This window comes from Phascolarctos cinereus, unplaced genomic scaffold (assembly GCF_003287225.1).
Source record: "Phascolarctos cinereus isolate Bilbo 61053 unplaced genomic scaffold, phaCin_HiC Scaffold_5;HRSCAF=322, whole genome shotgun sequence".
NCBI classification, from domain to species: domain Eukaryota; kingdom Metazoa; phylum Chordata; class Mammalia; order Diprotodontia; family Phascolarctidae; genus Phascolarctos; species Phascolarctos cinereus.
This window is the reverse complement of record NW_027555958.1, coordinates 329,230,611-329,518,968: the sequence shown is the minus strand read 5'-3', so window position 1 is coordinate 329,518,968 and position 288,358 is coordinate 329,230,611. Positions and strand designations below refer to the sequence as shown.

General features: G+C 40.1%; 3 protein-coding genes, 2 long non-coding RNA genes and 1 pseudogene across 23 annotated transcripts; 3 read left to right on the top strand and 3 right to left on the bottom strand.

Annotated features, from left to right (window-relative positions):
* The first annotated feature begins 3,826 nt into the window (after nucleotides 1-3,826).
* LOC110203108 (T-lymphocyte surface antigen Ly-9-like) lies at nucleotides 3,827-75,763 on the top strand. The gene is given in 12 exon segments (XM_078156213.1): nucleotides 3,827-3,932; nucleotides 12,823-13,167; nucleotides 14,298-14,567; nucleotides 24,499-24,612; nucleotides 61,552-61,896; nucleotides 63,011-63,195; nucleotides 63,197-63,281; nucleotides 64,452-64,517; nucleotides 67,831-67,935; nucleotides 71,269-71,363; nucleotides 71,728-71,802; nucleotides 73,342-75,763. Coding segments are annotated over 12 exon segments (1,797 nt in total). The 5' UTR covers nucleotides 3,827-3,886; the 3' UTR covers nucleotides 73,408-75,763.
* LOC144457779 (uncharacterized) lies at nucleotides 6,164-24,502 on the bottom strand. The gene is made up of 3 exons (XR_013487283.1): nucleotides 24,407-24,502; nucleotides 9,277-9,436; nucleotides 6,164-6,819 (listed from the first exon to the last, which is right to left on the bottom strand). It is a non-coding gene; the product is annotated as an uncharacterized LOC144457779 (long non-coding RNA).
* LOC110203109 (uncharacterized) lies at nucleotides 28,196-31,504 on the bottom strand. The gene is made up of 2 exons (XR_002322866.2): nucleotides 31,392-31,504; nucleotides 28,196-30,463 (listed from the first exon to the last, which is right to left on the bottom strand). It is a non-coding gene; the product is annotated as an uncharacterized LOC110203109 (long non-coding RNA).
* Nucleotides 75,764-115,196: 39,433 nt separating the features above from the next.
* On the top strand, nucleotides 115,197-191,109 carry LOC110203110 (SLAM family member 9-like). Of its 18 annotated transcripts, none has more exons than XM_078156195.1 (10): nucleotides 115,209-115,402; nucleotides 134,378-134,743; nucleotides 137,022-137,297; nucleotides 138,138-138,245; nucleotides 138,751-138,789; nucleotides 141,225-141,277; nucleotides 145,644-145,721; nucleotides 151,472-151,616; nucleotides 155,764-156,890; nucleotides 158,463-159,521. In XM_078156195.1, exons 1-8 carry the CDS (start codon nucleotides 115,354-115,356, stop codon nucleotides 151,613-151,615), a joined length of 1,113 nt encoding a protein of 370 aa, XP_078012321.1. In that variant the 5' UTR covers nucleotides 115,209-115,353; the 3' UTR covers nucleotide 151,616; nucleotides 155,764-156,890; nucleotides 158,463-159,521. The 18 variants fall into 18 exon arrangements, with proteins under 18 accessions (XP_078012327.1, XP_078012331.1, XP_078012324.1 ...); XM_078156196.1 differs by having other exon boundaries at nucleotides 155,761-156,890; XM_020979567.2 differs by having other exon boundaries at nucleotides 115,223-115,402; nucleotides 134,402-134,743.
* LOC110203100 (THUMP domain-containing protein 1 pseudogene) lies at nucleotides 169,517-173,184 on the top strand (annotated as a pseudogene).
* Nucleotides 191,110-202,232: 11,123 nt separating the features above from the next.
* On the bottom strand, nucleotides 202,233-245,020 carry VANGL2 (VANGL planar cell polarity protein 2). 2 transcript variants are annotated; one of them, XM_020979599.2, is made up of 8 exons: nucleotides 244,664-245,020; nucleotides 222,228-222,488; nucleotides 221,900-222,020; nucleotides 215,579-216,186; nucleotides 214,035-214,171; nucleotides 213,389-213,524; nucleotides 211,269-211,500; nucleotides 202,233-206,369 (listed from the first exon to the last, which is right to left on the bottom strand). In XM_020979599.2, the coding sequence occupies exons 2-8, from the start codon at nucleotides 222,296-222,298 to the stop codon at nucleotides 206,109-206,111; spliced, it is 1,566 nt and encodes a 521-aa protein (XP_020835258.1). In that variant the 5' UTR covers nucleotides 222,299-222,488; nucleotides 244,664-245,020; the 3' UTR covers nucleotides 202,233-206,108. The 2 variants fall into 2 exon arrangements, with proteins under 2 accessions (XP_020835258.1, XP_020835260.1); XM_020979601.2 differs by lacking the exon at nucleotides 244,664-245,020 and adding an exon at nucleotides 227,723-228,056.
* Between the last annotated feature and the right edge of the window lie 43,338 nt (nucleotides 245,021-288,358).

Here is a 288,358-nt window from a genome sequence, read left to right as displayed (position 1 = left end):
CCTTTCTCAACAGCAGATTCGCCATTCCTTACTTTTTGCCAAGTTAGAGCAACTACATGCCAGTCATCTCTTTACTCTCTCAGGTCACAGATAAGATGCATCCAATCAGCACCTCTTGTTGAGCTTTTTTGATGCTGAGCATAACTGCATACACTCTGTTTCATTTGTCCTTTCAGTTTCCATCATGTCTATTTGTGGCTGACTTGTCTAAACAAACTGTTTATAAGCTTTGAGAAACTTCCAAAAGGCACTGGAAACATTGTAAGACAGGGTAAGAAGGTGATAGCCTCTGGTCATATTCCTGACATAACAGAAAAGTCTTGGTTCCCTTTATATCATCATATATATTCCCAACTTTAAAATAAATCTTACTCAGATAAAATGATATGTAAAACTACTTTTTAAGCCTTAAAGTTCTGTATAAAGTCTTATAATTTATTATTAGCATTATTATCATTTTTATCACCTATGAATGACCACCTAAGAACAACCAGAAGCCCCACCAACTACCTTTCCTTTCTTGCAACTACCACTTGGATTTTTTCTTTTTTTTCCTATGCAGCTTGCTGCTTACCTTTCTCAGTTCCTCACTTTTTTTCACCTTGCATCTAAGCAAATACAAATCTTTTGCTTTGTCTGAGATCGTGATTGTTGCTCCTGTCTTTTTTACTTTGGCTGAAGCACAATATATTCTGCTCTAGCCATTTACCTTTACTCTTCATGTGTGTGTCTACTTCAGTTGTTTCTTGTAAACATATTGTAGGATTCTGAGTTGGTTCATCCCATTCACATTCATAGTTATAATTACTAACTCTGTATTTCCCTCCATCCTATTTTTTCTCTATTTATACTTTCCTCTCTCTCTCTCTCTCCTTTCACCCTGTCCCTCCTCACCAGTGTTCTGCTTCTTACCATCCCTTCCCTCAATCTTTCCTCCCTTCTATCAGTCCCCCACCTTTTCTTTTCCCCTTCCCTCCTAATTCCCTATAATGTAAGATAAGTATCTATACCCAACTGAATGTGTATGTTATTCCCTCTTTGAGTCAAATCTGATGAGAATAGATTCAAACAATGCTCACCCTCTCCATTCTTTCCTTCTACTGTAATATGTCTTTTGTGCCTCTTCATGTGATATAATTTACCCCCGTTCTGCCTTCCCCTCCCTTATTCTCCCAGAACATTCCTTTATTTCACCCCTTAATTTTTTTATATCATCACATCAAAGTCAACTTATGCTACACCATCTATCTTTGTAAATACTCTTTCTAACTACCCTAACAGAGATACAATTCTTAAGAGTTACAAATATCATTTTCCCTTGTAGAGATGTGAACAGTTTAACCTTGTTTAATAACATGGGGGTTTTTTTTCTTTCCTGTTTACCTTTTAATGTTTCTCTTGAATCTTATATTTGAAAATTGAATTTTATGTTCAGCTCTGGTCTTTTCATCAGAAAATCTTTGAAGTCCGCCATTTCATTGAATATCCATCCCCCTCAAATTTCAACTTTGAAATTTGAAAATTCAATTTTGCTGGGTAGTTGATTCTTGGTAATAATCCAAGCTCCTTTGCCTTCTAGAATATCATAGCCTAAGCCCTGAAGTCCTTTAATAGATAGGCTGCTAAGCCCTCTGTGATCCTGACAGTGGTTCTTTGATATTTGAATTGTTTCTTTCTGACTGCTTACAGTATTTTCTCCTTGACCTGAGAGTTCTGCAATTTAGCTATAGTATTCCTTAAAGTTTTCATTTTAGGATCTCTTTAGGAGGTGATCGGTGGATCCTTTCAATTACTATTTTACCCCCGGGTTCTAGGATATCAGGGCAGTTTTCCTTGATAATTTCTTGAAAAATATTGTACGGGCTCTTTTTTCTATCATGGCTTTAGGGTAGTCCATTAATTCTTGAATTACCTGTCCTGGATCTATTTTCCAAGTCAGTTGTTTTTCCAGTGAGATATTTTACATTTTCTTCTATTTTTTCATTCTTTTGATTTTGTTTGAGTCATTAACTTCCACTTGTTCAATTCTAATTTTTAAGAAATTATTTTCTTCAGTTAGCTTTTATACCTCTTTTTCCACTTGGCCAATTCTATTTTTTAAGGAGTTGTTTTCTTCAGTGGATTTTTTTACCTCCCTTTTCATTTGGCCAATTCTACTTTTTAGAGAGTTGTTTTCTTTTTCCAAGCTATTGACTTTTTCATAATTCTCTTGCATCGCTCTCATTTCTTTTCCCAATTTTTCTTCCACCTCTTTTATTTGATTTTTTAAATCCTTTTTGAGTTTTTCCAAGAGGGCTTTTGGGGCTTGATGCCTATTCATACTCCTCTTTGAGGCTGTATATGCAGGCATTTTGACATTGTTGTCTTCTTCTGAGTTTGTGTTTTGATCTTCCCTGTTGCCATAGTAGCTTTCTATGGTGAGAGCTCTTTTTGTTTTTTGCTCATTTTCCAGTCTGTTTTGTGACTTTTAAAGCTGAGCTCTGCTTTTGTGGCACAGGGAGCACTGTCCTAAGCTTCTTGCTCTGGAGACCGGGGGCCTGGTCACTGGCATTCTGGGCCAGGGCCTCTGGGCTTGACAGTTTGCCTTCTGTACTGGGGCTGAAGGCCTCACAGCTGGCCTGTTGTGCCATGGGCCTGCTGAGCCTGGACTGTGGGGCCCTGTTTGACTTTCATTTGAAAAACTTCTTGCCTCATAGGCCTCTTGTATCCTTTTGCATCGTGGCCGCCAATATTCTCACCATCCTGGTGGCTCTTGTCTCTAGACACTTTCATTCATCAATATCCTTCCTACACTACATTAAGATAAAACTTCTACATTGGGGATGTTTAGTCTAGAAAGCTCAAAGATCGCTGTAAATGGCAATTGACCAAACCTGAAAAGGGTTGTGTTCAGGACTGTTCTGTTTTATAATAAGCCAAAGGCAGGGAAAAAACCCTGGTTTAAAACCACAGATCGTGTGAAGGGAAGCAGATAGGTCATTCTCTTAGGCCCAAAGGGAGTTCCCAGAGATCTCACCAAGGATTTATATTAGTTGGGAAGCCTTGGCTGCAAAGAAATCTTTATCCCTCAAGCTCTTACAACCCAGTCTTCATCTATCTTTCCCATTCAACTACCCCAGGTCCTCAGTAGAGATCTTTCCTTTGGTCATGGAAGTCACTACCAGTGGCCACACAATTGTGCCTTGGACCTAGAGAAGTGCTCGCTCCAACTAAACAAGAAGTGGGAGAAGTGGGCATGGAGTTGGACCCAAAGGAGCTGTGTTCCTGGCCCCCTGAATTGGAACTTTGAATGTATTTTTCCATAGAAACATTGTTATAACTGGGGATTAGATTTTAAAGTGGTATTAGTACAATGAGAACAATTAGTTCAATTTTATTAGGAATTGAACAGACTTCTGTGTCATCAGCTTGGGAACCTTTCTTTTTGTCAATCAAAAAACATTTTATCAACCTATTGTGTGTAGAGCTCTGTAGTAACCTCTGGGGAAAACACAAAGTTTAACTAAGACATGGTTCCTGAACTCATGGTGCTTACAACCTAGTAAAAGGATAAGACACAGATGTATATAACTTTGATACATATTTCGTTTTGGGATCTCTTTCAGGAGGTGATTGGTGGATCCTTTCAATAAGACTTGATGAAATTAGCATAATATCACCTGCAAACAATATTTGGAGAACTTCCAAGGCTTCTCACTCTAGATCTTATATTACCATTAGCACTGTGACTATTACAAAAGTTCTTCAGCACATGTAGCTATTGCTTAGGTTTCATTTCTATAGTGTGTCATGTTACTTTTTTTAAAAAAGGGAAGAAAAATAAGGGTTCTGCCTCTCATTGGCTCTTTCATTGCCTCCTGTCAGAGGACTGGGACCTGAAAAGAACATGACCAAATACCACCTCTGGTTCTTGCTCTTCTGCCTGCTCACAGGTAAGCTTTAGCTGTTATCAATCCCCTCTCTGGCTTCTACATGTGATAAGCTGCCATACAGGGGCAGACGTTGAGCCCCATACAATCTCTAGTGGTTTAGAGCTGGGCTGGCAGCTTCCTTTTAGAATGTGCTTTTTAACTGAAATACTTACCACTATGGTTTTCCTTCCTCCTGAAATATTAAGGGACTGAGCTGGCCACCAATGTGAGGCATGAGGAAAAAATGCACAGTCTTGTGCCTTTTCCTACTTTGAAAGGGTCTTTTTTTTAATTATTCACTTGCATTCAAAACTATCTTCATCTCTCGGCAGCTGGTGGTGCAGCTGGAAAAGCTGGGCTTGGCAGAAAGACCTGAGTTCAACCTCAGACACTGGCTAGCTGTCTGACCCTGGCCATGTCATTTATCTGCTTCAGTTCCCTTAGCTTTTAAATGGAGATAATAATAGCACCTACATATGGTTGTTGTAAGGATCAAATAAGATAATGTTTATAAAAAGCCCTTAACACAGTTCCTGGCACTATATAAATGCATATTCCCTTCTCTCTTTCGGCCTCAAGTTACTCATTCGTAAAATGAGTCAATGAGGTTCTAGTATCCCTTTCAGCTTTAACATTCTGTGGTTTTAGAATTCTAGGAGATATCCCTTGGCTAGGGCTCTGATCCTTAACAACAATCCTGAAAAGTATGCAGAACATGTGTTATTATCCCCATTTCATAGATTGATTAACTAACAAGCATTTGTTAAGATACTTTTGTGGAAAGCACTATGCAAACACTGACACATTTATGTCCTACAACCTCTCAGTGTTTTCAAGAAAATAGCCAGAATTATCAGCCACATAGATGTGTTAAGGACTGTATTTCTTTTGTTCCAGCGGTGAATGGGGCCATCACAGATCTTGGAGGAAGTTATGTTTACAAACCTGGAATCTCTTTCTCCTCCTCTCACTTTTGCTACCATCCCCTTGTTGTTTACTTCTCTTTCTTTGGATCTCTGCTCAGCACCCAATATACTGGGTTTTCATTCTGGCAAAATGTAGACTGAGTTGGTCCTTTAAGGATGTGAGGAGGCCATTTGTCTTTTTTGCCAATTGAAGTCCAACAGGCCAAGCCTGGGAGGGAATTAAGTCAGGGATTATACCTAGGCTCCTACTGCCTATGGAGAATACTCAGTCTGTCAATTAGTTAATAAGCATTTATTAATGCTTACTGAGTTCCTGACCTAGTGAGTGGTTTGTTTTGGTGATTATAGAGACAGAAGGGAGTACATTTTTATATCCTTTTAACTTTAGAAGTTATATTATTTTAATTTATTAAGGTCTTTGCATTTTTCACTCCTGAAACTGAATCATTATACAGCCCTAGCTTTGGCATGGCCCAGAGTAACAGTGGTCTGTTTGCCTGACCACTGTTGAGCCCAATTGTTCAAGATCTCCTGATGCACAAAAGCTGTGTATATATTGCAGTAAAGGGATAATCGGGTTCTAACTCAATTAAATTCCTTTCAATAAATATAAATTAAGTAGCTACTGTGTATAAGGTTCTGTGCTAAGTGCTGAAGATATAGTCAGTCAACAAACATTTATTATGTGTAGGCACTTAATAGTAGGTTGTGCACCAGGAGCTGAACAAAAGACAAAAATAAAATCATTCCTAATCTCAAAGAATTTGCATTCTATTGGAACTTGAAAAGGAGTGTTCCAACCACTCTTAGCGGAGTTGTGAACTGGTACAGCCTTTCTGGAGAACGATTTGGAACTATGCTCAAGGGGCGATAAAACTGTGCATATCCCTTGACCCAGCAATACCACTACTAGGTCTGTATCCCAAAGAAATCAAAGAAAAAAGAAAAGGACCTATATGTACAAAAATATTTGTAGCAGCTCCCTTTGTGGTGGTAATGACTGAACAAGTTGTGTTATATGTGATTATGATGGAATATTATTGTCCTGTAAGAAATGACAAGATGGTTTCAGAAAAACCTGGAAAGACGTCTAGGAATTGATACAGAGTGAAGTGAGTAGAACCAGGAAATCATTGCACATAGTTACAGCAATATTGTAACAATGATGAACTGTGAAAAGACTTGGCTACTCTAATCAATGCAATGATCCAAGACAATTCTAAAGGACTAACAATGAAATATACTATCCGCCTCCAGAGAGAGAACTCATGAACTCTGAATGCAAATTGAAGTATATTTTTTCACTTTATTTTTTTTCTTGCCTTATTTATTTTGCAACACAGCTAATATGGAAATATTCTGCATGATTGCATAATTGATATCATATTGTTTGCCTTCTCAATGGGTGTGGAAGGGAAAAGAGAAAAAAGGAGAGAATTCAGAACTCACAAAAAAAAATGTTAATGAATGTTATAAATAAATAAATAAATAATACATTTTAAATAAAAGAAAAGGAGTGTTCCTGAAAAGCAGGTAGATAATAGGCTGAAGTACCTCAGGCCCTTAAGATTTCAGTCTAGGATAGCAGGCACAGAACAGGAGAGGAGCATGTATGACTACATGCATTTCAAGAGCTGGTTTTCCCACTCAGATCAATGTAGTGAGCGGACAGTGTCCAAATCCCTTGTTGCTGTTCCCTGTACCCTTCTGCACAGTCCTGGGAAATATAATGCAACCTGGATTGGGGAGCTGAGCAAAGGAAGGGAAATCTTGAAACACTTGGCTCTTGATTAAGCTGCAGTACTCCTGGCAAAGAAGGCTACAGTGAGATAATAGCAATATCTTCAGAAAAGAAGCAGAGGGAAAAATGAAAGGTTCACTTAATTTAGAGTCAGAGGATTTCAATCCAGGCTGTGCTATTGACTAGAAGCTCCATGACCTTGGACAGTTCATATCCCATGTTTTGATCACACTTTTCTCATCTGTAAAAAAGAGAAGAGAGAGAGAGAGAGAGAGAGAGAGGAGAGAGAGAGAGAGAGAGCTGTAAAAGGTGATTTTTTTAGGTCCCTTACTGTTCTCATCCTCTAGATCCTATGTTAGCTAGACACTAGCTATAATGACTTGCAGTCTCACAGAGCCATAATTTCACTCTCAATGTTCTGGGTACTGAAGGATGCTTAAGGGAGCCAGAATGTGGCCCTGTGTGAACAACAAATAGCCTTGACTCATGGTATTTCTTAGTACTGAAATTCTGTACTAAGTGGCTCCCCAAAATAATCACAGCTCACATGCATCAGGTTCCTTATAGTTTATAAACAACCAGGGGAAAAGTAGGCAATGCAAGAATTATTATCCCTATTTTGCAAATGAGGAAACTGAGGTGAAATTACTTGACCAAAGCCACTCAGCCAGTAAGTGGAAGAACAGGAATCCAAGCTTTCTGACTACAATACCATGCTCTTTCTTTTACACTAAATTGACATTTGGAATACATGAAAATATTATTGTTATTTAATCTTCATTTTCAAAGAGGACCGATGACAACATGGGTTGGTGTCTTCACTTGTCTGTGAATTGGATTGAAGTGAGGCAGAGTTTGCTCAAAGTCATCAGCCTCCCTCTCTCTTGGAGTCATAGAAGTCTAGTGGCAAAAAAAAACCAAACCTCAGGATGATTGGATAAGGCACAGGTTGGTAGATGACCTTGGCATCTTCAATATCTGACCAAGCTCTAAGCACTCCACTACATTGACTTCAGTCACCTTCATGATCATTGTGATAAATTGTTCTCATCCACCCATTACACCAGGGGAAGTCTTCACATGCTTGGGGTAAACATGACCCTAACTCACTGACTTTTGAGGTCTCTCAGTTACCCTCAATCTGGTTTAGCTCAGACTGGCTATATAGGGAGTTCAGGGAAGACTAGCATGTCTGGTGTGAGGGCTTGCTGAGTCCTTTTCAGGGCTGCTCATCTACCTTTGGTGTCCACCTTTCACCCAGTTCTCATCTGTGGCTCCAAGAAGCTACATGTTGCATGCACAGTGGCCACATCTTGGTTTTATATACATATATATATATATGTATGTATGTATATATGTATGTATGTGTATATATATGTATATGTATACCTGTATATGTATATGTATGCATATGTATATATGTATGTGTATACATATATATGTATATGTAACTCGGAGAGGGAGAAAATTTTCAGGCTGTGTACTTCTTGTATGTCAGGTCATATTTCATATACAAGACCTCAGAGAGGGGCAGCTAGGAGGCACAGTGGATAGAGCACTGGCTCTGAAGTCAGGAATACCTGAGTTCAAATCCAGCCTCAGACCAAACACTTGACACTTACTAGCTGTGTGACCCTAGGCAAGTCACTTAACCCCAATTGCCAAAAAAACAAAAGACCTCAGAGGTCAGCTAATCTAGTTCTTATTTTACAAACAAGGAAACTTCAGAGTTTCTTGACTTTAACCTCTGAGAAAGATATTAATATATAAACTACAGTTGTCTTCTGTTGATCTATTAGCTCATTAGTTGAGAAAATCAAGTATCCTATGAAATATTTCTTGTTGCCTCTGAACATACTATGAAGCCTATTCTGCAAGCTCCTTCATTCACCTCTCTAATGAGAAAGAACCAATGAGTTAGCCTTGCATTTAGTCAACACTTCTCTTTGTCAAACACTTTAGACTTAAATTATTTAAGAAACTACTTACAGGAAAAGGGAAAAAACTCAAAAAACATGAATGAGCCCCAACCTGTAACAGGATGGAAAGAAACTACACATATACCCCATCCGTATTATGAGTTCTGAGGCCTGACCACACTCACTTTAGATCAGTTACCTCCAGCTACCCATTTTACTCACTATTACTATATATTTAATTTTATTCTTCTAAGCTTTGCAGTGATTTAGGGGGCTATTTAGACAATTAATTTCTCATTCATGAACTTACTTCTTTCTTACTGTGTAAGTAATTAGAAAGAGATCCCACATCAATTCATTAAATTTTAATTATTTAATGAAACACATAGCTTATTTACTCTTATTTAGCTCTGTCTATAAATAATTATTAAAATCACTATATAGATAATTTAATACACTGAATTAGTAACAAAGATAAAGACATAATAATTCACAATATTTTGGTTACGACCAACATCACAGCCCAAGTCACCTCAAAGCTTCAGTAGCTGACTCCACTTGTTTGAAAATTCAGTCTCAAATCATTCAACTCACTTCAGAAAACAATGAAAGTCTATTAAAAATACTATTCCTATTTCTCCCCAGAATTAAACCTCTCTCTTTGTCTTCATTTCAGTAATTGTAGGAAACATTTTTTGAGATTCTCTAAAGTTCTTCATAAGATTGTCTTTATAACAATACATTTCAAATAATTCCAGCAAGGAAAAATTTTTCCTCACCACCTTCTTGTGTCTTCTCCACAGATTTTCACAAACTCTTATGGATCACAGACAAAGTATTCCCCTCTCCCTCACTTCATAGAGAGAGGCATTGCACATTCATCCATGTTCTCAGCGGACTCATTCTGTCTTCATAGACTCCACAGACTCTTCACAGATCCTTAAGAATCACAGATAAAACATATCATTTTTCTGACTCCAAAGGAAAAGGCATTGAACATTAGCCTATTTTCTCAAATTACTTTTCATAAATTCCCATGGCTAACAGATAAAATATGCCCATTGCCCTGATTCCATAGCCAATTTCTGAAATGAACTTCAATTTTCCAGTCTTAATACTTTTCACCATTCTATATGAATCTTACCATCCACCTGTTGCTCTTAAAGCTATAATAACAGTATTTGGAGTCTGTGAGAGATGCTTTTGAAAGAGGTTTTCACTGAGCACATCACTTGGGATGCAATTCAGTTGCTCTTGTGGGATATCTACTTGTCACTGACCAACATTTAAACATTAAGAGTGGCAATTTGTTCAATAATATTTACCTGACTGGATGAGGAAATATAACTAGCTGGATCCTAGAACTGTTTTCTAGGATTTGGTCCTAGTTGAATGACTGACCCCAAGAAGTAGTGATTAAATGAATTGATGTCAACATGAAGGAAAGTTTCTAGTGCAGTGTCCCAATTGTCTACCTCAGGCCCTGTGCTAACCAATATTTTTTCAGTGACTTGCCTGAACCCATAAGTAGCACACTTATCAAACTTGTGGATTGTACAAATATGACAGGGACAATGGACGGCAGAATCCATATTCAAAACGTCAGAGTAGACTAGGATGATGGGCCAACTGAAAGAAGGTGAAATTTAGTAGGAATAAATGCAGTACCTTATATTTGGGTTCACAAAATCAACTGTGCGAATTACACTTCAGTGTAAATGAAATTTCAGGAAAGTATGGTTTAAAATAGCAGAGAGGGGAAAGAACATGACAAAGTGTGAGAATGTAAGACCTCTGGGTTTAGGTTGAAAGAAAAGACTCCTCCAAAGGAGAAAAGACATAGAAAAGAGGAGAGTGGAGGTGCAAAGAGAAAAATATTGCCCCTATAATCAACTCCAGTGGCATAATCATCCTTCCTCTTTCTACAAATGAGTCTTGACTGGAAATAATCAGTTTCTAAAAGCATTTCTTTTATAAAACTTTGTTCCCCCTTCCCCAAAAATACTTCATACAAGGACTTTGGCAAAATTCTATTTGAACACAGATGACAAAATTGAAGTAGAGAGATCTCCTCCTATGTCTCAGAATCCAGATGGCTCACAATCTGTGAAACAGGGATATAGCTGAAATTCACTTTATACAATAGAGGGGCATGTAAATCTAATTGTATAATTGTATTTTGGGTTCTGTGATTTCATTAGTGTAGGCAAAGAAGAAATGCCCTTTCCAAATGCAGATCTACTGTTCTACACAGTATAGTCTTAGAGAGTTGCTTGGGGGCACTGAGAAGTTAAGTGACAGGTTCAGTGACACAGACAGTACATGTCAGAGTTGAACCCAACTTACCCTAATTCCGAGGCCATCTCTGCATCCACTGCACAACTTTGTTTATCTTGGGAGAACAAAACTAGAGGGTCCATTATTTAAAGAATATTATTATGAATTCTTCTGTAAGGTGAATAATAAACCCTAATGTGTTAATGAGGTATCATGAATAGAGGGTTGGACTTGGAATCAGATAGACCCCAGTTCAACTCCTTCCTCCAAGGGGCAGTTAGGCGGCACAGTGGATAGAGCACTGGTCCTGGAGGCAGGAGAACCTGAGTTCAAATCCAGCCTTACACACTTATTAGTTGTGTAACCCTGGGCAAATCACTTTACCCAGATTGCCTCTTCCCACTAAAACAAAAAAAATCCTGCTGTGACTTTCATTAACTGTGTGTCCACAGGCAAGTTGCCTTAACACTCTAGGTTTCAGGAAACTCTCTAAGAATCTCACCTATTATAAGCTAAAGATGGCTTATGTATGAGTTAGTGGAGGGATTTCTCAAACCAAAGAATACAGATTCTTGATATATTAAAACAGATTTCCATGTAGAACATACTCATTACCCATCAAAATAATGTAAATCTCCTACTCTGAAGTAATGCTTGGGGGAAGAGGACAGAAGAAGTTTCCATAAAAATTTGTCCTCAAGGAATTGAATAAGGTAGGCCTAAAGAGAATCTTGGAATCCTTGAAGGAGCCGTACAGCAATTATAATACAAACCATACTCAATAGGAAACTTGTAACTTCTCTAGCAACTTGTCATTCAACATTCACTTGAAGATCTCCAACGATGGGGAACTCATTTGAGGGGATGAATGCTCAGGTCATTGACAGATATTCCTGTTGTGCAAGTACAAAAGTAAGAGCAGAAAATTTGATCTGCTTGAATCAGCACTTTATCCTTGCAGAATACACTTTCTATGTTATGCATAAGTGAACTTATTTTTTATTATTAAATGTCCTTCCAGTCTCATTCCATTTGAATCCTGAACCTGAATCACCTAATTTAGGTCTCACCTATATAAGGCATTCTATTACATTTCTGGAATGGAATCTCAAATCATAAAACTATGAAGCTTAGGGAATGTCGGGGGCCTAAGGGTTGAACTTGGCTCTTATTTCCATCTGCCGCCAGTTCCACCAGGAACTTCTAGAGAGAACCCAGCCCCACTGATGGTGATAGGGACTCTGAGACAGTCAGTCATTCTATCCTTGGAGATCCTAGCTGGAATGACTATTGAGAAAACTGCCTAGACTTCCATATACCTGTTGCTGTTGTGCGTGTCAAATATAAAAGTTGGAAATGGAATCAGGAAGACCTGGATTCAAGACTCACCTCTGATCCTTGCTACCTGTAGGACACTGGACAAGCTACTTAACCTCTGAGATTTCTCTATTCTCTCATAGATGGCCTGTATCTGAATTGGTGGAAGGAATTCCCACATCAACAAATGTGCAGATCCTTGATTACACAATATATTTATGTGGTGCACTGATATAATGGAAATTTTCATGGAGAAAATCAACAGTATCCTCTTGCACCCAGAAATTTCTAGAGGAAGGGGGACTAGAGGAGGCTAAGAAGAATGATAAGATGTCAGAGTTCATATAAGAAAATCTACATCCAAACAAATTCCCAGTACACGTTCCCTACAGAATAGTTATCACATCTCTATTTTAAGGACTGGAATTATTGAGGACTTATTAACTTTCCATGCTCCCCATTTACTCTTTTTGAGGCAATTAGGGTTTAGTGACTTGCCCAGGATCACACATCTAGTAAGTATCAAGTGTCTGGTCTGAGGTTGGGTTAGAAATCAGGTCCTCCTGACTTCAGAGCCAGTGTTCTATCCTCTGTGGCACCTAGCTGCACCCTCCCTCACCTACTTTTATAATGGCATCTATAGGACTTATCTCAAATCATGGGTTTAAGGAAATGCTATGGGATAGGGATCAAGTTTAATAGCTATTACAGTTTCTCTTTTGCTTCTACAGAGCCAAGAGCTTCCAGAGAGAATTATGCCCCAGTAATGGTGACAGGGATTCTGGAAGAGTCAGCTATTCTACCTGCAGAAATACCAAGTGGACATAAACTTGAGAACATTAACTGGGCCTCTCGTACACCTGTTGCTCTTGTGCAACCAGAAGGACAATCTTTCAAGGTCATTACAACCCATCAAAATTATAGGGGACGACTGAATGTCCCACCCAACACGTATAACTTGAAGATTAGCCCCCTGAAGATGGAGGATGCTGGATTCTACAGAGCTGACATAAATCTTCAGAATTCTGCAACTTCTACCATCACCATCACCAAGAACTATACCCTGCATGTCTACAGTAAGACTATAGTAGTGGACTCTTAGAATATTTGGGCTGAGAGACCAAAGAGGTCCTCTAGTCCAAACCTTCTTTTTTCATCCAAGGAAACTGAGGCCCAGAGAAGTGAGGTGATTTGCCTAAGGTCACATGCATAGTACCAAAACTAGAAAAGAAATGGGATTTCCTGATTTGGTTCTGTCTTGTCCCACTGGGTTGTTTTCCAAGTTATTCTTCAAAGGAATGCTAAAGTTTTCAATCAAGTATTCCCTGGACCATTCAGTAGCTATTAGTAAAAGACCTCAGCACTATACTAGAAAGTCTGAGGGGAAAAGTAGGCTAGAAAGGACATGGGTCTTGTCTTCCAACGTGGTCCATATTTTGCCTTTGCATCTCTCACTATGGGCTCTTTCCCATTTGCCTACAAAAAAATGTTCAGATCTCTCTAATCTTAAAAAAAAAACCTTTTCTTAACCCTTATCGTTTATCCAGCTACCATCCCTTCAGTCTCCTACCATCCACTGCTAAACTCCTGAAAATGCCATCTATATCCAATGGCTCTTCTTCCATACTACTTACCTTCTCAACCCTTTATGAAATAGTCCAAGCTCCAATGACTCTATGGAAACTGTCTTCTCTAAAGTTTTCAAGGATCTTATAAATACCAAATTCCATGGGGGTTTTTTCAGTCTTCTTCCTCCATGAAATCTCTGCAACATATCCTGCTGTTGATCATTTCTATGATCCTAAAATTTCCTCTTACTAGGTACCTTCTCTTCCCTTCATTTAAAAAAAAAAACTTTTTTAGTTTTCTTAGTTTTCCTCTTACTTCTCTAAATGCTCCTTTTCTGTCCCCTTCAGTAACTCTTCTTGTTATTCTTCACCTTTTAATATGAGTATTCTTCACAGTTCTAATCTTGGTCCTCTTCTGCTCTTATACTTTTCCCACTTGGCAATCTCATTCATTACCACTTTGATGAAAATGACTCCAAAGTCTTCATCTGCTTGCCTTGCATATAAGCTGCTTCAGCAAGAATGATTCTCAAAATCGACTTATAGAGAGCTCAAAATTGGACAAATTAGTGAAGTTTATAAAGAAGATGGTTTCATTATAGACTCATTGTTATGCCTTGTATTGTTCCATCCTATAGGACGACTGGCACCACCAAAAATTACTTGGAATACTGTAGCCTCTGAGAACAATATCTGTAATATCACTCTGATGTGCTTCATGGAGGAGGGAAGAGAAGCTGTGAAGTACCAGTGGACTCCTCTGGGAGAACAAGCTGTTGAATCCAATGGGAAATCTAGGCTTTTCATCTTCCAAAGACCTGAGGATGCTCCCATAAATTACACCTGCACAGCCATGAACCCTGTCAGCAACAATTCTCAATCCAAACTTGTTCAATATCTTTGTGCAGGTAATCATCTGTCCCATCTTCCCAAAAGCCTCAGGAAATACCCTGAACAGCTGTAGGAAATGGGCCCCAGAAGGTCTGGTCTTTACATGGGCAGTTTCAAGATAGAACCCAATGAGGATAGAAATCAAATCCAGGCAAGGTCACAAGCACTTTTTAGTTCAATTTTATTCAACAAATTTGTTAAGGGATACTAATGACTGTGCTGTGTTACATGCTGAAAAAAAGAAGGCCCAGTCCCTGATCTTCATGAAACATACATTCTAGTAGGGGTTATACTAATACATATAACTATGATAATATTATATTACAAGTACATTAAAGAGGTATAAAGAAAAGTGCTCCCTAAAATCTGAATGGGAAGGTTATTTTTTTATAGTTGGGTTGGGGAAGACTTCATGGAGGAGACAGAATTTGAACTAGACTTTAAAGAATGCAAATTAGAGATGAATTTATTACAGAACTGATTTTATTACAGTGCTTTAAGGCTTGCAATATATTTGCGTATGTTGTCACATTTGATCTCCACAATACTAGCAGTTGAAGACTTGGGAAATTAAGGCTAATAGACTTGCTCAAATCACGTAATGAGTAATTAATGAAAAAGAGCATATTTTAAGTGTTTACAATACACAAGGCACTGCGCTAAGCACATACATAGAAAAAGAAAAGTTGTTCCTGGCTTCAAGAAGTTTACTTTCTTTGTGGGAGATAAAACACATGTAAATAAGAAAATATAGAATATAAAAAGGTAAGTATAAGGTAATGGTAGGGAGGAAGCTCTAACAACTGTGAGGATCAGGGATTATGAAAGGACTCTCATAGGCAATAGAACCCAATATGAGCCTTCAAGGAAACTAGGAAATCCAAGATGGGGAGATAAAGAGGGAAAGCATCCTAGGTATAGAGGACAGCTTGTACAAAGGCACAGAGTTGGGAATCTCAAGTTTAAGCAATAGCGATTAAGTTGATTTGGGGATGAAATGTAGAGTATATGAGAGGCAGTGATATAAGGTAAGTCTGGAAAGGTAAACTGGAGTCAAATCATGAAGGACTTTAAATGCCAGATTATGGATTTTGCATTTAATTCTACTTGACTAAGAGCCACTGGAGGGGGTGAGAGTGGTGTGACATGGTCACACTTTGTTAACTGTGTTTAGGACTGATTGGAGAGGAGAGAAATTGGAAGGAGGGAGACGATTTTAAAAGCTCTTACAAAAGTCCAGGTAAGAGGTGATAAGATCCTGAAAGGGGATGGTGTGCAGGTAATCTCTGTGTGGGTAAATCATCTGTACTTGCCTTGCTAAAACCTCAGCAGCTATAACAAGGAGGCTTAAGGGGGTCTGGTCTTCAAAGTAATAGAGTCCATCTAAAGTACAATAGGAAGAGAACCCATATCCAACAGAGCTTACAGATATCTTTCAGTTCAATTTAATTCAATGAAATCTTCATTAAGACCTATGCTCAGATGAGCATGGTGCTATATACAAAGAGCTAAGACAAACATCCTGCCCTTAAGAACCTTACAATGTACTAAAGGGATAAGAAACCAGCACAACTATAATTAATAATATTATATGTAAAAGTGCAAAACAAAGCACCATATAAAGTTCAAGGGAGGTTGTTATATACATGTGAATAGTGGAAGGAATTTCACAGAGGAATTGACATTTGAAGTGGATTTTGAGGGATGGCTAAAATTTCAACTGTTGGATACAATAACTGACATTTGTATAGTGCTTTAAAATTTGCAAAGTGTTTTACAGACATTCTTTCATTTGAATCTCACACCAACCCTATGAGGTAGGTAATGTGGGTATTATTATAATCTCCTTCTCACAGAGGAGGAAAGAAAGACTCAGAGATTTCCCCAGAATCACATAGCTAGTAAACAATTGATCAGTCATCAAATATTTGTGAAGCATCTACTATGTGCAAGACTCTGAGATAGGCAAGGAGGACAGAAAAGCAAAATGAAATAATCTCTGCCTTTGGGGAGTTTACATCCTACCATTAACATCCCAAAGGACATTAAAGATGAGTAAATAGAAGTAAATACAACATAGTTTTGAGTAGAAGTACAGACTACTGGGGAGATCTAGAAAGGACTCTTGTAGGAGATGGCACCTAAGTTGATCCTTGAGAAGAGCTAAGGAGTCCAAGAGGCAAAGGGGAGACCTGAATGCATTCTATGGTCAAGGACAACCTTTGCAAAGGCATTGAGGCAGAAGTTAGGGCTTCACTACCAGAGTACAAGTACAACTACAATTTGACTAGAGCATAGTATGTGAAGGGAAGTAATGTAAAATAAACCTGGATAGGCAGGATGAAGCCAAAAGGTGACAGGTTTAAATGACATTCTAAGAATATTGTATGTTATTCCAGAAACATTAGGCAAGGTTTCAGTGGGAGAATTACATAGTCAATTTGGTAGCTCTGTGTGAACTGGTCAGAGGACAGAATGGAAGCAGGGAGATCAATCAGGAGCTTATAGCAGTGGTCCAGGTGAAAAGTCATGAGGGCTAGTACTGGTATAGTGCCTATTTGAGTGGAGAGAAGAGCAAGAATTAGAAAGATGTTGTGGAGATATAATATCCAAGACTTAGATACTAATCTTATATGGGTGAAGAGGGAGAGGGGAAAATTCAGAATAACTCCAAGGTTTTCAATATGAGTGACTAGAACATTCCTAATGCTCTCAATAGACATAGGGAACTTTGTGAGAGGATTAGGTTTAGGGGAAGGAAAATAAATTTTTGAACTTGTTGACTTTAAGTTTTAAGTTACCCAAGTGAAGATGTGAAATAGGCAACTGGGGACATAGGAGAGAGATGGCAGCTGGATAAATGGTTTGGAGAGCCATTTGTATAAAGATGATAATTGAACCAGTAGAAGTTCTTGAGATCACCAAGCAGAGAGTATATACAGAGAAGAGAAGATAGCTCAGGACAGGATACTCATGTCTAATAAGTAGGCAGTAGTTATATAGTGATTATTTGAGGAAGTTTTCTTTTTTAAAATTTTTATTTGGTATTTTATTTTTTCCTCAGTTACATTTAAAAACAATTTTAACATTCATTTTTAAAACTTCAAGTTTCAAATTCTCTCCCTTCCTCCCTCTCCAGCCCCTTCCCCCACATTGAGAAGGCAAGCAATTCAATATGGGTTATAGATGTATAGTCACAAAAAACACTTCCATAATCATCATGTTGTGAAAGACTAATTATATTTCCTTCCATCCTAACCTGCCCCCCATTTATTCTAATCTCTCATTTCACCCTGTCCCTCCTCAAAAGTGTTTGCTTCTGATTACTCCCTCCCCCAATCTGCCCTCCCTTCTATCATCCCCCACTTTATCTTCTCCCCTTCCCCCCTACTCTCTTGTAGGGTAAGACAGATTTCCATACCTAATTGAGTGTCTATGTTGTTCCCTCTTTAAGCCAGTTCTGATGAGAGTAAGGCTCATTCATTCCCTCTTGCTTCCCTCCTCTTCCCCTCCATTGTAAAAGCTTTTTCTTGCCTCTTTTATGTGAGATAACTTACCCCATTCTACCTCTCCCTTTCTCTTTCTCCAAGTACATTCCTCTCTCACCCCTTAATTTTATTTTTAGATATCACCCTTTCATATTCAATTCATACCTGTGCCCTCTGTCCATACATACTCCTTCTAACTACCCTAAAAATAAGAAAAGTCTTATGAGTTGCAAATACCCTCTTTCTAGGTAGGAATGCAGACAGTTTAACTTTAATAAGTCCCTTATGATTTTTCTTTTCTGTTTACCTTTACAGGCTTCTCTTGAGTCTTGTATTTGAAAGTCAAATTTTCTATTTAGCTCTGGTCTTTTCTCAAGAATGCATGAAATTCGTCTATCTCATTGAATATCCATTTTTTCTCTTCATGGATTATACTCAGTTTTGTTGGGTAGGTGATTGTTGGTTTTAATCCTAGCTCCTTTGACCTCCAGAATACTATATTCCAAGCCCTCAGATCCTTTAATACAGAAGCTTCTAAATCTTGTGTTTTCCTGATTGTGGTTCCACAATACTTGAATTGTTTCTCTCTGGCTGCTTGCAATATTTTCTCCTTGACCTGGGAACTCTGGAATTTTGCTATAATATTCCTGGGAGTTTTCATTATGGGTAGCTGGTAAGGAAGTGATTGGTGGATTCTTTCAATTTCTGTTTTTCCCTCTGGTTCTAGAATATCTGGGCAGTTTTCCTTGATAATTTCTTGAAAGATGATGTCTAGGCTCTTTTTTAGATTATGGATTTCAGGTAGTTCAATAATTTTTAAATCATCTCTCCTGGATCCATCTTGTGGGTCAGTTTTTTTTTTCCCAAAGATGTATTTAACATTGTCTTCCAATTTTTCATTCTTTTGGTTTTGTTTTTTGAATTTCTTGATTTATCATTAGCTTCCATTTCCTCCATTCTAATTTTTAAGGAATTCTTTTCTTTAGTAAGCTTTTTTACTTCCTTTTCCATTTGGCCAATTTTGCTTTTTAAGGCATTCTTCTCCTCATTGGCTTCTTGGACCTTTTTTTTGCCATTTGGCCTCTATTTTTTAAGGTGCTATTTTCTACAGTATTTTTTGTGTCTCTTTTACCAAGCTGTTGACTCATTTTTCATGATTTTCTTGCATCACTCTCATTTTTCTTCCCATTTTTTCCTCTACTTCTACTTGATTTTCAAAATCCTTTTTGAGCTCTTCCATGACCTCAGACCAATTCATATTTTTCTTGGAGGCTTTGGATGTAGGAACTTTGACTTTGTTGTCTTCTTCTGAGTCTATGTTTTGATCTTCCTTGTCACCAAAGTAAGTTTCTATAGTCAGAAGATTTTTCTGTTGTTTGCTCATTTTCCCAGCCAATTACTTGACTTTTTAACTCTTTCTTAAGGTAAGGTTCTGCTTCCAGTGTGCAGGGTGAACTCTTCCAAGCTTCAGAGGTTGTATGCAGCTGTTTTCAGAGATACTTCAAGGGATCTGTAAGTTTTCAGTTATTCCAAGGTGGTATGATCTAAGGAGGGGTGTTTGCTCCTCTCCTGACCTGTGCTCTGGTCTGTGAGTGACCACAGTCTTTTCTGCCCTGGAACTGTGAGGAGGGTCTCCTCTCCACTGCTGCCACAAGCTCTGCTATGCTAGCTCTCCACCTTGCCCGAGGACTGTGACCCAGATCCAAGAATGGGCAAAGCAACAGAATCCTGCTTCAGTGCTAGCAAAGAGACACCTGTAATCTCCTTCTGACCAGTTGTTCAATCTCCTCACTATCTGGGCTGAGAACTCCAGAAGCACTGCCACTGCTGATTCAGTCACTCCCAAGGGCTGTTCTTTGTTTGCTAGGACCAGGGCTGTGCTGGGACCAGGGCTGTTCTGGGGCCAGGGCTGGACTGTGCTCACTTCTCACCCAGGTATGACAGTCCTTTCCTACTGACCTTCTAAGTTGTCTTCAGCATTTGTGATCTGAGAAGTCTGGAAACTGCCACTGCTGCCAGTGATTTAGTCCCCTGAGACCTGTTCCAGGTTTGCTGGGGCCCAGTCTGTGCTGGTATGGCCTGCGCTGGACTATGCTCCTCTCTCAGCTTGGTGCAACAGACCTTTCCTGTCAATCTTCCAGGTTGTCTTAGGCTGAAAATTTGTTTCACTCTGTCTTTTTGTGGGTTCTACTTCTCTGGAATTTATTTAGAGTCATTTTTTAAAGATATTTGGAAAGGTTTGGGGGAAAGCTCAGGCAAGTCCTTGCCTTTACTCTGCCATCTTGGCTCCACCCCTGTTATACAGTGATTTAAAGTTTACAAAGCATTTCACATGTTAACTTATTTGATACTCAGAACTCTGTGAAGAAGATGCTATTATTATAGTATCCATTTTAGAGATGAGAAAATTGAAACAGAGGGGTGTAATGACTTGCCTAAAGTCACATAGCTAGCATATTTCTGAGGCAGGACTCAAACTGAGGTCTTTCTGACTCCAAATCCCATGCTTTATCCACTGTGCTACCTAGTTGCTGGGTGAGGGGGAAAGGTGGTGGTGGCAAAAAGGAGCAATGGGGTTAAGCATGGATGGTGACCATGTAAAGGCTACTGAGAAGAACCAATAAAATTTAGGAAAAGATCCAGAAAGAAGTGTCCCCAAAACCAATATCTAAGTCACAGGAGTAGGGAACCTGTGACCTTGAGGTCACATGTGGCCCTGTAGGTCTTCAGATGGGGCCCTTCAACTAAATCCAAACTCCACAGAACAAATCCCCTTAATAAAAGGATTTGCTCTGTAAAACTCAGACTCAGTCAAAAGGCCTCACATAAAGAGCTGGAAGGCCACATGTGGCCTTGAGGGTACAGGCTCCTCTCCTCTGTGACCCAGAACCTCAGGCCTGCAACCTAAGAGTCATCAGGGACTCCTCATTCTCTTTCACCTCTTCATGTCTAATTGTTTCCAAGGCCTATTGATTTCTTGAATATCTTGACTACATCCTCTTCTTTCCTCTGACACTGCTACCACTCATCACTTCTTCCTGGATTTTTGCAATAGCCTGCTGGGGGTCTGTCTGCTTCAAGTCTTTCCCCACTCCAATCCATCTTCCATTTGCCACTAAAGTGATTTTCTTAAAATGTAGGTCTGACCATGTCATGCCCCTCCCCCACTCCTAATTAAGAAATTCCAGTGGCTTCCCATTGCCTCCAGGATAAAATATAAAATGCTCTGCCTGTCATTCAAAGGCCTTCACATCCTAGCCTCCTCCTACCTTTCCAGTCTTCTTATTCCTTTCCCCCCACGTATTTAAGAAAATGCATTACCATTTACTTTACCAACATTCTCCAAGGACCATGGGGCCTTTCTACTTGCCTACAGGTGAAATTTCACATACATTTTGTCCTCCTCCTAGAACATGAAGTTAATGACAGGAAGAATTGCCTTGCTTTTCTATTTGTATTCACAAAGTTTAGCATGGTGCTTTACACATAGTAAACACTCAAAAAACACTATTTTTCCTTCTTTCCTACATTCTCCCCATAACTTTCAATCTCTTCCCCCCTCTGATCCACGCTCTTCATGGCTGACAAAATGATATTCCTAAAAAATGGGCCTGTCACTTCCCTGCTTAATAAGGTCCAGTGATTCCTTATTGCCTCTAGGCTCCAAATACAAACTCTTCTGTTTGGCATTTAAAACCCCTCACAATATGATTCCAGCCTATCTTTCTAACTTTATTATGTATTAACCTCTTTCATGAACACTATATTTAAGCCAAACTGTTCCTCTTGCTTTTCTTCTGGCAAGACACTCTGTCTCTGATCTATACCTTTGTATAATCGGTCCTTTGCCTGGAATGCCCTCCCCCCCTTGTCTGTACCTCTTAGAATCCCTTTTCTCTTTCTATGCTTAACAGAAATGTGATCTCATACATGAAGTCTTTCCTAATTCCTCCAGCTAATAGTAGTCCATAAATTATTCTCTATTTGTCTTCTAGATATTCTAAAATGTGCATATACTGTTTCTTCAGATAGGGTATAAGCTCCTTGAAAACAGAGGCTATTTCATTTTTATCTACATTACCCTACCACAAGGTGCAGTGCCTGGCACAGAGTAGGTGCTTAATAAATGCTTGTTGATTGATTGATTGATCAATTGGGTCAAGAATATGAAAGGAGAGGAGTGAAGTCAAAGAAGAGGTAGTGTACTGGAAAGGGGCAGAGCAATTGGGGGCCACAAGGAGGATGAAGAATAGGTTGAAGAATGAGGCAGAAGAAGAGATGGAAAGATAAGACTCTATGGTCTAAGAGAGGAATAACAAAGTCCTTGAATCATGGAAGTCAAATATTTATGGGCAGTAGGGAGATAAGTGGTATAATCATTCCTGTATGACTGAGGGAGAGGCAGTGTGCTCTGCTGGGAGTCAATTGTTAAATTTTCAATATGAGCCTCAGAAATCAGCATTAGCAAAAAATGAGGGCATACTCTATTGTTTTGTTGATTGTCTGGAGGTATCAGACATGCAGAGTGAAGGTAGGAACCAGATTAGATAATGAAATAGTGGTAATTTTTGGTTTTCTAAGTTAATATGCTGCCTGCCTGGATCCTTATGCATTTTCTGAATGAGTTTGACACCACTGATCTAGATAAAGGAACAAGTTAATTATATACATTAAATTTAAAAGTACATTGTAGGTGCATTTTTTTCAGGGAGCCAGTTGTTAATTGTCTACCAGAACGCCCTTGAGTAAAGATCTAGATTAAGAAAGTGAAGATTAAAAAATTGAAAGACCAGGATGCTTGAGTGGAAATAAAAACGGATTTTGAAGCTCCCAAGTATAGGGACACTGATTAGGGTGGAGACAGTGCTAAACTCCTTGATAAAAAAGGGGGAATTAAATGGTAGCCAGTAGATAGAGCCAGAATCTGGCCAAGAAATATATCACCTGGGCAGTTAGATCGTACAGTGGATAGAGAGCTGGTCTCAGAGTCAAGAAGACTCATCTTCCTGAGTTCAGATCTGGTCTCAAACACTTACTAGTTCTGTGACCCCAGGAAAGTCACTTAACCCTGTTTCTCTCAGTTCCTCATTTGTAAAATGAGCTGGAGAAGGAAATGGCAAACTGTTCCACTATCTTTGCCAAGAAAACCCAAATGGGTTCATGAAGAATTAGACACAACTGAACAACAAAAATGACCTATGTACAAGCTATGTTCTGAGATTTCCCAAGTACATTCTAAGTTGAAGCATAATTACAGAAAGACAGCAAGTGATTTTTAGAGGAGCCCCAGAAGTGAAACCAGTTCATCTGAGCTAAGAACATATGGTACTACAACATTGATTATATTATGCATTTGTTTTGTAGACAAATTTTTCACTTACTCTTCTGTATACATATTTATTAAGCATGATGTTAGCTCCTTGAGGGCAGGGGCTGTTCTGTTTTGGTTTTGGTTTTGGTTTTTTTTTTGCTTTGTATACATAGTAACTAACTCAATGCCAGGAGGTAGTATAACCATGGTTCAAATTAATGGAAGAACAGAAGGTACACTCTTACATGACAGGATGGCCAATAGCATAGTCTTCTAGAGGGACACCAAGAATATTGGAATGTGTGAGGAAGAGACTATGAAAGATAGTTTGTTAACAATAGACTGAAGCTTTCAGAGAGTAGAGTGGAAGGAAAGAACAGAAGGAGCTGGGACTTGGGAAGGACAAAATCAAGGTGGATGGAGATGAAGGAGCAGGTAATGGTAGCAAAGGAAGGGCATTTTAACCTGTTGGGCCTTTGGCTATATACCCTCAGGTATTTTGAAGGAGGAGAGAGTTCTATTGTCATAGGAAAGTACAGTGTCAAACCTTTCCAAATAAGTAGCAATACAGGCTTAGGTGTTCATTTGTTTTGGTCAAGGTAGCAGGGAGGGAAGGTCCCAATGACTCCGTGGGAAGCAGCCTGATATTGCCTAGGTAAGGATGGAGACAGAATTTGGACCCATATGTACCATGCTGGCTTTCAAGAAATGGGGAGAGGAAATTCTAGGAATGGATATCAAAGAGAAATGGGAAAGACAGTACAGAGTTAGGAGGAGATGAAAGGAAAACAAAGTTCAACAGTGTGAACAAAATCACAAAAGTGAATGAGTTTTATTCATCAGGCAATGGGGAGCCAAAGAAGATTTTTGAGCAAAGGAGTTATACAATTAAATCTTTGCATAAAGATTCTGAGTCTATCATCCAGACTTCCAGGAGAATAAAACCACAATCTCTCTTAAAGGCCATACTCCCAATATGTTTGGAAATGATTTTTCTTGGACGCAGAGGGGAGGTCTGGCTCTGGGAGGAAGCCAGGATTCGGCTGAGTATGCTCACCTTCTGAGTCTGTCCAGTGAGGAATCTGATCAAAACAAAATCATACTTGACCAGGAAGTCTCCTCACCACTCTTTGCCACTCCCCCTTTCAGGTGCTTTAGTCACTTTTGATCCTCGCTGGTATACTCTTCTGTCTGTCTTGGAAATGGTGATCGTCATCATTCTGACTGGCATGGGATTTTACCTGTGGCACAAGAAAAAACAAGGTAGGATTTTCTTGGAGGCAACACAAAGAAACACACCTTCTTCTCCAGGTTTGAATTCTGATTTCCTTGAGGTCTTAATATAGAGGAGAGAGAGGGAGAGGAGTCTTAAGGACATCTCCTCACCCATTTCCCCATCCCTTTCATTCCCTAACATTTATATATTATGATATGCATTATGATATGCAAAATTACATTTTATAATTTCCAGAGACCTTTTACATGCGTTATCATAAAGCTGAAAGGACCTTACTAATCACCAAGTCAAAGAATCTGAATCTCTGAGTTGGAAGGGACTGCAGAAGAGGGAGCCAACCTATACCTGAATTTAAAATGCCAGTTATAACTTACCTACCCTGTGGTCATCCAGCCTCTGCTTGAAGACTTCCAGAGAGATAGAGCCCATGATTTCTAGAGGCAGATCATTTCACTTTTGAATTCTTATTATTAGCAAGTTTTTCTTTTTCTTACAAGGAGATTAAATCTGCTTCTGTGCAATTTCTACCCATTCATTGCTATCAGTTCTGCCCTCTAGAGCCAGAGTAGATCTAATCCCTCTTATGCATGAAAGCCCTTAAAATAATTTAGGACAGCTGCCATATTCCTCCAAAGATTTCTATTTTCTGGGCTAAACAATCTCCATTCTTTCAATCAGTATTCATATGACATGATCTTGAAACCCTTCATCATCCTGATTTCCCTCTATGCCCACCCCAACCCCAGACATTCTTTAGCCAATTAATCTACTTCCTAAAAATGAGATGCCCAGACTGAACACAGAAATACAGATTTGGCCTGATTAAGGCAGGGTATAAATATATCATTTATATAACATTCTATATAACATAGATGTATATGTACACATATACATCTAAATGTAATACAGATACTATATATGTTGATACAATATATACATGTATATATGAGTGTTAACATGTATATATACATTGGACAGGGTACACATACATACAAATACACATATATTGACATAGCTGTACTGTATGTCAGACTATGCCAAGATTTCTTCTACTGTATCACAAATTCTATGAAGTGAAATAGTCACTTCTCCCCAAAGTTCCCATAATTTCTGTTTCAGTAATAAATTCCTCCTTGTTAATGAGAACCAGGTGCAAAATAGAAGTTCCTCATTATTTGTCCCCTTCCCCTTTTGAAGGATGAAATGATCATTAAGGTAAGCCAAAAGATTATTAACTGCTATGCTTTGGGAAGAAAAAAAGAGATCTAGGAGGCATCTAATAATTCATGTTCTTGCTTCCATACCAAATCTGAGGTGTTCCTAAAATTATCCATCTCCTCTTTCTATCCAGGTCATCTGTAGGATACTTCAATTGCTATACTGATTTTGCTTCTACCTACAGTAATCTTTACCAAATGTTCTATTTCCCATTCTAGTTTCTAAATTTCTTCACATGATTAAATCTTTGCTAAAAGCACTGCTACTCTGTCCTTCCTATCACCACATTATCTAGTCTGTTCTTTTTTAAAAAAATAAGTTGCACCATTTTCTGGTCTTGGTCCCATTCCACCAATATGAGCATTAGCAATGTAATAGATATATACAGAGAGGATTGGAACCAAGACCTCCTTCCCCAGCCTTCACAGACCTCAGGATGGAATTCATTGGAAATCATGTGCGGGAAGCACATGGGCCAACAACCACGTGGAATGGAAACATCTTGGGATGCTAGGCAAAATAAGTGAGGCACCAAGCAGCACTGCAAAGAGCTAAACTGAGAAATACAGGCTCAGTCTCGAGAAAGCTGTCCACAGATGGGCCAGGGCTCCCCTGAAAATCATGGATCAGTGAGCTGTTACCAAATTCTTGATCCCCACATAGATCCATAAAAAGCTGAATAGAGACCACAGCAGATAAACCCCAGAGGGATGGAGATGAGAAATAAAGCAGAACTTTAAAATTCCTGTGAATTTCATATGCTATCAGACTAGTTTATTGTGTTGGTAATTTTTGTGGACCTTCGATTTTGTCTTAAGGAATGTATCTTTGGAGTGGGAGAGGAAAGAAAAGACATATTGGGAAGTGGAGGAAATATGAAAACAAAATACAGTAATTTTATAAAAACTAGTACTATCCTAATATGGAATGAGCTACCTCAGGACGTAGTGAATCTTCCTCAACAGAGGTCTACAAGAAAAGGCTGGACAAACACTTTTCAAGTCAGTTGTGGTGGGGATTTTAATTCAGGGTTGGATGAGTCAGCCTCTGAGATTCCTTCTAAGACTGAGATTCCATGATTTTGTGAGACACACAATACTAATGCACAAAGCAGAGATTTCGTTAATTGGTGTTGTTAATTTTAAGAACGCTAAGTCAAACCTTGAGGGGAGAGAAAGAGAAGTGTTCCTTACTATCTAAATCAATCTTTTCTGAGTTGAATCTCCTTTTAGTCTGTTGCTTTCTGGGGAGCTGAAGGACTTTTGAGAGAAAGGAGGCAGATTTCCAGTGCCCAAGAGAAGCTGAAGATAGGAACCAAACAATTCAAAGATATCAGACAGAAAATTCTCCAAGATTGAATTTAGTCTATAGTGTCAGAGACTAGGACCTATTACACAAGTTATACCCATTAGGTTAAACTTGCAGTATATGCTAATAGTATATGTAGTCTCACATCCATTAAAACAGCTGCCCAGCCTCTCTCGGCACCTGTCAGATGTGGAAAAAAGTGACAAAAAACCATTTTCTAAAAGAAGACAGGCCTCAGGGCAGAGGAGTTCCTGAAAACCTGAGCATCCTCTTCAGGAAGAATAAGGAGCCTCAGGGACAGCACTAGTCCCAACACAAGCAGGGCAAAATCTCTTCTGTGGATCTTCAAATCTCAACTTGAGAGGGATGGGGCTAGACTGTCAAGCTGAATTAGGCATCAACAGTGACAGTGTGGGGAAAGAAGTATGGGATAGTGAAAAGAGCACTGGACAAAGAAAACAAACATTTATTAAGCATTTACTATATGCCAAGCACTGTGATAAGCCTTTTACCAATCTCATTTAATCTTCACAACTCTGGAATGTAGATTCAATTATTGTTTCCATTTACAGTAGAGGAAACTGAAGCAGACACTGGTTAAGGGACTTGTCCAGGGTCACGCTGGTATCTAAGGTAGATATCTGTGGACAGATTTGAACTCAAGTATTCTGATGCCAAGTTCAACAGCCACTGTACCACCTACCTGCTTCTGGACAAAAACTAGGAGTCTAGAGACCTGCCACTAATTAGCTGTATGACTTTGGCAAATTATTCCCCCTTTTGGAGCCATAACTTTCTGATCAGTAATGTAGAAGGGCACTGTACTAAATTATTTCTGAAGTTGTTACCAGGCTCTTACATTCCCTGATTATATGAACTTGATGTATTCCAGAAGTTGTCTCACCATGAGGAGCAAGGAGCGGTCCTTCTTTTCAGGGGACTTGGATCAGGAAGATGTGAGATTCTGAGCATGGATCAGCTCCATGATATCCTAGAATGAGAACTGGGCTAAAAATTAATGAACTTACATTCTAATTCTGGTCTTGTGAAAAGAACGTTGGATACAAAATTACTACTATGGGATTAGCATCTATGATCTCTATTGTCCCACCCCAGATGCTATTGAAAAAAAGAAGAAAATAGAAACCCGAAAGTGAGTTTTAAAAATGAATAAAAGCCTCAAGACCTTAAAATGGAGATGGAAGCACTATGTGTTCACAGACTTCAAATTACCCTTTGGTACATCTGTTTCATTCATTGTTACTGCCCTGGTGAATGCAGAAGTGGAGTGATGGTGGGGAGACTATCTGATTTTAGCAAAGTAAATCCTTTTTGTTGTAAATAAGGTTCATTTTAGTTAATTTTCTGGTCTGCAAATATCTCATTGTGTTCCAATCTCAAACCTGAATTATTGGATTGTGCCACAAGGCCTGGGCCAGAATATTTCACATTGACCAACAGGTTTGCATCTCAATAATCTTCTTGTTCTCAAAGTTGAATTGGGGGAAAGTTAACAGTGAAAAGCAGGATCCTTGGGTCATGAGATGATCATATACAGAACTATGGTATTCTTTGGCCTTTTATATTTTAGCTTCACATAAGGAGCCATCTCAAGAGACCAGAAAGGCCCCATCACTATTCCTGTAGGGATAGATAAATAAGCATTTAAAGGATTTGACAAGGGTAAAACAACAGTGAATATGTAGCATTTATATAACACTATAAGGTTTTTTTAAATCACTTTACAAAATCTAGTATTCTTTACTTGGTTCTTACAGACAATTTTAGAAAAGCTGAATCATAAGGAAACAAAATAAATTGTCTTTTCCATGTGCAACAAAGATCAATATGAAAACACTTAGGCATTTAAGTACTGTACCTTGAAGGTAGAGGGACAGATAATGGACTTAGTAACAATTCAAGTGAAAAGTGTAATGCTGTTGGGGTTGAGGATCAATAGATTCCATGTGGAAAACATGGCCTCTGACACAGAGGTCTGTCTGGAGAATGTATTATCTCTCACTGATATTAGGGCTGTAGAGAAATGAAGTGACAGCCAGAATGAGGATGAAAAATAGGAAACAACACTAGCAGTAAGAAAGCCTTGGTCTTATCCTATTACTAACCCTCAGAATGAGATTTCTTTCAAAAAAGGGCCAGAACCTAGATGGTCATCACCAACGAACTTCTGAAGTAGCAATAGTTTAAATAGAAAACTAATGAGTTGTTAGAACAATAGTTAATGGTGATCTACGCTAATGGGGGCAACTCAGAACTTCTATCTGCAGCCTTCCACCAACTTGGGGAACTCACAGAAGATTCACCTTCATGAAGGTAAATGAGTTTGAGGTTCTGGCTGGGGATTGTTTGTCTCTTTTTTGGTTGCTAGGATGGGGAATCCTGACGACCTGGCCACATAAAATGAATTCATAACATTACATCTTATTTAAAACCAGAAAAAGGCTTAGACACCATTAAGTCTGTCTCTACTCATTTTGCAGGTGAGGAAATTGAGCAACAGAGAGGATAATTGACTTACCCAGAGTAGACAGCTAATAAATATAAGAGGTAGAACTTTAATCCAGGTCTTGACTCCAAGTTGAGTGCCTTAATCATGCAACTACATCACATCTAATTGCTCCTAGAGTCTGTTCCCCAATAGGGGCCAGTGAAGGAATGGAAGAAATATATTAAGTAGGATAGTTTGGTGAATTTGATTTATGCTACCTTAGTGTCCTTTGACTCCCTATGACCAACCTTTTTCAGGATCTCACTTTTTGTTCAGAACCCCACTTATGTGGTGACAGGCTTTCATTTTGGTCCTCACCTGCCACTGCCACATAGGGCTGGGAAGACATTTGATAATCTGAGCAGGAGATTGAGACAACCTCAATGTGTGTCTAGGAAAATATTAAGTATTGTGAACAGGTTATGACTTTACTTGAAGCTGAGACTTCCAGTCCCAACTCCAGTGCTTTGGACTCCCTAAAAACAAGACTAAGTAAGAAGTCTGTTTTTAAGGATATCACAAAAGATTATTCAAACCATAAATTGAAAATATAAAGAAACTACAAATGTAACACCTCCAGAATGACAGAGCCCTAAATGTTAAAGAATTTCTATATTAAAAAATATATATTGCCAACATAGAGGAAGAAAGAGACCAAGACCAACAAGAATCTCACAAGTTTTAGTAGCAACTACCATAAACAAAAGGAAATATTGGAATATGAAATAACAAAAGGCAAAACAAAAAAATAACTTACCCAATAAAACTGAGTATACTCCTACAGGGCTGGTGGTGGATAGGCTTTTTATAGAAGAGATGAGTTTAAAGAATTCCTTGGATATCTGAGAAATAACCAAAGCTGGGTAAAATCTTTGAAATGCTAGCACAAGAAACAAAAGACACCTAGAAAGACAAGTATATTTGAGCTTCTTCAAGGGAGAAATGATTACCAAGTACTTATAAGAAGGGGAAAAGTTCTCTCCTTACAATCCCACTTTCTTCAAGCATCAAAGAGGAGAAAAGAGATAAACTCAGAACTTAGGTATGGTTTTGTGTTGTAGTTTTAAGAGAGCAAATAAAGGAGAAGAAAGGGGAATATATTGTAGAACAAATGAGAAAAAAGGGAGAAACTATTTCTAATAATGGAGGCACATCAGGAAAATGTATACAGATATGGGAGTAGGAGAAACATCACATGAATCTGACTCCCATCTGAACCTTACAAAGGAAGGTTGACATGTAAGTACATTAAAAGAGGAGGGAGGGAGAGAGAGAAGGAGAGAGACAGAGAAAGTGAGGGGAGGAGGGTTTAGAGTATAAATACAGTAAAGTAAAAAGGGAAATATGCAGGGACAGGCAAAGGAAGGAACAGGGAGACCTTTCTATGACCTTCTGTATGATAATCATTTTCATTTTTTTTAGAGATTGTTGTGTTCCATGCCTTAGAGCAGCTTGACACCAGTAGGATATTAGTATTAGAAAGATGAGCCTTTGTTCCTGGAGAAAATTGGGGATATTAAAAGAACTTTGTAATTTTTTGAAGACACTCCAGCCTTCTTTCCTCCTCTTGTTTAATTCTAAGCCCATCTCATTGTCCATTTGTACTGATTGTCCTAAATATACATATACATATATGTAGGTATGTATGTATATTGATGGATAAGCACTATTATCCACCCAAATATACACAATAATTTGGACAACATTCATTCCTTAGCCATTTGCTTTCCCTTGAGTGGATGGTTAACCCAAACTCTTTTGAGTGCTTACAGATCGCTTCCAAGAGGCTCTTCAGTGATCCAAGTATTGAAGCAACAAGCACAATTTCATCAGCAAACAAGAGTGTCTGGGAGACCTCATTATTCATGGTAATAGTAATCCTAACAACAACAATAACAATAATTAACATTTATATAGTGCTTTAAGTTTTGCAAACACATTGTATATGTTATTTCATTTCATCCCCACAACAAATCTGTAAGGTGAACATTAATATTATCCCCATTTTACTCAATAAGAAACTGAGGCTGAGAGGGCCTAAGTTGACTTACCCAGGGTTACACAGCTAGTAAGTATCTATGGTAGAACTCAAGCTCTGACTCCAAGTCCAATTTTCTATCCTTATACTTCATAATAGGCATATTTCCCATTAGTCATGATGTAAAGAAGAATTAGAACTGATGAGAGGAGCCATGAAAATGAAGCAGTAAAATAAAACAACAAAAGAAAAGGAGAGCAAATAGTATGCTTCCATATGCATTCAGACTCCATAGTTCTTTCTCTGGATATGATTGCATTTTCCATCAGGAGTCTTTTGGAGTTGTCTTAGATCCTGGCATTACTGAGAAGAGCCAAGTCTGTCAAAGTCAGTCATCACACATTGTGGCTATTACTGTGTATAATGTTCTCCTGATTCTGCTCATTTCACTCAGCATCAGTTCATAAAGGTCTTTTCAGGTTTTTGCCTGCTCAACAATAACAACAACAAAAAAAAATTGTTAAGAGCACTCAGACTTACTTTGCTTAATTGGCTCTTTCCAAGTTTTCTTTAAAGTGATTTTATCTTCTATTGCTGCTCTCTGATTTATTGGGTGATGCTACTCATAATCTTCCATTATATTTCTTGTTAAGATTTTACAAAGAAATTTATAATTTGAACTATTATTGCATTAGGCTTCAATTTCTATCAAGTTGACATAGGTCAAGTATTTGGCATCTAGCATAGTGCTTAGCACGTAGTAGATGCTTAATAAATGTTTATTGATTGTTTAATTGTTGACCAGGGAGCTTTTTAGGGTATTTTGGCCTTCTTGTTATGACAATTTAGATTGGTTAAGCCTCCTTCGTGTTACTTCATATAACTTTTTACTGATTTCATGAGGTATATTTCGTATATTTTATATACCTATTTACATTTCTCATTAATTAAATTGTATGATATTGGACATCATTAATAATGGTGAACTTGAGGGATTTAGAAAAATGCAAAGTTACGAAAACAAAGGATATAGAGTCAGAAGAATAGCATATACAATTATTATTACTAAATAAAAAGAATACTTCTATGTAACCTTTGACACATCACTTCACTCCTGTGAGCCTCTGTTCCTCATCTACAAAATGATGATGTCAGACTATATAGTCTCTAAAGTCCTTTCCAGCTCTAAACCAATGGCATTCCATTCAGGAGAAATTAGACATTGTCTATGGCTCCAAGGAACAGAACTAATATCGATAAGTGGATGTTATAAGTAGTCAGCATTCAGATCAATTTTTAAAAAAAGGACACTTTTGCCACTCTGTGCAAAAAAATGAACAAGTTGCCTTAATAGGTAGCGTGTTCCTCATTTCTAATGGTATTCATGAAGAGATACGATGACCACTTATCTGAGATATTATGGAAAGGAAATAAGCAGCAATCTAGGGACTAGAATATGGACTGGATCTGGAGTTAGCGAATGTTGATTCAAATCCCTGGGCAGTTACTAGCTCTGTGACCTTGAAAAATTCACTTCACCAATCTTGGCCTATTCCTTCATCCATTTCGCCCCTTTCCCCTTTAAATCCTATGTTCATAGCAGCTCTTTTACTGTCTCTATAGTTCTAGAGCAATGCCTCTATTGGTGAAACTTACCACAGTGTAACGTCATGGCACTTTTAAAAAAAGAAGGAAGGGAAACAGAGAAACTGCAACTCATTTATCACTGACACTGTTGCCTCCCAAGGATTAAGAGCTGAAAGAACATGGCCCAACCCCACCTCTGGTTCTTGGTCCTCTTTCTGTTCATGGGTAAGTTCTGGCTGTTGCCAATCCTTCTCTATTGTCCACCTGTCAGCCATCTGCTTGGGCAGGAACAATGCTGAGACCTTCTGGGTGGTTTAGGACTGAGATGGTAGTTTCCTTTCAGTTTGTGCTTTTAAATGATAATGCTAACCCTATGGTTTCTGTCTGTGCCAAAATTCTAAGGAACTGAACTGGCCAAAAATTTGGCCACAAGAAGAGAATGCAAACATCAAACCAGGCCAGCCTGATGCCTTCTCCTACTTTGAAGAGGATAGTCTGAAATTCATTTGTATTTAGAATTCACTTGGCCTCAGTGGGTCTCAGATTCCTCACCTATTAATGGAAAGGGATGGATTTAGGATTCCTTCCAGCTGTAATCTTCTATGAATCTCTAATTCTAGGAAACAGTCCTTATACATTCTCATTTGATCCTTACAATAGCCCTATGAAGGAGGCAAAACACATTTTTTACACATTTTTAAAAAATAACAGGGGCTCCCAGGGATTAAATAACTTCCTTATAAATCACAAAGCTAGTAAATAACAGGACCAGAACCCAAACAAAAGCATCAGAGGCTCTCCATATATTTCACAGAGTAGGTATATAGTAAACGTCTGTTGTTTTGAATTGAACTGAAAATTTAGTTGTCCAGTCTGGTTTCACTATACTATGCTTCCTCTCTATCCTAAACTACACTAAAAAGCTGTCATACATTCTTAAACCAGTGAGATGAGACTATATGATACACTAGAAAGAATGCTGGATTTGGAGTCAGAGAACGTAGACTCAAATCTTGTTCTGCCACTTATGATGCGTCCTTGGGAAAGTCCTTTCACTTATCTGGGCTTCAGTTTCTTCATCTTCAAAATGAAGAATGTACTCTAAGACTTCTAAGTTCCCTTCTAACTTTAAATCCTTAGCCTATGAGAAATGAGTTTAGGATGATCCAGTTTATTGTTAGATACACAATTGTCAATCTATTCTAAAATGGATAATGGAGAACTGAGTGTAATTTTTGAAATGTAGTCAATAATAACAAAAACCCCACAATTTATTTGTCCAATTATTTAAGCTTTACATGCATAACACAAGTAGAGGCTTAGAGAAATGAAGAGACATTCCCTAGGTCATAACACTAGTAAGCAGCAAAGCCACCATAAATCCAGGACAATGGCTTTCTCTCTATATAATTATTGTGATCAACATTCTCATCATCATTCTCATCACTAAGCATTATTGAGCACATGGCACTGTTTTGGGTATTGTACAAAGAAAATGGTAAAGGGTAAGTCCCTGGCCCCAGTTGCTTAAAACCAACTAGAAAGAAGAGAGACTGCCAGGACTGTGTTGGACAGCAGAGAGATGTCATTGTGACTGTGAAAGACTCATAATATAGATGGTTCATATTTGAGGTGACTGATGGTGTTTTCAAATTTTGATCTTCAGAATCTATTAGAAACTCTAGCAATGTACTGGAACAAACTAGGTCAGAAACAATAGGATTTCCTTAAAATGTAGAACCAGCGCACCTAGAGTTCATTAATCCATCTGGGGATTCAAATCATACCCCCATTTATAATAAATCTCTTCTCTCTAGGGAAAACTCAACCAGTCAAAAACATGGAACATAAACCCCATGACCCCATGGGATGGTCCAGGCTGAAAATGTATAAAGGTGCAGCAAAGAATTAGGTTGAGCTGTGGATAGCTCTTTGCCAGCTCCTAGTTCCCCTCTGATTCCTTAAACTTGGGTGTGCCCACTTGGCTTTGCCTCAGGTACTTTTCTCTCCGTATTCTCTCTCTTAAATGATCTCGTCCACCCCATGAGTTCTACTATCACCTCCATGCACATGACTTTCAATTCTTTATCTATAGCCACCAACATCTCCCCAAAGCTCTAGTCACATATTTCTAAGTGCCTGTTGTATACTTAAGCTGATTATGCTAAACTCAGCTGAACTTGTTCACTTCCCTTCTTTCCACCCAAAGGGGGATAAAAACTTACCTTTTTCTTAACTTCTCTATTTTAGTTATTTTCACAACTATATTCTCAGTTGCTTAATCTCATAACCACAGAATCATCTTTAACTCTTCCCTTTCCCCCAACCCCCTCAACTAACCAATCCTGAAGTCCTGTCAATTCTGTCTCTATGCTGGAAAAAAAAATTTAGGGTTACAATAGAAAATGTGCTAGTCATAGAGCCAGAATTGAAGAATAACCAATGAACAGTCTTTTTGCTTTTTTTTTTTGCTCCCCATTGATCTCTGTGAAAATGTTAAGAGATCTATAGGAAAGCCCTCACCTAGCACATTGTGCCAATCATCTATATGGGATTTAGGAAAGGGAACTGACCAAAGTGACCCAGGATGAGAAGGCAAGAAAGGGTTGCAATATACACCATTGGGGGATGAGATCACAGATGGATCAGAGTATGGAAGTAATATTTTTCCTTTCTTTCCCCTCCTCTTCATTTACATTCCCACTACCTTAGTTCAATCTCTCATCTCTTCTCACCTAGATTATTGGGATAGTTTTCTAATTGCCTTCATGTATCACCCTTTATCCTCTCTAACCCATCCTTTTAACCTCCTCACAAAAAGTGTATAGCAAGAATGATTGTCTTCTCTATAGGCTCTTCATCCTCTTCTCATGGTTCCATTATTGGTTTCCTCCAATATTCCATCATGCTTTCTCTTCTAGTTCATCATATTCTCTCCCTGCTGATCTCATACTCTTCAATGGCTTCAATTATCACCTTCATGAGGATGATTTCCAAGGGTCTATTTTCACTCCAACCTCTCTTCAGAACCCTGTTTATTTTAATTCAACAAGCATTTATTATGATTCTGCATCTCCAAATATCAGCCAGGTATCTCCACGTGGATGACCTACTTGTAATTCATATGCTACTAACATGTCATCTTTCACTGCCCCCCAAACCTATCCCTTTTAACTTCTCTATTTCTGACAATGACCCACCCTTTTCCACTAACTTTGTTGCTGTCCTGTCTCTCTCTGTCTCTCTCTCTGTCTCTGTCTCTGTCTCTGTCTCTCTCTCTCCTCTCCTCTCCCCTCCCTCTCTTTACCTCCCTTTCACTCCACTCTTTCCCTCTTCTCTTTCTCCCTCTCTCCCTCAATTGACGTGATCTTTCTTTTATTTACCATCCCTAGCCTTTTCATTTAATGTCATGGACAGAAACTAGGGAAATATCTCATAGTGCTGTCACCTTCAGAGGTAGTCCCAGGCTGCATAGACCAACAGATATGACCAAGGATTCTATTGAATAATACCTTATATTTGTGTGATGCTTTATGGTTTTCATAAAAATTATTTCATCAATTTTTCACAAATCTGTCAAGGGGGCAGAACGAGGATTATTATAAACTGAGACATTTCCATGTTCACACAGCTAGTAAGTGACAGAGCCATGACTAAGACTCAGAACTTTTCATTACGTTAGCACTCTTGCTCATAAAAAAAAAACACTCATTGTCATATATGTGCTATTTGCTATAAGACATTTGACAGAGTAGGCTCTTTGTCACCCAGTGGTGTCAGGAAAGACCTTTCTCATGATAAAGGCTCTGGGAAGTGGAAAATAGGGGGCTAAGTACAGTGGAAATTTGAGAGAGTGGCTTAGGTGAGTGGGAAACAGGCTTCTGTGAAAGGAAAGGTCAGGGATGAGGTGTTTGCTGCATGACATTTGACATGGTAAGACAGCAGTCATAGACTAGAAAGAACTTTGGGTATTTATTTTAGCTAACTTAGACTACATAATTCTAGAAATTGAAACTAAAACTCATATGGTTTCATAAATTCCATATTTTCAAACCTCCAAAGAACAAGTAATGTCATTTTCAAATAAATTATTCCTGGCTATAGAGAAATATATATTAATATAGTGCTTTGGGTACCTAAAATGTCACGTATCCCATAGAACATCAAGATTCTTGAGATCAAGGACTGTGCTCCATTTTGTCTATGTATGCCAAAAGCAGAACTGTTTCTTGAGTCAGAAAGACCTGAGTTCAAGTGTCACCTCTGACACACGCCAGCTGTGTGACCATGGGCAAGTCACTTAACATCTCAGTGCCCCAGGGAATTGTTCAGACTCTAAGTTCCAAATGAGTTGCTGATCTGCATCAGTGGAAGAAATTTCTATGCTAGGAGTTTCCCTTCTGATGAAATTAGAAATGTGTACTCCCCCTCCCCCCAAAAAAATCCCCAGCACTGAGTACATTATTTTGCATGTAGTCAACATGGAATAAACAAATAACAACTGTTGAATTGTTATTGAATACATAGTAGCTCATTCACCCAACCAAACTCATTACATTCACTGAAGATTTGTTATCTAACCTTAGCTGGATCATCACTGTGGCTTCACTCTTTCTTAGTTATTAGTCTTAGTCCTTAATTCCTCATTTCATCTTTTCTTAAAATGTGATCTGGGAACCCCTGGGGATGCCCAAAACTCTTTTAGTAGGTCTGTAAAGTCAAACTTTATTCATAATAATACATGATAATTTTTGATATGGTAAATATCAATGAACATAACCAACACAAATAAGAGCTTTTGCTGTTCAATAATTTTTAAGAGTATAAAGGTGTCTTGAAACTAAAAAGTATGAGAATCTCTCCTATACTGCCACTGCCCGTTGAGTCTGTTCCAGACTTCATCTCCTCAAACCTTTTACACCTCCACCTTTCTTCACTCTTTCAGTCGAGGAGAAGTTTCAGTTTACTGAGAAGTACTCATTCACTTTGAGTTCCCTCTTCTCCCCTTCTCTTCAATTATAAACCATTTGATATCTTCCCCTTTTCCTCCCTTTCTCCATTTCCTGATTTAAAAAATGAAAACATTGCCCTTCTCCTCGCCAAGACCACCTCCTCTACAAGTGCCCATGATCTCACCCACTCCCATCTTCTCCAGCAGATTGCTCTCATAGCAATTCCCCCTGTTAATTTTTAATCTCTCACTGTACTGGTTCTTTCCTTGGCACCTACAAACAAATGTATTTTTGAGGATTAAAATACCTTTTCTAGAGCCAACTATCATTTCAATCTGTTATTCTGCATCTCTCTTTACTTTTTTGGTCAAACTCCTGGAAAGGGCTGTCTACATTTGCTGCCTCCACTACTTCTCAGAGTGCTTAACAAAACTTTAGAAAATGATAACTGGAGGAGAATTCTTTGTATAATAATTGGAAAAAAATTGGCTAGCAATACTAAAGAGAAGAAAAAAGACCTTAGATGTGCACCTTACTTGTATCTGTATTCTCTGTACTTAACACAGTGCCTGGCACATAGTAAGAGCTTAATAAATGCTTGTTGACTGACTGACATGTCGCATGATATAACACATCAAATTCCATCTGAATTAGAGACAAACATAAAAAATAAAAAGATGGAAGAAAGCAACAGAATTATCTCAAGTATGGAAGGAGATAAAAATTTTATCTAGTGAACAAGCAGGAGAAATTGTAGGAGACAAGTAGCTTTACTTGATTACATAAAAAATTTAAATTTCACTGTTAAGGTGCTTGGGACTTTTCTTAAACAATCTGATAATTGAGTATTAAGTCATTACTTAAACAACCAAGCAACGGCGTGCAAATAATCCAATAATATTATAAGGCTTTGACCACTGGATAAAGACAAATGGCTGAGAATTAGTAGTGACCTTTATGTCTTTTAAAAAGGAAGCTAGTCATGTCTGGAGTCAGTCAGCTCTGAGGATAAAATTAGCCTTGGAGGAAGCTTTCAGCTCTTACAGAGTCATTCTTGGTTTTTGTTTGTTTGTTTGTTTTTAGTTTTACTTTTCAACATCCATTTCCATAAGATTAAGAGTCCCAAATTTTCTCCCCCATCTTTTCCTTCCCCCCACCCCAAGATGGCATGTAATATGTAAAGAAGAATTAAACCAATGGGAGAAACCATGAGAAAGAAGAAACGAGAGAGAGAGAGAGAGAGAGAGAGACAGAGAGACAGAGAGACAGAGAGACAGAGAGAGAAAAGAATATGCTTCAATCTGCATTCAGACTACATAGCACTTTCTCTGGATGTGGACAGCATTTTCCATCATGAGTCTTTTGGAGTTCTTAGATCCTTGCATTGCTAAGAAGAGATAAGTCTATCAAAGTTAGTCAACGTACAATGTAGCTGTTACTGTGTGCAAAGTTCACCTGGTTCTGGTCACTTCACTCAGCATCAGTTCATATAAGTCTTTTCAGGTTTTTTCTGAAGTCAGCCTGCTCATCATTTCTTATAGCACAATAGCATTCCATTACATTCATATACCACAACTTATTCAGCCATTCCCCAACTGATGGGCATCCCCTCAATTTCCAATTCTTTGCCACCACAAAAAGAGTTGCTATAAATATTTTTGTACATGTGGGTCCTTTTCCCATTTGTATGATCTCTTTGGAATACAGAGCTAGAAGTGCTATTGCTGGATCAAAAGGTATGCGCATTTTATAGCCCTTTGGGCATAGTTTCAAATTGCTCTTTAGAAGGTTGGATTAGCTCACAACTCCATCAACAACGCATTAGTGTTCCAATTTTCCCACATCTCCAGCATTTATCATTTTCCTGTTTTATCATGTCAGCCAGTCTGATAGGTATGATGTGGTACCTCAGAGTTGTTTTGATTTGCATTTCTCTAATCAATAGTGATTTAGAGCATTTTTTCATATGACTATAGATAGCTTTAATTTCTTCATCTGAAAACTGCCTGTTTATATCCTGTGACCATTTATCAATTGAGGAATGACTTGTATTCTTATAAATTTGACTTAGTTCTCTATATATTTTAGAAATGAGGCCCTTATCAGAGATACTGGTTGTAAAAATTGTTGCCCAGCTTTCTGCTTCCTTTCTAATCTTGGCTGCATTAGCTTTGTATGTGCAAAACCTTTTTAATTTAATATAATTGAAATGATCGATTTTGCATTTCATAATGTTCTCTGTCTCTTATTTGGTCATAACTTCTTCTGTTCTCCACAAATCTGACAGGTGAACTATTCCTTGCTCTCCCAGTTTGCTTATAATATCAGCCTTTATATCTAAATTTTGACTTTATTTTGGTATATGGTATAAGATGTCGGTCTGTGCCTAGTTTCTGCCATACTATTTTCCAGTTTTCCCAGTAGTTTTTGTCAGATAGTGAGCTTTTATCCCAGAAGCTGGAGTCTTTGGGTTTATCAAACAGTAGATCACTATAGTCATTGACTACTGTGTCTTGTGTACCCAACCGATTCCACTGACCCACCACTCTGTTTCTAAGCCCATACCAAGTGGTTTTGATGATTGTTGCTTTATAATACAATTTAAGCTCAGGCATGGCTAGGCCACCTTCTTTTGCATTTCTTTTCATTAATTCCCTTGATATACTGGAAATTTTGTTCTTCCAGATGAATTTTGTTATTATTTTTTCTAGTCCTACAAAATAATTTTTGGTAGTTTGATTCATATGGCACTGAATAACAAAGTCATTCTTTATCATTTTCCTTAATCTTTTCTAACAGAGAGCAGCAAGGGGAACAAGGGAAGAAAGCCGGCTCTTTCTTCCACCTCCCATCAGCAGTTGTACCTTGTAGCAAAAGTGCATGGCTATTTAGAACACGTTCTTGCACAAAACCTAAGGGTAGGGGGACTCAAATCTATTGCTTCCTGAACCCCAATTTTCTGGGGAAAAGAGGAAGATTCTGAATTAACTGGACAATACAATTCCAGAATTTAGGTTTATGGCAAAGAAGGGAGATTTCTAGAGGGCAGCACCAGTTTTGAGGGTGGCCTCTTAGGTAACTTTGAGTCCAGGTTTCTGGGTTCAACAGTTCTAAACAATGAATCTTCTAGAAAGACAAGATTTCTTAATGTATCTTGCTTGTTGGATAAGGAAGACAGTCCATAGGATTAAGCAGTGTCCTATTTTGACACACACAGTCACTAAGGATTTCACTAGATTAAAAAGCTAGAGGCAACAGAGACAACAACCAAGCAATACCCAACAGCTGGTAAAGTCTTATCTAGAGAAGACTAAAGCGAAGTAAGCTGGAATAATGCAAAGACTTCACATCCCTGCAGCCCTGCTGCATCAGAGGAATGAAATGCCTTTCTTCATATCTAACTTCACTATGCTTTTACCTTTCTGTTCATAACCTCTATGCATATCCACTTTCTCCAGCAATGTTAAGTATATTTGCAGGAGAATGTGGCCCAGGTCTATGATAGGTTTCATTGCTAATTTTCTTGACATGCTATTTCAGTAAATTCCTTTGCATTGAGTTAATTGTGCCCCTGGCTGACTTGAAAAAGGCAAACATATTGATTCTGGTTAATGGGTTCTAGTTTTAGAAGTGTGGACCTACAGAGCATGTTGAACCTGGGGTAGCTACCTTCCATGGAATTCAATCTACACGTGTAGGAAGAAAGAGAGCCAAAAATTAACTTATATCAGTCAGGCAAAAAAATATAGATAAATACATAAATATACATATGTGTGTGTATATATACATATGTACACACATATACATACACATACATGCATTATATGTATACATTTAAGGTAAGAAACATAGCATAGGGAAATCACTGATGATAAATACAACAGATAAAAACTGTATACATTAAACATAAAGGAACTGATAATAATATTCAATGACAAAATCAAGCCCTTAATACATAAAAGAATATGAATGGAAAATTTGCAGGAAGGAAACATAAATTATCACTTGAAAAGATATGTTCGACCCCACTAGAAATCAGAGAAATGTAAATTAAAGCAAACTTAAGATTATACCTGTAAAAATAGCAGATAGTTAAAAATAATAAAACTCAGTATTGGTGTGGCTAGAATAAACAACAACATCCATATTCTGCTGGTGGGCCACAATCTCTTTGCACACCATTCTGATAGAGCACTCCAAAAGTTAGCAAAATAATCAGCCCATTATTGGGACTAGAACTCAAAAGGTTGACAAAAAGAAAAGAAAATGCACTAGGCTTAAAGATGTTTATAGGAGTATTGTCATAACAAAAAACCAAAGCAAAGCAAAAACCCCAAAAACCTAAAAGCCACAAAAACATGCAACAATTATGGAATGGTTGGATAAATTTGTTGTTCAGTTGTGTCTGACTCTTTGTGACCCTGTTTGGGGTTTTCTTGGCAAAGATACTGGAATGTTTTGCCATTTCCTTCTCCAGCTCATTTTACGGAGGAGGAAACTGAGGCAAACAAGGTTAAGTGACTTGCTCAGGGTCACACAGCTAGTAAGTGTCTGAGGACAGATTTAAACTCAGGAACATAAGTCTTCTGGACTCCAGGTCCAGCACTCCATCCACTGCACTACCTAGTTGTTCTCTGAATAAAATATGGTGTATCAAAGTAATAGGATACTATAATATAAATAAGATTAATAAGGATGAAGAATGTAAAGAAATTCAGGGAGATTCAAACTAACGTGAAGCCAAAAAAAAAATAGAGACAGAGAACATATTGACTATGACCATACAAAAGGAGATATATATATATATAGATAGATAGATAGATAGATAGATATAGATATAGATATAGATATAGATATAGATATAGATATAGATATAGATATAGATATAGATATAGATATAGATATAGATATAGATATAGATATAGATATAGATATAGATATAGATATAGATATAGATATAGATATAGATATAGATATAGATGTGGATGTGGATATGGATATGGATATGGATATAGATATAGATATAGATATAGATATAGATATAGATATAGATATAGATATAGATATAGATATAGATATAGATATAGATATAGATATAGATATAGATATAGATATGGATATGGATATGGATATAGATATAGATATAGATATGGATATGGATATAGATATAGATATAGATATAGATATAGATATAGATATAGATATAGATATAGATATAGATAATGTATGTATGTATCTCAGATATATATGTATATACACACACACACACACAAAAGGATATATATATCTCAGAAAGAATGGGCAAAAGGAAATGAAAGGAAACACAGAGGTATTACTTGATGAATTAATAACATTTAGGTTAAACTGACATATTTAATAGTAAATACTTATAAAATATATTTTATTGGTTTTGCTAATAGTTAAACTTATTTATTCATGAATCATTTAATTTTTTTTTTAAATTAACCAGCCAGCTTCAATTCCTTTCATTCTGGTCATCTAACATTCAATTAACCACTTTTTTTCTGGGCTTAGTGCTAATCACTCTTTGGTGTTTTTTCTTCCCTGGACATCAGAGTACTGCCAAAAACTTAGGGAGAATATTCAGAGTAAGTAGCCTCATTCTCCTCAAAACCCTTAGGATAAGAAAATTCTAAATCATGAACAGCAAAGACTTTCCCACATTAGCTCCTGAGAATGAAGTCTTGTGCTCTGTCTTAAAACTCCTAGCTCTGACCCGGACTAGAAATATCAGATGGCTTAGTTCTCCATCCACAGACCCAAGGTTATATGAACCACCCTTCCATCTTCCCCGTCCACTCCATTCCTTACCCACCACTCTTCTCCCTCCACTGTCTCCTCCATTATATCTCTGTTATTAATTTATTACAATTCTCCTTTCAATTTCTCCCTCCTCCATTCTCCCTTCTTTTCCCTCTCCTTCATCCTTTCTTCCTCTATCCTTCATTCACTCTCCCCTTCTTTCACCTTCCCACCGCTCTTCCTGAAACTCTAGCCACCCTTCCTTTTCATCATCTTCCCTATTTCCACCATTCTTCCTCCCAAATTTTTGGATTAAATGGAAAATAAACTCATTTTAGGGGAAAAAATGCTAGGCACCCACACAATAAGGATTACATCGAGCTCATGATTGGCCACCCTAATGCAGGGAAGCACGTGTATAACTAATAAACTGAATAACTGAGTGTCCTATTTTCTGGTTTAATGAAGCTTATTTGATTTCCTTCTACAGCAGGAGGCTTACCTTTCTAATTCTCTTTAGTTCAGAGTAGAAATTCCTTAATACTAGCCTAGGAACACCTGGAGTGAAGTCTCATTTCCACTATTTATTATCCATATGACTTTAGGCAGCCTACAACTTCTCTGAACCGTAGATCCTTCCTCTGTAATAAAAGTCATTTCACAAGGCTGTTGTAAGAATTGAATGAGACATTGAACACATGGTCGAGGAACTGAGAAATAAAAGGCCGAGAATAAGAAGCAGAGAAACAAGGGGTCTTCCAAGAACTTAGCTGAATCTTGAATCTTGTGCTCTCAGTATGAAGGCTGCAGTGGGGAATGAGAAACTCCACTTATTAGCCGTGTGACCTGTGGCAAACCACTTAACCTCTTTCAAGTTTCCATTTTCTCATCTGTATGGTGATAATAATAGTACCTACTTCACACAATTGTGCAGATGAAGACATGAAAAGTGCTTTGTAAACCTTAAAGCTCTACATGAATGCTAGCCATTATTTTCATTTTACCGATGGCCATTAGTAACAGCCAAGGAATATTTGTTCTTGTGATACCTTCATTTTTCTTGTCAACCTACTTAAACATACAACGAGCTAATTTCACTGAACCATAAGGAAGCCCTTCCTGATCTTATTGAAAGGACTGGTAACTATGAAGTCAAAAACAGGAAGACCATAGAGTATCAGGGTTCCAAATTAAGCCATCCAAATCACTGAAGGCCGCCTTCCTCGCCTCTACTACAAGGTCTACCATGAGGTTTTAAATCAATTCTACTGATAATAATCAAAAGTTCTAGGACAGACCTGACTAGACATTCTAATGATTAAGTTGCGGAAGTGGAATGAAATGAGATGCTTTGAGACCCCATAAAATTTAACAAAAGAACTTTTAATCAACAATACTATAGTAAGGATATTCAGCAAAAATGGTTGTTTTTCTATTGGGCTTACGGCCTTTCAATTCTGCATTTGTTATAATGGCGCATCCAGTCAGAAAAGTGTATTCATTCAAAATGGAGTGTGAAATCCATCAATCCTGAAGAGCTCAAACTACTTGTGTCCTAGGCTTTTATGCCATAAGCAGCTTCAAAGCTATATCAACAGGCAGCTAGGTAGCACAGTGGATAAAGCACTGGCCCTGAAGTGAGAAGGACCTGAGTGTGAATCCAGACTTAGACCAAACAAACACTTGACACTTACTAGCTATGTGACCCTGAGCAAGTAAGTTAACCCTAATTGCCTAAAAAAAAAAAAAAGCTATATCAACCATTTGCACCTTAGTCCTCTGTACCATGTCAATCTCAGAAAACATTTTGTTGCTTTTTAAAAGGAAAAAATGAGCTTAGGTGTTTTAAATTCTTTTAAAAGTCAACTTAAATTCTTCCAGGGGTCACACATGGAAGGCACAACCAGAGGGAATATGTATGGCCAGTGAACATGAATAAAGGTTGTACAACAGGTGGACATGTGCTCAAGGCAAACAAATGAAGGCAGCATAATGGATAGTGTACTGCAATCAGAAAGAAATGAGTATTTCTTGCCTCAAACACTTGTTGACTGTTCAAAATTTTCAGCCTTGGTTTTCACATATGTAATATGGGAATAATTTCACCAACTTCACAAGACTGATATGAGAATCAAATGAAATAATATATGTAAAGTCTTTTGAAAACTAAAGCACTATGTAAATGTTGACTATCAATAAACCTATTATTATGGAAATATATGTGGTTGGAACAATTCCATCTCCAACACTACATAGTTGCTGATATGTTTCTGTGATGTAACTGCACTGTTCTCTGCTTCTCCCTCATCTGAGAATCACATCCCTACAACTGGCCTTGTTGTTTCTCCTGAAACATCTTTGTTCTCTGTCAGGTTATCTCTGCTAGACATCTCTGACAGTCTTGCAGTCATCCAGCTCCCCTCTGCTAGCCTTCAGCTGTTTAGCTTCTTTAAGACCCATCTATTGCCCTCTACTACCACCTATTGGTGAATAATAGTTAGAATGCCTCTCCCTAGTAGGGAGAGCTATACCTCTTTCAGTGTATAACCACGAGCTATATACTACCCCATCTAGCCAGGCAGCTAATAACAGCAGGAAAAACAACAACAAAACCCAACTAAATCTATTCTTTTGTCAACCTCCCTCCCAATGCTAGCTTGAGGTCCTTGGTCTCAGACACATATATGACTTGGGGTTAGATTATCATTTTAACTCTTGTAAAATCCCTGATTTCAAATCAATATCCCCAGACTCTCTGGAGACTCCATACAAAATACTTGCAGGAGCCATGTGATAACTAGGGAGATAACGTTCCTTTCCTAACCAAGATCTTTTGGGATTGGTATGGAAATGAAGCTTAGGTAAAAAAGAAAGAAAGAAAGAAAGAAAGAAAGAAAGAAAGAAAGAAAGAAAGAAAGAAAGAAAGAAAGAAAGAAAGAAAGAAAGAAAGAAAGAAAGAAAGAAAGAAAGAAAGAAAGAAAGTAAGTAAGAAAGAAAGAAAGAAAGAAAGAAAGAAAGAAAGAAAGAAAGAAAGAAAGAAAGAAAGAAAAGGCTGATTGAAAGAACCAAAGTCATTAGTCCCTATGCCAGCTTCCCATTCCTTCCTTTATTACTTATGACAAAAGCCAGTGACTTTTATGCTGCATTTCAGCCAATACAAATCTCAGTGGTTAACAGATATTTCTTGAATTGAATTTATATCTGTAAAATGAGAAGATTGATAATATGATCTCTAAGATCTCCTCTCGTTCAAAGTCCTATAATACTATTATTCCCATGGTTACTTTGATCAAAATGGGTTCTCATTCCCTGAGTTATTAGAGTCAGTACAATACAGAACAATGTAAAAACCACTGGATTTGGAGTAAGAGGAACAAGGTTTAAATCCTGCTTCTTTCACTTGTGGTAAATGTGAGACCTTATATAATTCACTTAATCTCTCAGGGACCAAGTTTCTTCCCTTATAAAGTGAGGGTTTGAAGGCCCCTTCCAACTCTAGATCTATGATTTAGACCAGTGGTTCCCATTTAGTGGTTAGTGAGCCCCTTGGAAGCTCATGAAACTAGTTCAACTAATCCAGGGGTTTGTGCTAAAAATTATTTAATATTGCATTAAGCAGTAAATAATTGCTTGATTTTGTCATAAGTGTATATTTTCCTTTGGGACCACAAGCACGTGCACATTCAAAGCCTAATAGGTTTGCTTCTGCAGCAATTCCAATAGTAAGCATGTGAGATCTTGTCAGATTACCTCTTTGAATTCTTACAGAATGCCTCACATAAAATATCTATAATTATTTTATAAATAATATTTTATAATTTTCTATCTCTAGAGTTTTTGTAACTGTAGGTAGAATACAATTTTAGATTTTAATATAATTATACAATATGCATTTTAATTTGGATCTTCTGGAGGTAAAAGTCAATCACTGTAGTTACTGTAAGCACTTAATGAATAAATCTAAAATAATATTTAAGCAGTATATTAAATTGCTCCAGGATAACAACACACTGAATACAGCATATTTTTGTTATTGTTGTTGAAAGGGGTTCACAGAACAAAAACAAAAAACTATGAACTAAACTATAACAGGAATGGAGCTTCTGATTTGTGAGGGAAAGCCACTGCAGGACTGAAAATGTTACAGATAATCTACAAAGTTAATAATCCACTCATAATAATAATGATGATGATGATGATGATAACTAGCATTTCTATAGCATTTTCTATGTGCCAGATACTACACTAATTGCTTTACAAATATTATATCATTTGATTGTTGCAACTAGCCTTGAAGTTTTAACGTGTTGTAATGGGAAGGTCAATCGCCGTAGAATTATGCCCTGCTCTACCCACCTTGGGTCTTGAGTGGAAAAAAAAGTTCTGACTAGGGGACTTGGGGGACAACCATTTCCCTACCTATCATGAGCTGAATGACTGGGACACTAGCAGTAGGCAGATAAGGAGAGGATATAGTAAAGGGAGCATGTGTGAACCCCTATCCTATTCCACAATGGGAAATTGTGGGTAAGGGAAAGAGGAAAGGGAAGTTTAAGGGAACTGAGATCAAAATATCACATGCCAATTCTATTTGTTTAGTGGGAAAGCCTTGGTCATCTAGCTATGGAGAAAGGAGGAAACCATGAATCCTCAGAAACTCTGTGTGGCCAGTGGAATCAGGCTTGACTTCACAAAACTGCTTTTTGGATGAAAGCCAAGTTGCTAGAATTCTTCTCTAATCCCCATTTCTGGAATTCTTGGTCATTGAAGAGCCTCTTGGGGTTTTCAGGGACAGTTAGAATAAAGTCTCCTGCATTTTCCTTGATGGTTTAGTTAAATGAAGAACAAGAATGACTGGCTTTTACCAACACATAAAAAGCAAATGGTATCCAAGCCACAATTTTATGCTGCTTTGGCCTCCCTGGCCCTCTCATTCTTTCTGTAAGGGTGAATGGAAGGATGTAATAAATGAATGGATAGATGAATAAGGGGAGGGAGGAAGGGGGAAAGAGAGAGAGAGAGAGAGAGAGAGAGAGAGAGAGAGAGAGAGAGAGAGAGAGAGAGCATTCATTAAGTGCTTACTATGTTCCAGGTACTGTGTTATACATATGCAAGAAAACAAGATGGTCCTTACTCTCAAGCTTACATTCTAATAGGGAAAGATAAAATATAAAGTGGAGCTGGAAGTAGGGAAAGACACTGTCTTGTTCCATGGGCAAAGCAGCTCAAGGGGAGATGGAGCAGTCCTGAAAAGACAGTCAACCAGAAGTGAAGTACACAGCATAGCTAAGACTCCTCAGGCCATAGCAATCCCAGGAAAAGATTCACCAATCAGTAAGCAGTCCCCAGCAGAGTCCTAAACTGGTCCCCCTGCATCTCATTTTGCAAGCTCAGATTCATTCTGCGGGGCTGCTGGACTAATTTCCAAAAGTTACTGCTTTGACTCCTCTGCTCAAAAATATTCAATGTCTTTTTATCACCTATGTCATGACATCCAAATTCCTTAGCCTAGTCCTTAAGTCTCACCTTCCCCCACTATCTGTACCTCCCTTCCTAGCCTTGTCTGTCAACTCTGCTTGCTACAATAATAATAATTCAATATATCACTTTAAATTAAGCATCTTCCCTACATCCTATGAGGCAGATATTCTTAGTATTCTTATCTTAGTTTTAAAAATGAAGAAACTAAGGCTCAGGGAGGTTGAATGACTTACCCAAGATCATGCAGATAATAATCATCAGAGTCAGAATTCAAACTCAGGTGTATTCACTCGAAGGCCAGGATTCTAAGCTGTGCCAATGTGGTCTCCTCCACTCAAGCCACATTAATCTTCTCACTGCCGTGCTACCACACCTCCTGCTTTCCTATCTCTTTTGTTCCAATCATTCTCTACTAAAAATCCCTTCCCATATCCTCATGGCTTTTAAAAAATTTTTTCAATAACAAATATTTTTAAGCTAATTTGTCCTACCCACTATCCCTCCTTTCCCCAAATTTAGAAAATTAATTTTTTTAAATCCCCACAATACAAATCTATATAGTCCAGCAAAAGAAATTCCTATGTTAGCCATGTCCAAAAAAGTATGTCTCCTTCTGCATTTTAAATTCATCACCTCTCTTTCAGAATATGAGTGGCATGTTTCATTTTAATTCTTTGGATTCATGATTTATCTTTGCATCAATTAGGTTTCTAAAGCCTTCAAAAATTGTTTTTCTTTAGAATGTTGTTACTGTATAAAATTTTCTAGTTCTACTTATTTTACTTTTCTTCAGTTCATTTGTCCCAGTTTCTTCAGAAACTCTCCATTTCATCATTTGTTATGGTATAATAATTTAGCACAATTTGTTTAGTCATTCCTCAATAGGAGAATTATTTTATCAGAAATTTGCTACAAAGCTTTTTTCCCCATTTACCTGCTTCCCTTCTATTTTTTACTATATTAGATTTGTTTGTGCAAAATCTCTTTAATTTTATATAATCATTATCTATAATTTTGTTGTCCATTACCCAAAATTGTCCATTTTATCTTGTGTGATCCTCTCTATAACTTGTTTAGTCATGAATTCTTTCCCTATCAATAAATGCAAAAGGTAATTTCTTACTTGTCCTTTAATTTGTTTACAATGTGGCTTTTGTATCTAGGTCATGTATCCATTTGGAGTTTATCTTGGTATATAATGTAAGGTATTTGTTTACACCTAATTTCTGCCAGACATCTGTCCAGTTTTCCCAGTTTTTTTTTTCCTTAATCAGAGAGGGAGTTCTCCCCCTCTCTGGGATATTGAGGATATGCCACTGTGTTTGTTTGTTTCTGTATGATGTGTACTTAATCTCTTCCAATGATTAGCCTCATCCTCTCAGCTTTTCCAAATCCTGCCCATACTGCAAGGTCCAACTCAAGTTTAACTTCATTCATGAAGTATTCCTTGAATACCCCACTCTACAGAGATTGTTCCCTTCCTATTCAGAAGTGATGCGGCACTTAGTGTCACACCTCTCTGGCTGTATTGAGTGGATCTCTGGATCATCTCCGGCTAGATTAGAGGTTCTTAATATTTCTCATGTCATAGATCTCTTTGGCAGTCTCAGAATGGACTCCTCAGAATGATATTCTTAAGTGCATTAAATAAATTACATAGGATTACAAAGGAAGCCAATTATATCGAAATATAGTTATCAAAACTTTTTTTTAAGTCAAGTTCATGGACCTTAGGCTAAGAACCCCTGAGTTAGATTCTCAAGTCCTCAAGGACAAGGACCATGCCACTGTGGTCTGCCTGGAACTTAGTACCTTAAGAGTACCTCAATCAATCAGTATTTACTTATCGGTTGCCACATTGATCTGGATTCCTTGTTTATTGATATAGTTCCTTCTCCAAACAGTATGAAAAGCCCAAAATGGTACTTGAAACCAATTCACCCACCTCGTGGGAGGGGTTTGACAGGGAATGTATTGAATGAATGAAGAGCCAACCTTTCAGAGGGTTCTTGAGATCATGTTTTAGTGGGGTGGGGGAGGGGGGGTGGGAGGGTTCTAATCCCCAAAACCATCCTAAAGAGGAGGCCAAGAATGGCCCTGGTAATATGTGTCAAATGGCCCCAACACCTAGAGTCTTGAGTCTACTCTACTACTAGAGTCTTGAGGATAACAAAACATCCCCCCCTGCCCAAAATGAGCCCTAAGCTCTCCAGCTTTCCTTGACCTTTCCTCAGGCTTTGCCCAATGCCTAGAATATCTTCTCTCCCTCTCTTCATTGGGTGAATCCTAGCCCATCCTTTGACATCGAACTCAAATATTACAAGGCTTTTGTTGATCCCACTAGTCAGTAATAATTTAATCCCTAGAACTTCCCTCCCCAAGTTCTTTGTTTTGTCTCTCTCTAGTGTTTTTATCATGTGATGCCATGTATTATAGTTGCCTGAATTGTTTTCTAACCATTCCCCTCCCCCAAAAGATGGTGAGCCCTGTGAAGGCAGGAACTATTGAGGTGCTAGAACCCAGCTTTTCTGAGTCCAAGACTGGTACTTATTCCACTTCACTTTGTTATTTTCACCCGGGAATCTCCTAAAAGCACCTGAATGCAGTGACCCTGATAATCCCATCTCTGTTTGTATCTAAACTTTGGGTCTGTCAAAGTACCTAGTATGGTGTTCTACCAACACTGTAGAAAATTAATGAATGTTTATGACCATATTGTTTCAATAACCTACAGAGGCAGTCACAGCCATAGCTTGGAGCCACATTGGTAGACACAGTAGAAAGTGTTTTTCTCTCCCTACCGATTCAGTACTGACACTGCCCTCCTCTCCTCACCTCCTCACCTCCACCCACACCCCTCCCACTCAAGAGAAACCTGCATCACTTCCTGGCTAAATTGTTCTCATTTTTTGCTGAGGCCCCCAAGATGTAGGCGGTAATGGAGACTTCAGAGTACAGAAATCCACTATCTCAGCTGCTACTGCTGCTACTGCCCTATCACAAAAGCAGGTCACAACTTTATCAGATGAGTCACTCTCTCTCTCTCTCTCTCTCTCTCTCTCTCTCTCTCTCTCTCTCTCTCTCTCACACACACACACACACACACACACACACACACACCACACACACCCTCCCAGCATTTCCAAGGAGGGGGCCAGAATGACTAGCAACACAGAGGTCCACCAGCCAACCTATAAATCTCACATCTTCTCCATCTCCTGATCCCAAAGCTACACAAAGTATAGGGGTAAAGCTGTTAGGATAGGGACTTGGGAGAATGATCAAGGGCTAAAAATTCTATTCAATTTTTAAAACAGGTGCTGGGGATACAAAGGCAAAAAAAAAAAGGAAATGAGTTTGGCTAAGTAGGCTTCACAATGGCCTAATTCAAAGGGATTCATGCTGTTTAGGAGACAACATGAGTAGTTGAAGGAGTGCTTTGTTCTTTCCTGAGTTCTATTCTTGGGAAGGAGGGGTCACAGAGCTCACATTGATAATCTCATCATTATAATAGCTAACATATAGGTTTGCAAAGTTCTTTACATATATTATCTCATTAAATTTGATCTTCACAGACGCCTTGTGAAGTTGTTATTCAAGTTATTTCAGTCATGTCTGACTCTGTGACCTCATTTAGGGTTTTCTTGACATAGATACTGGAATTATTTGCCATTTGCTTCTCTAGCTTGTTTTACAGGTGAGGAAACTGAAGCAAACAAGGTTAAATGACTTGCCCAGGGTCTTACAGTTACTAAGGCTCTGAAGCCAGATTTGAACTTAGGAAAAATGAGTCTTTCTGACTGTAGCACTCTATCCACTGCACCATCTAGCTGCACTTGTTAAGTAGGTGCCATATTATACCTTTTTTACAGATGAGAAAACTGAGGCTGAGAGCTATTAAGTGATTTTTTGCAGGGACATGCAGGTATCAAGTGTCTGGGACAGGATTAAAACTTAGGTTTTCTTCTCTCTACTGTGCCACTTAGCTTCCTGTATGCAGGGAAAGGATCTGATCAGCCATGAGAGTGGTGATAAGTTATTGCTGGATCACTGCTATACATTGGTCATTATGCCTTCCCTGGCAATGGAGTCCAAGAAATTGTTCAATAGAGAGGCTGAGTCACTAAGTATAGTTAGTAATACCGATAGTAAGGCTAAAAAGGTCAAGATTCAAGCAACTTATGAGTGGAATCTGAGAAGGGCTCATGTGGGGAGAAATCCTTCTTGGTAGACATCTTCAAGGTGTCTACTGGCTATGAGGTCACATCCTGCTGGGTTTTCAACATGTCTTGTGCTTTTTGTTTGGGGTTTCCAGATCCAGGGACTAACAGTATATATCCTAAATGCCCAGCACCATAGGTCAGAGCAGGAGCCCGTTAAGGTTCTCTAAACCTTGGTCAAGTTTAGTCATTGTAAATAATTGCTCACTCAAGGCCCCAATTGCCTAGTAAATTGACTATCTTAGTGCAGACCAGATAGTGGATCTTCCAACAGATCAATGGGTCTTGCTCTCAAGGAGTTTGCATTCTACAGAGGGACAGTTTGACAATATCTAAAGCTTCTGCGGTGTTAGCCTACAACACAGCAGCCACAGGGCAAGAATGGAAGTTATATGAGGAATTCTCAAGTTTCAGCCAGTCTTCTCAATCAGTTCAAACGACACAAGATATTCCTTGCACAAGATACTCCACCTCCCAAATCTGTGCATTTCTCCTTGGTTATCCTCCATACTTGTAATGCTCTCTCTCTTCATTTTTGCCTCTTGACTTCCCTGGTTTCCTTCAAGTACCAACTAAATCCCACCTTCTACAAGAAGCCTTTCCAGTGCTCTTTAATTTAATGCCTCCCTTCTGCTTTTTATTTCTTACTTATACTGCATATAGTTCATTTGTATGTAGTTGTTCACATGTCGTATCTTCCATTAGATTGTGAGCTCCTTGTGGGCAAGCATGGTCTTTTTTCCTCTCTTTTTACCCCCCAAATAGAGCACAACGTCTAGCATATAGCAAGTGCTTAATAAATGTTTATTGACTGGTGAGTAGAAAACAACTAATCCTTTGTTGCTCCCTGTCCCCTTCCTCATAGCCCATACATATAATTAATAATAATAATAATAACTTATATACTGATTTAAAGTATACAAAGTGCTTTACAAATATTATTTTATTTGATCCTCACAATAACCCTGAGAGGTAGATGCTATTACTATCATCTTTTTAGATAAGGATAGTGAGATAGCAGTTTAGTGATTTACCTAGGGTCATGCAGCCACTAGGTACCTGAGACTGGATCTGAACTCAAGTTTTTCCAACTCCAGGTTCAGCACTTTATGTACTAGGCCATCTAGCTGCTTTAATACATAGTAGTATGTGGATACATTAGGGATTTAAAACTTGTGTTGCTACCCCTATTTATCCTTAATGTTTCTTTTAATGTAGCAGTGAGGGGGGGTTAAACATGCTACTCATATTCTTTGGAGCTATGGGGCAATGAGGTGCAATAAAGGAAGAAGCAGGAATCCTACCTTCCTTTTGGGTGGTTCAGGTTTCCTGGTTTATAGTTTCTCTACAAACATTTTAAATATCATCTAAGTCTAGAGGTCTGACTTTCATGATCTGCTATTCTCTTCCTATCCATTAGGATCCTGGAAGTTTATAGTGATATGTCCTTCACTTTTCCCATATTATTCCCCATCTCTTGCATGCTGAATTATTAAGGTTTCCATATGTTTTATCTTATTTCCAACAGAAGACTATCAATGATCCTACAAGACTCACAGGTCTGATGAGTGTTAGAAGTCTCTACTACCATGACTGTGAGACCCCAGTGGCTTCACTCATACTGCCTTTATATTATGACCCACATCAAGAATAATGGGAAAACCAAATACATGTGACTGTTTAGAGATTTTCCTTGAAATTTCCAGTCTCTGTCCTTGGAAGTCCTGGAGACCACAAATCTCATGAATCCACAGTTCCATTCCAAACTTTAAAGGTGCACAAGCCAATGATATCTATTTGATTCACCAGCTCATCTTCATCCATATGCCTTTATCAGCTGGCCATTAATTCTATGGTCTTTTGGCTATAGGACCACTCCCAGAACTTGTTCTAAAATACTCCAACATATTGCAGTTCACTCTGTAGCACTAAAACTATGGATATCCCTATATACCTCTACTCTTTAGGAAAAGACCCTTCCATAACTAGTGTTTTAATTTCTCTCCTTTGCTCTCTGGAGTTAATCACCTATAGAAATATGAAACCTTTTTATTCTAGTTCATGACTGTGGACAAAGAAAACCATCTTTATACCAGTGTCCATGTCAACTGGCACTCTTAATGATGGTAGCAGTTGAACAAATAACATGAAGAGAAACAACCCTGTGCTTATGATGCCTTGATGGACCTAGGGTCTTCTTTCCCCATGTTAAGTTCTATCATGCCATATATCTCAAATCCTCTAGTAGCTAAGAACCCAAGCCATTCAAGTTCAAATAAGAGTCCTTAAGGATCTAGATTCCAACCGATTCCTTTTAGCTACCAAACTGCCCAAATAAAGACATCTGAACTCTTTATACTGACTGTCCACAGCATACTTTTTGTCTCCATGTTCTCCAGATCTACAAAATCAGGGAGCTGTGGTATCATCTCCTCTGAACCACCAATACTGGGCCCACCATTTCCTTTGAGAAGCTTTGAACCTCAGCCTTGGAATCACTTCTTTTGCTTAGCCAGTGAGGTGCAGGCCCAAACAAGTCAGGATATCTGTGTATTCATCAAAGGGATGGCATTAATTCTGAAGATGCTACAAGTATTGCCCCAGGCGAATTTCTTCTCCTTTCGCACGGTTCAATCTCTGAACCTGAATTCCTCCAAAATTAAGGCTGCCCCCATGTGGGAGATAATTGGGAAGTTCTAAAAGAAAGAAAGGAAACATTCATTTGTTAAGCATCCAGTACATGCCAGGCATTGTACTAAGTACTCTGCAAATATTACCTTATTTGATCCTCACAACATCCCTGGGAGATAGGCACTGTAATTATCCCCATTTTACAGTTGAGGAAGCTGAGGCAGTCAGGGGTTGTGACTTGCCCAGGTCACACAGCTAGTAAGTCTGAGGTTAGATTTGAACTCAGGTCTTCCTGACTCCAGGCCCATTATTCTATCCACTGATTCACCTAGCTACCTTGGAGTACTGGGCACCATCTTGTGGCATCTTGGAATTTTCTGCTTCATTTTCCTTTTGCATTCAGCTTGCCCTTTACCAAACATTAATGAAAGTGTGGAAAGAAGAGGAAAGTAAATCAAAGGCCATTATTGGCCTGAATGAGACAGAAGAATTGAGTTGTATTTATTTTTGGACATGCAGTAAAAATACTGATTTGCCATGAATGTATGGAAACAACATAGTATTTTGGAATGAAATGTGCATTTTTATGCTAAGGGAATGTAGCACTGTAGAATAATAATTCTGTGCTGCAGAAACATCAGGATGAAATATTAATTGTGGTATTCTCTAAAAAATATCAAGGCAGAACACTATTGATGGCAATCATCGTCATGGAATATGAAAGGGGATCATCTAATAATCTTGTCCAGTAGATTTTTGGATGGATACTAAGATACCTGTTATGCATTGCTGGAATTTTCACACGCAGACAGACAAACAGACATACAGACACACACACACACACACTCCTTTTTTGTCTCCTCTATAAGATTTAAGCGAGGAAATATAGGGATCAGACAAGAGACATCACAATGAAGGGCATGAGGATCCCCCAGAAGATGAGGTGATCTGACATAATAGAAAGAACACTGGATTTGAAGTGTTGGGATGAGATGATCTCTAAGACTACTGGTTTTAGCTCTCCATCTATAATCCTCTGAATCCTGATTTTATCACTTATTCATTGTATAATCTTGAGCCAGCCCCTTACCTCCCAGAGGCTCAATTTCCTAATCTGTCAAATGGGGCTAATATTACTTATGCTGTTTCCTTTACAGAGTTATTGTGGGGAAAGTGCTTTGTAAAGATTAAAGCTAAACAAACAGGAGCTATGATTGCCTTTCTTTGCATCCTTATGGTGTAAGTACTTAGTACAGTATAAGCATTTAATAAATATGTGCTGACTCACTGAAATGGAAGTTCAGAAATTCGGAAAATTATCCCAGGTTCACACAGTCAACCAGGGGCAGAGCCCTTGAGTAAAAAATACTATAAGAAAAATGAACACTATAATTTTTCCCAAGTTTCAACTCTCCCAGGGAGGGTCCTGGTCTTTTCAGCTCTTTTTGAAATGTTCTTATTTGTCACTTTCCAGCCTCCTGAGGTGGAGTACTTCACCAGGGCCTCCCTCATCCGCAAGATCCCTAGATAATAAGGCCAGTTGTCAGTGATACGCCTGTAGGTGTCTGTGAGCTGCAAATGGAGACTTAAGGCAAGGATGCAAAGAAGGCAGCAAAGCAAAGACTAAGTAGACTCCAGACAGGCATCGTAGCCTCTTGTCTCTCCTCTTCCTTCATGCCACTGCCAGATTAATCTTCCTTCTGTACAAATCTATGCATTCCTCTGCCACAAAATCTGCAGTGCTTCCCTATTGCCTTTAAAGTAGAGGTCCGTCTCTTCTGTGTGGTATTTAAGACATCCATAGTTTGGCACCACTCTATAGGTCCAATCTATTTCATATCATTCCCCTCTATATAATATAAATTCCAGTCAAAATAGACTATTTGCTGTTGTCCATATAGATCCTATACTCTGCCAACTCAATGACTTTCTTTACATAGTTCTCTATTCCTTGGAATTCTTTTCTGTCTCCATTAAATGCTATCTCCTCCATAAAACTTTTCTTGATATGTATTCCCTGTAAGGAGTCTTCCCCACTCCACTGCTCAATACTTCAAGACTTCACATAACACCTTTTTTGGAACTCTCATGCACTTTCCATGTGTCATTATCAATGAGAATTATCTGTACAGCTTTTAGCCCCCTACAGAGTAGAAGCACTATGAGGGCAGGAATTGTTTCATCTAAACTTTGTATCTCTCTCAGCACCTAACATAGCACTCTGCATGCAGTAGGTGCTTAGTAAATGTTGAAGTTGAAGGAATAGAGCCTTTCAGGGACCCTTAGGATCTTTGTATCCTCCTTATTGGTTCCTGCGGCACAAGGCCAACATAACAGGTACATGGAACAAGCTGTCATCCATAGGATATGAATTCAGCACCACTAGAAAGGCCCCTTAGCTCCTCAAAATGCCACTCCTCCCAATGTCTCCTATTTCACCATTTGTGAGTCATTCCTCTAGCTTAAAGTTTTGATCACTGCTGAAGCTCAAAAGCCCCTGGGAAATTTAGTTTAATACACTAAACTCTATCAGTCTTTTATTCTTTAATATAAATGAAATCTGAGGAAAGTAAGGTTTCATATGACATACAGATCAGAGAGCACCATAATAGGTGAGAATAGGAGACCTCTGCATCAGAGATAAAAGATGAAACCCTACCAAGAGGGTGGAAAAGTCACAGAAAGGAGAGAGTAAGGTCACTAATGGCAAAATTTCTTGACCTAATAACTTGCTTTGGGAGCACAGTCTGTTTCTTTCTTCCCATAGAAAAGGAGTCTTTAATAGAAACAATTTCCAAACTCTTTTCTTTGGATTTGTCTTGCCCTTATCCTCTGTTTTATACCAAAGTACTTCTTGCAATATTTTAGCAAGGTTCTAATTGAGCAGAAATTTGACTAAATGTTGGAAGTCCTCCTCCTTTATCTCAGACTCCAGTTAGCTCTCAATCATTAGCCTGTAAGGACAAAGATACAATTGAACTTCACATCACATAACAGTTATATTCCATGAAACAAATTATATGTAAGTTGAATTTTTATAATTTTTGTATGGAAATATTACATCATCCATGCAGGGAATTCCCAGTAAGGAAACTCCATCAACCAATGCAGAGAAGCAATTATTCTGAGAATTAAAATGTAAGTGAGTTGTATGAGGTGCAGAGTGTTTAAGTGGCTTACCCAGGATCATACATGAAGTATCAGAGGTAGATTGTAAATCAGGTTCTCCTGATCCCAAGGCTAGCCTTCTTTTCATTGTATCAGGCTGTGTCTCTCACAACTAGAGGGTTAAGTATTCATAAGAACATAGAGCTAGAGCCAGAAGGGATCTCAGAGGCCATCTACTCAACACCTCTGAATTACCAATTAACTTATGGAATTATTAAATTGATTTATTATGACCCAGACAAAAAGGGAGGAAATCTCCTAGAAGAGAACATGAAGTTCAGCTATCCCCTCTTGCTTTCTACCCAGGAGTTTACTACACCTAGCTCTTTTAGGTAGGGGCAGCTATGAATAGCTTATAGTTTCAGTCCTGATATTCCCAATTTATGAGCAAGGGAATGGGACTCTTAGAGGGTCCCTCTGGGTCAGGGTTGGGGTAGGTACATCTGGTGGGTTTTTTTCTGGATACTCACAAGGAAAGACCACAATGGCAGCAAGCAGGAAGTAATGCTTCAATCATACTTTAATAAGGCACAGAGAGAACAGAAAGAAATAGCACAGAAAGTAGAGACAGATGGTATAGGCACACAGAATGAGATGGTGGAGCGAAGAAGGCAATGTAGGGAAGAAAATGGTGAGGAGGAGAGGTATAGAGAGTCAGTTACACAACCACCCATCAGAGTTGGGAGCACCAAGGCAGCACAGACCCATAGCAGACAGAGGAGTGCCTAGGGTGGAGGGGTGGTGTAAGAGTTTGGGGTCTCATTTTAATGGGAATTTGGTGGTAGAAGATGGATTAACTCTTATCCATGTCACCTTATGGTTAGTTCATTAACATATACACATCATCTCAAAGTTATCAGCAACACTTGAGGACTGGTTCATTGGCATAACACTTTGCTGGTGTTGTGCTTATCTTACTATACATATTTGAAGCTTAGCTGAGGCTTACAGATGATGAGCAGTTGGCAAAACCAAGAGCCCCTTACCTAGCTGGTTTCCCCTACTTTAGCACATCACCTCAGGATGTGACCTTAGTTAAATTATGAGACAGGTTCCAGTGGTTCCTACACTCCCTAGTTTATGAGACAGTTTGCAAGTAACTGTTATGCTCCCTTAATTAATGGGACAGCCTATAAGTGATTTCTAGTTTCCTTTGGCAATCTTACTTCCTACTACTGTCAACTTATACTACCTATAATGTTACAGTACTAGCTAAAAGGGGGGGGGGTCAGGGTGCGCATAACAAGAAACAATTTTAACACAGACCCTCATTTTACAAATGAAGAAACTTAAGCTCAAGGAGGTTAAGTGACTTGTCCAATATCATAAAGTCAGTAGGGATCACAAGTGGAATTTGAACCTAAGTCCTCTGACTCCAGAATCTCTTCCTTCCACTCTTTGTGACTCTCAAAACTTACCAACTGCCTGATGGGGACACAAAGCCAAAATCCTGAAATAGGCCTACAGGTAGCTGGGCAGTTAGATGAATCCAATTGTGGTTGTTTCTATAAAGTGAGCATTAACACCCAAATTTGCATGGCAAATATGTAGAGAGAGTACTGGAAGGGGAATCAGGACAGTGGGAATTCAAAGTCTACCTCTGAAGCTTACTACTTGTAGTAAACTGAACAATTCACTTAATGACTGAATCTCAGCCACTCTCCAGGATTTATCTCTTCAATTATAGATAGCCTGTGCCTGAGTTGATACAAGAAATTCCCACACCAACAAATATGCACTGTGTTTGATATACTGATATCATGTAAATTTTCACACAGAAAATCCTTAGAATCCCCTACACTGAAAGTATTCTTGAAGGAGGGAGGTTACGGAGTAATACCACAAAAGGGTGCCTCCTCAAGGAATTATATGAGGTTGGACTAAGAAAAATCACAAGATATCAGAGTTCATATAATAAAACCTATACCCAAACAAATTCCTAGTACAACTTCCCCCCGGAAAGTTCTTATCAGATCTCTATTTGAAGAGCTCCAATGACTGGGGGACTCACTATCTTCCAAGGCTCCTCATTTACTTTTATGATGGTGTCTACAGGACTTATCCCAAATCCTGGGCTGTGGTGCTAAGGGAATGCTATGGGATAGGAATCAAGTCTAATTGCTATTATAGTTTCTCTTTTGCTTCTACAGAGCCAAGAGCTTCCAGAGAGAATTATGCCCCAGTAATGGTGACAGGGATTCTGGAAGAGTCAGCTATTCTACCTGCAGAAATACCAAGTGGACATAAACTTGAGAACATTAACTGGGCCTCTCGTACACCTGTTGCTCTTGTGCAACCAGAAGGACAATCTTTCAAGGTCATTACAACCCATCAAAATTATAGGGGACGACTGAATGTCCCACCCAACACGTATAACTTGAAGATTAGCCCCCTGAAGATGGAGGATGCTGGATTCTACAGAGCTGACATAAATCTTCAGAATTCTGCAACTTCTACCATCACCATCACCAAGAACTATACCCTGCATGTCTACAGTAAGACTATAGTAGTGGACTCTTAGAATATTCGGGCTGAGAGACCAAAGAGGTCCTCTAGTCCAAACCCTCATTTTTCATCCAAGGAAACTGAGGCCCAGAGAAGTGAGGTGATTTGCTTAAGGTCACATGCATAGTACCAAAACTAGAAAAGAAATGGGATTTCCTGATTTTGTTTTGTTTTGTTCCACTGGGTTATTTTCCAAGTTATTTTTCAAAAGAAAACTAAAGTTTTCAATCAAGTATTCCCTGGACCATTCAGTGGCTATTAGTAAAAGACTTCAGCACTATACTAGAAAGTCTGAGGGGGAAAGAGGGCTAGAAAGAACATGGGTCTTGTCTTCTGGCAAGTCCAGATTTTGCCCTTGCATCTCTCACCATGGGCTCTTTCCCATTTGCCTACAAAAAATGTTCAGATCTCTCTAATCTTAAAAAAAAAAAACCTTTCCTTAACCCTTGTCATTCATCCAGCTACCTTCCTATTAGTCTCCTATCATCCACTGCTAAACTCCTGAAAAATGCCTTCTATACCCAATGGCTCTTCTTACATACTACTCACCTTCTCAACCCTTTATAAAATAGCCCAAGCTCCAATGACTTTATGGAAACTGTTCTCTCTAACATTTTCAATAACTTTATAAATGCCAGATTCCATGGGGTTGTTTTCAGTCTTCTTCCCCCTTGAAATCTCTGCAACATGTCATGTTGTTGATCATTTCTGTGATCCTAAAGTTTCCTCTCACTGAGTACTTTCTTTCCCCTTGATTTAAAAATCTGCATATTTTCTCAGTTTTCCTCTTACTTCTCTAAATGCTCCTTTTCTGTCCCCTTCAGTAACTCTCCTTGTTATTCTTCATCTTTTAATATGGGTGTTCTTCAAGGTTGTGTCCTTGGTTCTCTTCTGTCCGTGTACTTTTCCTACTTGGAATTACTACTTTGGTGAAAATGACTCCAAAGTCTTCATCTGCTTGCCTTGCATATAAGCTGCTTCAGCAAGAATGTTTCTCAAAATTGACTTATAGAGAGCTCAAAATTGGACAAATTAACAAAGTTTATAAAGAAGATGGTTTCATTGTAGACTCATTGTTATGCCTTGTATTGTTCCATCCTATAGGACGACTGGCACCACCAAAAATTACTTGGAATACTGTAGCCTCTGAGAACAACACCTGTAATATCACTCTGACGTGCTTCATGGAGGAGGGAAGAGAAGCTGTGAAGTACCAGTGGACTCCTCTGGGAGAACAAGCTGTTGAATCCAATGGGAAATCTAGGCTTTTCATCTTCCAAAGACCTGAAAGATGCTCCCATAAATTACACCTGCACAGCCATGAACCCTGTCAGCAACAATTCTCAATCCAAACTTGTTCAATATCCTTGTGCAGGTAATCATCTGTCCCTTCTTCCCAAAAGCCTCAGGAAACACCCTGAGCAGCTGTAGGAAATAGGCCCCAGAAGGTCTGGTCTTTACATGGGCAGTTTCAAGATAGAACCCAATGAAGATAGAAATCAAATCCAGGCGAGGTCACAAGCACTTTTCAATTCAATTTTATTCAACAAATTTATTAAAGTCTACTAAAGACTGTGTTGTGTTACATACTGAAAAAAAAGGCACAGTCCCTGACCCTCATGGGACTTACATTCTAGTAGGGGCCATACTAATACATATAACTATGATAATATTACTTTACAAATACATTAAAGAGGTATAAAGAAAAGTGCTCCCTAAAGTCTGAGCGGGAAGGTTACTTTTTTATAGTTGGGTTGGGGAAGACTTCATGGAGGAGACAGACTTTGAACTAGCCTTTAAAGAATGCAAATTAAAGATTAATTTATTACAGAACTGATTTTATTACAGTTGTTTAAAGTTTGCAAAATACTTTGCATATGTTATCACATTTGATCCCCACAACATAAAGAGAATAAAGACTTAGGAAATTAAGACTAATAGACTTGTTCAAATCACAAAACAAGTAATTAACCAAGCAGTATATTTTAAGTGAATACAATATGCAAGGCACTGTGTTAAGCACATACAAAGAAAAAGAAAAGTTGTTCCTGGCCTCAAAAAGTTTACTTTCGTTGGGGGAGATATAACATATGCAAATAAGTAAATAGAGAATATATAAAGGTAAGCGTAAGGTAATGGTAGGGAGGAAGCACTAACAACTGGGAGGATCAAGGATTAGGAAAGAACTCCCATAGGCAATAGCACCCAATGTAAGCCTTCAAAGAAACTAGGAAAATCAAGATGGTGAGGAGAAGAGGGAAAGCATCCCGAGCATAGAGGACAACTTATACAAAGGCACAGAGACGGGAATCTCAAGTTTGGGGAATAGCAAATAAGTCAATTTGGGCCTGAAATGTATATGAGAGGCAGTAATATAAGTCTGAAAAGGTAAACTGAGTCAAATAATGAGGGACTTTAAATGTCAGGCTGAAAAATTTGTATTTTATCCTAGGGAGGGTCTACTGAGAACCACTGAAGGGGGTGAGGGTGGTGTGACATGGTCAGAGCCAGGTTATAGAAATATCACTTTGTTGACTGTGTTTAGGACGGATTGGAGAGGAGAGAAATTGGAAGGAGGGAGACGATTTTAAAAACTCTTACAAAAGTCCAGGTAAGAGGTGATAAGATGCTGAATGGGAGGGTGGCCATTTGAGTCCAAAGAAGAAGAAAAATATGAGAGATGTTATGAAGATGGACTCTACAAGACTTTTCAAATGATTGCATAGGTGGAATGAGGGAGAAGAATGAAGCAAAGATTCCTCTGAATTTGGAAACCTAGGTAGATGTCAGATTGATGGTGCCCTTGACAAAAATAGAGATGTCAGGATGAGGGGTGGGTTTAGAGATAACAATAATAATTTCTGTTTGGGAAGTATCTGCCTAAGGGTAATCCAGGTGATGTTCAATAGCAGTTGATGATATGGGTCTAGAATTTAGGTAACAGATAAAGATTAGATGAGCCAGTGGTCAAGAATGAGTCTATAATGAAACCACCTTCTTTATAAGATAAAGGCTAGATCTTTATAAGATAAAGACTAGATCATATGAATAAAAATTATAATTGAACTCATGGAAGCTGATACCACCAAGATAGAGCATACATATGTGAAAGATAATAGGACCTGTGTCAGAGCCCCTGGGTACATCCATGCTTAGGGGATGGAACATTGTTAATGAGGAATAGTCATGCAGAAAAGAGGAAAGACTTTGTTGGGGTGGGGGAGAACTAGTGAAACTCAAGTAGGAGAGAGAATCTAGGAAGAAGGAATGCTCAACAGTGTCAAACTCTGCAGAGAGATCAAGAGTGAAGAAGACTGAAAAAAGTCCATTTTATTTAGCAACTAAGAAGTCATTGGTAATCTTGGGGCGAGCAGCCTTAGCTGAGTGGTTGAATCAGAAACCAAACTGCAAGAATTTATACAGTGAATAACTGATGAGTAAATAGAGACAGAGAATGCTATTTTTTAGTTGTAAAAGGGAGTAAAAGTATAGGATGATAGCTAGAGAGGATGGCAGGGTTGAATGAAGATTTTATAGTTATGGGGAAGAGTTGCATAAGTTTATAAGCAGCAAGGAAGGAATTAGAGACTGAAGATTAGAAAAAGAGAAAAGGTAATGATGGGGCAAACTCTTGAAAGAGACCAGAGGGGAAAAGCTCAAGGACCCAAGTAGCCAGGTTGACCAAGGCAAAGAGAAGGGCCAAGTTATACTCTAATATGGAAACAAAAGAGGAGAGAATGGGGGACGATGTTGAAGATATTGAGGTGTAGAGTTAGAAAAAGAGGAAACTCATTATAGATAGCCCCTACTTTTCAGTAAAGTATAAGACAAAGACCTTTCCTGGGAGTGAGTAAGGGAGAATCATTTAAGTGGGCTGAGGGAAGAAAAGGTTTGGAACAACCCTGTGGGGAATTAAATAGAAATTTGCCAAGATAAGGGCAAAAAGCTTAGTGATCTACAATAAGGGCCCAACTGAGCTTAGATAACATAAATGTGTAGTGGATGCACTCAGCACAGTTGTGTGACTTCTTCCAGCAATGTTTACCAGCTCTAGGAGTGGGGAGGGGAGGGGGGAAGAGCAAAGCAGGTGATGGAATTAACCCATGGTCAAGTTTTGGAAAAGCAATAAGTGGTAAATAAGACTAGGTAGCATGGGATTAAAGGATAAAGAACAGTGTAGGTTTGATAGGATTCATTATATGGTGAAGGTTATGAAGGTAGGAAAATTTGGCCAGAGTAAGAGTAATGAACTAGAAAATCAAGGACACACAAAATGACAGGAGTCCACAATAAGGATGAATATCATGTGTAAAACGGATGAAGCAGAAGGAGAGATGGAAGGATGAGAGGTTATGATTTGAGAGAAGAATTTCAGTACTCTGGGTCATGAAGATGGAGAGTCTGTAAGTGATGATGACATCAAGGAATGAGTAGCTGAGATAGAATAAAGGGGGAGATCATAGAAGACGGGGAGGTCAAAGAACTGAGATGCTCATCTGTTTGAGGTGATAGGAATACAGTGTTGAAGTCTCCAAGCACAAACAAAGAGAGCTGTTAACTCCTTGAATGATGATGGAGAATGCCTTGGTGGCCATTAGATGACAGCAACCAGGATCTAGATAAGGTGAAATATCCAAACTGAATGAAGCTGAATGGAGAGGTTGCTGAGTAATGAAAGCAGAAAGAAGCTATGAAAATGGCTCTGAGAAGCAAGAAGCATGCAGACTCTTTCCCTTCCCTTTTTCTGTTCTTTTTTGAGAGGAGCACAAGCCATAAAGTAGTTACAGATTAAAAGAACCTTAGGACTTAGGTTAAAACATAGGACTCACTATGGAAAATTATACGAACTGCTTATGGGCTATCATAATGTTTTTTGCATTTGTTTATTGACTCCTGACTCCCAGGCTGAGCACTCTATCTACTCCACCACCTAGATGCCTCGATAAGTGGAAAAAAGAATGAAATGAGTATAAGAGGAAAACGTCTGATTAGAAAAGTTTATTAACAACAGAGATCCAAGAGGGCTTAACAAAAGACAAAGACAAAGTAACAAAAGAATTCAGGGGGGATATGGCTGAGGTGGATGGGGACAAAGGAGTGTGAAATGGAAAAAGAACATTTTAGTATATTCAACCTTTGACCCTAAAACACAAGCATATAGAGAGAAGCTTAATAGCCAGTAGATTGTCACACCCTTTCTAGTAAGCAATGGCACAGGCTTTGATTTTTCCCACCTTGAAAGTAGGTAAGCTAGGTCCCAGTGGCCGTGGGGGAAAGTTTTGGTGACCAGTGAAATATGAAGACAGAATTTGAACCCAGGTCCTAATGATTCCAAACACAATACTCTATTCACTACTACATCATACTGCTTGTCAGGAGGGAGAGGAAAAACATTATAGACATAAAGAACAGTGGGAGGAAAAAGGCATGAAAGTACAAGGAATATTCAAGAGACAGAATACGTTGCCCCATTTGGCTGACAGTAGAATGCATAGAGGGGAGGAATATGATGTAAATCTTGCAAAGTAGAGAGATGGGGCAGATAGTAGAGGATCTTGAATGCCAGGTAAAGGAGTCTGGATTTTACTTAGTAGGTAATAGGGAGCCACTGAAGATTTCTGAACAAGGGAGTGACATGACTAGCATTATGAACAAAGATGAAGAATTTGCGATCTAGATTCCCAGGAGAGCAAAAGCACAATCTCCATAAGAGACTACATTCCCAATCTCCCTGGAGTGGATCTTTCCTGGACTTCAGGGTAGGACATGACCCCAGCAAAGAACCTGGATTTAAGTGAGCCCACTTACCCCCTGGGTCTGTTCAGTGAAAAGTCTAGTTTTGTTTTGTTTTTGTTTTTTATTTTGTTTGTTGTTGTTGTTATTCAGGAAGTTCCCTTGCCACTTGTTTTCTCTTCTCCTTTCAGGAATGCCAATGTCTTCCAGGTCACTTTGGTTTATACTGGTGCCTCTCCTGGTATTAGTCCTGTCAGCTGGGATATTGTTTTATCTACAACACAAGAAAAAAAAAGGTATGGGGTTCTGGGGAGGTAGAAAGAAACGTATTCTCTTCTTCCTTAGTTTAGATTTTGGTTTCTTTAAACACAAAGAGGTCCCTAGGGCCCTGGGGAATCATGCCCTTCCACATTCCCTTGCCTTTTCATGACCTTTCTAATAAGAGCATTTTATGTTCATCTCATTTTGCATTTTCACATACATTAACACTGAGCTGGAAAGAATTTACTAATGTCATGGGAAAACCTACAGCTCCCAGCACAATTTAAGGTAAAAGTCAGGAAGAAACTTCATTGCTATTACAAGTCATGTCAAAGAAAAATGAATTGACTGACATTTCCACTACCGGTCAAGTGGTTTCTCTTTACAAGCAATTTCCAACTAAGCTGTAGTGTAAATTTAAGTGAAGAAAGTTTCATGGGATAGCAAATTGTTACTTAGTGCAAGGTAACTGTTTCACTCAAGGAGAGAAATAGAGCTGCAACTGAGATATGGGTTTGCAACGTCTAGCAACATTCTTATCTCTGTGAAGACACTGGAAATGATAAGATATTATCACAGTGTTAGCTCAGTGGTCTAGATTTAGGAAGCCATTACACACATATTAGTATTATATCCTTACAATGCTAACCATTAGCTTCAACTACTTAAATGTTGGTGGGAAGAGAGTGTGGTCCTCTCTGGGTATCGTGTTGTTGTTATTCAGTCATGTCTAACTTTTTGTGACCCCATTTGGGGTTTTCTTGGCAAAGATACTGGAGTTGTTTGCCATTTTCTTTTCTAGCTCATTTTATAGATGAGAAAACTGAGGCAAACAGGGTTAAATGCCTTTCCCAGAGTTTCACAGCTAGCAACTGTCTGAGGCTGGATTTGAACTCAGGAAGATGAGTCTTCCTGATTCCAAGCCTAGTGCTCTATCCACTGTGCCACCTAGCTGCCCACAGGCTTTATGCTAAATACTGGGGATACAAATAAGAAAAAGAAAGTCAGTCCCTGCCCTTAAGGAGCTTATAATCTAACGAAGAAAGACAATATGTAAAAGGAAGCTGAAAAGGAGAGAGGCTCCAGGATTGCGGTAAAGTAACATAATGATGTTCATGATGATATTCATGGAGTTAAGACCAAGCAGAGCATGTGATAGGAAATGAAGTTAGCTGGAAAATTCCGAGCCCTTTCTAAAAAGGGAAGCTTTGGAAATCATTTATTGCTCTATACCTCCACCCCACCCCCAGCCCTCCAGTCTCCAAGGGGAGAGACAACTGAGGGTCTTCACAGAACAGAAGTTTGGATTCAGTCAGAAGGGCCACACTTGAGGACCTAGAGGGCCCCAGGTGGCCTCAAGGCCTCAGATTCCCCACACCTGGGTTAGAGCATAGTGCCTGGAGTCAAGAAAGGCTGAGTTCAAATCCAGCATCAGATGCTTACTAGCTGTATGATCCTGGGCAAGTCACTTAACCTCTTTGCCTCAGTTTTCCCATCTATAAAATGGAGAAAGAATAGCACCCACCTCTCAGGGTTGTTGTGAGGACTGAATGAGATAATAATAATGAGATAATAATTGTAAAGCACTCAGCACAGTGTCTGGCACGCAGTAATTGCTATATTGATATTTTTACTATTATCCAACCTTGTGACCCAAAATTGTATTACAAAAGAAAAGGGCTTCATTGACTAGTGCTACAAGTTTGCAAGGACTGCAGCCAAACTTCTGGGGAGAAAAATAGAACTTCCTGAAAGATTCTTACCAATTTCTATGCTAAGAATTCAAATACTAATGTTTACAGTTTTCCTAATTGACTTAAATCTATTCTATGTTTAATGTTTGTGTTTAGTCTGGTACTGGCAGTAGACTGAAGATTTTTGAGAGAAATGAATCAAATTATGATGTTCCTAGGAGAAAGAGGATGGGGGCAAAAATAAGCCATATGTGTTATCAGGTAGAGAAATGACCCACGCCCCCCAAAAACATTGAACCTCGTCCTTCATGTCAGAGGGTAGACCCTGATGCCTATTACATTAGATTTGCTTCCCTGTGTTAAAACTTCTAACCTCGGATTTCTTCTACATGAAATAAAGATAATAATGCTAGTACAACCTGACTAATAGGGATGCGGTAAGGAAATTTTCCCTAAATGTTAAAGTATTACAAAAATATAAGTTATTTTGATTATTAAGATGTCACTATTATATCTGTGATAGACCCTATATCACCACCAACTCTAATCAAAATGAACTCTAAAAATATCCCACATGACCTTCCCTAAGTAAAAAGAGGACAACTAGGTGACACAGTAGATAAAGCAGTAGCCCTGAAGTTAAGGAAGACCCAAGTTTAAATGTGGTCTCAGATACTTACTAGTTGTGTGGGCCCTGGGCAAGTCACTTAACTCTGCCTCAGTTTCCTCATCTGTAAAATGATCTGGAGAAGGAAATGGTCAGCATCTTTGCCAAGAAAACCCCAAATGGGGTTAAGAAGAGTTGGACATGAGCAATCAACAAAACAATAACATGAAAAAAGATTCACAAAGGTCAATGTAGTATAGTGTACTGTAGTGGTAAGATTTCTAGACTTGGGGTTAAGAATCATGGGTTTGAATTCCAGTTCAGGCATTTAATAACTGACCATAGGTAAGTTACTTTACTTCTCTAAGCCTCAGTTTTCTCATCTCTAAAATGTGGACATAAATATGCTGCCTTACTCAAAAGATACTAGTAATAAAGTGCTTTTTAAGTATTATTTTAATAAATAAGTGTTATTAATTTGACCACTGGGGGTACTTTTGTTGGCAAAGTGTCTGACTTTATTGGTGATAAAAGTCAAAAAATGATAGTCCCACACTTACCACAATGATTCTGTGCTCCTCTTAAAACAAGAGGTCACTCTGGGGTATCCATTAAGATTTCTATAGGACAGGGCAGCTAGGTGGCACAGTGGATAGAGCACCAGCCCTGAAGTCAGGAGGACCTGCGTTCAAATGTGACCTCAGACCAAACACTTGACACTTACTAGCTGTGTGACCCTGGACAAGTCACTTAACACCAATTGCCACAAAATAAATAAATAAGATCTCTATAGCTCCCAGAACCCTCTACCCCTAGCTTCATTTCTTTTGTGAGTTCGGGGTTCCCTCTGTTAGTGTAGGGTTGTGGGAAATGGCTGAATCCAATTAGACTCATTGTTCAGTATCCCTCTACTCACTAGGAAACTCAACCCCCTTCCTTGGAGAAATCATCTTCCTTTATTGGGCATCCATTCCCTCCCCTGTAAAAAGTGAGGGGACATTTGACTATCTCTAAGGTTCCTACCAAGCTCTAACATGCCATGAATCTGTGAATTTGGTATATCGTAGATGCTGATTCAGTATCCGCTTCCCAGATCATGACCCCAAAAGACCTTCCCCCACTTTCAGAAAACCGACTCTATGATGAAATTAGCATACCCAAGGTAAGTTTGATCTCTTTCTGTCGGGGACCAGGATGAGGAAGATATGAGCTGGAGGGTTTGACCATGTAGTGACACTTTTATATGGTAAAAAAAATCTTGCCCTTCTCCTACTCCAATCCTTGCCCCTGCACTGAAGCAATGCATTAGGTAGAACTGAGCCTCGATCTGAGATCTGGAGGGTCTTTTTGATGAAAATGAGACCTGGGAAGCACCAAGGAAAGAGATAAGGGGAAAGTATGGGCTAATATTCCAGGCTAGTCTGAGGACTGGGACTCATGATAATCATTTTTTTTTGTAAGACAATTGGAGTTAAGTAACTTGCCCAGGGTCACACAGTAAGTGTCATCATAATAATCTTTTATAGGCAATTGTCTCCAATCCTCCAAAAGAAGAAGAAGCCTTGAATACAATTTATTACACAGTGCAGAAGCCCCAAAAGGTAACTATCTTTCCAGTTTGATTTCAATTGGGCTTTCTTGCCTCCTCTCAGGTTGACCCAGAGGGTTCTAAGGTCCTTCTATCTGTGGCCTTCCATCAAACAAGAGGAAAGTAGCTAGTTCCACCTGGGTCTTCTCTCAGTGCATCCACAGGGCAACTCCAGTTTAGTCCCCATAGGCCAGATCTTGAATGCAACTGTGACTTCTCCCCTGCTGTAAAAGCTGCTTCAGTAACCTTTGACAAGAAACCCTCTAGACACAAACAATCCCACAAACATATACTCACTCCCAGCCAGCTACACATCCACACCTGAGATTCTGTTCCCTACTCTAGTATGCAATCTTACGTCACTTCCCTGTTCAATAAATGCCAGTGGCTCAATATAAAATCCTCTGGCTTTTAAAGACCTTCATAAGCTGTCCTTTTCCTACCTTTCTGGTCTTAAATCTTAGTTTCCTCCATTGTGCTGTACAATATAGTGACACTGACCTCCCTTACCTAACACTCCATTTCCTGAATTCATGCATTCTCAAAGGCCATTCTCTGTGTGTGGAATGCACTCCCACCTCATCTCTACCTCCTGGCTTTGCAGGCTTCCTTCAAGTCTCTGCTAAAACTTCTCTTCTACAAATAGTCTTTCCCATTCCTCCTTAATACTAATCCCTTCCCTCTGAAATTACTCCCAACTTATCTTGTCCATATCTTCTTTATGCATAATCATTTGCAAATTGTCCTCCCTCACATTAGATTGTGAGCTCCTTGAGAGCAGGGATTGTTTTGGCCTTTTTTAAAATGCCTAGCATTTAGGCACACAGTTATCATTTATGCTTATAGTTTTGTTACCCACTAAATAATGAGTGTGAACCTGTTGCTGCTACTACTGCTCACTTGAAAGTTTCCCAGTGACACCACACTTGAAATTTATAAGAGGAGGACAAAGAGAATTCCCTCCCCACCCACCCCCCACCCCCACCTCCTCTCACTGTCTCAAGATAGTGGCAATAGGAGAGACCAGGAATGAAGGAATCTTGAACCTGACACTTCGTCTCAGGTGTAAGATCACCTACAACACCCCACCTTCTTTCCTTCTTTTTCTTTTTTTTTTGGGGGGGGGCTAGGCAATGGCGTTAGGTCACTTGCCCAGGGTCACACAGCTAGTTAAGTGTCAAGTATCTGGGCCATATTTGAACTCAGGTCCTCCTGACTCCAGGGCCCATGCTTTATCCACTGAGCCACCTAGCTGCCCCCCCACCTTATTTCTCCTGTTCTGTTTTAAGGGTTAATCCTTACAAGCTGTTCAAGTGGCCTTGAGTAGCCAAGAAATCATATGGGATCCAGAAGGGGGACTTCACAAATCCTTGTTATCTTAGGACTTGCAAATCACCCTAAGGACGGGTGATATTGGGTCCCCTTTTTGGAGGGAGAAAGGCCTTAAGGCTAAAACTCATACCTAGGCAGCTCTGGCCGCTTTCTATGATTTTGTAGTGCCCTGTCTCCAGCTTAATACTAACACACCTTTTTGTCCTCTCCTCTTGTACAGATTGAAAATTCTTATTCATCTGCTACCAAACTTCTTGGGACCTCTACCAATGATTCTGTGATCTAGATGACAGTGAAGCTTATTCTCTTCCCAGGAAAGGACATTTGATGGCAGGAAGACTTCAGCCTGTTAAAAGAAATATTGGTTCGGGCCTCATCCTGGTCAATGAGGCAAACTCAGGAAAAGAAAGGAGAAAGTATTTTATTAGCACACCAAGGCAGCAAGCAGTTAGAGTGCAACCAGACCCATTATGAACTGAGCCAGTTTTTATAGACTGGAGTAAACAACTTTCATATAAGGGCAAAAGTATGCTGATTGGTGGTGCAAGACCGCAATTGGACCTATATCATTCCTCTGTCTTTAACTGCATCATCTTAATCTCAGCTGCCTATAATACAAGGTAGGCCTTGGGAGTAGTACCTTACACTGGGGGAGACACCGTAAACATAAGCAACATACAATCCCCATGACAAAACATATGAGAAGGTCCACAAACAGATACTCCAGCCATGAGAGATCAGGAAGCCAAGAAGTTAACCATTGCCATGGGGGACCAGCATTCTTTCTCATCCTCCTAGAACTCATTTTTGTATTGAGACCAGATGGACGTGAATGTTATCAGAATTATCAGGAACCCATATGCAGCTCTCCTGACCTAAGAGGGCACATCACCCTCCCCACTCTGTGAGGAGGTAATCCAGAGGAGTCTGTTCTGTAAGACCACATCTCCAAGGATATAGATCTCTGCATAGGTTCATCCATAGCATCTGTGGATTCATTAACACGAATCTGTAAAAATTCATTCATTCTATTGAAGAGTGCTAAACTGTGTCTGACCCAATACACAGGCAATAGGATGGATGGCTATATGTTTGTTCTGCAAGTAGGTGCTAAGAGGCAGGGTAGATGCTTGGAAAACAAAAAGATCTCTTTCCATTCCTCACTGTCTCTGCCAATTTTGAGGAAACTAATAAGTTTTATCGGGACACAAGAAATGAAGTCCTTGTGGGGCTTTCCTAAAAAATTTACTTGTGTGTGCCTGGCCTCCTAACTTAACACTTTCTCAGAAGACCATTCCATTCCCAAATAGTCACATTCTGTTTTAGGGGTACGTATAATTACGTACGTATAATTTGGCATCTCATTTTTTTGCCCTTGTGTCTCATTTTGCTCATAGCACAGTATCAATGGCCTAATAACATAGCTTAAACTCAGGGGAGGCCAGAATTGTGAAAGGTTAGCAGTCTTTTTCCAACTAAAGGTAAATGAGTGAGAGAAATCATTTTTCCAGCCTGTAACAATACAATTTCACATTTTGTGTAAGTTTTCCTTAATGATTGCAAAAGCATAGTCATGCAAGTCCTGGACATCTGAGCCCATGCCTACCAGGGGGTATCCCTTCCCCCAAGGCCAAAGGAACATGTGCATGTATCCAGCAGTTGGTCCAGCTAAAGGCATGGAGGGCATTTTGGATCAGACACACGTAAGTGCTGGGTCTCCTGTTCCATCCCCAAGGGCATAAAGCAGGGCATAAAGTGAAGAAAACAAATACATGGTAGATTGCAGATGAAGTATTAGGTCCTAATTATCAGAGTCAAACAAACAGGTGACCAAGGATCATTGATTGCTGTTGAGGTTTCTGGCTGATCAGAGTTTGCTGCTTCTGCTAAGCCAAGGTCAATCACAGCAGGCTTCACATGGGAATGATGTATACAGGCTATCTACTTGGCACCCTTGATGGCAATATGTCTGGTCAGCAGGGTCTGGAAAGGCCCATTCCAAGAGGGCTGGAGACTAGATGTCTTCCTGAAGTTGCGGATCCACACCTCACACAAATTAATATATCTACTTTTCCAAAGGCAGAATTTGTGTCACGGCTGCCTCCTTCCAGACCTGTGAAACAGAGCTGGACAGAGATCACATATCTCATCAGGCTTTCATCCCCTGTGGCCAGACTCAGGTTCTGAGGGTCCAACCTTGAAGTAGCAGTAGGTGATCTACTGAACAGAATTTCAAAAGGTGATAATCCACAGTCCTGCCTTCTAGAACAACACAAGGGGAAGTGCCTGAGGACATTTTAACTGTGTTTCCTGGCATAATTTTCCAAAAAGGGTCTATTTAACCACTCAACTCCCCCTGATGATTGTGTGAGTGATAAGGGGTACAGAGGTTCCTGAAACACTTGGAGAGTTGCTTAGTTATTTCTGCAGTAAAGTGTGGCCCCTGATCTGACTCAATAGTACATGGCAGGCCAGATCTTAGTATTCTGTCCTTGATCAGACACCTTGACACTGAGTTTGCTGCAGCATGTTGTCACTGGCAAGGCCTCTACTCAATGGTTCAATTGTTGTCTGTATACCAACACATAACTGTAACCCATAGACTTTGGCAGTTCAATAAAGTCAGTCTGCAGGTGTTCAAATGGTAGAGTCACCAACTTTCTCCCCCTTTTGTCATAGTTTTCTTCCTCAAGGAGTTGAATGGTTGACAAGAAAGGCAACTAGAGACAGCACAATGGGCCTCTGCATATACACCAGGGGCAAACCATGATCAGCAAATTTGTGTGAAAGGGCCTCAGTTCCTATATGTCCCAAGACATGGAGTTGCTGACACAGGAGGCACACTCATCATTTAGGTGCAATGGGGCCCCCACCTGGCATGATCCACATCCTGTCTTGTAGAATGGTTTTATGTCTGGTCACCAAGATGTCAATGTTAGCCTCTGTGACTAAGGAAGAACAGTCATTTGTTGTGCCAGCAGATAGAATAAGCAGTGTTTTGGGCAGCTCTTGAGGATCCCAGACCATTTGGACATCTCATCTGCAAACCAGTTGCCACCTTGCAAAAATGAACATCCTCTGGTATGGGCCAGGAAATGCATCACAGAGATGGCCTCTGGGAGCAAGACGGCTTAAAGGAGTCGGTCAATAAGTAAGGCACGCGCTATTGGTTTATCATTTGCAGCGATGAATCCACGCTGCTTCCACAAGGCACCAATGGTGTTATAGACCCCAAAGGTATATTTGCAATCAGTGTAAATGTTCACTCAGAGCCCCAGGGTCAGCTGGCACGCCCTAGTCAACACCATCAACTCAACTCCCTCTGCCTCAATTACATTATACAATGTAGCTTCCTACTCAACAACTGGGGGGACACGATCACTTCCCTAGTCACTCATACACCATTTTCATAAAAGAAGGAGCCATCTGTGAATAATGTGAGATCGAGTTCCTCCCAGGGGACATCTGAGGCATCAGGCCATGGTCTCTCTGTGGCTTCAGTGACCTCAAGGTAATCATGTGGCACTGCATGGTCTTTTAGGGATTCAGGAAAAAAAGTAGCTGGCTTTAAGACATTATAGTGCTGCAGGGAAAGGGGAGGATAAGACAAAAGGCTTACCTCACACGCAGCCACTAGCTGTGGGGGGAGAAGCTTAAGTCTTGGATTGGAGTAAAATGGCAACAACACTATGAGGCATGCAGGCAGTCAAGGGCTGGCCGAAACAAGAAGTTGGGTCCTTTTCGCAAGCTCAGTGGTGGTCATGAGAGCCCAGGGCACTGTAGCATCTTGCACCATTGGATCAAGTTAGCAAGAGTAGTAACTAAGGGAGCTATGATAGAGCTCCAGCCTCTAGGTGAGGACTTCCTATGCAACATCTCTCTGTTCATCTACAAAAAGGGAAAGAGGTTTGTCATAAGCAGACAGTTCCAGAGATGGTGGGGAGGCCATCACCCACTTCACTTGCTGAAGCATTTCCTTCAAGGCCTCTGAGGATGTGAGGGCCTCAGGGCCTCTTTAGCCACATAGGCAACTGGTTCCTTAGAGAGTTTCCTCAGTGCTGGAATCTAATGGTGGCAGTATCCCACAGTTCCCAACAGGACATGTACCTGGTGTTTTGTTTTTGATATTAACATTTGAAGGATACCCTATGTGATGTATAAAAAGTTCAAGAGACATCATTTCTGTAATTATTTTATTGATTATGTTATCAGACAATTAGTAAAAGAGGTCAGTGGCACTCTCAAATGCCAAAGATCTCTGTTGGAATCCACTTAACACTTGTATGCCCTTGAAAGAGCGGGTATTCCTGAGGGTGGCAATCAACTCTGATTGGTTAACAATGAGAAGAATGATTATTCTAATGAGGGGCGGGCTTATTCTATTGAGGGGCTGGGAAAGCTAATTGGACAAAGACATTTATCTCTAATCCAGACTAACCCCACCTAGGGCAATTTAAAAGGGTGTCCACCTCTACTCAGACCTGACTAACTAAAATACAATGTGCAGGATTTCACAGTGCTTGAATCTCTTTGTAAGGTTTTCTAGCAACAATTCCACCTAGATAAGATGGTCTAGGTGGGGTAAATTTTTAGAAAAGGTCAGAGATCTCCCCAATAATTTGTTATTTAATTATCCTTTCTCTCACCTGCATCCTATCATTTGTCAAGGACCTAGTGCCTGGTTCTGGTTCATACCCCAAGTACTCCACTATGAGAAGAGCAAACTGTAACTTTAAAGGGGAGATTCAGTTGCCCTTTCCATAAACTCAGCTTAAGAAGAAAATGTTGCCTCCCTCACTGGCTCCTTGTGAGGGGGAGGCAAGCAATAAGTCATCAACATATTGAATTAGGGCAGGCTCCTGGGTAGATGCACATCTTGTAGGTCCTTGACAAGAGTTTGTGTGAATAGAGTGGGAGATTCACCATGACCCTGAGGCAGCCCAGTCCACATGTATTGCCGATCCTTCCAACTAAAGGCAGTAAAAGTTCTGTGAGTCTGGGTCTACCTACAGTTTACCACTGGGGAAAAAAAAAAAACAGCACACAAGGCAATAACAGAGTTTGCTTTCATATTGTGTGGAGCGTTGGTGACAACAGAAACAGGATTCAGAACCACGGGGGCTCTTAGCATGACAAAATTGTTGAGAGCCTTCAGATCCTGGACAAAATGGTACACAGGTAGGCCTTCATCATCCACCTTTTCTTTCCTTCACTGGCAGTACAGAGGTAGTTGAAGGTGACTGGCATGGAACTGTCACTCCCAGATAAACATAAGCATTGATAGGTTTTTTAATAGGTTTAGCTGCCTTTAAATTGACGTCATATTGATGAGGTTTATGGCTTCTGGGAACCCTGAAATGTCAGGGTACAAGGTGGAGTTGACTAAAACAAATTCGCACATCCAAACCATCTTCCAGTCAAGTGGCAAAGTTTATTGTAATGCCAATAGAAGCATGAAGTTCCTAGTGAACCTGCAGACTAATGAGGATGAGTCTGATGCTTATATACAAAAGGTACAGTGAAAGGATCTGGGTAGGATTAAGGAGTGCTGTGACACCTGGGATGGACCAGTGCAAAAGTGAAAGGAATATCAGGTAGGCTAATTAGATGTACTGGGTTGCTTCCAGAAATGTGGTCTTTTTTCCTTTAGGGCTCTAGGTCCCATTACCCCATCATTCCCCCCTCAAACAAATGGGACACAAAATATTTTGGGGTAAGGAGCAAAGGTCTTGGTTTCTGAAACTGCTTACTGCTTGTAAGGGGTGCAGAGCTGTCCCTGCCTTACTGGGTCCCATTCAAGGGGTCAGACTTCAGAACTTGGCCAATGCCAGGTCTATTGGTTTACAGTGGGTTAGGGGCCAGACAAAGTTGGTATACAGCCAGAGAACTCATCTGGAAGTTGATGACCTGGAGCCTGGAGGAGACAAATTTGGCAATGAGGTTAAACAAACAAGGGTCAAATAGGAATAAGAAGAATATGATCAGGAGAGGAATAAGTATGAGTACTAGCAGAGAAAGCAGCCAGGATCCCCATGAAGAAAATGGTTTGGGGGCACTGAAGTTGTCATGGGTTTCTTCCATCCAACTAGCCTCTTCCAAAATAACATTCAGCATGGATCTCTATTTTTCCAGAGGATTGAGGATGCCAGGAAGAGGGAAGGTGATAAGTGATTTTAAGTGCTTCTGCCATAGCCTGAGTTATCTGTGAAATAAAAGCCAGGTCATTGTCGCTCTGTAAGGAACTAGGCAAGCCAAAGCAAGGTATAATTTCCTTTAATAGGAACTTTGATATCTCCTGAGCCTTTTCAGTTCTGCAAGGAAAGGCTTCTACCCAATTAGTAAAGGTGTCAATAAAAACCAAAAGCAAGTTGAAACCCCTGCATGGGGGCATATATGTGAAGTCTATCTACCAGTCTTCACCTGGGTAGGTACCCCTCTTTTGAACAGGTTTTAAAAGAAGGGGAGGTCTGACTGTCCTTTCAGAATTTACCTGGGCATATGTTGGGCAAGCCCGACAGACTTGCCAGGTGGTTTCTCCTAGCTTATTGCCAGTAAAAATAGGCTTTATCCTTATAATATGAAAGCAAATTCTGGAGGGCATTCTCCCCTAGGCATACAGCCTGGTATAAGCCAAAAAGAAGCTTCCACTGGCTTTCTTCTAGGATAAGAAGTTGACCTGGAAGTGTCTGAAACCATCCAGAGGGGAAAGAGAGTATCCCTTTTCTTTAGCAAGGGCCTGTTCTTGGGAGCTGTAGGAAGGTATGAAGGAATCAGGGAGCCATGGGAGTAAAAGAACCAGTACAGTTAGCTGGTGGGCAGCAGTATCTCCCAAGGCTATTTCCCACAGCCTAGTCCATTTCCCCTTTCTGGTGGCCTTTGCAAAATACAACAGCTATCTCAAATGGTTTCTGAACAGCCTGGAGGAGATGTAAGATCTCCTGTGCATATTTGATATTGTCAAATATTCCTTTTCTTTCCAAATTGCTCCATGGGCATGTAGAACATGGAAGGGATATTTTGAGTTAGTAAAAATATACACCCTTTTATTTTCCCCTAGTTCTAGGGCTCTTGTGAGTGCTATTAGTTCTGCCTTCTGGGCAGAGGTCCCAGGAGGCAAGGGTTTGGCCTCTATGGTGCAGTGGAGGCTAACTACTGCATACCCAGCTCTCCTCCTCTCTTGTTCCACAAAGCTGGACCCATTTGTATACCACTCTGCCTCCAGGTTAGAGAAAGAGAGAGAGATCTTTAAGATCAGGTCTACTGAAATAGACCAAGTCCAAGGTCTCCTCGAAATTATGAATCGGAGCATCTGAGTGTGGCTGTCTGGGAAAAGGGTTGCTAGGTTGAGAGCATGGCATACCCGGAGAGTTATATCAGGGGCATCTAAGAGCAAGGCTTGATATTTAGTGAGCCTGCTGCTAGCCAGCCACTGATGACCTTTTGCTTCCAGGATGAGTTCAACTGAGTGGAGAGCCAAAACTTCCAGGATTGGCCAAGTTTAAGTTTAGAGGTTTCCTTAATTAAAATGGCCATTGCAGCCAGGACCTGCAGACATGAAGGCCATCTGGCAGTCACAGAGTCTAATTGTTTTGAGAACCAGGCAACAGGCCTGAGTCAGGTCATAAGGACTGGGTTAGAACTCCCAAAGCCTGGCCTCTGTTTTCATCAACCTACAGAGTGAAAAGTTTGTCTAGATTTGATAGAGCTATTGCTGGGGTGGTGGTCAGTTTAGTTTTAGGATCTCAAAAGCCGTAGCCTAGTTAGGGCCCCATTCTAGAGGGAGCGAGTCAGGGGCCTTGAGTAGAGTCATAAAGGGGCTTAGCAATAAGACCAAAATTAGGGATCCAGAGTCTACAAAATCCAGCCATGCCTAGAAAAGTGAGGAGTTGCTTTTTAGTGGCTGGAACAGGGATAGACAGGATTGCCCTCTCCTCTGTGATGTTAAGGAACGAGAAGAGGGCATTAGCTCGTGGCCCAGACACTTTACAGTTTGACATGCTATTTGGACTCTGTTCAGAGAGACCCCACAGCCTCAGGTACCCAAGAAATGAAGAACTCCTGTGGCATCAGCCAGAGAAGTCTCCCAAGTGGGACAACAAATGAGAATATCATTCACATACTAAATTAAACTACTGTCTGATAGTTCCAGTTCCCTTAAATCTTTTCCCAAGGCCTGGACAAATAGATCCCCATAGATACTAACAAACAAAAGCAGCTACATTCTAACCCCTGCGAACACCCACAAGCTAGATAGGGCATCTAAGCCCATATTTGTGAATCACTAATGTTTTGGTTTCAATCAATCAGTCAAGGTTCCACAGTACTTACTATTGAGTGTTTTAAGGTTTACAGTGTATTTTCTTGACAAATATCCTATCAGGTAGACAGTTGTAGTAGTAGTAGTAGTTAGTAGTAGTAGTAGTAGTAGTAGTGATGGTGGTGGTGACAGTGGTGGTGGTGGTGGTGGTAGTAGTAGTGGTATTCCCAGTTTACAGATGGTGAAACAAAGGCTCACAGAAGTAAAGTAAATTGTCCACAGTCTTGTCAGAGTTGGGATACAAACCCAAATAACATGACTCCAAGTTCATATTTCTACACCAAACTCTTTGATTTAGAGAGTGAAGCAGGAGAAGGGCAATAGACAGTTTCTAACCTATTGAAACTTACATTTTTTCTTAGGGGACAAAGCTAACAAAAATTAAATACTGCAATGCTACATTGCAGTAAAGAGAACAATACACTGACGTTGACAGCAATGTCAATGAAAAAAAAAAAAAACTAAAAAGCAACCAGACTCAAATTAAAAGCAATGATGAATCTTGATTGCCGAGGACAAAAGATGAAATGATCCTCCCCCAAAAAGTGGGTGACTGTGGGTATGAGACCTTGCGTATGCTATCAATCCTGGTTATTATGCCAGTAAATTTTACTAAATTGTTTCTTCTTTTTAATAGGAGGAAATTTTTGTCTGTACATTTTGTGTTGTTTTAGTAGGGAAGATAGGAATATCAAGATATAACTTCAATATTTCAAAAACAAAAACCCTTTACACTATAAAGCATTGCTTGGGAAGCTCCCCAAACAACTTTGTGATTTTGAGGTGGTGAGTCTTTCTTTGGGACTTTGATTGCATCTCATCCCTTGGGAATGAAGAGACTGGCTTGGACCATTGTCAACTGGAGCCATTCCTTTGAGTGAGCCCTGTAAAAGGAACTGAACAGATCTGCTTGCCCTTTTAGCCTTTTTTCTCCTTTTCATAGTGATTCAGTGAGCAGCAAAGAGTAGACCTGAGTCCTATAGATGAAAGAGAAGGTAAAATGGAGCCTATGGCCATCCAAGAGCCAGAGGGTGCCTTGGATAAGAAACACAGAAACACAAAGAACTTACATGTGCTACCATCTATGTGAACCAAAAGAAAAATTCTTACACTCCAAGTTCAGGGCCACAGTTTTCTAAAGAAGCAGCTAAGCTGCATAGTGAATAGAGCCAATGGGCTTGGAGTCAGGAGGACCTGATTTCAAATTCAGCCTCAGACATTTACTCTAGCTGTGTAACCCTGGGCTAGTTCCTTAGTTTCTAAAGAAGCAGCTAAGCTGCATAGTGAATAGAGCCATGGGCTTGGAGTCAGGAGGACCTGATTTCAAATTCAGCCTCAGACATTTACTCTAGCTGTGTAACCCTGGGCTAGTTCCTTAGCCTCGGCCTACCTCAGTTTCCTCAACTGTAAAATGGGGATAATTATACCTACCTCCTAGGGTTGTTGTGAGGAGATAATGTCAAATGAGATAATGTTTGTAAAACACTTAGCACAGTGCCTGGCACACAGTAGGTACTATATAAATACTTATTCCCTTCTCTTCCCCCCAAAGAGAAAAGTGACATTCCTAGGCAGATACAGCTTTGGGCTTGTCTATCAACCAATCTCATGTTGGAAAATTATGAGATGCAGCCCTCTCAGAGAAAGAAGGAAGGACCTCTGGAGGGTGGAGAGAAGAGCATCCTGGAATCCAGTTTTCTAGAGAGAGAAGGAGATGAGGGAGCTCGTGGGCATCAGTATCCTCTTAAATAAAAAATACTCATGCACATAATTCTCTAGCTAGATGAAAGGAATAAACCAAAATACATGGGAACAAAAGACCTGGACTGCACCCTCTACTCAGTTACTCAGATAGTACAAGACTAATGAGATTGTCCCTCACAACAGATCCAAGCATGTTTCTTTCTAGGGGGATCTCAGTGTCAGTCATATTGGGGAGTATCATAAGGTTATATACCTGTATGGGTTTCTGAGGTGAAAATGGAACTCACCAGAATATGATTCCCTTTCAGGGGATTCTAAGCCTTCTCGTTGGGAACATAAGGCTTGATGCCTGACCAAGTTATAAGACATGAGACAGCTAGGACTTTGTTTCCAGCATAGGGTAATCCCTAAAAGGTGGGAAATTTGTCTGAGGATATAAAAAAGTAAAGGGTCACTGACTGTACTGATACCCTTCAAAGGAAGAGGAATGAAGATGAAGCCTGATGGGATAAAGGAGTCAATAGGATTCTGGGAGTACAAGCAGGAGAAGATATCTACTCCAGCCAGAGGAGATGTGCCTCCAGTTCTGGCTTTCAGAGGCAAAGCACAGGGGATTTTTGAGACATTGGAGAATGCAGCCTGAACTCTGCCCTGGACCTACATGGAGTTGGGGAGGAGAGGCTCAGATCTGAACCAGGCCCTGCCTCAGTGAGCTAGTCCCCTCACTGCCAATAGTGGAGACCTTTCATCACTTGGGCATCACAACCTGTTCTGCCCAGGAGATGAAGCATTAAAGCTACAGGGAAGCTCAGGATCCAGGGGCAGGCTCTGGAGTCTTCCTCACTCACCACTCATTTGGTCTCCAGAAAGGAAAGGAGTTGGCAGGTAGGAATGTATGAGTATTTATTAAGTGCTTAATATATGCCAAGAACTGTGTTAAACATTGGGCTTAAAAACAGAAAGGTAAGACTATTTTCCCCATTTTCAAAGGGCTCATATTCTAATTGAGGCTAGAAGGGTATGGGGGATACATATAGGACAACTGCTGAGAGGATAGAAGAGTTCAGTGGTACTAAGGGTGCAGCTGCAGGAAGATTAATAAGAACCTAAGGTCTTCTATCTAACCAGTAAGATTGTACTTGGTGGCTCCCTGCTCATCTAAATAGTAGGAATAGCCATGTTATGGGAGTGGAGAGGCCTGGAGATGCTGGAGGTTTATAGTGGAGTGAGGACTCTGAGTCTTACAAGGGTGGGATTGGGTCATCAGTGTCCAGCCAGGAGAGAGAAAGAGGAAGAGACCATTGGCAGGAAGGTTGGAGGAAAAGGGCTTCCTCCATACCTAGTCCTGGTATCTGGGCTATTTTGACAGTTACCTAGTGGTAGTGAAGAGGAGAAGGAGGAGGAGGAGGAGGAAGAGAAGAAGAAGAAGAAGAGGAGGAGGAGGAGGAGAAATCATTAAAACATTTTTAAAATACACAGAAGAGAGCATAAGGTTGTTCATAAAGGAACATGGACAAAAAGAATGATTTTGTTACTATTATGTCATTTGATATATACTTTTTACACAGAGAATTTTTTTATTCTTTTAGGAAAGAAATATTTTAATTTTAAATTTATTATTTATTTATTTTAACCTTTTATTTTTAATTTTGAGTTCCAAATTTTCTCCCTCCTCCCCATTTCTATCACACCTCTTGTGAAAGCAAGAAATGGAATGTCAATTATATACGTAAAATTATGCAAAATGTATTTCCATATTAGCCATGTTGAGAAAAAAGCAAGAAAACTAAAGAGAAAAACTTATATTTAAATCTGCATTTAGACTCCATCAGTTCTTTCTCTGGAGGTGAATAGCATTTTTCACCATAAGTCTTTCAGACTTGTCTTGGATCATTGTGTTTATCAGAAGAGCTAAGTCATTCATAGCTGATCATCACATAATATTGCTATTACTGTGTACATTGTTTTTCTGGTTCTGTTCACTTCACTTTGCATGAGTTCATATAAGTCTTCCCAGGATTTTCTGAAACTATGAAGCTCCCATTTCTTATAATATAATAGTATGTCATCACAATCATCACAATCACAACTTGTTCATCCTTTCCCCAATTAAGTGACATCCCTTCAATTCCCAATTCTTTGCCACCACAAAAACAGTCACTATAAATATTTTTATGCACATAGATCCTTTTCTTTATCTTTGATCTCTTTGGGATATGTATTGTTGGGTCCCGGTTCCACATTTTTTCCAGAATGATTAGATCAGTTCTCAACTCCACCAACAGTGCATTTGTTACCTAGTGTTTCCACATCCCCTCCAACATTTGTCATTTTTCTTTTCTGTCATATTAGCCAATCTGATAGGTATGAGGCAGTACATCAGAGTTGTTTTACTTTTCATTTTTCTAATCAACAGTGATTTAGAGCATTTTTATGACTATAGATAGTTTTGATTTCTTCTTCTAAAAACTTCCTGTCCATATTCTTTAATCATTTATAATTGGGAAATGACTCATTTTTACAAATTTGACTCAGTTCTCTATGTATTTGAGAAATGAGGCCTTTATCAGAGAAACTTGTTGTAAAATGTTTTCTTTCCCAGTTTCTTGCTTTTCTTCTAATCTTGGCTATGTTGGTTTTGTTTGTGAAAAACCTTTTTAATTTAATGCAATCAAAAGTATGGGTCAGCTAAGTGGCACAATGGATAGAGTGCTGGGCCTGAAGTCAGGGAGACCTGAGTTCAAATTTGACCTCAGACACTTGCTAGCTGTGTGATCCTGGGCAAGTCACTTCACCTTGTTTGTCTCAGTTTCCTCATCTCTTAAATGAGCTAGAGAAGGAAATGATAAACCACTCTAGCATGTTTGTCAAGAAAACCCCACATAGGGTTATGAAGAGCTGGACATAACCGAACACAATCAAACTTATCCATTTTATATCCGGTGATCTTCTCTATTTCTTGTTTGGTTGATAAACACTTTAAAAAAAACTGGAGATAATAAACATTCATTTTCATATAAAAATAAAATAAAATGAGTATCAGGCAGTCTCTGAGATCTCCAGTAGCTCTCACAATATGAATCTAGGAGATTTGGGTTCCATTTGACTCCATATCAGCTCAGTCTCAGTTTTGGTAAGGATTCATAGGCTCATAGCTAGAACTGGGAATAAGCTTAAAGATCACCTACTCCAACTGCTCCCATTTTACAGATCAGGAAGCCAAGACCTACAGAAGTGAATAGAGCACTAGGCCTGGAGTCAGGAAGACCTGAGTTCAAATTGCTGGTTACTTAGTTGTATCACTCTGGGCTAATCAATCTGTTTTTCTCATTTTCCTCAACTATAAAATGGGAGTAACAATAGCACCTCCCTCATAGGGATGTTGTAAGGATCAAAGGAGATAATATTTGTAAAAGTGTTTAATGCAATACCTAGCATATAGTAGGTTCCATCTTAATATTTATTCTTTTCCCTTCCCCTGCAGTGAATAGCTCAAGTTCTCACAAATAGTGCCATGGGCAGGATTTGAGCTCACCTGCCACATTTGACTCCAACCTAGCAGTACAAGGTCAGAATTCTTCCCACTGCACCTTGGGGAATAAGCCTTAATCTGTGACCTCAGGCAGATTGACTTCCCTTTCCGTGCCTCAGTTTCTTCTTCTGGTCTAGGCCAGAGGTCCTTAATATTTTTGTGTGTCATGGATGTCTTTGGCAGTCTTGTGACATCTACTAGGGATTACAAAGGAAAACAAATCAATGGAAATAAAGATGTAATTATTTTGCCCTCTAAATTCACACTTCTTTGAAATTTATCCCTGGACCTCTCATCTGTGTACCCCATGTTAAGAATCTCTGATCTAGATCCATAGAATATTATATAATAAGGCCTCCCTCATTGCCCTATTGCCTATTTGAGTTATTATTTTATCCCTGAGCATGGAGGAAAATAAGGTCGTTTAAAGAGAGCGAATAGTGTGGTGTGTGATTAGATTAGCCCCTCTCCCTTCTCATTAGGAGTCCTGTCTTAGGTCTGTATTCCCTTCTACTTGCTCTAGTAAAAGTAGAGCTAGAGAAAAGGATTGGTGTGAGAGGGAGGGAAGGAGACAGTGTTGGCAATAGACCATATGAGGTAGGGTTGGCAATAGACTATATGAAAGGACAGCGTCATGATAAACTTTGTATGTACTGGTGTTTGGGGATTTCCTATAATGGGATCACAGCCAAAATTTTATACATATAGGTCCTTTTCTTTATCTTTGATCTTTTTGAGCCAAAAAGGACCTTAAAAGGCCATTTAAGTCCAACCCCCTCATTTTACAGAGGAGTAAACTGAGACCTATGGAGAGCTGTAATGATGTTCCTATGATCATACAACTGGGCAGTCAGTCAGCAAAAAGCATTTGTTAAGCTTCTAGTATGTTCCAGGCACTGTGCTAAGCACTGGTGATACAAAAGAAAGGAAAAATAAAACAAAAGACAAGAAACCAGTTCTTCCTCTCAAGGAGCTCACTGTCTAATGGGAGAAACAAAGGAGAATTTGGAAAGGCTTCTTATAGAAGGTAGAACATTGTTATTGTTGTTTGCCCTTCATTTTTGAAGAGGACCAATGACATCGCAGAGTGATGTCTTAACTTGCTCATGAATTGGATTTAAGTGAGGCAGAGTTGCACCAAGTCATCAGACTCACTCTCTTTCAAAAATCGTTAAAGTCCAGTGGCAAGACAAAAGTCAGGACTACTGGTGATGGCCGAGGTTGCAGTGGATGACCTTGGTGTCTTTGATGTCTGACTAAGCTCTAAATGCTCTACAATGCTGCTTCAGGTGCCTTCATGGCCAAATGGAACAAATTGTTCTCATCCTCCCATTCTGCCAGGGGAAAGTCTTCATATGCTTGGGGCAGACATTGCCCTCACTCACCAACTCATCTGAGGCCTGTGGGTTACCCTCAATCTGCTTTGGCACATCTGCCAGTTGGTTTTACCAGGGTGTGGCCACTGTGCATGCTACAGCTGAGACACGCTACAGCTACAGGTGTGTTTTCAACTGAGACTTGACAGAAACCAGGGAAGCCAAGAAGCAGAGTCGAGGAGAGACAGTATCCCAAACACGAGGGACGACCAGGGCACAACCTCAGTCTGGAGTTGGAGTCTCATGTGCAAAGAACAGCAAGGAGGTTAGTGTCCCTAGATTGCAAAGTACGTGGAGGGAAGTAAAGTATAATGGGAATGGGTCAGATTATAAATGGCTTTAAAAGCCAAACAGAGGATTTTACATTTGATCTTGGAGGCAATCAGGAGCAATTGGAGTTTATTGAATGAGGGATGGGAGGTGGGGATTGATATAGTAAGTCCTGCACTTCAGGAAAAATCAATTTGATAGCCAAGTGGAGGATAGATTGCAATGGGGAAAGACTAGGTAGGGACATCAATCAGCAGGCTATTGACAGGTGTGAAGTAGTGAGGACCTATACCTAGATGGTGACAGTATCAGAATTGGTCAATGCATTTGTTAAGTGTTTACTAAGTAAGGCAGAGGCACTGTGCTAAGTACTTGGAATAGGAATACAAATAAAAAGAAAAAAGTCTTAATGTTTTTGTTCTCAATGATCTTGCATTCTAGGGAAAGACAACACATAAAAGGAAGCTGAAAGGTGGGAGGGGAAGGTATCTGGGGTGAAGATTATTGGAGAAACCCAAAATGCAGCCTACTGAGAAAAAGAATGATTGGCCAGGGTACCTTCTTTAAATGGAATCCAGCCAAAGAGAGAGAGGCCACAGGGGCAAAGGTATTTATGAGTTATGAATTCCAGGGCTGAAGGGATTCAAGATTTCTGGGGCATGATAAAAAAAGTCCAGAGCGCATAAGAAATGAGAAGACAGAAAGGGGTGCAAATGGGAGATACCGTGATGGTGAGAAATGACAGAATTTGATAATTGATTGGATACGGGAGAGGAGGAGGCCCCTTCAAACTCTCTACACATGATCCAGATGTGCAAAGATTAATAATTATAATGAATTTCATTCATCTTGTGATCTCAAAATCTTCTTTTATTCATCATTCAGTCCAAGTCTGAGATAGGAAATGGAAGTCCTTCTCTATCTTCCCAATTCTCTTCTTTAGTCCCTAGGTTTGAGACAGGAAGTACATAACCCTACCACTCATTCTTCTTCACAAGTTTCAGGATTCTTCTTCTCTTCACTGAAAGAGCTGGTAAGAAGTCAGGAGGAGGTCTGAGAGATATTTAGTGGTGACTATCTCTATATAAAGTGTTTGGTCTAGTTTCTCTTTCACTTTATTCCATGTACAATATGTAGTGTGATCACAGCATGCTGTTATTGAACTAGCGGACACAGTGGGAAAGTAAACTGAAGGTATAGAACAAACTATGAGATAAAAGCTCTGAACTAGATACAGAAATAAGAATTGTCAGTGGAGAAACATTTATTAAGCACCTACTATGTGCCAGGTACTGCGCTAAGCTCTGGGGATAAAAAGAAGGGTAAAAGACAGACTCTCTTCTTAAGGAGCTTACAGTCTAATCTAATATTTTAATAAACTTTGAGCAATATTCCATTTCATCCCTGGATTAAATTGAGACTGAGCCTTCAAGGGAAGAATTCATCAAAGTTGCTTTAACATTGTCATCCCCAAGTAAACTTGACAGTAGAGTGTTGTCTGGGTGTTTTCAGGCAGAGCACCTTCTAATGGCCAACAGGGATGCTCTATCCTCTTAGGAAAGGGTTGTTCATAGGTCCATAGGTACTAAACTAACTTACAAAGCTTGCCATGATGGCCCAATGGCTCTAGCAGAACACCATTTAGTAAATTAACTGATTCCTGGAAGATTTCTAAAATAGATAACTAAAGAGATGGTTGGCATACTTGTAGAATGGGAAGTGCTGATTACCCAGAACCAGTGTGGCTTTATCAAGAACAAGCCATGCTGATCTCATTTCCTCTTCTGAGTTACCAAACTGGTAGATTTGGATGTTGAGGTTGGTATAGTCTACCTACATCTGGAGTTTACCTACAAAAGCATGTGGCAAAGTATTTCATACTTTTCATATGAAAAAGATGAAGAGATTTGGACTAGATGATATTATAACTAAAGGATTCAGAAATGATTGAATAGCCAGACAATGCATGATTATTAAAGCTTGAAAATGTAAACTTAGCAAGAAGTCTCCAATGAGTTACTCCAGTGATACGATATTGGATCCTAGGCTGTTTAACATTTTTGTCTTGGATAAAGATGTAGATAGTAGGCTCATCAAATTTGAAGATGGCACAAAGGTGAATGATAGCAGAAAGATCCAAAAGGACCTTGACAGGGTAAGATCCTTCGGTTGAATATTAATAAGATTAAATTCAATAGAGATAAATGTAAAATCCTTGATATGGGTACAAAACATCAACTTTACAAATCCAAGATGGGTTAATCATGATGAGATAGCAGTTTATTTGGAAAAGATCTGTGGGGTTTTAAAGGACTGCAAGATCAATATGAATCGGCAGTGTAATGTGGCAGCCCAAAAAGTTAATGCAATTGTGGATTGCATCAAGAGAAGCATAGTATGCAAGAATAGGGAGGTGGTAGTCCCACTGAACTTTGTTTTTGTCAAACCCAATATAGAGTATTGTATTCAGTTCTGGGCACTATGAGTCAAGGACAGTGATAAACTGGAGAATGTTGCAAGGAGGGCAACCAAGATGGTAAAGTGTATTGAGTTCTTATCATATGAGGATCAGTTGAATGAACTGGGTATGTTTAGCCTGGAAAAGAAAATAAATACTCAAGGGCCACGTGGAAGCTATAGTCATATATCTGAAAGGTTGTCATATGGAGGAAATATTATACTTGCTCTGTTTGGTCCCCGAGAATGGAATCAGGAGGAATATGTTGCTAGGAGAACATTAACAATTAAAGCTCTCCAAATGTGAATTGGGCTGCCTCAATAAACAATAATAACTAGCATTTGTATAGCACCTACCATGTGCCTGGCACTGTTCTAAGTGCTTTACAAATATTATCTCATTTGATCCTCATAACAGCCTTGAGAAACAGGTGCTATTATTATTCCCTTTAACAGTTGAGGAAACTGAGGCAAACAGAGGTTAAATGATTTGCTCAGGGTTACATAGTTGGTAAGTGTTGGAAGAAGGATTTGAACTCATCTTTTCCTGACTACAGGCTTAATGTTCTATTTACTATGTCACCTAGCTGTCTCTTTAGTCTCATTTCCCTCATGATCAAAATGAAAATAAGGATACTTACATTGCCTACTTCACAGGATTATTGCATTTGTGTTAATATTTTATTATCCTCACTTGTTCAGAATTATTGGTGTGAGTGTATGTTGCTGTCATGAGGAGGACATCAGTACAAGAGGATGAGTATTGGACATTATGGGGTCAAGAAGAGAGAGGAACAGTTACATGCTGGTGACTATAATTACAAAAGAAAGTAAGAACTCAACTAACCAAGGCCAGGAGTCTGCTGTGCTGCTATGATGACATGGAGAAAGAAGGAAGTAAAATGACATATAATTGTCCTCAATTAATAAGGTTCAATTGGAAAGTCTGCGTGGACCTGTTTATAGTCTTCTGGGCATAACACCTGCAATTCTAGGAGCTGCCAACAGGTGGTTGTGTGTCTTATATTTTAGGGTCCCCAGAAGTATGGATAACTGAGAAAGGTGGTGAGCAAGTGTGTGGAGCAATGGATAGAGTGCTAGCTCTGGAGTCAGAAGGACATGAGTTCAAATCCAGCTTCAGACATTTACTTAGCTGTATGACTCTCCAAATTATCTACAAAAGAAAGGTGAGATGAAACATCTGATCCTGAAAGACCATATTAAAATAACAGTATATTTATTCACTAGTTGCTAATAACATTACCAATTCGAGATCAGATATAATGTGGTTCTGGCTTAGAATATAGCACCTTTTATTATTAGTCTCCTCTTCCTAAGACTCAGTTCTTAACCAAACTAGATTTTTCTCACCTCTTTCTTTGTCCATGCTGTCCTTCTACCCCTATTTCACAGCACTGTTGTGAAGATCAAATAAGATATTATTTGTAAAGCATTTAGCCCAGTGCCTGGCATATAGTAGGCACTTAATAAATGCTTGTTTCCTTCCTAATTCGTTTCCTTATATGATTTATGCAAAGATTCAGCAGTAAATTTCAAAGCTGGAACTAGAACTCAGGTCCTCAAACTCCTAGTTCTCTCTATCACATTAGAAGAATACTATTATTGCCACAAATGTGGAAAGCAAGACCTGTTTGTTAGTTATTACTACCACATGTAAGAAATTAACATTTAACCTGGGCTCATTGGTATGTAGCTGAAAGAGACCTTAGAAGACATTTAGTTCAATTCCTTTATCTTAAATATGAGAAAACTGAGGCCCACTGTGATTTGTTCATGGTCACATCAGTAATAAGCATTAGAGACACAATATTAATATTTAATTTAATTAATAAACCTTTACTAAGCACTTACTACATGGCAAATAACATACTGGCACTGGGTATAAAAAGACAAAAATGAAAGTTCTGCCCTCAAGTAGCCGGAGGAGACCATATGCTCATATATAAATAGAATAATAACTAACACCTATATTTCAGCTTTACAACATCCCTTGTATATGCCCCTTTCTGTCCTTTGACACTACCACCACTCTAGCTTAGGCCCTCATCACCTCATCACACGGATTTTTGCAATAGCCTAATTATGGGTGTGCCTGCCTCTAATCTCTCCTTACTACAATCCTCACTACATTCAGTCACTAAAGTGATTTTTCTATCATGCAGCTCTAATAATATCATCCCCCCTCCTCAATAAACTTAAGTGGCTCCTTATTGCCTTCAGGATCACACAAAATGCTCTTCTTGGCATTCAAAGCCCTTTATAATCTAACCCCCTCCTACCTTTCCAGTTTTCTTACACCTTGTTCCTTAACACTTTCTCTTCAATCCAGTGACATTGACCTTCATTACTCAAATGTTCTATCTCACTAACCCAGGAATTTTCTCTGGCTGTCTCCCATTCTTGGAATGCTCTCTCTCCTCAGCTCTGACTATTGACCCCCCTGGCTTCCTTTAAAGTCCCAGCTAAAATCCTACCCTCTATAGAAAGCCTTCCCTTAATTCTTAATTCCAATCCTTCCTTCTGTTAGTCATTTCCTATTTATCCTTCATATAGCTTTATTTGTTTGCATGCTGTCTCCCCCATTAGATTGTAAGTTCCTTGAGGGTAGGCATAATCTTTTGCCTCTTTTTGTATTCCCAGCACTCAGCACAGTGCCTGGCACATAGTAGGTGCTTAATAAATGTTCATTGACTGAATGAAATATATATATATATATATATATATATATATATATATAGAGAGAGAGAGAGAGAGAGAGAGAGAAGAGAGAGAGAGAGAGAGAGACTTAAATATATATATGTAATACATACAAGATGATTTATAGGGGAAGGCACAAGCAACTGGGGTAATCAGGAAAGACCTCAAATAGAAGGCAGCATTTGAGCTAAGCAAAAAGTAGAGATTCTGAGAGACAAAGGTAAGAACAAAGTAAATTCCAGGTATGGGGGATAGTCAGTAGAAAAACTCAGAGTCATGTATGAGGAAAAACAAAAAGATTAATTTGGCTAGACTATAATGTGTGTGGAGGGAAGTAATGTGCAATAAGGCTAGAAAGGTACGTTGTGGCCAGTTCGTAAAGGGCTTTATATACCAAACAAAGGTGTTTATATTTGATCCTGGAGGTAATAGAGAGTCACTAGAGTTTACAGGGTAGAGGATTGGCACTGAAATGTATATTTCTGACTCCAAAGTGCTTTCTACAACACCACCAAGATAATTTTAAATAATATGTTGAATTTGTTATATGCTTTTCTGGTAATTTTTTTTAATTTTAAACTTAAATACAAAATGAGAAAAAAAAACATTGCTATGCACACAGCAGAGAATAAGAGAGAATTCAATATAAAACAATAAATTTCCATTTCAAGAAAACCTATATGATAATTACTACACATTGTTTTTACAGCTGTCTAGCTTTTCCTTACTTCCTTGCTGGTTTTCTTTTTTTCTCTGCTGTGCACTTTTTACTTTATTTTTTTTCCTCTCCCTACCCCCACCACCCTAAAGAAAGCTACAATTAAGTGTGAAGATAGATATAGATATAGACATAGATATAGATATAGATATAGATATAGATATAGATATAGATATAGATATAGATATAGATATAGACATAGACATAGACACAGATATAGATATATGTGTACATACATATACATGCATACATACATATATACACACATATATAAAATCATACACATATATGTAAAACTGTACTATGTTTTTATCTCCTCCTATCATCTGTTTCTCTGAAAGTGGATAGCATCTTCCTTCATAAGTCCAACTCTCTTTCCATGTTTTTCTAAATCAACCAGTTCATCATTTCCTACACCACAGCAGCATTCCAGCTCAATCACATCCTATCTGAAAGATCATTTATAAAAGTTTTTCCCCCAGATTTTCTGCATTCCTTCTATTCTTGGTGATGTAGGTTTTATTTATAGAAGAAAATTTTAATTTAAAATAATCAAAATTATTATTTTTATACTTCAACAATGTTCTCACCTCATAATATAGTTTGAGGTCTGATAACTGTTGAATCTTGTTCCTTTACATCTTTTTTCCCTGGTTCCTGTACAGTTCCTGACCTTTTGTTCTTCAAATGAACTTTGTTATTATTTTTTCTAACTCAGTAAAATAATTTTTAGCAATTTAATTGGGAGGACAGTCAAAAATAGATTAGTTAGGTAAAACTGTTATTTTTTTAAAATTCAATTGGCTTTACCTACCCATGAACAATAAATATTACTTCAATTATTTAGATCTGAGTTTATTTATATAAAAAGTATTTTATCTTACGTTCATATAGTTCCTGTGTCTGTTTTGGCAGGCATATGCTCAGGTATTTTATACTGTCTAGGTGTTTTAAATAGTCCTAAACAATATTGAATAATATTGCTGACACATAGTATAGTTTCTCTATTTTTCACTTTCGATTAAATCTATTTTATCTTTAACTTTGTCTGAAATCATAATTACTACCCTTGCTTTTTTTATATATACTAAATTCTACTCCTGCCCTTTATTTTATCTTTGTGTGTATCTCTCATTTTTATAATGTTTCCTGAAAGCAACATATTGTTGAATTCAAAGTTTTAGTCTGCTATCCATTTCCATTTTATGAGTAAATTCATCCCATTCACATTCTAAGCTACAACTACTTGTTGTATTCTTCCTACTTTTCCTCACTATCCTTTTCACACTATTTGCCCTATCCCTCCTCACTCCTCTGTTTACTTCTACCCATTGCCTTGGTCTCCTATTTCTTAACCTACCCAACCCTCTAAGAGCCTCTCCCTTATCCTTTCCCCTACCCTATCCCCTTGCCCTCTTATTTCTTTCTGAATTTAGAAGGCTTTTATAGCCTTCTAGATATGTATGTTGGTCCCTTTTTTACCCATTCCCAATGAGAATAAGGTTCCAGCACCACCCACTCTCCATTCTACTGACTTCTTCTGTATCAGTTCTTCCTTTTTTGCCTCATTTATATGAAATAATTGCTCCTTTTTATTTCTCCCTACACAGCTTTATTTTTTTTAGAATTGCCCCATCATACTCAGCTCAGCTCACACCTTTCTTTTAAACTACCCAAATAATGATGACAATCATAAGAGTACTGCTAATATTTTCACACACACCAAATAAAAAATTTGACCTTATTAAGACCCTTATAATTTGTCTTAATGTCCATCTTACATTTCTCCTGGATGTTATATGTCAAATTTTCCCTTAAGTTCTAGAGTTTTTGTCACAAAAACCTGAAAGTCTTTGAGTTGGTTAAATGTCTGTTTTTGTCACAAAAACCTGAAAGCCCCCACCATCTTTCCAGAATCTCTGACCAAGATATTCTTGATGTTGTCAAACTTCCCTAAGCTAAATTTCATTCATTTTTTTTCTAATTCATTTTTGCTGGATAAGTTACCCTTGGTTGTAAGCACAGTTCTTTTGCTCTATAACATATAGTATTCCAAGACCTACTGTCCTTCAATATAATAGCTGCTAGGTCTTGTGAAATACTTATTGTATCTCCATGACATTAAAATTGTTATTTTGTCTTATTGCTTCCAATATATTCTCCTTAACCTAGGAGCTTTGAAACTTGGCTATGATATTCCTGTAAATTTTCCCCCTGGGATCTCTTTGAGGTAGTGATCAGCGGATTTTTTTTTCCTATTTCCACTTTGCCTTCTTGTTCTAGAGCTTCAGGTAGTCAAACTGGTGGGGTGCTTGGGTGCTTGTGTTTGGGTGCTTATGCTTATCCCAATTTCTCCCTAGTCTCAGAAACTCTGTCTCTGACAACTACTCCCCAGCCCAAGGACACTGTGCCTAGCAATTACTCATGTGTGGGCCCCAGTAAGACGATTATCTCTCTTCCTGGTGCAGCTACACAAAGCTGGGTGAGAGAGTGCTGGGCTGCTCAGGCTCCAGCCCTCAGATCATGTCTCTGGAAGCCTCCCAATTCCTTAGTAAGCTCCTGTCTTGTGAGAAAGCTTTCCCTTGTTGCAGAGCATTCTTTAATCAGGACAGAGAGAGAGGGGTGTCTTGCCCAGCCCAAGGAGTTTTGTCCTTGACTGGCCCAAGGACTCTTCCTCCTGCCAGACTCCCAAGATCCACACCTCTGTCATCTCCCTCCCTGGTAAACTCCCTGTACTTTCTCATCTATAGCTCCCAAAGACACCTGGACCTTTGGATTACCTAATCAGTATCCCTGGCATTCCTTTCCATTGCCCTTTTCCATATAAACCCTAGCTCCATCAGGTTCCTTAAGAATCCTTGCCAGCTGGAAAGCATAACAATAAATCTTTGCCACCTTGACTTAAAGAATGCTTGCATCTGTGAATTCATTCCAGATGACCCCATCCTGTATTCTAGTCTTTGAGGGGTCTCAACCTCTCAGATTGCAACAAGACTATTCTTATATTATTTCTCCTCAATGCATTCTTCAGATCAGTTTTTTTATAAGATGTTTTGTTTTCTATTTTTTTCATTCTTTTGATTTTGTTTTATAATTTCTTGGTGTCTTTGAACTTCATTTGCTTCCCTTGCCCAATTATAGTTTTCAAGGAATTATTTTCTTCCTTAAGTTTTTGATTCTCTATTTCCAGTTGGTTGACTTTCTTTTCACAATTTTCTAGATTTTCTTGGATTGCTCCTTTTTTTTTTCTAATTTTTCCTCGATCTCTCTGATTTTCAAAGTCCTTTTTAAGTTCTTCCAAGAACTTTTTTTGTGCTTGGGACCATTTGATGTTTCTCATTGAAAAAGGAGTGGTTTTTTTAGCTCCATTATCTTCCTCTGAATATGAACCCAGTGCTTCTCTATTCCCATAGTAACCATCTATGATTGGGTTCTTTCTCCTTTGCTTACTCATTTTTATTTATTTATTTAATTTGTCCTTAGCAGCTATTAGCGCAATCAAGTTGTAGTCCTGAGATATGGGGAATGATGCCCCAAGCCTCAGGTCCTTTTTACTATTTCTGAGGTCTGTGGTTACTGATTTTTTTGAGGTCTGTCTCAGAGCCCAACCTTGGGCTTTCCTCTCCACTTCTACACTACAGCTAGAGCCCCCAGCCACACTGTCTCGCAAATTATTTTGCTCCTTGCAGTCCCTCAGTGGCTGCAAACTACAGCTGTCTTCTCTGCCCCAGAAATGAAACCAGGGACTCTGCTCTCCTGCAAGTGCCCACAGCCAGCAGGGTCCCCACCACACTGCTACTGCATTCACCAAGTGCATGCTAGCTCCTTTTCCCCACAGCCACAGCCCAGAATAGGTCTAGTCAGCACAGCAGTGCTTGGCTTCCCTGGACAATGGAAGGTCTTTCAGTCTTCTCCTACTCAGCCATCAGACCTCAGGCACTGTCTTCCAGATGAAAATTTCTAAGACTGAAGCTGCCTCTCAACCCAGCCGCCCCAGGGCTTGTTGGTTGTTGATTCTGCAGAGGGGGCCTGGAGGTGTTTGCAATTCACTCAGGCCAAACCACCTCCTCTGGAGTTCCAGTCTTTTCTGAGGTCTTCTCAAATTGTCTTAGGAGGACAACTACTTTACCCTGTGTTATTTCTGCTGTTCTGAAGTGATGTTCTGCCTTTTTTTGAGGAGGAAATTTGGAGGGCCGAAAGTTTTCTGACTTACTCCATCATCTTTCCAGAATCCTCTGACCAAAATATTCTTGACGTTGTCAAACTTCTCTAAGCTAACCCTACCCTAAAAATCAAAGCCACCTGTAAACAGAGCAACTCAAAACAAACAAAATACCAGCCAGAATTCAAATCAAATGAAACAGTCATATCAAACAAACATAAACCCTCTTTGAAGCTAGACTCCACCTATTCTTAAAATAATTCTTTAACTTTCATTTAAAATGCCTTTTGTGAAGCTGTTTCTAGGTTATATTAGAAGATGGAAAAATACCAGGTGACTTTCACTTGCCTCCGTAATCTGCTCCGTGGGTCACTGAACTCTTGGGCACAAATGTTGTAATGTTCCTGAGCATGCACCCTGGATCAGGAAACCTTGTTTGATTGCACCACGGTGTAGGGGTAAGACCCGCCCCACCCTACCCCCACTGGAGTCAGGGAATCTGAGTATGGTAGTGAAACAGGGCTTTCTTGGGTTTGCCTAGTTCACCTAACACAAAGGCTTCCTTAGCTCCCTACCAAACCATAAGGGTGAGGGTAGCCTCTTTTGTTTAACTGTGTAATGGTAACAGACTGAATCTTTAAAACTGGGCAGACTAAAACAGTCACTCTCTTTCCTGCCGCTGCAAACAGAGGATGAAGAACGTAGTTTGCCTATACAGCACAGGTGCCATGAACTGAACCAGTGAAAGAGGAAGGACTTCCTTTTCTTTTTTAACCCTGGCTCAGAGAAATTACGCATGGGGCCTAAGAGAAAGGAGTGGTTGTTTTATTCTGGGGGAGGGATGTTTTCTTTTTGTCCTCAATTTTAGGTTCTGGCAGTGATCCCCAACACTTGAAAGTTGGAGCCATGGCCACTTTGAAATCAAGACTGCTGGCAGAACGCTGCTGCTAGCCTGCCCAGCAGGGAACCCCTAAGAAGCCAGAGTGCTTGGAACTTAAGCCCAAAGAAGGTTTTGGACTTGGAATTGGGACTATACAGGAATCAATAAACTATGAACTTAATCCTCTTTTCTTCCTCAGAGTGTGAAGTGGTGCAAAAGAGGGGACAGCAGGTGTTAGGGGAATAGCTTATATATTTGTGATTATACATTTTGAAGTAAATATTCCTTTCTAAAAGCTAATATGATGAGGTGGCTAGGTGGTGCAGTGGATAGAGCTCTGGCCTTGGAGTCAGGTGGACCTGAGTTCAAGTCCAGACTCAGATACTTGACACTTACTAGCTGTGTGACCCTGGGCGAGTCACTTAACCCTAATTGCCTGAGCAAAAAAAAAAAAGCTAGTATGATTATTAGTGGCTAAATTGAACTGGATGCAGGAGACTACCCCCCTCTACCTGGCAGAACACCATCAGTAGAGGCTGGAGACAATGGAAGAGAGCTTTGCTACACACACACACACACACACACACACACACACACACACACACACACACACACACATACACACACACGACCTAAACTGCCTTATGTGTACTAGAGAAGCCTAGAAGAATAGTAAAATGTAACTTACCTGGACTTCAGGCAGTGAGGGCCAGTGTAGTCACTGTTGCAATAAAATATAAGCTCCTTAAGAGTAGAAATTGTTTCATTTCTTGTTTTGTTTTTGTATCCCCCAGCACCTAGCACAGTACTTGGTATGCAGTAAGCACTTATCAATAAGTGCTTGTTAAGTGATTGATTGTATTTTTGCTTTTACATTTACTACCTTTTAAGCTTGAGTAACTCATTTGATCTTTAGGTGAGAATGTGCTGGCAAATGTTTAGCAACTAGGTGGGGGTAAACGTTTAACAATCAGCAGAGAAGGACACATGGCACAATTTTAAGTTTAATCAGCATTATTTTTCTCCACTACTTTCTTAAATATAAACAATCAACAAAACAATAAATCAAGCCCTGATTTGTAGCATTTGCTCATTTTCCAAGGTGGAAAGGCTCACAATGAAAATGTAGCAATCAGACCTCTTGAGCCAGTATTACCTGTGTTTCTTCATCTGTGAAATGGGAAGAATGAGATTTGCAATTGCTTGCCTCACAATATTGTTCTAGGGTGAAATACTTCAAAAATGTTAAAGTGGAGTTTGTCAAGATGGAAGAATGAGTGGAAGAAAAGCAGCCCAACTCTCTCACAACTGCTTCAACAAGGAAGAAAAAAAAAAGAGCATCAGACTAAGTGATGATCAAAAAATTCAAGGAGAGGAGGGCAGCTAGGTGGCTCAGTGCATAGGGCACCAACCCTGGAGTCAGGAGGACCTGAGTTCAGATATAGTCTCAGACCAGACACTTGACACTTACTAGCTGTGTAACCCTGGGCAAGTCACTTAACCCCAACTACCTCACCAAGAAAGAAAGAAAGAAAGAAAGAAAGAAAGAAAGAAAGAAAGAAAGAAAGAAAGAAAGAAAGAAAGAAAGAAAGAAAGAAAGAAAGAAAGAAAGAAAGAAAGAAAGAAAGAAAGAAAGAAAGAAAGAAAGAAAGAAAGAAAGAAAGAAAGGAACTACAGTAAGTGGCTTTTTCTACCACTGTCCGTATAAAGAGATATCCTGAAGCCTATGGACATTAGGTAAAGGGTAAAGCCAAAAAAGCATGGACTGAGAGGGTAGGCCCACAAGCCTTCCAGATCAAGAACCAAGACCTATACAGGAATGACTGGAGCTTGTCACTGTGACTCTGAACTGCAGCTCAGGAGTTTATAAGGTTTAGACAGAAATGTAAATGATTAAGGTATGTATGCCCTGGATAAACCCATCCCTGCCCAGAGTGCTTCATAAAGACAGCCCACAGTGAAGCTTGCTGGTCAGGGCCATTTCTAAGGTCCTTGAGGATCTCACTGCTCATGACCCAGAACCAAGATGATATAGATAAAGACAAAATGAGACCCCATGATTCCTTCTGAATGTGAACAAAGTCTGGTCCTGAAAGAAAGTCCCAAAGCATGAAGTAAGGCTAGGGAAAAAAATGAGTGAACAGAAGAAAACACTGATGATAATGAAATACTTTGCAGCCAAGAGTGCTCAAGACACAAACTCATTGACATAATTCCATACCATCTACAAGCACAGCTTTAAAGAAAATCATAGATTTTTTTTTTACAAACTCTACTGGAATTCCAGGCAGATTGAAGCAGGAGTTATAAAATTGTACCATCAGTGAAATGAAAGCTCTCTGAAGCATCAGTTCTCAAATGCTTTGTCCTTGGGACACCTGCATGCCTTTTTTTTTTACACCTTCATATTCTTAAAAATTATTGTTATCCAATTCAAATGCTATCCACCTCCAGAGAGAGATCTAATGAATTCTGAGTGCAAATTGAAGGATTTTCCCCCTTTGTTTTTCTTGTTTGTTTGTTTGTTTACAATATAGCTAATATGTAAATATATTTTACATGACTTCACATACGTAATGTCCTGGATCTACAACTTCATCTAAGCATTAGTCTCCACATTAATTGTCATTTTAGTCTTTTCACTTGTGCCAGAAGTCTCTGAGTGCATGAATGGCTTTTTGCCGTTCCAGAGGAGGTGACACCATTGAACTGTTCCTACTACTCAAAGGACTCTGAGTGCTAACTCTGTTTACAGAACTATCAGATATAAATATCACTGAGTAAAGCTCCTAAGGGTTTTACCTTAGTAAAAGGGGGAACAGGAAGGTTCAAACATGCATCTCCTTTTCTTTACATACATGAGTCCATCTTAGATCCAGTCTCCATTTTAGGCAAAATAAAAAAGCAATAACATGGACTTCCCTGAGGTTACACTACTCTGCTCCTTGTTCATGATCAAGAAAAGCTGCAGGTAAAGAAGTTCCTGTTTACAAAGCCAACTATAGAAAGAAACAAGTTATCCTTTCTAGAGTATAAAGGTTTATTATGTGTTTAATGTGGTGAGATTCCTTCAGCTATGTCCTCCTGTAACTTCTAATAAAGCTTTCTTTGGCAGGCAGAGCCAAGATGGTGGAATACAGGCTGGGACCCAGAAGAACTCTCCCAACATTTCCCTTCAAAAAACTATATAACAATGCCTCAAATTGAATTTTTTTCTTTTAAATATTATTTTATTTTTCTACTTACATGTAAAGACAATTTTTAACATTCTTCTTTTATATAAAATTTTGAATTCCAAATGTTTCTTCTTCCCTCCCTCCCCTCTCCCCTTCTTACTACAGTAAGCAATTTGTGATATATTATATAGGTGCAGTCATGTAGAACATATTTCTATATTAGTCATATTGTGAAAGAAACAGAACAAAAGAAAAAAACAAAAAAAAGTGAAAATAGTATGCTTCAATCTGTATTTAGATTCTATCAATTCTTTTTCTGGATATGGATAGTATTTTCCATCATGAGTCTTTTGAATTTGTGTTGGATCATTGTATTGCTGAGAAAAAATAAGTCATAGCTGATCATTGCACAATGGTACTGTTACTGAGTGTTCACTTCACTTTGCATCAGTTCATGTAAGTCTTTCCAGATATTTCTAAAATCCACTAGCTCATCATTTCCTATAGCACATAGTATTCCATTACATTCATATACCAGATTTGTTTAGCCAATCCCCAATTGATGGGCATCCCCTCCATATTCAGTTCTTTGCCACCATAAAAAGAGCTGTTATAAACATTTTTGTACGTGGAGGTCCTTTTCCCTTTTTTATACTCTCTTTGGGATATAGACCTAGCAGTAGTATTGCTGGATCAAAGAGTATTCACATTTTATTGCCCTTTGGGCATAATTGCTCTCCAGAATGGTTGAATCAGTTCACAACTCACCAACAGTGCAGTAGTGTCCCAATTTTCCCATATCTTCTCCAATATTCATCATTTTCCTTTTCTGTCGTGTTAGCCAACCTGATAGGTGTGAGGCGATACCTCGGAGTTGTCAAAATGAATTCTAGAGTGGCAGAACAAACAAAACATCAGAGGGAGACATTTTTTCCAGATGAAGAAAACTTAGAAGATCCATAGGAAAGGTCTGTAACACCAGATTGGATGCATGTCCTAAGTAGGGCAGGAGCACCAGCTGCGGGCCATGGAGGCAGTTGTGACAGAAGCAGCAACAACAACAGCTTCAGGAGTTCTCAACCCAGAGATAGTAAGGGTATCAGCCAACTGGTCAGAAATAGATAACAGGGAACCCTTTGCTGATACTAAGTGCAGCTGGCACTGATTGACAACTCTATTTCTTATACACAATTCTGGGTTGCAGTTCCTGGGCAAAGAGGGGTGCTAGTAGTTGATCACAATGGACAGGGGCCCTGGTTAGAATTACAGGGCCAAGAGGAGCACTAGAACTTGTGGCTGCAGGGGAACAGGGACCCTCCCTGGGTAATAACCAGAATACAGACCAGGAGAGCAGTTATGACCACACCTCTCCCAGGATAATAGCACCTTGGAAGCACCAAAAACTTGCAGACCCCCAAAACTATCTCTGAAAATAGCACAAAAAAAAAAACAAACCTTAAAGCTTGGCACTGTGCCTCTCTATCCTCAGATGAGCAGAGCCCAATTTTAACATAAAGTTCAAAGCCAAGAAATCAGCTAGAAAAATTAGCAAAAAAAAAAACTTGACCAGAAAAAGTTATTATAGTGGCAAGAGAAGATCAAGACATAAACGTAGAAGAAAACACAAATATGAAAACAGCTACAAGCAAATCCTCAAAGAAAAATGCTAGCTGGACCTGAGGTCAGCAAGAATTATTGGAAGAGTTAAAGAAAGAGATAAGAGTGGTAGAGGAAAAATGGGGGAAAAAAATAAGAGTTATTCAAGAAAATTATGAAAGAAGAATTAAAAACCTGGAAAAAGGCAAAAAAAGACTAAAGAAAATAATACCTTAAAATACAGAATTGGTCTAATGGTAAAAGAGGCACAAAAATTCACTGAAGAAAATAACTCCTTAAAAATCAGAATTGGGCAAGTAGAAGCTAACGCCTCCTTTAGACATCAGGAAACAATAAGACAAAGTCAATAAAATGAAAGAACAGAAGAAAATGTATACTATCTCACTGGAGAAACAACTGACCTGGATAATAGATTAAAAAGAGATAATTTAAGAATTATTAGACTACCTGAAAAACATGATAAAAAAAAAGTCTAGAAATCGTATTTCAAGAAATTGTCAAGGAAAAATTTCCTGGTATTTTAGATCCAGAGGGTAAAATAGAAATTAAAAGAATCTACCAGGGGCAGCTAAGTGGTACAGTGGATAGAGCTCTGGCCTTGGAGTCAGGAGGACCTGAGTTCAAATCCAGCCTCAGACACTTACCACTTACTAGCTGTATGACCCTGGGCAAGTCACTTAACCCCGCTAGCCTCACAAAAAAAAAAGCTAAATAAATAAATAAATAAGATTCCACCAATCACCTCCTGAAAGACATCCTAAAATAAAAATTCCCAGGAATATTCTAGCCAAATTCCAGTGCTCCCAGGTGAAGGAGAAAATATTTCACATAGTCAAAAAGAAATAATTCAAATATTGAAGAGCCACCATCAGGATCACACAAAATTTAGCAGCTTCCACAATAAAGGAGTGAAGGGCTTGGAATATGATGTTCTGAAAGGCAGGGGAGCTAAGATTACAACCAAAAATAACCTAGCCAGCAAAACTGAGTATAATCCTTCAGGGGGAAAAATGGATATTTAATAACATAGAAGACTTCCAAGCATTCCTAATGAAAAGACCAGAACTGAATAGAAAATTTGACATTCAAACAAGACTCAAGAAAAACATAAAAAGGTAAACATGAAAGAATAATCATAAGAGATTCTATGAAGTTAAGCGGTTTACATTCCTAGATAAGAAGATGACACATGTAACTCCTGAAAACTTTAGCATTATTAAGGTAGTTAGAAGGAGTTTACAGAGAGAGAGGGCATGGGTGTGAGTCAATTATGTTGGTATGATCTTTAAATAAAAAATGTAGGGTGAGAAAGAGCAATGTAGTGGGAGAAGGGGGAAGGGAAAGGTAGAACGGGGAAATGTTTCTCACATAAAAGAGGCTCACAAGAAAGAGCATTAATAGTGGCAAGGAAAACAGAGGGGCAGGGGGCAGGCACTGCTTAAACCTCACTCTTATCAGAATTGGTTCAAAGAAGGAAGAATATAAATACAGACTCAGTTGGGCATAGAAATCTGTCTTATCCAATAGGGAAATGGGGGGAGGAGTAAAAGGGGGGGAAGGCCTGGGGATAAAAGGTAGGGAAGATTAAGGGAAGCCTGTTTAGAAGTAAAACAGACTTTTGAAGAAGGACAGGATAAAAAAAATAGAGAGACAGATAAACAGAAGAAAATAAGACAGAGGGAAATACACAGTTAGTAATCATAACTGTGAATGAGAATAGGATGAGATAACCCATAAAACAGAAGTGGATAGCAGAATGAATGAGAAACTAGAATCCAACAAGAGAAAGACACACACAGAGTTAAAATAAGGAGCTGGAGCAGAATCTAATATGTTTCAGTGGAAGTAAAAAAAGGCAAGGGTAGCAATAACTCAGATAAAGCAAAAGTAAAAATAGACCTAATTGAAAGTTAATCAGAGAAACTACATTTTGCTAAAAAGTACCATGGGCAATCAAGTAATATCAAAAAAAAATTACAGCAAGTTTCTCTGATAAAGGCCTCATTTCTCAAATGAATAGGGAAGTGTGTCAAGTTTATAAAAATGAGTCACTCTCCAACTGATAATCGGTCAAAGGATATAAACAGTTTTCAGAAGGAATCAAAGCTGCCTATAGTCATATGAAAAGATGTTGTAAGTCACTATTGATTAGAGAAATGAAAATTGAAACAACTCTGAGATACCACCTCACACCTATCTGAAATGGCAAATGCTGGAGGGGATGAGGGAAAATAGGTCCATTAATGAATTGTAGGTGGAGTAGTGAACTGGTCCAACCATTCATTCAAACAATCTGGAACTAAGTCCAAAGAGCTATAAAACTTTGCATAATCTTTGATCCATCAATACCACTACTAGATCTGTAACTCAAAGAAATCAAAGAAAAAAGGGACATATATGTACAAAAATGTTCATAAGAACGCTTGTTATGGCAGCAAAGAATTGGAAATAGGATGTTCAGCAATTGGGGAATGACTGAATAAGTTATGGCATATGATTGTGGTGGAGTATTATAAGAAATGATGTAGAGGGTGGTTTCAGAAAAACATAGCAAAACCTATATGAACCAATGCTAAGTGAAGCAAGAACTGGGAAATCATTTTGCACAGTAAGAACATACAGTATTGTTTAAAATATTTTAAAATAAGAGTCCCTTTTGTCCTAGACCTTGAATTTAAGAGCCATTATTCTTACCATGACTAGAGAGAGATTTCCAGAGTTACTAATAAATCTGGAACAAGAGAGGATGTCTCCAAGTACAGATCCTGAAGGCAGTATCTTGGTGTCCTACTATATGGACAAGTGGGTTCTAGGCCTGGGTTCAAGGTTTCAGCATGGTATGGGCTATGAAGAAGTCCTAGACTAAATATGATTTTATGAGATGGTGAGTTCTGAACCATAAACAGTTCACATGGAGAATGAGAGAGCATTCAGGGAGCTAGCAAGGAAGCCAGCATTTGAAATCGGGGTAAATGAGTATCCAAATCTCTAATACTATGCCCTCTTTGAAATTCACTCTCCTAAAATCTAGGATGTGACTATGCTCTACTTTCCCCCAAAATGGAATAGTTACTTCCTCTCAAAATTCCCATCATTTCTGCTTTAGCTACACTGTTTATTAGAATCAGGAGCAGATTAGCATGTTACTTTCTCCACACTTCGAGGAACGATATTTTTTTTAGGCTGGTAATGATTTTTTCAGCTTCCCTGGCTTTTATAATTAATGAGCTCCTGCAGATTGTTTTGATAACTAAAATATCCTATCACAAGTATATCATGCTCCAGGGCCAGGTTTGTGATTTGTTTCCTAAATTCAACATCCATTTCATCATTCTTTCCAGGGTAAAATTGCATAGTCTCACCACAATATCCATTTTATTTTTTTCTTCCTGGCTTTTATAGCTAAAGAGTTCCTGCAGATATCCAGATAATTATAGTTTCCTGTCACAACTACATCAGGCTCCTATGCCAAGTGTGCTCTGGTTCCTAAATTCATTATCTGTTTCCTTCTTCTGGCCAAGTGAAGAATAGTATACTCCCACCACAATATGCCTTTCATTTCTTTCTCCATTGATCCTTACCCAAAAGTTTTGCATAACGTTTCTCTAGTTCAATTCATGAATTGCTTCACTGCAAATATAATGCTACTCCAATGCCTCCTTTATCTAATCTATTCTTTTTAAAATATTTTTAATGTTATTTTAATTAAATTATATATGATAATAAAATTACATTAATTATATAATCTAAATTAAAAATATATGATTTAATATATTTTTAACATTTGTTTAATATTACCAGTTATAGGTATAATTAACTATCACAGACACTGTCAGACATGGTTAATGTGTTAATTGTGTTAAACTACTTTTGCTCTTTCTTTTAAAAATCTCTGTTACAAGGTAATATTCACTGTGCAGGGGAAGAAGGTGATATATTCAGAAATGAAGGCCAGGTTGAAATAAGGACATCAATAATAGCAAGAAAAATGTTTTTGAATTCATAATATTTCAGCAGGTATTGGTATCACAATGGTGCCAAAAATGATATTACATTGTGGTTAATACAGGTATTGTTATAATTAATATAATATAATACATAATTATGTATCATCGTAAATAATATATAATTATATAATATATAATAATATAATGGCATAAGAATAATTATACAGTACCATAAATACTATATAATAGAAATTATTGAAAATTTACAGTAAGAGTTGGCTTCTTTCTTGAACTTATAGCCATTTGTGAGAAATTTTGCAAAAACTATGGTAATCTGAAGCACCTTGCCACTGGTCTCTGAATATGGTACAACTCCAGGGTGGTACTTTTCCAATGGATAAACTAGATCAACTGATTCCAGGCCATGTTAACTTTCATGACAATTCCTGAATTTCCTTCTGACAGATTTTGAATACCTCTCATTTTGACTCCTTTTGTAAAATTTACACACTGAAACAGATCATTTGAAAAGAGAGCATTGGTATAACCAATATAAGTAGAACTGGCTCTAATAGGATAGTGATTCCATTTTTAAAAATTTAAGTCTTTATTATCTTTGTCCCAAAGTAAAAGAATTCCAAATACTAGGAGACCAGTTGTAGCACGTTTAAGAGTCCCTCTATATCCCTGAAATCACATCATTGCTAGCAGCCTGCTCTCTCAAAAGGTAAGGATGACCTGTAGAGACCATCCCACTTGCTTTTTTCTATCATTCCAAGCAAGCCCCTCAGTTCCCAGGTAAAGGACTGGCTTGCATCCAAAGCAGTGAGCCATAGGAAATACATGTAGTAGAAGGAGCATTAAGCTTGGATTCAAAAGAGATCTAGATTTGGATTCTGCCTCTGATATTTACTACATGATGATCATGGGCAAGTTAGTCAATCTCACTGAATCTTCTTCTATTCACTTGTAAAATGGAAATGGTAGCATCTACCTCATAGAGCTGTTGTAAAGATCAAATAACATCATTATGTTATGTTCTTTGTAAGCTTTAAAGCACTATCTACATGTCAGTTAACTTTAGCACCCTACCCTGCCTAGAGTTAGCCTGTCAACTAGAGATTCTTTTCTATCTATACCTAGATATGTTGTTCCAGTGTTACCCTTCTAGGCTAAACTTTTTTTTTTTTGAGGCAATAAGGGTTAAGTGACTTGACCAGGGTTACACAGCTAGTAAGTACCTGAGGGTAGATTCAAACTCAGGTCTTCCTGACTCTAGTGCTCTATCCACTGCCACCCAGCTGCCCCAGGCTAAACTTCTTGACTGCTTGCACTTCTCCTCTCACTAAATTTTAAACCCTCTGAAATCTGGTTTTTGTTGTCATCATTTAACTGGTGTTGCTCTCTCCTAAGTTAGTAATAATCTCTAAATTGCCAAATTTAATAGTATTTTCTCAATACTCATCCTTGACTTTTCTGCAGCTCTTGGTACTGTTAATCACCTTCTTCTCCTATATAATCTCCCCTTTATAGGTTTTTGTGACATTGTTCTCTCCTGTTTTTTCTTCTTCCTCTCTGACCACCCATTCTTAGTCTCCTTTCCTTCACTAAGGTCAGGTCCACAATTCGTAAGTGTTCCCCAAGGCCCTATCCTGGGCCCTCTTTCCTTCTATATTAATCTGACTTAGTGATCTCATAAGGTTCTATGGCTTCAATAATCATCTGTATGGAAGTGATTCCCAGATCTAACCTCTCTCTTGACCTCCAGTCTTGCTTCAACAACTCCGTCTTTTGGCCTTCTTCTATACTATCTTATTTGGTGATCTCATGGAGTAATCTAGGTTCAATTATCATCTCTATGCAGATGATTCTCAAAATTACTTATCTAGCCCCAAGCTCTCCACCGACATCAAGCTTCATATCACCAATTGCCATTAGACATGTTAAACAGGATGTCCCACAGACATCTTAAAATCAATATGTCCAAAGCCAAACTCATCTTTCTGTCCAAATTCTTCCCTCTTCCTAACTTCCCTATTACTGTTGAGGACACCTCCATCTTCTAAGTTAGCCAAGCTCACAGTCTAGGCGTCATTCTCAACTCCTCACTCTCATCTCCATATCAAATATATTACCAAGTCTGTTGATTTAACCTTCATAACATCTCTTGAATGTGCCCCCTTCTCTCCTCTGACACTACCACCACCTTGATGTAAGCCCTCATCACCTCATGCTTGGACTATTTTTATGTAAATGGTATTTTTTTCCAATTACATGCAAAAATAGTTTTCAACATTCATTTTTTATAGGATTTTGAGTTCCAAATTTTTCTCCCTCCTCCCCCTCCCCCTCCTCAAGATGGCAAAGCAATCTGATACAGGTTATACATATGCAATCATGTTAAACATATTTCCATATTAGTCATGCTATAAAAGAAGAAACAGAACAAAAGGGGGAAAACATGGAAAAAAACAAAGAAAGTAAAAATAGTATGCTTCCATCTGCACTCAACCTCTATCAGTTCTTTCTCTGGATGTGTATAGCATTTTCCATCATGAGTCTTTTGGAATTGTCTTGGATTCATGCTTGGACTATTACAATAGCAGGCTGGCAACTCTGCATACCACATTTCTCCTCAATCCAGTTCATCCTCCACTCAGCTATCAAAGTAATCTTCCTAAAGAGTAGATCTAACCATATCACATACACACAACTTCTCTCTCTCTCTTCTCTCTCTCTCTCTCTCTCTCTCTCTCTCTCTCTTTCTTTCTTTCCCCCAACATCAAATAGAAAGTCCTCTGTTTGGCATTCAAAGCCCTTCATCACCTGCCCCCCTCTCCTACCTTCCCAGTGTTCTTATATTTTACACTCCCCAAGCTCCAAGCCAGTAGCTCCTCAAATAAGATACTCCATATCTTGTCTCCAGGCATTTTACCTGGCAGTCCCCTCTACCTGGAATGCTCTCCATCTTCATCTACGCCTTATGGCCTTCCTGAATTCCTTTAAGTCCCAGATAAAATCTCACATACAAGAAGCTTCTCATCATCCCTCTCAATTCTAGCACCTTCTCTCTATTGATTATCTCCAACTTATCCTGTTTATAACTTGTTTGTAATTTAGTCTACCTTAATAATATCATTTACATATCATCTCTCTGATTAGACTGAGAATTCCTTGAGAGCAAAGATTGTCTTTTATCTTTCTTTGTATCCTTAGTGCTTAGCCCAGTTCCTGGCACATAGTAGACACATAATAAACATTTATAGACTGACTTATTGTCTCATTTCATATATCCAATCTGTTGCCAAGCCTTGTCATTTCTACCTTCATTACATCACTCACATACATCCCCTTGTGTTCACTCACACAACCACCACACTGCTAGAAGTCCTTATCACCTTATGCCTAGACTATTGAAATAGGTATCTGATTGGTCTTCCTACCTCATGTCTCTCTTCACTTCAGCCCATCATCTACTTCCTGTGAAAGTGACCTTCCTAATGCTAATCTAATCATGTTGTGGTCCTAGTCAATAAATTCCAATGGCTTCCTATTACCTCTATGATAAAATATAAAGTTTAGCATTTAAAGCTGCTCATAACCTTGCCACTTCCTGCCTTTCCAGTCTTCTTACACTTTACTTTCCTCCAGATATTCTATGTTCCAATACTGGCCCACGTGACGCTCCTCACACATGACTCTCAGGAAGAATTTCTCAGGCTCTAGTCATTTTCACTGGCTGTCACCCCTGCCTCAAATACACTCCTTCCTCACTCCCATCTCTTATTTTCCAGGACTTTCTTCAAGATGACTTAAATCAGGAGCCAAGATGGCGGAGTGAAAGCGGTGACTTGCTTGAGCTCTCCTCCAAACCCCTGCAAATACTCATAAAAAATAGCTCTAAACAAATTCTGAAGCAGCAGAACCCACAAAAAGACAGAGTGAAACAAATTTCCAGCCCAAGACAACCTGGATGATTGATCAGAAAGGTGTATCACGCAGGGCTGGGAGCACAGCACAGCGCGGCATGGGCACGCAGGCCACAGCAAACCTGGAGCAGGCCTCAGAGGACTGAATCTCGGGCAGCTGTGGAGGTTTCTAGACTCCTCAATCCACCAATGCCAAAGACAACTTAGAAGGTCAGTGGGAAAAGTGTTTCTGTCGGTGCTGAGAAAAGAAAGCAGGGTTTCAGCTCCATTCCCCAAAGACTGGGGGGGGGGGGCAGCTGTTTTGGCCCACAGACTGAGGGGGAATCCAGTGGCTGATCAGAGAGGCATTGCAGGGATCTCTTTGCCAGTGCTGAGGCAGGAATCTCTTGCTTTGCCCGTGTTTGGATCTGGGCCACAGTTCTGGGCAGCGGTGCTAGGGTGAGGAGGAGCGCTGGCTTGGTGGAGCTTGTAGTGGCTGTGGAGAGGACCCTCCTCACAGTTACAGGACAGAAAGGAGTACTTGTAGTCACAGGCCAGGAAAGGAGTAAACACCTGCCCCTTATCATACCACCTTGGAAGAACTGAAAATTTACAGGTCCCTACAAGTATCTCTGAAAACAGCTGTACAAACCCCAAAGCTTGGGACAGTACATTCTCCACATTGGAAGCAGATTCATACCTTAACAAAGAGTTTAAAACTCAATTAGCTGGGATCATGAGCAAGCAGTGCAAAAAGAGTCAGACTATATTATCTTACTTTGGTGAAAAAGAAGATCAAAATATACAACCAGAAGAAGACAACAAAGTCAAAGCTCCTACATCCAAAGCCTCCAAGAAAAATATGAATCAGTCCCAGGCCTTGGAAGAGCTCAAAAGGGATTTTGAGAAGCAAGTAAGGGAAGTAGAGGAAAAACTGGGAAGAGAAATGAGAGTGATGCAAGAAAATCATGAAAAACAAGTCAACAGCTTGCTAAAGGAGACCCAAAAAAATACTGAAGAAAATAACACCTTAAAAAATAGCCTAACCCAAATGGCAAAAGAGGTCCAAAAAGCCAATGAGAAAAATGCCCTAAAAAGAAAAATTGGCCAAATGGAAAAGGAAGTCCAAAAGATTACTGAAGAAAATACTTCCTTAAAAATTAGAATAGAGCAATTGGAAGATAGTGACTTTATGAGAAATCAAGACACTGTAAACAAATCCAAAGAATGAAAAATTAGAAAACAATGTGAAATATCTCATTGGAAAAACAACTGACCTGGAAAATAGATCCAGGAGAGAGAATTTAAAAATTATTGGACTATCTGAAAGCCATGATAAAAAAAAAGAGCCTAGACATCATCTTTCAAGAAATTATCAAGGAAAACTGCCCTGATATAGTAGAACCAGAGGGCAAAATAGAAATTGAAAGAATCCACAGATCTCCTCCTGAAAGAGATCCCCAAAGGAAAACTCCTAGGAATATTATAGCCAAATTCCAGAGTTCCCAGGTCAAGGAGAAAATATTACAAGCTGCCAGAAGGAAACAGTTCAAGTACTGTGGAAACACAATCAGGATAACACAAGATTTAGCAGCTTCTACATTAAAGGACCACAGGGCATGGAATATAATATTCCAGAGGGCAAAGGAGATAGGATTACAACCAAGAATCACCTACCCAGCAAAACTGAGTATAATCCTTCAGGGGAAAAAATGGTCATTCAGTGAAATAGAGGACTTTCAAGCATTCTTGATGAAAAGACCAGAGCTGAATAGAAAATTTGACTTTCAAATACAGGACTCAAGTGGAACATGAAGAGGTAAACAGGAAAGAGAAATCATAAGAGACTTATTAAGATTGAACTGTTTACATTCCTGCATGGAAAGATGATATTTATAACTCATGAGACCTTTGTCAGTATCAGGGTAGTTGGAGGAAAAAAATTATATGTATGTATATGTAGATAGATAGATAGAGGGCACAGGGTGAACTGAAGATTAAGGGGTCATATCTTGGAGAATAAAATTAAGGGATGAGAGAAGATTATACTCAGAGAAGAAGAAAGGGAGAGGTAGAATGGGGTAAATTATCTCACAAAAAAAAAACAGAAAAGTCCCTTACGGTGGAAGGGGAAACAGGGGAAGGTGAGAGGGAATGAGTGAATCTTATTCTCATAGGATTTGGCTTAAAGAGGGAATAACATACACATTCAATTGGGTATGGAAATCTGTCTTACCCTACAGGAAAACAGGGGGAGAAGGGGACAAGAGAGCAGGGGGATGATAGAGAGGAGGGCAGATTGGGAAAGGGGGTAATCAGAAGTAAATACTTCTGAGGAGGGACAGGGTCAAAAGAAAGAATAGAATTAATGGGAGAGCAGGATAGGATTAAGGGAAATAGAGTTAGTTTTTCACAACATGTCTACTATGGACATGTTTTGCATAACTGCACACGTACAACCTATATTGAGTTGCTTGCCTTTTCAATGAGGTGGGTGGGGAGGGAGGAAGACAGAAAATTTGAAACCTAAAGTTTTAAAAACGTATGTTTTTTAAAAATGTTTTCACATGCTACTGGGAAATAAGAAATATAGGAAATGGGGTACAGAAGTCTGTCCTGCCCTACAGGAAAATAGAAGGGGAAGGGGATAAGAGAAGGGGAGAGAGATAGAAGAGAGGACAGACTAGGGGAAGGGATATTCAGAATGCATGACATCTTGGGGTGGGGGAAGGGGGAGATGGGGTGAAAATTTGGAACTCAAAAACTTGTGGAAGTGAATGTTGAAAACTAAAAATAAATAAATTTATATTAAAAAAATAAAAATAAAAATAAATTAAAAAAATAATAAATAAATGAGGGTAACAAAAAAAAATATGACTTAAATCAGGCCAGCTAGGTGGCACAGTGGATAAAGCGCTGGCCCTGAAGTCAGGAGGACCTGAGTTCAAATCTGGCCTCAGACCAAACACTTGACACTAGCTGTGTGACCCTGGGCAAGTCACTTAACTCCAATTGCCAAAAAAAAACCATAGCTTAAATCCTACCTTCTATAAAAGACCTTTCTAGGTCCCCCCCAACTGCTAGTGCTTTCCGTCTAAGATTTCTCTATATATATTTGGTATGTATGCAGTTGTGTGCATGTTTTCACACCCCCCACCCTATTAGCCTGTGAACTCCTCCAGAGCAGAGACTGTATTTTGCCTTTCTTTGCTTCCCAGAGCTTAGCACGGTGCCTATTACTAATGTTTAATAAATTCTTGTTGACCAGCTGACAGATTGACGTAGGGTGTAAGGGCCTCTTCCTCACTGTAAACTTTAAATCTTTCCGCCGCTACAGAGGCAGTTGTCACAGGAAATGTGAACCAGATACTACTTTCTATTCATGGCACAATTTCAAAATAGGAGCTTGTCTGAGGGTTCAGGCCGGGGCTCAGGCGGAGGCTCAGGATCATGATGCTTCTACTGCAATGGCTCGTAGTCATCCTCTGTTTACAAATAGGTAAGTGTTAACCGGGATATTTTTGGAGGCTGAACTCTCTACTTGGAATGGGGAAGCTCCCCACCAATGGCTTTGCAGAGGCAGTTTGTCCTGTCCTTATCACTGGAGTGGTTCCATGTCAAGGAGCTATGATCTTTACTTGGTGCTGTCTCCTCTCAGCCTTGGCTGTAAGAGAAGGTCACTGAGATGGAATCAAATTATTTTAATTGTGCCTGCATTACTGAGAAAAGGGGAAAGCTGAATCCATGGGACCCAAAGTCCTATGAGGAGTAGCTGCGTAGGGGAAATGAATTTGGTTGTCTCTGAACAGGATATGCTAGTTAAGCCCTGAGACTTAGAAATTCTAGCTCTAGGAGCAAAGTTGTTGGAAAAGGCCTCCATCAAGTTCATTAATTGCAAATGTAGCAGATTTCTTACTTCAGCAACCTGTAATTTCCTTTGACTTCTCCCAATGTAGAGCAAAACCTCTCTATTCTTTCAGTTTTGTCTTTGTATTCCCCTTTCCTGACACACAGAAAGTATTTCATAGAAGCTTGGTAACTCATATGACTTAATAGCTTCTCCAGAAGTTGTTGAGGCCCAAAAATTAATCATCCTGTATCTAACCTAATGCCAAGCTCCTCCAAATTTATCTAGACTGGTACTTGAATGACAGAAACTCACTCTGTCACGAAGCTGTTTCAGATCTCCAGCTCCTTCATTAAGGCAATGCCAAGAGTTTGGGGAATATACAGGAACTAGGTGGCATAGTCACTGGTCACTGGACCTACAGTGAAGTAGACCTAAGTTCAAATTCAGCTTTGGCCACTTACTAGCTATGTAATGCTTCAACAAGTCACTCAACCTCTGTCTGACTCAGTTTTCTCAACAGTAAAATGAGGACAATAATAGCACCTACTTCCCAGTATTGTGAGAATCAACTGAGATGTTTATAAAGTGCTTTGTGAACCTAAAAGTGCTATTAAAAAAAAGTATGAAGAGAGGATACCAGATAACCTGCAACAGCCTGCTCACTTTGGTTTTTAGCTAATTCTCTCCTATTTTTTTCATTTTGTCTGGTAGACCAAAGCTACGTAAGTGACTGATGTTCAGCTATCCACCCACTACTATTCCTGTCATAAATAGTTGGTCTCCTGGGACCTCTTCAGCTTGTAAAGTTTGGAGGGGCTGATTTTTATTGTTCAGTTGTTCAGTCATGTCTGACTCTTTGTAAGCCCATGGACCATACTGTGCATAGAGTTTTCTTGGCAAAGATACTGGAGTGGTTTGCCATTTCATCTCCAGTGTATTAAAGCAAAAAGAGGTTAAATGATTTGCCGGGGTCATACCACAGCTAGTGTCTGAGGCTGGATTTGAATGCAGGTCTTCCTGAATCCAGATGCAGCCCTCTATCCATTGAACCATCCAGCTGCTTGGATAGTTGCTATTAATCAATCAATAAACATTCATTTTGCTCCTACTGTGTTCCAGGACCTCTGAGAGGCACTGGGGATATAAAAACAAAATAGAGACAATATTTGCTCTCTGGGAGTTTAGTGGAGGAAAACAAGATGTTCACCAATAAATACATGCTAGCTAGGTTGCATAGTGGATAGAGGACTTCACCTGGAGTCTACATATAGCTATTATATCCTCCAAAATATAGGGAATGAATGAAGGAGGGGATACGAACAACTTGGGGGACTGGGAGAGATCTCATGTAAGAAAGAGGTGACACTGGAGCTGAGCTTTGAAGAGAGTTACAGGTTCCAAGAATCAGGCATAAAATACCTGAAATGTCATCAGGGACAGACCATGTGATGTCACAGAAATGGGAGACTGAATATCATTTGAGGGGAACAACAAACAGGCCAGTTTGGCTAGAAAATAGAATACATCAATGTTTTAGAAATAGCAGTTTGGAAACTCTGTAGAAGGTAGATCAGAGAAGGAACAAGACTGGCTGCAGGCAGACCTAATGAAAGGTTATTGCAATAGCCTGCAATAGTCTTCACAGAACAAATCCCCTTAATAAAAGGATTTGTTCTGTAAACTTGGACTCAGTCAAAAGGCTGCACCCAAGGACCTAGAGGGCCACAGGTTCCCCAGACCTGGAACTCTAGACAAGGGGCAATGAGGGCTGTGACTAGGGTGGTGGTGGTGTGAGTAGAAAGAAGGGGAAGAATACAAGATGTATTGAGGTGCTGGAACTGACTTAGCACCTGATTGGATATAGGGTGAGGGCATGTTGTGGTTAGAGAGAGTAAAGAAGCCAGGATCAAGCAACCAAGAAGTAATTACTAAGTGCTGAATACTTAAAACTTAAATACTTAATACTTAAATTAAGCTTACTACCTAAAACTCAGTGACAGGCACTGAGTAAAGAAAGGATGACCCGTAGGTTGCAACTTGAGGAACTGGAAGACCAATGATGCTTTCAATAGAAATTGGGAAGTTGTAAAGTGGGAGGAGTGGTGAGAGGAAGGATAACTCATTCTTTTTGGGGTATAGTGACATCTAGGTGCACATGGGACATCAAGCAGGCAGCTGGTGGTCCTCAGCTGGAAATCAAGAGAGAGATGAGGGCTATATATGCAGACATGGGAGTCATTTGAACAGAGAAAATAATAGAGTGTGTTAGAGTTGTAGATACTGTGAAGAGAAAGAATTGAATGTATAGAGAGAAAAGGAGAGTTCCCAGTACAGAACCTTACTCACAGAGATCAGATACTAATAAGAAGCCTGCAGAGGAGACAGAGAAAGATTGATGATACAAAGTGGCATCATGAAAATGCAGGGAGGGACAAATGTCTAGAAGAAGATGGGGAACAACAGTAACGAATGCCAAAAAAATCCAAAAAGGCAAGGACTGAGAAAAGTTCACTGGATTTAGCAAAAAGGGGTCACTGGTGATCTTTTGGAAAGCACTTCCATTGAGTAACAGGGACAAAAGATAAAATACAGGAGTTGAGAAGTTACTGGAAGGTGAGAAAATGGAAGCAACACAATGTATTAGGGGTTCTTGGCCTGTGGACCAGTTTTTTAATTATATTTTAATAGTTGTATTTCAACATAATTGGTTCTACATATTTTATTTTATGTATTTAAAAGATTTTTTTCTAGGAAGGAATATACACCACCAGACTGCCTTAGGAGCTCATCTCACTCACACACACACACACACACACACACACACACACACACACACACACATCATTAAGAACCTTTCATATAGACAGTTTTTCCTAGGAGATTGCCTGTGAAAGGAAGATCAATACCTTGAGGAGATGTTTGGGTGGAGTTTAAGGATGGGAATTCTGAGCATGTTTGAAGCATTAAGGAAGGAATCAGTGAATAAAGAAGTTGAAAATTAGGGAGCAAGAAGGGATAATCAAAGGTATAAGCCGGAGGCAACTAGGTGGCACAGTGGATAGAGCACCAGCCCCGGAGTCAGGAGGACCTGAGTTCAAATCCAGCCTCAGACACATAATACTTCCTAGCTGTGTGACTCTGGGCAAGTCACTTAACCCCAATTGCCTCACCAAAAAAAAACCCCAAAAAACCAAAGTATAAACTGCTAAAGGAGATGGTAGGTGATGAAATCAAGGGCACAAGTTTGATATCAAGAAGAACTTCTGCAGTTGTGGTTTGTCCTTTATTCTCGAAAAGGACCCTCAAAAAGGATGGTGACTTCAGGAAGATGATGCCTTGACTTGCAACTGAATTGGATTTGAGGGAGGGAAGGCTGTGCAAAGTCACCAGCCTCACTTTCTCCTCCCACAAGAACTTCTAAGACTAGAACAAAAAAGAAGATATTGGGGGGTGGGAGGGGATGCTGAGATGATTTGAAATACATAATTTAAAAGAAATGTAATCATCCATTTTTTTTTCAGTGAAATTTAAGTGTGATCTTTGGTTGAGGATTAGGGGAGATGGTGATTTAGATGGTTTGAAAAGAGAAGACTTGGAATAGCTGCTGTGAGGAGTCGATCAGGAAACAGCAATTAGTTCCAGAGAAAATAGGAGGGGATAGAAATGGTTGTATAATTTCCTCAAGCAGAGTAACATCCAGCATCATGTAAACAAGAGTGGTTGAGGTCAATGGTAAGAGTAATCTGAGACTGGGGGAGTGAAAAAAAATGAGTAGCAATAGGACAAATGTTCAAGGGATTCAAGAATTTAAAACAGGATAAATTTGAATTGCTACACTTCTGCTACAACCTCAGAACAGGAGCTTCTGCTTACCTCCCATCCAATCAAAGAATACACCCATTATGGGTGTCTGGGGAGCAGAATTAGTGCCTCTGTCTCTAGGATGAATGAAGATAATGCTGAGTTCTTAAAAGCTGTGCTAGCTAAGCATAAGCTCTGGATGTTCCTATTAATCTAGAATAGCTTCAAGAACAGACTTAGGGGCAGCTAGGTGGCACAGTGGATAGAGCACTGGCCCTGAAGTCAGGAGGACCTGAGTTCAAATCTGACCTCAAACCAAACATTTGACACTTACTATCTGTGTGACCCTGGGCAAGCCACTTAACCCCAATTGCCTAAAAATTTAAAAAAGAACAGGCTTAGTACACTGTCTATCTGTTACCCAAGGACCAACCTAAATTCAAAATCATGATCAAGATGGCCACAGAATGATGAGGATTTTTCTTTTGACCAAAGAAATTCATAAAAAAAAAATCTTAATGAATGAGGGCAGGGATCAAAGGTGAGAAAGAGTAACGAAGGATCAATCAACTGAGAGGTATTTATTAAATGTTTACTATGTGGCTACTGTGTGAAGAAGTAGGCTGCACCCTATGTCTATAGAATGCACATAGTGAGAGTACTGGAGTGTCACCAGGAAGATCCTATTTCAAATCCTACCTCAGATACCCAAATTTGTTCCCATGGGAAAGTCACTTAATCTCTTTTCTTAACTCAATTTCCTCATCTATAGAATGGAGATAATAATGGTTCCTACATCCTAAGGCTATTTTAAGGATAAAATGTTATAGTTAAAGCACTTCACAAATCTTAAAATGCTGTATAAAAGTTAGCCATTATTACTAGTAGTCCTAAAAGCTTGGGCAGGTCACTTAACCACTTTGGGGCCAATCTTTTACTCTATAAAAATGAAAGTCATGGTAATAATGTTCTGACTACCTACCTGATAGGGTTATTATGAAGAAACTGCATTGTAAACCTTTAAATACAATATAAATGTGAATATACTCTGAGGTCCCTTTGCACAGCCTGACACACAGTAAGCACTTAATAAATCCTTGTGAGTTTTTTTTCCTTTCTTCCCCTAAATCTATGATCTTGTTTTTCTGTTAAGTTACATTGGGTTCATAATCTGTGTTAGTAGAGGGCACACCCACTTCGGGATGTTACAGATCCTTGAAGTATGTAACAATAGCACACACATATACAGTTTTAGTCCATTATCTCATTTGGTGATTTGGGTACATAAGCCTTTGCCATGTCATCAAAATTTCCAGCGGCAGCCACCAGCTTTGACTCTTTTTCTTCTGCCTTCTTGAGGTTTGTCTGAAGTCTTAAGGTAATTTTTGTAACCCAGTGCCAAGACTGAGGAGAGGAGGTTGGGACCACGAGTAACATATTGGTGAGGGTGCTACTGGATCCCACTGAGAAGCTGTGGGAGGCAGTGCTGCAATGTTGAAGAGCAAACCCAGACCTCAAGTATTGGGGGATTATGTAAGTCTGGATTTGCTCCTCCAAGACATTGCTATGCCTCCCAAAGCTCCTTAGTGTAGTCCAGGAACTCCCCTAGAACTCTATTGTTAGTATCCCACAAAGCATCTAAATCTGTCTTAGAAGCATCATATACCACATAATTCACTTCCTCAACTACTGCTTATGATGCTGTCTCAGGGCACTGTAGCCACTCCTTTAGAATGAGACTGCTGTAGCAACACGCGTGGGGACTAATCAACACATCACCCTATAATGGATCATGCAAGTTGTTAACAGTTTTTTTTTTTGCAATTACACATAATGTTGCTATGAAAATCTTTGAACAAACAAGGGTCATCAATCTCTCCACCAATCTGGAATCACTTTCCACAGGCAGCATGCAACATGCCCCTCCCCCACCCAGCTTTGTTGAGAATTGGGTTACAATTACTTCTGCCAATTTGATAGGTGTGAGGTATACCTAAAAATATTTTAATTTATATTTCTTTGATGATTAGTGAAATTGAGCCTTTTTTCATGTGATTGTCCAAAATTTGTTTCCTCTGTTATAAATTGTTTTTTCTTTGATCATTTAGCCATTTTATGCTGGGAGTTATCTCTCTGACTTTTTTTTCTCCTCCTTATTTATTTAGTATTTTATTTTCCCCAATTACATGTAAAAACAATTTTCAACATTCATTTTTAAAATTGAGTTCTAAATTCTCTCCCTCCCTCTCCACCCCCCTCATTAAGAAGGTAAGCAATTTGCTGTAGGTTATACACATATCGTCATGCAAAACATATTTCCATATTAGCCATGTTGTAAGAGAAAACATGGACCAAAGTTAGAAACCCAAGAAAAATAAAGAAAGTAACAAAGTATGCTTCAATCTGTATTCAGACTCCATCATAAGTCCTTCACAGCTGTCTTGGATCATTATATTACCAAGAATAGCTAGTCATTCACTGTTACTTGATTATCTTATAATATTGCTGTTAATGTGCACAATTTTCTCCTAGTTCTACTCATTGCACTTTGCTTGCAGTTCATGTAAGTTCATGTAAGTTTTTCCAGGTTTTCTAGTTCATGATTTCTTATAGAACAATAGTATTCCATCACAATCATATACTATAGCCTCTCCAGCCATTCCCCAATTGATGGGCATTCCCTCAATTTTCAATTCTTTGCCACCAGAAAAGAGCTACAATAGAAATTTTTATACATACATGTCCTTTTTCTTTTTGTCTTTTATCTCTTTTGGGATGTAGACCTCGTAGTGGTACTGCTAGGTCAAAAGGTATGCACGGTTTTATAGGCCTTTGGAGAAAGTTCCAAATTGCTTTACATAATGGTTGAATTAGTTCACAACTCCATCAACAATGCATTAGTGTCCCAATTTTCCCACATCCCTCCAACATTTGTCACTTTCCTTTTTTTCATATTGGCCAATCTAATTGGTATGAGGTAAACTGATGATGGCTCAAGATGCAATGGAGTCTTCGATGTCTAACCAAGCTCTAAGTGTTCCACAGTGCCTGCTTCAGCTGCCTTCGTGGCCATTGGAACAAATTGTTCTCATCTGCCCATTCTTCCAGGGGAAGTCTTCACATGCTTGGGGTAGACAGCCCCCTAACTCACCAACGCGTTTTAGACTCCTCGATTACCCTCAACCTGGTTTAGCCCATCTGCCAAAACAGTTTACCAGTGTGGCCACTATGCATGCTACAGCTTCTTGGAGCCACAGGTGAGAATTAGGTAGAACATGTAGACACTAAAGGTGGAAAGCAGCCCTGAAAATGGCTCAGCAGCCTTCACACCACAGGTACTAGTCTTCCCTGAACACACCCCTACCCCCCTCATATGGCTATAGATAGCTTTGATTACTTCATCTGAAAGCTGACAGTTTCTATTTTTTGATCATTTATCAATTGGGGAATGGTTCTTATTTTTATAAATTTGACACATTTCTCTATATATTTGAGATATGAGGCTTTTATCTGAGAAACTTGCTTTAAAATTTTTTTCACAGTTATGATTGCTATTATTTCCCTCTATCCTGTTTCTATTTATTCTATTCTCATTCTCCTTTCACCCTGTTTCTCCTCAAAAGTGTTTTGCTTCTGACTACCACCTCCCCCAGTCTGCCCCCCATCTCTCCCCACCTCCTCTTATTCCCTTCCCCTCCTGCTTTCCTGTAGGGTAAGATAAATTTCTATACCCAAATGAATGTGTATGTTACCACCTCTTTGAGCCAATTCCAATGAGAGTAAGGTTCAAGTGTTCCCCAACACCTCCCACATCTTCCCCTCCTCTGTAAAACTCTTTTATATCAGATAATTTATCCCATTCTACCTCTCCTTTTCCTTTTCTCTCAATGCATTCCTATTTCTCACCCCTTAATTTTATTTTGCAGATATCATCCCATCATATTCAACTCACATGAGTCCTCTCTCTCTCTCATATAAATACATATGTATGTATGTACATGTATATGTGTATACATTCCTTCTGACTGTCCTAATAATGAGAACATTCTTATGAGTTACAAATATCATCTTCCCATGTAGAAATGTACAGTTTAACCTTCTTAAGTCACTTGTGATTCCCCTTTCCTGTTTACCTTTCTATATTTGAAAGTCAAATTTTCTATTCAGCTCTGGTCTTTTAATCAGGAAAGCTTGAAAATCCTCTATTTCATTGAATATCCATTTTTCTCCTCATGGATTATACTCAGTTTTGCTAAGTGTGTGATTCTTGATTGTAATCCTAGGTCCTTTGCCCTCTGGAATATAACATTCAAAGCTCTCTGATCCCTTAATGTAGAAGGTGCTAAATCTTGTGTTATCCTGACTGTGACATCATGATACTTGAATTGTTTCCTTCTGACTGCTTGCAATAGTTTCTCCTTAACTTGGAAGCTCTAGGATTTGGCTATAATATTTCTGGCAGTTTTCATTTTGGGATCTCTTTCAGTACGTGATTGGTGGATTCTTTCAGCTTCTATTTTACCTTCTGGCTCTAAAATACCAGGGCAGTTTTCCTTGATAATTTTTTATTATTATTATTTTTAGGCAATTGGGGTTAAACAGCTAATAAGTGTCAAGTGTTTGGTCTGAGGCTGGATTTGAACTCAGGTCCTCCTGACTGCATGGCCAGTGCTCTGTCCACTGTGCCACTTAGCTGCCCCTTGATAATTTTTTTAAAGATAATTTCTAGGCTCTTTTTTTCATCATGGCTTTCAGGAAGTCCAATAATTTTTAAATTATCTCTCCTGGATCTATTTTCCAAGTCAGTTCTTTTTCCAAGGAGATATTTCACATTGTCTTCTATTTTTTTTCATTCTTTTTGTTTGTTTTATGGTTTCTTGATGTCTCATAAAGTCATTAGTTTCCACTTGCTCAATTCTAATTTTTAAGGAATTATTTTCTTCAGTGAGCTTTTGTACCTCCTTTTCCATTTGGCCTATTCTACTTTTTAATGAGTTCTTCTCTTCATTGAATTTTTGTGTATCTTTTTCCATTTAGTCAATTCTGCTTTTCAAGGCATTCTTTTCCTCACTGGATTTTTCTACTTTATCATTTGGTTTTTTCTGTTTTTTAAGGCGTTATTTTCTTCAGTATTTTTCTGTGCCTTCTTTACCAAGACTCTTTTTTCATGATTTTTCTTGCATTACTTTCATTTCTCTTCCCAATTTTTCCTCTACCTCTCTTACTTGATTTTCAAAATCCTTTTTGATCTCTTCCATGGCTTGATGCCAATTCATATTTTTCTTCGAGGCTTTGGATGTAGGAACTTTGACTTTGTTGTCTTCTACTAAGTGTGTGTTTTGATCTTACTTGTTACCATAATAACTTTCCGTATTCAGAATTTTTTCTGAGGTTTGCTCATTTCTCCAGCCTATTTCTTGACCAGTTATTTAATACCCTTACAATCTGTGGGATGGAAGTTCTGGAAGGAGTTACTGCCACTGATTCAATCACTCCCAAAGACCGCTCCTGGTTTGCTGGAGCCCAGTCTGCACTAGCATGGCCTGCATTGAACTGTGTTCCACTCCCATCCCAGTGTGACAGACCTTTCCTACAGACCTTCTAACTTGTCTTCAACTGGAAAATTATTTCACCCCATCTTTTTGTGGGTTCTGCTGCTTCAGAATTTGTTTTAGGGCACTATTTCAAGGTGTTCATATGGGGTTTAGAGGACAGCTTAGGTGAGTCCCTGGCTTTTCTCCACCATTTTGGCTCTACCCCCTATCTCTCTGACTCTTAATAAATACTAATATATTTTAGATGTGTTATTATCTGCCGTGTTTTCCTATAAATGCTTTTCACAATTTATTTTTATTTTTGTTAATTACAATGTCTTTTGTCGCACAGAAAATGTTTATTTTAATATAGTCAAGCAAATCTCTCTTGTCATTAATAATTCCTTCCATTTATTTAATTGAAAAAATCATTTCACATCCACAAATGAAATAAGCATTTTATTCTATTTTCTTCCATATGTTTTATAGTTGTCTATCATCCATCTGGAATTCTTTAGGGTATATAGTGTAAGTGTAAGATGTGGATCTAAATGCTTTTTCCACCAAATTGCTGTTCAATTTTCCTAAGCAGATTTGTTAAATAATGAATCCTCAATCCCATTTATATTTTGCATACTTTTTTTAAATTATTTTTATTTATTCCATTAAATACTTCCTAGTTATATGTAAAAAATTTTAACATTCATTTTTAGAAATTTTGAGTTTTAAATTCTTTCCTCCCCTCCTGCCCTTCCCCCTTCTTTCAGAAGGCAAGCAATTTGATATCAATTATACATGTGAAGTCATGCAAAATATTTTCCATATTAGTCATATTGCAAATGAAAACACAAACAAAATAAAACAATAAAAATAAAGAAAATGAAAAAGTATGCTACTCCTCATTCTGAATTCAGAGTTCATCAGTTCCTTTCTGGAGATGGATAGTATCTTTCATCACGGGTTCTTTGGAATTATCTTGGATCTTTGTCGTGATCAGAATACCTAAGTTTTTCACAGTTGATCATCCTTACAACATTGTTGTTTCTGTGTATACTGTTCTTCTGGTTCTCTTCACTTCATTTTGCATCAGTTCATATAAGTCTTCCCAGGATTTTCTGAGACCATTCTACTTTCATTTCTTATAGCACAATAGTATTCCATCACAATCACATACCACAGCTTGTTCAGCCATTCCCCCATTCATGGGCATACCCTCAATTTCCAAATCTTTGCCACCACAAAAAGAGCTGCTACAAATAATTTTGTATAAATAGGTCCTTTTCTCTTTCCTTTGATCTCTTTGGGATATAGATCTAGTAATTATGTTGCTGGGTCAAAAAGTATGCACAGTGTTACAGCTCTTTGTGAGCAGTTTCAAATTGTTCTCCAAAATGGTTGAAACTAGTTCACAACTCCACCAGTAGTGAATTAGTGTCCCAATTTTCCCACATCCCCTCCAGCATTTGTCATTTTCCTTTTGTGTTATTTTAGACAGTCTCATAGGTGTGAGGTGGTATTTAAGTTACTTTAATTCACATTTCTCTAATCAGTAGTGACTTAGAGCCTTTTTTCACGTATCTGTTGATACCTTTGATTTCTTCTTCTGAAAACTGTTTGTTCATATCCTTTGATCATTTATCAACTGGGGAATGGCTCTTATTTTTATAAATTTGGCTCAACTCCCTATATATTTGAGAAATGATGCCTTTATCAGAGAAACCCTATAAATATGTTTTCTTACTTTTCTGTTTTCCTTCTAATTTTGGCTGCATTAATTTTATTTGTGCAAAAACTTCTGAATTTCATAAATCAAAATTATTTATTTTACTTCTAGTAATCCTCTTTATCTCTTCTTTGGTCATAAATTTTTTTGCTCATCCATAGATCTGACAGGTACATTTTTTCAATGCTCTCCTAATTTACTTATATCACCTTTATGTCTAAATTATTGTTCCATTTTGACCTTATCTTGGTATATAATGTGAATGTTGGTCTAAGCCTAGTTTTTGTCAAAGTGGTTTCTGGTTTTCCCAACAATTTTTGTCAAATATTGGGTTTTTTACCCCCCAAAAGCTTGGATCTTTGGATTTTTCAAACACTAGATTTCTGTGATCATTTACTACGTGTATTGTGCACCTAATCTATTCCACTGATCCACCACTTTGTTTCTTAGCCAGTACCACATTGTTTGGAGGACTATCACTTCATAACATAGTTGAAATATAGAAATGCTAGCCCACCTTTCTTCACCTTTATTAATTCCTTGGATATTTGTGCCATTTTTTGTCTTCCAGATGTACTGTTATTATTTTTTCTAGCTCTATAAAATAATTCTTTGTTAGTTTGATTAATATGGCACTGAATAAATAAATCAACTTAGGTATAATTGTCATTTTTATTATATTGGCTTGACCTACTCATAAACAATTAATATTTCTCTAATTGTTTAGACCTATCTTTATTTGTGTGGAAATTGTTTTGTAATTGCATTCATATAGTTCCTAGGTTTGTCTTTGCATGTAGACTCCCAAGTATTTTATATTGTCTACAGTTATTTTATATGGAACGCCTCTTTCCATTTCTTGCTGTTGGGTTTTGTTGGTAATATACAGAAATGCTGATGATTTTGTGGGTTTCTTTTATATCTTGTGACTTTGCTGAAGTTGTTAGTTGTTTCAACTAACTTTTTAGATGATTGTCTAGGGTTTTCTAAAGTATAACACCATATCATCTGCAAAGAGTTATAGTTTTATTTCCTCATTGCCTGTTTTTATTTCTTCAATTTCTTTTTCTTGTCCTATTGCTATAGCTAGCAATTCTAGTACAATAGTGAATAATAGTTGTGATAATGAACATCCTGGTATTTTTGTGTCTCTTTTACCAAGCTATTTTTTCTTCATAATTTTCTTCTTTTGCTTTCATTTCCTTACCTATTTTTTCATCTACCAATCTTATTTGATTTTGAAAATGACTGTTTAGTGCTTCCAGGAATTCTTGTTGAGCTTGTTCCAATTCACAATTTGAGGCTTTGCCTGTGACTGTTTTGACTTTATTGTTGTCCTCTGTTCTCTAAAGGTCTTTAAGCAAAGGCTGAAAGACAACTTGTCAGGTATGCTGTGGGAGAACTCTGTTCAGGTTGGGACTGGATTATGTGGCTCCTGAGTTCTCTGCCAACCTTGAGATTCAGGGATTCTGGTATGTCCCATCAGCTCTCCAGAGACGATTGTTTGACTCTGACAGGCTTCAACCTCCAGAAGCTCAGCTTGTCAACTGACTTTTAAGTGTGTGCTGTTTCATGACTTCAAAGTGACAACTTGAGGTTTTCCCCTCACCCAACTCTGGTTGAGCCAATCTAGTCGATCATGGGCTTCCTTTTTGCCATTTTAATTCATTTGATTCTGTGTTTTGTTTTTGTTTTTTTTTTTTAAACAAGAGGAGCCCATCAGAGGGATCAGGAAAGGAGACAGCTTAAGAGAAAATTCAGAACAGATATGCTGGGAGTTAGGGTGGTTTTTACTTGGCTAATTAGGTGTTTAGAATACTGCCATCCCTGATTCTGCCCATTTGAATGGGCTCCCTCCCTCCTTCAACTTTCTTAGAGCATTTTTTCTGGATCTCTCCTCTACATGGTATCATGTTTATCTGTTTACACATGTACTCCCCCTATTAGACTGTAAGCTCTTTGACCTAAGTGCTATCATTTTTCATCTCTGTATTCTTAGCACCCTGCACATAGAATGTATTTAATAAATGTGTTGTATCAAATAAGAATAGAATAGAATAGAATAGAATAGAATAGAATAGAATAGAATAGAATAGAATAGAATAGAATAGAATAGAATAGAATAGAATAGAATAGGATAGGATAGAATAGGATAGAATAGGATAGAATAAAATAGTCATCTCTTAGGGTAACAGGCTACTGGTCAGCTCCAAAACAACACTGGTCTACCATAGTAGATGAGCTTTAACTTCCTTCAGCTCCTGCCTGTATCTGAGTCATATGTGGGGACGCAGTGATCCAAAAGGCACATGACTGGTCTACAATCTCTAGCTATGGGGAGTGGTGACATTATGCCTAAAGATGATAGCCAAAGGTTCCAGAGAGACTATCAATGGATCTCTGGTTTGGAGACAGTGGTGTCTACCCTGCCCTACAGAGTTGCTATGATGAGCACATATAAATAGTAACACAAATCTCCCCATTTCATCACTTTCTTGTCCTGGTCCCTTCCCAGTCCTTTTGACCTATTCTTCATTTTTATTGGACCCTGACATCTTTATTCTTTCAATCCATATCCTCTAGTTCTGGTTTCTCTTACCTTCCTATACAACCTGCAGACCGTGGTTGACTATTTCAAAGACAACATTACTGCCACCTACTCTGCCATTATGTTGTTTTGCCTGTGGATATTCAGCCCTGGACCACAAACCACTGTCTACTTTCTTTGCTTCTGGTCCCAGAGCATTGCTAAAGAAAATCACAATGCTGAGCTAATTCTCACCATTATAGATTTATGCTGTGTAGCTTCAGCTGAACCTTTACTGTTTCTACGCAAACCTTTTACCTATCACCTCCATTTCCCACTCCCTACAACACCATTTCCAAAACTTCACCTTCTCTCTAAATACCTCCCCAGCTCCCACTCCCATACTCTCAGAAGGTGCTATATGAGAATTGGTTGACAGAAATGAAGGTATTTAACATGTGGAAGAGAAAACATGCTAGATGGATTTGGTCCTTATTTGAAGATTGTTATTTGGTAGAGGCATTAGAATATTAGCCCAAGAGGCTAGATTTGGAAGCAATGGGTAGGAGTTTCAAAGAGATCAATTTGAGCTGGATATAAGGAGAGAATAGATTCCCTCTTACTGGAAATCTTGAAGCAAAAACTAGATGACTATTTCATGGTATTGCAGGTTTGAGGAATTAACTTTCAGAAACTGGAGAAGTGAAGTCTGCCCTCTCTGTATCTTACCATGTGGTAGTAAATGCATTCTAAATGTGACAAATCTGTCAGCATACCAGAGAAATGGCAAAGACAGCTTACACATAAAACCTACATATCTGGAACCTAATTTATTGAGAGATATTTGAAATCACCAATGACCAGGCCATGGATTGTGGGGCTAAGAACACAGTTGCTGATTTCCTCAGAGCTTCATTACGTGAAAGATATTCTTATCCAGTCTATAATGTTCCCAACTGCAGGACCAACCAAACTCTAGTGAAGTACAACGGTTACATCCAGTTGATGGGAAGCTAGCAGATTAAAAAATGCCTTCTTAGCTTTCGTCTCTCTCTGACATATGTTATTGAGTTTCACCACTTTGTGATTTTGCCTGGATGTTCTAGCATTTCATTTGGTGGAAGATACAAGGTATTGACTATTGAATCCATTCCCAAATCTATACTTTGGGATCTTCGAGTGCTGCTATTACATGAGGAGACAAAGAGCAACCAAAAAAATTAAAATACTAAAAGGAAGAGGGAAAGATCTGGTTTGACCCATGACTATCCCTGATACTTTACCTTACTATCAATCAGTTTGTCCTTACTCAGTTGTCATCCTCCTAGACCAATCTGCTGTATTCCATGAGGTCAATCACATACTCCTCCTAAATGTTCTCTATTCTCTTGACTTCCTAGTTCTCCTCCTACCTCTCTATCCTACATCCTCTCCCTTGATGATCTCATCCACTCCCACATTTCAATATCACCGCTATGGTAAAGTTTTCTTAGTCTACCTCTCTAACACTGATCCTTCACCTGAACTCCCCTAAATTCTAAATTGCCTCCTGGACATGTCCACACGAGTATGTCACATTGGTACCTTAAGTTCAACAAGTTTGAAAATTAACCCATTATCTGTCCCTCTAAACTTGTTGCTTATCCTGAGTTCTTCATCTCTGTCAATGGCTTTATTGTTCTCCCAGTCACCTATGCTTGCAATCTCAAAATACCCCAGATTCCCCTCTGTCCTGGGAGATATACCAATCAATTGCTAATCCCTATTTATTCTATTGTTGATTTTTCACACAGCTATCAAAATAATACTCCTAAGACTGGTCTGACTACATCATAGCCTTGATGAAAGATCTTCACTGACTTCCTATTTCCTCTAGAATAAAATATAAATTTCTTAGCCAAGTATTCAAGGTCTTGCACATCTAGCTTCAACCTACCTGTCCAAACTTATTTCACATTACTTTACAATAATAAGCAAAATTTTAGTTTACATATATTTTGTGAAATAATTTACAAATTTATATTTACAATTTTACAAAATTTGTATTCCAGCCAAACTGAACTACTGAATCTTCCCTAAACATTCCTTTTCCAGCTTCTATGCATTTCATAAAGTGTATCTCATGTCTAGAATGTACTGCTTCCTTGTTTTGATCTCTTTAGCTTCCTTCAAAGATTAGCTCAGATTCCATCAACTCTGTGAAACCTCCCTTGATTCCCTCAGTTACATGGCTTTCTTCTCCTCCAATTATACATCGTATGCTATCTTTCCTCTTTATTTTTGTTCACACTGTTCCCCATATCTGGAAAGCCCAAGTCTACTTGTCCTTCAAAGCCCAACTCAAAAACCATCTCTTCTGTAAAGCCTTCTCCTATTCCCCTAGCTTGAGGGGACCACTCCCTCAGCTCCTCTTATAACCCTTTGTCCTCCTATTATGGACTTATATGCTATTTGTACTATATCTGTGTCTATATGTTATCACCTTGATTATAAGCTCCTCAATGGCAAAGGCATTATCTTTTATGTTTGTATCTGTCTCAGTGCCTTATGTATAGCAGAAAATTAATGAATTAAATCAGGATAGGGACTGAATTTTTTATTTCTATGATGTAGGGAACTACTAGACAAGGAAATTCCCTATACCAAAGCAGATAGACACCTCCTCTCCAATTTATGGTTTTATAGAGTTGCCTAGAGCACTAAAAGGTTGAATGACTTGCCCAGAGTAACCCAACCAGTGTGTATCCAAAGAATGGCAAACTCAGTTCTTCCTAGCTCCAAGACTGGCTCTATATAGATTAAGCCATTCTGCTTCTCAGTGTGTGAATAAAAGGATGGATGGATGGATGGATGGATGGATGGATGGATGGATGGATGGATGACCTGAGATAATGGATAAAGAGGTTCTTTTCATCAAAAACACTGTGTAAACTGGAGCTTTTTGGTTATTAGCATCTTCTGTTCCTGTTTACCCTCTCCTCTCCTGAAATCGAGTTTTCCCAATATGAAAAAGACCCTTTTGTCTTGGAGAAGCTTTCTTGATTTGAGAGGGTTCTGTGAGTTTCATGTTGCTGGAGCAGGCAAGGAGGTAGGTTTCTACACTGGAAGTCTGGGACACAGGACTGGAAGATACAGAAGACTCGCAGTCCTACCCACCTGCTTTTCTATGCCTACCAACCAGCCCCAAAAAGGCTGAGTTAAGAATAGGCCACTCTTGGGAAATCCCTAGATGCCAAATAAAACTCTTCAAGAGGTATCTTCAAAGCATATCCTCAAATGGTTGAGTCAGGCCTAGAGACCTTATCAGTGCAACATAGATTGCTGTATACAGTATCAGAAGGCCTGTGATTTAATCCTGATCCTGTTTCTTATTACTTGTGTTTTTTCTACTGCTTGTATGATCCTGAGCAAGTCACTTAACTCTGGCGTCCTTGCCTACTCCTCAGACAAGATGCTCTATCTCCTGGCTCTAGGGACCTTCACTGGCTGACTCCCTACTCATCTCTACCTCCTGGCTTCCCTGGCTTCCTTCAAGTCCTCAGCTAAAATCCCACCTTCTGGAAGCCTTTGTAGATCCCCCTTAACCTAGTGCCTTCCCTCTGTTAATTATCTCCATGGTATCTTGTGTATAGTTAGTTTGTACATAGTTTTTTGCACATTGTCTCCCCCATTAGACTGTGAGCTCCTTGAGAGCAGGGATTGTCTTTTGCCTTTCTTTGCACACCCCAGTGATAGTGCTTAACACCATTCCTGGCACATAGCAGGTGCTATGTAACAAATTCCTCTGGTAACAAGTCCCTCCAGCTTCTACCAGCCAGAGAATATGGGTAAATGGATTAAAAGGATAGGAATAAAGGAAAAGCATCTAACTATCTGGAATTTCAGAATCCTGGGGAATGAATGAATGAAATAATGGCTATGGAACATTTTGTGACAGAAAAAGAAAACTTCCTCCAAACTATCCTCTACACTCTTACCGCTGCTTAGCCTTCAGGTTTCACCTCCGGGCTTTCCAAGGCCTTGAGTGCCTGTCTTAAGGTGCTTCAATGAAAAAGCCCTACTTTATGCTAAGAAAATACCAAGTGGTTGGAGGAAGTAGAGGATCATGGTGAATTTCCTCCTCTTTCCTCTTGCCCAGCACCAATCCTTTATTTTCCTTTAGGACAGCGCAAAATTCATCTACCCCGTGAAGCCTTCTGTGACTAATCACAGGCCACAACAAACTTTACTTCAGATTCCATCAATATTTATGTTTCTATCATATTATAACACACCGACTGAGATATTGCCTTACAATTGTTTTCTACTTGTTTCATGTTTGTTATTCTTCTAGCCTCAGCTTGAGGTCTAAGGACTTTGCCTTCTGTGCTCCCCACAGCCTCCAGCATAATGCTCAATAAATTGTTATTAAATTGAATTGAAGCAGAAGTCATCTCTGTTCCATGAGGCTGCTTCCAAGTGGGTAATGTGGTTCTTGCCCCAATATCACCTCGTTCCCAAAGAATCAAAAAGGAGATGAACAAGATGCAATAAGCCTGTGGTATCTAAGTAGCCCGGTGCAAAGAACACTGAACTTGGCTGGCAAGATCTGGGTTCAAATACTGCCTCAGACACTTAACTAGCTGCATCATTCTGGGCAAGCCACTTACCTTCTCTCTGCTTCAGTTTTCACATTGATAAAATGGGGATAATAATAACATCTACTTCCCTAGCTTAGGAGGATCAAATGATATACCATATGTAAAGTGCTTTACAAACCTTAAAGTATTACATAAATTCTAGTTATTCTTTTTAAAAATTAAATGACATGGTGGCTGCAGATCAAGGTGGAAGAGGAAACTGAGAGACAGACAAATGAGCCAAGTAAGGACCTTGGCCAGGTTTATTTATTTAAAGTTGAGATGGGGGTTTCTACTATTGTTGGCACCAAAACAAAAACAAAACTCTGCACCCCAAAACTATTTCTGACCATCACTTCCATAAGCTAGAGTGTTTAGAGGGAAATGGAAAAGGGAATGGGAAGTAGACCACCATTGTAGTTTTTCTACTGTGTCTGTCTGCAGAAGAAGCCGTCTCCACAGACAGCAAAGTCCCATTGACGGTGATAGGGACCGTGGGGAAGTCAGTCATTCTTCCCTTGAAGATCTCATCAGACAAGATTCGAACTATTGTCTGGCTTTCTCACAACTCTCTTGCCACTGTCGATGTAAACGAACAAAACTCCCACATAATAATTACTGATTCCAAGTACTATGGTCGACTGAAAATCTTCAGAGAGTCAAACTACTCTTTGCAAATCAACAATTTGACAACAGAAGATGAAAATTACTACAAAGGGCAAATAACCATAGAGAGTCAAGGCCAATCTGAAACCTTAATTCAAGAGTACTTCCTACATATTTATGGTAAGTCACAAGCTTAACTACATATGAACTTTTTCTTTTAGCTAGATTTGTAATTTCAATGGTATCAGAAAATCCTTGCAAGGAAACGCTGTATTGGTACCTGTTATATAATGTATGGTCTTAGAGAGCGGACTAGAGAGCACTGAGAGGTTAAGTGTTTTGACTAGGGTCAAAGAACCTGTATGTGTTAGAGCAGGAATCAACCCAGACTTCCCTGTGCATGAACTTTAAGACTAAAGAGAAGATTAGTCTCTTACTATTACTTTGAAATCCATGTGCTTCACTCTCCCTCACCTTCTTTGCAGAGGTGGGAGACTATGGGTATAGAACATTGCATATACTCTCACATGGTTAATGCATTGGTTAGCTGTCTTTTTTTCTCTTTCTTTTTTTAAATTTAATATAATAGAGGGCTTTCTGGGGAGTGAGAAGGATCTATTTGGAAATGAAGGTGATATAAAACAAATATATCAATGTTTTAAAAGAAAAGAAGTAAGAATAAAGAGAAGGTTCAGCATGACTTCCAACTAGGGAAGTTTATTTAGTCTCTGTCCAAGGATAAAGAAAAGGAGGAATGATGAGTGCTGAGAAGACATACAATGAAGCATATCTAGGGGGCTACGTGTGGGGGAATGGTCACCAGGCTTGTGAGGTATGGAAAGTAGGTGGAGCTCTCCTATACAAGAGAGAAGGCAAATGGGCAGTCGTCTTCAAAGGATATCACTATCATGCTATACTCTGCTCCATCAGCAAGTGTGACAGCCTGACCTCCTGGTCAAATCTTAAGGAAGGAGATGCCTTCCTGTGACTTCAGACTCAAAAATACAGCCCTCCTCCATGCTTGTAATAAGTAGTTAGAACAGTAACACACATTTGAATCATTATCTTACATACAGCAGAAACTGTTTTACCACAGGATTTATCAGGAAATAAACTAAGTTCAGATCAATAAACACAGACATTAGATTCAGAGCCCAGCTTTGCCTGGTTTAGGAGAAAATCATACAATTGCAGAGTTGGAAGGGACCACTCAGGACAACTAGTACCATCTGAAAAAGCCTAAAACAGGCTTATATAAACATCTAGGTCAGAGGTAGGGAACCTACAGCCTTAAGACCACATGTGGCCTTCTAAATCCTTAAGTGTGGCCTTTTGACTGAATCCGAATTTTACCTTGTTGAAAGTGAGTTAAAGCCTGGAAGAATTGAAGGAGAGTAGTGCATAGAAATAAGGCAGTTTAAAAGAAAGACCATTTAAGGAGAATAATGACATAAGTATAGCAATACACACACACACACAAAAATAACAATATACACTGCTGCTCTAATGATAACAAAAGAGAACGCTGAAGGGACAGGGTGGGGGGAACTGTTTAATTGTAAAGACTAATACCTAGGTAGAGAACACACAATAAACCATAACTCCTTTCTCTTAGCCTACAATAAGGGGACTATGAGAATGGAATATTGCAAAATTCTTGGAGGTGATCACTTTATCAATTTTTGTTTAACTTTTTTTCTGCTAAGAGTTGAGTTGGGAGGAGGGATTTAGCTATGTAGCACTAACCAGTACAGCATATCTAAAAATGACGGAGATAAAAAACAATAATAATAAGTGAGGTTTTGGGTTTGTGACTTTTTCTTTGGGGGGGGGGGAATTAACTGACACTAGCAGCTATCAAGCACAATTGGTCAAAATAGGTTACCAAATGGTCTGTTTCCTTGGTGGAGGGCAAAAGAAGCCCCCTCTTGGGGTATCCCAAGGTTTCTTTCTTCCCCACTCTCCCACTCCATTTTCTCCTCTTAATAGTTTCTGACTCTTCCCCAGCCCCACCCTTTCCAGCTGAGGTCGCCTTCCGTGCTGCTAGCTCTAACCATGGTTTGTGGTGCCAGCCCAAATGTAAAATTTCCCAGTGATGGCCCTCCCTAGTCTCTAAGCCTAGTCTCTGTAAAAGTCTCCACTTTCACATCAAACTATCCTCGCCTCAATCTTCCTCTTCATCCTCCTCCTGCCTTTTTTCTTCTAGTTACTCTAATCATACCTCCAGGTCCCTCTGCCAGTACCACTCCTTGGTAAGAAATGGTTTCAGCAAACTCTCAGGCCCCATGGTCATGAATTCCTAAACCTACCTTACCATTTATAGTCATTCATAGAGCCTTCACAGGCTGCAGCTTACACCAAAGGAATCAGTAAGAATACTTATGCAATGCAATGGAATTGTTTATTATAGGGAGCTAAGCTATTTTTCCTCAATTTCATGTCTTTTCTACTCACACAGAGGAACTGAGAAAACCCCAAATCACAGTAAACTTTACAGGGCCTGAGAATGGTACCTGTAATGTCATTCTGCTGTGCTCCCTGGAAAAGGAGGGGAAAAATGTGACTTACAACTGGATATCCCTGAAAGATGGAGAGGAAGACACTGCCTATGAGGGACCCAACCTCACAGTCTCCTGGAGACCTGGGGAAAGTGAACCAAACTTTATCTGCAGAGTCACAAATCCCATCAGCAGTCAGAGGTCCCAGCCAATCCCTTCTTCAGGACTCTGTACAGGTAATCCTCCCTGTCTCTCCAGGAGTCTCAGGAGAAGCCCTGCACAGCTCCAGGAAACAGACTGACCTCTTTCTCAATTCTGTCCTTCAAGAAAGTGCCTTGCATAGCAACATAGGATTTAGCTACAGAGACAATCTCAGAGATCATCCAGTTCAACCTCAAACCTCTCTCCTCTTTCTTTTTTTTCTCTCTCTGCCTCTCTCTGTCTCTGTCTGTCTCTCTCTCTCTCTCTCTCTCTCTCTCTCTCTGTCTCTCTCTCTCTCTCGTCTCTCTCTCTCTCTCTCTGTCTCTCTCTCTCTCTCTCTCTCACACACACACACACACACACACACACACACACACACACACTTCTTTCTACAGCTGAGCAAACCAAAACCCAGAGAAGTTAAATGCTTTGCCTGGGGTCATATACATGGGAAGTGGAAGATTAGGCTTTGAATTCAAGTCTCCTGACTCTAAATCTAATATTCTTTCTACTGCCCCATACTGCTTACCAGAGCTCCCAGAGCACAGAACCCAACAGAACTTCTCTTAAGACCAAAAACATGCCAGGGTTCTGTGCTTCTGCCTCTGGAACTTTCAAACTCTACCCCCAATATCCTTCCCCCAACCTCCACATACCCATATCTTTTCAGCACACAGAAATCAAAGACAAGGATCTCAGGAGAGCCAACTCTTCTCCCTGCTCTGCCCAGGGACCACCAGGTTAGCCTTCCTGAAATGTGGTTCCTACTCATCCTATTGTATCCTGCTCAGTCAAAAGGATGGCCAGATTAAGAGGGAGGAAATTCCCTGTGTCCCCAGCACCACTCATTATCTTTTCCTTTCCAAATCTTCAAGGAGCATCATCTAGGAATTATGTTATGCTGATCGTAGGAATTGTAATTGCGGTTGTGCTGTGTGTAGCCATCATGGTTGGGAGTATTTTTTGGAAGAAAAAAAGACAAGGTGAGATTTCCTTGAAAAAGAAGTTTCTGTAACCTGTATTACTAATTGGTTTCCCTAATACTCCAGGATTGCAGTGATTATATATAGACTGCCTATACATTCCTTTTCTCATTATCCCCAAATCTCTTTGCTCTGTGAAGCCCATCACTCTGATTTGGGGGCCAGTATTGGGACCTCTGTCCCCAGACATCACTCTGAATGGGTCACAGAGTAAATCCATAAGTTGACTACTCTGTTCAGATAGTTTCTGGGACACACAGTGACTTTATGTGGTAATATCCTACTGAAAATTGGAGCCCTGCACCTGGAACCATCCTCCTTTCTTTCCCTTGGACAGACTCTTCATTACATGTGAGACTTTATTGTCCAGCACAATCTGTCCCACCTTTCCACCCCTGCCTTCCTCCCCACCCTCTTCAGGAGATACTGGAATGGGAAAAGGAGGGGTAATGGCTTCTTTCTCCATTACCATCATCTTTTTCAGTCTCTGGGTTTATCTTTTTAGGTTTCATCCAATACTCTCCCAACAATGTTCAGCAACAGGGTAAGTTTCCAGATTCTGAGTTACCTGAATTAACACTGTTAGGAGGAACTACTGGATTGCTGCACAGTGGAGAAAGGGAATGAAAGAGGCAGAAGGAGGCACTTTGTAGGTAGGGGGACATGAGATCATGGTACCAAGGGCCCTATTAGACAGTGTTACTGATGGCAGGGGACAGAGTTTTGCTGTTAAGAAGACCTACTTTTAAGTCCTTCCTCTAACACTTATTAGTCATGTGATCAAGGGCAACTAATTTAACTTCTTGGTGTCTTCAGACAACTAAGGGTATAAAATACAGTCCAATTGCTGATCTGCTATGGTACAGAGATTCCACCCTGGGAGTTCCATCCAAGTCTGGATCCCTCCCCCAAAAAATGGAATGGTCTCTCTTCAGTCACATACTCCCAAATAGGAGCAGATTTATCCTTTCTACTCTGCTAATGATGAAACTTAAGGCCTTAAGAGAAGTTCTTTCCAACTCTGCCATTCTCTGATACTGCAATATCTTTAATTGGTCATTAAAATGTCATTAGTTGGCCAATGATCACTGATGGCATAGCCAACCCATAATAGGAATGCTGGGGGATGCTTCTAGAGTCCTTTTCTTCTTCCATCCCTCCAAGGATTCAGCACAGGAAGAAGGTCCAGGATATCAGTACTCTGAGAACACATGGTCCTTGCATTTCTGAAGCAGCATGGAATGCATGGTACCAAACCTTGGGCTGCTGTATAGTGACTCCATCCCTGCCTCAGAAGTAAACTGAAGGACATAGCTGGTCCAGGATCACAGCCTCTCACAAAAGGACTCACAATGCATTTCAGAGCCTCAAATAGAGGAAGAAAGCTGTCCAAAATTGGAATTGGCTGCCTCAAGAGGTGATAAATTTGCTATCGTTTAAAATCTTCAAGTATAGGCTGAGGACCATTTGTTGGAGAGGCTATAAAGGACTTTTTTTATTCAGGTATAAATAGGACTAAATGATCTGCAGTGTAGTAGATAGAGACCTGGATGTGGAGTCAGGGAGACATGGGTACAAATCCTACCTCAAACACTTACTAGTTGTTTGACCCTGGGAAAATCAACCTCTCTGTGCCTTAGTTATCTCATCTGTAAAATGAGGGGGGTTGGCCTTGATGGACCATAAGGTCCCTTTCAGCTCAAAATCTATGATCTTGTGACCTCTGAAGTTCCTTCCCACTCTGAGATTCAGTGAATGCACCAGCTCTTAGAAATATAAGGGAGAGGATAAGGGATGGAAATCTACAGGGAAATATTCTGCCTCTAATTTGAATATAGTCAGTAAGCACAGACCCTGTCTCCTAATGCTTAAAATGGAACCAAAAGAGATCCACCTGGTGTCTGCTCACCATGACCACTATCCTAGAGGACACAAGTCACACATGGAAAGTCACTTGAGGAGGATCTGGAAATGATAGTCACACAGCTCACAGGCTGACCTTGAGTCAGTTATGTAATAGTGTGGAAATCATTCTTGGTTATGTCAGGAAAAATACATCTCATGAGAACCACAGGGCCCTATTCCACTGTACTCAGAACTAGTCATTCTCGGCTCAGGGCCCCATATGTCTATGTCTAGCCTTCACAACTAAAAAGAAATGAGAACTTAAAGAGAAAAAAATGTATTTGGATTTCTGCAAGCCTTCTGACAGTCTCTCACAAAGTCCTTGAATATAAAATGGAGAAATATAGACTGGATGATAGAACATTCATGTGGTTTTGTAGTGAATTGAATGACAGTACCCTAAGAGATCAACAGATAGAAATTAAATGAGGGACGTGTGCCAAGATTCTGTCTTTGGCTATGTTCTCTTCAACATTTTTATCAATAATTTGGGTGAAGTCATAGATGGCACATTTATCAAACTTGTGTTATTATTGTTCAGTTGTTTCAGTCATGTCTGATTCTTCTTGACCCCATTTGGGGTCTTCTTGTCAAAGATACTGGAGCAGTTTGCCATTTCCTTCTCCAGCTCATCTATAGATGAGGAAACTGAGGCAAACAGGGTTAAATGAGTTACCTAGGGTCACATAGCTAGTAAATGTACGAGGTCAGATTTGAACTCAGGAAGATGAGTCCTTCTGACTCCAGGGCTGGCATTCTATCCACCATGCCCCTTGTCAGACTTACAGATGGTGTATGTAGCACCTAAAGGTTATAAAGTCCTTTCCTCACAATAGGTCTATGAGGCAAGTAGTACAAGTATCATCACCATCTGTTTCACTTATGGGGAAACTGAGGCATAGAGAAATTAAGTGACTTGCCCAGCATCATGTCAGAGCCAGGACTTGAATCCAAGTTTCTCTTGACTCTAGACCCAATGTTCTTTGGGCAGGAAGTCTTCAAGGCTGTTTAGGACATTTGGTTGGCAGGGTCAGGAAATCTCTATGTTGCTGATCCTGCCCTTTGTGTCAACAGGGGCTGCCACTGAGGGGAACACAGTATATGCACAAGTCAATCATCCATACAGGGTAAGTCCTTTCAGTGATCCAAATGACACCTCTTGTTTAGTCATTTCATTTGTGTCCCACTCTCTGTGACTACCCTATTTAGGGTTTTCTTGGCAAAGATATGGAAGAGGTTTGCCATTTCCTTCTCCAGCTCCTCCAGATGAGGAAAGTGGGGCAAACAGAGTTAAGTGATTTGTCCAGGGTCATACAGCTTGTAAGTTTCTGAGGCCAGATTTGAACTCAGGTCCTCCTAACTCTAGGGCTGTTGCTGTATACATTGCCCTGCTGCCCTATCTCTTACCAAAACCATATTACCAATCTGGCTAAGAAAAACAAAGCATTATCCAAGGGCTCCTAGACCATGCATATCAGACTACAAAGTCATATGAGACCATTGCAGCCTACCCTGACCCCTCCTCAGACTTCCCATAGAGTTTCTCATTTGTACCACACAGTTTTATACATAATAATATGCTTCCTTCTGGAATTTCCCTGACTGTTGCATAAGCACTAGTCTCTTCTCCCAACTGCAATGAGGGCAGAGATACCATCTTCTCCTTCAAGTCCATACCCTGCCACTTATTAGCTGTGTGACTTCAGGCAAGTCATTTAACCTCCTTAGGTCTCCATTTCTTCCTACAAAATGAAGAGCTTGTAGAAGTTGGCCTCTGGGGTCCCTCCAAGGCTTCTAGATAGGTGATCCTAAGATTCTATGCTCTCTGAGGTTCTTTTCAGCTTTGATATTCCATGAATCTATGGTTCTTTTGTCTCCCATAATAGCTGGCACAGTGCTAAGTACACATAACACATGTTTAATTACTCCTTCTATTCAAATTAACATTGTTGTTGTTGTTGTTGAATTGTGACTGACTCTTTGTGACCTCATTTGAGGTTTTCTTGGCAAAGATGCTGGAGTGGTTTGCCATTTCCTGTTCCAGCTCATTTTACAGATGAGAAAACTAAGGCAATCAGGGTTAAGTGACTTGCCCAGGGTCACACAGTTACTGAGTGCCTGAGTCTGCATTTGGACTCAGGTCCTCCTGACTCCAGGACCAGTGTTCCATCCACTGTTCTACCCAGCTGCCAAGCACATATTACATGCCTCGTATGTGACCAACTTCTCTATTATTGCAGGTCTTCCAGTGTATAGTGTATGTTCATTTGTTGGGGATACTAAAGAGGTGGGGGGGGGGGGGTTTATTCAAGTACAGGTTGGCTTTTTAAAAAACCTCCTTAGCAAATGTTCATCCAGCCTACTCTTGAAGAATCCAATGACAGGGAATTCACCTCTTGGGGCAAGTTGGTCCTATGCATTGACCTAGCCTAAGAATCCAAAGACAAAAAAAAAAGGTTCCAAGTTGCTTACAATCTACTCCAAATCAAATTGAATGGCTTTTGAGAGAAAACAAAAGAGTCAGGGTTTATGATCAGTCCAAAGTCAGGGGGCTATTGTCCAACTGATTTGAAGGTTTTACATAGGGAAGATAAGGAAGCTCAGAGCCAATATGAGGAAAAGAAGGAGAAAAGATATTCCTAACACTAACAGCCTACAGCCCCCACTGCAAGCAGATGGCCTTGGCCTTGCATCATGTATGCCCTAACCCCGTTCATTAAGTACTTGCAGGTGACTCCTAGTTCCCAAATATCTTTGTAACTCTTCAAAGCCAGCTTCCGATGACTTCCTGGAAGATGTGGGCACTGTCCAAGCTTCTCCTCCTCTATCCCCTTTAAAAAAGCTTGTCATTTTTCTTTCTGCGGTGCCAGTGTCTTAACTAGAAATTCTGGGTCTCCAAGTCCCTTTGTTCAACTGTGAAATAAACCGCTTTCCCCCACTTGTGAAGAAAAAGAAAGGAAACCACCAATATAGATTATTTCACATTTTTCCCCTTTCCCCAAGAAAGCAGAAATGCTTGAGTATCATAGAATCGTAGGTTTAAGGCTAGAAGGGACCTTAGAAACCATTTAATCCAACTCCTTCAATTTATAGATGAGGAAATTACGGAATTGATACCCACAACCCAAACAGTAAATGCCAACCAGAAAGTTTAGAAAGTTTAGTTCGGTAGGGATTATATGGAAATTCTGGGGCCTCAGGACATTGATTATTTTTTTGTTGCCAGTGATGTGTAAGTACTATTTTAGACGGAAGTTGAAACTAAGTAATTACAGCCCCTCTACTGTGACTTGCAGACATTTATCTTTAGGTTATGATCACCCAGGACCAGAAGTTCCTTCTAGAATCTATCAGGGACCAGGTATCTGGAATTGCAGGGAATTTTCTGGAAAGTGAAAAGCAGATATCGCCTCCAGCTAAAAAGACCTGAGGTACCCATGAAATGCTTGTGGTATATATTTAATAAATATCTGATGAATGGATGAATGAATACAATCTGCCTAAGTAAAATCGGTTCCTAGAATCATTTTAAAAATAGATTCATATTGATATATTTTTATTTTACATCGTGTAGATTGTCACCTGCATACTTTTCTCCCCTCTAAGAGACATCCCCTATAACAAAGAATTTATTTTAAGTGAAAAGAAAAGAAAAAATCTTCAGCAAGACCACTCAATACATTGGGAAAAAATCGACATATACAGTATTCCACATCAACAGGCTGCCCTCATACACACACACACACACACACACACACACACACACACACACACACACCCTTCTGTATATGAAGTGAAGGATGGGGAGTGGGGGGAATGTCTTCTCAAGTCTCTTCTTTGGAGCCCAGATTGTTCTTTATCATTTGGCAACATTCGTTTTCAAGTGTTTTGTGGTTCAGCAAGCATTTACTAAGCAATTACCACGTGCCAGGGCAGTTAGGTGGTGCAGTGGATAGAGCATAGGCTTGGAGTCAGGAAGAGTCACCTTCATGAGTTCAAATACAGCCTCAGATGCTCACTAGCTGTGTGATCTTAGGCAAGTCACTTAACCCAGTTTGCCTCAGTTCCTCATCTGTAAAAATGACCTAGAGAAGGAAATGGCTAGCATTCCTATATCTTTGCCAAGAAAAACCCCTAATGGGGTTCTGAAGAATCAGACACAACTGAATAACAGCAACAACGATATGTGCCAGGGATTGTGCTAAGTGCTGAGAATACAAAGAAAGGTAAAAATACCCCTCAGGCAGCTAATAATCTAATGGAGGGGGGCAATGTATAAATAAACACGCTTATCCAAACCACATAGAGTAGTTGGAAGGTATCCCCAGAGGGGAGAATATGGGGACTTAGGAAGAGCATGTCCTTCTGTACAGACCCTTTAGGCATTATATTACTCAACAGTGATATTTCTTCCCAATTAAGGAGCTTAAATGATGTTCACCAAGGAGCTATGTTTTCTTCAGTGTGTAAATTCCTTTCACCTAGTTTTCTGTAATTTAGTATATAAGTCTTAAAGAGATGCTCAAGGCCAAAAAAGGTTGGCCTTTCCCAAGATCACCAACTAGGAGGAGGCAGGATTTAAGCTGTTATATCAAACATCATGGCCACCACAGCTGCCTCTCTAAAATCATATTCATTTTAAAACAGATTTCACCTGGATAGAAATGTTGAACAATTGAATGATAGGGAATTCAATGCCTCTTGATCCTAGACACTGAACTAGCCTAGGAAAGAGGAAGGAATATCTAGTACTTGGAAAGGGAAAGCCCAAAAATGGATAAGTTTACTACAGCCCTTTCAGCCTCTCATCCTCCCTCATGTTCTACCTGTGCTGATTTCATGTAGTACATATCCATTCATTCATTCATTCACTCATACCAGTTATGCATTAAGGGCCTACTGGAGAAGATAAAATCCAGTCCAAACCAACAATATTAAGGACCTACTATGCCCCAAAGTACCAGCATAACAAAGGCAAAATGGAAAAAATAGCCCTTGCCTTCCAGGAGCTTACATCTTTCAGGGAGGATATACCAGGTAAACAAAGGCTTGTTAAATATACACACCTTCATTTGAGGAGGTGGATGAAAACCCTAACAAGTAGGATCCAGGATCATAGAAGATAAGGAACTAATGGGATTAAGAAATCTAATGTACTTTCCACTATACCCATACTGCCTCTCTTCCTCCCAGACAAACTCCTTGTTCTCTGCTATTCAATCCTTTTACTGACCCATTGTGGCCTATTTGTTGGAGGCATTTCATTTCCTTCTCCATTCCTAAGCCTCCAAGGGCTTACAATATTTAAAACTTAAGAAATTCTGAGCTCCATTAGATCACACAGACTAGGGTCTGGAACATGACACCTCCCATTGACTCAAACTATCCCCCACTTTCATCATACTACCCACTCTAGGATCTTGAATCTATATGGAAATGCCACTGTCACCTTATTCCTTATGACCTAAAAAGGCTTTTTTTTTCCTTTTACAGAAAAAGACCGAAAGGCCTAATATTCCAGACAAAAAGGATTCTATGACAATTTACTCTACCATCCAGTCAACTAAGGAGGTATATACTAGACTGTCTCCTTCTCTGGGTACTGTTATTCTCATATAATTTGGAGGAGGGTCAGGTAAAGAAACGTTACAGGCCATGACAGGGAGATAACATTGGTTAACGGTGTTCCTCTATCAGACAAATGAGTTCTGAATACAAATAATGGAGAAAAAGTAGAATAGAGTCAATCCACACTGCAGCTGACCTAAAAGATAGAGCAGGGTTTTCTAATCTGTCATAGTCCTTAAGGGAGAATAGCTTCTCATTTTATGTTTTGAGAAACCAGAGAATGGTTGTGGAGGAGGGATGGAGATAACTGCTCATTTTGCACCGAAATGGAAGCTATTTTAAAAATGAAGTCACTCATGTCAAGAGAGGGAATAGACAGAGTTCCCCTGAGTTTGCATCCACAGTTCCTTGCAGCTATTCATCCTTTATTTTTAAAAACAGAGGTCTTCAAGGGAAAGTTCTGGGTACAAGTGGGAAGCAAGTCAACTTGAATTTTGGGATTACTTACTCCCACTTCCAACTGTCTTCTTATAATTTCACTAGTCCATGCCTGACCTAGGGTCTCTTACACAAACTGTACAACCATTAGCAAATTACTTAATTTCTCTGAACCTTAATTCCGTCACATGAAAACTAGGCACAATAATACCTGCTTTACAAGATAAGATCAAGCACTATATAAACGTCAGTTGTTCCTGTAGAACTATTATTATCATCATTGCTAATTATTATTATTACTACTGTCATGTATCTCATTCCCAGAAGCCCTTTCTCTATCATAATCCCCCAAAGGCTTTAGGCTTCTTAGTAGCCTACGCATTTTAGTAGAGGACACTCAGAAGACGAATACATCTAATAATGGAATGTCAGGCCCATAGGAGGTGTTAAAAGAAATGCTTTGGAGCAGAGGCATTCCTCAAATAAGACCACCAAAGGTGGTTTACCTACTAATTATATTCAGTCCCATCCCTTCTTGCTATAATAGTTTACATTTATATAGCACTTTATACTTATAAAATTATTACCACAATGCTTCATCATGACATGAAGGTGACCCTTGGTTCTTCATGGTTATGCCACTGAAGCAAATTCTGCCCAAAGGATTGTAGACTGCTGAGAAGACTCACACTCATACACCATGAATATCTTCTTCAAGAGAGGAGATGGAAGGAGCCAGACATGGCAAACACAATACAACATTACAAAAGAAATTAAATCAACCATATCTTGAAAGACAAGAAGTGACTGGTTACCAATGTGGAAGTTACTTCTGGATCAGCTGTCTGCCTACAGTAGACCATCAACTTGTTAATGCAAGTGTCAGAATCACTACTAAATTGGGAGAAAGGATAGAGATGAGAAGATCATATGAAGAGAGATTAGAACAGATCCAAGCTATTGTGCCACAAAATGGGAAATGGATAGGAAAAACAAATGTAAACAAATATTATCACCATTTCCCACGTATATTTAGAACTAGAAGAGAACTTAGAGGCCATAGACACTTCCAACCCTTCATTTTACAAATGTGGAAACTGAGGTGCAGAGAGATTACATGACTTGTCCAAGAGCACCCAGATGATAAGTGACAGGCAGGATTTGAATTCAGGTCTTCTGATTCCAAAACAAGTGGTTTTTTTCCACAGTGTTTTTCTGCCTCTTGAAGCGTTATTGAGCCAGCTATGTACTAGGTGTACCTTCTTCCACTATCTAAGAAGAAAAAAAAATAACCTTAAGGACTATGGCTTTCTTTAACAACAAAGGTCTCCTGAAGTATACACTGCCTTGTGTCCTTCAATTATTAAGTCCTTCTACTACCAGCACATGTGTGTGCGCATGCATGCGCACACACACACAAGTATATGTGTTTATAGGGAATTCTTTATGGCCTCTATGACTATATGATACCCACCCATGATTCTAGGGATACCCTTTAGAGGTTGAGAGATCTTTTTCCAATGCCATTGGCTTGGGTCCCCATTCCCATTGTGTTCCCCCCCATGTTGTTCAGTGACTAGTGCTCCAGTTCCATTTAACCAAAAAAATATTAATTAGTTTTTATAAACAATCATTTTCTTCAAGATAGAGTCAAGAGCAGAAGTACAAAAATTCTTCCCAAACACCACCAGAGGAACACACTTCCTATAGCACCCTGGTATCTGGGGACAGTAGGCTTAGACAGTGAAGTTTTACATAATTTTAGTTCCACCAAGTTCACATTACCATCATTGCTGGCCTATTGTTGAAAGGATTTTCATTGGACAAGATGGTCTCTGAGGTGCAGCTAGGTGGCACAGTGGATAGAGCAGGAGCCCTGAAATCAGGAGGCCCTGAGTTCAAATCTGGCTAGCTGCGTGACCCTGGGCAAGTCACTTAACCCCAATTGCCTAGGGGAAAAAAAAAAAAGAAATGGTCTCTGAGCTCTCTTCCAACACCAAGAATTTATGATTCTGTCATGCTGAAAACTGGATGATTTGGAATCAGAGTATACTCTTATATAAACTCATCTGCAGAAAAATATGAAAAGAATGATAGAAGCTTTTAGACAGCATCATTTCATAAAATAGCAAAGAGTAGTGACAGAAAAATCAAATCCATAGAAATTTTGGTATTGGGTACATTTAGTCAGATCTTCTCAAGACAACTTAAAGATAGAACTTCAACTAATTTGAAGATTTGAAAAATGGAATGTATCTGTCAGGATTTCTATGACAGATTATTTTCATCATCAATAATGGCGTATGAATTATATTAGAAAACCACATAGCCTTCTTAATGAGATCCACAAGTAGTCAAAAGAGTTTGATCTTATAATCCATATAGCTAAAAGCAAATGAATGAAGGCTGTCTATTGTCCAGGCTATTGTATGCAATTTAATTGACCTGTTTAATTAGTCTAAAATTCTATGTACACACTTGTAAACTAAACAGGTCAATTCAACTGTATATTAAGGTGCATATTCAATTCTGGGTATTGCTTTATGTGTGTACATGTAAACACACACACACACACACACACACACATACAGAAAGCAATACCTAGAATTGAATAGGAGGAAGAAAGCAAGAGGAACTGAATTTGGGAAATTGTGCAAAGCTTTCAATAAGGTGTTTCCTGATGCAACAACTTATCTTTGTAAGATCTGTATTCTTACGGTAATGTTAGATGACTGTTAATCAAATGTCACTGTTAATCAAACCCCCGGACCTAATCGTAGAAAAGGGGACAACCACAAGTTTTAAATTAACTGTAAAAATTTAGCTAAGTGCCAAGTAAACCCTTTATGAGATATTAATTGGTCTCTTAATGAATCAAAAAGGAAGCAATACAATAGGATGGAGAAAAACCAAGGGAGCATCCACAAACTTGGGAATGACTGAACAAAACATGGCACAAAAATGTAATGCAATAGTATCCAGCAGTAAGAAATGATGAAAGTGGTGGCTTCCAGAAAAACCTTAGAAGACTTGTATGAAATGACAAAGAGCAAAATAAGCAGAACCAAGAGAGTAATTTATACAATAATAACATTGTAAAGAAAAACAATTTTGAAAGACTTATGAATTCTGATAAATGCAATAATGACTAACCGCGATTAAAAAAAAGACTAAAGACTGAAAAGGCTACCCACGTCCTGAGAGAGAGCTGATGTCCCCACAGTATAGAATCAGACATACATTTTTGTTGTGGCAAAGTGTGAATTTGTTTTGTGTGACTATATGCTTCTTTGTTACAAGGATTGTGTTTTTCCCTTTATATTTGGTGGGTGGCAGAGACTTAGGGGAGAGAGGAGCTGGTCATAGTATTGACATACAAAAAAAAGGGAAAAAAAACAAAAGAAGGGAATAGAAGTTCAGAGGGAAACAAAGACTAGCAGGACATCTTTAAAGACATGTTAATTTTATTACAAATATTTCTAATCAAGCCAGATGTAATGAAGATTCACTGTTTCACACATAATCCTTTTTTCTGTTTTATTTCATATATGGGAATGTATTCTCTCTTAGTGTATGTCTGCATGTGCATCCATTAAATTCAGAATGAACAATTTAAAATAAAATTAAAGGTCATGCTTCAGGAAGATTTTAAAAGTCAGTTCACTGAGTCCAGAAGAATTTCTGAAGAGGACTAGCTCCTAATAGGTCAAGTAGACTAATGGGCCTTTGTAAGAAGCCACGTGGGGCTGGGAGAGCAGAAGCACAGGCAGAGCTAACCAACACAGGAAAGGAACCTGGGTTCTGAGAGCAAAACTGACTAAGCACAAGGATTGTGAGTTTGTAAGTGTGTTGATGAACTTTTTCCCCATCTCCAATTACAGACCCCAGAGTCATAATCCATAATAGGATAAAACACAATCCATAATAGGATAATACTTTTTTTCTCCCCTAGAGCTCTCTTATGGAAGCCTGAAGCCTTTTTTTCTGGGCTAGGAAAGCCTGTTTACTTTTGTTGGTTTTGAATGTTTATTTTGTCTTTATAAACATTACAATTATCTACCACTCATACCCAGTGAAGGTAAACTTAAATACAGTTATGGGAGGAAGAAACTGAGCACAGAAACATCCTAAGATGAAGAGGTGTTCTACCAGAAATGGTTTTCTAGCTGGGGGTATAAAGAAGCCCGACAGATAGGCAGGCAGACAAGCTAAGTTGCTGGGGTTACAATAATAAGAAAACAAGATGGTCCCTACTCTCAAGGAATTTGTGTTCTAATAGGAGAAGACAAAATATAAAGAGACTCTGGAAAACTAAAGATTTAGGGAAGAAGAGAAGGCAAGGCAGCTGGTGGGGAGGTACAGCAGAACAGACAGTGAACTAGAAGTAAAGTGAACAGGGCAGCTGGAAAATCTTCAAGATATAGGGTTCTAGGTATACAGAGAATCCTTTGATATTGCTTCCCAAAGTCGAAAAGGAACATTTATTTCTACAGGGAAATGTACAATGAGTCAGTAGAAATATGGTCAGGGACAAGTAAGAGCGGCTAAATAACCTTGATCACTCATCCACAAGGAGCACCACAATCTCCAAAGAATCAAAATGGCAGGGAATGGAAGTCAATAGAAAATCTATGATGGGTACAAAATAATACTAACTAGCTGATAATTTGTTGTTGTTCAGTTGTTTTAGTCATGTCTCCATTTGGAATTTTCTTGGCAAACATACTAGACTGGTTTGCCATTTTCTTCTCTAGCTTGTTTTATAGACGAGAAAACTGAAGCAAACAGAGTTAAATGACTTATCCAGGATCACACAGCTATTAAATGTCTGAGGCCTGATTTGAACTCAGGTCTTCTTGATACCAGGCCCAGCACTCTATGAACTGCACCACCTAGCTGTCCCTAGCCAATAATAGCTGACATGTATATAAAACTTAAAGGTTTGCAAATCACTTTACTAAAAGTATCTCAATTTATCTTCACAACAACTTGGAGGTAGTTGCTATTATTATCCCCATTTTATACATGAGGAAACTGAGGCTGAAAGAGTCTAAGTAACTTGCCTAGTGTCACACAGCTAGTTTATGAGGGTGGATTTGAACTCAGGTCTTTCTAATTCCTAGTCCAGTGTCCTATCCACTATACTACCTAAAGCTGCAGAATAGTACCAACAATGATGAATTCGAGAAGCTGTGTAACAGGTATCACGCAAGAAATTTATGACCAGAAAATGAAGTCTATTGGTCATATAGCAAGAGCAGGAACTATCATAAAGACACCCTGAGTACTGCACTAATAGCCATGGAATGTTGCAGGACCCAGGGGAAGAATTCCAGCACATTGAGTGTAACCTGTACAGAAGATTTATGGGAGGATATGAAACAGAATGTGCTATGGATGACTTGTGTTTTCCTTCTTTGGAGGAAGGACCCACAATGATGAGATCAAGACGACACTGAAGTATTATCTATTTTTTATTTATTTTATTTCCAATTCATAGAACAAAATCAGCGTTTCTATAACAGTCCAATAAAAGAGATGACTGCACATGAAACTGCAAATCTACATTGTACAATTTGCTATTCCCTCCAAATATACAACAAAGTTATCTTGTAAATTTCTTTTTTTTTTTCCCTCCTCCCCCCATCCTAGAGATGGCTACCATTAGAAACAAATAGGCATATATATATATATATATATATATATATATATATATACACACACACACACACACACATATGCATATATGTATGTATTATATATGCACACACATATATATGCAAAATCATTCTATATATACTTTTACTTATAAGTTTTTTCTCTGGGTACAGATAGTGTCTTTCTTCCCAAGTCCATTATTTTTAATTTGTGTACTGATAGTAGTCAAAATGACTTAGTTGCTCAAAGTTATTCTTAAAACAATGTTGCTGTTACTGTATACAATGTTCTTTTGGTTCTGCTCCCTTTGCTCGTCATCATTTTGTGCAAGTCCTTCCATGCCTTTCTAAGATCATCGAGCTCATCATTTCTTCTAGCACAGTAGTATTCCATCACAACCATACACCACGACTTGTTCAGCCGTTCCTCAATGGTTGGGGATGCCTGCAATTTGCTATTCTTTGCCACCACAAAGAGAGCTGTGTTATAAACATTCCATTTACATTCAAAGTTATAATTACTATTTGTGAATTTCCCTACATCTTATTTTTACTATTTTCTTTCTCAGCCTCTATTTTTACCCTATCCCTCTTACCTTATCTTCTCTCCCCACCCTCCTATCCCCACCACTTCACCCATCCCTCCAAGAGTCCTTCCATCCCCTCTCCATACCCCCCAAACTCAATCCATACACCCTTCAAAATTTCCCCAGTCCTCTCCCCCAACTCTCCCGAATGCCAATCCACACACTCCTCTAAAAGTCCCTCCCCCCACCCTGTCACCCAGTTTTCTCACCTCTCTAAACGTTAAGAAGTATTCTATACCCTTCCGGCTGTACACATTGTTTCCTCTTCAACCCAGACGAGAGTAAGGTTTCAACATTACCAGTCAGGTTTTAACATTCCACCCCCCACCTGCTTCCTCTGTATTAGCTCTTTCTTTCATGCCCCATTTTTATAATATAATTGCTCCCTTTTGCCTTTTCTTATGCAATTTTGTTTTTTAGAATCACTCCATCATACACAACTCAGCCCCAACCTTTCTTTCAAACTACCTTAGTAATGATGACAGTTTAAGAATACTGATAACATTTTCATATATATAATAACTAAACAGTTTGACTTTAATGAGTGCCTTATAATTAGTCTTTAATGTTTTCCTTATATTTCTTCTGGATCTTTTATATCAAATTTTCCATTGAGTTCTGGTCTTTTTATTACAAATACCTGAAAGTCTTTCAGTTGTCAAATATTCATTTTTTTTTTCATTCAGGATTATATTCAACCTTGCTGGATAAGTTGTTCTTAGATGCAAACTCAGCTCTTTTGCTCTTTGAGATGTAATGTTCCAAGACCTACAGTCTTTTAGAGTAAAAACTGCTAGGTCTTGTGAAATCCTGACTGTATTTCCACAGTATTAAAAAAAATTTTTGTTCTTGTCACTTGCAATATTTTCTCCTTAACCTGGGAGTTTTCAAATTTGGCTATGACTTTCCTGTAAGTTTTCCTTCTGGAATCTATCAGGTGTTGAACAGTATATTTTATCTATTTCTACTTTACCTTCTTGTTCTAGAACTTCAGGTGAATTTTCTTAATACTTTCACATAACATTGCATCTAGATTCTTTTTTTTTATCATAAATTTCAATAGTCTGACAATTCTTATATTGTCTCTCCTCGATCTGTTCTTCAGATCAGTTGTTTTTCTAATGAGGTATTTCAGACTCTCTTCTATTTTCTCTAGCTCTTCTTCTTTTTTTTTTATTTCTTGGTGTCTTATAATGTTATTCAATTCTTCTTGCCCAATTCTAGTTTTCAAGAAATTATTTTCTTCCTTAAGATTTTGGACCTCTTTTTCCAGTTGGCTAACTTTCTTTTCATAATTTTCTTGGATTGCTTTCATTTTTTTCCTAATTTTTCCTTGAGCTCTCTTTTTTGATTTTTGAATTCCCTTTTAAATTCTTCCAAGAACTCTTTTTGAGCTTGTGACCATTTGATGTTACTCTTTGAGGTAAGAGTGACTTTTTTTTTACCTCATTATCTTCCTCTGAATATGAACCTAGATCTTCTTTTACACCAAAGTAGTTATCTATGGTCGGGTTCTTTTTCCTTTACCTACTCATTTTCATTTTGTTTTATTTTATTTTTAGCAGCTTATTATTATAATCAAGTTTCAATCCTGAGTTGTGGGTAATGTTGCCCTAGGCCTCAAGTCCTCCTTACTCTTATTTTCTGAAATCTATCCCCAGTGCTCAACTGTACTCATTGGACATCACTCCTCCCTGCCCATAGCCACAGCTAGGGATCACATCTGGTCAGCAGCATTAGGGTTGGCTTCCAGAAACAGCAAGGGGTCCTTCAATCCTCCTGCAATCCACTGTCTGCTCTTCTTTAGATGAAGTCTGTGAGGTGAAAGTTCCTGAGGCTTTGAAGTAATTTCTTGAACCCTTGAGTGAGGTGAAAGTTGAGGTGAAATTTCTTGAGGCCTAAATCTGCTTCCTGACAGAGCTGCCCCAAGGCCCACTGTTTGTTGATTCAATGTGGGCCTCTAGGTGTCTACATTTCCCTCAGGCTAAACCTCAGCCCCTAGAGGACCTGTCTTTTCTGAGGTCCTCTCAAGTCATCTTAGGAAGACAACTGCTCTACCCCATTATTTTTGCTGCTCTATATTCACTTTGTGAAGATTTTCTGTTTGTGGAGGAAAACTGGAAAGCCTGGAAATGTCTGACCTACTTCACCATCTTCCCAGAATCTCGTTATAGAGGTATTATCTATTGATGGTTATAAAATATTCCAAATCCATTGCCCCATTTAACCTTCACAACACTCTTGTGAAGCCAGTAGTACAAAAATTATTACCTCCATTTTACGAATGAGAAAACTGACACTCAAGGCAAATGATTTGCCTGAAGCCAAACAGATAATAAGTGAGTGGGTCAAAATTAGAGCTCAAGCCTTCTGACTCAAAGTTTGGTGCTTTTCCATTGGACTAGCTGCTTTGTCTATAATGCTTATTGTGAAATGCCTATAGATTTCCACCTTCTTGGTTAAATGCAATGTAGCCCCAATATACTACATAGGACCCATGTTTATATCATCTTGTGGGAAGGGCTTCTGATTACAATTAGAGAATATTATGAAATCTGTTCTATGTGAACTTAGGGAAACTGTCCACAGTGTCATCACAGGGATCAGTCTTGGAAAAGGAGGTTGAGAAACTATATGTGCTGCAACCTCAGCAATCATATTGCAAAGAAAGATGGAAAGTTTTGTAAAAAATCCCCCAAGCAAAAGCAAAACAAAAAGAAACCTTTTCTTCCCCACCCTCAGTGTTATCTAAAGAATCTGGTGAAGAGAACAGACTCTTCAGCCAACTTCCATTTTATTATATGGCCTTGGATAAATTATCTCCCCTCTCTAGTCTTGGTTTCTCCATCAATAAAATGGGATCAATGGTAGTCTGTGACATTGATGGAGACTGCATTTGTTAGTGTGCTGAGGTCTTAAGAAGCCCACGGTTCCCTAGTCTTAGGTTCATCTTCTTGGAATTTATTCATAGAAGAACTGGAAAAAGTAAGCTAGTCAGTAACCAAAATTGTCTTTAACAATTGAAATGAATGTTCAGAAGTGAAGAGATTCATTAACTTCATCAGAACACACTTGGGGATGTTGATAAAATAACTTAAATCAATAGAGGGCCCTGAGTTTCCAGTCTACTGTCCATCTGATTTCTATCTAACCCCTCTTGTTTTGGCTACATGACCAGCTGATCTTATTTTCCAATCACACATTTCCTGGTTGATCTTTTACTTCTTCAGCTACACATCCCACTTGTCTATGCATTTTTCCATGTTTTATATTTCTCTTGCTATGAAGGGCCAAGTGGGGTCAGAATTACATTGCTCCTGCTCTCTGTTAATATTCCATGTGTCTTCCTCTTCCTTTCAGCAGAAGGCAGCCACGCTTCTTGAAACATCTGCTTATGACAAACTCATTTAAGGAACCAGGCAAGAGTATCACTTCATTTCTCCAGACCTCAGTTTCCTCATCTATAAAACAAGGGGGTAGACTGGATGAGCTGAGGTTCCTTCCAGTGCTTAATCCTTTTATCCTATGATTTCTGCCTCCCTCTGCCTTTCCACTCCAGCAATGAAATGATGGCAGACTTTCCCATGAGGATGGTTACCCTCCGTATGACAAGAAGCCCAGCAACTTTTCTAGCCAGGTAAAAGCAGATTCTGGACATGGATATTCTCCTCACCAACTCTTCAGAAATAAACCACGATATCTAGGTTCTACTGCTAAAGTAAAGTCTTCACACCCAGAAATTAAGTCAAGTAGCATCTCCTCAATGCTGGGCCAAGATATATTTCAGAAACATGGCTTATAGAATGACTTTTTCTTCGTTAAATTAACTGATGGGGGCAAGAGATTTAGAAGATTTAGAAGAACTGGATTTAGAAGAACTGGAAGCTGCTCCCCCATTGAGAAGTCCATGAAAGCTGGGGGGCCAAGAAATCATCATTTTCCAGTGGAGACTTCAGGCTACTGTGGGTTGCAGCATCCCACTCCCCCTATCTTCACTATGCACTCTCATTTAGATGCCTTGCCATCTCTTACTCCTACCCATTCAATGAGAAAAGTAGGAGGACTGGTCTTCTCCTCCCTGAGCAGTGCCAGCTCTGGGTCATCAATGGACCTGCCTTCCTTCTTCTCATTCTTTGAAATCCACTATCATTTCTAATTGCTTCTATTGACTAGGGTTCCTAGGACCCATTCCCACCTTACTTAGTGACTGCAGAACCTGACATACATTCTTCTTCTTCCCTTCGGACAAAGGCATCCCCTTCAGAGACTTTGATATCCTATCAGTAAGCCTTTGCATACGCTAGCCTCATGTTTCCTCAGCCTTCATAATTGTAAAGACCTCCTCTCCTTCGAATCGATCATGCGTTTCTCCTCACCTTTGTGTTGTTAGACTTCATCAAGGTAGCACTGGAAAAGTAAATGAACCTAGAAGTTGAAAAGGACTTGAATTAAGCACCTACCTCTGCCACTTACTACCTCTGCAATCATAGGCAAGTCTCTTTGCACCTCTATTTCCTTGTCTGTAAAATGGGGGATAAGAATAAATGTAGTTCCTACTTCACTGGGTTGTGGGAGGATAAAATGAGGTTAATTTATGCATAATGTAATAATCACCGGGAAGCCCTTGATCTACTAGACTGGGGTAACTCCCATGGAGCTGGGTATGTATGCTGTCAACCCTGGCTAAAGGACTTGCATGACCAGAAGTTTGTGGTTAGTTGTGCCCCTTTGATTGCGGGCTGTACCTAGAGGATTGGCTGCTGAGCCAAGAAGAGCCACCCTCTCTGTGGACTATTAGGAATGAGGAAAGACTGCTTTCGATAAAGTTGTTGCGAGGCTCAAATATGATAGTATATGCCAGTGCCTGGCATCTAGAAATGCTTATTCCCTTTCTCTTCCTTTCTGGCCTCTTTTGAGGTAACCTCTTTGTCAGGACATAGCCAATACTAGCTCTCCCTTGGACTTCCAGTAAGGAGAGGGGATTTCTTTCCCTCTCCACCCCTCCAACCCTAACAATAGTAATGGGATCTACAAAGCAGCAAGAGTCTACATGCATGCCTAGCTCCATGGGAACTCCATGATGGGAGTTCATCAGATCAAGGAATTCTCCTGATCACGCCTGCTGCAAATGGAAAATATTTTACAAACTATAAAGTGCTATGTAAATCAGATATGTTATCTCAAGCTTGAGGTTCCCCCCTTTTATCTCTATCCACTAAAAAGCTTTATACCCTAATCAGAACTTAGTTCAGGCAAGCAGGCTACAATTGCCACCCCTGCCCAACTTCATTCATTCAACAAGTATTTATTAAGTACATACTATGTGCCAGGCTGTTAGCTGTAAGAAATTACAAAGATAAGACAGCCCTTTTTGTATTTTCTCAGATTTGGACTCTCTAGTCAATAACTTCAATAAAATCCTTACTACCACCATAGACTACCTCTCCCCTTTAAGCTTTTGCCATGTTTTTTAGACCAACCTGATCCTAGAACACCCCTTCCTATCCTCTGCTTTCTTAATTCTGTTTGAAGTACAGATTGTATAAAGCATAAACTGATCAAAATCAATCAGTCAAACAATAAACATTCAGTCAATAGCCTATGAGAGATTCTGAGAAGACACATACCCTGTCTTCAAAGTACTTTCAGTCTAATGTGGGAAGACAGGGTACACCATAAAAAGTTAAATAGTTCTCAGGTTGCAGAGACTAAAAAGTTAAATAATTCTCAGGTTGTAGAGACAATCAGTCCATTGGGACTTTGGAGAAGAGTAAGGTCAGTGTGGGTTGAAAAGGTCAGGAGAAACCACAGAGGAAGTAAAACTTTCAACTGGACCTGGAAATGGAGGTGGGCTTGGAATAAACCAAAAAGGGGTGACAGGCATGGGAAACTGGAGCAGGGGTGAGCACGCTCTGTTAGGGACAATAACATGATAGTCTGACTGAAGCAAGAGGTTCACAAAGGGAAACAGTGAGAAATGCAAAAGAAAAAGAATGCTGAGACCAATTCATATGAGGCCTTCAGAGATAACCTAAGGAGTTTGGGCTCTATTTTTTTTTTAGGCAAGCCAGCCTAGCTGAAGTAGCAGAGCACCATAAGGGAGAGACAGGAGGCAATATGTGCTAGAAAAATCAAACCACCACCACCATCACCACCTTCACTACCATCTCATCTCAAACTCAATTGAGACAACTCAGGATTCTGAACCCAAGAGCCTTTGAAATAGTAGTGCCCCCCCAACCACTGAACCAGCTTCCAGACCAGCCCCTATGATCAACTGCTACCAATAGGAAGATAGACACAGGAGTCCTGGAAGTGGAGATGCCCCCCAAGCCACCAGTCCTGCTTCTGGCCCAGCCCTTAAAGTCACCCTCTGGGAAAGCAACTCCTTTGCAGAAGAGGCCGGACAGCCACCTGAATTGCCACACATAGGGAAAGGTGACCTAGGCTAACTGAGGCAGCAGGGTACCCTGGGAGAGATATAGGAGGCAGCAAGTCAAACCACTACCACAACCTTGACCATCATCTCCCTTCAGACCCCAGTGGAAACAACCCAGGAGCCCAAGAGCAATGCTTCCAGCCCAGTGCCCTCAGCCATCATTCTGAAAAGCAGATCCTGTGGAGGTGCAGCCAGGCAACGGCTCTGCTGGCTGCTACATCCACAGCTATTAAAGACCGAGGCGAGAAAATTATGGGTACCAAAGTCCTTGGTATTGTCAAATGGCTCAACATTAGAAACAGATATTATTTTATTACCTGCTCTCCCACTGCCCCTTAAGGACCTTTCCATCTGATACAGGTAAAACCTTCCATATGTACTGTCTCACCCACTAGAATATGAGCTCCTGGAATTGATGAACTCAATACAGATTGAAGTATATTTTTAAATTTTATTTTCTTTATGTTTATTATTTTATTTTGTGTTTTCTTTAATGACATCGCTAATATGGACATATGTTTTATATGACTTCATATGTATAGTCAATATCAAATTGCTTGCCTTCTCAAGAAGGAGTGTAAGGAGAGAGAGAATTCAGAACTCAAATTTTTTTAAATGATTGTTAAAAGTTTTTTACATGTAATTAGTAAATATTTAATGAAATAAAATAATTTTAAATGGATTGTGAGTTCCTTGAAAGCAGTGCTTTGCACATTGTAAGGGCTTAATAAATGATTTTTTTCATTCATTCATTAGCCAGTAGACACTCACCATTATATAAATGACTACCAAATTTTCTGTCTGACACTTCTTCTGAGCTCTAACTGTACCTCCAGCTGGCAAAAGAACATCATTAACTGGATGTTCCACCAGCACCTCAAATTCTGCCCAAAATGAAGCTCATTATCTTTCCCCAATAAACCTACTCCTCTCCCTGATTTCACTATTACCGTCAATAATGTCATGATTCACCTTATCTCCTATGCTTGAAACTTTGCTGTCTTTGACCCTTAACTCTGCTATACCTCTTATGCCCAAATTGTCACTAGTTTATATGGATTCTATCTCTACAACAGCTCTCACAATCATCTCTTTCTTTCTGTCCCCCTACCACCATAGCCATTATGCAGGCTCCTATTACTTATTACCTTCCTAGATCTTTGCCAACAGCTTACTAAAAGATCTTCCTATAGCCATTCTCTCTTCCTTCTTAATCTTTTTTGTGTGTGTGTGTCATGGACCCCTTTAGAGGTCTGGTAAAGCCTCTGGTATCCTTCTCAGAATAATAGTCTTAAATGTATAAAATAAAATACATACGATTATAATGAAAACCAATTTTATTGAAATACAGTTTTCATAATATTTTAAAAATAAGTTCACAGACCCCAAATTAAGAAGCTAAAGTAATCTTCCTTATACATAGTCACATTGTTCCTCTGCTCAGAAATTGTCCCTGGCTCCCTATTACCTACCCAACAAAGTTCCAAATCCTTTGCCCTTGGCCCTCTACAATCTGGGACCACCCTAACTTTCTAACCATATTCCATATTATTCTACTCCAAGTACTCTATACTCCAAGTACTCTATATTGGACTATTTTCTATCCCTTGCCTTCTCTCTCTGCCCTTCCCCTGCCATGCACTATGCTTTTCCACTTTTATACCTTCAGTCATGCCATTTTCTATATGTGAAATGTCCTCTCTCCTCTCTACCTTTTTAACTATCTCTCATGGTCTAACTCCAATACTACTCCTCCCAGTATGCTTTCACTGATCCTGCAAATCCATAATGATCTTTTCTTTCATTTTTCACATAGAACTTTGTTCTCTACCTTTCTAACACACTTGTCATGTAATGTAATTGTCAGCATTTGTGTCTTACCACTCTTCCCCCATGAGACTGTGCTGTTGTTTGTCCTTTGTTTTGGAAGAAGACTAATGATATCACAGGGTAATGCCTTGACCTGAATCTTAATTGGATTTAAACGAGGCAGAGTTGCACTAAGTCCATAGCCTCACTCTCTTCCATAGTCATCAAAATCCAATGGCAAGACTGGATAGTCAAGAAGACTAGAGTTGGCCTGGGATTTAGTAGATGACCTTGGCATCTTCAATGTCCGAACAAGCTCTCCACAGCACCTGCTTCAGCCAACTTCGCGGCCATTGGAACAAATTGTTCTTATCTACCCATTCTGCTGGAGAGGAAATCTTCACGTGCTTGGGGTAGACATCCCCCTAACTCACTGATGGGTTCAAGGCCTGTCGATGAAACTACAAACTTTGTGAAAATAAGGACTATGTCTTATCCAAATTTTGTTATCTTTATAACCTAGCTCAGGATTCCATTCTGTATACAAGGTGTTTAATGTACCTGTTGAATTGAATTGAATTATCAAAGTAATGTTTTAGGAAAATTAATTTGAAGAGATGGAAGTACATAATGGATTGGGAATATAGAAAATTCAGAGTCTGGAGTCCTCTAGGAAACCAATTATTATTATTAATCCAAGCATGAGATGATGAAGGTGATCCACATTTAAATGGAAAAGGAGACTTTAAGAAAATCAGGGGGCTTGGTAACTTGGGGCCAAGGACTAGGGAAATTATCAGTGACTCAAAAGTTTCAAGCTAAGATGATGATGCTATTGGTAGAAATAGGGAAATGATTGGGAGAAGGGGAAAGTGGTTTGGGTGACAAAGATAATAAGTTTTCTTTCAGATGTGCTAAAGTCACAGCAGAAGTCAGATGGAAATGTCTATCAGTGGAAGAATGGAGGCTACTGCTTTCTTTATACAAAGTGCAAAATAATCCCACTAACTCCTTATTTAATGGACAAGAGGGAAATGTGCCTTCTAAGAATTTTCAAGATAACTGGAACTTACCCTTTGAGAGGGCTAAACTTTTCCAAACTTTTTTTTTATTAAATCTTTTATAAGATTGTAGAAACTGGAGTTGGAAGAGACCTTAGAGATCATTTATATGTGCCCATTCCTTCTTCCCAGGGACATTTTATCATAGTCCTCCTTACCTGTCAGATGATTATCACTGGTCACAACACCTGTTTTGAGGCCTGCATCTTTCTGCCTTTCTTCTGATTGACTTCTAATAATCTATTATGATTTGATAAATCAGAAAACTGGAGTTGTCAGAATTATGTGTAAATTAGAATTGTAAATGCTGAATGTCAGCCTGAGGTATAAAGGTAAGAGTTTTAGTAGAGGGTTTTGTGACTACCCTTTTTTTAGCTCAACTATTTTTTACTTGCTTCCTGATTCTTTGCTAACTGAGGCTGATAATATATCTAACTTTAGGATGTCTGAGCATGTACCCTCAGAATGGACAGCTGGGAAGGGGAAGAGAACTGGTCAGAGTGAAGGATAAGACGAGGCTAGGAAAGGTTTCTCCCCCTCCCCCAGTGCAAGGAAAAAACAAGCTCTTCTCAAAAAAAAAAAGGGGAGACTATGAGTCGTTGGAGAAGAGAACTTGAAACATTAAGGACGAACAGGGTGGAAAGTAAGCCCCTTAGAAAGAGGAGGGAAAAGGAGAGCTTCCTACTGCCTTTTGTGAGTCACTGTTGTCTCCCTCCCTCTATTTTCCCCTCCATTTTCATAGTCATGCATTCCAGTATGAGAAAGGAACATCTTGGCCCACCACTAGCACCACGGAGTCACAATCTCCACTGCACAGAAGGCTCAGTGGTTTCACTGGGGACTCTCAAATGCTTTGAGGTGGAAAGCAGTGGTGGGGGTGGAGTGGAAGTGCCTCCATATATGGTGACCCATCTGTTCAAGCATTATTTATCTGCAAACTGTGCTCAATGCACAAGCCAAACATGATCCCTGATACAGGGTACCCAACTCTAGCCCTGGTTAGAAAAATTTTTTTTTCATTTGTTTACCCTCCTGTGAGGCTTAGATATAACCAGTTTAAATTATCATGGGGGATGGGAAAGGCAGGAAGGAAGGAAGAAAGAAAGCTCTGGTCTTGAGTGATTGCCTGAAAGACAGTTATATCAAAGCTGTGATCATCAACAGCCCCCAGATCAGAAGGCAGGGTCCTGTGAGCTTGTGTTTTCAGAGATCAGCAAAACATACCATTCCCTTGAAAGGACATTTAAAAAAACCAGTAACAATAACAAACATTTACTAAGTACTGTGCAAGGTGCCAAGGGTTCAAAGAATAGTTTGGGTTTGTTTGTTTTTAATGTCACAGTTACAGGGTTTACAATGCATGAGATGAAAAAAAAAACCAGAAAATTGTTTAGCCTTGTTTACCCCATTCCAGAAACTGAAACCCAAATAACACTGTAAGACCTGTTACTGATAATGACACCTTACTTTTATGTGGTCTCTTTCTTTTGAAGAGCTCAAACTGCCTTTTTCCTCTCTCTATCATCTCATCATCTTCACAGCTCTGTGGAGATGGTAATAGAGAGGAAAAAGGACATTCTTACTACCCCCAGTCTATAAAAGGGAAAACTGAGGCACAGAGAAGTTAAAAAGCTTAGACAGAATAACAACTCTGAGTCGGTCTTATCTCCACAACTGAGACAGGGCTCTCCTAATTTTCCATCATACATAATAAGCCATATTTATAATTTAGAGAGCATTTCCCTCACAACAAGCCTGTGAGGTACAAGTATTTTTTCCCCATCTTACAAACTCAAGGCAGCCCAGAGAGGGTCACAGAATCATGGAATTTGAAAGTTGAAAACTTCCTTAGCAGGCATCTAATCCAAATCCGCACACAAAAGACATCCGGCACTGTAACATATCCTGCAAGTGGTCATGCAGCCTCTGCTGGGAGAAACCATCAGCTCTGAAGGCAGCCCATTCCATTGTCGGGCAGCCCTCAATGATTAGGAAGCTTTTTCCCTAATAACAAGACTTAATTGGTCCTATTTGAAATTTCTACCCATCGTTCCTCATTCTACCCCAGTAGCAAAATGTCTAATCAGTCTTCAACATGATACTCCTACAAATATTTGAAAATAGATATCTCTTTCTCCAGTCTTCTCTCCTCCAGGCTACACCCTCCCTTTTCCTTTTTGGCTGACCCTCACATAGCACAGACTCAAGGCCATTTTCATTTACTCTCCTATTACCAGTGGCCTTCTTAAAATGTGACTCCCAGAAATGAACAAAATATTCCAGATGAGGTCTGACAAGGACGGAGTACAGTGGAACCATCACCTCCTACATCCTAGAAGCTATACCTCTTTTAATGTCATGTAATATATTTTATCCATTATAATCTAAGATGGATTGAGAACTAGGAGGGACCTCGGGGATCATGTTGAACACCTTCATTTTACATATGAAAGAATTGAGGGCCACAGAGATTAAGTGGTTTAGTATTGTGGTTAATCAGTCAATAAATATTTATTAAGCATCTATTGTGTGCCAGACACCATACTAAGCACTGGGGGTACAATGAAACCTATGATTGCTGGATCATAGATTTAGAGCTGGAAATGGCCCTAGTCCCCTTTATCCAGCTCCCTCACTTTTTATAAATAAGGGAACAAGCCTAGAAAGATTAAGTGACTTGTCTGAGGTCACATAATAGTAAGTAACTGAGCTGGTATTTAACTCAGGTCTTTTTTTTTTAAAGGAAATTCTTTATTTTACTAATACTATTCCGACCTTCATTGATTTGCAATGTCTTTTTTTTTTCAACATTTATAAACAATTATCCTACATGACGTCCAGGAAATGCAATAGTCAGAATCTTTTTTTTCACAGTTTCAGAGAAGCCAAATAATCCCTAAATTTTCTCTCCTTTCTCTGTCTTCAAGGTCCATCATTTCTCTTTATGCATTTTTCAAATTTTTTCTAGTTGTTTGATTTCCAGGGCTTATTTTTCTTCTTTTTCTGTTGTCCTTCTTCCATGTTGTCCTCCAGTGAAATCATTTCTAATATAATAATTTGAATAGTTTCTGTGGATGTTTCCAAATGATTGAGTTTCATCATCATGGTGTCCTGAAATGTTTTAGTTACACTCAACTCTCTCTTTACTTGATTTTGGGATGTTTTTACTATTTTCAATTCTGCCTTCAGTTCCTTCAGTGTGCTTATTATCCATCATATTGTGTCCTGAGGGATTTTGTTCTTGGTGTTGTTTGACTATATTTCTCTTAGAGAGTTTCTAGCTCCCCTTAATACTCTGGGACTTTTTTTTTTATTGTATATACATGTTCATTCATTTGTTCACTCATTTCTTTCAATGTTTCAAAAAACTTATTTTCTTTGAAGGTTCTAGTAACTTTGCTTCTTTGAGGACACTTCAGCTACTATTATGAGGGAGGGAGTCATTGAGGGTATCTCTCCTGAGATCTCTCACTCTTCTGTCTTCCTAGAAGCCTTCCTTAACATCCAGTCCTTCTCACTCCAAAGTCAATACTGTTTCCAGTACCCATATTGCCTCTCAGGAGGAAAAAGGAGTCCCACATAGGTGAACTTTGGAATAAATCTAAAGCAATAGCCATAGATCTTTATGATCTCCTCTTAATTAGCAAGTGGCAACTTATACAAAATTTTTCAAAATTGTTCCTAACCATTATTATACAGGAATAAACTTCAATTGGTCTAATGAAAATGCAGGTGCCTAGAAAATAGGAAAAATGCACCTTACCTCTCTCATCTCTCTTTATAAATATTTAAGTACCCAATATGTCCAAGGGACTGCAATAGGAACAGCAATACAAGAATGAAAAAGGACACCTTAAAAGATAATATGTCCCTACTCTCAAAGGGCTTCAAATTTCAGGAATAGGGTATATACAAATATACAACTACAGCCAGGTGTTGCAATGGATAGAGTGCACAACTTGAAATTAGGAAGACCTGAGTTCAAATTCTGCTTCAGACACTTACTAACTGTGCCACCCATCCCAGGCAAATCACTGAACCTCTGTCTGTCTTAGTTGGCTCATCTGTGAAATGGGGATTATGATAGCACTTACCTCCCACAGTTGTTATGAGAATACAATGAGATCATGTTTGTAAAGCACTTTGCTCTTTTTTTCATTTAGTATTGTATTTTCCCAAATTACATGTAAAAACAATTTTCAACATTCATTTTTAAAATTGAATTTCAAATTCCCTCCCTTTCTCCTCACCCCTGTCATTGAGAAGGCAAGCAATTTGATATAGGTTTTGCATGTGTAGTCATGCAAAATATATTTCAGTATTAGTCATGTTGTAAAAGAAAACATAAACCAACATAAAAACCCAAGAAAAATAAAGAAAGTAAAAAAGTATGCTCTTCGATCTGTATTCAGACTCCATCAGTTCTTTCACTAGGGATGGATAGCATTTTCCATCACAAGTCCTTCCGATAAGTCTTGGATCGTTGTGTTGCTGAGAATAGCTAAATCAGTCACAGTTGATCATCTATAAAGCACTTTGCAAACCATAAAGCATTATAGAAATGTTTGTTGTTGTTGTTGTTGTTACTTATACTGTGCTTTAAGCTAGAAAATTCATCAGTACTTTTAAAAAGATCAAACAGAGAGTCTTGAAAACACCGAGAACTGGAAATCAGGTAGGGTCATATGGAAGAAACGGTTCTTGGAAAAGGGAAAGGATGTCAATAGATAGGCTTGGAAGGGTCCATTCCAGGAATGTAAAATGTCATGTGGTGGTGACAGAATAAGACTGGGAAACAATGAGTAATTTGGCTGAAGCGGAGAAAATTGAAAGGAAGTAGTTTGGCTGTGTGAAGCAAAGAACCCTAAAATTAAATTGGAGAAATAGGCTACAGGCAAATTTTGAGCGGCTTAGAATGCCTGGGCATGGCATTTGTCTTATTCCATAGACAATGGGAAAGAATTGAAGAGTATTGAGCAGAAGGAATAAAGTGATCAAACTTATGATTCAAGAAGATTACTTTAACAGTAGAATGTCAAACAGAGAGGCTGGAGACAGGAAAGCCCATTAGAAGGATACTATAGTGGGTCAGGCCAAAGACGAGGAGGGACTCAACTAGGGTGGTAGGACAGGAAATGGAAGGAAGGGAGTGGAGGAAAGAGATACTACTGAGGCAGAAGTGACAGGAGTGGGTGCTAGGGAGTCAGAAAGAGGAATAACCACAAGGTTCCAAGCCTGACTGACTTAGTGAATGCTGGTGACATCAGTAGAAATAGAAAAGTTGGAAGGAGGGGCCAGGTCTAAAGGGAAAATATAGTTCAACTTTGGACACATTGGATTTGAGGTTCTGGCAAAGGGGAGATATCTGGGAGATAACTGGAAATGCAGATAAAGGTTGGGACTACATGGATAAAACTCAACATCAGTGGGTTCAAAACCTGGCTCTGCCACTTGCTGGTAAACAAATTGTTAAATATCTCTGTCACAATTTCCTCATTTATAAAATGAGCAGAATAATAATTTGACCTACGGTTGTTGTGAGGCTCAAATAAAGTACTGTGTGACTTTTCTTTGTAATTCAATGCAATTAAACAAGCATCTATTGTGTTTCCTTTAAGCCAGGAAATGCATAAACCACAGAACTGCTTGTATGTTTTTCTGATAACCGTAAGAGTGCTACACAAGCTTTTTCATGAGGAGGCAAGGGAAACTGAGATCCAAAAAGGCAGTGGCAGAATGAGCAATTAAAATCAGAAACCCAGTCAGAAAAGGTAAGTCAGGACAGACAACAAATCCATCCCCAAGGAAAGAGCCTATCTAACTCTGAGTCCTTGCCTGGGAGATGTCAATACTTGAAGGACCTTTTGTCTGTGTGGAAGAAGGGAGAGGTAACAGTAACAGGTGCGTTTAACAGTGTACGTGCTACCTGGAGTACCACATCAGGTCTTAAGGGATTTTTAGAATACTAAGGCAGTGCTTCCCCAACTCAGTCATCAATCATATTAGTTCAGCAAATCTTAAAAGCTGGACTTCCCAGTAGGGTGCCACCTACACACCATTTTCTCTAAGGTTCATGGGGATTCCCCCAGCCCGCTGCCAACCCCAGTAACTTCCTGGTCATTCCCCACCCTTAGTGAACGTAAGACTTTGGGGGAAATCAAAGACATTAGTCCTTAGAAAGAGGATGGGGAACTCTGAATGAGCAGATACACAAGCTGATGAAAAGAATCCAGGAACCAGCAGTGGCAAGCAAAGCAAGGCCCTAGAGAGCACAAAGAAATGGAAATTTTAAGCCCTAAAGCAGAGGAGGGGGAAGGGAGAAGGACTGTCCAAGTATAGAAAGGCAATAGACCCATTCTACTCAATTGAGTAATATTTTTTTTTGTTGCTATATCCCAGGCTCTGTTAAGTATTAAAATACAGAAAAAAGTGGGGGAGGCAGTCTCTTCTCTCAAGTATCGCACATTCTGTTGGGGAAAACAACACATACATATACACATATATTCAAAATAAATGCAAAATAAATACAAAGTAGTTTAGGGAGGGAAAGCAGTAGCACAGGGGTAGGGAACCTGCAGCTTCAAGGCCACATGTGGTCCTGTAGGTCTTCAAGTGTGGCTCTTTGACTGATACCAAACTACACAGAACAAATCCTTCTATTAAGGGATAATTGTAATTTATAATTTGTTCTGTGAAGCTTGAGTTCAGTCAATGGCTTCACTTGAGGAACTAGAGGGCCACATGTGGCCCGAGGCCACAGGCTCCCCACCCCTGCCCTAGCAGTTGTGAGGATCAGGAAAAGTTTCAGGTAGAAGATAGTCCTTGAGTTGAGTTTTAGAGGAAATAAGGGATTCTGCAAAGAAAAGATAAGAAGGGAGTGCATTCCAGGCATGGGAAACAGTCAGTACAAAGGCACTAAGACAGAACATGTAATGTTCCGTGTAATAAACAACAAGAAGAAGATTAGTTTGGTTAGACCACAGAACCTCCCCCACCCAGAATTTGGGGAGAGAAATAATATGTAACGAGACTGAAAAGACAAGTTGAGGACAAATTGTGAAGAACTTTAAAAATCAATGAGACATAACATTCACTAGCTGTGTGACCCTGGGCAAGTCACTTAACCCCATTGCCTAGCCAAAACAACAACAACAACAAAAAAAGCCAATGAGAGTAGTTTATAATTTATCCTGGAGGCAATAGGGAGCCATTGGAGTTTCCTGAGTAGGGGAATGAAATGGTCAGACCCATGCTTAAGGAAAATAACTTTAGTGGCTGTGTAGAAGAATGGAGAGAAGAGAGATTAGAAGCAGGGAGACCAATTAGGAATACAATGCAATATTCCAAGTGAGATATGATGAGGGCCTGAACTAAATCAGTGGCATGTGAAGAGAGAGAAAGGAATAAATGTGAGAGATGTTATAGAGGCAAGATTTGGCAACTGATTAAATATGCAGGGTGAGAGAAAGTAAGGAATCAAGGATAATACCAAGTTTGTGGATGTGGGAGAATGGAAAGATGGTGGTACCCCTGATAGAAACAGGGAATTTTAAGAAGAGGGATGGATTTAAGGGGAAAGAACATACATTTTATTGTGGATGAGTTGTGCTTGAAATGTGTATGGAACATGTGGAGTTGACACTCAGAAGACAGACTGGGACTAGATATATAGATTTAGAAGTCATCTTCACAGAGATGTTCATTAAACCCAAGGAAGCTGATAAGGTCATCAAAAGAAAGAATAGAGAGAGAAAAGAAGAGGACCCGGGACAGAGTTTTGGGGTACAACCACAGTTAGGGAATCGATATGGATGAAGAGTCAACCAAGGAGGCCAAGAAGGAGCAATCAGACCCAGAGAAGGAGAAACAATGCAGGGTACAAACATGAAAACCTAGATAAGAGAGTATCCAAGAAAAGGAAGTAGCCAATGGTGTCAAATGCTTCAGAAAGGTCAAGAAGGGTGAGGGATGAAAAAAGATCATCCCATTTGGATTTATTCGTGCTTTCCTTTCCCAAAGGAAGGGAAATACACATTTAATGATTTATAAGCTCCTATTTGGTCCAACAAGGTTATGTGATCTTATCTGGCCAGTAGACATCAAATATGTAACCTTTCTGTTTTCAAATGAATAGGAAAGCTTTGATTGGTTGGAACAATTGTTTTACCAGAGTCATCTAGAGGTAAAAATCTAAAGTTATATGAGATAGACTCAAAGCCCCATAAGAAGGTGTGATGACTGACCATCATGAAAGAAAAGGAAAAACAACTGTGTAAATAGTAACTAATGATATGAACATTCTGATAAAAAAAAATGTACCAAGTTTTACTGTACCATTTAATTAATAAATAAAATCGTAAGTATACAGATTTTCAATTTTCATCAGAAATATTTTTATTATGTATATTATAAAAAAAACTTTTAAAGTGCTGCACATTCATCAGGTCATGTAAAAATTTTCTGCTCAGAGCAGTAGCAGGTCTATGCAGCTATAAAAAAAGAAAACAAAATAGAGAGCACATTGCTGAGGAGAGGTTTGTAATAGCTGCTTCAGAAAGTGGGAAAGAGAATCACTTATAAAGGAGTAAAAGAATTTATTGTCTCAAAGTTGAGGAGTGCTTGGTTCAAGCTGGTTATACCAATATGTAGTGGACTCAATTGGCTCAGAAGAATGATTTTCTAACATTTTCATTAGTAAGAGAGAACTGTGTGACCCTGGGCAAGTCACTTAACCCTATTGGCCTCAGTTCCTTATCTGTAAAATGAGATGGAAAAGGAAATGGCAAACCACTTCAAGTATCTTTGCCAAGAAAACCTCAAATGGGGCCATGAAAAGTCAGACACAACTGAAATGACTGAATAACTACAACAAAAAAAGGAGTAATGGAATCAGATGTTGGAAGTAATGTTCATTTAGCTTAGTAACTCAAATTCACCAAATTTGAGTGTGAATGGCATAAGGGTGAGAGGATGAAGGTATTCAAAAGTAGAGGACAGCACACTCTTTCCCTCTTTCTCAGCCTGCATCTTTCACCCTCCAACACTCTCTTTTCCTTAAGAGGGAGACAGTTAAGGAGCAGCCCCCATGGGCTAGCCAAATAAAACAAAGATGGAAGGCCCAGTACACATAGGCTAAGAAGGCCCCACACCGGGGTGGAGCCCTAGACAGCAGGAACCCAGGCTCTGCAGCACCTTCATTACCTGAAACATGAAGGAGCTCAAGTGTATGGGAGATGCTTACTCCTACAAGTATGAGGATGACTTATACAGGATGAAGAAATTTATAAACAAGAATAAGCAACTCTTTAGAATTAAGGGGGAAGAAGAAGATGACACAGAAGCCTCCTGAAACAAAGAAGTCAGTGAGATTCAGGCATCCACAGAACTGAGATGAAGACAATTCCACTCAGAGGAAAGTAGAGGAAATAACGTGCTCTCCATTAGAATGCTTGGCATAGAACCTGAGGAACTGGTACGTCTTTTCCTAAAGGTTACCAGTACACGACTAAGAAGAAAACTCAGGTTACTCTGCTCATCTTGGCACATGCAAAGTTTTCTTATAGGATGTGAAAAACTATACTGAAACTTTCTTGAAACCTGAGTTTAAAGAATCAAACAAACGGCCATTCCAGATTATTTACAAAGTGTGAAAAAGTAGTCATATGAGTAGAGAAGATGTCATTAAAGAACTGGCAGGAATAGTGGGCTGTCTCAATCCTGAAAATGCCATAGCAATCCCCAGTACACTACTGTGATAGAAATCATTAAAGCTATCTGCTGCCTGAGTGTTGTGAATGAATACATGTTGTTCAGAAAATACAACCTTCAGGAAAATGGTTAGGAGTACTAAAAGATGTCTCAGGAAAACCTTGCCCAGACTTCACAAGTAAGAAATGGGAAATGGACAAAACAGGAATTCAGAAATAAAGATAAGGAGAACCTCACATCAACATGACACAGAAGAAGAAAGAAAGAATAATAATACAAGGGAGGAAGTAGTGCAGTGTAGTCAAATGAGGAGGCTGAAGAGCCCACTTTCTAAGACACGGGTGGAAAACGAAAAAGAAAGAAAAATTTCCCTCTGAAATTGAAAGCCAAGTTATGGAAAGATCTAAACCAAATGAAGGAGGTGATCTGGTCTTAGAGAAAAATTAATCAGTTAAGGCAGGAAGCAATTAGAGGAAAGGCATAAGTCAAAGATGGATACAAACTAACCTGTACAATTTGAAAATGTTATTGGGTAATGGAACTGACTTTGAAGATTAATTTAATCTGAAGTTTTCCAAAGTTATAGAAGTATTAGAAATATCATGCCATATTTTGACAGCATTCTGTTTGCTGAATCAATAGTGAACAGAATATTGAGTTCATACTCCCATAGGAAGGGATTAATTGGTTAAATCAAATTCTCCCAAGGTATTTTTCATCATCTAAACAGGAAATAGTTTGGTGGCGATATCCTAAAATCTCTAAAGGAGAATAAGATTAGACCTCTCTTTAGGGACAAGAAAGTTAACACATTAAAACTTTTCATATAGAAGCAAGGTTTAACTTAGAGTTGTTAGATTCTAAGAATGTCCAATTTTAAGGATTTGTCTGGAATCACTCGGAAAAAATGAATGCATACTATTAGCAGAATCATTTTGGGAAATAGGGGGAAAATTCCAGCAAATGCCCTGATTCAAGAAAGAAGGTCCTTTTGTAGTGTAGAAGGAATTTTTATGGTGTAGAAGCAAGGAATTCAAAATCTCTCTTTGTGCCCTGAGGGCCACATCCATCTTTGTACTTTGTCTGTTAAACAATGCTATAAAGTTAAGCCCCCTTTATGTATTGATTTTGAAAGCTCTAGAGGCTTTTATTTTAAAAGATTTCCTTTCAGATTTATTTCTATATTTTGGTAACGTCTGAACAGGATACATTTTATATAAGCGCATCTTCTCCAAGTTTTATAAGCGCATCTCGCAGCATTTTTTGTGCTGGAATCTGGATTAGTTCACTCAAAGGTTTGTTTTCAGTGGTATAAATCATTTCTTACAGTGACATTTCAGTTTTAAATGTCAAAATTCCAACAAGGGAATTGAATGGTTCTTTGAGTACCATGTAATCAACAGCTCCAGGCAGCCAAGTAGCACAGTAGATAAGAGTACTGAGTTTGAAATCAAGAAGACTCATCTTCGTGAGTTCAAATCTGGCCTCAGACACTGACTAGCTGTGTGACCCTGGGCAAGTCTCTTAATCCTGTTTGCCTTTCAGCATATTAGTAAGCTCAACTATTCTTACCATGTAAAGAACAGTGTGAACTATTTACCTCTCATAAGGTAGCACTTCATTCTTGTTAATGTTGCATATGATGTCCTCTAGGAAACAATTCTTTTCCTTTTCATTTTGACTAAATACTTGACTATAATCTACAGTAAGATATTGTTTGTTTTTATTATTATTTATATATATTACTATTATTATTTATATTTTTCAGAAATACAAAAGTAAATTTCTCTTACCAAAAAAAAAAAAGGTAAAAGACAGTGTGGAGGGCAGTGTTGAATTGATTAACTATAGAGCCAAGACTGGGAAGGGAGAAAAATTAAGTCAAAGCAGAAATGATGGCCTGGGAGAATCCAGAGGGGAGGAGAGATTAGAGGTTATGGTAAGGGTAAAGAATAAGTTTAGGAGAGTAGGCATGGGGAGAGATTCCATCATAGGAGATTTTTGATCAGGTAGTTATGAACTGCCCTAGTTGCCCGCATTTGGAGCATCATTTTCATTTCTGGATACCACATTTTAGGAAGACATTGATAAGCTAGAAAGCATTCAAATGAAGGCAATGGTTCAAGATCATGTCATTTGGGAATCAAGATGAAGGAACTAGAGATATTTAGCTCAGAGAAAAGATAAATTCGAAAGAGCACACTAGCTGTCTTCCTGCTTAACACTGGCAAGTCACTTGATGTCTCTGAACCTCAACTGCTCCTCTATAAAATGAGGGGGTAGGCTAGATGACCTCTAAGATCCCTTCCAGCTCTAAACCTAAGATCCTAAGTATTTACATTCTGTCACATGGAAAAGGGACTAGACTTGTTCTCTTAAAGGCAGGCATTTGGAAGGGTTGTGTTTTCCTAACTATGGGCATAAATGGGGAAGCAAACGTACCCATTTTATATAGTCTCCTATATGCTTGACATGCATGTTTTTCCTTTTTTATCCCAACTCATCCCTTCAATGTGTAAGACCAGCCTTTTGAGTATTTGGGTCACTTGGCTCTGTGGGAGTCAGGCAAAAAAAATAATAATAATAACTTTGTAGTCACTAGAATGTTATACAACTATATGTTGTTTACTTTACTGTGAATACTAGCCAACAGTGGTCAATAAATAGTTTTATATTCTTCCTTTTAAAAAAAGATATGTTCTCTTTAGCCCCAGAGGTCCAAACTAGGAACCATGGTTAGAAATTGTGAAGAGAAAAATTAAAGTGTGATATAAGAAAAGTCTGCCTAACAATAAGACATTATAGAAATGGAATGAGATGCCTTTTGAGGGAGTAAGTTCCTGCTCGCCAGAGGTCTGGAAGCAAAGGTTGAATGATCACTCATCATATATGTGAAGACCTTTGTTCAAGTGTATGTTGGACAAGATGATTCCTAAGGAGCTTTCCAACACTTAGACTCTGGGATTCAGGGTGGCATGATTTGGAAGACAAGGGGTGCAGAAGTCTGAGGATCACATAGGATGATCTGTGTGAAGGCAAAGAAAGAAGAGATAGAATTTTAAGTTCAAGGAAGAGCTAGTAATACAATTTGGCTAGAACAGGGGTGGGGAACCTGCAGCCTCAAAGCCATATGTAGTCTTCTGTGTTCTCAGGTGCGGCCTTTCAACTGAGTCCAAGTTTTGCAGAACAAATCCTTTTATTAAAGGGATCTGTTCTGTGAAGTTTGGATTCAATCAAAGGGCCACACTTTAGGACCTAGAGGGTCACATGTAACCTTGAGGCCACAGGTTCCCCACTTCCAGTTAGAAAGTAGAATGAAAAAAGTCTAGATAAATAGATTGGAGCCAGACTATGGAGGTCTTTAAATGCCATGTTGTCTGACATGAGCCTTATGAAGATTATTTGGCCGAAACATTAGTGCAAAAGAAGGATTGGAGAGGAGAGACCAATCAGGCTATTATAATGGAGTGGTGATAAGATCCTTGAACTAGGGTGGTGACCATATGAATGGAGAAAAAGGGACAGATTCAAAAGATTCGATGAGAAATAGAACTGATGAGACTTGATGGATCATTGGATGCTTGAGAGAGCAAGATGGAAGAATCAAGGATAATTTCAAGGTTGGCCTTAGCAGGAAGACATGCCTCCTCTGCCTCCAAGTGTGGATCAAAGGAGAGGATGTAAAGGGATAACAAAAAAGGCTGGGGGGGGGGGGGAAGAAGAGAAATCACATGACAGTTCAATTCAATTTCTCTGCAAAGGAGGAGGCAAGTTTTCTGCTGAGAAGGAGAAAAGGTGGTACAGGGGGTATACAAAGGCAAAAAGAAAAAGAAAACAGTTCTCCATCTCAAGGATAACTGTAAAAAGCATCTAGATATGATGATTTAAATGGATGGAGTGAATCGCAAAAGAGAAGAGGCTGCTGAGGGACAGCAGTAAAGAGAGGGTCTAGAAATGGCAGAGAGGAGTAAGGAATATAATATATAATATATAAGTATATATGTGCATATATATGCATGTATATATGTGCATGTGTGTATATGTGTGTGTGTGTAGATATATAGATAGATAGATATAGATAGATAGATATAGATATATGCATGTGTGTGTGTATATATATAGTTCCTGGGGCTAAAGAGAACAAGTCTTTTTTTTTTAAAGGAAGAATATAAAACTATTTATTGGCCACTGTTCACCAGTATTTACAATAAAGTAAATAATATAGTTGTGTAACATTCCAATAACTACAAAGTTATTTTTTTCCCAGACTCTCATGGAGCCAAGTGACCCAAATATATAATACATAATATAATCTTACTCCTCTACTGAGCATAATGTTGGAAGGGAGGGGTAGAAGGGAAGGGTTAGAAAAGGGGAAAGAAAAGAAAATGAATACTCACTACTGAAAAATGTGTGGCCAGACAAGCAGGGAGTTTTTTCCCCATGAGGAGGGTCAGTTTCCTTGAGTGCAAGAGGATAAAAAGAGAGTGAGAAGAAATAAGGATAAAGTGAAGTTGTTGTTGTTGTTGTTTAACAAAGGAGAGTTCTAGAAAGCACATTGGGAAAGGAGAGGGGAGGACAGAGATTGGGTAGGAATAGGGCTGAGATGAATGGAAATGAAAGATTGAGGAATTGGCATTAGGAGAAGGGGTTTTCCAAGTAGAGGATGGTGACTCTGAATCACAGGGATTAGGAAAAGAGGAAGAGGAATTGCTAGCTATAGAAAAAAGGAAAAATCTGGGATACATACATATACAGTGTTTATTTGGAATTGCTGGTGTGTATACAAAGCATACAAATGTACTGTGATGATGGAGGGTGGTGACTGTGTTAGGACAGGAGCATCATCCTGTTTTCTCTGAAAACATCGGGTCATGGGGTAAAGATGAAAAGATTAAATCTGGTGCTTGGGTACATAGCACCAGAGATCTGGTCCCTAAGAGCCTCATCAAATTTGAACTTGTGGCCAGTTCCTTTGCCTTACCCCAAGATGGCAGGGAATGAAGCATACTCAAGATACAAGAACCCATGTAGAATGTGTACTTGACTCCCAGTCAGTTCGAAGTTAACCTTCATTCTTGAAGAAGACCAGAATGACATGTTAGAGTCAAATTACAGTGTGACCAACGGTGGCTGATTAGACCAATATGAGCTCAGAATGCTCTACCACAGGTCAAGCACAAACAGTCCATGTGAATATTTGGGGTGGACTCTCTAAATTTGTGCATCTTCAGTTTCTTTTGAGGTACTTCAAATCTGCTTTGCTCATAAAGCACAACACCTTCTTTGATGAGGGCACACAATGCTGGGCAGTCCTGTGCCAATGTCTCCCATGTCATGCAATCAACTGTCATCTAAATCCCTCATGACAGATATGATCCTGATAGCAAGAGGCCTGATGTTTGGGCACTCTGTGCTTACCTTGGAGAGGGGTACAGTTTTCTCATTTGACTTAGCAATACAGGGCAGAGTTGGCAATGCCTCCTCCACACAGGATATTCCAGGGCAAAAAAGTCTCCAAATCTAGTCCCTGAAAGGAGTTGGGGCTGGGCCACCTACCTTCACTGATGGAAAGAAGGTGACCCTTGACTATTTAGAGCTCTTTGCTTATAAAACCTCTGGAAGGGGAGTAGTACAAGTTCTGTAACCTTATTTTGTAGATCAGGAGACTGAAGCTCTGAAATGTGAAGTGACTTGCCCGTGATCACACGCAAACAGATATACAAGCCTAGACTGGAACACAGATCTTCTGACTCCTGTCCTCAGCCTTGTAATTCTCTGATTTTCAAGTGAAAGGTGGTATGGGATCACTTTGGCTACCTCTATGGGTTAGGCTACATTGTCCTTGGTAAGAGGGAATAGTCTTGGGGGAAGAGAGACTGAATTTTACGAGCTCAGAAATAAAGCCCAGAAAGGGAGGAGGTCCCTAGAATCAAACAGTTAGAAGATGAGTTCAAGTGCACATAGCCCAATCCCATCATTTTACAGATGAGGCCACTGAAACCCAGGGAAAGGAAATGACTTAGCCAAAGTCATTCAGGCAGAAAATAGCAGAGTTAGCATTTGAATCCATGTGCTCGGACTCCAAAGCCAAAATTGAGCTCATTACACCACAGCCACCTCCTCTATGTGGTAACAAAACGAAAGTAAGAGCAGTGGGTGGAGAAGTGCGATGGATAGGACACCAATATCACCACAGACCCCAAAAGCAGGCTAGCTGGGGAGGATATCATTATGATTCTCATCATTGTTGTCACCATCATCACTACATCATCTCATTCTCATCTTTTCCTATGAAACTCAGAATCAGTACTGTGAAAGATTGCTACCCTATGATTATTCTTTTCAATTTAATGTTCTGGAGACTGTTGCTGAGGTGGATAAAATTATGGCTGTGGAGGATGTCAGGTCAACTTTCATAGATTCACTGAAAACATCTTTGGGACAATTTTAGCAGCAGAGAGGATGATGGGGAAGGTATGCACATCATCACATTCCACGTGGTTTTGATTTTTTTCTGTTCAGTGTCTATTTTTTTTAAAAAAAAACTTTTCCACCTAGTTTACAGAGTATGGATGTTCAGTACAGCGACATCATTCGAAGACATTGTTTTTAAATTTTTAAGGATCAAAATTCTTAATATGTTATACCTGACATTTGTAAAGTGATTTACCATTTTTGAAACACTTTATTCATTTTAGCCTCACAACAACCTTATGAGGTAGACAAAGAACTTCTGATTCTCAGGGGCAGTTAGCTGGTGCAGTGGATAGAGTACCAGCCCTAGAATCAGGAAGACCTGAGTTCAAATCTGACCTCAAACACTTAACACTTACTAGCTATGTGACCCTGGGCAAGTCACTTAACCCCACTGCCTAGCCAAAAAAGAAGAATTTCTGATTCTCCTCTTTCTTTCTGATGAGGAAGGCCAGAGAAGCCCAAGATCACCTAATAAGCTAATGGCGAACTCTATGAACCCAGGCTTTGTCCTTCCCAGGATGTTTTCCTATAAAGCATGCTGCTTCTAAGGTACTTTCCTCCACCAACAACTATTCTCTGCTCTTGGTCACAGCCCTCCAAAATAGACTCTGACAGGATGGGAAGGGACTTCCCTGGGGCATGAGGACCAGCAAGCGTGACAAGGGGACTCCCTCCCACTGCTTCAGAGGCAGAGTAAACAATAGCTAGGAAGTGGGAGGACGGGGCGTGTTGTACCTTGGCCCTGTGACAGGAGCTGCATTACAAGCAGAGTGGACACACAGTCTTGGGCACCTGATTGCAATTATCACAATGAACACTCTTCCTTTCTTATTCTTCAAGCCTCATGGTGACGTGGAAATAATCCTGAGCTCCCAAGGTCTATGCTAGTGGCATGCATGCTCTCATACATCCTGAACAACTGAAAAATATTAGCTTGGAGAGCCTATGTGTAGGTGGTGTACTGGGGCCGGAGTCAGGAAGACCCATGTTCAAATCAAGCCTCAGACACTTCTGACCTATGTGACCCTGGGCAACTCACTTTACCACTGTTTGCTTCAATTTCCGCAACCATGAAATAAGGATAATAATAGAATTGTTACAAGGATTAAATGAAACAATATTTGTAAAACCAGTACCTGACACATAATAGGTACATAATAAATGTGTCCCCTTCCTTGTAGTGGAAAGAATCCTTCAGCTGCACTCAGATGAGCTGAGTGAATTTCCTCGTTTTGCCACTTACCAGAGGTGAGATCTTGGGCAAGTCACTCATACTTTCTGTGCTTTAGTTTCCTCCTCTTTAAATGAAGGGTTGGACTAGTGAACTCTATGGTTCCTTCCAGCTCTGTAACTATGATCCTATGATGATCAGTCCGGACAGTCTCAGAGATACCCATTACCAGAAGGTTGACCACAGTCTACTAAGGGTAAGAGGGTTTGCAATCTAAGTGAATGAAATCATTATTAAAAGATTCATTCCTTTCGGCCTCAACATCTTTAAAAGCATGTCCACGTCTCTAAAAACACAAATGTGTGAATTTGAGCAAATCACTTTTCTTCCTGGTTTCCTCATGTGGAAAACAAGAGAGTAGGCCTAGCCAGCAGCTAATTGTTAACCTCTCAGTAGGAGTATTTTTGCTGCTGTCATTTAGTCGTGTCCAACTCTTCATGATCTCATTTGAGGATTTCTTGGCAAAAATACAGGAGTGGTTTGCCATTTCCTTCTCTAGCTCATTTTATAGAGGAAGAAACTGAGGCAAACAGGGTTAAGTGATTTGCCCAGGGTCACACAACTAGTAAGTGTCTGAGGTTGGATTTGAACTCAGACTGATTCCAGGCCCCACTTTCTACCCACTGCACCACCTAGATGCCCTAGTGAGCATTTATCCCCTCAGGAATGGGCAAATGTTGCAAACTAGGGCTAGATTTATTGTTTTGTTGATTATCTAGACTTTAAAAAGTGACTGAAGAAATGTTGATCATGCATATTAAACTTAAAAGTGTGTTAGGCACATTTTTTTTTGGAGAGTCAGTTGTGATACATCTACTAGCACATGTCTAAACAAATAAATGAGATAAGAAGTGTCAAACACACTGGCCTGCCACCCCACAACACTCCTAAGTATGGCAGGAGCCACATTAAAATTTTATTGAGATAGGACAGCTAGGTGACACAGTGGATAGAGCATCAGCCCTGGAGTCTAGAGGACCTGAGTTCAAACTTAGCTTCAGATATTTACTAGCTGTGTGACCCTGGGCAAATCACTTAACCCCATTGCCTCCAAAAAAAATTTAATTGGGAAATAATTAACAAAAATAAAAATACAATAAAACATAGATAACATTACATTTTAAAACTAAGTCAACACATGGCTCACAGGGATACCTATGTATGGAATAGTGTCCCCATTTCTATTTAAATTCTACACCAGTGCTCTAGACATACCGGCACACCCTTACATAATCCTCTCCAGCATCCCTACCAGCTCCAACATTCTAAGACTTCCAAATCTACTACAGGAGCTAATGGTGACCCAGATAAGCAGTCTGAAGCCTCCTACTCCTTCAGATGCACCATTTCCCTCACTCCAAGGGAAAATTCTTTCGAGTTCCACAGTGAACGTAGTCAAAGGGATTCTCCCCAAATTAAATAAACCAAAAAACCATCGAGCACTTCTCAGCCTCAGAGAATCTCAGAGCTGGAAGGCACCTTGAAGGCCTACTAGTCCCACCAATATTTAAGCAAAAGTCCCCTCTGTGTCAGTCCCAACAAATGGTCATCTAGCTTGTCTTTGAAGACCTTTAGGGATTGGGCACCTACTGCTTTTTAAGGCAGCCCATTTCACTTTTAGATATTCTAATGGTCAGAAATTGTTTTCTGACATCAAGCCTAAATTTAGCAAATTCTATTCATTTTGCCCAGTTCTTCTCTCTGGGATCAAACCTATTCTCTCTTTCCCTTAAGAGCCCTTCAAATAAATACCTGAAGAGAACTATCATGTTCCCATGAAGTCTGCTGCTCTCCATCTTTTTCATCCTAGTTTTTTTATCTGAGACTCACAGAGCACGGACAAGAGGCCCTTCACCATTCTGCTCTCCCCTCAATGGTCTCCAGCTTATGAATGCCCTTCCTAAAATGTGGTGCCCAGAACTGAACACAGTAACACGGATGTGTTCAGACTAGCACAGCTCACAACAGCTCCCTGGTCCAGGACAAGCTGACTCTCTCTTAATATAGTATAAAACAACACTGCATGGAGACACAGAATGAAGCTCAGTGAGAACATACACATCTCTGAAATCACACAGTAAGGTGTCTGAGGTAGAACTATGGTTTTGTCACTTCTGCAAGGGAGTTTAGAGAATATCTAGGTCAAAGGTTCTTACCTGATGCCTTTGAACTTGGGTTTGGTTTGGTTTTTGGTAACTGTTTTTCTACATAATTAATTTCCTTTTTAATCTTGTATATTTTATTTTATGAATTTAAAAACAGTATTCTGAGTCATAGGCTTCATCACACACACCACACACACACACACACACACACACACACACACACACACAAAGGATTCCATAACACAAAAAAAATTAAGAACCCCCAATTCTAGCCCTCATTTTCCAGGTTGATAAAGTGAAGCCTAGGCAGTTAAAGCAAAGTAGAATGGGTACTAGTCTTGGATCCAAAAGACCAAGATTTAAATATCAGTTCTGATAACTTCCTAGCTGTGTGTGACTTTAAGCAATTCACACCATATAACCTCTTTGAGCTTAAGTTCCCTACAAAATGGTGGTGATACTTGCATCATGTACCTCATAGCATTATTTGGGGGCAGGGTGGAGAGCATCCTGTAAATCTTAAAGCACTATATAAATGTAAGATGTTATTGTTTTAGCAGCTTACCCAAGTTCACATAGCTGGTTATTGACAAGGTCAGGACTAGAACCCAGGTGAACTGAATTCCTACCCCAGGGCTCTTAGAACTACCCCACAACTCTTTATTCACAACTCACTCTCTCTCTCTCTCTCTCTCTCTCTCTCTCTCTCTCTCTCTCTCTCTCTCTTTCTCTCTCTCTCTCTCCCTCTCTCTCTCTCTCACTCTCTCTCTCTCTCTCTCTCTCTCTCTCTCTCTCTCTCTCTCTCTCCTCTCTCTCTCTCTCTCTGTCTCTCTTTCTCTCTCTCTCTCTCTGTCTCTCTTTCTCTCTCTCTGTCTCACTGTCTCTCTCTGTCTCTCTATCTCTATCTCTCTCTCTGTCTCTCTCTGTCTCTCTCTGACTCTCTCTTTCCAGTCACTCAGTGACCTTTACTGAGGTGCAAGGCACTGGACTGGAAACTTGGGGCTGTCAGTGGGAAAGGCAGATGGAAAGGAAACATGGTTCCTTGCCTTTGGGGAACTGACAACTCTCAAGGGACATTCAAAATTTACAGGAAGAATAGGGCATGAATATGGTATTTATTTTTATTTCTTGTTGTAAGGTAGAATTTGCCTGAGGAATATGGCCTGGAGAAGTCTTAGAGAGGACTTGATATATGTCTTCAGGTATTTGAAGGACTGTCATGTGGAAAACCTAGGACTGTCCTGCTTGGTCTTTGAGGGAAGAACTAGGAGCACTGGGGAAAAGTTGAAGACAGGCAGAGTTCAGTCCAGTGTAAAAAAAAAAACCTTCTATCTATCAGCATTGTTTAAAAGTGGAATGGACTGCCTCTAGAGGTAGGAGGCTTCCAGACCTTGGAGGTGTACAAGAGGAGGATAAGAAGGACCTTTGTTGGAGATGTCATAGAAGGAATTCCTGATCAGTTACGAGGTAGACCAGATAAGAATCCAAAGTCCCTTCCAACTCTGAGATTCTCTGTTTCCCAAAGAGGCAGAAGACAATTTTATAGAGATGATTAAAAGCAGTCGCTTCATTCTCAGATATGGATATAGTATACAATAATAAGTAGCAGCCATACAGCACAGATGAAAATGAAAAAATGAAAAAAATGAAAAAAACTGATTTTGAGTTTTACTAAATACTTTCTACTTCATTTTGTCCTTAAATAATCCTATGAGGTACATACTAAAGGTGTCCTTTTTCCCATCTCACAAATGAGTAAATTGAGGGTCAGAAAGGTGATGTGTTTACCATGGTAGCATAACTAATTATAGTATCAGAGGCAGGATTTGAAAAAACACAGAGGTAGGAATCAAGAAACCAAGGTTCTTGTACAACCAGGAGTGTGCTGGTAAATGTTTAATGATCAGCCCTTCAATTTTAAAAAAATGTACTCAACACACTGGTATAAGTTCAATCTGAATTATTAACATTTTTTCATCACTTTCTTAAATGTAGATCAACAAGAAAACACTAAGTCAAGCCCTGAGTTGTAGCTTTCCCAAGTATAAATGCTGACACTGAAAATTTAACAATCAGCTCTCATAAGTCAGTCAGAACTGTTTCTGGCACACCCCTGGACTGAATAACTCTATGACTTTGAATAAGTTGCTTCACTACACTGTGCTTCTGTTTCCTCATCTGTCAAGTGGGAATAATAGTATTTGTCGCTCCTAATCTTATGGGATGTCTAGTGGATCAAATGTGGTAACAAGTATGAAAGCACTTTTTAATAAATCACAAAATGCCACACAAATATAAGATATTATTATTATTATTATTATCATCCTCTCAAGCTATCAACTAACACCACAGATCACAAAAGAAATCTGACATCACTATGATATTAGATGTGGCTTCAAGTTAGACTGGCCAAGCCATCACCTTTCAACAAGAGTCCAAGTGTGGCTGAAGCACTTTGTTCTGCTGAAGGTCAAAAAGGAATTTGGTGTCAGACTCTTCCTCACTCCCATCTCCCAGGGTAGAACTGAGATTCTAGGACTTCAGAGTACAAGAGAGGCAAGAAAATATCAGGAAAAGAGACAGCCTATTCTCATTGAAATAGCACTAGGCTGGGAGCCATTAGACCTAGTATCTAGATTTAGCTTCACTACTGTTTAATTTAATTCAATTCATCCAGCATTTCTTGATTCCATCAATCCTGTGAGGTAGACAATTATGGTTGCCTGCAGTAGCATCTAATATGTACAGAACTCTTTGCTAGGTGCTAGAGACACAAGGACAAAAAAAGAAAAAATAATTCTGTCAAAAGCTTACACTCCATTAGGGAAGAAAGGAAATAAGCATTTATTAAGCACACACTATATGCTAGATGCTTTACAAATATTATCTCATTTCCATCCTCACAACAACCCTACAAGGTAGGTGTTATTATTATTCATATTTTACTGTTGAACAAAATGAGGCAAACAGAGCTTAAACGACTTGCCTGGGGTCACACAGCTAGGAAATATCTGAGGTTAGTTAGATTTGAATTCTTCACTCCAGGTCCAGCATTCTATTCACTTTGCCATCTAGCAGCCTCAAAGGGGACTGCAACATGTACACAAATAAATACAAAGTAACTTGGGAGGAGTGGGTGACAGGAGTAGGCATCCACACTGAACCTGGAAAAAGAAAAGGATTCTGGGAAGTAGGGTTGAGGAAGGTGTGCTTTCCAAGCCTGTGCTATGTGGTTTTGCAATCTGCATCTCTCTGGGCCTTACTTTCCTCACCTGAAAAATGAACGTGTTGAACTAAACATCCTCCAAGGCATCCCCTCTGACTCTAATATTCTACATGTCTAGAACCACAGTTCAAGATGGGCCAGGTTTGTGATTAGTGACGAATGATCATAGGAGATGGATGGAGATCCAGAAAGCAGTTCTCACTCACCAAGTGGACCAGAGCCTGAATGTAGCCCTCCCTTCCTCAGTCTGCTCAGAAAGGGCAGGCAGGCCCAGAATTGCAGAATTACAGCATCTCAGAGTTGGAAGGGACCTGGGCAGCCATCTAGATCAACCCCTTTTGTGAAAATAAATACCCGATGTGGTCATAAAGCCTCGGCTTGAAGACCCTCCCCCCAATGGTCTCCTGAAGCAGTCCATTCTTGTCTAGGAAGCTTTTTTTCTGATCAAGCCTAAATCTGCCTCTTTGCACTTGTACTCACCGTTCTTAGTTCTGCCTAGATGACTTTGAAGTGTAAGCACATTTTTTTTTCCTATTTGAGGTTAACTCATTTAAAATATATGTTCAATAAACTGAACAGGAAGTAGGAGGGGTCAGATAGGGAGACAGGATGGACTGTGGCCAGAAAACTCTACAGCAGTTTGTGAGAGGCAGGGTGGAGGGACCCAAGGACACCCACACACCAGATGTTCATTTTCTGTCTGATGCTAGAGCGCTGGAGCTGAGACTGCAGATCAAGGATTGAACTCCACACTGGACTCTACCCTGTCCAAGCCTCATCAGCAGTGGCTTATGCTGTGTCAAAATAGCTCCAACCCTCCCTCCCCTAACCCATTCTCCTTCTGGTAACAAAGTGCTACTAGAGTCACAAAGTGGCTGGTTCTTGTGAGTTCAGAGAAGGCAGCAAGGTTTCCAAAAATGACACAAGCATAAGTTTGCCTCAGTTCCTCATCTGCAAAATGAGCTGAAGAAGGAAATGGCAAGGCACTCCAGCGTCCTTGCCAAGAAAACCCCAAAATGATGTTCTGGAGAGTCAGACACGACTGAAATGCCACAACAACAACAATAAACTGTTGGTGGAGTTGTGAACTGGTCCAACCATTCTGGAGAACAATTTGGAAGTATGCCCAAAGGGATTTAAACTGTACATACCCTTTGACCCTGCAATACCACTACTAGGTCTATATCCCCAAGAGATCAAAGGAAAAGGAAAATAATCTGTACATACAAGAATATTCACAGCAGCTCTTTTTGTGGTGGCAAATAAATGGAAATTGAGGCGATGGTCATCAGTTGGGAAATGGCTGAACAAGTGGTATATGATTGTGATGGAATACTATTGTGCAATAAGAAATAATGAGCAGGATGCTTTCAGAAAAACCTGGGAAGATGTATATGAACTGAAACAAAGTGAATTAAACAGAACCAGAAGTACATTGTACACAGTAGCAGTAATACTGAACAATGACCATATGAATGATTTAGCTATTCTGAGCAATATAATGATCCAGGACTTTTGATGAAAAATGCTATCTACCTCCAGAGAAAGAACTGATGAAGTCTGAATGCAGATTGAAACATCAATTTTTTTTACTTTATTTTCTTTGGGGCTTTTTTGGTGGAGTAAGGGTCTGGGTTTACTTTTGAAACATGGTTAAGGTAGAAATATCCTCTGCATGACTTCACATATATAATCATCACATTAATTGCCTTCTCAAGGGAGGGGAGAGGAAGGAGGAAGAGAAAGAATTTGTAGCTCAAAAATTTTTTTTTCTTTTAGGCAACTGGGGTTAAGTGACTTGCCCAGGCTCACACAGCTGGTAAGTGTCAAGTGTTTGGTCTAGGCCGGATTTGAACTCAGGTCCTCCTGACTTCAGGGCTGGTGCTTTATCCACTGCACCACCTAGCTGCCCCTTGGAGCTCAAAATTTTTAAAAATGAATTCTTTTAAAAAATTACATTTGATTGAGAAAAATAAAGGAAAAAATTAATTTAATTTTTCAAAAAACTGTGAAATACTTAGCTATTCCGATCACTATAATGATCCAAGACAATTCCAAAGGATTCATGATAAAAAAAAATTCTGTTCACCTCCAGAGAAAGAACTAATAAGCTCTGAGTACATATTGAAATATAACTTTCTCGCTTTATTTTTCTTTGCTTTTTTGTGATACAGCCAATACAGAAATATGTTTTGTATGATATCACATATATAATTAAATTTATATTATTTTGCTTACTTTCTCAGTGAGTGGGAGATGGGAGAGGGAGGTATCAAATTTGGAACTCAAATTTAAAAAAGAAAATAATGTTAAAATGAATAAATTTTTAAGATATTAAAAATAAAAAAGAATCAATTTTTAAAAGTCTCTTGCTGCCAATGTCTGATCTTCTTGGCTCACATTCTGAGTCAGTCACAAACAAAGCCCTAAGAGTGACACACACACACACACACACCCTAAGGGCCCAGGGGAATGGAAACTTTGGGGTGTGTCCCAAGGATGCCAAGGTTTCTTCTCTTCAGACAGAATACCCAAACACTCAGGGATGGAGGTAGAAGCTTTCTTTTCTTGAATGCCCTGAGCAGAAAATATTTTGCTGACGCCAAGCCAGCTGCAGAGTGAGAATCTAATAGTTGTTTATGAAAACAGAGGCATCAAGCCAATTAAAAAGATGTCCAGGAAATCCCAAACACTTAATTACATTCCCAATTGATAAGGGTGGTGCAGCTGTGGGGAATGAGCAGGGTAGGATCTGGTAACAGGTATGTCTGCAGGCAGCTGAGGGGATGGGACCATCACAGGATGAACTCAGAATCCTTCCTCCCTCAGCCAAAATTTCCCTTCTTATAAAAGGAAAGCAGAGACAGATGTACTTTTTTGAATGGAATTCACACCAGCACCACAGAATCGCAGAATTAAAAGGGACCTCACTGCCATCTAGTTCAACCCACATCAAAACAATTATCCCCTCTCCCAGCATACCAGAACATCAACCATTGGTTTAAAAATCTAGCCTTGTACACTAAGTTTTTTCTTACAAATCTACCTCTGCAACTTCTACCCATCTGCTCCATGGGGCCACACTGAACAAATCCAGTGCTGATTCTATTTAGCAGATATTCAAACACATAGAGATAGCCATCATGTCTTTCCCTAAGACTTCTCCAGGCTAAGCATCCCATTCCTTCACAGTGATCAGAGGTTCCCAAACTTATTTGACCTACTATCCCCTTTAAAAAAAAAAATTACTCAGTGCCCCCTGGAAATCTACTTTCTTTAATTTTTTAACAGTTTTTTGAAACTTGCATCATTTCAAAAAATATAATATATATTTTTAAAAGACACATCTTAAATTTAATATTTATTATAAATTTGTGGCTTTTTTCCTGCATTGAAATTTTGATGACCCAATATTTTGTCACATAACAGTATGGTATCCTATTGTAAACAAGTCATTACACACATATATTCCTGCCGAAGCATGCTGGGTGTCTCACAATGCCTGACACACTCGCCTGCCAACACTTGCTTGTTAAGACCTGTTATCGCACTTGACCACTGAACAGTTATAACTTGCATTTTGTATGTTTATTTGGAAAATAATGTAATTATTATGACTTTAATTCTGTTACATACCAGATGAAACATGTACGAATAGTTTTTCAAAATTCTCTTCTCTTCTTTCTTTATACTTCCATTGCCCAAAGTTAGTTTTATTCAATGCTCCCCAATTGCATACAAGGTTACTCCTGCTAGATCATTCCAGTGCTCCACAGGGGTGGTATCACCCACTTTGGGAATCTATGACAGTGATAATCCTTATGGGGCATGATCTCAAGTCGTTTTCACCAACCTGGTCACCCTCTTCTAGATGCACTATTACCTGGAAATGTACTTCATGATATAGTAGAGTGTTGAATTTGGAATAGAGAACTCTAGGTTTGAATATGACCTCTTATACTTTCTCATTATGCAACCATGGGCAAATCTGTTAACCTCTGTGACTTTAGTTTCCTCATTTGAGGAAATATAGATAATAACCGTAGTTACTTATCTCACGGGATTCATAGGATCACAGATTTAGAGGCTACTGACTACAATTCTCTCACCTTGTGGATGAGTAAATTGAGGCACAGAATGCTCTAAAAGCCTTAAGGATCATAAAGTTATTAAGTGTCAGAGGCAGGACCTGAACCTATAACTCGTCATGACCCTAAGTCCAGTGTACCTACCTACTACATTGTTATTTTCAGAAAGAAGTGAGATAAGGTATTTTTTTTTGAGGCAATGGGTTGATTTGCTCAGTCACACAGCTAATAAGCCTCTGAGGCCAGATTTAAAGTCAGATCCTCCTGACTCTAGGGCTGGTGCTCTATCCTGTACCAGCTAGCTGACCCAAAAGATGGATAAGGTATTAAACACGTTGTAATCCTTAAAGAGCTACACAAATGTCAACCATTATTATTTCTAAGATGTGGCATCTGGTACTAGATACAATATTCTAGATGTGATCTGGCCAGAGTAATGAGTGAATATAAGCTTGTCCAGTCAAATGTAAGCTCCCTAGAGGTGAAGGTCTGTTTTTCAGGTCTTTGTATCCCAGATACCTAGCACGGTGCCTTGCATATAATAGGCATTTAATAAATACTGGATTAGACTGAATTGGATTAGACTTTCTGGATTCTATGTCTCTTCTGAAAGCAATTTATGATGTCATTAGCTTTTCTGGTAGCCATATCAGACACAACCTCAGGACAACTGAAGTCCCAACCTTGCCTGTTCCCAAAGGGTACATTCCATGGCACGCATCTTCTGACTGATGTGATTTCTACAGCAACTCCTAAGGACCATATCCCTTCAGAGGGTGATAGATGCAGGTCATACAATTCATTCAATCATTTAAAACAAAAACTATTAAAAATTAGGATGACGTAAGGCACTGCCCTCAGTGCTGGTGATATAACAACAAAGTCCCTGCCCTCCAGGAGCTTATAATAATAAAATGTTTGATCATCAAGTTATGATTTTAGAGTTTCAAGCAACCTTAGAGGTATCTTATCTGGCCCAAACTAAGGCCAAGGAGAGATGAGGCTATATGCTCACAGCTGATCACACAGTATCCCTCAAGAAGAATGCAAGCTCCTTGAGGGCATGGATTGCCTTTGTTTTTGTCTCTATACTCCCCAGCACCTAGCAGCACAGTGCCTTGTACATGGTGCTTAATGTTTTCTGAAATGAGATTGTGGCAGAGCTGAGACTAGAACCCTGGCACCCTGACTTCCAGACCATTGTTTCATCATGCTGCCTTCTCCACCAAAGTATCACATCCTGAAACTCTTAGAATGAAAACCACACAAATTCACCTGAGTCACAAACAAAAAAGGAGGGAATAAAGATGACCACAATAAAAGCAGAGCACTCCAATTTCAGTGGAGGATAGAATATGGTGAGATGAAGCTCTCTACATACCTTATATCTCAAGATCTTCCAGAACATAGACTACTTAAACACACTGTCTGGTAGGTAGTATACTGTAGTATTAGACTAGCTTGCAATCAAGACACTGAGGTTCTCTTGGCTTCCCCTCTGACCTTAGGTGTCACAAACTTTTGGGGCTTCAATTGTACTATTTTCCTTACCTTCTCCCCAACCTCATCCCTGCCCTAAGGTCCCCCAGGACTGAAAACAAAGACTCTTCCATGGAGAGGGCCATGAAGCCCACAGGAGAGCTGTGTCTTGGAAGCAAAATCTGAAGTGGCCTCATTCCAGGAGTAAGGGACCAAAACCAACTAGTGAGTCTTTTAAGGCAAAGGGTCCATTATGCCAGAGTACTGATGCAAGGGGAATCATAGGATCATAGATACAGAGCTTGAAGGGATTTCTGAGGTCATCTGACTGAACATCTTCCTTTTATAAATGGAATAACTGACAATTAGCCCTTTTTCTCTCTTTTTTTTAGGCAACTGGAGTTAAGTAACTTGCCCAGGGTCACAATAAATGGAATAACGGAAACTCATAAAGATTAAATAGCTTGTCCATGGTTGCAGTATGGAAATATGGCAAAGCTAAGATTCCAGCCAAAGTCTCCTGACCCTGGTACTCCTTTTCATTATAACATAAGAGTGTTTCAACTCATACAAATATGTCTTTTCACTTAATAACTGATCAATACGATGACCCACAACAATTCCAAAGGACTCATGATAAAACATGCTATCAGCCTTCAGACAGAGAGCTGATGAACTCAGAATGGAGACTGAAGCATATGTTTTTCTTTTTCTTACTTTTTTTTGGGGGGCAGGGGTGGAACATTGCTAACGAGGGCTTTTTTTTGCATGACTATACATATTTGTTACAGGTTTTGTGGTTTTTGCCTTCTCATTGGGTAGAAAAGGGAGAATTTGGAACTGGAAAAAAAGAAGAAAAAAGTCCCTGTTTTACATATACACATATATATTATACAAATTCAAATGTAAATGTGTTTTTGCAAAACAAAAAAAAAGCATCTTTTCCAATTTGATTCACTCACCATAGCCATTATACTGGTGTTCTTCATATTCTTTCAGAATTAAACCCATCCTCTAAATCAAAGTTTCTTAACCTATGGTTTGCGAACTTTAAAATATATATATGACTGCATTTAAATATAATTGGTTTCCTTTGTATTTTATACATTTAAAGTCATTATTCTGAGAAAGGGTCCATAGGCTACACCAGACCGTCAGAAGGGTCCATGACAGAAAAAAAAAAGTTAAGAACTTCATTCCTAGAGCTGAGTTTCAGAAGTGGACAGCTCCCTGCACTGGCACCGCTTCCTATGTGAAACAGCTAAGTTCTGGCAACAGTTGAAAAACAGTTTTCATCTGTGAAATGGATCTGGAATCACCAAGGCCATTTCTTATGCAGAACTCCTTTTATTCCAAATGGCATGAACAGACACAGATCCTTTGTCTTCTTGGCTGGTAAATACCATTTCAGTAGGATAACCCTTGATTTGTGGGCATCCCTGCAGTTTAAGTTCTGCTCCTACAAAAGGACTATATAAAACAATGAAAACAGCCCATGCCTGCAGGAAGAAGCTACCAATGGAGCAGTGTGACAGTTGGCTAAATGGTCAGGAGCTTGGCATTGCTGAACTGAGACAGGAAGGCAAACACTGACATTGCCCCCTTCCATGGGAAGATTTCCTTTGCATCTCCTGCTGTTTGGGGAGCACCCACAAAAGATCCCCTCTACTGTGTATTTAAGGGGATCAAGAAGCAATGAGAATGCTAGATTGTATATTTTTAAGGTCTGGAAGTCACCTTGAACACTGTGGAAAGGGTTTGCATGAGTCTGGCAGGTAATAGGGTATGAATAGGGTAGAGAGTGAGAACTGTTAAGTTAAAGGTTGCAGCAAGTCAAAGTGTCAGACCCTTCCCCCCACCCAAGTGCCACAGGATTTGCTGTGGACTTCCTCCACCAACACAGATATCATAGTATATGTAATAAGGGGTAGGTCCTGTGGCCTGGTTAACACCTCATGCCATGTATTACAGTAGTAATAATGAAAGCTAGAAGATAGTATCTTTGCCACATTCAGTGTATCAAAATTGTAGGATCTAAGGCCAACCTCTCAATTCTATTCTGAAAAGAGAGCAAGTCTTCAAAGGTAAGTTGAGACAAACACCTGACCAACCTAAGACCAAAAAAAACCCCAAGACAAATTAAAAAAAAGCCATCCTAGACAGCTAAGTGGTACAATGGGTGACAGTGCTAGAGTTGGAGTCCAGTAGAACTGGGTTCAAATCCCATTTCATACACTAATAGCTGTGTGACACTGGATGAGTCATTTAATCTACCTGCCACAGTCTCCTTATCTTCAAAATTGAAGATAATAATAGCACTTACCTCAAAGGGCTGTTGAGGGGATCAAATGAGATAGCATGTATAGTATTTTGCCAACTTGAAAGCACTATGAATGCTGGCTATTATAGCAGAATGTCTCAACATGACAGTAACATGATTCAGGGCTTAGCTATATTTCCAAACGGTTCAACAAGATCAGACTGAGAGCTTTGACTGCCAGCAACTGCTCGTTCCTCTTCAACCATCCTTAGCCTTTGTGCATCTACCTTTGTTTCCTCCTCCTTTTCCTTCCTATTATCTCCCCCTTACAAAGCCATTTTTAATTCATACACACAGAACAAAAAAAAAAACTTTCTCTGAAGCTTTCAAAGAATTTTTCTCTTCATTATTTTCTTTTTTCTTTATCAAAATTCAGGAGCTATAATTTCTGTTTTCTCCTTTTGTAGAAGAAATTGAGGCTCAGAAAGAAGATGAGTTCTAGGTCAGCCTAGTATAGGGGTAACACATTTGATTCAGATTCATCAGTCAAATCAGTCTTCTCCTAACCACTCCCACAAACTCCAACACACACACACACACACACACACACAAACACACACACACATCATGCTCATTTCCAGCTCTTTTCCTTTGTTTATCTGTTCCATCCCTTCTCCCCTTTCTTGCTCTATTTATCCAAATACAATTCTTCTTTCATGGACTGCTCAAGTCTCATCTTTTCATGAGGCAGTCTCCAAATACTTAATGCCACAATGATCTCCCTTCTCTACAAACTTCCGGCACTTAGTGAACAACACAACTCAGCTCTTAATTTTATTTGAGTTGTTACTATGTCTGTTAACTTTTCTCACACATAATCTTCCCCTGATGCCTCACTGTGGCATGGGGATTCACATAAGATACAAATTTACAGTTAAAAGAGACCTTAGGCTCCAATTTAGTCCAACCCCATCATTTGATAGATGAAGAAACTAAGACTCAAAGAGTCTTCATGACTTGCCTAAGGTCACAAAGCCAATAACTGGCAGAGTTGGGATTTGAGATCAGGACCTATAACTATAGTACTCTTTCCAAGGCTCCATGCTATCTTTCAGTCTTCTTTTCTCCACAAAAATTTTAAATTTAAATTCACCAAGGTTGTAATGGCACGTTACTATGCTGTAATACATTATGACCATAGAGAAGCATGGAAAGATCTATATGAACTGATACAGAGGGAAGTACAGAGCCAAGAAAACAATGACTATAATAATGTAAATGGAAAGAATCAACATGCCCCACATGCGCGCACACATGCACACACACACATGCACACACACATATAAATCAAAAGTGAATGTTGAAAAATTATTAATAAGCATGGCTTAAAAAAGACATTAGAGGGCACCCTGGCCTATTCCTTCATGGAGGTAATAGGTCCACAGGTGTTGCACATTGCACCAATTTTGGGACTTTCCCAATGTATTGATTGGTTGTGGTGATTTTTTTCCTCTTTTTCTTCATCTTTAAAAAAAATACTAGTTGTTATATGGGATGGTTCTCTGTAAAAGGGATGGAAGGGATACTGAGGGAAACTATGTTGATGTAAAAAAAAAAGTCATCAATAAAAACTTATTTTAAAAAATAAATAAATTTACTGAGGTGTAAAGGTTAAGTGACTTGCCCAAAGACCACATAAGTAGTAGCAAAACAGGGATGTGAACCAGATCTTCTAACTCCAAATCTATTGTTCTTTCCACTATATCACATTGCTATGCCAATAGACCATTCACTCTGGTACTTCCTATCAAGCTGAAATGGCTTCATGGAGAGTATTGTTGAGAATTTTTCATGATTTCAGTATGGTCTCTGGCAAGAAAACCTGTCAGAAGGTAGTACAGTAGATAAAGCACCAGGCCTGGACTCAGAAATATCTGAGTTCATATCTGGCCTCAGACATTTACTAGCTATGTGACCCTGAGCAAGTCACTTAACCCTGGTTGCCTCAGTTTCCTCATGTATAAAATGAGCTGGAGAAGGAAATGGCAAACCATTCCAGTATCTTTGCAAAGAAAATTCCAAATGGGATCACAAAGAGTCAGACAGTTGAAATGACTGAACTACCACAACACCCAGTGCTCTGTTAGGTTTGGGAACCATGGAACACTACAGCATCCAAAGACTCAACACTGTTGGTGGCCCAAAGGGCACTGAAGAGACATGGTGGACAATTAGTAAGTTATAACATATTAATAATGTCATACCTTGCATGCAAGAAGTGGTATAGAAGATTAACACCCAGGGAATAAATGGTCAGAGAAGGTGGCAGGCCACTCATGTGGTGAATGTGAGAGTTATCATTTAGACAGTATCTGTGCTCACAGAATATTGGAAGCTCTCCAGTACACTGAATTGTTGCGCAACAGAAGATTTATCACGCAGCACAGCAAAAATTGCACAGAATGAAATGCAGATGGATAGGTTTCAACCTATCTGCACCACTGTTGCATGTCCTCTCCCCCCCAGCACAATACAAGCTGCTTCAGGGCAAGGATTATTTTTTTTTTCATTTTGTCTTTGTATTCCCAGCTGCCTGATGGCAGCAAGACATTGAATATAATAGTCTCCCAAGAATTAAAAACAAGTTGTTAGGGTATGTGAGTAGGCCACAATATATAATCAGTGAGGAACTTTAAAGAAGAATAGAAGTAAAAGATGTCACCAAGAAATTGTATGACAGAAAAGATGGGCTGTTCACATGGCAAGGATGACAAATGGCTGGATAGAGTATTCTTAATCCATCATGACAAATGTCCAAGGGAAGAATTATAGGAAAATATGGATAAGAGGCTCACAAGTTGGGTAAACAGTCTACATTACTGGAAGATATTTCCAATTTGGTAAGATCACTGTTTCATTAGACCAGGGGTTATTAATCTTTTTTTTTTTAGAAAAGACAAGTGGTACAGATGATACAGTGCTAGGTCTGAAGTCAGGAATACCTCAGTTCAAATCTTGTCTCAAGACTCTCCGAGTTGGGTTAATGGTGAGAAAGGAAATGAACATTTCTATGGTGCTTACTCTTGCTAAGCATTTTTATCAATTTTATCTCTAATCCTCACAAAAACACTGTGAGATAGGTGCTATTAATATCCCCACTTTACTGCTGAGGAAACTGAGGCAAGAAGAGATTAAGTGACTTACCCAGGGTCCTACAGATAGTGTCTGAAACTGCATTTGAAGTCAGATCTTTCTGACTCCAAGCCCAGAGTTCTATTCTAACTGCTGTCTGCCTTAGTTTCCTCATCTATAAAATGGAAATAATAACAATACAAAAACATCCACCTCTCAGGGTTGTTGTGGTATTCAAGCGAGATAATATTTGTAATGCACTTCGCAAACCTAAAAATGCTTATATAAATGCTAGCTGTTTGTGTCAAAGATCCCTTTAACAGTCTGGTAACGCCTATAGACTCCCAACTCAAAACAGTGTTTGTTATCTACATTCATAACTGAAGGAACAGCTAAATTTCAGTTAGAAGTGGGAGGAAATAAAGATGTAAATTTTCCCACCCAAATTCATGGGTGCCCTGAAATCTATCCACAGGCTAAACAGGAGCCCAAAGATACCTGATTAAGAACGCCAGTATTGAAGTATTTTAATATCCCCACCATTTAGCAGAGTACCTTGCATACATTAGGCACTTAATAAATGCTTGATGGATTGGATTGCTATGGTATAATGGTACCAGTTGAGGATAGTCAATGTGAATGTCAACCCCAACAATGTCAGTGTGATAGTCAGTTAATGTCAACCCCAACAATGGAGTTGGAAATGACCTTTGATATCTAGTCAAATGCCCTCATTTTTACAAATGAGAAAAACAAGGTATGAAAAGGTTAAATGATTTACCCAAAGTTCCACAGCAAGTTAGAGCTGGGACTAAAATCCAAGTCTTCCGATTCCCAGGAGCTCTTTTATGATAAACAATTTCCCCAAAATAACATAGGTTAGTGGCTAATCTAAGATGAGAACCCAATATCCAGGCCTACCAGGCTCTTTCCTGGACCTCTTCTATTTTCACTCTGTACCAGGGGCTAAATGCCTTTTTGGTGTATCATGGACCCCCTCTCAGAATAATGGTTTGTTATCCACATTCAAAACTGAAAGACATATTAAATTTCAGCTATAAGTTAGTGAAAATAAAAAAATTTTCCCCATCCAAGTTCATGGACTCTCCTCCCAAAATCTATCAGTGTTCCCCTAGGGGAAGGTCTATGACACCCCCCCCCCAGGTTAAGAATCACACTTCCTGGTAGCTGGTATAGACACATTTTTTCCTGTAAATCATGGACAAATCACTTTTTTGTGTGCCTCAATGTTCCCAACTGTAAGCTGACAGATTAGACCACAGGCTCCCAAAGTGGGTGATACTGCCCTCTGGGGGGCACTGGAACAATCGGGGCGGGGGGGGTAGTAGTAGCCTTGGGTACAATTGGAGACACTGAATAAAAATAAGGAGGCAGTGGAAGCATTAGGAAAGAACAGAAGGTAAGAAAATTTTGAAAAATCATTCACACATGTTTCTCTGTTGTGTAACACAGTTAAAGCCGTAGTAATTACATTATTCTCTAAATAAGCACAAAATGCAAGTTATAACCAAGCAGTGGTCAAGTCCACTGACAGGTCTTAAAAAGCAAGTGTTGGCAGGCGAGCATGTTGGGCATTGTCGAAAACTCCAGAACTCATTGGCAAGAGTATGTGCATGTAATGACTTGTTTACAATACAATAATACACAGTTACGTGACACAATAGTGTTATCAAAATTTCAGTGCAAAAAACCCCACAAATTTACACTAAATTATTAAATTTAAGATGTCATTTAAAAAAAACATTTTATTTTTTGAAATGGTGTGAATTAAAAAAAAAAATTAAAGGGTTAAAAAAAGTAGATTTCCAGGGGAACGCTGAGTAATTTTTTTTGAAAGGGGACAGTGGGGCCAATAAGTTTGAGAACCTCTGGATTAGACTATTCCAGACACAGTATTAGTGAGGGCTGATGATGCATATGAATAAAATACTTTGGTGTTGTAATTAAGGGTGGAAGATAATAAGCATTTTTGTAACACCAGGCACAGTGTTAAGCACTTTTTACAAGTGTTTTCTCATACTGATCCTCACAATGATCTTGCGAGGAAGGTGCTATTATTATTCCCCTTTTATAGTTGTGCAAACGGAGGCAACTAGAGGTCAAGTTACACATGTTACACAACTATTGGTAGCAATGGTGGTGTTTTTGTCCTTTGTTCTTGAAGAAGACCATGACATCAGGGAGATGATGCCATGGCATACAAGTAAATTGGATTTAAGTGAGGGAGAGCTGTGCAAAGTCACCAGCCTCGCTTTCTCCTCTGGAGCCATCTGGGTCCAGCGGCAAGACATAGATCAGGATTGGAGATAACCCTGGATGCAATGGGAGACCTTGGCCTTTTTAAACTAAAGTCCTTCCCAGGTCTCAGTTTGACAGACAACGCCCGTTCGGTGATTAAACCTAAGTAAGAAATTATTCCGATTTTATAGCTGAGAAAACTGGGGCAAACAGGTGAAATTACTTGCCATGGGTTACACAGCTAATGTGCCTGAAACTATATTTGAACTTAGAACCTCCTGAGTCCAGGCCAGGCACTTGATCCACAGGACCACCAGCTACCTCTATAAAGTACGTCTTAAATAAAACAGAAAGTGACAAAAAGTCAACCAGTTTTGATCACATGATTTTAAAGGATAAAAGGTAGGTCCCTGGCTCCCAGCTTTCTCCCCTCATGGCAGAGGTGGAAGGCCACTAGGACAGGATGTCATATACATTGTTAGTCTCAGTACCAGATGTTTTTGCTTAACTGTTTTTCTTTGACACAAGAAAGAGTTCAATCTGACAGAAGGTGGGACAATAATACTGTAAAGACAAGAGGAACCAATAAAACTTTTTTTAAGTACAGTTATCTCTTTCATATCGTGAGGCTTAGGGGCACAGTGACCCTATGATCAGGAAAAATCCATGTAAAATTTTTTGGCCCTCCCTTGGTACCAGAGAAGAAGTCTGAATGTTTTCTTTTTTATGGAGTGTTTACAGTACACCTTATTATAAAATCTGGATTTGGTCATAGGCTCTGTGTCATCTGCTGTCCTTCGTGTGTTGTCTACGGCTTCTGCAAAGCTCCCAAATAATTCCCATTTAATCTCTAATGCTGTCCCGCAACATATCAAAATTGCGATGGGGAAAGCTGCAATGGGGAAAGCTGCAAGGGATAATGATAGTGGGTTGCAGAAGGGGTTGCTCAGGCTCTGCACCGTCCTTATTGGGCATCTTTCTTGCTCAGGATCCTTCCCTAAGGTCAACAGGCTCTATCTTGTTTGCAAAGCCAGGCCTGCTACCTAGAATGGAATCTAGAGCTGAGTAGGACCTAAGGATTACCTAGTCCAACCTCATCATTTAAAAAGATGAGGAAACAGACCCAGAGTGGTAGTAGTGACTTGCCTCTCACTCAGGCAGTAAATGGTAGATCTAGGATTTAAACCAAGTCTTCTGACTCCACATGCAATAATAGCCATAACTAAAGATTGTTGCACCCAAAGCAAGCATTGCAAGCCATGCCCTGGGCAAGTAGTATGAAGCAGTTGATCAAGGAAAAAAGAAAAACCAGAGACATGAGACCACTGACAGAGGCGGCTACATAGTGTGAAAGAAAGATGGTTAAGGATCGGGTGGAGCCCACCATTTGTAGCTTCCTATTTTAACTAATTATCCTTGCTAACTGGTTACTAAATTCTGTTGTTTCTTTGCTGAAGGATTCCAGGTGCTATCAGTATCACATAAATTTCATACCCAAGGACAAAGACCCTGCCACTCCAACTTAGTTATGGCTGTTTCTCTATACTCTCTTAGACTAGTTGAAGACATGGGAAATTCATTAAATTCATGTGCTTCCATTCTCAAATTATTCTCAAATTTCCCAGCATTCTACCCAGAACCACCACCATAGCATTCTAGAAGGAGGAAGCACAAGAGAGATGGTGATATTATGGATATTAAGTGTCTATCTGGTTTGGCTTCTGGGTCTTCTAGAAAAGCTACTTAGATGACTCCTTCCAAAGGTTCTTATGGACATTTGAACCAAGGATCCTACGTCTTGGGTTCTGACTAGACCAGGACTCTCTGCCAAAAGTATGAACACAACTCTGTCACTCAGAAGGCAGCATGCTGACCAACTAGCCCTCGGTCCACATTGTTTTTCCCAATTTCCATACCATGGGGGCAGCTAGGTGGCACAGTGGAGAAAGCACCAGCTCTGAAGTCAGGAGGACCTTAGTTCAAATCTGGCCTCAGACAAAACACTTGACACTTACTAGCTGTGTGACCTTGGGCAAGTCACTTAACCCCAACTGCCTAAAAAAAAAAAATTTCCATACCATGTTCCCAGAAGAGAAGGGAGATTATTTGAGAGAGTCTCAGTGCTTGAGGTAGGTTTCTTGGCTCTGTGACCAGTTCATATGGGACAAAGTACTCCCGTTCTAGACTTATTTATAACAGCAGGCTCCAAAAGGATAACTAAGATGGTGGAAGGATTGGAGACTATGCCATGTGAAGATCAACTGAAAGAACTTGGGATGTTTGCCTCGAAAAATATAAGACCTGGGGGCAGCTAGAGCACCGGCACCAGGAGGACCTGAGCTCAAATCCAGCCTCAGATACTTGACACTTTACTAGTTGTGTGACCCTGGGCAAGTCACTTAACCCCCACTGCCTCAAAAAAAAAAAAAGAGAAGATTTAGGGAAAACAGATTACTGGTGGCAGAATCATAGAAGTTACAAAGACAAATTTCAGTTTGATATAAAGAAAAATATCCTAACAATTAGAGCTATCAAAAAGTGAAATGGGCTGCCTGGGGAAGTGGTGAGCTCCTCATTAGTGGATGTCTTCAAGTGGAGGATGAACATACCCATCTGTGATAGATACTGTGGAAGGGACTGCTGTGGAGGAATATGTTGAATGAGTAGCCTCTGAAGCACCCAAGAAACACCAAGAGCCAAAGAGAAAGCCAGCATAGATGCTGAAAAACAAGCTGGGTCAAAAGGACAAAAGGAAAAGCCAGGGGTGCTAAAATGAAGTAACTAAGGCAACACCAAGAATCAGGAAAGCAAATAGGGTATATGTGAAACCTGAGCAGCCTTAAGGAAAAAAGTCAAGTTTCAGGGTAAGGGCCCATAGCTTCATGCAGGTTCTTGGTTGGGATTTTCCAGGCATGACCCCAATTGTCTCTTAAGAGACCTACTTGCTGGAATTCAGGAGCCAGGAATACATGAAGTTGATCAGTCACACAAATAAGAACTGGGAATGTTCTAGAGCATCTATTTTCAAGAAAAGACCCCTTTTATGTGCTTGAGTAGGGTTAGTGCAAACCAATGATAAAGGATAAATTTAAGGGAATTAGTTATCTTGGGCTTATTTGTAAATTATAGTTTTCATCATACTTATAATTTAAGGTTTTGTCGATGATTCTGATCAACAGTAAAGTCCTGAATTTCATGGATTTTGAAATAGTTAAAAAAAAAAGAAAGAAAAGAAAAAGAAAAGAAAAAAGAAAAGACCCTTTTCTCATTTCCCAAGAGCACTGAATTTGGAGTCAAAAGGCCTGGGTTCCAATCCTATCTGTCACCTTATTTCCTATGTAACACTGGGCAGATTATTTTAACCTCTCTGAGCCTCTACTTCCTCATCTCTAAAATGAGGGATTTGGAATATTCATAGCAGCTCTTTTTGTGGTGGCAAAGAATTGGAAATTGAGAGGATGCCCATCAATTGGGGAACGGCTGAGCAAGTTGTGGTATATGAATGTAATGGAATACTATTGTGCTATAAGAAATGAAGAACAGGCTGACTTCAGAAAAACCTGGAGAGACTTGTATGGTCTGATGCTGAGTGAAGTGAGCAGAACCAAGAGAATGTTGTACACATTAACAGCCAAGTTGTGCGATGACTAATATTGATAAACTGAACCCTTCTCAGCAATACAAGGATGTAAGACATCTCCAGAGGCCTCATGATGGAAAATGCTATCCACATCCAAAGAAAGAACTATAGAAGTTGAATCGCTATCATTTTTTTCTCTTCTGTTGAGTTTTGTTTCCTCTTTCTAGTGGTTCCTCCTATTGATTTTAATTTTTACTTACAACTTCACTAATGTGAAAATATGTTTAATAGGAATATAAATGTATAGCCTATATGAGACCGTGCGCCATCTTGGGGAGGGTGGTGAGGAAGGAGAGAAAAATTTTAAACTTTTTTTTTAATTTAAAGCATATGGAAGTGATTGTTGATAAATCAAAATAAATTAATAAAACTAAAAAAAATACAGGGAAGTAAAAAACAATCTAGAAAAAGAGAAGAAAAAAATAATATTAAAAGAAAATAAGCAACGACACTAAAAGACCACAGATCTTGGAGCACTATATATTGAAGAACAAAAGAACTGGGGTTGCAAGCAAAGATATGATACCCAGCAAAGTTAAGCATAATACTAAAAGAAAATTAAAATGACGTTAAACAATTAAAAAAATGAAAAAAGTAAAATGAGGGATTTGGGCCAGTTGGTCGCTAAGGTTCCTTCCAGTTCTATGCCTACAGTGCTAGGATCCTCTAAGCAGCATGGCCCATCCTATAGTTTCCTTCAAATCCTTCTACCCACTGCCAGATTTCCTTTCCATTTCACCCTCAAAACTAGCAGCTTAAGCTAAGCTTACATTGCCCCCTGCTGATCCTTTCTTATAATCCGATCAACTACTTAGGTCTTTCTGGCTGCAGAACTGTGAGAAATCCAGACCTTCCAGGGCTGACTTCACAGCTCTTTCCTTACCCCAGTGATAAAACAATCAGATACCACCCCAAAAAAGTCAAATGTGTTTATTTTATATAAAAAAAAATTTGTACAGTTTTAGTTCCTATGTTTTAAGGAAAAAAATCCCTAAATTTGCCATAATGCTTAGATCCACTGCAAACTGTAAAAACAAGCTTTTTTATATATTAAAAAAAACAATTTTTACATTTTACAATTTTCTACATGCATGCACAAGGTCTCAGCTCTGTAAAAAAAAATTCTAGAATTGAATGGAAAATTCTACATTTACAATCTCACTTGGAAGGGACCTAATTAGTCCCCCTGCCTCCCCCTTCCTTCTGCGCATAGAAGAACACCAGTCCCACACCCAGGACTGAATCCATCAGCAGATACTGCCCTAGGGGGTGGGCACAGGAAAGAGAAGAAAGACAAACTGACGGACAAGACATCACACAGAGACAGGGGAGCCTATGTGGGCCCAACAGAGAAGAAAGCATAAGCCCGCAAAAATAGATGGCCCAGCTGAGGGTCTCTAAGGGTCCATTTGTTTCACCTCATCTTTTCTAACAAAAAAAGGGACAGCCCAGGAGTTCCAATGGGGATGTCAGAAAAGAATTTAAGGACAGGATGAAGGGTGACAAGAAGGAAGGTAACACTTTAGCAGGAAATGAAGGCAGATGACATAGAAGTGAGCATAGCAGAGAGGAGTCAATGAGGACAGAGGCAGAATGGTGAGGTAGGTGAAGGCTTGAGGCACAGTGACCCTAGGGTGGGAAGGCTGGGTTAGGCATGTCAAGAAAACTAAAATGAATAGTTAATGGATAGGATAAGGTCAGATGGAGACAATAGAAGGACATACCCTGTACCTCCCCAAAAGATGACAGTACACAGAAGCTCCCATAAGAAGAAAGAGAAAGGGAATTACAGAAGAGAGGGAGAGAGAGGGAGGGAGGGAGAGAGAAATGGAAAGAGAGAGAAATGGGGAGAGAGAGAGAGAGAGAAGGAGCTCACTCCTAGGAAGAGTGTTAATTTCACATCCCACTACTGGTCACAGTCTCAAGACTACTTCCCACAGAGGAGAGATAGACAAGAAACATACATACATACATACATACATTTCACAATTCATCCTGATTTTTTTTAAAGAAAAAGAAAAAAGATACCACAGTTGTGACACAGAGGGTCCAAAGCATTGCCATTCTCAATCACAGCCCTTAGTGCTTAAGAGACAGAAAAAAAAATGAGGGTGGCTTTTTTTGTTAGTTTTTTGTTCTTTTTTTTTTAAAGAAAGGAATGAAAAAATCACAGTGATTAAAAACATGGCAGGTCCTTTAAAAGAAACATCCACTGCCCATAATAAAGGAAAGCAATGAGGGTCCCAAATACCTTTCCCCTTACAACCTCAAAGTCCGGTCCTGCTCCCAATACCCTTTCCACAAAGGCAGTTATCCACTATCCATCGAAGACTCCTTTCTAGGAAACAGAGTTATTTAGACATATGACCAGGAGAGACCCCTCCCACATTAAATTTTGTAGACAGAAACAGAGACGAGTCCAGAAAAGTGCCTGCACTTCAACCCTCTAGCAGTGCCTCAAAACTACCTGGGTTTAACCCAGGGAACTTGCAGTCCAGGAAAAGTCAAAGTTGCAACCACCAGGTATAACTGGGGCCTAGAGAGAGGGAACCCCCATACTTCCCTGAGGATTTCCAAAGGAGAAGGGAAGGGTTCGAGGTACAAGTACAAGATCGGCACTAGACAGAAAGACTCTGTTAGATAAGTGTGGCTATGGCTCTGCCTCCTCTAGCAAGGTAAGCAAGCTTTAGAGCCCAGAGTCACCTTCAAGGTATCTATTTTAAAGGTAGAAGGTCTCCATGGGGATGAACCAGAGGGTGCCCTGTCTCTGAATTTTCCAGGCAGCTGCACATAAAGGGAAAGCAATAAATGATGCAGGGAAGAAGAGGGACCAAAATGGGGGCTATGGGACCTTTGGCACACCAACTAGGGTGTGGACCCCAACCTAGCTGTTGGAGCTACACTGATATACAGGTTGGATGTGAATGGAAGGATAGGGGTTAGGAGTGGCAGGCGGTGTTGATGCTTCAAATTCCCATTTCCCCTTGGCTAAAAGACCAGTACTTGGAAGTACCCAGACAAGTTTACATTGAAAATACAGAAGATAGGAGGAAGGAGAATTTTGCTCACATTTGCTTTAAGTGTTCAAGCCTGTCAGAAACATCTGGAAGCTGAGGTGAGGCAAGGGACTGTGTGATCTCAAATGGCAGGGGCTCAGGCTCCTGACCCCAGTACAGAGATCAGAAAACAAAACAGGGCCCCCAGAGCACTGAAGTGATGAGGTCTCCCAGGAAAAGACCTTCACTTAAAGGAAGAAGAGAAGAAGCAATGGGGGCCCTCCCTAACATACAGAAGTAGTACGTCTGCCAAAGGAAGAAATGCCTGAGGGTGTTATCATAGAGGAAGAAAGGAGACACTCAGCAGCTCACTCCTTTCAGTCACATCACCTGTTTGACAATGGAAAGACCTATACCAAGGTAAAAAGAACAGAAGGGACTGGATTTGTTGACTTTCACAGGGGTCTATTCCAAAACTCCACGTATCACAGAATCATAGATATAGAGCTATGAGACACATTCTGGTCCAACTGTCATTTTACAGGTGAGAACATTGAGGCCCAGAGAGGTGAAAGCCACTTACCCATGGCCACAGATAAGTGGCAGAGCTAGGATTTAAACCCAGGTCCTCTGGCTCCAAATTCACCCCTCTTTCCACTGGACCACAATGCTTCCCATGGGTCTTCCCTTCCCCTCTGGGCCTACCAGTAAAGGCAGGATTAGGAAGAAAATCCATCCTGCAGCAAAGAGTTAGGGTAGGGAATTAGGGAAGGAAAGGCAAATGAGAATGATGGAGAGGAGAGGAGGAGTGTTTTCCATGCCCCAGGGGAAGTGGTCAAAGGGACCACATTCCCCAGTGTTTTTGCAATCTCATATGAGTGAACAGATCAGGAAAGGGGAAAGAAAAGTTAGAATTCTCCCTGAAAAGGCTCAAGGGAAATGAGTTTCCCTTCTGGGAAATGAGTGTGTGTGCATGTGTGTGTGTGTGTGTGTGTGTGTGCGCATGTGTTTAGGAGAAGGGAATATAAAAGAAAGAGCATAACCAGAAGACAGGAAAGAGGCTATAGCAGCAGCAAGAAAAAAAAAATCTCTGTGGGAGACTCCTGACCCTGGTGGCTTGTGCAGGAATTAAAAAGGCCACAGACCCAAGAGTCCGGTTGCCCCCAAAACTCAGAGTTCCTGAGATAGGCCTAGTGAGATGGGCAGGAAGAACAGCCTCACCTCCCTTTGCATGCCAGAGAGGACTAGCCCTGACCTGGGATCATTTGGCACCATGGTTTGCTATGATCATGACTTCACCCCTTGGGAGAAGCACTTCCAGGAGGCTGCTGGAGAGAACTGCTACAATAACCTAGATGGAGCAAAGGGGAGAGGGGTGGAGAAGAAAGAGAAGGGGACAGAAGGGCCACGTCCCCTTTCAGCAGAGACTTTCATGGAGAAATGGAAAGGAGGGGAGGAGAGGAGAAGAAGAGAGGAGAGAGGAGAGGAGAGGAACCCATTCCCACAGGACTGGAGGTGGGAAAGAATGGGAAAACCAGAATAGGTATCTCCCTATTTGCTGTCCCCACCCTCAGGGTGGTCTTTCCCCATTCACATGGGGCAGGGAAGGGAAGAGAGGGAGCAGATAGAATGGGACTGGAGAGTAAGTTAGCAATTCAAGTAAAAAACAGAGTTGGAGGCAGAAAGGAAGGAAGCAGGACTGGCTGAGGCCTGGGCTTCAAGCCCCCTCCCACTGCCCCCAGGAGCCTCCCATAGCCCCTCACCCCACCCCCACCTTGCCCATTCTGTTGCACAATTACACAGAGGTCTCAGACTGCAGCCTCATGACAAACTTGTGCGATTTAGGGTCCACAAACTCCTCAGACAGCTTGAAGAATGGGACCTTCTTGGTGCTGACCACCAGGCTGAAGTCCTGGCGTTTGAGGAGGAAGACAATGCCATCTTTGAGCCCATTGGTCACTGGCTCTTCGCTCAGCAGTGTCCACTGTTTAGCCAGCCAGCGTTCCTTGTGGTACTGGATGGTGGGGCCAGCTGCCAGGTACCGCTCCAGAAAGGCCTAAGGTAGAAAGAGAGAAGACTCGTGCCACAAGATGGCGCTTGTTTGCCCCCAGCTCACTGCACTCGCTGCACTCCTCCCTTCACTCCCCTGCAGAACAGCCTCTCCAAAAGGACCTCCATCCCATGTGTTCCCCTCCTCTTTTTCCTCAACCAGCCTTCATTTCTAATTGTAATAGTCAAGACCAGACCCAGGCCTATGGAGAGGCGCAGCAAAGCAGACAGAAAACTGAACTGGGAATCAAATGACCTATATCTAAATCTCAGTCCTGATACCTACTAGCAATATATTCCTGGGCAAGTTACTCTCTGTGAGCCTCAGTTTCTCACAGGGTTGTTTTGAGGAAAGCATTTTGTAAACCTTAAGCAGATCTATATGTGTATCAATACACACACACACATACATGTGTGTATAGGGGGAAGGGAAAAAGTATTTATTAAGCACTTACTACGTGCCAAGCACGTAGTAAAAGTAAGCCCTTTACAAAGATGACCTCACTTGATCTTCACAATGACCCTGTTGGCGGGTACTATTACGAGCTCTATTTTACAATATATGTAAATACACAACACGTATGCTACTGCTCCACACCAGATGCCCTGTCCTCCCCAAAAGGAGGGTCCTTGCCTGGACTAGCCACTTCATCAATCACCCTTTCAGGTTGATCACAACTCCACATTTCCTGCCTGGCCCTCTAAGGACAATGATGATCTGCCTGAACTTACTGTTCAATGATTAGCCTCCATCCACTGATCATACCCTCCCTATCCCAGTGATTCTGAACCCACAGTTGTGATTGTACAACCCCCATTCCCTACTACCCACTGTCCCTTCCCTTGCTTTTATAACATTTAACACCTCACCCCAACACCACTCAAGACCTACTCACTATGGAATACCTCCTCCATATATAATAAATTTACTTTCATCTTAAAACATTACCTCTCTCATTCTTTCCATCTTCTTGTACTCACTGAGCCCTGGCTCTGTCCTGATGACATAGCTTCCCTGGCCACCCTTTCCAGCACTGGTTGAATTTTCATTCTTAATCCAGACTCACTGGGTCATTGCAAGTAAGTCATCATTCTCTTTGATCCCCACTACCACTTCTACCAGCACCATCACTCAGTAACCTCTCCTCTAAGGTTCACTCAATCTGTATTTACCATTTAATCAAGATTCTGTGGGCTATTGTTTAACCTCAAGGATATTCTCCTTCCTTTCTAAAAGAGTTCCACAATGCCTGGCTCACAATCTTTCTCTGCTCCTCAATTCCTGCCTTCATACTAGAGGACTTTGACATACATGTTGACATACAAACACTCAAACTTCCATTTTCTCAACTTCTTCATTTCCCATGACCTACTCCCCCACTGCAGCTCAGCTACACATAGAGATGGTCATACATGTAATGCCATCACCACAAGTATTCTATGTTCATAAACTGAAATGCCTTTATCTAATCAGTCTTTTATTATTCCATCTCTACTTCTATCACACAACTACTGTTCTTCATCCTTCTCACAACCTCAAATCCTTCCACCACTCAGTTCTTTCCCAGGCCATCACCCCTTCACTGGTTATACTCTCCTCCCTTCCCCATCTTGGCCCCTTGGTAAACCAGTTCAACTTAACACCATCCTCTTCTCTCTAATCATTTGCCTCCTTTATCCTAGAACTGATCTTGCCTGGCCAAGGTCCAGCCTTGGATTTTTTCTGCCATCTACTGCCTTCAATTTTATTCATCTGGAGCTGAAGAAAACTGGAAAAAAGCACATAACAATTATGACCAGTTCCACTACAAATTTATGTTAAATAATCTCAACTGGGCCCTCACTGTAGCAAGGAATCCTTTTATATCTCCCTAATCAATTCACTATCTTTGTCAAAACAACAGCTTTTCAAAACCTTTTCACCCCTTCTCAAACGTCTCATGGCTACACTCCACTCACAGCTGACAATGTTGCTCTTATTTCACTGAAAAAAATTGAAACTGGGGCAGCTAGGTGGCACAGTGGATAGAGCACTGGCCCTGAAGTCAGGAGTACCTGAGTTCAAATCCGGTCTCAGACCAAACACTTGACACTTACTAGCTGTGTGACCTTGGGCAAGTCACTTAACCCCAATTGCCTTAAAAAAAAAATTGAAAACATTCACCATAAACTCCCCTTTTTCCCTTGATCTTCATTTAACATCACTCAGATTTCTTCCTCCATAATCTTTTCCTTTACCCATATTCCATGAGAGGCATAGCCTTTCTTTTTGCCAAGACAAAATCCTCTACATGCTATCATATTGTATCCCATCTTCACCAGCAGATTGCCCCTTCTATTATCTTTACTCTCTAGCTAATCTTCAATTATTATCTCTATGCAAATAATTACCAGATTTATATCATGAGGTCTAGTCTTGCATGTCCTTTCCATGCCTTTTAGATATCTCAAAGTGGATGTCGCATAGACATCTCAAACTCAACATACTCATGTTTTTCCCAAAACCCTCCTCATCCTAGCTTCCCTATTACTGTTGAGGGTACCGCCATCCTCCCAGTCACCCAAACTCACAACCTAGCAGTCAGCCTCAGCTCCTCACTTTCTTTCGCTCCTCTTCTCCCCCACTACATCCAATCTGTTGCCAGGTCCTGTTGACTGTATCTCTGTAAAATTGTTCATATAAGCCCCCTTTCTTTGACACTTCTACTGCTGCAAGCCCTCATCATCTTGAACCTGGACTAATGCAACAGCCTGCTGGTTGGTCACTGTAGCTCAAATCTCCCCTCTCCAGTTCATCCTCAAAATTACAGCTATCAAACTGGTCTTCCTAAAGCACAAGTCTGATCACATCACACTTATCCTCCTCATTCAATAAACTCCAACGGCTTCCTACTACCTTCAGGATCAAAATAAAATTCTTTGTTTGGCTTTTAAAGCCCTTTATAACTTGGAACCTTCTTGGGGCAGCTAGGTGGCGCAGTGGATAGAGTACCAGCCCTGAAGTCAGGAGGACCTGAGTTCAAATCTGGCCTCAGACCAAACATTTGACACATACTAGCTGTGTGACCTTGAGCAAGTCACTTAACCCTATTGCCTCACTAAAAAAATAAAAAATTTAAAAAAATAATAATAACTTAGACCCTTCCTGCTTTTCCAGTTTTCTCATACCTTACTCCCTTCCACATACTCTACAATCCAGTGACACCAGCCTCCTTCCTCTTCCTCACCTATGACACTCACCCCCTGTGACCTTTCACTGGCTGTTTCCCATGCCTGAATGCTAATCCTCCTGGTTTCTGCCTCCTGGCCTCTCTGGTTTCCTTTGAAGTCTCAGCCCAATCCCCTTAATGGCAGCGCCTTCCCTCTGAGACCAGCTCCAATTTATCTTGTACAGATATATATAGGATAAATTGGTGCTAACCTCAGAGGTATGTTTGTGCATAGTTGTTTGCGTGTTGTCTTCCCGACTAGAATGTGAGCTCCTTGAGGGCAGGAACTATGTATCTGCCCTCCTTTGTATATTCAGCACAGTGCCTGGCATGTAGTAGGTGCTTAACAAATGTTCACTGACTTGACAATATATGTATAAGTAATATATGTATATCTGCTACTATTATCAAAGTTCAAATAGTATAGTTTGATCATAGATGTGATAAAACCTGTGATTCTAGACAAGTCACTTCTCTTTGGGCCTCAGCTGCCACATATGTAAAATGAGAGTGTTGGACTAGATGACGTCTAAGGCCTTTCCAGTTCTAAATCTATGATATAATAACATCAGTCACCCAGGGCAGCTCTACTACTCTCCCAAGTGTTTGGTCACAGAGTTGGAAAGGACAGCACTTCCAACAACTAGCAACAGGGGGCAACAGTGGATCACATATGTGCAAACACTAACAGGTCAAAGTGAAAAATTGCCCTTGGACTGAGGATCATAAATCTAGTGTTGAAGGGGCTGTAGAGGTTATATGGCCGCCTCTACCACCCCATTTGACAGTTAGAGGCTATAGCCCAAGGAGGTTAAATAACTTTCTCCAGGTCACACAGTTAGCGAACACCAGCGGTGAGGAAAGAAAGGAAGAAACAGAGACAGGGAAAGAGCAATAGATGAGAGAGTAAAAAAGGAGAGAGGGAGAGGAGGAGGAAAGGAAAATAGAGAAGAGAAAGTGAAAGAGTGGGGAAGGGAAAGGAAGGGAGGGAAGAGAGAAGAAGAAGAAGAAGAAGAAGAAGAAGAAGAAGAAGAAGAAGAAGAAGAAGAAGAAGAAGAAGAAGAAGAAGAAAGTGGAGGAGGAGGAGAAGAAAGGGAAGGAGGGAGGGGGAGAGAGAAAGGAGGAGGAAAGAGAGAGAGAGAGGGAGAGGGATGAGGGGAAAGAGGGGGGAGAGAGGGAGAGAGAGAGGAGGAGGAGGGAGGAAGAAGGTCAGAGGGGGAAGAAGAAGGGAGGGAGGGAAAGAGAAGGGAGAGAGGGAGGGACAGAGAGAGAATTAGGCCAGACTTCTTCACAACCCTATGCCTAAGTTCACGCCACCCCTAGAAACTATCTTACTAAGGAGAAAGGTGAGGGAATATGAACTGAAAGGAGTGAAAGAAGAAAGAATGGAGAAAGATGAGAGATGGAAGGAGGATAGAAGGTGAAAGAATAACCATGAGAAGGAAGGAGTCTAGGGAAGAAGGCAGAAAGGGGACAGGACCATAGTATCCAAGATCAAGAACCAGAATGGACTTTAGAGGTCATTGAATACAACCCCTTATTTGAAATGAGGGTAATGAAACCCAGAGAGGAGTCACTTAAATGACTTGCCCAGAATCACACATCTAATAAGCACCTAAGGCAGGATGAAACCCAGCTCTTCCTGACAGCAGGGCCAGCACTCTATGCACTAGGATGGGAGGCAAAACAGAGCATACCTTGGGTGTCATGTCGTGGGTGATGCAGAACTCCAGGTGCTGCAGGATGCTCTCCATGGTGTGGTAGGGCTGCTGCTTGGTAGTACGAAGGTACTTCTGCATGGCTCGTGCCATGGAGGCAAAAATGGCTTGGGCTGCCTCTCTGGGATCCATCACCTCCCTTGGGTTCTTCTGCTCTTCTTCCTGTAGCCTTTTGATGTGTGTGAAGGCCTCTTCCACTGCTACCACCAGTCTGATTGGGGAGGGGAGGGAAGTTGTGAGTGAGTTGTGAGTGAGACGTCATGGTCTCAGGGAAGAGAAGAAAGGAAGGAGAGGAAGACAGTTCAAAGACCACTCACATACCAAAGTCTTTTCAACTTCCTGTCATTAATGAAGCCTAAGCCTTGCCAGACCTCTGCAAAAGCAGGTGATTTTGTCTCTCCCAATCCTTTCCAGGGAGAATTTTCTAAATAAGAGGATATCACAACTTCCCTTACAACTCAGGAAATTACTTCCTGACGTTTCCCCTTAAACCCTACTACTACTATCTGTAGCAATTTATAGCTATTCTCCATGGAAAGCAAGAATAGCTACTATCAATAATAATACCACCACATATTTATATAGCTCTCTCTGGTTTACAAAGCATTTTGATCACAATCATAAGTATGACAATACAAAAATTTTTATTCCCATTTTTACAGTGGAAGAAGATGAGGTTAAGTGATTTACATGGTCATACAACTAAGTGGCAGAGCCAGGACTAGGATTCCAGGTCTTCAGATCTTCAATCTTTCAACTACACCATTCTACCTACACCTAGACTTCTCAAAACTCACAATGAGAACCAGCTCTTTAAACAAGTTCCTACCCCACTTTCTTTAGGAAAAAGTTACTCCTGAGACTGATTTTGCATTATTCTTACCCTCCATCATGCCCCGAATTTTTCTCTTAATCATCTTCCTTTCATATCTCCCCTCTTCTAAGTGTTGTACAAGTCATGGGGTTTTTTTAATTAAGGTGAATTAAAATAATTTTCTTTTGAGACTATGAGACCATGACCATACTCCACCACTACCAATAACACCCTGGATAAGTACAAAACAAGGATTTTGTATCAGGGCTGTACAGCACGGGGGTAGACACTTTTCCATTTACCCAAAGCCTTGAGAAAATCAGAGTATGGGATATAAAAGAGCTTGACAATGAAGTCTCTGAGAAAAAGCATGAATGTAGGCAAGTCTGTTAAACTCAATTTCCTCATCTGTAAAATGAAGTAATTGAATTATATGATCTCTAAGGTCCCATCCAGCTCCCGTCATTTTATGACCCTACAAGCAGAGGATGGGACACTGCTGAAAGCTATGTTCTCCTTTCTACGAAGATGCTAGCAAACCCAAGAGAGGAAGGGTATGGTGTCCAAAAGAGAGACAACTGTGACCAGCTCAAAGTTCTACTTGGCAGCTCAGTGGATAGAGCATTGAGTCAAGAAGATCTCAAGTCAAGTCCAGCCTCAGATACTTACTAGCTGTATGACCCTAGGCAAGTCATTCAACCTCTGTCTGCCTCAGTTTCATCAAACATGAAATGGGGATAATAACAGTACTACCTCCCAGGGTTGCTGTGGGACTCAAATGAAATATTTGTAAAATACTTAGCACACTGCCTAAGCAAGTAAGAGTAGCTAAGGCTTTACGGGGCCACTATTACTGTCAAAGCTAATGATTCAGGACCCTAGTTCTTGTCCCTTGATCTAGTCTAGCCTCTGCTCCTAATGCCACAGATTTTTACCTATTTTCTCTTCCTGGGGATCAACTCCATTTTTCTTCCCCATGAGTATGAGCAACTTTCTCCCATTGGCCTACTCTTTTCAGAAACCATGAAGACTCACTCACAACCTTCATTCCCTAGATGGACAGAGTCTCCCTCCCAATTGGGTTCAAAGGATCATCAAAAACTTTAGAGACAAAAAAATACTTAAAGATCATCTAGTCCAACCTAAACATTTTACAAATAAGGAAACTGAGGCCAAAAGAGGATTTCTCTAAAGTCATAAAGGTAGTTTTTGTGCAATCTCAGCCCATCCTATTCTAGTCACCTTTTCCCTCACATATCCCCCTCTTCTTTTCCAGAGAACATACCTGGCTCTACGCTTCCGCACCCTCCGCTCATGCTCCGCTTCTTCATAATAATATTCATTGTGGCTGTTGTCCCGCCGCCGAGCTGCTGCTGCAATCACTGCCCGAGACTGCCCAGTGGAGTTGTTAGTGCTGTTCTCTGAGAGAGGGCAGGGAGGCAGAGGTTGGGATCAGAATGGGAAAGTGTCCCAGGAGATCTGGGGTTGAGGGCAGCAGCCTGACTCTCCACAGTCTTCAGGAGGTACTGTCCCCAACCACCTTTACAGAAGGCACCCAAGGAACAGCAGTGAAGAAGGGCAAGGACTCCCAAGGAGGTCCATGAGATTTGGAATTGAGATGGCTGAAGGGCTTAGAGGGCCAGGGCTGATGAGGAGACACAGAGCAGCCAAAGGAGGGGAAACCTGAGAGGGCAGGGGTAGGAGAGGTAGAGAGAAAATGAAATAGGGGGAGGGATCCAAAGGCTGAGACCCTCCACTGGAGTCAAGGGCAAGGACAGCACAAAAGGGAATGAAGAAAGGGAGTGAGAAGTGAAGGGAGTGAAAGTGGTGGGAGAAGGTAAAAGAGGAAGAGAGAGAAAGAAAAAAGAAAGGAGTAGCAAAGGGAGCCCTGATAGGGAAGGGCAGAAAAGTGGAAGATCCTGGCAGCTCACCCTCTCCGAGGGAGTACACCTTGAAGCCGGACACTTTCTTGGCCAGGACGGACTTGGGCAGGTTGAGGAGGGCAGGGTTGTAGACGGGGAAATCATGGTAATACTTCTCCAGGATCCACACTGCCACACGCTGGATGCTGTGGGGGAGACGGGTGGGGGGACATGGGGAAAGGGAAGGGGAAGGGGGAAGGGAATAGGAAGGAGGTAAGGGGAACATTCATGGTCACCTCCACTCCCAGACATAGACAAAGGTGTCCAGAGGGAGGGACACATCAGGGCAGGACGGCAAGACAAGAAAGAACGAAGGATGGGGAGAAGCTGCTTCTGACAAGCCCAGCTTAAGGAAGCCACCCTGAGGTCTCTCCCCCTTGGTCTCCTTCCAGCCTCCAGATCAGAGCCCTTCTCATGGCCTGGCTGTGACAGTCATCGAGTCCCACACTTAGAGCTTATACCAGTGGGACCTTCTATGACGTCCTTTCATGCCACCAATAGCCTCTACTCATCAATGCCTTTGGAATCTTGCTGGATGGAGAAAATTTCCCAGATGAGGATTGGAAGCCAACCACCCTCTCACACTGGATCCTAAGGGACAATGAAATGGGAACCCCCAAGAGCATTAGGGTCCAGGGCCAGGCTCAAGACTCAAGTTGCCAAGTTGCCAGATCTTGAGCAAATGAAGTATCTTTCCCATACCTCCTGTCAAAAATACACACATACACACAGACATGGACAAACACACACACACACAAATACACACACCCTTTCCCAAGTTAACTCTTAGTAGTACATGACCAATGAATCACAGCCCTCTATTTTGGCCTCTCCCAATATACCCTTCTTTTCAAAGTAACCTCCCTTTGCCCTGCGCAGCTCCATTAATTTCACACTCACTGAGTAACCAGAGAGGGTATGTTCTTGTGAGAGTCACAACTCAGGGAAATGCAAAAAGTACCCAAAAAAGCCACTGGTGCTGGCCCATACTCTTCTCCTACATATAACTCCTCCCATCCCTTCCATTTTATCCTTACCTCCAACATTCCATCTCTTCTACAAACTTTGTACCAGCTCTCTCACCAAAGTTCCTCAGTCCCACAATACACTGGCCTTGATTACCCCCTCAGCCCCACCATAGCCCCCATCCCCAAAATATTTGTCCCTCAGCACTTCCAGCTGTCCTCCATGCCCTATCAACTATTATTTACTGAGTGTGGCACTATACCCCAGTTCCCCCAGATAACTCTCAGGTCCCCAGCACCCCAACATTCTTCCTACCCCTTTACCTACCCAACCCAAACGCCTACCCATTTATCTCCCATATGCTCCAAAATCCATTCCTGTGCTAATATTCTCTCCCTGCCCTTCTATAGCCACAGTCTGAACCTAGTCAATCTCCCATTCCCTCTCCTATCCCATCTCAATGCCCTTAATCTCCTTCATGCTCTCCCTTACACACACCCAAGCACATATACACACATGCACATGTATACACACACACACACACACACACACACACACACACACACACACACACACACACTCTGTACCTGAGGTGGCCAACATTGTAGAAGCGACTGGCCCCATCAGTGGAGCGCACAACTTTGAGGGTGAACTGAGGCTGCAGCTGGCGCAACTCCAGCAGGACCACGGCGAGGTAGTGCACAAAGAGCAGGGCATCTACCAGTGAAACCGCAAACTGCACCACACCCTGGTAGCTGCGCTCCCTCGCCTCCAAAATCCTAACCCCATAGAAGAGCCAGTAGGAGACCACGAGCAGAAAGACGAGCACCATGAGCAAGGCGCGCAGCACAAACACGCGGGGCAGTGAGGCCTTGGGCCGGCGGAAGAACAGGGCCCAGCTGCCCAGCAGCAGGATGAGCAGCTTGAAGGCCACTGAGATGAAGAGTCCCTCGCAGGCCGCCCCGCATGGCTCCAGCTCGTCCCGCCACAGCAGCGGGGGCAGCAGAAGGAAGGCCAGCGGGGTGAGGAAGGAGAGCAACGCCAGAGTGGCCCCAGCCACTACACCCAGGTGACGTGAGCAGTCCAGAGGGACACTGTCCTCCATGTCCTTGGCAATGCGCGTGAGGTCATCGTGGGAGATGCTGTGTTCTGATGTGCCTGTCACCACCGTTGTTGTCTCACCCCAGTTATCATCCTTTGAGGGAATGTGGAGAGGAACAAAAGGCAGAATGTTGGGGAGGGTGAGGGAAACAGGGAAGAAGACAGAAGAAGAAGAGGGGGGAAGAAAGGGCAAAGCGGGGGAAAGGATGATGGAAAAGGAGAAGGCAGAAAGGGGAGAGGATGGTAAACAAGAAGTGTTCTGTTAATAAGTATTTATCAAGCACCTACTGGTACCCAACACTCTATCAGACTCTGTGTTCAAAGAAATATAGAACAGCTTCTGTCCTCAAAGAACTTACGATCAAGAGGAGAAGACAAAAATCACAAGCCCATAAACTGGGGAAATGGCTAAAAAATTATGTTATATGAACATAATGAAATATAACTGAGCCATACAAAATCATAAATATAGGGGCAGCTAGGTGGCACAGTGGATAGAGCACTGGCCCTGGATTCAGGAGAACCTGTGTTCAAATCTGGCCTCAGACATGTAACACTTACTAGCTGTGTGACCCTGGGCAAGTCACTTAACCCCACTGCCTAACCGAAAAAAAAAACAAACCACAAACAAAATCATAAATATGATGCACTTAGCACTGGCACATGGAAGGCATTTCATAAATGTTGACTGATTGATTGATTGATTGATTGGATCCAGAAAACCTAGATAGTCACACATGAATTCATTAGAAAGAAAAATGAGCATACCCAGAACAATCCACATGATGGCCACAACATAAAGAAAAATGGTTCCAAATGGCTACAGAAGATGGGTGATGAAATATTATTCTTGCTCTTTGGTAGAGGTACAGAATGAGACATGCATTTTTCAGAAGTGACTAAGGTACTGGGTTACTTTGTGTGATTATACTTATTTGTTATAAGTGAGAGATTCTATTGGAAGGGTCAACAAGTTATTTAAAAAGAGCATCAATGAAACATGTAAAAGTACAAAGAAGAAGAAAATTTTTTTAAATTTAAAAGGAGACAAATGAATAGGACAATTTTGTTGTTAGTACTATGTTAAATTTAATACATACTGTAAAAAAAACCCTCTGTATTATAAAAGTTTGTGGTTTCAATCCCACCTTCTTCTTTATTCCTTTTTCTCCTGAATATTTGACTTGTTGATTAAGTTAACAATAACCAATATTTTCAAAAGATGGTAACATATTTCAATAGATCTATTGAGCACTTTCCTTGCCACTGTTCTGTGAGGTCAGCAACACAAATATCATGACCCTCATTTTGCAGATGAGGAAACTGAACCTCAGGGAAGTAGAGTTACTTTCTCATGGTCACAGAGCTAGTAGGTGGCAGTAGATGGTAAACCCAGGACTCTTTACCACACTGCTGACCTGAAAAACACACAGCCACATATGAAAATAAACGACATCCATGGCAGTCGGTGCCAAGCTCCAAAGGAACAGTAGAGACCACAAGTACTATAGAGCTCGGAAAAGGGACAGATTGCTATGGGCTTCCTGGTTGAGGTGGCACCAGAACTGAGCTTTGAGGAACTGGTGATAATGTTAGAAGGATGACACTACAGATGGATGAAACTTTGCAAGGAACAGCAAAGAGATGCAAAAGAACACGGCACAGGGTGTAGGTCAATCTGGACATAGCAGCGTTTAAGAAAGTGAGCAGTAACTTAAGTTTTAACATAGATTTGGAACAGAATGTAAAGGACCCTGAATACCAGGCTAAAGAATACAAATCCAAAACCAGGGCTCTTCTCATTACACTGAACTCCTGACCTGACAAAACACAAACAGACACAAAAAAAAAACCAAACTAACAAACCTATATAGGCAGGGGGAGCCATTGCAGGTTTAAGGGCAGGGGAGTAACTGTAAAAGCAATATTTTTGGAAGATTAATCTGACTGGAGGGGAGGAGGGGAAGGGAGACACAAGATGGATTTCGAGGATAGGAATTACCCAGTTTTGAGTCAGAGAGACCAGTTGGGAGGTGATGACATTAGTCCCAGAATAAGGTGATAAAAAAGAGTTAGTAACAACCTAAATGGAAAAGAATGGACAGCGGGATATGAAGAAGGAAAGGGCTATGGTATTTGGTGACTAGTTAAAAGTTAAGGTCAAATGAATCGTGTTTAGGTAAAGGTTGTTTTATGATTCTTCCAACTCTGAAATCTTATGATTCTATTGAAAAGTAAAAAGATAATTGCCCTCCTGCAAAAGCAGCAGGATGTTGATATGTTATGGGGCAGTGAGGCGTACGGTGTGGAGTAGAGGGGTGTAGAGGTGGAAAGATCACTGGGTACGGAACATGAAGACCTCGGTTCAAATCTCACTCTTGGCATGTACTATCTCCGTGACCCTGGGAAAAACCCCTTAACCTCCCTGAACCTCAGTCTCAAAGCCTCCTTTGGAAGAGGAATTAGAAGCATAAGATCCCCCATACGAACGGAAGGGACAAAATGTATCACTTTCATAGCTACCTTCTCCACTCTCAGGACACAGAAACATTAGGTATTTGCATGTCCTCACACACCCATCTCTAATCCATGAGGCCAGCAGGCCAAAAGGCCATGCAGTCATCATTAAATGGATTCCCCAAGAACATTAGTCTTGACCTTCCAGCCTCATCCACCGAATTTCTGCCCCTCTCCTTCCTACTTCCTTCATCTGCTCCCAGCACCATAGAACTCCAGAACCATATCAAAGTGTCATTCTAGAAAATGCCACCGGAGGGCAACAGTCTCCCTACCCCTCCCCAGTCCATGGGAGTTTCTTAGCCTCAGGATTTCAGCCTTGCCACTAACCTGACTGGCTAGCAGTGCAGGAAAGTGGGGCAGGTCCCCACTGCAATGCCCAGCCAGGACCCATTCTTTTAAGGCCCCCCAGTGAAAAAGGGAAGTAGTGCAAGGTGGGGAAAAAAAACCAAAAGCACTGGATTGGAAGTCAAAATACCTGGGTTTGAGTCTTTGCTCTCCCACTTATTACCTGTGTAACCTTGACCAAGAGCCCAGCTTTCTGAGCCTCAGTTTCTTTATCTATAAAACAAATAGGCTGAACTAGATTACTCCTAGCGACCCATATAGTTCTAAATCTTAAGTGGATGGCTTTTATTGCTACAGAAATTTCTTCCACCTACCCTAGCCTGGCACGCTGAGATGGAACATCGATATTGCCACCTTAAGGTTCGCAGAGCATTTTTCTTATGACATTTCCATGAGCTGGGGTTAACCCTAAATGCAAGTATCACCACTTTACAAATAAGGATCAGAGACAGAGAGACTGAGACTTACCCAAGGCCATCCAGAAGAAACAGTAGATCCCTAAAGGAACTCCCTTCTTATCCTGCCTACCTACTGATTCCAAACAACCTGAGCGTCAGGAGACTTGGGTCCTAGTTCTTACCAATTACGTGTGACCCTGAGACAAATCTAGAGAGACATAGGGAATAAAAAGATATTGGAGGCAGAATCTTAGGGACAGAAACCCAGATGAAATATAGAAATGAGAGGGGGAACACTGAGGGGGTAGAAAACTGGGGAGAGTCACAAGTAGAAAGAGCTGGAGAGGAGGATAAGGTATGTAGGGAAGTACACAGTGAGACAGGGAGACAGACATAGATGGGGAGAGAGAAATGGCCAGTCCGTGGTACTTTTTTTTTCTTTTTCTTTTTTTCTTGGCTAGGCAATGGGGTTAAGTGACTTGCCCAGGATCACACGGCTAGTAAGTGTTATGTGTCTGAGGCCAGATTTGAACTCAGGTCCTCCTGAATCCAGGGCCAGTGCTCTATCCACTGTGCCACCTAGCTGCCCCTAACCCATGGTACTTAACAGAGTATGTGGATATCTGAGTTTATCTACGTATGTTTGAGTTTCTACCTACATGAATTTGGAAATGTATGCCTGAAAGTTCATATATGTATATCCAGGCATTTGTGTGAGGTCACTGACAAACCGGAGTATCCAGAAGGTTATGAGTGGTATTTGTGCCTGAGTAGATTATGTCCCAGTGTCTATGAGTAGATACCAAAGTGCCACCTCGTACATGAGACCTGTCACAATCCCCCAATCGCTAGTGCCCTACCCATCAAAATTACTTTATAATTGTTAATTATGACTTCGTAGGATCACAGATTTATAGCTAGAAGGAACCTTAGAGACCATCCTCTCCCTCATTTAATAGATGTGGAAACTGAGGCTCAGAGAATGCCCAGGATCACATAGCTAGTGGCACCTGAGGCAAGATGTGAAAACAAGTTTTCATGATTCCAAGGCCAGGACTCTATTAACTACACCAGAGGTGTCAACTCCCAAGTGTGGGCTGGAACCAGATGAAAATATAAGTGGAAAACATGCTAATTAATAAATAAATAAATGAATAAATAAATAAATAAATAAACAAACAAACAAAAATAAATGAATAAAATAGATAAATAAAAATAAGGCACAATAAACTACAGATGATGCTCACATGGGGTTTTCTAAGTCAGTAAGCAGCTGGCAGGGATCTTTACGTGCATATTAGTGGCCCCCAACTTGACACCACTGCTCTACACCATTTTGTGGTTGTGGTTCATTTCATGTCCATCTCCTAATGACCCCCTTTGGGGTTTTCTTGGCAAAGGTACTGGAGTGTTTTGCCATTTCCTTCTCCAGCTCATTTCACAGACGAGGAAACTGAGGCAAAAAGTGTTAAGTGGCTTGCCCAGGGTCACACAGCTAGTAAGTGTCTGAGGCCAGATTTGAACTCAGGCCTTCCTGACTCCAGGCCTGGCACTCTTATCCACTGTATTACCCTAGCTGACCTTCTTCTTGTGGTTAGTGATTGTTTTGGTTTTTTCCTTTGTGATCCTAGTCTCTAGCATGGTATCTCTGACACAACTAGTATTTATACAGACCTTTAAGGTTTACAAAACACTTTATAAAAATTATCTCATATTATCCTCACAACAATCCCGGGAGGTATATATTATAAGTACACCTCATTTTACACTGTAAAATGTAAAAAGGTAAACAGTGGCTAAGTGACTTGCCCAGGGTCACACAGCTAGCAAGTATCTGAGGCTGCATTTGAACTCAGGTTTTCCTGACTCCAAGTGCAACACTCTACTGTACCACCTACTTAATGTATGCTTATTGAGTGAACAAAGCCCCATGAAGACAGGGACTACTGCTATTTTCATCCCCATACTCTGGCATAGAGAATAGTGCCTTGAACATAGTACACTCACTTAATAAATGTTTGTTGAGTGTGTTGATCCAAGAGAAGAGAAAGGGGGAGACAGAGGCAAGAGGGAGAAACAGGAGGAGGCAGCTGTGTGAGAGGGGACTGCCACTGGCCTGACAGTCAGGAGACCTCGCTTTAGGCCTGCCTCTGACACTTACGATGAAGTCATAGGCTAGCCATTTTAGATCTCTAGGCCAAATTACACAGGGTCATAGATCTAGAGATGAATGGGACCTTAGAGATCAGGTCATCCAGGCCCCTCACTTTTACAGGTGAGATAACCAAGGCTTATCTCAGAGACCACCAAACAACCCTCCTGAGAGAGAGAAAGAATGGGGTTAGCCTCAGAAAATTAAATGACTTTCCCAAGTTTGCCTGGGCAATAAATGACAGAGTTGGGATTATAACCTAGCTGCACTGACTCCAAATTAACTGCACTTTCTTCACCTTTAAAATAAGGGGGCTGAATGAGATGAACTCTAAGGATAATTCTAGCTACAAAATTCTGTGATTATACAATCTCCTTCTCACAGCTCCTCACCCGTTCATCCCCTCTGGTGGACTCGTTGTCCAGCAGGGGCTCCCCAGGGGCCTGTATCGTCACTGATTTGTCTCCTCGGCTTCCATCCCTACTCTTGGAGCGGTGTCTGTCCCGCCGGTCCCTGTGGTAAAAAGGGAAGGGAGCAGACGTGAAAAGTCAGAGAGGAGAAAATAAATGTCACGTTCAGGCCCACCCTCACCTCATCGGCCCTCTCATTCTGACAGGCTGCCTTATCTGACTCCTTCCCTCTCCCTAACTTCAAACAGAGGCTTCTCTCTCTCTCTCTCTTTGGGTCCCCTGCCCTCCCATCAGTATCCATCACACCCACCTGTGCTTCCGGGAGCTTCGGGAGTGGCCAGACTTGTAGGAGTAACCGGAGTACTGGGACTCGGTGTCCATGGCCTCAGAGCGCCTTGCCTTATAGCGCTCCAGGGCCGTGGGCTGGGGCCTCTTTGGGGGCCCCAAGACCACTTCCTTCAGCTCTGGCTTCTTCAGGCCAAGAGGCACCTTCAGGAAGTCAACTGTCACCCTGAGGGACTCTATTTTGCTGGGCGGGTGGGCGCGTCTCAGAGAAAACTAAGCGGCACTCCTAACAGAAAGAGAATGGGATTAGATATGGCAAGTGTACATCATCCAGGAGCTCAGGATGAGAATGGGAGACAGGCAATCAGGTCTCAAAACTTCTGACCCCAACCCAGTTTCTATCCCTGCCCTCAGAGAGCTCAGAGAAGTCAAAGACTACCCAGGCCTTAGTTTCACAACCACCCTAATCTGTAAAATGGGTATAAGGATGCCCAACTCTTTCCTTCTAGAGAGATATAAGGAAATAAGAATGACCCTAGATAGGATAGAGCTGATATTCAAAGCTGAACCCCTTCAAACCTTTAAGAAGGCTTTCCAAGTCCTTCCTACTGTTGGCATCTTTTTTCTGAGATTACCCCCCATTTACTCCATCTTTATCTTGTATGTACATATGTTGCTTACATGTTGTTTCCCCCATTAGAACATGAGCTCCTGGAAGACAAGAACAATGTTTTTGCCTTTCTTTGTTTCCCCAGAGCTCAGCACAATGCTCAGAACATAGTAAGCCTTTAAAAAATGCTTGTTGACTGACTCATTGATTCTCCCACTGAAACAGAACAGCACAACAGACTATGTGCGGAATGGAGCCCCTCCACCTTCAATATCACTTCTAGCCTGTGAAGGATTGAGATTCATGGAGAATCTCCCAACCTAGGTGTGGACAAAATCCAGCTCCAAAATCACGTCATTTCCACCCAGATGTCCCACAAGCATCTCAAACTCAACAAGTCCAAAACAAATCTTGTACTATTTCCAGCTAAGCCCATCCTCCTAACTTCCCTCCCCATTCCTGCTGAGGCACCACTATGCTTTCAGTCTGGGGTTCATGACCTCAGTATCCCCCCCTACTCTTCATTCTTCTTCACCCAATCCAGTAGTCTTGTCAATTCTACCTCACATCTCTATCAGGGAGCTCTGGAGGACCACTTATATTGTGATACTGAGCCAGTCACAACTCTCAGCCTCCAGAGTCTTCCTTCCCAATGTAAAATGAAGGGGTTAGATCAAATGACTGTCAAGGTCCCTTCCAGCTCTAAATCTATCATCCTATGCTTTTTTTTTCCATCAGTGACTCCACTCCTCTTCTCTCTCACTCTCTACCCTGTCCCTCAAGGAAAAAGTCAGAAAAACTTTCTGACAAGGCTATTAAACTTCAGGTATGCCAGATGGGAAAAGTTCTCAAGGCACTAAGGGCTGGATGGAGCACAGGGGCCGGGACAGTCTTCCCAAGAAGATCAAGACCTATCTGGAGGATCCCAGTATTGGGTGTCAGGTCGATGTTGCCCATTTACAAATGACCCAGAAAGGCCTGGATTCCCAGGAGATAACAACCCATGTTAATGACTCCACAACTCCTGTGAAGATCTGGGAGGATTACAGAATTAATGGAAACTCAGAGGCCATCCAGTTCAATCCATACACGAAAGCAGGAATCCCCTCAACAACATCTCCACCATGCATTCAGGCAGCCTCCATTTGAAAGACTGGCGAAACTACCAACTCCCCATTTCACTTTCCGACCACTTAATTGTTAGGAAGCTTTTCCTCATATCCAGCCAAAATCTGCCTCAGCAGCTTCTACTTTTTGTTCTTTTTTTTTGGGGGGGGGCTAGGCAATGGGGTTAAGTGACTGGCCCAGAGTCACACAGCTAATAAGTGTTATGTGTCTGAGGCCGGATTTGAACTCAGGTCCTCCTGAATCCAGGGCCGGTGCTCTATCCACTGTGCCACCTAGCTGCCCCCTACTTTTTGTTCTTAATTCTACCTCTGGAGCAAAAAAAAAAAAAAGAATAAATCTAATTCTTCTTCCACATGGCAGTCTTGCAAACAAATGAAAATAGCCATCATAACCCACCTAAACCTTCCCAAGTCTTCTCAGCAGGCTAAACACCTGAGTTCCTTCTACCACAGATTCTCATGCTACATGAACTCCAGGGCCTTCCCAATACTCCAAAGCTACCTCTGGACATACTTTCTTTTGTCAAATGTATTGACCAAATGCTATATAAATACAGGATTACAGAAATGGTCTGACCAGGGTGGAGTACAGTGAGATGATCACTCATGTAATTTGCTTTTAATGAAAATGAACTAAGCATTTACTATGTACAAGGTGCTGTGCTACACACTGGTGACAGAAAAGTAAAATTACCCAAAGGCTATAAAACTGTGCCTGTCCTTTGATCCGGCAACACCACTTCTAGGTCTGTACCCCAGAGATCATAAAACAGGGAAAAGGACCCACATGTACAAAAATACTCATAGCAGCTTCTTTTGTGGTGGCCAAGAATTGGAAATGGAGACGATGCCCATCAACTGGGAAATGGCTGAACCAGTTATGCTTTATGAATATAATGGACTATTGTGCTCTAAGAAATCATGAGCAGGCAGACTTCAGAAAAACCTGGAAAGACCTGCAAGAACTGATGCTGAGTGAAGTGAGCAGAACCTGGAGAACACTGAACACAGTGACAGCAACATTGTGCAATGACCAACTTTGATGGACTTAACTCTTCTGAGCAACACAATGATCTAAGACAAGTCCAAAAGACTCATGACGGAAAATACAATCCACATTCAGAGAAAGAACTATGGAGTCTGAAGGAAGATCAAGGCATACTATTTTCTCTCTTTTTGATTGTTTTTTGTGTTCTCTTTCTTATGGTTTTTCCCTTTGCTTCTGATTCTTCTTTACAACACGACTAATGTGGAAATATGTTTAATATGATCATACGTGTATAGCCTATATCAGATTGCATGCTGTCTTGGGGAAGGGGGGAGTGAAGGAGGGGGGGGAAATTTTAGAACTCAAAATCTTATAAAAGCGAATGTTGAAAACTAAAAATTAATTAATTTTTTAAAAAAGTAAAAATTAAATTACACTCGCCCTCCAGAAGCTTACATTCTACATAGAAGATACAACATGGACACACAAAAGTAAATACAAAGTAATTTTAATTACGATTCAATGGGTAGAGAGCAGAAGTGTGCTGGTAAATGTTTAACAACCAGCTCTCCACAAAAAAAAAATGTAGGTTAGACACACTTTTAAGTTTAATCTGCATTAAGGCTTTCTCCATCACTTTCTTGAGTCTAGATAATCAACAAAAGAATTAAGGAAGCCTTGATTTGTAGTTTTTCCAAGGTGTAAATGCTCATACTGAAAATTTAATGATCTGTTTCCCAGGTAAGAGCTGGCTCTAGCACACCCTTGGTTGAGTACTCTTAGGCACCAGATAGCATCTATTCTCTACCTGCCTTCAGACTCTTTCTTCATCCTATATACTTGCTTATGTATCTCTTACACAAAGGGTGCTCAAAAATCATTTCTCTGGGTCTCATTTCCTTAGTGTCTCTATTTAGTACACCTACAAATCAATGACCTCAGTAGGGTTTGTTTGGAGGTGGGAGAGAGAGGAGAGGAGGAATAGAGTCACTGATGAAGGAAATCATAGGTGCAAAGATTCAGAGATGGAGGAGACCTTTAGAGACTGAATTTTGATCCAAATTCTTCACTTTAAAGCAGAAAGGAAAATAAGAAGATTCATAGAGGTTAAGTGATTTACCCAAGGTCACCCTGATATAAAGTGGTACCAGATTTGGATCCACATTCTCTGATTTCAAATCCATCACTCCTATCACTGCAGAACGCTGCCTCCCATAGGGGGATCGGGAAGACGCTGAAGAATTTGAAGCTCTGAAACAGACAAGACCAAACTTTTCCCATGGTGAGATAAGTAGGTAATGTAGTAAATAGATAGTTGGTCTTGGAGTCAGGAAGACTTCAGTTCAAGCCTTGCCTATGACAAACGTCATTTAATTTCTCTGTGGCCCCAGGCAACTCTCTAAAACATTAAGTGAAAGAGAAGCATTGGTTGGAGAAGTGATTTCATCACTGAAAATTTCCTACACCCATGAAATTATAGGTCTAGTCCCAAAAAAAAAATGACCCAGTGAAGGAACAATGTTATGGTAGGCCAGAAAATATCTGGATCTTTTTATTGTTGTTTTGTTGTGTTTTTCATGGTGGTTCTTTGGAAGATCCTTAAGGCTCATATTCACAGCCCACTCTTACTCTAGACAGACCCCTTCCCCCTGCTGGGGCACCTACCACATCCCATCCCAGTCCTTTTTCTGGGTCCCTGCCTTCCTCCATATCCCCAATGCTTCCTTTCCCTCTCATCCTTCCACTCCTAAAATCAGGAATCCTCTGCTGAAAACTTCCTGCCACTTAGCCAATCTCTTGTGGCCACCCACCAGTGACATCAGAGGCTGGGGAAACAGTCAGATCACATCCCTCCCTATTAAAAACAAAAACCTTTGAGTTTGCCTGTGCTACTTTGTTGTATAATGGATTTAAGGAGTGAATAAAGCTGGTCATGAACCTGTATGAGCCAAGTCCAGAGAGCAGACTCTTGCAGAACCACAATCTCCCTCCTCTTGCCATAGCCAGAAGTTCATTGCTTGCCAAGAATCCAGAAACTTCCCTGCTTGTATCTTTCATCTCCCCCATCCATTTAGGTACATCCTTAAATGATCCTGCCCAAACACAGGTATCTCATTTTGGGCCTCCTGGCCTCCCTTATGTTAATCAAAACACATTAAGAAGTAAGAACCTACAGATCTAGCATCACTGACCATCTACCTCTTCTGGGAAAGTCTGAGCAACTGCCGTAGACTGGGACAGTGGCCACCCACACATACTTAATCTGGTCTGTTTCCCTTCTCATACAGTTAATTGGCATATTTCTTGAAATACCTTTCTTCCCTCTTCTCAACTGATCCCTATCATATCCATTCTTTAAGGCTATGCTCAAGCACCATCTGTTTTAGAAATCCTTTTCATACCATCCCAGCCTGCGCTCATGTCTCTATTTGCTGAATCCTTCCATCTAGTCCTAATCTTTCTCCTGACCTGCAGACTTACATCTCCAATTGCCTCCAAATGACATCTCAAACTGAATATCCCACAGACATCTTAAACTCAACAGTCTAAAACTGGAAATCATCGACAAAGGGAAGGCACTAGAATTAAGAGGGATAGAGAAAGGCTTCCTGTAGCAGGTAGGATTTTCACTGGGACTTGAAGTAAGCCAAGAGTAATATGTAGAAAAACTGGAAAGGGAATAAGAGGGCAGACTGTGAAGAGATTTAAATGCCAAACAAAGGAGTTAAAATTTGATTCTAAAGGTAATAAGGAGCCACTGGAATTTATTCAGCAGGGAGACGACATGATCCTACCTGCACTTTAGGAAAATCACTTTGGTAGCTAGGCAGAGGATGGACTGGAGAGAGGAGTGACTTGAATCAGGGAGACCAAACAGGCTTCTGCAATTAAGAGGTGATAAGAGCCAGATTAGGATGGTTCATGTATGAGTGAAGAGGAAGGGACGGATGTATGCAACAGATGCTGTGGAGAGAGAAATACAAGATTTGGCAGCTATGTTGGATTGAAAATAGAACAATATAGAGAATTCCGTTTGATGACCTGGTTTTTGTTATCAAGTGAGACATAAAAGAGACAGTGTTTGCAACTGTCATGGAGAATGCCCATCAAGGAGACCAAATGGGAGACAGATTCCCTATAGAGATCTTCCAGGTGTTCCTGTTTTGGGATGAGACATTGTACACTGACTGTGCCCCCACCAAGCCAAGAGGTCATCTTGTCCATCCCCCTGGATCAGAGACAAAGAGAGAAAGAGAATTGTCTGTTTTCAAGAATCACCAAAGGAAAAGGCAGTGTGGTGCAGTGGAATAAATATTGTCTCTGGATTCAAAGGAAGTGGATTTGAAGCATACAAATGACAATTATGACCTGTGTAGCCTTAAGAAAATCATTTAACTTTCCTGGGACTCAGTTGACCAGAATGCAGTTCCTTCCAGCTTTTAACCCTGTAGTCTTCCTCTCAGAAACCCATTCTAGTGTGTTATATACTTGCCCAGCCCCTAAGTCAGGAAACTTGTCTGCTCAGGTAAGTAAAGAGAATCTATTCCTTTGATCTTTCTTGACAAGTAAAACTTACCCCATTTTACAGAAACAAACTGGGATCCATTGAGGGCAATCAACTCACAGGGGACAGTGCTATATATTGAAGGAAGAAAGGTTCAAAAAATTATGGCTGCATGGATTAAACCTAAGAAAGCCCCCCATCTCTTATGTTAGGTCAGGTAATCAGTCTGCTATGGCCCACTCACCAAAGATGTGATGCATTTTCAGCATGGGTTCAAAGTAACTTCCTAAATAGAACCTAGGATTTCTGGATTCTTTAAAATCAATCTTCAGAATTGTGATTCAGTGCTCTCTCTCCAGACCAAACAGATATGGGTTTCTAGGGAAAATTCACTGTCTCACAATCAATAATTTTGTCCTAAGTTCCTGGAAGGCAAGCATTTTTATTCATTTATTCATTCATCATTCATCAAACACATATTACATACCAACTGTTTTCAGAACATTCATTCCTCCAGTCTTCAAAACTTCTCAGCATCAGCACCTGCCCTCTCTTTTGGTCACAGAACCAGCTGTATTCCTAAGCCTCATTAATTCTTAACCCTTACCTGTGCCTTTGATGCTCATCTCTCCCACCCAACTACTCTAGGACCTAGCTCTAGAAGCTATCCATTCTCTCCTGAACCTTCAATCTTTCCCTCTCCATTATCTCTTTCTCATCTGCTTACAAACATGTTCAGGTCCCTCAAGAAGGGAAAAAAATTTCTCATTTGATACTACCCCACCTCTCTTCTCCCTTTCCAAACTAAACTTTTAGGGAAAGTTCTCTACACTTGAAGCCTCTGTTTCCTCACTGCACACTTTCTCCTAATCCCTTGTTACCTAGCTTACATTTCTATATACTAAAACTTCTCTTGCAAAGGTTACCATAGAATAGATCTCCTACTCCCTAGAACTAAAGGTCTTTTTTTCAGTCCTGATTCTCTCAACCGTTCTCTAGCTTTGGACAGTTTTGTAACTTCCTCCTACTGGATATGTTCTCCTCTCTTGGTCTGAAAGATATCACATGCTCTACAGTTATCCTAAGCCTCTATAACTACTCTTTTTCTGTGCCCTTTACTCATCCTCTTCTTTATCTCCTTAATGTGAGTGTTCCCAAGGGTCTGTCCTTGGCCTTCTTCCCTCCCATGACAACTCACTCCCAGGGTCTTACCTTCCACCTTTATACAGATCACTCTCAGTTCTATATGCCCTGTCCTGACTTTGTTCCTGAATGAGAGAATTCAAGAAGCTGTAAGCAAAAGTTTCAGAGAAAATCAGAATCTAAAATGATGGGCATACTATTATGTTCCACAGAAGAAATCCCAAAGAGGACAAGAAGATGCCTGTACTTCCTGCCCTAGGTGCCAGCAAGTAGCCTCCAAGGAAGCCTGCTAATTCAGACAGTGAAGGATGCTGAACTTTATCAGAAAGACCTCTGGGTGGTCTCAGAGAGAGAGGAGGGAAGGAAAAGAGGAAGAGATAGAATTTGGAACTCAAAAAAATTGTTTTAAGTTTAAAAAACTGTTTTAGCATGTAACTGGGAAAAAATAAATTATTATTAAAAAAAGAAAGAAAGACCTCTAGCTAAACATTTTTAGGGCGCATCTCTCCTTCCATTGTCCCCTAGATGGACTCAATCCACATGAGCATCTCACAACTGGGCCCACAGCTTGGCCCATCCCTGGTATGTAGACAAACTTTAAAAATGGTCCATACCTTAGCACTCATTCTTGTCATGGCCCCCATAAGACATGAAGGGAGAACCTAACACTGGCTGATTTTATGAAGAGAATCTCTTCATGTTACTACCCTAAATTAAAAAAAAAATCTTCAGTGGCTCCCTATAATCACCAAGTAAAGTTCAATGCTTCTGTCTAGCACTCCAATATCTCGAACTTCTTACATTCGAAGCATTATCTCATCTTATTCCCCTGCATAAATCTTAGGTTAGCCACAACCACACAAGACCCGCCTGCATTTTTCCACCTACTTCTCTGCCTTTGATCACATGGTTCTCAGTGCTTGGAAAGTCTATCCTCTCTTGGCTTTACCCATCTTTTAATGCTCAAATCATTATCAGAGCTCTCTAATATGAAAGACAGCCTGTACTAGAGTGGGAACCTGAGATAAGGAGAAATGTGGGGAATCTGGGATCTGCAGGGCTTGGAAACTGACAGGATATAAAATTAGATATGAGTGACTGAACAGTTTCCAATAGACAATACTCTATACAGAGCTCTAATCTATACATTAAAAAAAAGTCTGATTCAATTCTTTTCAGCAAGTGTTTATTACCCCTCTCCTTAACAAGGAAAGATACAAAGCTTAAACAAGGCTGTGTCCTCCCCCTCATAGAATTTGGTACAAAATAAGCTAACACAAAATATTACATGATAAGTACTGCATTGTCAGGATTAAGAGGCAAAGCACTGAGGAGGGGATGTTACGCATAGAAGGGAAGACTTCAGGTCTCTAGATAGTTAAAAATAGAAAAGAAAAAAAAGAAAAGTTAAAATAAAATAAAGAAAATTTTAAAATAAAATTTTAAAGGCAGTATTTTATTTGAGACTAAAAATAAATAGGAATGCAATAGGCAAAGGGGGGGTAGGGGGAGCATTCCAAACATAGGCAAAGGTATAAGCAAAGGCATGGAGCTAGGAAATTACAGTACATTTAAGGGGCTGAAAATAAACCAGTTTGACTAGAGCATAAAGCCTGAAGCTCCTCCCCATTTCTTCCTACACACTCCCCCCCCCATGCCAGTGCATTGCACATAGCAGACACTTAATAAATTTGTGTTATCGATCAATCCAGGTCTCCTAAGAGGTAAGGCTAGATGAGTCACAGCTCTGGGAACAGACACATTCCAGTCCCAGATCTTCCTCAGAGACTCCAGGGAAAGAGAGAGACTGAATCCCCAAGATTTGGTGGAGTCAGTAAAATCAGACATACTCAGATAGACAGAAGTACACTCTAGCCCAGATGCCTACCCACTCTGACAGATAGATACACATATATACTCCCTGGCTAGAAAAGTCACTTCAAACACACGCAGAAGAGAGGCTGATAGGGTTGTGTTATCCCCACCGATAAATTTTAAAAACAGACACAGGGCCAGCCACCAGCACCACCCTCCCCCTAGTCCTTTGTTCTTGCCTGTTCAGCCCACAGGCCCCTTCCCAGCCACCCACCCTTACCCCCTGCCTGGGGAACAGGCTTAGGCATCCACCTCCTATCCCAAGCTACTCTTAAAGAGACAGCAAGATCCATTCTCTTCTACCATCCCCACCATCCTCATGCACTAACTAACCTCCCCCCAAAAAAATAGGACAGGGTACCCAGAAAGCCCCAAATACCACCCACCAAAGGTTACTGAAAGTCTAGGACCCAATCCAAAAGTCTTGGACCCAAGCTTGCTGCTCCCCGCAACACCCAACCACCAACCCAGTCACAATAGAAAGGAAAAGGGAGGAATCCTTCCCTATTTAAGTTAGTCCCAGGGATTGGGCATCAGTGTCTCCAGGGTAGGCAGGATTCTCAGGAAAGGGGGTGGGGACAAGAGAGAGCAAGCAACAAGTGGGAATGTTGAAAGGGAGAGGGGGAGGGAATTATGGGCTTGGGGCGGAGCAGGGAGCTCGGAGGGATAAGAGGGGGCCTCTAAATTGGGACTCCAATCCCTGCTCCAACCTGTCTTCCCCTCCAAAAAAACCTAATTCTCTTTAACAGCCCATATGGGGTTAAAGAAGGCCAGAAGGAGGGAAAAGACCTTTCACAAAAAGAGGGGGGAACCCCCCTGTCAGAAATAAAATTAATGGAATGTCTTAGCCTCATCCCGAGGGAGTTGTGGGGGGGGGGTCTTTTGTCCCTGCTGCCCAGCTTCTCCCACATTGATCACCATAGCAACCAAAGCCCCCTGTTGCCTAGGTGATGGCAGCCAGGTCCTGGAACCCATACCCAGCATCCAAAGCGAGAGAGGTTATGGGGATGGGGTAGGGGAGAGGTTAGGGACTACAGGAAAGAATGGGGTTTCTCCTTCTTTAGCCCCAGCTTTTGTGTGGGCTCTGGGATCAGATTTCTCCAGGAAACAATTGAAGCAAAGGCCCCAGAAAAAAAACAAACCTAGGGCTGTAGCTCTCTCCCACCCCCGCATGTCTCCCCCACCCAAATACAGACACACACACACACACACACACACACACACACACACACACACACACACACACACACACACACACAGAAAAGCAGCCTCTGAGGCTGGAGGTGCACAGGCAGTGCTGGCCAAAACCCAATGGAAGAACAGACCCTGCCCCATTCACATTAGGCCATTCAGATTGGACAGTGCTTAGCCACCTGATCCCCAAGACCAAACAAATATAGGGCACATGTGCATGTACACTCAGTGCACACACAAGAGCATAGACAACACAACGGGGGGGCAGGCAAACAGAAGTATAATGATTCAGGATTAGGACCATGATACCTCTCTCTCAATTACATCCAGTTCTGGTCCAATTCACAGCCCAATTCCAGCGTGCACAGCTACAGAAAGCCAAGGATAGAAAGAATCAGAGAATCCAGGACTAAGAGAAATTGCTCAATGGGCCAGGGTTATTCTGTGAGAGAAAGTTGAGGCTGGAAACTAGGACTCGAGATACCTACATTCTAGTCCCAGCTCACTACCCATGTGCCCTTGGACAAGTCTATTCATCTTGATGGTCTTGTTTTCTCATATATAAAATAAGAGGGCTAAGGCTAAATGATCTCAAAAGTCCATACTAGCTCTAAAGTCCTATGACATCCTTTATGAATCATTACAAAAGAGGGGACCCGGTGACTCCAAATCCCCACTAAGGATAGGAATGGAGGAACTGAGACGATATTGCAACAGGAAGAAGGTAGAAAGACTTTCTAGAAATAAAAGTTATGATACACAAGGGTCCAAAGCAGAATCTTCTGGGATAGGAAGTGGAGGAAAATAAAAATTAATCCAAACATTTGAGATTAGGATAGTTTAGTCCTAGCTCTACGAAGCCCTAGCATGAGCAAAATAATTTCATTAGGCCCCCTCCTACAGAACTATGTATGAAGCACATTCCAACAAGCAGGTCAGAGCTTGGACCTGACTCCACACTCTGCCCACCACAAACACATGCATACATGTAAACATTTGTTTGTGTGTGTGTATGTGTATGTACACACACACATACACATATGCACGTGTGTGCATGCCCGCACCCTTCCCTAATAACTAGTTTTATCACTGGCTCTAGCCTTACCCACCTCTGCCCAACACAGATCCCAGTATTATTCCCTTTCATATACTTTACATTCCAGTCAAACTGACCCACTTGCTTTCCCCTTATCCTACAACTCACAGTATTCAAACCCTCTAGTGCCCACACTCTCCCTCCTCCCCACTACCTCTTTAAATCTCTAGCTCAACTGCTGCCACCTTTGCAAGGACCTTCTCTCCAGTTTGTGTTTCCTTAACATCCTCAAAATTATACTTTGTATTTACTTATCTTTGTATATATTGTTTTGCCTCTATAAAATAAAAGCCACTTGAGGGCAGAGATTGTTTTCATTCTTGCCTTTGTATATAACAAGCACCTAAGAGCAGTAGCTAGCAGAGAGTAGGCATTTAATAAATGCTTGTTGAATTTGATTGAAAGTGACTTGTCTGAGGTCCCTCTCTTATTAAGTGGTAAAATCAGGGTTTGATCCTAAGTCTTCTAACTCCAAATTCATCATTCTTTCAACCACATTTTGCTGCCTAATAGTCCAACATCCTCATTTTATAGATCACGGATGTGTACTCTGCACTGATGTCCCTAGTGAGATCTGAAAAGCAGCAGAATGTGGAAGGATACAGCCCCACCCCTGCTTCCACTATACCAGAACTTCTAGACTTTGACCTCTGAAGCTCATAATTAACTCTTGGAAGTCATAGGGCCTGGGCCATAGGACCAGCTAGACGATTATTGATCTATCTGCATCTCTACTATGTCCTGAATATGCAAAATGAGCAAATAACAAGATGTTGATTAGGTCTGCTCTGGGTCTTACGGTGAAGCATGGTGGTCATTGGTGGTTGACTTGACTTCATTGGAAAAGAAGTGACATCCCTCTGACTATGCACACATCACAATTCCCCTGAGTCTCTACTTAAAATCCAGCAAGGAGGAAAGTTCTAAATCTATGATACTATGAGAAGTAGGGTTTTGGTTTTTGCCTGAGACTCTAGCCTAACTGTAGTTGTTATCACAGGTTCATAGATATTTCGGGCCAGAAGAAACTAGTAGAACTGAGGAAACTTGAGTTTACCCCACACTTACACATCACCAACCAGGGCTATTGTGAGCCAAAAGTTGTTTGGGTAGATCTGGAACAATTCACAAAATAACAATCATAATATAATTCATAATAACAATAATAGCTAACATTTATATAGCACCTACTATGTTCTAAGCACTGTACTAAGTGTTTTATCTCATTTGATTCTCACAACCACCCTGGGAGATAGGTATTATTATCATCTCCATTTTACAGTTGAAGAAACAGAAGCAAACAGAGGTTAAGTGACTTTAGAAGGTCATTCAGCTAATAAGTATCTGAGTCTAGATTTGAACTCAGGTCTTCCTGATCCCAGGTTCAGCTCTTTATCCACTGCATCAGTGATATAGCTGCTTCTGAATAACTTTTTAATATTATGCACAAATAATTTTAATCACTCTGAAAAAAATGTATAACTGTGCCCTGAGGTGAACGGATGTGGGGCTCAGGCCTTGGGCAGAGGATATCAAAACAGTTTTAGGATTTTGGCAGGAGAGGAGACCCCAGGGAGTTCCCTGAGACTGCTTTTGACTTCCTAGCTGTTGTTACCTGCTTTTACATTTCTGGACTGCTTTTACCCTAAGGGTTGTTGGATATGTTTTTATCAAAGGAATTGTGGATCTAGATTCTCAGGCTCTGAGTGATCCACTGAACCAAATGTGTAAACACAACAGAGGCAATAGAATAGAATGTTAAGAGTTTAAAAGGACTTAAGAAATTATCCAGACCAACATCTTTACGATGGACAAAGGAGAAAATAGTGGCCTGGGAATGGTGAGACTCACTCAAGTTCACCAAGTTGTGAGGTACAGTAGAAAGAGCTCTGGATTTAGAATGACACAACTTGGATTCCAGCCCTAGCCATGTCACTGTTCAAGCAGCTAAGTATATGTCTTAAACACCTCCAGACTTCACGGGAAGGGATTTTGGAGAAGATAAGCCCGGTCAGGGAAGGATTAGACCAGATGAGTTCAAGGATCCCTTCCAGATCTGAGATTCTCTGATATGGGACCAGAGACTTAATTTCTCTGGGCTTCAGTTTACCCATCCCTCAAATGAGGAATATAAAACCTGTACTACCCACCTCCCAGGGTTGTCATTAGCAGACCCTCACTGAAGTCATTCTCTATAGCTCCTCATGATATGGAGGGAAGCCTGGGTTCTTGAAGGTCCTTCTCATCAGGAAAGGCTTGGAGCATCAACCCAAAGCAGGGGTGGGGAACCTTCGGCCTTGAGGCCACATGTGGCCTTCTATGTCCTAGGGTGCGGCCTTTTGACTGAGTCCAAGTTTTACAGAACAAATCTTTTTATTAAGGGGATTTGTTCTGTGAAGTTTGGATTCTGTCAAAGGGCAGCACTTGAGGACCTAGAGGGCCACATGTGGTCTCAAGGCCAAAGGTTTCCCACCCCTGACCCAGAAAGCCAGCCTAGCCAAATGCAGATTGGCTTGCCACCAAAAAGTTGGCCACATGATGGTCAGTTCAATTCAACAAATTTATTGTGAATTTTATTTTGCCCACAATAAACCATAAAGCCATCTTCTAAGGCATGGAGGGGTTCCATGAGTGGAGGACACACCCACAATAAGGAATTTTTTGGAAGCTAAATATTGCTATATTGGTGAGAACAGGGAACCAGCTCTCTAGACTCCCAATCCTGTTTCTTTCACTGTACACACTGATTCCCCCTCCCAAGCAGTACCATTTGAGAGTGAAATTTACAAGGAAGTCACTCAGAAAAAGGGTCAGTATAGATTCCACCCCCCTTAAGAGCCCCATATCCTGTACATACAGTAAATAGGGGGTATGAGATCCGAACTCTCTGCACTTTGAAGAGACCAAGGTAGGTCAGAGTAGATGAGCCAGTTGACCTAATGTTCAGCCCTATCCTCTCCCTCAAGCCACAGACACACAGGGGCCCTAGACCTAAACTACAGAAGTGAAAATGTATCCAACAGACCCAAAGCCTGAGGCAAACAAGAAGGGCTCCATGGACCTCATCCAATTCCCTACTGACCCAAACACTTCCTAACCACTATTCCTGAATGAAGGATCTCTAAGGCCCTTTGGATTATGGCTCTTATTGCTTCTCTACCTAAGAAGTATACGTGGAATCTTTTGAAAACATAACAAATCCAACCCTCTGGAGAGAAGGCATCTCCTATCCTGACTGTGCACTGTGACTTTCTATCCAAGAAGGTAAAAACTAAGGCACAGAGAAAGAGCAACAGAATAGCTCTCAGAAAATGTACACTGCCCCTTGGGTGGCACATCTGACTGGGAGGTCAGAAAAGTAGGTGGAGCTACTAAGAGATGAAGAAATTGCAGAGAGCGGCAGATGGGGGCTGGGTTCAGAGAACCACAGGTTGTCCATTGGAAGCTGGCATCGGGTATCCTTTCCCCCACCCTGTTTACCTGACACTCTCCCAGGGCAGCTCCCAGCAGCCTCAGACATGAGCTCACCATCCTCACTGGCCTGAGGGGGTAGGGGGATGACAGGCAAAGATCAAGGATCCCTCTCCATTGGACACCATAGAAGGGAAAGGGCTATTTCTTGGTCAAAAGCCCTGTGCTTGGGCTCATGGAAGGAAGGCCTTCTCACCACTGGGCCATCAATGCATGGAAGTGAGAAGTGCAGAGAAGCAAAAGGGTCCTTCAGGTCTACATATGCTATTCCCTTCAGAAACCTGGAAAAGCTCCTGCTGGCTCCACCCAGCTCCATTCTACCCCACCCAGCCCAGCGGGCTCTGCAGAGACCTGCTTTGCTCTCTTCACCCCCACCCCCACCCGCACCTTAGCTCCCAGGATCACACACACATCCCTCCCTCCATTCCCTAGCCTATCCCAGGCCCATTCCCACTGCTCCCACAACCTGGTCACAGAAACAGAAGACTTGGGAGGAGGGGAGGGGGGAACAGGCTGAGTAATTTCATTGGCATCTGTCCCAGGCAAGGCCTAGAGGGAGGGAGCAAGAGGCAGTGGAGCTGGTAGAGAGAATCTGGATGCCTGGGTTCCCCCTCCAAGGGCAGGATTTAGCATCCCCACCAAATCACAAGCTTCAGCTAGCTTCCTGACAACTCCAGAGTGGCAAAGGATTCCCCACACACACCTGAGAGGAGGGGCAAGAACAGACATGTGGATAACAGGAAGTGTGTGCCCTGGATTCCAATAGATGAGGCCAACTTCCCCTGTGCTCCCCCACCAAAAAAAAAATTCTTCCTTTTCCAAATAATCCTATCTCCCTCCCCCACCCCCACAATCCAGCTCCGTCAATGTCTTCAACAAAACCAAGGTCTGGCTCCTCATGCCCTAGGAGGGTTTCCCAGAGTCCACTAATCCATCCCTTACCTGGCCCTGCAAGCTAGAGAGGCAACACGGTGGGCCTTTATATGTATATGAGGGGCCCCGGGAAGAGAAGACAAAAGAGAGATGGGACCTGGGAAGAGAAGACAAAAGAGAGATGGGACCTAGGTGGCCACCTGAGAATGAGTGTGGGATAGACCTAGGAGGGGAGGGTTTATAGGTTAGGCCTTCTTAAGAGAAGGGCAGGAGGGAATGGAATGGGGCTGATATGTGTAAGAGGAAGTGAGAGTTATTAATCTGGGATGGACCTATACAGAAAAGGCAGTGAGATAAGCAAGGAGTACATGGGCATAGGGGTCAACTAGATGGTGCAGTAAATAGAGTGCTCAGCCTGGAATCAGGAAAACTCATCTTCATGAGTTCAAATCTGGTCTCAGACATGTATTACCTGTGTGATCCTGGGCAAGTCACTTACCTGGTTTGCCTCAATTTCCTCATCTATAAAATGAACTGGAGAAGGAAATGGCAAACCACTCCTATCTTTGCCAAAAAAATTCCAAATGGGGTTATGAAGAGTTGGACACAACTGAAAGCAACTGAACAACAATAATGTGTGTATGTAGAAATCAGAGTCCATGCGCAAAGGACCTTGGAGGGGAGGGGAGGTAAGAAGCAAGGGACAGACCTAACCGTGCATTAGGAGGGAATGGGTATAATTGGGAGGGGGGGAATAGAACCCAGTGTGGGGTGAATCTAGTTTTATGCAGAATATTTTTCAGGAGAGGTAGGAAAAGTGAGAGGCACAGAAGTGTGTGCACAAGGGAGAGGGAAGGGGTTCTAGAATAGGCCTAAATGGATTGTAGGATATACTGATACAATGGGATACGAGGATCTAATACATATACAGGGGAGAGAGAAGCAACCCTGGGTTTCTTTTGACCATGTCTTCTCCTCAACTCAGACTCTTCCTCCTTGGCAGATTGGCAAACACAGATAGGTGCAAAGCCCCCCTCAACTCAAAAAGGACCTCAATGAGAAGGCCCCTCCCATTCTCTCATTACCCCACCCCTACCCAAAGCTTTTAACTCTAATAAAAGATTTTTAGCACCCCTTCTCTCCCCACAGAGCCATTCCTGGAGTTAAGCAGGTGAGAAAATTAGTGTCTCCATTCACACTCAGTTGTTTTTAAAGTTCCTCTGTTCACACCTCAGTCTCTGCACCTGTCTCTCTCCACCCCCAGTTTCCCCCTTAAAAATAAATAAATAGATAACAAAGAGCAGAAAGTCCAGGGTCAGCACAAACAAAATGCAAGGTCTTTTGGGGAGGAGGGGGTAACTGGAGGGTAGAGAAGGTGGAAAAGTGAGGCTTTTTTCATTTTCCCAATTATAGAATACCACCATCCCAGTCAACCATTTCCACACATCCCTATTATAACATACAATGGCACACTGGAGAGGGAATCAGACATCCCCAAGCCAAAATTCCAGCATGGCGGCCGCAGGAATGCCCTAGTGACAATAATATTAAAAATGTTTATCTTGCACGAAGATGCTCTGTGGATACAGAGACCACAGAAAGCAACAATCCTAGATGAAAGGTGATTTCCCCACCCACACCCACACCAATCACCCATAGAGAAATCTGCCTAGGGTAGCTCTTCCATCAGACTGGAAATTGGGAAGGGAGTAGAAGGCTATGCAGTGTCTTCCTCTAGATCTCCCACCTCCAGCAAGCAGAATAGGAGATGATTAACATAATGGTGGGGAAGAGTCCTTTGGCTAATATTCCCATGCTATATTCTTTCAATATTAGGAGTACAGCACCAATCACCTCCTTCCTGCTTTCCTATACTAGGGCTCTAAGAAGTCAATATAATTCATCCAAAACTATGATAGTTCTTTCCAAATTCAGGCCCTGTGCTCCCATAGCTCCCAGACTCCAATACCTCCTTAACAAAGGCCAAGTCCACCATACTTTTTAAGAAGGGGAGACCCTACTGAGATCTTTTTCCTACTCACCACTTTTTCCTCTGGGGTTCCTAGAGACCTCATCATCCCCATTCTCCTTGAGAAAATGAAGGCAAAGTTTAGACAGATAAATTTAGCACTACACCCAGAGTCCATGAAACTTCGTACTTATAATTCCAGAAAGGATACTGTTCAAAAAGCACACTGAACTTGGAATCACAGAACCTGAATTCTAATTCCAGCTCTGAGTTGTACATCCTGTGTAATTCTGGACAAGTCACTTCATCTCTCTGGGCCTCAGTTTTCTCATCTGCAAAATGAGGCTATATTATATCATTTCAAAGGTCCCTTGCAGCCATAGATCTATGAACCTGTAGTCCTATGATCCTCTCTGTCTCCTAACAGGTCAGATAATACATGAGGCCACTGAACACCATAAAGACTCACCAGAGTCTGTGCTCCTCTCCAGAAGCTAAGGCACTCACTAATAATGAGGGAAGAAGTGGGCCTGAGTCATCTTACATGTCCCACAGTCTATCCTTCAACCTAACTGACACATTTGTCTGAGTTGCAGAGGCCCCACAGGATAAAGGGGGCCCCAAGATGCCTTCCCTACCCCTGCCCCCAGCTCCTTCCCACTCTCCCCTCTCCTCACCCCACCCTGATAACTAAGAGATTCTTGGCCTAGCCACTCTCCCAAACCCTTTCCCAGGTGTTCAGTCTGTAATTACAAGCCTCGCCAGGGGCATCAGGTCGTATAGGTCTCCATTTTCATAGGGCCCAACAGAAAGGGTGTCTATGCCCCAGATCTGCAAAGAGCTGGGCAGAGTTGATGGCAACCCAGGCAAGCCCCAGTTGGAGATTTACCCTGAGCCTCCCCAATTCCACACGGAAAGGAGAACGAGAGCGATGTGTGGTCAAGACAAAACTGCTAGTCAGGAGTACAAGCACTCTCTTCAGCCCTGCCCCCAACCTGGTATGGAGACCTCATCTTGAAGGGGGCAACTCACCCAGTAGTCATGCAGCTAGCTGGCCCATCCCTACAAACCATCACTGGCAGACAAAGACGGGGTTAGGAGAAGAGAGTTAAAAAGAAGGCTAGATACAGGAGGAATCTGACCAGGAAAATTCAGAAAATGAAGCAAAATATGTCCCCGACCTCAGACTCTGGAAGTAGAGATGGTGTTTCCAAACAACATGACAGGAACCAAGAATCCAAGGCACGAAAAAGAAATCTGGTATCAAGTCTAACATATCAAGCAACAGGTTGAGATCAAGTGGACTTCCTAGGAGGTTGAAAGCATGGAGAGATTCAGTATCTCCCATCTTTTTTCATCATGATCCTCTTCCTAGCCCCAGGGATAAGGAGTGACAGGTATCATTAGTCCCATTTTATAGAAAGGGTAACAGAGGTCCTGAGAAAGAAAGAAACTTGAACAGTATCATAGGATACATCAAAGGCTAAGCCAAAACAAGAACCCAGGTTCTGCATTTCTCTATTCAGGGCTTTCTCCATTTAATCTTATAATAGGGGGACAAGTCAAGGGTGCAATGACAAAAGAAACAAAGGCAAAGATAGCTGCTAGGATAGTCTGAGTTCCTGAAACCCACCTGGGGGAAACAGGAGAGTCCTAGATGATTCCCACTTGCTCATAGCAGCTCTTCTAAACAGTTATCCAGCTAAGTCTCCTATCCGTGAGACTCAAGATCACATACATACTGGTATGAAGATGGGAGGGGACACCACCAGAAAGATGGCAGGAGGTACTCTTCAATCAAACTCTTCTGGTATTCTGATTACTGGTGTCTACCTGACTAAGATCCCTTTGACTACCAAGTGAATCCTAATGGGACTGGGGCACAGCCTGTGGACAATGACACTTTGAAGTAGGATCTAGGAAGGTTAGAGCTCACTGAGTTAAGTAAGAGTGCCTCTGTTTCTAGAAGAGTCTCACCTATTAATTTAGACTGGAACCCTAACCCCTTGGCCTGAAGGTAGTTAGGCTATGAATCTGTGAACATGCTGCTTTAAAAGGTAAGTCTTGTCCTAAACTTTGGTCCCTTCTCTTTCCAGGCTTACCTTACACTAAATTCTGTCTCTTGGGGTCCTGAGCCAGCCACTTCCTCCCTAGCCCCAAACAGGGAAGGAAGAAGCAGATTCTATTCTCTGAAGAGAAATATTTTCATTTGGGAGTAGGGCAACTGGGTCCCCACACCACAGTAATGGATGAGACCAGATCTGTAAACAGTATGCTTCCCTTTTCCCTCCTCCCCAAACTACTCACAGATTTTAGTCCCAGTTCAACATCCTTCAACCCTCAGTCCTAACCCTCAGTTCCCTTCCTATCCTTCAACTCACACCATCACCCTTCATCCCATATGCTTAGCCCTAATTCCACATCCTCAGCTTCTTTACTCCAAGGTCTCAACTCCCAAGCAGATCCTAAGCTCTCAGCCCAAATCGATACACTCTGCTTTTATCCCTATGCCATGTCTTCAGCCCTTCCTATATCCTCAACCTCATCCCACATCTTTAACCCTCAGGCCTCAGTATCCCCTTCAGATCTTCAACCTCATCTTTTAATTCCTATTCCAAATCTTTACCCCACACCCTCAGTTCCTATTCCCTCTCCTCAGCCCCAGCCCATATCCTCAGCTCACATCCCATACTTTCAGGTGGAACCATCTCACACATCCTCAGCTTCCATCTTATCCCTACATACCCAGCTTTCATCCTCCACCCTCGGGCTTAACTTCAACCTGCACAGCTCTTCTGAGAGCAGAAGGAAGGCCCTGAATTGTACTCCACAAGCAACCAGTCATTTCATTACCTCCAATCATCCTGCTCTCTTTTCCCAACTCTCTCATCTTAATCTCAAAAACTTGGTTTCCTAGTGGATTAGGCCCATCATTACCCTATCACCTCCCCAACCATTCTTCTCCCTCTCTCCTTCTTCCTGTATCAGAATCCCAAAACTCCACAAAGGCCTTAGAGCTACAAGAGCAGAACTGGGTGGCGAAATACTAACCCTGGGGAAAGGTAGTATGGGCAAAGTGGAGGGGAAAAAAAGGTTAAGTGCTTGGAGGAAGGCCAAAAGCCATAGCAGATAAGACATGAAACTTGGGAAGAGAACCCAAGAGTCTGGACTCCCCTAGTCCTTCTCCTAAGGGTTGAAAAAAACACTCAATCAAACCCAGACCCTTACTTATAGCCCCTCCCCCCCAGCCCTATAAAGGTCTCCACTTTCCACCAACTTCCCTTTGGGCATGGATGTAGAAAAGAGTTTTGATGTGAACATGCCACAACTTACAAACACCAGCAAGGAAGCCCTGCCTGACCCACAAAAGGCTGCCCACCCATTCCCACCCCATCCTTGTTTCCAACAATAAACCTACTGTTACCGTTCCCAAATCCTCCACACACTCCAGGGGACAGAGAGAGAACCCTTCCTCTCAGAGTTTCAAGTCCATCTCACCTATCTAGATGGGCAGGACATAACACCTCCCGCCTCCCCAGTACACACACCATCGCCAGGGACAAACACTCACTTAAAGGTACACCCATCGGATATACATATGAAACATCTCAAAACACCTAGTACACACATACACAAGTACACAGACCCTTTAAATAAAAACAACTATCTTCAGTACACACCTCTGGTCCTCCTTATACACACCCTTCCCTAAGACACACGCCCCCATCCTGCTCAATATTTGGGCCTGCAAACACAACCCTTACCAAAATATACATACATCTTTACCAATATACAAACACCTATGTAGACAAACATTCCCCTTCCTCAGTATACAAGGACACACACATAGGTCCCCTAACACTAGGGACACTCCAGACACTCCCTGCTCCCATATAGACGCTGGTAGCTAGAGAGAAACCCCTACACACCCCAAACACGAAGGCACACACCTGCAGGGACAGGCGTGCACGAATACAAACACAAAGACAGGCTAGGACACACATGCCCCCTCCCCCGACAGTTCTCACAGTGGCTGGTCCCTTTGCCCTCCAAAAAGGGGAGCATCAGAAAAGGGAAGAGGGGTGGTTGCTAGGGTTTGACCTCCGGGCCCCCAAGAAAACCCAGCCAGTCCCCTTCTCCAAGCTCCATACCCGCTCCCCCTTTATAGCCCCTCCAGCGCCCTCCTGGGACTCCATGCAACCCCCAGACGCGACACGCCCGCACACCGATCCCCTACTCAAGCGTCAAAGACACCTCTAGATCCCCCTCTACTCCCCGCCCGCTCCAGACTCCAGGTCCCGGGCTGAAACCAGCTCCCTCAGGGACCTCTCAGGCCCCCGCCCCCGCCCCGGGCCCAGGAAAGTCCCCGGCTTGCCAGGCCTGAGCCCCGCCCCCCCGTGCGCCCCTTCCCCTCCCCGACTAGGGGGGCCCTGCAGGGTGGAGGGGCGGGCCAGAGGCGGGGAAGCCCTAGACCCCCCCCGAAACCCAAGCCCCCCTTCCCCAGCCCTGGACACCCCTCCCTCGGTCCGCCGCGGCGCCTTGCTCTTTTTCTTTTCTTCTTTTTTTTTTTTGCAAACTTTGCCCGCACCCCCCGCGGCCTCAGCACTCACCCGCCGCTCCCGAGCTGCCCCGGTCCGCTCAGTTCCGCCCCGGCCCGGCCGGAGCCTTTGTATGGCAGCGCAGCGCTCCAGGTCGCTCGGAGCGAACTCCGCGCTCCCGGGCAGCGCTGGCAAGGGGGCGGGTGAGGGAGGGGGGTCGCGGGGGGCTCTGGGTCCTGGTCACCCCCTAGCTCTATCCCAGACCGCAACCTCTTCCCCCTCTGGGCCCCGGGGGGCGGGGGTCGAGGGGGGAGGAGGGGTTCTTCAGGCTCCCATGGCGGGATCGGGGATCAGGGAATCAGGGATCAGGAATCAGATCAGGAGCCGGCTGAACATAGGGGGGAGGGGGGAAGAGGGAGAAGAGGGAGGGGAGAGGGGAGGGGAGCGGGGGGAGAGCTCACTCGCCAGCACCTCCTCCCGGGCTGTTCCGGCTGCCGCCGCCCCTCCCGCCGCCTCGTCCATTGTCTGCGGAGCCGCAGTTCCCCGACCAGCCGAGCTACTCACCCCTCCCCTCCCCCTGCCCCCTCTGCTCCTAGCTCTCCAAGGCCCTCGGATTCTTGGAAACTAGTCGTGGAGGGTGCGCGACCCCAGTCCTGGAACTGTGAGAAGGAAGGACCAGAATTCCCAGGCCCCCGCCCAGACCAGCCGGCAGCCTCTCCAGGGATTGGAGATGGGGATGTCTTCCCCGCCTTGTCCGAGACGCAGCTCCCAAACGCTGATGATGCTACGGACGCTCCCCTCTCTTTGCCCCGTAGCTCTTTTAAAAAGCTAAGGATCTGGGAAGCCGGGAAGCCGCTCACACCGATACACCACCCCCCAGTGGCTAGGGGAAGAGAGGGCAGTATGCGGCTGGGATCAATAGGAAGAGCTCCCCCCTTCCCCATACGTGCCGGGATTTCCCTCTCCCCCAAAAAATTAATTACTCGGCATTCATGCTGAGCCCGCCCGGGGAGTAGGGGGATGCTCCCTCATTAGCACTTTCTTCTCCTCTTAGGTTTGAGCTTCGAGATTAATTACAAAGGGAAACCCGCCCTAGGGAAGCAGGGGAGGTGAAGGAACTGGGACATATCTGGTTGAGTTGAGATGGGGGAGGGGAAGGATGATTGGGGGAGGGAGGGGAGTTTTCATCTTTTTAGTTTATTTTTCTATCTCCCCTGAAGTCTGGTGTAATGGATAGAGATCTTTGTGGTTTCTCTTCTGGCCTTTGACAGTGCTGACCGTGTGACCCTGGGCAAGTCATTTAACCTCTTAGTTCTCTAGGCAACTCTCAGGGAAGATTTTAAATCAGGTTGTTAGAGGGGAATTCTACAGCTGTGAAATCACAGATCCTCCTTCCTCCATGACTGTCTACGGTAGCCTTCACCCAGAAACTGCTTAACAAGTTATCTATTGAATGGATGAATTCTACAAGCATTAGGGAGCAGCTGCTCTGTAGTAGAAGTGACAATAAAGTAATGTTTTAGATATGGGGGACAGTCAATTAAAAAGCAATTATTAAACTCCTACTGTGTGTCAAGCAAACAGATAAAAAGACGAGAGAAAACGGCTCTTGAACTCAAGGAGCTTACAGCCTAGTCAGAGTAGATAACGTTACATGCATACATACACACATATACATATACATATACACACATATACATATACACATACACACATATATTTCTACATGTGTGTTATGCACAAAATAAGTAAAAAGTGGTAGAAGAGACAGCATTAGCTTTGGGGAATCAGGACAGGACTCAAAAAGTTGGACTTCATCTAAGTCTTGAAGGCCACTAGGAAATCTAAGATGGGAAGTGAGTCTAAAAAGCATTTTAAGCATGGGGATCGGCCAGTACCATGTCAAGGAAGCAGAGGACTGAGCATCTTATCTGAGGTACAGCGAGAAGGCTATTTTGGCTAGGAAGTAATGAGCAATAAGTCTGGAAAAGTAGATTGAACCCAATCACTCAATCAGCAAGTGTTTACTAAATGTCTACTATATGCCAAACAGCACTAGATGATGGTGACACAAATCAAGAATGAAACAGTCCCTCTTCTTAAGGACCTTACATTCTAAAGGGGAGATAACAAGTATATACATATATATGTGTGTGTACACATATACATGTATGTACACCACAAAATTAAGTATACAGAGTGAAGTGCAAGTATATAGGGAATAAATGTTAAAATAAAATACAAGGGAGCTAAATACAAGGTAATTATAGAAGGAGGGGACTGGCGGTTGGAGGGGGATCAGAAAAGGTTTCAGGTAGAAGATGATGCTTGCACTGTATGTTAAAGAAAGAGAAGGCTTCTATGAGGCAGAGGAGAGAAGAAGGTACATCCCTTGCATGGGTGGAGACAAACACAAAGGTTTGTGATGGGAGATGGAGTTCTCTGTGTAAGGAACAGAGAGAAGACAAGTTTGGCTGAATCATGGAGTACAGAAGGGAAACAAACGTGCAACAGGACTGGAAAGAAACTTAAGGGACAAGTTGTGAAGGGCCTTAAATGTCAAACAGGAGAGTTTATATTTGATTCTAAAGCTAAAAGAGGGTCACTGAGGCTCTACAGATGGAATGGAAGAAATGAATGGCCTATTTGTCCCAAACTCCTGGCAGGGAGAATTAGAGAGAGGGGCCCACAATACAAAGCTGGAAAGGTCACCAAAGTTTAGGGTCACCACCAAAGCCAAGCAATTCCTGAAGAATTCGGAAAATCTTTAGTACCATAGATCCAAGCTTAGCTATATTTTCCAGTGGGTCATTTGTTATAACAGGAGTCAAATCTCTGACTTCTAGAGCCATTAAAAGTATTTCTCATTGACCTCTCCCCTTCCTAGAACACTTTTGGCAGGAGGGAACTGATAGATTTGTGATATCTACTTTGGTCAGTGAGGCAAGAGGACTAGATAGAGAGATAGATAAATAGACCAACAGACAAAGCATCTGTTAAGAACTCACTCCAGGCTAGGCTCTGTGCTAGGTGCTAAGGATACCCTACAAGCGAGCAAGACGGTTTCTGCCATCAAGGAGCCAGCATTCTGAGGGAATACAACACGTGAAGAAGGTTAAAGTGGAGGGAAGGGGAATAGGAATGATTATGATTACTATGTTATCCTACGGTTATACTACAAAAGTAGCATAAGGATAAGATGTAAGATTTGAACCCAGGTCCTCTAAATCCAAGATCAATGTTTCCCTACCTCTAACGCACAGTAGGATTGTAATATCATCAAGGGTTATAGCACTAAAATGCAAATGACTGTTTTCCCTAGAAGGTTTGCTTATTGTCACTTCTAATTGCTGCTCCTAGCACCTACAGCTCTTCCCCCTTCTTCTTAGGCTAAATAGGATGAGAACTGAGAAAAAGCTGTCATTTCTATCATTCTCTTCTTGATACTCTTTTCTCTCTAGGTTTCAGTGGCATTGCTGGATCTCTACCACTCACTCATGGTTGGTGCCTGCCAAGGTTCACTTCTGAGCACTCTTTTCTTCTTCCTCTCTACTGTCTTAAATGATGATCTCTTATCAGCTTCCATGGATTCAATTATCATCTGCATGCAGAAAAATTATCAGATCTATTTGTCCAGTCCTAACATCTCTCCTGGCCTTCAGTCTTTTATCATCAACTGTCTCTTACACATCTCGACCTGGATATCATTTATATATAGATATATGCCTGCATATACACACAATATGTATATATATATATGTGTGTGTGTGTGTGTGTGTGTGGTTGTGTGTGTGTATGTGTGTGTGTATACCCATACATACACGTACATATACATCTATATATTGCATATGTATATATGTGTATTTGTGTGTGGATAGATGGATGGATGTATATGTACACATATATGTTCATTCTCTTTTTCACTGGCTGTTCCCCATCCATGCAATGGCCTCCCTTCTCATCTTCACTTCCTGGCTTCCCTGGCTTTCTTCAAGTCTCACCTAAAATCACACCTTCTACAAGAAGCTTTTCCCAACCCCCACCCCATCCCATGGGCCCCTTAATGTTTGTTTTCACATTATAAACATTCACTGAATAATCCTATCTCATGGGAACTCTCTTGTAATAAAGTAAAACAGTTGAGTAAAACTAATAATACAGTGTCCCTGTCTGACAGTGCATGCAACATTTCACATCATTAGCATGCCTCTCCTCTCTATTTAAAAAAAAAATAATAGAAATCTATTGTTTGTCCATTCCACTTGCATCTTATTTTTTTAAAGAAAATAATTTCTTGTAGCAAATATACATAGTCAAGCAAAACAAATTCCCTCATTGGTTGTATACGTGCACACAAAACATATATATGTGTGTGTGTATGTATGTGTATACAGTGTGTGTATCTTGTATATATACGTACATATATGTGTATGTATATATGTTATATATATATTATGTATATACATTGTGTGTATATATATGCATATATATGTATTTCATCTGCTCCCTAAATCTATAACTTCTATCTCATTTTTCATTATCAGTCCTTTGGAATGGTCATTGTATTGAACATAGTTCTTATGACCTTCAAAGTTGTTTATTTTTACAGTGTTATTGTTATTATATAAGTTGTCATACTGGTTCTGTTCATTTCATTTTTCATCAGTTTATAAAAGACCTCAAAATATTATTATATCACAAAAAAGAATTTTGAAGATTGTAATGTGTCTTGTTTATACTAAGCTGTTTTCATGTTGCCTTCCCCATTAGACTGTGAGCTCTTTGAGAGCAAGGATTAAGTTTTGTTTTTCTTTGCATCCCCAGTGCAAAACAAAATGCCTGGAATATGATAAGCACTTAATAAATGTTTGTTAATTGAGTGACCAGCCATCAGATAAGGCTAAAAAATGTGAAGATGGAAGAGCCAGTAAATGGTGGAGCAATAGATGAAAATATTGAAATCAGAAGGAAGAAAGTTTCCAGAGGGGAAAAAATAATGGCTAAGAATGAGAAAAAGGGGGAAAAGGAATATCAAAGAAGGAATAGAACCATTGCTGCTTGGGGTGGTTAAGATGATTAGAATAGGTGATTGAAGGAATGAAGAACGGCTCATCTTTTATATTGCTTTTATTTTCTCTACCAAGAAGACTAATGTTTGGATTGGAAAAAAAAGAGAACAAAAACAGATAATATGGAATTAATGCCTAATATTAGTAGAGAAATAGTGGGAGAGGGCCTAATGGCACTTCATCATGCAAAACATTCTCCTTCCTTCTTCAGTGAGTTCCAGGCTTTCTTTCCTCTGCAACTCCTGCCTCCACACTTCAATCTACATATCGATGCTCCCTCACACATCCCAACTTCTCATTTCCTCAATCTAATCAGTTCTCATGACCAGCTCTTCTACTCCACTTCAGCCACATGCAGAGATTATCCTGCCTTTAATTTTGCCATCATCCTCATATTCCATTTCCATGTCCAAAAGTCCTTTATATGATAATAATCTTTGGTCATTCCATCTTTCCTGTGCCTAACAAACCCCTAACATTGCTCTCTATCCTCTCCGTGACCTTTAATACCTCTACCTCTATCCCACGATATTACCCTTGCACTGTCTACACTCTCTTCCCACCCCTATCTTGACCCCTTTGTGAATCAACTCAACTCTCTACACTGTCCTCTGCTTTTGAATCCCTTACCTATTACCAATTACAGTTTGCCAAACCCAAACCCCAGATTACTCCCACCATTTACCTCTTTTCCTCCTATTCATGAGCTGCTGAATGGAGCTGGGAAAAAATTATGAAACTATACCAAGTCCACTACAAATGTATGTTATCTAATATCAAATGGGCCCTCACTGAAAGAAGGTTTCTACTCCCTAATTCCAATCTCCATAGAAGCTGATTTATCTCTCCTCAAGCCTCCCACAGGACCAACTCTTCCTATCCTCTAATCTGAGGAGATTGCTGCATATTACACACACATACACACACACACACACACACACACACACACACACACACACACAATGATAGATTAAAACTTTTTTTAATTAACTAGAGAAAACTGAGCCTGTACGGACCTAAGACAGCCATATAGCATTTATATGAGATCTAAGGGGGAAAGTGATTATGGAACAAATAGACCAAGGAAGGCTTCATGAAGGAGGTAACATTTGAGTTGACTTTTAAAGGAAGGATAGAAATTCAAATGGTGAAGAGAAGGAAAGAATTTCAGGCATAGGAAACAGCATGGCCAAAGGATTATAGAATCATAATTCGGAGGTTAGAAAGAATCTTAAAGGGAATCCAGTCCAACCCTTTCCCTTTATAAGGGACTGGCCCAAGGACATACAGGTAATAAAGCTGAGCTTCAAACTCAGGTCTTTTGAATCTAAATCCAGCACATTTTCCATAGTAAGACACAAAGTTAGAATGCTTAGGGTGTATTTGGGGAATGGAGAATAGTCTAGTTTGAAATAAAGCTGGAAAGGTGGAATGGTATTATATTGTAGAAGGACTTGCATACCAAGTAAAAGAAATTGAATTTCACTGGGTCTACAAGAGGGGAACACTGAAGGGTTTGGGGCAGAGGAGTTTTATGTGGAAAAAGGAACTCTGGCAATGTTTGGAAAGAGAGGTTGTAGTGGGGAAAGTGGAGCAGCAAAACCTATCCAGGTAACTAGCAACCAAGGGCTCTATCAGAGCAGTGGCAGTGGGAAGAGAAAGGGAGAAAGGATACCAGAGATATGATAGGGGGGAAAAGAGATATCATGGAGGCAAAAATCAACCGGACTTGGCAAATTATAGGATATGGAAGGTAAAGGAAAGGAATGGGATGAGTCAAAGATTTAATTTAATTAAATCAACATTATTAAGTATACACTATTTGCAAGGCATTATGCTAAGTACTGAGGATATAAAAACAAAAATAAAAAGGAAGGTCCCTTTCTTCAAGGACCTTACATTCTACTGGAAAGATAATCCCAAGGCAGAGCTGTGACAGGAGTGGAATCATAGGGGTTTTGCCACCTGGTACTAAAATTTAAAGGGACTCAGAGCACTTATAGGAACATTCCCCCAAACTCCCCCAATAATACAGGTGAAAAAACTGAAACCCAAAAGGCTGAGTGACTTACCCAAGGTCACGTAGGTAGTAAGTAAAACAGCTGCGATTCAGTCAACCAGTCAATAAGCATTCATTATGCATCTCCATAGGCCTGATGCCAAATAGAGCATTCTTTCCACTGTAACACACTACCTCCCTATGATAAGATCCAAATACTGCACTTTTTTTTTTAATTATGAAACTACTTCTGCTACTCTGCTTTTTGAGACTGGCAAATTCCCCAGCCTCCAAAATTACCTTGCTTGCCTCCAAGCTAGATTTGGCAGCCTCAAAACTGTAAAGCAGAAAATTAGTAGAGAAGGAAAAAAGTTCCTTAATCCCCCGGCTTAGGAACACATTGCAAATGGCATTGGGTGAACTTACTAGAAAGCTACCCATTGAGGACTCACTGTAAGCAGCATAGCTGTGACAGAGCCCAAGAGTAATGGAAACAAGTAGTTGTGAGAATTCCCAAAGAAAGCAAGCTGCTGAGTTCCCCTACAACTAATGTAGGGTTCTACTCTCCCTACGGAGAAATTAGGGCTCAGGAATGAGTTCTTGCCTTGGTTCTACTGTGCCCTCTTCAGGCTCCATGATACCTAAGGTGGGCCCTGATTCAATATTCATCTAGTTTAACCATCCCAATTTCAATAATTACTTTTTACGTTTTAAAATGACATAAATTTCCACCAGATGTATCTGTCAGCATCCTTCCCTCTCCTTAAAGTGATGCTAGATACAGCTAACATTTACAGAATGCTTTAAAGCTTGCAAAGCACTTTACAAATATTGTCTCATCTGATGCTCACAACAATCCTGGGAGATAAGTGCTATTATTATCTCCATTTTACAGATGAGAAAACTGAGGCTGAGAAAGGTTAAGTGACTTTCCCAGAATCACACTGCTAGTAAGTGCATTGAGGCAGGATTTAAACTCAAGTCTTCCTTTCTCCATGTCCACTAGCTGCCATGACATTATTAAAATTTCCACATGATAAAGTTATGTTTAAGTGATTTAATTATTTGAAATGACACTTGACCAATGGTATTACTAAAAAGTTTGAGTGAAAATGGAGGGAAATGGTTTAAAAAAAAGTTTGTCCATTTGGGGGAGAAATTCTATTTCATTTTAGAAGAGAGGCAGAATTCATTTATCCAACCATATGTGTGTATCTATATATAAATGTAATATAAAAAGTATAAAATGAATTGCACTACATCTAATTAAAGAATATTAAGGCGTAGACATTAGTCATGTGTTTCTACAATATCTCTTACAAGGATAAATACAAAATTATTGAGTGGCAATCAAGTTACATTATTACATTGTATTAGATATATTATATCATATCATATCATATCATATCATATATTATATTATATTATATTATATTACATTATATTATATTATATTATATTACATTATATTATATGGTATGGTATTATATTGTATTGTATTATATTATATTGTATCATAATATAACATGTTATATCATGTTATATTCTTAAGGTAGCTACGTGAGGCAGTGGATAGAGAGCTGGACTAGGATGTCAGAAGTCAAGAAGCTAAGTTCAAATCTAATCTAAGACACTTTTTACAAACAAGTCACTTAATTTCTGTCTTCTTCAGTTTCCTCATCTGTAAAATGGGAATAATAATAATAACAACAACTATCTCCCATGGTTGTAGTTAGGCTAAAATGAGATAATACTTGTAGTGCATTTTGCAAACCTTAAAGTGTTAGCTATCATTCTTTTTTTTTTTAATTTTTAAAATTTTCTTTTGTTACATTTTGAGTTGCCTCCTCCGTCCCTCCCAAACCCACATTAGAGAAGGCCAACATTTGATACAGATGTATATGTGGAACCATATGATACATGCTTCCATGTATCAGTTCTTTCTCTGCAGGTGAATAGCATTTTCTTTCATAAGTCCTTTGTAGTTGATTTGAATGTTCATATTACTCAGAATATCTTAGTCATTCTTTGAACAACATCACTATTACTGTATACAACATTTTCTTGGTTCTGCTTGTTTCACTCTGCATTATTTCATAAGCCTTTCCACATTTTTGTAAAAATCAACCTGCTCATCATTTCTTACAGCACAGTAGTACTCCATCACCACCATATGCCACAATTTATTTAGCCATTCCCCAGTTGATGGGCATCCCCTCAATTTCCAGTTCTTTGCCACCACAAAGAGAGCTGCTATAAATATTCTAGAACATACAGGTACTTTTCCTTTTTCCCTGATCACCTTGGGAAACAGATCTAATAGTGGTATTGCTGGGTCAAAGGGTTATACAGTTTTATAACTCTTTGGGCATAATTCCAGATTGCTCTCCAAAAATGGTTGAATCAGTTCACAGTTCCACCAACAGTGTATTGGTGTCCCAATTTTTCCACATCCCCTCCAACATTTGTCATTTTCCCCTTCTACCATTTTAGATAATCTGATAGGTGTGAGATGGTACCTCAAAGTTCTTTTAATTTGCATTCCTTTAATCAATAATGATTTTTAATATGACTATATATAGCTTTGATATTTTTCTTCCAAAACCTGCCTATTCATATCCTTTGACTATTTATCAATTGGAGAATGACTCATATTCTTATACATTTGACTCCATTCTCTATAAATTTGAGATATAAGACCTTTATTTGAAAAAGTGTCTATAAAATTTTTCCCCAATTTTCTGTTTTCCTTCTCATTTTGGCTACATTGGTTTTATTTATATAAAACTTTTTTATTTTAATGTGATCAAAATTATCTATTTTATATCTCACAGTGCTTTCTGTCTCTTATTTATTCATAAGTTCTTCTCCTGTCCATAAGTCTGATAGGTAATATGTCCCATGCTTTTCTAATTTGCTTAAGATAATCTCCCTTTATGTCAAGATCATGTATTCATTTTGACCTTATCTTGGTAAATGGTGTAAGATATTGGTCTATACCTAGTTTCTGCCAGACTACTTTACAGTTTTCCCAGCAATTTTTACCAAATAGTAATCTTTTATCCCAAAAGCTGAAATCTTTACATTTATCAAATTCGAGGTTACTATAATCATTTACTACGGAGTATTACATACCTACTCTATTCCACTTCTCCATCATTCTATTTCTTAGCCAGTACCAGATAGTTTTAATAATTATCACCTTTTAATACAGTTTAAGGTCTGGTACTGGTACCTCCTTCCTTTGCATTTTTTTCATTAATTCTTTTGATATTCTTGACCTTTTGTTTTTCCAAATGAATTTTGTTAATTTTTTTTTTTGCTCAGCAAAATAATTTTTGTTCATTTAATTGGGATGGCACTGAATACATAGATTAGTTTAGGTAGATTTGTCATTTCTATTATATTTATTATATTGGTTCCGCCCATTCATGAACAATTAATATTGCTTCAATTATTTAAATCTGACTTTATTTGTATAAAAATATTTTATAATTATATTCATGTAGTTACTGAGTTTGTCTTGGCAGGTATACTCCTAGGTGTTTTATGTTGTCTATGGCTATTTTAAATTAAATCTCTCTTACTATCTCTTCTTGCTGGGCATTGTTGGTGATATACAGAAATGCTGATGATTTATGTGAGTTTATTTTACATCCTGCTACTTTGCTAAAACTATTCATTGTTTCAACTAATGTTTTAGTTGCATCACTAGGATTTTCAAAGTATATCACCATATCCTTTGCAATAAGAGAAAGTTTTCTTTCCTCATCTCCCATTCTGATTCCTTTGATATCTTTTTCTTTTCTTATTGCTATTTCTAGTATTTCTAGTGCAATATTGAATGATATTGGTGATAACAGGCATCTTTATTTCACTCCTGATTTTATTAAGAAGGATTCTAGCTTATCCTTGTTATAGATAATGCTTGCTGATGGTTTTAGGTAGATGTTTCTTACCATTTTAAGGAAAAATCTATTTATATCTATGCTTTTCAGTGTTTTTAATAAGAATGTGTTGTATTTTGTCAAAAGCTTTTTCTACATCTATTGATGTAATCATATGATTTTTGTGTTTTTGTTATTGATATCATCAATTGTGTTAATAGTTTTCCACATACTGAACCAGCCTTGCATTCCTGGTATAAATCCCATTTGGTCATAATGTATACTTTTTGTGATATATTGCCATAGTCTCTTAGCTTGTATTTTATTTAGGATTTTTGCATCAATATTAGTAAAATTGATCTATAATGATTCTTTCTCTGTTTCTGCTTTTCCTGGTTTAGGTATCAGCACCATATTTATTCCATAAAAGGAGTTTGGTAGGACTCTTTCTTTGCCTATTATTCCAAATAATTTATTTAACATTGGAATTAGTTGATCTTCAAATGTTTGGTAGAATTTATTTGTAAATCCTTCTGGTCCTGATGCTTTTTTCTTAGGAAACTCGTTTATGGCCTATTCAATTTCTTTTTCTAAAATAAGTTTATTTAAATATTCTATTTCCTCTTTTGCTGATGTGGGCAGTTTATATTTTTGTAAGTATTCCATTTTATTAAATTGTTAAATTTATTGGCATATAATTGGGCAAAATTATTAATAATTGCTTTAATTTCATCTTCATTAGTGGTGTATTTACTCTTTTCATTTTCTGATACTGGTGATTTGGTTTTCTTCTCTGTCTTTTTAAAATCATATTAACTGATGGTTTATTTATTGTTCTTTTTCTAAAACCAGCTCCTAGTTTTATTTATTAATTCAATGGTTTTTTTACATGCAATTTTATAAATCTCACCTTTAATTTCTTTGTTATTGTTGTTATTATTGTGTAAAGTTCTTGAAAGGAATACTCAATTTTAAGTCAAACTTTATCAAGTGCCTACAAAAAAGAAAACAAAGAATGCTTATTGTCCAGATTTTGTTTTGCTCTGATATGTTATTCAAGGCTGTGTTCCAAAGGTACAAATCTGGGAGAATAGGCAAATGGTAGTAACACAGACAACAGGATTGGGACCCAATAAATAAAGCTGGTCTGTGTTAGGTTCTATGGATGGACAAGGAAGTGGGTCTAGAATTAAACTGAAAGGAAGACTGCACTGCTCTGGAGAACTGGTACTTGTCATTTTAGCTGAGCTGATCACTATGAGGTAGAAACAAAGAGTTGTTTTAAATTACATTTCTCTCATGATTAGTGATTTGGAGAATTGTTAGATATAGCTGTTGATAGCTTACTTTCCTTCCTTTAAAAACCTACCTGTTCATGTACCATTTATTTATTGGGGAATTGTTCTTGTTCTTATACATTTGAATCAAATCTTCATATATTTTGTAAATGAGATCACATGAATTTCCCATTGTCATCCCAAACTCAGCATGTCAAAAGCAGAACTTATTATCTTTCCCCTCAATTCTCTCCTTTTCCAAATTTCCCTATTTTGGGGGGTTTTTTGTTTCCCTATTTTTGGTGAAAGTACCACCATCCTTCCACTGCCCCAGTTTCTGAACTTTTGACTAATCCTTCAATCTTTCCTCACCCTCATTCTCCAAATCCAATCAATTGCTAAATTTGTCTATTCAACCATCACTATCTTTCTCATATTTGTCTCCTTTTACATACATACATACAGAGAGAGAGGGAGGGAGAGAGTCAGTCTCCAAGCATTTCTCATTTCTCATTTAAACTATTGCAATAGCCTCCTTGCCTACATGCTTTCCCTTTTCTGGTCCATCATTCACAGAGCTGCCAATTAATATTCCTAAAGCATAAGTCTGACCATGTGATTCCCCTGCTCAAAAATCTTCACTGGCTCTCTATTGCTTCTAGGGTAAAACACAAACTCCTCAACTTGGCATTTAAAGCCCTCCACAATCTAGCTTACGCCTCCCTTTCTGGACATTTCAATTTATACTTCTTTGGATACTTTACTTTCCAGCAAAATTGGCTTGCTAGCTGGAAACAACGTTCTTTCTTCTCCCTCCATGCTTTTCCTCAGACTGTCACATGCCTAAAATACAAGTCAGCCATACCCCTACCATTACTATCCCTAGCTTCCTTCAAATCTCAGTTCAGGTACAACTACCTACTCAAAGCTTTTCTTGATCCCTCCAGCTATTGGTATTTTCTCTCTTATGAAATTAATTTGCATTTACTAATCTATGTACATATTATATCCCTGAAACAGAATATAAGTTCCTTAAAAGCAAAATTTTTTATTTCTGCCTTTGTATTCCCAGTGCTTAGCACAGTGCTTGGCATGCAAATTAATTTCAGTTTTCATTGCCCAAAACAGCAGCTTGAACAATTAGTCATTTAATAAATATTTGTGTAAATAAGTTAAATTGAATTTCATCATGTACGTAGTTGGAGATGTGAGTCTAAAGTAGAGTTCCTAGTAGCAGTCTCCATTCTAATTAATCCCCATATGGAGTCCAGGGCTCCTGCCTCTGCCTTCACTACAGAAATAGGGGCACACCTTGGTTTCTACATATCCACACTTTACTCTTGGTGTATGGAGATGATGAAGAAACTGAAGCCTAGAGACAGGGCTTAGATTTCCCTAGGAAGGAGAAAGGGAAAAGTGCTGATTAAGCACCTACTATGTGCCAATAAGCACCTACAGTGCCCAAAGGTTCAAGTTCCTCTTTCCTACTATGTGGCAGGCACTGTGCTAAGCACTTTATAAATCTCATCTCATTTGATCTTCACAACAACCCTGGGACGTAGGTGCTATTATTATCCCCATTTTACAGTTGAGGAATCTAAGGCAGACAAAAGTTAAAGGACTTACCCAGGGTCACACAGCTAGTAAACGTCTTCCTGCCTTCCTGCCCACACTCTACTTGGCTCCCTGGGAAACAAAATAATCTCAGAGTTGGAAGACATCTCAAAGGCTATCCAATCTAATCTTTAATTGAACCAGAATGCACTCTTTAAAAAAAAATAGACAACATTAAGGGACCACAGGGCATGGAATATAATATTCCAGAGGGTAAAGGAGATACAATTACAACCAAGAATCACCTACTCAGCAAAACAGAGTATAATCCTTCAGGGGGAAAAATGGTCAGTCAGTGAAATAGAGGCCTTTCAAGCATTACTGATGAAAAGACCAGAGCTGAATAGAAAATTTGACTTTCAAATACAAGACTCAAGTGGAACATGAAGAGGTAAACAGGAAAGAGAAGTCATAAGAGACTTATTAAGACTGAACTGTTTACATTCCTGCATGGAAAGATGATATTTATAACTCATGAGACCTTTGTCAGTGTTAGGGTAGTGGGAGGGGAAAAATTATGTATAGATAGATAGATATGTATGTATGGATAGATAGATAGATAGATAGATAGATAGATAGATAGATAGATAGATAGATAGATAGATAGATAGATAGAGGGCACAGGGTGAGTTGAAGATGAAGGGGTGATATCTGGAGAATAAAATTAAGGGGTGAGAGAGGATTATACTAGGAGAAGGAGAAAGGGAGAGGTAGAATGGGGCACATTGTCTCACACAAAACAGACGAGAAAAGGTTCTTACAGTGGAGGGGAAACAGGGGAAGGTGAGAGGAAATGAGGGAATCTTATTCTCATGGGATTTGGCTTAAGGAGGGAATAACATACACACTCAATTGGGTATGGAAATCTGTCTTACCCTACAGGAAAATAGGGGAGGAAGGAGACAAGAGAGCAGAGGGATAATAGAGAGAAGGGCAGATTGGGAAAGGGGTAATCAGAAGGAAGTACTTCTGAGGAGGGACAGGGTCAAAAGAAAAAATAGAATAAATGGGGGGGGCAGGATAGGATTGAGGGAAATAGAGTTAGTTTTTCACAACATGTCTACCATGGAAGTGTTTTGCATAACTGCACATGTATGGACTGTATTGACTTGCTTGCTTTTTCAATGAGGGTAGATGGGGTGGGAGGAAGGGAGAAAATTTGGAACCCAAAGTTTTAAAAACACATATTTAAAAAAAAATGTTTCCACATGCAACTGGGAAATAAGAAATACAGGAAATGAGGTACAGAAATCTATCCTTCCCTACAGGAAAATAGAAGGGGAAGGGGATAAGAGAAGGGGGGGAGAGATAGAAGGGAGGGCAGACTAGGGAAAGGGATATTCAGAATGCATGCCATCTTGGGGGGGGAGGGGCAAGATGGGGTGAAAATTTGGAATTCAAAATCTTGTGGAAATAAATGTTGAAAACTAAAAATAAATAAATTTACATTAAAAAAAATAGACAAGTGGCCATAGAACTTTCTCTTGAAGACCTCTAGTATGGGGGAAACCAACACCTTCCAGACAGCACATTCTAGTTTTGGTTAACTCTAATTACTAAGAAGCTTTTCTTACATCGAGCTAAAACCTACCTCTCTGCAATGTCTAACGCTCTCTCCTATTTCTGCCATCTGGGTCCAGGCAGAAAAAAATCTAGTGCATCTTTCCACGTGACAGCCCTTCAGATATTTGAAGACAGAATTTATGTCCCACTCCCACCCCCATTCTCCAAGGATTTCTCTCCTCCCTAATTCCTTCAATGATTGTCATATGGCATGATCTCAAGGTACTTCACTATCTTGGTTGCCTACTTGTGGTCATTGTCATTGTTGAACTTATTAGTACCCTTTCAGATGTAACCCTTTACAAGGGGCAAGTACCCAATGTTTTTCCTTTTACCTTCTATTAGGTCCCAAGGGAAGACAGAAGAGAAGATGAGAAAAATGCTTGGATATCATAAAGGATTGACTGTCAAGGTCACACTAGATCATGATCTTAATAGGAAGTCAAAAGGGAAAGGCAGGCTTTGCATCTTTCTCTGTCTTCTACCTATGAGGTCCCTCTGACTCCTGAGCATTCATGGGTTGGAGCTGCCAGTGCATAAATTTCCAATATGGTCCCTGGCAGCCTAGATAGCATACAAACCAGATGCCACAGAATCATCCTGTAGACCTTTGGGATGATAGGCCTAGACAGTACCTGACCTAGGGTTACTGTGTGAGGCTGTCCTAGGCCTCAGTTACCTATTCTGTAAAATGATGAGGCTGGATTAGATTGACTCTGAGGTCGAACTCTCTTGTGCCCTTATGTTATATGTAAAGGCAGCTAGGTGGCGCTATAGTGCACAGAGCACCAGGCTTGGAATCAGGAAGACTCATCTTCCTGAGTTCAAATCTGGCCTCTGACACTTACCAGCCATGTGACCCTGAACAAGTCAGTTAAACCTGTTTACCTCAGTTCCTCATGTGTAAAATGAGCAGGAGGAGGAAATGGCAAACCATTCCAGTATCTTTGCCAAGAAAATTCCAAATGGGGTCATAGTCAGACACAACTGAACAGCAATAAAAAAATGTAAAATAAACCCCTGTTATAGATGTCAGTGGATAAGAGTCATCAATACCCTATAATTATCTTCAACCAATGATCCTGAGGAAAGGGATGCAAGTGTAGGAGGGAGACTCAAGAAAACAGCTCTAAAGAATTCCAGTAGGGACCTATGGTATCCTTGGGAATAAGTTTATCTGTTTCCCTCTATGTCAGGCTTTGAATCAATCAAAAATTATCTCTTCTTCTATGTCTAGGTTGATTCTCTTTAGGTTATTAATCACTCTCCCTGCTTATTATTTCTACTGCTTATCACCTCAGAATGGCTAAGGAAAACTATTACAAGCTGACCCAGGCTTGTGTTGTTCCAGGGAAGAAGTCATTACTCAAGAGCCTCCCCAGTCCTCCTGCTAGAAGGAAATGAATGTGTCTACTGTTTTTACCCAGGCTGCTCTTTCCTTCAATTTCTATCACCACAAATATGACCAAACATAAAACAAAGATTAGTGGCTGCTGATTTCTTTTATTTAGAGGCAAATAGGCAACACAATCACAAGAGCAGGGAGAAGTTGATAAAAGAGGTGTTGTACCTGGTATAGTCACTGGAAACAACAGCAGCCAACGCAAAATGCTTCTTGCTTCAAGAACCGTCTCTGCTTCCCCTGTCCTGGCTCTTACCTCATCATAGGGAGAAGGGCAAAGAGATCTCAGAATGATCCCTCGCAATTGTTCAGGTACTAGAGTCCTATCCTTCTCAACTCAGCAGCAGGAAGAGAGTTACGGCAAGGGGTTCTCACCAACCATCGCTCAATCTGCTACAGTCTGCCAGCATGGCCACAACTGAGCCACCACCCCAGCATCAAACTCCGAATAAAAGACGAGGACGTTTTTGTAGAGAGGAAAAGGAATTCAAGAGAGAAGGACCCTGCTTCTTACCTTCTTGACCTGGTTTCCTCTTTTCTTCTCCTTTCCCAAATCCCCTGTGAACACTCCCAGAAAATCCTTCAGTTTTATGACCTTATTGGCCAAAGGAATCCTGGGAAGCATCCCCATCTCCATAGTCATTCTCTCGCAAGATCAAATTCTGACACAGTGTAGCAATCTTATCTACCAGGGCATTGTCTCACTAGCTACTAGGACTTGGAGAGCCCAGGAAAGAATTCAAATGGTCATCACTGCAGGCCCAGTCAAGCAATGGGAGGAAAATGTAGTGCACAAATATAAAGAGCACCTAACATCTTTACCTTTGAGATAATATATGTCTGAGGATCAATCACTTGCCAATAAAGGTTTTGAGTAGTGCTTTCCAGGAGTAAGAAACTGGGTGGAGAAAGTAAAAATTTCAGACTTCACTCTGTGTAAGTGGCAGGTGTTCAACTGCTCAAGGAGATTTAAAGCTGCCATTAGTAGTTTAGTTTTCCAATAGAAGGGTCCATTTAATCTATACGTGAATACTGGTTCATGAGAAGTTAAAAAGGAGAACAGATTCTTGATGGATTGTGAGAAAACATAAGCCAGTCAGTCAATAAACATTTACTAAGTGCCTACCGTACCAGGCATTGTGCTAAGCTCTGGGGGTACAAAAAGAGCTGAAAGATGGTTCTTGCCCTGAGGGAACTCACAATCTAACGGTGGAGACAATAAGCAAGCAAATAATGCTCGAACAAGCTACATTAGGATAAAAAGGAAGTAATCAACAGAGGGAAAACACTAAAATTAGGAAGGATCAGGAAAGGCTTTCTGTCAAAAAATGGGGTTTTACCTTGGACTTAAAAGGAATCCAGAGAAGCTAGTAAGCAGAGATAAGGAGAGGGAGCATTCCAGGCTTAGGGGACAGCCAGGAAAAAAAATGCCCAGAGCCCAGAAATTGAGTATCTTGTTCATGAAACAGGAGGCCAATCACTGGATTGAAGTGTATATGGTGGGGAGTAAGGTATAAGAAGACTGGAAAGGTATAAGGAGACTAGGTTATAAAGGGATTTGAACACCAAACAGAAGATTTTGTTTTTGATCCTGGAGGCAATAGGGAGCCACAGGAGTTTATCAAGTAGAGGGATGACATGATTCTCTATCTCCTGTCTTCATGCCTTTGTACTGTCTGTTCCCAATGCTTTCCCTACCCAACACTGACTCTTAGAATCTCTGGCTTCCTTTAAGAATCAACTCAAGCACCATGTCCTACAGGAGGCCTTTCCCTCAGTGCCATCTCCTCTAAGGTCACCTTTCATCTGCTCTGTATTTGTCTTCTATTTTCTGATGTATATATGTTGTCTCCTCCATTAGAATATAAGCTCCTTGAAGGTAAGGACTGTTTTTGCTTTTTCCTTGTATTCTGGAGCTAGCCCGGTGACTGCCACATAGTAAGCACTTAATAAATGCTTGCTTGTTGATTGGCTGTCCTTGTGTATAGATATATGAATTTTTCCTGCCTTTTACATGCCTGCTTTTCCATCTCTTGAAGCCTATGTAAAATAGGTGTTTCTGTATATAATAGAATTCCTCCCTTTATACAAAAATACGGTGTCCAGAATTGAACATAATCTTCCAGGTAAGATTTAATTAGGGCAACATACAGTAGGATTATCATTTCCCTAATCGTAGACATACCTATGCTTCTTAATGGAGCTCAAGATTGTCAGAATTTCCTTTGCTGCCATATCCCACTACTGACTCAGCTTGACCTTATAGTCCTCCACAATCTCCAAATGTAACAGAAGTCAGACTCACAGGCCTTTAGCTATTAGACTCTACTCTATTCCCTTTATTGAAAATTGGGACAATATTTTTCCCTTCTTAAGCATTTCTCCCCTTTTCTACAATCTTTTAAGTTGGCTGCATAATCACATCTGTCATTCCTTCTAGGAACCCAGAATGGAATTTGTTTGAGCCTGGGTATTAGATTTATCAAGAGGAAGTAGGTACTCTCTTATTATCTCCTTATTTATCCTGAGTTTCATGTCCCTCTTAACCATTTTTTTCTGTCTTTTCTAGTCCAAAGATTATTCTTCTTGACATTTAAAAAAAAACAGAAAAATCAGGAATTTGGGTATTTCATCTTTTTGTCTCAAGCAATTATCAGCAAGCATTTATTAAGCCCCTGCTAAGCACACTGCTAGACACTGAGGGGACAAACACAAAAGCGAGACAGTCCCTGCCCTCAAGGAACTTCCATTCTGATAGACTACCCATTCATCCATTATCATCTTCCTAATCACTGTAAAAAGCACTCCTTTCTTTCTTTCATTCTTTTTTCCTACTCACTGAAACTTTCAAATAAAAAAGTATCAAGACACCATATTAGTCATTTGATGTTCAAGGATGGGGGCAGCTAGGTGGTACAGTGGATAGAGCACTGGCCCTGAAGTCAGGAGGACCTGAATTCAAATCGGGTCTCAGATCAAACACTTGACACTTAGTAGCTGTGTGACCCTGGGCAAGCCACTTAACCCCAATTGCCTAAAAAAGAAAAAAAAAGAAAGAAATTATGTACAAGGATGTTATAGAGCTTTATACGCAAAAAAAATTTCATAATTTCTCTATCTTATGAAATGTTTCTTAAATAGTATCAAAATGTCCCTTGAACTAGATGAGTGTGAAATTCTTCAGGTAAACCAAGAAAAATGGAGACTGAAATCTGCACACTTGAATTCAGAGGTCAAATTGAACCAATGGATGAATGTGATACTTTCAAATACTTTGCAAAATATGTTGAGCATAAAGCTTATCAAGGAGGAAGTTGTGGCTTTGCATGTCAAGAAGCATCCAGAAATCAAAACTCAATGGGAAGAACACATTTAAAGCAATTAAAGTCTATACAATAACAGTTATATCATTATTATCACCATTATGTATTACTATTATTATTCTCACTATTATCTCATTCTTTCTATCTTTTTTCTTGAAGTTCAGCTAGAAATGAACCAAGGGTAAGTCACTAAGCTATAATTATTCTTGTATATTAAATGTTCTGTGGACTGTTGCAAGGTAGACAAAATTACTTCTTTTTGTAATTGAAGAAAAATGCTGGAGTGTAAGCTCATCCTCTGTAGACTCCCTTAGAATATCATTGGGATAATCCCATGAGCAGGTAAAATAACAGGAATGACACACACCTTATCTTGTTCCCCTATGGTTTTAATGTCTCATTCTAATCTTCTATATTTTGAAAGGTATTATTCCATGTAGTTTCGAGATTGTGAGTATTCAGTATGGATACAGCTATTAAAACTCTTTTTCTTAAATTTTTGTAGATCAATACTATATCTGTGGAGCTATTGGCAACAGGTCTATTTGTAATGATGTGGTATAGTCTATCGGCTGAAAGTGATATTTGGGGATTTGCATTTGTAATACAAGAAGTTGTCTTCTGCTAGTTTATAAAACATAGCAAACTTTGTATAATCCTAGCCACTAGATCATGTTTTCTAAGATTCTAGCAACTAGGTAGATACTAAATACCTGCCTCATAGAGTGATATGTTACACAGTTTCTACTACTTTATTCCATTATAAGAATTGATCAATAAGTCCAGGATCTTTAAAGATAATCTGTCTTTCTGGTGGCTATGACTCGTTCCTGAATAATTATCCTCCATAAACTCCTCCATTTCTATGCAGAAATCTGCACAATTCAGTCATCTGTTTTAAGTTGAACTGGGTTCATGTCAATGTCACTCACTCATGGAGGGCCTTTTGATTCCGTCCTTGGATCTCAGCCATTTCATAGGCTTCATCTAGAGATATACCATGTTTGGTTACATTTGACAAATCTAATAGTATATGTCTGTTGTCAGATTTTATTATTGCTTTGTAAGGCGAGGTATGTTTTGTTCCAAAAGTATTTATGTAAATGTTAACCTGTTTATTACATATTCTGAGAATATCTACCAGTTCTCCTGCTCTTCTTGCAAGAGAAGTGCTATTCATCCCTGTGCCTGCTTTGCAGTAATGACTATCATGCTTTGTTAACATTGTAGAAGTTTTTTACACCTCCTAAATCTGTTATCATTAAATTTATAGTACCAAGACTTGAATTATATATTTCTTAAATGCTCTAATTCTTCCTCTTAAGCTTTGACTTAAAAAACCAAGTCAGTTTCTTAACACAAACACTCTTAGCTTGATATCATACATGTACATGGATGACTAATATGATGTTTTGGTCTGACTTCTTTGAAATGATATTCAGTTCTATTTAAGTGATGATAATGGACTCAGGACTAAGCAGAACCATAATGGACTTACCTGTCTAAAAGAAAATGCCCAAGTTTTATATCACTTGTTCTTAACAGTGGTGTGTCAGTACACATTTGAAATAGAGAACAGTTTTCCACGTGGACATCAAATATTATGGTATAGTGCTCTCTAAATAGTTTTATGAAGCATATTTATCAGCAAAAATGTTTTAATATGCACCCATAATAGATGTAAATTATAAAACGTACACAAGATAGACATTTTAAGGGGTGAGATTAATATGAAAAAAATCACATTTTTAAATTTCTATTATTTATTAAGAGTAAAAAACTGTTCTTTCACTAAAATGTTATTATTAATAATACTAATAACAATAATTATATAAATTATGTCTATATATAATTAATAATATTTTATTGAGAAAAATATGATGCTTCATAATTTTTTAAAACCCCTGTATATATCTTGGGCAATAGGGAAGTCCTGTAAATAAAAATTGCTTTTAAGTAATTAATATTCATTCAGTAAATTTTATCAATGTAGCTAGCTAAACAAGTGAACTTTTTTATGCTGTTTTGGAAAGAGACATGGTGCAGCCATCAAATAATAGTTCATAAAAATTTGTGACTATAACAGCTTCTTAGAAGGAGTCATGTTTCTCTGTGCGTAGATACTCACTTTACACAATTCAACAGCAACAAGCAAGTCTCTGGTTTCCATCCAGCAGAAAATTTTCTTTTTTTTTTATTAATTTATTTTGATTTATCAACAATCATTTCCATATGCTTTTGAGTTGAAAATTTTTCTCCCCTTTCCTCCCCCCCACCCTCCCCAGGACGGCGCACAATCTGACATAGCCTTTACATTTACATACCCATTAAACATATTTTCACATTAGTGAAGTTGTAAGTAAAAATTAAAACCAATAGGAGGAATCATCAGAAAGATGAAACAAAACTCAACAGAAGGTAAAAATAAGTGATAGCGATTCGACTTCCATAGTTCTTTCTTTGGATGTGGACAGCATTTTCCATCCCGAGGCCTCTGGAGATTGTCTTAGATTCTCGTAATGCTGAGAAGGGTTCAGTTTAACAATCTTAGTCATTGCTTAACATGGCTGTTATTGTGTACAAAGTCCTCTTGGTTCTGCTCACTTCACTCAGCATCAGAACATACAAGTCTTTCCAGGTTTTTCTGAAGTCACCCTGTTCATCATTTCTTATAGCATAATAGTATTCCATTACATTCATATATCACCACTTGCTCAGCCATTCCCCAATTGATGGGCATCCTCTCAATTTCCAATTCTTCAGCAGACAATTTTCAATGTGAATCTATTCTTGTTTATGTAGTTCTACTTAATGGATGGTGTCAAATCTGAATTTCATATTCATGTTCAGCTATTTCAGCTGTTTTTTGAAAAAGTGAGAAACCACAAGAAGACCAGTTTGGCTGGATTGTAGAGTGCAGAAAAGGGAGTAATGAAAAGATAGGTTAGGGTCAGACTGTGAAGGCCTTTAAAGGCCAGACAAAGGAGTTTAATCGCTCCTGCAGACACTAGGGAGCCACTGTAGTTTATCGAGCCTTATGAGGAGAGAGAGTGACGGATACGAGAGATGTTGTGAAGAGCGGAATAACCAGTATTCAAGAACTGCTTAGATATTCGGGGTGAGTGAGGAGCTGAAGATGATTTATGAGTCAGAGAACCTAAGTACTGGAAGGATAATGGTGGCAGAAATAGGGTAGGTCTGAGGAGAAAGATAATATAATGAGATATTATACAGAATTGCAAGCCATCCATGTCAGCCCATCCTGTGTGATTAACTCAAAAATAAAATAAAAATAAAAGAGGGCAGAGGTAAGTGTGTCTTGCTTACCGGTCACCACTTTTGAGTGCAAAGCCCATTCTCTAAGAGACATTTGCTACAGCCACAAGACAATCTGGGAGGGAGAAAGTGGTATGGGCAGTAGGGATGGGTATTTTCCTTAATGTTACCTGCACAGATGTAGAGTTAGATGGACAGATAAAAATTATGTTATAATTACCCTGAGGAGTCAAACACCCAGTGTATAATCGATTGAAATTTTTGGTGTTTTTCTTTTTCTTTTTCTTTTTTTTTTTGGTGGGGGATGGAGAGGGAGGGGGTAGATTGAGAAGTTCCGGGGGGGGGGGGGGATTGGGTGATAATGGATGGATGGGTGGGATTGTGCTAGAGGCAAGCACCATGACTGGCTATCTTGTAGAAAGTGAAACCCGGGACAGCTAGGTGGCACAGTGGATAGAGCACTGGCCCTGAATTCAGGAGGACCTGAGTTCAAATCCAGCTCTCAGACCAAACACGTGACACTTACTAGCTACTTACTAGTCACTTAACCCCAATTGCCTAAAAAAAAAAAAAAAAAAGAAAGAAAGTGAAACCCATCTTCCCACCCTCTACTTGATTGATCACACATCCCTTGGGGTCATTTCCTTACCTCCCAGGGGGATGGAGTCTGCACCTTGGAGACCACTGCTCTACTGTTCTTATCTTTGTATCTATTTTATCAATTTGTATTTTATGACCATGCCTACGACTTGAGTATGAAAGTGAGTCAAAGGCTTTGCAATAATCAGTATCAGCAACTTAAATCATGGTACTTCCAAATGGCTTGTTTAATAATTACTGAATCAATAATGAGTTTCTCTTTATACCTCCTGGAACTTTTTAGCACACCTTTTTTGCTTTTCATCAAATATATAGAGGTGAGGGTATACATTGCTCAGTGTTTATAGATGTTTTTGACCACACAAGTTGTGAAGTCTTTATGTAAAATTAGTAAACATTGAATTGGCCTGTATTTGGAGAAGTCTCTGATGTTCACATTATTCTCATTATTACTCATGTAGCCATATACACATGTAATATAATGTATTCTTTCTATTAGCTTATATATGTTGCTATGCATTGCATGTAACATATGTTTGTTATGCAATGTGTTTTCTTGCTGCATTATGCCTCTTTGCTAGTATGTTAATGTACTTATTCCATGGGGCAGTTGGGTGGAGCAGTAGATATAGTGCTGGGCCTGGAATCAGGAAGATTCATCTTCATGAGTTCAAATCCAGCCTCAGACACTTACTAGCTGTGTGACCCTGGGCAAGTCACTTAACCCTGTTTGTCTCAGTTCCTCATCTGTTGTTGTTGTTGTTTGTCCTTCACTTTCAAAGAAAACCAATGACATTACGGGATAACGTCTTGACTTGTGCATGAATTAGATTTAAGTGAGGCAGAGTTGTACAAAGTCATCAGTCTCACTCTCTCTTCAAGTCACTGACAGATTTGAGGCCCATAGGTTACTGTCAACCTGATTTATCCCATCTGCTAAAACAGTTTACCGGGAAATGGCCACTCACTGCACATGCTACAGTGTTTTGGAGCCACAGGTAGGAGTTGAATGCCAATGACATTACGGGATAACGTCTTGACTTGTGCATGAATTAGATTTAAGTGAGGCAGAGTTGTACAAAGGCATCAGTCTCACTCTCTCTTCAAGTCAACAAAGTCCAGTGGCAAGACAAAACTCAGGACAAGTGGAGATGGCCTGGGATCCAGAGAATTACTTTGGCATCTTAGATGTCTGACCAAACTCTAAGTGTTCCACAGGGGCTGCTTCAGCCACCCTCATGGCTGTTTGAACATGAAATTGTTCACATCTGCCTATTCCACCAAGGGATGTCTTCACATGCCTGTGGTAGACACCTCCAACTCACTGACAGATTTGAGGCCCATAGGTTACTGTCAACCTGGTTTATCCCATCTGCTAAAACAGTTTACTGGGAAATGGCCACTCACTGCACATGCTACAGTGTTTTGGAGCCACAGGTAGGAGTTGAATGCCAGGTAGACACCAAAGGTGGATAAGCAGCTCTGAAAAGGACTCAGCAAGGCCTCACACCAGAGATGCTGGACCTCTGCGAACACCCCATATACCCCAAGAAACAGTATAGTTATGTTAAATAGCTGCTTGAAGGACAATTGCCAGATGCATAGGCCACTTTATTTCAACCAAGTATTCTGGCTTGGAATAGGAAACCTGGAATTTAATGACTGTTCCTAGGGGCTGCTAGGAAATTCTTAGCAATTATCTCCAACTACAAAGTTTGCATTAAAGTTACAAATCAAGAGCAGGGTGTTTCTCCGAAAGAAAGGAAAAGCAAGTTGAAGTCCATTTTGTGATGGATACAAGTCTACAACATATAGTTTCAAGGACTCCAAGATGAGATAAAAGTATTACAAATTGCAAAGGATCATATAATAGAAAATTATGAGAACAAGTCCTATTGTATCTGGTCAAAAAATAAAAATTGTCAACATTTTTTGAACATAGACTGTTTAGCCTTGATCCACAATGAGTAGTTTTTAAAAATTTTTTTAAATGTAAAGCTCTAGTAAATTCAACAAAGCATTAGGCCTTTCTTAAATTTTGATTTGCCTATACATCCGGGATCCTAGTTCTACAATATTTTCCAAAAGTCTTAGCTTTAATAGTTTAAGCATGAACTAAGACTTTGGGAATATTCTGTATTTCTACAGTGCTGCCCCACAGAGTGCGTTGTAACTGAAAGAACTTCTCTTGAAGCCCATATGGGGAGGGTGTCCAAGTACTACAAAAGGATTTTGAAGGATAAGATCACCAGAGAATCTTTCCTCTCAAGCCTTGGTTTTCCAGTCTGTGAAATGAGAGGATCACTGCTGCCAAGATCTTGGGAAAAGAATATGATCAGTACCTTCTCCTTTTTTTTTTGAAGGGGGACACACATTCCAGACAGAATACTAAACAGATGAGAAGGTTTGAGATCAGTATTCCCAAGATTAATGTCACCTGGAAAGTTAGAAGCAGCTCAGCAATCTGAAATGAGATACATGGAAGTATAGAATATTTCAGAGCTAATAGGGAACTTAGAGAGAGTGGAAAGGGAGCTGGATTTGCAGTCAAAGGACCTGGGTTTGAATCTTACTTAGCTCTTCTAGTTACTAACTATCGGATGTTGGACAAGTCCTTTTATGTTTCTAAGCTTCCATTTCCTCATGTATAAAATGAAAAGGATAGACTAGATCAGGGGTAGGGAACCTGCAGCCTCAAGGCCACATGCAGCCCTCTAGGTCCTCAAATGTGGACCTTTGCCTCACTTGAGGACCTAGAGGGCCACATGTGGCCTCGAGACCACAGGTTCCCCACCCCTGAACTAGATGAACTCTAAGGTCGTGCCCAGCTTTAAAATGCCAGTGAGGAGGAAAAAAGAAATTTGTCTGAAGAGACCAATGTGGATGCATAGGTCACTCACCAATCAACTTGGACTTTTTAAAGAAATGAACAGAAAATAGAAGCAAGGTTAGACAATACAAAATGAGTGTGGCATGGCATAGTGCTATGAAAATAGTATGCTAAAACCAAGAATAAGCTGAGGCAAGCTAAGGGAAACACAAAGGGGTGAGGTGGGGAAGAAATAGGAGGATCAAAGAAGCAGACAGCATTTGCTTGTGTGAATAGGACGATGATAACTGACAACAGAGAAAATAGGATTACTCTATTCTTGATTCAATTTTCTCCACAAGAGAGAAAAGAAAGAAAGAAAGAGAGAGAGAAAGAGAGAAAGAAAGAAGGAAAGAGAGAGAGAGAGAGAGAGAGAGAGAGAGAGAAAGAGAGGAGAGAAAGAAAGAGAGGAGAGAAAGAAAGAAAGAAAGAAAGAAAGAAAGAAAGAAAGAAAGAAAGAAAGAAAGAAAGAAAGAAAGAAAGAAAGAAAGAAAGAAAGAAAGAAAGAAAGAAAGAAAGAAAGAAAGAAAGAAAGAAGGAAAAGAGAAAAAGGAAGGAAAAGAAAGAAGGAAAGGAAGGAAGGAAGGAAGGAAGGAAGGAAGGAAGGAAGGAAGGAAGGAAGGAAGGAAGGAAGGAAGGAAGGAAGGAAGGAAGGAAGGAAGGAAGGAAGGAAGGAAGGAAGGAAGGAAGGAAGGAAGGAATTACTAATAGGGAGTTTTTTATCTAAGACAAGTTAGGAAAGATAGTAAGAGCACCTAGCTGCCCTTAATAAATTCAAGTCACCTGGCTTATATGAGCTACATCTTCAGTCATGATAGGACTGGCAGCTTGATTGCTAAGTCATTGTCAGTGGTATTTGAAAGATTATGGAAATCAGAAGAGGTACCACAAGATAACAGATTTTTCAGAATCTACAGACTTTGGCCAGTGAACTTAACTTCAGATTCTGTGAAAATTCTTGAACAGATACTTAAAAAGATGGTTAGCAAATTTTTATGTAACACATAAAGGTTCTGGGAGCATTCTTCCAATCTACACTCAGACTAGTATATGTGGCCCCTAGAACATAACTACTGCTCCCTTCAGAGTTTTAGGGTCGACTCTGAGAGGTGTGGGAATGTCTTACCCTCAAACTACCACTCATGAACCTCCCATTGAAGAATATTCCCTTTAATATTACCTCCAGTTAATACTTCCTCAAAATCATCTAACCAGTAATTACTGCCTCAATATACTCTTGAGCAATTAATATTCATTAACCTTTTGAAAGGGATATTTGCTGAGAACATATAGCAAGAACAGAAGTGCAGGAGGGGCAGCTAGGTGGAGCCATGGACAGAGCACCAGCCCTGGAGTCAGGAGGACCTGAGTTCAAATGCGGCCTCAGACCAAACACCTGACAGTAGCTAGCTGTGTGACCCTGGGCAAGTCACTTAACCCCAATTGCCTGAAAAAGAACAGAAGTGCAAACATATCTCCCAAAACCAGGGTAAACCCTCTTCTTATACGCACTTAGTCTCAGGAAAAGTGGTCTCATATTAATGAGGTTACTGCAAAGCATTCTCTCCTACCAAGTTCGCTTCCGGTGCTGCATCATCAATGGTCAGATTGCTTCCTTGCTTGCAGAACATGTTTTGGTTGCCAGGTTGATTCACCGCTAGTGAACAGGTCAATCAGATCACATCTCAGGGATGGTTCTTCTCCGGCCGTGGCTGCTACAGCTACAGACAAGTCTACCATGGATTCCTTTTCTGGATTTCTGCTTGTTCTTTTGACTTTTTGAAACTCAAAGGGTTGTAAAATGGCCTGTTTTGTCTCTGATACTCATTAACGTCAAAAAAGAGTGAACACAACAGGGACAGAAGAAAAAGAAGTAGCCGTGGGTCTGCCTGGGTGGGAAGAAAAGGCAGGCAGTAGCACTTGCTACCCCTCTCCTCGCTCAGGGGCATTTAGCAGCTCTTGCCTTGCTCACTACCAGGGAAGAGAGTTCTGTTTCATTTGCTCAAGCCTCTTGTATGCTCACTCAGTTTCAGCACAGTGGTCAAATAGAAGGATTTCTATGTCCATAAACTAAGCCTACAAGAAAGTCAGAGAATATTTGCATATGCTCTGAAGCTGGGAGGAAAGCCTCCCTGTGCTATTCCTCCATCTCACACTTCTAGGAGCAAGCTTACTAAACCTCCACATGGATTTGAAGCAAGCATATATTACCCATTCTCTGAGGTCTGGGCCCCTATTAACCAGTTCCTCACCCCCATACCTATTATATCTAGAAAGGGAAGTGGTGATTAGAAAGAGTCATCATGGCTTCATCAGGAACAGGTCATGCCAGACTAACCTGATTTCCTTTTTTGACAGGATGATTAAACTATCAGTTGAATAAGAAAAAAGAAAACCCTCTTAACAAATATGCATAGTTTGACAAAACTAATTCCCGTATTGGTCATGTCCAAAAACATATGACTTATTCTACATTTAATATTCTTCGCCTCTCTAGCAAGAGGTGGGTATAGTGTTTCATCCAGTCCTCTCTGTTCATGTTTTATCATTATAGCAAGCAGATTTGTAAAGTTTTTCAAAGTTGTTATTCTCTTTAATGTTATCATATAAACTGTTCTCTTAATATTCCATTAGAATCACGTATCAGAAATTTGTTTAGTCATTCCCCATTAGGTAGACATCCCTCAGTTTACTGTTTTGGGTTACTATGAAAAGGGTTGCTATAAATATTTTTTATATGGCATCTTTTCCCTCTTTCTTTGATCTTTTTGGACTATAGACCTAGAAGTGGAATCCCTAGATCCAAGTGGGGATATCTTTTTAATGCTATAGCTCAGAAGTCTCCACCAATATACTCCCCCTTTCCACTGATTGTTAGTTGATATCAGTTAACCAGACAATTGACTTTTAGAAGTACGTATTGGTGCAGCTAGTGGATAGAGCTCTGGCCTTGAAGTCAGGAAGACCTGAATTCAAATTTGGCCTCAGACACTTGACACTTACTAGCTGTGTGACCCTGGGCAAGTCACTTAACCCTGATTGCTGAAGAAGAAGAAGAAGAAGAAGAAGAAGAAGAAGAAGAAGAAGAAGAAGAAGAAGAAGAAGAAGAAGAAGAAGAAGAAGAAGAGAAGAAAGTGTTAACTAAGAATAGTTGGTAAAAATAGCCTTCCCCAAACCATAAGTACACACAAGAACATACAGAATCCAGGGGAAAGTGGGTTCAAGCTTAATGAGCACATTTAGCTAAAAGGAAAATCCTTTCGCATGTAATTCTTTCTGCCCCCCCCCCATATAGCCCTCGTGAATTTCCCACTGGGATGACAGAGCTTCTGACAGGGCTCCTTGTAGACATCTCAAACTGACTTTCTTTAACATGGTAAGTTTGTCTTAAACTTCCAAAGCAGACATTATGGCTGGTAGCTGTTCTCCCTGCAAAATTGCTAGGATGCCAGTTCAAAGTCCAAATCCTCCAACCCTCTGAAGTTCACAAAATCCTCCTCTGGTTAAGTTTTGGGGAGGGAGGATAGAGGCTCTCCTCCTCTCCTTTCTTCTCTTCCCAATGATTTTCTTTGATGAACATGATTTGAACTACTATTTCTTCTATGCTAGCAGATTCTTAAATATTGGGCTCCAAACTAGCTTACTGTCTTGGAGAAGACTCACAGGGTGCGACAGGGCATACGTTGGTTTAATTCCTTTGATTGGTAGATGGATTCAATAAAGATGTCTGGGCCTTACTTCTGGTTCCTATCTCTAACTGATCGATTGATTAATTTACTAGAAGTCTTCGTACCCAATAAAGGCATTAGTAACTTGTTGTTACTTTAAGTGGAATGGGGTAATTGACTTAATTGACCCTCACCTGTACATTATTATTATATGATTCTCTGATTCCCAGAGAGGTAAAGTGACTTGTCAAACATGATAGAGCTAATAATTAGTGGAGCCAAAAAGAGCAGGCAACTGATGTTGTTGTGCCCCCTTCCCAACACAAGAGAGGTTGTTAGTGCTTGAGCAGGGAAATGTAAAGACCTATAGAGAACAAAGATACAAAGGTACAGAGAAAGAAAAGTAGGAGTCTAAACTAGTAGGGACAGAAGAGATGTTGTTGTTCCGTTGTTTAAGTCATGTCTGACTCTTCGTGACCCCATATGGGGTTTTCTTGGCAGAGAGACTGGAGTGGTTTTTACCGTTTCCTTCTCCTGCTCATTTTACAGATGAGGAAACTGAGGCAAACAGGGTTAAGTGATTTGCCAAGGGTCACACAGCTAGTGTCTGAAGTCAGATCTGAACTCCGGCCCAGCACTCTATCTGCTGCACCACCTAGCTAACTCAAGAAGAGATAACTAGTCTATAAATTATGTTTGCAACCCAGTGATTGGTAAGCTGGAAAATATAAATTACTTAGGAAAGAGCTCCCTATTTGATTTTTTTAAACTGCTAGGAAAACTGAAAAGCAGTCTGGCAGAAATTAGGCTGACAGCAACACCTTACACAATATTCTACAATATATTCTAAATAAATATATGACCTTACTATTAGCAGTACAAAAATGCTAAAACAAAATTAGAACTATACTATAAAAGATTAGAAGAGTAGGATATCATATACCTCTCACAGCTGTGGGTAGGAGATGGGTAACAAAGAGATAGAGGCAATTACAAAGGATAAAACAGATAACTTTGATTACATTAAACTGAAAACCTTCTGCACAAACTAAATTAATGCACCTAGGATAAGAAGGGAAGTGGTCGAAAAATCTTTGTTTCAAATTTCTCTGATAAGGGTTTAATATCCAAGATAGATAGACAATTAACAGATATCTACAAACAGATATAGATATATAGATATGACCAAAAGCCATTCACCAATAGATAAGTGGTCCGAAGATATGAACATACAGTTCTCAAAAGAATTGCAAACTATTATACAACCACATGAAAGAATGTTCCAAGTCACCAATAAAAAGAGAAATATAAACCAAAACATTCCTGAGGTTTTACCTCATGCCCTGAAAATTGGCAAAAAATGACCCAAATGACAGTAATTGGTGTGGTGGGAAGATAGGCACATTGGTGCATTGTTGGTGGAGCTGTGGATCAATACAACTATTTTGGAAAGCATTTTGGAATTATGCAAATAAAGTGACTAAAATGTTCATACCCTTTGACCTGAGATTTCGTTATTAGGCTTATACCCCAAAGAGGCCATTGATAAGAAGAAAATCCTCATATACACCAAAATTTTGGTAGCAGTATTTTTTGTGATAGCAAAGAATTGGAAACAAAATATTCACTGAGTAAAGAATAGCTAAACAAATTGTACTGCATGAATGTAATAAAATATTACTGTGCTATAAGAAATGATGAAGGTGGGGAATACAGAGAAACATGGAAAGATCTACTTGAACTGATGCAGAGTGTTATAAGAAGAGCCAAGAAGATAGCATGCACAATGACAACAACATAAACAGACAGAACAACCACACACATACACACACAACCCCAAAAGTGAATATTGCAAAATTATAAAGAACAAGGATGACACAAAATAGAGCTACGAGAAGACATTCCTGCCCCACCTCTTTATACAGCTGGGAAGTCCACAAGTGTTTCACATTGCATATATTTTCAGACTTTTTCAATGTATTAATAGTTATGCTGATTTTTTTTTCCTTTTCCTTTTTTTTTTCTTGCCTTTTTGAAAAAATACCGTTTCTTATATGGGATGGCTTTCTGGGAAGGGGAAGGGAGAGAGATACTAGAGGAAATTATAGTGATGCAAAAAAAAAAGACATTTAAAAACTTGTTTTAAAAGATTATATTTATATACATAATAGAATGTTGGATTACTCTGAGCTCAACATGCATCAGCAGTGAGACATGAAAATCACAAAAGCTAAGCATCTTTAAAAAGTTATAAAGCTCAGGAGAAAGGAGAATAACAGTCCTGCTTTACTCTTCCCTTACATCTGGGTATTGTATTCAGTTCTGGTTGCCACATTTTAGTCTAACACCCGAGGCACCCCACTGCCACATAGATCTTCTCAGTCAGGCTATCTCCACTTAAGAGAAAGCAGAGAGACAGAGAGACAAGAGAAAGACAGAGAAATTTCATGATGCACCAAGCTGTGATAAGTGCTGGGGATACATGTACAAGAAATCAAAATAGTCTTGGCCCTTGACCTAACATCCTGCTGAATGAAGGCAACACATAAAGAGGTGTTAGAATGGAGGACAGCGTATTCAGGTGTATATCGTGTATTCAGAAGGATAGCGTATTCAGACAGCTGGCAAGGAGACATAGAAGTCTGGAGAATGTGGGAAAAAATTGGTATAGTGAAGATACTTCCTGAAATGGTGGTCCTGCTAATTTAGGTATCAGAGCAAAGGTTTCTCTTAGATGGGCAGATGGCTGATGAGAAGATGGAGAAATATGGAGAAGGAACTGACTCAGGAATAAAGTGATACTCTGTTGGTTCACATCTACTCAAAATGCATAGCTTACCAGTCCTCCACAAATTATTTTATTTTTACTGTTTTACTATTTTCAGCCATAGTACACAATCAATTCAAAGCAAAAACATTTAATGAAATAATATAGTATATATAGTATAGTAGCAATAGACCATTTACCTATAAACCTGAAGCATACTCTCTCACAAATACACGTTTATTAGAATGGACATACCTAGGAGATATGTGTGGAAAAGCTCACATGTAGGAATCATATGTGGCCATGGTGCTTATGTAGAAGAGCAACCCATGCCTATGATGCTGAAGGACAGCTGGTGTCATTGTATTCTTCCTGAGGTCTGTTCCCTCCCAGTCTCATGTAGCGTACAGTTATCGTTAAGCCTGCACCCCCACACCTAGCCAAAGGTCAAAAGCCTGGCAGAGTGCCCCTAGGTTAATATTGTCTGATTTTTGAATATATCTTCCTCTGCTAAAGTATCCACACACACTTGTTCCAAACTTCCATTTGACTTAGAATTATAAAGTCCTTGTAACTCTCATTTAATTCTCTCATGGTGATACTGTCCCCAAAACCCATTTCAGGAGGCTCTGCCAAAGAAACTCCACAGAGTAGTGTGTGTGTGTGTGTGTGTGTGTGTGTGTGTGTGTGTGTGTGTGTGTGTGTGTATCTAAATCACCTCAATTTTTTGAAGGGCTACCAAAATCCTTTGGGTTTTACCATGAAAATATACCTAAGTAAGAATAAAAGCTGAGCTAAGGGCACATAATAACAGCTGGTATTTATGTAGTACTCAGTACAGAGCCAGGCACTGTGCTAAGCACTCTACAATTGTTTTCTCATTTTATCCTCATAACAATCCTGGGATGTAGGTGCTATTAATATCCCCATTTTACATATGAGGAACTGAGGCAAACAGAGGTTAAGTGACTTGCCCAAGGTCACATAGCTAGTATGTGTCTGAGGCTAGGTTTGAATTCAGGTTTTCTTGACTCTAGGTCCAGCGCTCTATCCATTATGTCATTTAGCTTTGTTTAAATGCATAAAGATCATTGTCTTTTTTCTGCTGGGCCATATTCCTACTTTTAATATGTATATGTGGCTAGTATGGAGCCTTAGTTTTAGATATCCTAGCTTTGAATAGCCCTATAACACCCCACTCCGAAAAAAGAAAAAAAATTTGTAGTCTTTGAAAAGTAGATATGATATACCACATTATATGTGTGAACATACAATGTAGTGAACTAAAATTTATATATAACATAATTAAAATCAAGAAGTAGGATGACAGAAGTAGTTAAAAACCCAGGAAGACCTTAATTAAAGTCCTGCCTCTGATACATACTGGCTTTTGTGACCCTGGAGAAGTCACTGAACCCTTCAGTGCCCTAAGCACTATAAGTGCTTACATATAACTCTAAGAATATAAATTGCAGACCTAGTATTGATCTGCATTAGAAGAGGAAATTTCTTCCCTATTATCAATGAAATCATAGTTCTGGTCAAAAAAAAAAAGTAGCTAAGATGACTATCTGTAACCAGAGTAAAATGTACATGCAGTTCTCTAGTACATAAACTCACAATGGAATTATATACAGCTAGCCGTAGTAGATGCAACAAATACAAAATTACTCATATCCAAACATATATGACAAAAGTATATCTATAAGACCAAGTGCATGTCATTGAAATACAAGCCACATAACACATATTTAGCCACCAGGTGGTACTAATGGCCCCAATGCTGAGCCTGTTTAGCAAAAAAGGATTTGGCTTTGGGCAGTCCCAAACTCACCCTATTATAGGCGTCTACCCCACTGGGCAGAAATAATGAGTACATGTTGAGCTCTCTATGGTTCTCATAAAGTGCTTTTCTTCTCCAGTTTCACCTCTCTTTGTTGGTAAGCACCAATTTGCTATGTGTATGTGGGGAGGGAGGGGAGGCAGTATGGATTACTGATGATTTAACCAAATAGAATCAGTTTTGATCCCCCACATCTAGCAACCCCTAACTAGTCCATGAACTTACTACATTTCATAGATCCTTAGTCACTTACTCTTGGCAAACAGAATCAACCTCCTACGTGAAAAGACCAACACAGAAAAGGCAATGCTTAGCTGCTAAACATGCTTAGCTGCATATAATATTTAGCCTTGGTATATAAACAATAAAGCAAACAACGTATAGTAAGACATCTTCTGAGCATTTAGATGTACACCACTCTCCTAGACCCGACAGGCCCTGGCCAATGCATAAACCACTCCAAACGCAGGCAATCTAGGGAAGACACATAGAAGTTTGTTTAGGTCCCTGTGACACCTCCTCCTAAGAGCAAACAAGAAAATGAAAATAATATAAAACAATTCCTACTTGGTATTTCATTCACACTTCCAAAAAAGACTTATCCTTAGATGAAAACTGAGGAACTTAGAGCTTGGGACCACTGGTGTCATGGAAGTCAGGATCCAGTATGAACTATAAATTCTGAAGGCCATCACTTTGCCACTTGAAATCCTGTTGTTCATATAAACCTATGACCAATTATCACTGTGGTTAGCCCATGAAGATCAGTGAAATCATCAGCCAGCTCTGGCAAGGAACAATGCCACCTTCCATCCTTAAGTTCTCCCGACTTTCAGATCTTTATTCTGCATACACCTCTCTTGCAGCTGCATACATCACTGGATAGAGCACCAGGCCTTAAGTCAGGAAGATCTAAGTCCAAATCTTATCTTAGATACTTCCTAGCTGTATGACCCTGGGCAGGTCATTTAGCCTCTGTTTACCTTAGTTCCTCTTTGGTAAATTGGGTATAATAATAGCACCTACCTCCCAGAGTTGTGAGGATCAACTGTGTAATAATATAAAGCACTTAGTACAGTACCTGACACATAGTAGGTGCTATGTACATTCCTAACCCATTTTCTTTATTGTTTTTCCTTCTTGCAGTTTTAGGTAGATGAGAGCACAGGTGGAGTAAGAAGGGAGGAGAAACAGACAGAGACCGACAAAGACAGAGAAATATAGAGTACATGTACATGCAGTGACCCAAAATATAGGTCACATGCAGAAACATAGCACATGCACATATAGCAATAGTGCATGTATGGGGGCAGCTAGGTGGCGCAGTGGATAGAGCACCGGCCCTGAAGTCAGGAGGAGAGGACCTGAGTTCAAATCCGGCCTCAGACCAAACACTTGACACTTAACTAGCTGTGTGACCCTGGGCAAGTCGCTTAACCCCAAAAGCCTAAAAAAAAAAAACCAGTGCATGTAGGACATTGCATACTAGCAAACATATTTATAATACCACATATATACATATAATTAAACATAAAACATGAGTAGCACATTAAGAAGAGAAACATTTTATACAAAACATACTTGCACTCAAGCAGTAGACTTCAACTTCCTTTTTTCCTAAAGTATCATAAATAAGCTTGGTCACTGGCATTTCCAATGGGACTCCCTGAGCTTATGGATGACCCAAGCGTCTCTCATAATCTCTAGGCTCTATAATAACAATATAAATATTTAATAATATAATAATAAGTATGTAATAATGTAAGTGTATAATATAAGCATACGTACACGATATAATAATATAAGTAATAATAATAATATAACACAGTAAGAGTATTTGGCTAGAAAGGGGCTGCCTCTTGGTTCAGCTCTCCCCTCTGTCTGCACAGTTCTTCTGGAGCTAGAATAGATTCATTCAAGTTCCCTAATCTTCCGATGGATACCAACCCCAAGTTTCTTCCTCATATGAATCATCATCTTTTTAACTATAATCTAGCTGTAACAGTCTTCTTGCAACTAGGTTCTTCAAAGTTCTTATGGGTGACTATACTGGCTCCTTTCCTCTTGCTAAGGACTCTGATTGACTCTCCAGAAGGTAAGAGTGGTTGTTAACCATCATCTTTATCGAGCCCTGAACACTCCCTGGGATTATACTGTAAACTTGGAAATTGTCCAGCCCTTCAACTACTTGGTTTGAGATGGCTCACCATTTGTCCAGTTCATTATGTGCTAGATATTCTTAGGATATTTCTATCCTTTTGCTGCAGATCTTGACAACAAACTTAAATTTCATAGTCACTTATGTCTATCAGAGCTTCTCTGAACTAAGGCCATAGCTTAATGTGAAGTCTCCTTCAACTGATTTCTTAGTCAGCAAACACACTCTTTGGGAGTCTCTATATCATCTCCATTTCTGAAACTTCAGAGCATGTTAATAGAGAGATGTGGTTTTTACCTACATATAAGCAGATATGGCATGAAGCCTATGGCATAATTTTTGGTGTCATTAAATGCATACATTAAAAATGTCAAGTGTTGACTCCACTGAGCTTTTCACTCGGGCCGCCAGGTCCCCAGGATTTTCAGCAATGTGTAATTGAAGCACTAAGGATGTAGGTCTCCCTGAAGGTCATATGGTGTGATTCTAGACCCTGATTCCTACCAAAGCCAGTATTTTCTTGAGTGTTTTGTTTTCAAAGTATTGATGAATTGAGAGGACAGGTCAATGAGGGTGTAGTCCTTAGATAATCCTCAGATTTGCTCTTCCTGGTAGGCTATACAGAACATGAAAAATATCCTACCCTTTGTCTCAATCCAACATGTAGAGGCTGGGTGAGCCCACTTGTAACCAGGAGTGACTGGGAATCTGGTACTGTATAGTTATGAGCAGTTTTCTCATTATCTGAAGAGCTAGGAAAATGGATAATGAAGGCACAGAGCTAGGACTGACTTCAAATACAAAAGGATGTTGAGGAGGTAGAAGGTGCAAGTTTTGGTAACTTATTGGCTATGTGAAGTAAGAGAGAGTGAAAAAATCAAGGATAATGCCAAGGCTATGAACCTTGGATACTAAGGAGAGTTTGAAAGAGAGGAGGGTTTGGAGGAAAAAAGATAGTGAGTTCAGTCTTGCACATGTTAAATTTAAAATGTCTCTGGGACATTACGTTTGAAATGTTCAATAGGGAATTGGTGATGAAGGGCCAAAGTTCAGGGGAGAGGCTGAGGCTAGATATACAGTGTGTCCCAAAAGTTTTAAGACAGGTTTAAGTTTTTAAAGACCAGGTCATTTACATATAGATGATAGTTAAACCCATAAAAGCTAATGAGGTTACCAAGGGAAAGTGTGTAAGTGTAGGCTAGCCTAGGAGAGAAATCTGGGAAATACCCACAATTAGAAAGCAAGATATGAATGATGATCCAAGAGAAGAGAATAAGGAACAGTCCTATAAGAAGGAGAATCAGGACAGAGCAATAGTACAAATACCCGGAGAGGAAAAGGTATCTAGGAAGCAAAGGTCAACAGTGTCAGATGTACCATATAGACTGAAAAGAGAAAAGGTCATCAGATTTGGCAATCTTAAGAGATTCTTGGTGACTTTGGAGAGAGGAGTCTGTTAAGTGATGGCATCAGAAGGAAGCTTGAAAAAGGTTGAGGAGTAAGAGGACACTAAATGGTGAAATGAATGTAGTCAGTTTTTTCTAGTAGAACCCTAGCCATCTCTCCCTCAGACATCCCTTCCTTTCTGCTTTCAGCCTCTGATTAGGACCCCTCAGAGAGATCATCTCTGCCCTAGCCTAGTAACTGTGATTGGAATGAAAATTCTGCCAGTGGCCACCAGGGGGCAGCACCCAACCACTAATAACCATAAGGACTTAGCGGCAGGTTTGGAGGAAAGTGAGTGAGAGAGGGTGTAAGGAGAGACAGGAAGAAGTCTTTGGATCAAACTCCTCCACCTTCCCCGGCTCCACCCGGAGAAGCCTAGACTTTTTAGGTTGATGACTTCCTTCACCATTGAGAAAGGGAGGATCAAAGGTCCTGGCTGCTCTAGGAGTGCCAGGAAATCTTAATTCTATTGGCCCTGCTCCTCCTAAGCCCATTTAATGCTTTGAAGAAGGTGGACTTCTAAAGTCTTCATTCTGATGCACAATAGTCTGTTTTCCCTCCTTTAGAGAGTGGGTGACTTTCACCTCCCTCCCTCAGTCATCCAGATTCTCAACCTGTTTTTCCTCTTCTCTTCCCCCATTCCCCATTGTCCAAACCCAACCCTACTTCACTGGCTTTGCCTAAACCCAGAAGTCCTTATCTGTATAGAGTCCTTATGCCTGGCACAGCAGTAGCAAAACCAAATCTGACCTAGGAAAAAGGACAATGCGAGAGAAAGACCGACGAGTCAGATGAAGAGAAAGAGTTTATGTAAGAGGCCAACAAAGAAGTCAGAGAGGAAAAAGAGAAAGTGAAAGAGTTGGAACAGGGGTGGGGGAGCAAGGAGAGATGGGTGGAATGAGGGAGGGGAGCCCTATGTGCCCAGACTGGAGAAGGGGGAGAGCAGGCAGGGCCTCCATTGTACAGGCACAAAGGAGCCATATGCTGAGCAGCATAAGACAATGTGTGTGTGGTGGGGGAGGGTGGGGGGGAAGCTAAGTGGCTGAGAGCAGACCCCCTCCACACACTCTACCCTGAAACCCCTGGGGCCCTGCCGTCTGCTTTGCCACTGGAAAAAGGAAAGGAGTAGTGGGGGCAAGGAAGGCAAGCACCTAATGGCTGGCATTTTGGAACCAGGAGGCTGTGCATGACTTAGAGAGGGAGAAGGGCCTGAGATACAGTCAAAGTGGAAGTCCTCAAGGTGAAGACAAGAGTGGGGGAGGATGAGGAAGGACAAGGCCTGAAAGTTTCTTCTCTTTTCCTGCTCTTGCTTATCTCCTACCTACCTGCCAGCCTACAAGCCTAGATTAGGAGATGAAGTGAAGGCAAGAAACCTGTATCCTGCTCCTCCCCATTTGCAATCCCTCTACTCCCCACAAGCCTCTTCTTCTGACTCCTCATCTCTTCTCTCCCCACAACTTTTCCTACCCCCACATCACTCAGCACCTCTTTCCTAACTTCTGCATCTCCCCTATTTGCCCACTTCCTTCATTTCCACAACCTCCAAACCCTGGCTTCTTCTTTCTCTAGCCTTGGGGTTTCCCATGTCCATAATCCCTGACCTCTGTCTCCCCACCACACTTTGTCCCTTGCTTCTTCCCCCATCCCTGTTCCTCCTCCTCCTCCTCCTCCTCCTCCTCCTCCTCCTCTCATCCTGCTGAGCAGAGCGGCAGCCGAAGCCAATTGATTATCCAAAGAAATTTGGAGCGAAAGGGAGAACAGCTGCAGCTCAGCCCCCCTTCCCACTGCCCCTGGTCCTGGGGGAGCCCCAAGGGGAGGAGCCCAGTAACCCCTTCAGCACCCCAGCCTGGAGTGGAAAGAGGTAAGGGAGAGGAGCAACATTGCTGAATAAAGAGCTGCATGATTTAGTGGAAAGACCACTGGACTTACAGTCAGGAAGACCTGGGTCTATGTGGAAGCTCGACTTTTTACTAGCAGTGTGACCTTGAGCAAACTGTTTAATCTCCTCAGGTCTCAGTTTCCTCATCTGTGAACTGGGGACAACAATATCTATACTGTGAGGGGAAATGCTGCTATTATTATAAACGTGAGCAGTTATTACTCCTAAGTTGCCATAACATAAAGCAGTGAAAAGAACATTATACTCAGAGTCAAGAAAAATGGGTTCTCGTTCTTGTGTGACCTTGAGTACACCTCTTTGTTTCTCTGAGCCTATTTACTTATCTGCTCAATGGAAGGTTAGGGTTGGGTTCAGATCACAGCACACTGGTAAATGTCTAATCGCCAACTTTTGGGGGCAGGGTGGGGGACCAATGTACAAATGATATATTTTTAAGTTTAATCTGCATTATTCACACTTTCTTAAACCTAGACTATCAACAAAGTAATAAATCAGGCTTATGGTTTGCTGACTTCTGAGGTATAAATGCTCACATGGAAAATTTAATAATTGGGTAGACCTGACTCCAGCATATCACTGGTTAAGATGATCAATTAAGGTCTCTTTCTAGCACTAACATTCAATGATCCTCTGTTGTTTCAGTTCATCCTTTGTCTCTGTGACACCCAACCCAAACAGGTCAAGTGTTATCTTTTTAAGAGTTGATTCTCCATCTATTTCACTTTCTTCTATCCCACTTCAAACTCTTCTCCATCTGGAAGTTTTTTCTTACATCCAATCTAAGTATCTCCTGTTGAGGCTTTCACTCTGTCCTTTGTGAGATAAAGAACAGAAACTTCATGGGGCCTAAGATGTTCAGACTGCACCCCACCCCTCAACCACCACCACCTCCATCCACCTTTCTCCAACTTGACTTCAGCTTTGTCTTAGATGATCAAACAAACAAATGAATCCTTAGGATCCAAACAAGCACAGAATGCAGGAACCCCCTCTGGGGATGTTCACTCAAGCCTCTTCTTAACATTTTCAAGTGTCTCTCAAGGCAGCAAACTCCATTATTAGGCAGTTCTAATGGTGAGAAAGTTATTTCTTCTATTGAACTCATAGGCTCATTGATGTAGAGCTAGAAAGTCATCTAGTTCAACCTCTTATTTTACAGATGAGGAAACTGATCTGTAAAGGGGCAAATTGGTCTTCCCAAGGTTAGTACCTTATTGTAATTTCTACCTGTTGGTCCTAATTCTGCCCACAGAGCAACATAGAATAAGAGAAATCTCTATTTCATGTGACCGCCTTTAAAAAAAAAAAAGCAAAACTTGAAGACAGCCTTCTCTTCTCCAAACTAAAAATTCCTAGTTCCTTCAACTGTTTTTCATGTCATTTGGTTTCCAAGTTGCTTATCATTGCCTGGATTTCCATGTCTCTTCTCAAAGAGTAGTACCCAGAAATGAATAATACTAATGCTACTATCATTATTAATCATCCCAAATCTCTCAGGTTTTTCTCCCAGCCCTATCCCTATCTTATCCTCAGTTTTTCACCACCATCCTTCTACTTGGGCTTGGGGAATCTAAGAATGAGCATTTGGACTTTGAGAGTCTAACCCAAGCTGGGAAAAATGTAAAGGGCCCTATTATCCCATTCCCAGAAAAATGACTGACCATGGTGGTCACCAATTACTGAGATATATTCAGTTAGGGCTCCTTTTATCGCCCATAGCAGGAAAGGGAGCAAAACCCCAGAAGTAAAAGAATAAAACAACCAACAAAAAAATCAGCTCCATTCAGTGAGTACCTTAGCCTCTTTAGGAATCCGAAGTTTGTGAGGATATTGAGCTTTGGTTAAAGTAAAAGGATATATCAAGTTTCCCTGGACTTCTCCAACATTTGTCTAACCTTTCTTCACTTCTCTCAGGCTCCCATACTCCTTGTATTCTCATATTACCATAATAGAGATTCCACCCCATAGAATGTATCCTCTTCTCCCACTCCAGGAAAACTGGTATCATAGCCTTTCAGACCCAGGTAGGAATGAAGCACGGACATTGTGGAAACTGGAAAAAGGTTGCTTTAATTTTCCTTTTTGTGTGAAAATCATAACTGTCATTAAGGGAATCACATAGGATACAGAGCAATGGGACCGGGGCTATCTGAGGTTGTGGGAGTTTCAAAGTAGAAGACCCAAGCTCAGAGCTGATGCTGGATGAGGTTTGGGAGAGGGAGATATGAAAAGGAGTCCAAAATCCTTGGAAGGAATGCAAAGAGAATTTTGAGAAGTTTCTTCTTGCAGAGAGGGCAAAGCAGGGAAATTACACAATGAGGATAATGGAAGGGGTGATGCGGTGAGAAAAAAGCCAAGGTTGGGGAAAGAAAGGAAAAGAGAGGGGTGGGAGGAGAGAGAGACAGAGAAAGAGAGAGAAAGAAACGTCCAGCTAGAGCGGCTTCAGACCCTCACTCTAAACCAAAGTGCACAATACGGCAATAAATAGCAACATTTATAAATAAATTAAATAAATAACATAAATAAATAAATATCCTTGTGGTAGTGTAAGTTTGGGGGAAGGGTGAGAAAGAAGAGGCAGTAGCTGGGGAAGGGAAGAAAGGAGTCAGCACTGTCACTCCTATACCAGCCAATGGTCCCTTTAGCTCATGCCCCTTTTACACATTGTATTTGTGTATATGCATGCACATACACACACACACACACATACACACACACACACACACATTTTGATGACCAGGGTAGGATTCAGCCTTCATCCTTTAGCAGAGCTAGAGGGGACCCCCTTCTCTAGAAGCACTTCTGGGCCCAGAGGCCCTGCCAGGAAGGAAAGACACAGGAGAGGCAGTTTCTTTTTGGTGGGGAACAAGGGGGGAAGAGAAAAAAATGTTATATCTGAAGTCATAGAACCTGCAGAGACCCAAGAGGAATGAAATTCACACACATACATACATATACACACACACATACATAAACACCCCATGGGGGTGATGGGACATATGCAGGTAGGTATCTGAAGTCTGCCCATTGGCTAGTTCTCCTCTAGATATATTAGATCTGCTTTGGATAGGCCCTAGGTTACTCTGACCTTTGATCTGACCAGATC

Coding starts and splice junctions, on each gene's coding strand:
- LOC110203110 (XM_078156195.1), top strand. CDS start 115,354: ATGATGCTTCTACTGCAATGGCTCGTAGTCATCCTCTGTTTACAAATA. Junction 137,298..138,137: donor TTCTTCAGGACTCTGTACAG/GTAATCCTCCCT, acceptor CAAATCTTCAAG/GAGCATCATCTAGGAATTAT. Junction 138,246..138,750: donor TTGGAAGAAAAAAAGACAAG/GTGAGATTTCCT, acceptor TTATCTTTTTAG/GTTTCATCCAATACTCTCCC.
- VANGL2 (XM_020979599.2), bottom strand. CDS start 222,298: ATGGACACCGAGTCCCAGTACTCCGGTTACTCCTACAAGTCTGGCCAC. Junction 222,021..222,227: donor CGAAGCTCCCGGAAGCACAG/GTGGGTGTGATG, acceptor TTTTTACCACAG/GGACCGGCGGGACAGACACC. Junction 213,525..214,034: donor GGTGTACTCCCTCGGAGAGG/GTGAGCTGCCAG, acceptor GCCCTCTCTCAG/AGAACAGCACTAACAACTCC.